Source organism: Carcharhinus amblyrhynchos, chromosome 24 (genome assembly GCF_965287045.1).
Source record: "Carcharhinus amblyrhynchos chromosome 24, sCarAmb.v2.hapA, whole genome shotgun sequence".
NCBI lineage: Eukaryota > Metazoa > Chordata > Chondrichthyes > Carcharhiniformes > Carcharhinidae > Carcharhinus > Carcharhinus amblyrhynchos.
Window position 1 is genome coordinate 869,722 of NC_137347.1, and position 271,007 is coordinate 1,140,728.

The 271,007-nt window shown below is 47.1% G+C and overlaps 2 protein-coding genes across 4 annotated transcripts; both read right to left on the reverse strand.

Moving 5' to 3' along the window:
• Positions 1-14,034: 14,034 nt before the first annotated feature.
• On the reverse strand, positions 14,035-45,266 carry mrps15 (mitochondrial ribosomal protein S15). Its single transcript, XM_080211592.1, has 8 exons — positions 45,159-45,266; positions 41,057-41,113; positions 38,658-38,733; positions 33,968-34,016; positions 28,258-28,342; positions 27,215-27,273; positions 19,918-20,109; positions 14,035-14,260 (listed from the first exon to the last, which is right to left on the reverse strand). Exons 1-8 carry the CDS (start codon positions 45,262-45,264, stop codon positions 14,147-14,149), a joined length of 738 nt encoding a protein of 245 aa, XP_080067718.1. The 5' UTR covers positions 45,265-45,266; the 3' UTR covers positions 14,035-14,146.
• Positions 45,267-125,377: 80,111 nt separating this feature from the next.
• Positions 125,378-243,517, reverse strand: tinagl1 (tubulointerstitial nephritis antigen-like 1). Of its 3 annotated transcripts, none has more exons than XM_080211431.1 (12): positions 243,410-243,517; positions 241,910-242,222; positions 217,131-217,194; positions 185,994-186,083; positions 183,377-183,491; positions 178,108-178,231; positions 173,039-173,189; positions 163,798-163,966; positions 160,868-160,913; positions 151,148-151,271; positions 134,235-134,280; positions 125,378-127,361 (listed from the first exon to the last, which is right to left on the reverse strand). In XM_080211431.1, exons 2-12 carry the CDS (start codon positions 242,205-242,207, stop codon positions 127,221-127,223), a joined length of 1,368 nt encoding a protein of 455 aa, XP_080067557.1. In that variant the 5' UTR covers positions 242,208-242,222; positions 243,410-243,517; the 3' UTR covers positions 125,378-127,220. The 3 variants fall into 3 exon arrangements, with proteins under 3 accessions (XP_080067557.1, XP_080067558.1, XP_080067556.1); XM_080211432.1 differs by lacking the exon at positions 243,410-243,517 and adding an exon at positions 243,210-243,229; XM_080211430.1 differs by lacking the exon at positions 243,410-243,517 and adding an exon at positions 242,902-242,923.
• Positions 243,518-271,007: the final 27,490 nt, after the last annotated feature.

Below are 271,007 nucleotides of genomic sequence, written 5' to 3' on the forward strand. Positions count from 1 at the left end.
CACATGTTCCAACCTCATCTCCAATCTCAGAAATTTCAAATAATCTCAAACTTCAAACCATGTTTCTCCCATCATCGCTGGTCCAGGCCGAGTCCACTGGCTTCCTCAAGCATCAGATTCAAAATCCTGATCTGAATTTATAAATCCCCATGGTCTCCCTCAACACTTCCCGAAAACCTCTGGCCTGCTGAGCCCTGTACTTCCCTGATCTCTCGAGAATCTGCTCTTTGATCTGCTCCATTGTTATCAGCAAGCCTTTCCATGAATCTTTAAACTAAATGAGAGGGTGAGGAACAATAGCAGCCTGACTGAGAATGTCTAACTGTGGGTGTATCAGGCCTGTGTCCTCAGTACATTCCTCTTCAGTGGTGAGGCCTGGACACCAGGCAGGAAAAAAGTAAGTTTCGGCCTTTGTACTCTCAGACGTATCCCTGGCATCCCCCGACAGGACAAGATTATCCTGTTTTCATGCTGTAGGGTGGCCAATACCATTATTGTAAACTAACTTTATTAGGAACAGAACATGGGCACAATTGCAGGACTACAGCCTGCACCTACAGCCTGGTTACAGCTTACATTTACACAGAAACCTAGAAAATAGGAGCAGGAGAGGCCATTTGGAAAAGGTGGTGAAGAAAGCATATGGCATGCTTGCCTTCATCGAATGGGGCATTGAGTACAAAAATCAGCAAATTATGTTACAGTGACCTAAAATATTATACTGTGTCCAATTCTGGTCACCACACTACCAAAAGGATGTGGAGTCTTTGGAGGAAAAGGTTTACTCGGATGTTGCCTGGTATGTAGGGTTTTAGCTACAAGGAGAGATTGAATAAACTGGGATTGTTCTCCCTGGAATGATGGAAGTTGAGGGGCGACCTAATGGAATTTCATAAAATTATGAGGGTATAGATAGGGTGAACAGTTGGAAGCTCTTTCCTAGGGCAGAAATGATAATTACAAGGGGCCACAAGTTCAAGATAAGGGGGGAAAGGTTCAGTGGAGATGTGCAGGGGAAGTTTTTTTATGTAGAGATGCCAGTGTTGGACTGGGTAAGCACAGTAAGAAGTCTCACAGCACCAGGTTAAAGTCCAACAGGTTTGTTCGATAACACAAGCTTTTGGAGCACTATTCCTTCATCAGGTGAGTGGGAGTTATGTTCACAAACAGGGCATATAGATACAAACTCAATTTACAAGATAATGGTTGGAATGTGAGTCTTTACAGGTAATCAAGTTTTAAAGGTACAGACAATGTGAGTGGAGAGAGGGTTAAGCACAGGTTAAAGAGGTGTGAATTGTCTCCAGACAGGACAGTTAGTGAGATTTTGCAAACCCAAGCAAGTTGTGGGGGTTATAGATGGTGTGACATAAATTCAAGATTCTTTCTGTAACCCCCATATGCCTGGGCTTGCAAAATCTCACTAACTGTCCTGGCTGGAGACAATTCACACCTCTTTAATCTGTGCTTAACCCTCTCTCCACTCACATTGTCTGACCTGCAGAGACTTGCATTCCAACCATTATCTTGTAAAATGAATTTGTGTTTATATATGCCCTGTTTGTGAGCAGAACTCCCACTCGCCTGATGGAAGGGGTAGTGCTCCGAAAGCTTGTTCTATCAAATTAAACCCGTTGGACTTTAACCTGGTGTTGTGAGACTGCTTACAAAGTTTTTTTACACAGAGGGTGGTGGGGGCCTGGAATGCGCTGCCAAGTGAGGTGGTTGAGGCAGTTATGTTAGCCACATTTAAGATGTATCTTGATAGGCATCTGAACAAATGGGGAACACAGGATGTTTGGTTTAGATAGGTAAACATGATCAGCGCAGGTTTGGAGGGCCAAAGGGCCTGTTCCTGTGCTGTACTGTTCTTTGTTCTTTTCTTTGATCCCATTTGCCCCAAGTGCTATATCTCAATCCTTCATTAAAACATACAATGTTTTGGACTCAACTACTTTCTGTGGCAGCAAATTCCAAGGCTGACCACTCTCTGAACGATGAAATTTCTCATCTCTACTCTGCATCTCAGACTGTGACTCCTGGTTCTGGATTCCCTCACCATCAGGAATATCCCTCCTGCATCTAACCTGTCTAGTCCTGTTAGAATTTTATAGATTTCCATTTGCTTCTTCCCTCGTTCTTCTGAACTCCAGTGAATACAACACAATCCCAACTGATTCAATCTCTTCTTATACGTCAGTCACACCATCCCAGAAATCAGTCTGGTAAGCTTTCTCTGCACTCTCTCCATAACAAGAACATCCTTCCTCAGATAAGGAGGCCAAAACTGCACACAATATTCCAGCTGTGGCGTCACCAAGGCCCTGTATAATTGCAACAACACATACCTGCTCCTGGACTTGGATCCTCTCACTATGAGGCCAACATACTATTTGCCTTCTTTACTGTCTGCTGCACCTGCATGCTTACCTTCAGCGACTATGTACAAAGCCACCCCGGTCTTGTTGCACATTCCCCTCTCTCAGGAGATCTGGAATGTACTATCTGACCTCTAACTCCCAGGTCAGGTGACCCAATGAAGTATGGAGTGCACTATATATCTAATACTGGAGTACACTGCCACAATCACTCTAATATAACAAAGGCCACCAACTCAGAGGTCCTGGGGTGTGCTAATTCCATCAGCAAATTCATTGCTAGCTCAATAACATCTGTGCTGGCTCGGTCAAACTCATTGGATGGATAATGGCTATATACCTAATGACCTCCTGTACAATGAACTGGCCACTGGGTTAGGATCTCCAGGAAATCCCAATCTCAACTATAACAACAACTGCAAGTAAGATATGAAGATGGTAGATATTGACAATGACAGCTGGCAGCCAGTCACTGATGTTTAGGGGAAAATTGGAAAAGGTGAAGAAAAACGGAAAGCTCAGCTGGCCAAGATGGCACAGAGAATACAGAAGCCAGCAAATTAATCTATTGTCTTTCTCTGCAGTAAATGTCACAAAGACTGCAACACTAGAGTGGAGTTCCTGAGCCACGGCATCTTTGTATCCTCACTAGTTACAGGGGAGGTCCCGGAGGACTGGAGAATAGTCAATGTTGTTCCTTTGTTAAGAAGGGTAGCAAGAATAATCCAGGTAATTACAGGCCAATGAGTCTTACATCAGTGGTAGGGAAATTATTGGAGAGGAATCTTTGAGACAGGATTTATTCCTACTTGGAAATAATGGACGTATTAGTGAGAGACAACATGGTTTTGTGAAGGTGGGGGGGGCGGTCATGTCTCACGAGCTTAACTGAGTTTTTCGAGGAACTGACAAAGATGATTGATGAGGGTAGGGCAGTGGATGTTGTCTACATGGACTTCAGTAACGCCTTTGACAAAGTCCCTCATGGCAGACTGGTGCAGAAGGTGAAGTCGCATAGGATCAGAGATGAGCTGGCAAGGTGGATACAAAACTAGCTTGCTGCAGGGAAGGATGTCCCGAGGCATGGTACATTGGGGAGACCATGCAGACACTATGACAACGGATGAATGAACACTGCTCGACAATCACCAGGCAAGACTGTTCCCTTCCTGTTGGCAAACACTTCAGCAGTCACGGGCATTCGGCCTCCGATCTTCAGGTAAATGTTCTCCAAGGCAGCCTTCATGACACACGACAGCGCAGAGTCGCTGAGCAGAGACTGATAGCCAAGTTCTACACACATGAGGAAGGCCTCAACCGGGACCTTGGGTTCATGTCACACTATCTGTAACCCCCGTGACTTGCCTGAACTTGCAACATCTCACTTACTGTCCTGTCTGGAGACAATACACATCTCTTTAACCTATACTTAATGCTATCTCCACTCACACTGTCTGCACCTTTAAGACTTGACTAGCAGATTCGTTGTAAAGACTCACATTCTAATCAGTATTCTGTAAACTGTATGTGCCTTTATATGCCCTGTTTGTGACAGAACTCTCCACTCACTTGATGAAGGAACAGCGTTCTGAAAGCTAGTGGCGTTTACTACCAAGTAAACCTGTTGGACTTTAACCTGGTATTGTGAGACTTCTTACTTGTTGAAGAGGACAGAGGGTAGCAGTGGAAGGGTGTGTTTCTGAATGGAGGGCTGTGACAAGTGATGTTCCTCAGGGATCAGTGCTGGGACCTTTGCTGTTTGTAATATATATAAATGATTTGGAGAAAATGTAACTGGACGATACAATGGTTGGTGGATTTGCGGATAGCGATGAGGACCATCAGAGGATACAGCAGGATATAGATCAGTTGGAGACTTGGGTGGACAGATGGCAGATGGAGTTTAATCTGGACAAATGTGAGATAATGCATTTTGGAAGGTCTAATACAGATAGGAAATATACAGTATATGGCAGAACCCTTAGGAGTATTGATAGGCAAAGGGATCTGGGTGTACAAGTACACAGGTCACTGAAAATGGCAATACAGGTGGAGAAGGTGGTCAAGAAGGCATATGGCATGCTTGCCTTCATCGGCCAGGGTATTGAGTTTAAAAATTAGCAAGTCATGTTGACGCTTTATAGAACCTTAGTTGGGCCGCACTTGGAATATAGTGTTCAATTCTGGTCGCCACACTACCAGAAGGATGTGGAGGCTTTGGAGAGGGTACAGAAAAGATATACCAGGATTTACCTGGTATGGAGGGCATTAGCTATGAGGAGAGGTTGGAGAAACTTGGTTTGTTCTCACTAGAGCGACGGAGGTTGAGGGGAGACCTGATAGAAGTCTACAAGGTTATGAGAGGCATGGACAGAGAGGATAGTCAGAAGCTTTTTCCCAGGGTGGAAGAGTCAATTATTAGGTGGCGTAGGTTTAAGGTGCAAGAGGCAAGTTTTAAGAGATGTATGAAGCAGAGTTTTTACACAGAGAGTGGTAGATGCCTGGAACTCTTTGCCGGGGGAGGTACTGGAAGCGGATACAGTAGTGACTTTTAAGGGGAATTTTAACAAGTACATGAATGAGATGGGAATAGAGGGATATGGTCCCCAGAAGTATAGGGGATTTTAGTTAAGTCGGGCAGCATGGTCAGTGCAGGCTTGGAGGGCCAAAGGGCTTGTTCCTGTGCTGTAATTTTCTTTGTTTTTTATCATCTTACAACACATTGGCTGCCATTAAGTTCCTCAGAGTAGTATCCTCAGCCCACACATCTACAACTGCTTCATCAATCAATGACCTTCCTTCTACCATGGGTGGCATGGTGGCACTGTTAAGAACATAAGAACATAAGAAATAGGAGCAGGAATAGGCCATCTATCCCTTCGAGCCTGCCCCGCCATTCAATAAGATCATGGCTGATCTGTCGTGGCTCAGTTCCACATTCCCGCTTTCTCCCGTAACCCTTAATTCCCTCGCTTATCAAAAACCTATCAACCTGCGTCTTAAAAATATTTAGCGAGGTAGCCTCCACCACTTCAACGGGCAGAGAATTCCAGAGATTCACCACCCTTTGAGTGAAGAAGTTCCTCCTCAACTCCGTTCTAAACTGCTCCCTCCTTTATCTTGAGGCTGTGCCCTCTAGTCCTACTGTCCTTTCTGAGTGGGAAGAGCCTCTCCATCTCTATTCTATCCATCTCATTCATCATCTTATATGTCTCAATGAGATCTCCCCTCATTCTTCTAAACTCTAACGAGTACAAGCCTAGTTTATTCAGCCTCTCCTCATAGTTCAACCCCCTCAACTCCGGTATCAGCCTAGTAAACCTCCTCTGCACTCCCTCCAAGGCCAAAATATCCTTGCGTAAGTGCGGCGACCAAAACTGCACACAGTACTCCAGCTGCAGCCTCACCAGTGCCCTGTACAGTTGCAGCAAGACCTCCCTACTTTTATATTCAATCCCCCTCGCTATAAAGGCCAGCATCCCATTCGCCTTCCTGACCACCTGCTGCACTTGCAGGCTGGGTTTTTGTGACTCATGCACAAGGACCCCGAGGTCCCTCTGCACCGTCGCCTGCTGCAGTTTTTCGCCATGTAAGTAACAGTCCTTCCTACCATTATTCCTACCAAAGTGGACAACTTCACACTTGCCAACATTAAACACTGCTGCTCACAATACCAGGGACCCGGGTTTAATTGTAGCCTTGGGTGACTGTGTGAAGTTTGCAAGTTCTCCCCGAGTCTATCTGGGTTTCCTCCCACACTCCAAAGATGTGCAGGTTGGATGGATTGGCCATGCTAAATTGCACTTAGGGAAGCATAATCAGGGAGATTAGCAGGGTAAATATGTGGGGTTTTGGGGATACGGCCTGGGTGGGTTTGTTGATGGTGCAGACTGAATGGGCCAAATGGCCTCCTTCTGCACTGCAGGAATTCTATGAATCTATGATAAGGTCTGAACTGGGGATATCAAAATAGCCCATGTCCAAATGCAGCTAAACCTGGACAATATCCAGAACATATCATAGAATCATAGGACCCTACAGTGCAGATAGAAGCCCTTCGACCCATCGAGTCCGCACCGACCACAATCCCACCCAGGCCCTATCCCCATATCCCTACATATTTACCCACTAATCTCTCTAACCTACACATCTCAGGACACTAAGGGGTGATTTTTAGCATGACCAACCAACCTAACCCGCACATCTTTGGACTGTGGGAGGAAACCGGAGCACCCGGAGGAAACCCACGCAGACACGAGGAGAATGTGCAAACTCCACACAGACAGTGATCCAAGCCGGGAATCGAACCCAGGACCCTGGAGCTGTGAAGCAGCAGTGCTAACCACTGTGCTACCGTGCTGCCCCCTCACTGATGCAAGAGGGTGACAGGAGCTTGCCGGCACTGTTCACAAATGGGGCTTGTACCTCAGTACGTTCTAGAGGGTCTCTGTTCTGTGACTTTAACTTACATTGAAGCCCTGTTCATCTCATCCATATCATCTAACACTTTACACACATAAATAAACTCTCACTAAGCTACAGAGACATTTCAATCATTCTTCACCACTTTGTATGTGGGATCATTCGTGTTTGCTGTAGTTCAGTGCCAAGTAACATTCATGTCATACAGTGTGCTAGCTAAAGATAATTTCCAACAAGGGAGAATCAAATAATCTCCCTTTAACATTCACTGGCATTACCATCACTGAACTCCCACAGTCAACATCCTGGGAGTTACTATTGACCAGAAACTGAACTGAACTAGCCATGTAACTACTGGCAACCAGAGCAGGTCAAAGGCTGGGTATTCTGCTAGGAGTAACTCACTTCCTGACTCCCCAAACCCTGTCCACCATCTACAAGACATAAGTCAGGAGTGTAATGCAATGCTCTCTTCTTAAGTAGATGGGTGCAGCTCCAACACTCAAAAAGCTCCACACCATCTGAGACAAAACAACCCACTTGATTAATATCCACTACCTTAAATATGCATTGCCACCACTACGAATTGTAAGAAGTCTGACAACACCAGGTTTAAATCCAACCAATTTATTTGGTATCAAATAAATGCGTTGGACTTAAACCTGGTGTTGTCAGACTTCTTACCGTGTTTACCCCAGTCCAACGCCGGCATCTCCACATCATCACAGTGGCAGCCGTGTGTACAATCTGCAAGATGCATTGCGGCAACTCTTTGTGATTTTTATAAATGACTTGGATGAGGAAGTGGAGGGATGGGTCGGTAAGTTTGCCGATGACACAAAGGTGTTGTGGATAGTGTGGAGGGATGTCAGAAGTTGCAACAAGACATGGATAGGATGCAAGACTAGGCAGAGAAGTGGCAGATGGACTTCACCCCAGATAAGTGTGTGGTGATTCATTTTGGCAGGTCAAATAGGATGACGGAATTTAATATTAAGGGTAAGACTTTTGGCAGTGTGGAAGATCAGAAGGATCATAGGACGCTCAAATCAGCTTCGCAGGTAGAGGATGTGGTTAAGAAGGTGTATGGTGTACTGGCCTTCATCAATCGAGGGATTGAGTTTAGGAGTCGGGAGATAATGCTGCAGCTTTATAAGACCCTGGTCAGACCCCACTTGGAGCCTGTGCTCAGTCTGGTCACCTCATTACAGGAAGGATGTGGAAGCTATTGAAAGGGCGCAGAGAAGATTTACAAGGATGTTGCCTGGATTAGGTGGCATGCCTTATAAGAACATAAGAAATAGGAACAGGATTAGGCCATCTAGCCCTTTCAGCCTCCTCCATCTACAGCATCTTCCAAACCCAAGACTTTTACCACCTAGAAGGAAAAGAGTGGTAGATGCATAAGAACACCATCAGCTAGGAGTTCCCCTCTAAACCACTCACTATCCTGACAACATGCTTACACCACATGGACAGCAGCAGTTCAAGACGGTGGCTCACAATACCTTCTTTGGGTAATTAGGGATGGGCAATTAATACAGACCTACATAGCAACGCCCACAACCCACAAAAGAATAAAACTGGTACGAGAAGTGTTAACGCATTGACCAATATCTAAAAGTAATGGGTGCCACACCAGTGGGTTGTAGAGAAACATGATGCAGGTTAATTAAGGTATTGCTTAATCCAGGTCTAAGATTGAACAGCCAGAAAAGGCCAGGAATCTCTCTGTTTATGTCACTATGCATATGATATTATACCAATAATAACGTTAACTACGTAACAAGAAGATTGTGAAGTACAAGCTCATTCCAGATATTTGAGAGCATAACATAGGTTTGACAGTATTCAGGGTACTGCGCTGTTGGGAGTTGCTGTCTTTTGGCTGAAGTGTTAATTTGAGGTTCTGCTTGCTACCATAGCTGTTTAGCTTGTATCAGTTTGTGGGATCTTGTTGTGCAAAAATTGCAAACACTGTGCTGAAAAAAATAACAGTAGAAGCAAAGATGGCAGAAGTAATGGATATATGGAAAAGCTTAGAGAGGAAAAGTCACTAGGTCTGGAGGCTTGCATCCCAGGTTGCTAGTGAGAATGGAGATAGAAGAGCTTGTCATAATCTTCCAAACTTCCCTAGATACAGCAAAGGTGTCATTGAATTGGAGAGTGGTAAAAGTAATACGCTTACTGAAAAAAAAATTTAAGGACAAAATCCCATAACTACAGGTCAACCAGTTGGGGAAGATTTTAGAAACAATATTCAGGGGGAAAATATAACAATGTTTGAGTTATTTAATGAGAACCATCATGGTTTAGTAAAAGACAGATCATGTTTGATTAATCTAATTGAATTTTTTAATGAAGTTGCAGAGAAAGTTGATGGAGGGAAACAGTGGGTGATATCTATATGGACTTCAAGAACATGTTTGACAAGGTATCACATAAAGGACCAGTTAACAAAATTGAGACACACGCAATAGGATTGCAACAGGACATTGCAGGCGGCTAGGGAGGAAATTGTGGTACCCTAGCTGAGATATTTGAATCATCGACAATTGCAGGTGAGGTGCCTTAAGATTGGAGAGAGGCACATGTTATGCCTTTGTTTAAAAAGGGCTGCAGGGAAAAGCCTGGGAACTACAGGCCAGTGAGCCTCACATCTGTGGTGGGTAAATTGTTGGAAGGTATTTTGAGAGATGGGATCTATAGGCATTTAGAAACGCAGTGACTTTTTAGGGACAGTCAGCATGGCTTTGTGAGTGGGAAATGATGTCTCTCAAATTTGATTTGAGTTTTTTGAAGAGGTAACCAAGAAGGTAGATGAGGACAGTGTAGTTGATGTTGTCTACGTGGACTCTAGCAAGGCCTTTGACAAGGTACCGCATGTTGAATAAGGTTAAATCTCACAGGATCCAGGGTGAGGTAGCTAATGGATACAAAATTGGCTTCTCGACAGAAGCCAGAAGGTGGTTGTAGAGTTGTTTTTCAAACTGGAGGCCCGTAACCAGCAGTGTGCCTCAGGGTCAGTGCTGGGTCCATTGTTATTTGTCATTTGTATTATGATTTGGATGACAATATAAGAACATAGAACATAGAACATTACAGCGCAGAACAGGCCCTTCGGCCCACGATGTTGCACCGACCAGCTTTTAAAAAAAAACACTAACCCACTAATCTAAACCAATCCCATTTCGTCCATAAACCTATCCACAGATCTCTTAAACGCCCCCAAACTAGGTGCATTTACAACTGCAGCTGGCAGGGCATTCCAGTCCCTCACCACCCTCTGGGTAAAGAACCTACCCCTGACATCAGTCCTATAACTACCACCCCTTAATTTAAAGCCGTGCCCCCTCGTGCTAGCTTTCTCCATCCGAGGGAAAAGGCTATCACTATCCACCCTGTCTAAACCTCTAATCATCTTATATGTTTCAATAAGGTCCCCTCTTAGCCGCCTTCTTTCCAGCGAAAACAACCCCAAATCTCTCAGTCTCTCCTCATAGGATCTCCCCTCCATACCAGGCAACATCCTGGTAAACCTCCTCTGCACCCTCTCCAAAGCCTCTACATCCTTCCTGTAATGTGGGGACCAGAACTGCACACAATACTCCAAGTGCGGCCGCACCAGAGTTGTGTACGGTTGCAACATGACGCTGCGACTCCTAAATTCAATCCCCCTACCAATAAACGCCAAGACACCGTATGCCTTCTTAACAACCTTATCTACTTGATTCCCAACTTTCAGGGATCTATGTACACATACACCTAGATCCCTCTGCTCATCCACACTATTCAAAGTCCTCCCGTTAGCCCTATACTCAACACATCTGTTATTCCTACCGAAATGAATATAATATAAAGAATATAAATTTATATAAGAATATAAATGAATATATGAATATAAGAAGCACGGTTAGTAAGTTTGTAGATGACACTAAGATTGGTGACGTGGTGGACAGTGAAGAAAGCTGTCTCCAATTGCAACGGGCTCTTGATCAATTGGGCCAGCGGGCTGATGAATGGCAGATGGAGTTTAATTTAGACAAATGTGAGGTGATGCATTTTGGTAGATTGAACCAGGGCAGGACTTACTCAGTTAATGGCAGGACATTGGAGAGAGTTACAGAACAAAGAGATCTAGGGGTACATGTTCATAGCTCCTTGAAAGTGGAGTCACTGGTGGACAGACTGGTGAAGACGACATTCGGCACGCTTAGTTTCATCAGTCAGAACATTGAATACAGCAGTTGGAACATTTTGTTGGAGTTGTACAAGACAATGGTAAGGCCACACTTGGAATACTGTGTGCAATTCTGGTCACCCTATTATAGAAAGGATATTATTAAACTGGAAAGAGTGCAGAAAGGATTTACTAGGATGCTACCGGGTCTTGATGGATTGAGTTATAAGGAGTGGCTGGAGCTTAGGAGGCTGAGGTGAACTTACAGAGGTCTATAAAATAATGAGGGACACAGATCAGCTAGATAGACAATATCTTTTCCCAAAGGGGAGTCTAAAATTAGAGGGCAGAAGTTTAGGTGAGAGGGGAGAGATACAAAAGTGTCCAGAGGGGCAATCTTTTCACACAGAGGGTGATGAGTGTCTCGAACAAGCTGCCAGAGGTGGTCGTAGAGGCGGGTACAATTTTGTCTTCTGTGACTCTGATTGGATAAAACAATCAGCTGAATGACAGAAAACAGAAAATGTGTGTACTTTTCACATTTAAGATGGTAGACACTGGGAATGTCCAGTGTCAATGCTCCCAGACCATTTTTGATATAGAGACTTGGTTATTGGAATGGAAAACTTCTAAAATTTCTAGGTTTATTGATGATAACAATCATTAATAATCCAAGAGAAATGAACATCCCAGCATGACACAACAAAAGAAACCAATGCACAAAATTTCACATTTTATAACTTTTACTTTAACCATCAAACCAAAATCAACTTAAATTAAACAAGTTAGCCAGCAAATTGTTTTCAATAGAAACCAATAGCCATACAACAAAGATAAATCTTAGAATTTACTGGCAGTCTGCTTGGCACAGATATAGCACCACATCCTTCAGAACTTCATTGTCCTCCAGTATAATTCCACTCCCCTTCGGCACTCAGGATTTCATCCTCAATTTGCCTCTCGCAGCTTTACTTCAAATTCAGTTACCACCAGAAGTGTGTTCTCCTGCAGAACTTCCTTAGCTCAGTTTGTGACAGTGCTGATGGTTTAGATTCTCCACGCTCACCTTCATTCAGTATATGGTAAGGCTGGCCTGGTTAAAACTGAAGCAGCAGGATGAACTTTATTTCACTATCCCAGCTGCCAAACCCAGCCTTCAGTTTTACATATTTTTGCAGTTGACACAAACACCTTCACAGCCACTGTCCTATTCAGACCACAGGCTGAAACCTGACCACATCATTCTCACACCTTTCTCAGAAACTGAAAGTTTTGGGTTCCCTCTGAGTTAGGGACTGTCAATACAGGTTTTGAAACAGGGAACAGTTCGGACACATCTGTGGTCTCACACAAACTGGATTTCATCACAATACCAAATTTGGATGTGTGGTTGAATGTGAAGCCTGCAACAGGACATAGTTGATCTAGTAGAATGGACTGACAAGTGACAGATGGAATACAAGGCAGTGTGAAGTGATGCATTTTGGCAGGAGGAATCGGGAGACAATATAGACATAATAGCACAGTTCTAACGAGCGAGCAGGAACTAAGGGACCCAAGAGCTCATGCAAATGGATCTTTAAAGGTGACAGGACACTGACAGAGCAGTTAGCAAAGTATATAGGATCTTGGGCTTCATGAATAAGAGGCATTGAGTACAGATGCAGGGAGGTTATAAAGCTTGGATTAAGACAACTACAGTGTTGCATCCAGTTCTGATCAGCACACTTTGGGAAAGATTGAGATTCCTGGAGCGAGTGCAAAGGAGGTTTATCAGAATGGTTTCTAGGAAGAGGCATTTTAACTACAAGAAGCTGGGATTATTCCCCTTGGAGCAAAGGAGATTGAGGAAAGATTTCCCGGAAATATACATGATTATGACAGGTTTGGATCAGGTGGACAAGGAATAGCTATTACATTTGGTGATGGTGCAAGAACTGTACGACACAAATTCATTCAGGGGGATGTGAGGAAGACTTGTTTTTAAATGCAGCAAGAGAATAATCTGGAGGTCCCTGCCTATGGGAGTGTTAGAATCAGAGACAATTAACAATTTCCAAAAGAAAATTGGATGGGTACTTGAAGGCACATACACAGCTATAGGGATACAGTGACTGACTGGAATGTTCAATGAGGATAACATCAATGTGATGGTCCAAATGGCCTCTGTGCAATGACTCCAAGACTGTATAATGATATAGGATAAGCATGAGCAGTGGTCAAAAGAGAGTTGAAGTTTGGGGAAATGTTCAGGGTCAAAGAAGCTGTGGGCTCTCAACAAAAATGGAGTGTAGATATAGGAGGTGCATAGCATGCAAGGTGATTGTAGAGATAGAGTGGGACAAGGCTGCAGAGGGAATTCAATGCATCAGTGAGCCAATGAAGACTGGCAAATTTGGGATGATAGAAGAACAAGAAACAATGGAGAGTTTAGAATATGCTGGGGTCTATATGAAGTGCAACCCAGGTGGCCAATGAGGAGAGCAAAACATCAAAGCCGTGCATCCTTGTTTATGCAGCCTGACTGCTGCATAAATACAGCTCCTCAAACTGGTTACTGGTCAGAGGGCTTCTCCAAGTGTGATCCTGCCCCGTTGACTGACAGAATGTGAATGGATCAACTGCTTTCCCCAGTGGAACCACTGGTACGAAACCCCTGCCAGAGGTGTTAGACATCCAGTGCACACAGGTTGTCTTCATGTTGCATCCTTATTATTTCTGTGCAGAACGGTCAGTTCATTCATTCAGTGTTGCTGGAAATGTTACTTCACTGGCTTCCTGCTGCAATGTCTGTGTTTACCCTTTATTCCAAAATAACACAAATTGAGGCAAAATCGCTGCTCTGATTTGATCTCTGGGTTCTATGATGTTCTATTGCTGCAGCAAATCAAAGCAACAGCCAGAGTGATGGCAGCTCACAATCGAAATGACAGGTTGCAGCAGGTCAGAGGCATAATATAACTTCATCAATCTGAGGCAATGGGTTCATTCAGCTGGCCTACCTCAGTATAACTAATATGATTCAGCTTTCTTCAAACAAGTTTTAAATCAAAGGAGATTTAAATAGAAAAAATTTATTCATCTAACAGAAGTTTCACTGCCTTTTTTAAAATACATTTTCAGTGTACAACAGACATAAACAGCCCTGCCGGATATGAACTTCTAGTCAGACTGCTGTACCTTCATTCACTTCCTTACTGACAGGCTGGGCTTTCTCTGCAGCTGCTGCTTTCTGCTTTTGCCGTTCAGCAGCACGCAGTTTCTGGACCTCTTGGAAAACCTGAAACAAAGGAAACAGCAGCAAAGTGTGAGACTGTGTGCTTGTCCTCGCTCATTATTCATTACAGATTTTAACCTCTTGACTTCCACTGTTTGCATTCTCGAATTGGAGCAGCTCTGCTCCATTCTCTGCTTGCCAGTCCAGACAGGGTTTTCTACAGTGTTCAGACTGGTCCTAATGAATGACTTCCACTAAAACTCAAATCATTTCAATCAGAACAAAACAACACGAGGCTGCTGGAGAGCATGTGCTCTCTCGAGCCTACGCTGTCATTCCATGAGATCATGGCTGATTAGATCATGGCCTCAACTCCACTTTCCTGTTTGTTCCCCATAATCCTTGATGCCTCTATCATTGAAGAATTTGTCTACATCAGCCTCAAATAATTCAATGGATCTTACAGAGGTCTATAAAATAATGAGGGGCACAGACCAGCTTGATAGTTAATATCTTTTCCCAACAGTAGAGGAGTCTAAAACTAGAGGGCAGAGGTTTGGATGAGAGGGGAGAGATACAAAAGTTTCCAGAGGGGCAATTTTTTCACACAGAGGGTGATAAATGTCTGGAACAAGCTACCAGAGGTCGTACCAGAGGCAGGTACAATTTTATCTTTTGAAAAGCATTTAGACAGTTACATGGGTATAGAGGGACATGGGCCAAATGCAGGCAATTGGGATTAGTTTGGGGGATTAAAAAAGGGTGGCATGGACAAATTGGACCGAAGGGCCTGTTTCCACGCTGTAAATCTCTATGATCCTGCCTTCGCTGCTCTTTGGAGTAGATAATTCCAAGATTCGCAGTGCTGGGAGATGAAATTCCTCATTTCCATCTTAAATAGACTAGAAACTCTGCCCCTCAGTTCTAGACTCCCCCAGGAATAGAAACATCCTCTCAGTGTCTATCCTGTCAAGTCCCCTCAGAATATTACATGTTTCAATAAGATCATCTCTCATTCTTCTAACTTCCAATGAGTATAGGCCCAATCTGCTCAATCTTTCCCATTCACCCCAGGAACCAGCATAGTGAACCCTTTCTGAATAGCTGCCAATGCAAGGAAACCTTTCATAAGGACATCAAAACTGGTGTGGTCTTACTAATACCCTTACCAATACCTTCCTACTTTTATACCCAATCTTCCTTGCAGTAAAGGCCAGCATTCCATTTGCTTTTGTAATGACCTGCTATTTCTGTATGCTAATTTTCATGTACAAGGAGACCCAGATCATTCTGTACTGCAGCATTCTGCAATCTCTCTCCACTTAAATTACAGTTTTTCTATTCTTCCCTGCAAAGTGGATAACCTCATAATTTCCTGCATTATATACCATTTGCCACTATTTTCCCCACCACTTAACCTATCCCTATCCCTTTGCAAGGTTCATTGTTCTTCAATTTCCTTCCCTACCTGTAAATTTGGCTACAATATAGTTGGTCCTGTCATCCAACGCTTTAATACAGATTGCAAATAGATGAGGCAGTAGCATGGATCCCTGTGGCACCCCAATAAGTAGTTTGCCAATCTAAAAATGACCCACTATCTCATCGTTTAGTTAGCCTGTTCTCTATCTTTGCTAACATATCATTTACAACATCCATGTGGTCTTATCGTGTGGCACCTTTTCAAATGCCTTTTGGGAGCCGAAATAAGCCACCTCTCCTTTATCCACCCTGCTTGTTATGTCCTCAAATAACTCCAGTAAATTTGTCAAACAGTTTCCTTTTCACAAAACGATGCTGACTCTGATATCACGATTTTCTAAATGTTCTGCTAATATTCTCTTAATGAATTTCAGCATTTTCTTAATAACAGATGTTAGGCTAACCGATTTTTTTTCTTGCTATCTGACTCCCTCCTTTCTTGAAGCATTCATGGCTTTCCAATGCTTTGGGACTTTTGTTGGTTTTAGAAAAATTTGGAAGATTATAAAACACTGCAGCATAGATGTCTGCAGCTCCCGGGAACCTGAATTTTCTCCCCCAGTGATCATGATGGATTCCTCTTTTGCTCCTGATTTTATTTACTATTATTGGGATGCTTTTAGTGTCCCTTATCTACTGTGAAGAGACACAAAATTTTGTTCAAAGTCTCTATGTCCCTGCTTTTCATTATTACATTAGATCCTCTTTCTTTTTTTCTGTTTCAACATTTCTTGTTAGTTTACTCATGCATTATTTTCTCCAAGTATTTCTTTGTTGCCTTCTAAAATTTCCCAATCTTCAGCCTCATCACTAATCTTTGCAGTACACCTTTTCTTCAAATTTGATACAATTCTTAACTTCATTAGTTAACTTAAAGGGGAATAACTATAAGGTTCATGGTGGGAGATATATCCGAGGTAGGTTCTTCACTCAGAGTGGTTGGGGTGTGGAATGAACTGCCTGCTGTGATAGTGGAGTCGGACACTTTAGGAACTTTCAAGCGTTATTGGACAGGCAAATGGAGCACACCAGAATGATAGGGAGTGGGATAGCTTGATCTTGGGTTCAGACATAGCTCGGCACATCCATTCCCCCAGGATCTATCTTGTCAAGTCCCCTCAGAAGGGCCTGTACTTGCTGTACTGTTCTATGTTCAATTATATTCCAAGAAATATATCCTAAATATCTGTCAACACTTCTCAACTCTTACCTGTTAATCTATTTTCCCAGTCTATTTTAGCCTAACCTGTCTTCATACTTCTGTAATTTTCTTTACAGTTAAGACAACAATTTCAGAATTAAGTTTCTCAGCCTCAAACAACATGAAATTCTATTATGTTATGATCACTCTTCCCTGGAGAATCATTTACCATAACAGCATTAATTAATACTTATTACAAGATCGAAAAAGCTGTTCCCTGGTTCGTTCTACAATAAATTGTATTAAGAACTAGCCTTAATACACTATAAACTTCCTTAAGGCTATTTTTGATGATCTTATCCATCTAATTTATAAGATGATAATTTATAAGTTGACCACAATTATAGCAGTGCCTATCCATCAAGGCTCAATTATTTTTGCTTTTATACTTTATCCTACAGTGTAGTGTTGGGGGGCTCCAGATGGGTTCCACCAATGACTTATATTTTTTACTATTTCTTATTGTCACATGAACTGATTCTACATTTTGATCCTCTAAGCCAAGATCATTTCTCAACGATTTACCGATTTCATCCTTTATTAACAGATATACCCCACTTCCTTTTTCTTTCCGCCTATCCTTCTAAAATTCAAATTTTCCCTCACTTGCACCCTGAACTCAACTATTAATTTAAAGCCTTATCTATAGCTCAGGATATTAGAATCATCCTAACATTTCAGTTCCCTCTTCCCCCAGTACTGGTACCAGTGTTCCATGAACGAAAACTGAATTCTCTCACACCAATCTCTGAGCCACACATTCAACTCTCTGATTTTATTCACTGTATGCCAATTTACTTGTGGCTCAGACAGCAATCCAGAGATTATATTTGTATTTCTACTTTCAATTTAAGCCCTCGTTGTTCATATTCTGTCAGCAGCACATCTTCCAAAGTCCTATATAGTTGATATCTATGTGGACAAGAACAATGGGTCTTTTTCCTCCAACTCCCACATCAGAACTGCATTGCATATTCAACATTTCACAATACCTTTTCATTCAAACCTTTTATAGCAAGTATTCCTCCAAGATCCCATAAATTCTCCTTTCTTTATTACAGCGTTTATTTATAGGGAGAGCTGGCAAATTATTCTGACTGAGCTCACCTTTATTCCTTTCTGTGTGGTGTATAATCAGAGTACTTCACTTTTGTGAAGTTCCATTGACACCAGACCTCACCCAAGTGATCGTTCTTCATTCACAGGACATTTGTAAGCTGGCTATTCAACCTTAGGGGCATCAGAGCCAAGTGTGATTCCTTCTGCACTCAATATCAAAATTTGTACTCTCTGGTGTGAGGGAGAAGGTGGGGAATGAGTTACTAGTTTCCTCCTGGAAAGAATTCCCAGGATGGGTCAACTGGCTTTTCTCCAGCTGTAACAATTCCCTGATATAAACACCTGACATCCTTGCAGTTTAACACCTTCCACTGATAAAGCACCTTTAAATGTAGCACAATGTTCCAAGGCGCTTCATTAGAGCAACCAACATGCAACATGTGACACTGAGACAGAGATATTAAGACCGGTGATTAAAAGGATATTAAAAAAGGGAGTGCCTTAAAGGAATAGAATGGGGTTGTGAAGTTTAAGGATGGAATTCCAGAGTTTAGGGCTTAGTTCTACAGCAGGAAGACAGGACTGAAGTAGTACCAGGGACAAAAGGTTGAGATTATACCAAAACTCGCCCAGTGTATTTCCTGCTAGAGGAGGAGGTGAATGGGCTGTCAAACCCGCTAACACAATTAGCAGGTTTGCATAATAATTCCCACTACGGACAGGAAGCCGATAGAACACTGAAGGGTTGGGTGAATCCCACTGATTGCCCGCACGAATTCCAATTTTTGGTTGACGTCCATTCAATGGGGCATCAGGATTCCCATAGCTGTCTGATGAGGTCAGTGAATTCCCCCCACCCCGCACCCCCCAACATCTTTTGTCCCAGCCAGAACCATTACTTGCCTTGCTATCAGCACCACTTCACACTTCTCCCCAATGACTGTCTTGAGGTTGAACAAACTGTTTGCTTAACTGGAAACCAATGTTTGCAACTTTAGGGCCACACTTGCTTGAGGGAGTTTTTGACTACATAACCACCTACTTAAGACTGCCTACTTACACCTTAAGCATTGCCTCGGCTCACCTGCTGCTGAAACTTTGCCACCTCCAGATTTGATGATTCCATTGCATCTCTGAACAACCTGCCATACTTTTCCTATCTGTAAACTTCAGGTCATTTAAAACTCTGCTGCCAGTGTTCTAATTTGTACCAAGTCCCATTCATCCATCATTCCATAGCTTGTTGACACACAGCCAAGCAAAGCCTCCATTTTAAAAGTACCTTCATTTTTTAATCCCTCCATACTTCTATGTATCCCCATCTCTAATCTCCTCCAGCCCTACGAAAACCTCTAAGGTTCTGTCATTTGCTCTTGGGGCTAAAGGGATCAAGGGATGGAGGGGACCAAGATATTGAATTTGATAATCAGCCAAGATCATAATGAATGGTGGAACAGGCTTGAAGGGCCAAATGGTCTACTCTTGCTTCTAGTTTTTATGTTATGAGCCACTCTATCACAACTCAGCCTTGGGTGGCACGGTAGCACAATGGTTAGCACTGTTGTCTCACGGCATCAGGGATTTGGGTTCAAATCTGGCATCAGGTAGCCGTCTTTGTGGGTTTCTTCGGGTGCTCTGGTTTCTTCCCACACTCCAAGATGTGTGGGTTAGAGTCTTTTTGGCATAGCCAATCAATCTAAATGTCAGGAGGATTAGCAGGGTAAATACACGCGATAGGGCTGGGTGAAATTGCTGTTGGTGCAGGCTTGGTGTCAAATGGCCTCTTACATTGTAGGGATTCTATGATAATTTTATCCAACAACTAACATCCACACATGGATGTGGAACAGAGATTAATTTTTCCCTTCTTTGTCCAGGGAGTTGAGGCTAATTGCAGCTCTCCAGATTTTATTTCCTATTTACCCAACTCCTACCCTGTTGAGTGTTCACACTGAGCTCAGCCGATTGATCTTCTTACCCTTATGCATAAAGCTTTCTTGGCAGCCCATCGCTGAGTCACCTTCCTGTAATACTCTGGAGGGAAGGTGTACTGAATGCCCAGCTGGGAGCAAACATTCTCAAACACATCGTAGCGGGTTCGTCGGAGGTACTTCAACAGTTTCTTCCGCCTGTCAATTGCCATTAGCATGTAACGTTTGTGGGTCCTATCCTGTTTAAAAATAAACATGTCTGATTACCTTAGAAAGTTATATTTTATTGTAACTATAAGATAACCCAGTGAATCACATCAAACTGTGCTACACTGAGGTCAGGTGGATCCATGTTTGTGTGCACGGGTTGGGACGAAATCAAGGACCAAGTGATGCTGAGTGGGAGTAAAAATACAATCAAACTGCAGGACTTGTTTTAATCAGTGTGTGATGGGATATTAATATATAATTTTATTAAAAAAGTTAAAATACAGAAACAATGGGTCGCACCCGATCAATAACAAATTTTAGATAGGCACAAAAGAAAAGAATGCAAGGAAAGAACAGAAAATTAGGCTAGGGAACTCCTTTTCAGTTAACACAGACCAAAGAACCTCTCCAACCCCTAGTTTCCTCCAAGTTGGCACAATCTTTAAAACACATCAACACTTTTTGTAAAAAAAGTAAAGCTCCCTCCTCCTGTCCCCATCAAACACTCTCAGGACAGGTACAGCATGGGGTTAGGTACAGAGTAAATCTCCCTCTACGCTGTCCTCATCAAACAGTCCCAGGACAGGTACAGCACAAGGTTAGGTAAAGCTCGTATGCTGTTCCAAAGGTTATTTTCACTCAGTGAGACAATAAAAATCCTATATTAAGATGACCACATGAAGAATAAATGAGAACATTTTAATGTGAGATTTCAATGTGGAATTTTCTGCTGTAAATGGTTACTGAAACAATCGATAACCTAGTAAATGAAGTCCTGAAAAGAGAAATATTATCGAGTATGGAGACTGAGAACAAGTATGATTAGTCTGATGGGACGTCAGAGGCCACGAGGAGTGAAGAGCAATGAGTGACGAGAATAGGTGATGAAGGCTCAAATACTTGAAACTGTACTCTTGATTTGATGGAACCACATGCCTCATTGTTCTGATGGTGAGTGTAAACTGCAAGTGTACTTTTTTTTCCAATTGCATTGCTGGTTCGCGGGTTTTTTTTCCTTTTGTGCTTTCCATAGCAGGTCCTAAGCACAAGGGCTGTTGGGAAGGGAGCGCGGGAGTACAAAAACAAGGCCACAGTAGACAGCGGGCAGCGTCGGGAGCAGGGCGGATGCTGAGTGAGTACTGCAAGGGCTTTGGCTCACAGGGCTTAGGCAAGGTGAGATACTGGTCAAATTTTTCTAACTGTGTCCATAAGTTTAAGGGTGGTCAAATAAATGGCAGGGTCCATGGGGAGGTGTGTCAGCTGTGTAAGGTCCAGTATGTGGGCGTTCCTGGAGACACAGCATCTCTGTAGAGTCCACATCTGCACCAAATGCCTGGAGTTGCAGCGTTTTGAGGGCCCGGGTTAGGCAACTGGAGTTGAAGCTGGAGGATTTATTTTTAGTTAGGGAAAATGAGGCACTAACGAATAGGAACCACGTTCAAGAGGGGATCCCAGAGCCTAGGAGGGGGGATGAGTGGGTTACAGTTAGGAAGGGGAAAAAGAAGAGGAGTAATGTTCCAAAGGCTACCCCAGGGGTAGTCTCTCAAGATAGCAGGGGTAAGGCGCCAACTGAGGTGGAAAGGGCGTGAGGGGAAGAGCAGAATGCCTCAGAGGGAAGGAAGGGGGCTGGATGTAAGATAGTGGTGGGGGATGGGAAGGTTAAAGGAATTGATAGGCGTTTCTGTGGGCAAAAGCGGGACTCCAGGATGGTAGTCTGCCTCCCTGGAGCAGGGGTACAGGATGTGTCGGAAAGGGTAGAGGGAATCTTGAAGGGCCAAGGGACCCAGGCAGATGTAATTATACATGTAGGTGAGAAGGATGTAGGAAGGAAGAGTAGGGGGGAAATACGTAGGCAGTTCAGGGAGTTGGGAGCCAGGCTGAAGTGTAGGGCCTCCAGGGTGGCGATCTCTGGGCTGCTGCCAGTGCCCAGTAATAGCAGGGATAAAAATAATGAGATCCTGCAGCTGAATGTGTGGCTGAGGGATTGGTGCAGGACAGAGGGTTTTAGTTTTGTTGACCATTGGGAAGTCTTTGCAAAGGAAGGGCACTTGTATAAAAGGGTTAGGGAACACTTAAATGGGAAGGGTACACATATTTTAGCTGGGAGGTTGGCTGGAGTGTTTAGGCAGGGTTTAAACTAAGATTCCCTTTATAGGAAGGGGTATAGAGTATAAGAGCTGGAGTCTAATGTTGCAGTTGTACAGAATGTTGGTTAGGCCGCATTTAGAGTACTGCGTCCAGTTCTGGTCGCCTTACTACCGGAAGGACGTGGAGACTCTGGAGAGAGTGCAGAGGAGGTTTACCAGGATGTTGCCTGGTATGGAAGGATTGGGGTATGAGGAAAGATTGAATAAATTGGGGCTCTTTTCCCTTGAAAGACACCGACTGAGGGGGGATCTAATAGAGCTGTATAAGATTATGAAGGGTATAGATAGAGTAAACAGAGGTAAGCTATTTCCTATGATAGAGACATGTAGGACAAGGGGCCATGGACTGAAGGTGAGGGGGGAGAGGTACAACACAGATATTAGAGGGAGGTTTTTCACACAGAGGGTAGTGGGGTATGGAATGCTCTGCCAAGTAAGGTGGTGGAGGCAAACACACTAGAGTCATTTAAGAGTAACTTAGACAGGCACATGACTGGGTTGGAGATGGGTGGATATAGGAGATTGTTTTAAATAAGGGTCATTAGCATTGGGGCTTCCCTGGTAAGGTAAATGGATATGGTACAATAATAATTTTTTTTTCCTTTTCATTCACAGGTTTTAAGTCGGTCCGCCTTGTGTCCAATGAGGGGCATACACGCGATGGGTCGTACTGGGGCTGCTCTTGGTTGTTCGAGATTGGCCTAGTGCTTCGTGTCGTTAGTATGCGCCTAAACTGGACCAGATACTGGGCAAGACGACAGCTCAGTGACTATCGCTGATTGCTGTGCAGACACATGGATTTGGGCCGGTGTCTGCGGGAGTTTGCGCATTCTCCCCGTGCTTGCGTGGGTTTTCTCCGGGTGCTCCGGTTTCCTCCCACACCCCAAAGATGTGCTGTTAGGCTGATTGGCAGGAATAAATTGTCCCTAAATCAGTTTCCCTCAATCTGGATGGCCATATAACATTAGACAAGGGTCGTGGGTGGAGAGGTGGACTGGTGGTGTTGAGATGGCGGCGCGGGCTCGTTGGGCTGAAGGACCTGTTTCCCGGGCTGCTTTTGTTCTTTGTTCATTTACATCGGTCTTTGCTTCAGTTTTCCCACAGACCTCGAGGAGGAGAATTGTAAAATGAAGCCCAATCTATTGTATGTCCCCATTGCCCACGGGCCTAATGAGAACTAAAGGCCAAGAAGCTGAAAGGGCCCATGCAGGAAACAAAGAAAGAACAAAGAACAAAACAGCTCGGGAAACAGGCCCTTCGGCCCAATGAGCCCGAGCCGCCATTTTAACATTATGAGTCCCCCCTCCACCCATGACTATGCTTATGGCATTCCACATTGAGGGAAGACTAATTTAAGAACAATCTGTTACACCAATCAGCCTAAGAGCACATCTTTGGGGTGTGGGAGGAATCCGGGGCACCTGGAGAAAACCCACACAAGCACGGGGAGAATGCGCAAACTCCCGCAGACACTGGCCCAAATCCATGTATCTGCACAGCAAATAGAACCCAACAAAGCCTGCAATAAGACAACAAACTTTAGTTTATGCAATGTCTTGCACAACCATAGGATATCTGAAAGCACCTGAAGATGAAATTTGAAACTGAGTCGATGCGGTAAAGTAGGAATTGCAGCAGTCAATTTGCACACAGCAAGATCCCACAAACAGCAATAGAATAATGATCAACAATGTTGACTGAGGGATAAATATTGGATAGGAAATGGGGACATCACGCCTGTTTGAAATAGAAACATGGCATCTTTTGCACTTGGTAAATGTAAGAGTGAGGTTAATCTCTAATGGTGGCCCTCTGGCATGTAGCATGCCTTCTATACTGGAGTGTCAGTTTGGAGTTTGTGCTCAAATACTGGAGTGGGATGATTCCATGAGTCATCACAAACATGTTTCAGAATGTCAGTGAAGGACATACAGTAAAGCCATTGCTGTGCTCAGCAGAATGTGGTGGGTTTCATCTTCAAAGTGCTATCGGCTGGAGATAACTGGCCCTGATTGAGAGAGGAACTATCAGCCAACATTTCTGTAAACAGTAGATTACAATTCATGTGGCAGTCACACCACCTGAGGCAGTTGAGCCAAATAGCAAAAGTTCAAAGGAAATCTAGATGAAGAGAAAAGGAATACAATGTCACAGAATCATGGAATGATTGTAGCTCAAAGAATAAAGAACAGTACAGCACAGGAATAGGCCCTTCAGCCCACAAGCCTGTGCCAACACATGCTACCTTTCTAAACTGAAGACCTTTTGCCTCTCCACAGTCCATATCCCTCTATTCTTGCCATAGTGGCACAGTGGTTAGCACTGATGCCTCACAGCGCTGGGGATCCAGTTGCAATTCCCGGCTTAGGTCACTGTCTGTGTGGAGTTTGCACATTCTCCCTGTGTCTGCATGAGTTTCTTCCAGGTGCTCCAGATTCCTCCCACAATCTGAAAAATGTGCTGGTTAGGTGCATTGTCCATGCTAAATTCTCCCTCAGTGTACGTGAACAGGTGCCTGAGTGTGGCGACTAGTGGATTTTCACAGTAACTTCATTGCAATGTTAATGTAAGCCTACTTGTCATTAATAAGTAAACTTTAACTATTCATGTATCTGTCAAAATAACTCTTAAACGTTGCTAGTGTACCTGCTTTTACCACCTCCACTGCATATTCCCGGCACTTACCACCCTGTGTATAAAAGATTTGCCTCTTACATTTCCTTTAAACTTTCCCCCTTTTACCTTAAACTTACATCTCCTGGGAATTAACATTTCTACCTTGAGAAAAAGATTCTGACTATCCATGCCTCTCAATTTTGTAAACTTATATCAAGCTGCCCTATTGCCTCTGAATTTCAAGTAAAACAAACCAGGTTTGTCCAATCTCCCCTCGTAGCTAATATCCTCCAAACCAGATAACATCCTGGTAAATCTTTTCTGTACCTTCTCCAAAGCCTCCGTGTTCTTTATGGTAGTATGATGACCAAGACTGTATGCGACATTCCAAATTTGGTCCAACTAAAGTTCTGTACAGCTGCAACATGACTTGCCAATGTTTATACCCTAAAGGTGTATTTTTATACTCAGAAGGAGGTTATACTAATTGAGTTAGATGAAGTAGAGTGTGTGATGTTAATATACCTTGAAGATTTTTTTAAATTCATGTTCACAGACTTAGGTGATATCACTGTTAGGAGGAGAAAAAAAAACTGTGGGCAGGTTGGCTGACAGGGATTCATTTTCAATTTCAGGTTGGAGCTGCAAATTTGAGTTTTTGGTTTTAGAAGGGACAGCAAGCTAAAAGGAAGTATTTTCCCTCTCTCCCTGTTTCTTCCCTTTGGAAATTCTATAGCTTTCCTGAAGGGTGAAAATTTGTTGTTGTTGGGGCTGGACCAGAGCGTCTCTGATGTTTTGGGAAGTTGTCTCGTCTTCAAATTGTCCTGAGCGTCAAGAGTATTTGACTGCAGAATTCAAATAACAGCCTCGATCTCAGCATCACGTGAGCATTAGTCTGTGCTGTGTTAAACCTGTGAACAGGGTCTTTTGTCTGAGATTGATTTGATTGGAACATTGTAGGTATTTTTGTTAAGGGTTATACATTATCATGATTGTTTCTAGTTTGTAATTGATAAAGGTTCTTACTAATTTTCTTACTTTACATATTAACTATATTTTTAAATAAACTTTGCTTGATAGAAGCTCCCTAGTGGGTCACTTGAATCATACCTGAAGTGAAACATCTCATGCTTATCCTAGCAAATTCAAGGTGCAAAACGTATAATTCAGGTGAGCTTCATAAAACACTCTTGAGTTTCTAACCTGAACCGTAACAGGTAGGATGGAATATAAACGCCAGCATGGACAGAAGATCTGAATGGCCTGTTCCTGCATTGCAAAATTCTATTTAATACTACTGTGCCTGACAATCATTGTCAGAGATATCAAGCAAAGTCATGTTCATTTGTAATCCTTGCCACAGTCAAATATCACCATTGTCCGTTTTCACACAAAGCGCGGACATCCAGCTGACAACCTGGAGTATCACTGTCACCTACACATTCGGTGGAAAGGAGAGGGAAACAGGCAGAAAAGAAGAATGCGGCGATTGTGTCACAGCTGGTGCCAGTGCTCAGTCACAAGGCACTGCACTAGAGCAAGCCTACAGGAAATTGTTCATTCAGGAATTAAAACCTGCATCCGTTAATAAAAGGGACAAAATTGCAAAATGTAACGTAGTAACGAAAAGTAACTGAAAACAGACAAACCACTGTTTAACCAGTGACACTGTCAGCCCCAGTTCAATGACAGCTCTCTCACTTGAGTCAAATGTGAGAATGAGTCCTAATTTCGGAATTCAACATATAATCTGGATGAATGAGTCAGTGCTTTATAGAGGAATTTTCCTGCACCCTGCCGCAGGGCGCCGGCGCCCCTGTGGCAAAGCTATGGTGCTCAGGGTCCCTGTGGCAGGGCTCTGGTTCCCTGGCTCTTCCGGATGTAGAGTTCGAGGGTAGCTGGCCTCACACAATACGCATATTACCCACAACAGTCACTGGACAGGGATCAATGCTTGAAATCGTGTTTCATTATTATTCCTGGAATCAGATGAGAATGGCTGACCTGTACTGGAATCAAAATTAGACTGTTTCTCACCTGTTGTGACTTAGTTTGATAAGTGACAAACCTACCCACTGACCAAGGAGCTGTATAGTTCACTCGGCAAAGATTCAGCAGCTCCTTGAACTGAAAGCACTGACAGGGTTCAGTGCAGCTCAGTCCTGTGCCTCTTAACAACATCCCCTTCTCCCAACATCTGTTCACAAAAGGGTTCCATTGGGTGAAATAGGGGCACAGAGCATGGAGTGCAGCAGGAAATGGAATTGTGACATTCAGAGACATTTCTGAGATCACTCAACGTACACTTTCCCAATGCAATGTTAAAATGCCTATCAGTGTGTGGGCTGTCTCTGCATTCTACGACACTCACCTTCCTGTGTACTTGCAGATGCTCTTGGTAATTGCGAATTTTTGCTGTTAAGATGGCAACTGTGAAGAGAGAGAGATAGTTAGATAGTTCAATAATCTAACATGTACCAACTGTACCCCCAAACAGAACCATCTTAGGCATTAGAGAGCCATCATCATTCTTTTTACACCCACTTGCACATATTGTAAAGAATCAGTCTAATAATTTAGTAACAACAGAGAAGTCGGTGGAGTGGTAGAGCCGAGTGTTGTCAGGGGTTTTTGGTGCTTGTGGATGATGTATCCAAGGTGAGAAATAGGATAGATCTAAGACAGCATGGATTTTTGAAGCAAAAATAGTGTTTAATTTGCTGGAATCTTTTGAAGAGGTAATAAAGGGGTCTGATGCGAGCAATGTTGTTGATGGGGTTTGCACAACTTCCAAAAAGTGTGATACAAAAACACAGAACCTCACAAGGTGAGAATCGGCCTAATTTTGATTCCACTACAGGTCAGCCACTCTTATCTGAATCAAGGAATAATAATCAGCCACGATTTCAAGTATTAATCCCTGTTCAGTGACTGTTGTGGGTAATGTAAATATGGGTATTGTGTGAAACATGGGAGCAAAGTTATCATTCATGGATTAAAAGAGACGATAGCAACATGTACGCCTTCCAGAGAGATTGGATTTCTAAACTGGGGCGGAGATCACATCATATAGAAGCTTAGAGTCTTTACAGAGAGCACATGATCTCCATGACTGGTTTTGGTTGCCTAATGGACAGAAATCAATGTCCTGAGTATTTATTCCATTCTTGGCACTGGGTGTTCTCTCTGTTCCTCTCCTCTCCATGTAGCAGACTACATGTTTGGGAGGGAAGAGCTCTAATTATCAGAATGTGGACAAATCTGGTTTCCGTGTAGCTGTCAGTTCTGCTACAAAACAGCCTCGTGATCTAGAAAATATTTATGCAGATATTTAACTCAGGAAGTAAAGATTAGAGGGAACGGAGTAATTTTAACTGAACACAAGGGGACCACGAAATGGAAAAACAAACTCACTTTGCACTTCTGTGGAGCCAACATCACTGGGACTCCTCCGCACCTTCTCCACCAACTGGCTAGTTTTCAGTTTCAGCTTTTCTTTCTGAAAGTGAGTCATTCACTAAAGTTAGTTCAACGTTAATACAAAGAAGGTCAATTTTAACAGGATGAGAGGCCTCCTCATTCTAGGGTCCCACATTAATATTACTGATAGCCTGGATCTGTGTTAGTGAATAGTTACAGAAAGGGAGCTGATCCCACCAGAGCACATCCACATCCAGATCCTGTGACTGGCACTGCATGTCTCCCAGCTCTGCAACCATTAGTGCTTCACTTCTAACCTTCCCAACTCGATGCAGTAAATGGAAATTCTTGGGCACAAAGGTGAGGAGCCACACCACCTGACCAACAGCATAGAGCTATCACACCCAGTAGCAGCAGCAGCTCGGAGCTGTGACTTGTCTCCCTGGTCCCCATGTTTGCTATTAAAACAGTCAATGGTTCTCTTTAGGTTCTGATGAAAGGCCAGAGTCCTGAAACATTAACTGTCTCTCAAGAAACGCTGCCTGGTCTGCTGAGTACTTCCAGCACTTTTTGTGTTTATTATAAGGAGACATTACAGCAGTTTGATCAAAGAAAAAGGTCTGAAAGAGTGTCTTAAAGGAGGAAAGTCAGGCAGAGATGGAGAGGTGTAGCAAGGGAACCCCAGAGCCTGGGGCCATGACCACTAATGGCAGAGTGATTGGGAATGCCAATTTTGTATTCATTTAGCTACCTGAAGATTAGAGGGTGGCTTTTGTTTAAGAAGGGCTGCAGGGAAAACCCTGGGAACTAAAGACCACTGAGCCTCACATCTGTGGTGGGTAAGTTGTTGCAAGGTATTTTGAGAAATGGGATCTACAGGCATTTAGAGACGCAATGACCGATTAGGGACAGTTAGCATGGCTTTGTGAGTGGAAAATCATGTCTCACAAATTTGATTGAGTTTCTTGAAAGGTAACCAAGACGGTAGATAGGGCAGTGCAGCTGATGTTGTCTACATGGATTTTAGCAAGGCCTTTGACAACGTGCCGCATGGTAGGTTGTTGCATAAGGTTAAATCTCATGGGAACAAGGTGAGGTAGCTAAATGGATACAAAATTGGCTTGATGACAGAAGGTGGTTGTAAAGGGTAGTTTTTCAAATTGGAGGCCCGTGATTAGCGGTGTGCCTCAGGCATCAGTGCTGGGTCTACTGTTATTTGTCATTTATATTAATGATTTGGGTGAGAATATAGGAGGCATGGTGGCATGGTTAGTAAGTTTGCAGATGACACCAAGATTGATGGCATAGTGGACAGTGAAGAAGGTTATCTCGGATTGCAATGGGATCTTGATCAATTGGGCCAATGGTCTGACAAATAGCAGATTTAGATAAATGTGAACTGATTTGGTAAACTGAACCGGGGCAGGACTTACTCAGTTAATGATAGGGTGTTGGGGAGTTGTAGAACAAAGACATGTTCATTGCTCCTTGAAAGTGGAGTCACAGGTGGACAGAGTGGTGAAGGAGACATTCAACATGCTTGGTTTCATTGGTCAGGACACTGAATACAGGAGTTGGGACATCTTGTTGAAGTTGTACAAGATATTGGTAAGGCCATACTTGGAATACTGTCTACAGTTCTGGTCACCCTATTATAGAAAGCATATTATTAAACTAGAAAGAGTGCAGAAAAGATTTACTAGGATGCTACCAGGAATTGAGTTATAAGGAGTGGCTGGATAGACTGGGACTTCTTCCTCTGGAGTGTGATCTTATAGAGGTCTATAAAATAATGAGGGGAATAGATCAGCTGGATAGTTAATATCTTTTCCCAAAGGTAGGGAAGTCTAAAACTAGAGGGCATAGGTTTGAGAGAGGGGAGAGATAAAGTGTCCAGATGGGCAACTTTTTCCACACACAGGGTAGAGAGTGATTGGAACAGAGTAGAGGCGGGTACAATTTTATCTTTTAAAAAGCACTTAGACAGTTACAAGGGTAAGATGGGTACAGAGGGATATGGGTCAAGTGCAGGCAATTGGGACTAGCTTAGGGGTTTAAAAAAAGATGGCATGGATATGTTGGACCCAAGGGCCTGTTTCCACGCTGTAAACGTCTATGACTCTATAACACAGGAGTGACAGGGGAAGGGGACTGCGAGTAAGGCACTGGCGGCAAAGTTTTGGATGATTCAGCTTTACAGTGAGTCGAATGTGGGAGACCTGCCAGAGATGCACTGTAATAATCGAGGCTTGATTTAATAAAGATATGGATAAGGGTTTCAGCAGCAGATGAAGAAATTTTGAGAGTGCCGAGTTCGTATGTTCCTGTCAGGATTAAAGGCAAAGTGAATAAGAATAAGGAACCTTGATTCTTGAGGGATGTTGCACATCTGATAAAGAGAGAGATGTATGACACGTATAGGCAACAGGGAACAAATAAGATGCCTGTGGAGTATAAAAAGTGCAAGAAACTATTTAAGAAGGAAATCGGGAGGGCTAGAAGACATGAGGTTACTTTGGCAGTCAAGGTGAAGGATAATCCTAAGAGCTTCGACAGTTATATTAAGAGCAAAAGGATAGTAAGGGATAAAATTGGTCCTCTTGAAGATCAGAGTGGTTGGCTTTGTATGGAACCAAAAGAAATGGGGGAGATATTATATGGGTTTTTTGCATCTGTATTAACTAAGGAAACTGGCATGGGGTCTACAGAAATAAGACAAATAAGTAGGGAGGTCATGGGACCTATACAGATTAAAGAGGAGGAGGTGTTTTCTGTCTTGAGGCAAATCAGAGTAGATAAATCCCCAGGATCGGACAGGGTGTTCCCTCGGACCTTGAAGGAGACTAGTGTTGAAATTGCAGGGCCCCTGACAGATATATTTAAAATGTCGGTATTTACGGGTGAGGTGCCAGATGATTGGAGGATAGCTCATGTTGTTCCGCTGTTTAAAAAAGGCTCAAAAAGTAATCCGGGAAATTATAGGCCGGTAAGCTTGACGTCAGTAGTAGGTAAATTATTGGAAGGACTACTAAGATCTACAAATACTTGGATAGACATGGACTTATTAGGGAGAGTCAACATGGCTTTGTGCGTGATAGGTCATGTTTAACCAATCTATTAGAGTTTTTCAAGAAGGTTACCAGGAAAGTGAATGAAGAGAAGGCAGTGGATGTTGTCTACATGGACTTCAGTAAGGCCTTTGACAAGGTCCCGCATGGGAAGTTAGATAGGAAGATTCAGTCGCTAGGTATACATGGAGAGGCAGTAAATTGGATTAGACATTGGCTCAATGGAAGAAGCCAGCGAGTGGTAGTGGAGGATTGCTTCTCTGAGTGGAGGCCTGTGACTACTGGTGTGCCACAGGGATCAGGGCTAGGTCCACTGTTGTTTGTCATCCATATCAATGATCTGGACGATAATGTGGTAAATTGGATCAGCAAATTTGCTTATGATACAAAGATTGGAGGTGTAGTGAACAGTGAGGAAGATTTTCAAAGCTTGCAGGGGGATTTGGACCGACTAGAAAAATGGGCTGAAAAGTGGCAGATGGAGATTAATGCAGACAAGTGTGAGGTATTGCACTTTGGAAGGACAAACCAAGGTAGAACATACAGGCTAAACGGTAGGACACTGAAGAGTGTAGTAGAACAGAGGGATCTGGGAATACAGATACATAATTCCCTAAAAGTGGTGTCACAGGGTCATAACAAGTGCTTTTGGAACATTGGCCTTTATAAATCAAAGTATTGAGTATAAGAGTTGGAATGTTATGGTGAGGTTGTATAAGGCATTGGTGAGGCTGAATTTAGAGTATTGTGCGCAGTTTTGGTCACCTAATTACAGGAAGGATATTAATAAGTTTGAAAGAGTGTAGAGAAGGATGTTGCCGGGACTTGAGAAACTGAGTTAAAGAAAAAGATTGAATAGATTAGGACTTTATTCCCTGGAGCGTAGAAGAATGAGGGGATATTTGACAGAGGTGTATAAAATTATGATGGGTATAGATAGTGAACGCAAGCAGGCTTTTTCCACTGAGGTTAGGGGAGAGAAAAACTAGAGGACATGGGTTAAGGGTGAAGGGGGAAAAGTTTAAAGGGAATATTAGGGGGGGGAGATTATTGACACAAAGTGTGGTGGGAGTGCAGAATGAGCTGTCAGATGAAGTGGTAAATGCAGGCTCACTTTTAACATTAAAAAAAAACTTGGACAGGTACATGGATGAGAGGGGTGTGGAGGGATATGGCCCAGATGCAGGTCAGTAGGACTGGGCAGAAAAATGGTTTGGCACAGCCAAGAAGGGCCAAAAGGCTCGTTTCTGTGCTGTAGTGTTCTATGGTTCTATGAACTGGGACAGAGGTCAAGTCAAACAATGTTATGGAGGTGAAAACGGGCAGTCTTGAGAGATGGCACATGAGAGTTGGGGAGCTCATTTTGAAATCAAATGTGACAGCAATTTGGAAGGAGAGTGGTTTTATCTCAGATTGTTGCCAAGGAGAGGGATTATCAGTGAATTTAGAAAGGTGTTTGGAAAGTGAGCAGGAACAATGTTCCCAATATTTAATGTCATTAACACCATATCCTCAAAAAAACTCTTGCCCCGACCATTCTTACAAACCACCATCCCATCTCCAATCTTCCTTTCCTCTCTGAAGCCCTTGCTACCACCTTTCCTGTTTGAATTCCTCTGCCCACATTAAAAAACATTCTTACAGTCACAAATGACATCCTGTGTAACTGTGACAAAGGTAAACCTCATCTTTCTTGTTCTGTCTGCAGCCTTTACCACATCACTTACCACCAATACTTCTGCACTCTCATTCAGCTCAGTGAGACCAGTCCTACCTGCTCCCAATCTTAATTAATTGCAGCCAGAGTCTCATTTCCAAAGGCTTCTTTTCCCACTCCTACACTGTTACCTCTGAAGAATCAATGCACCTCATCAACACACTGCCCCTTGGTAACATCATCCAAAAGTACAGTGTTCAGCTACAGGTCTACCTCACCACCATCTCTCCTCCACTGTTGCAAAGTTACCCAGCCATTGACTCACATCCAGGATAGCTTCAGCAGAAATTTTCTCCTATTTAATATTGAGAAGATTTCTGTACCCGATTGAAACTCCAGTCCTTAAATATTCATTCCATCCTTCCCCCTGGGAAGAGTCAGAGATAAACCAGACTCTTCAAAATCTTGGTGTTAGATTTGACCAGGTGATGAGCTATTGACACACAGCTCCCACTCTCCATCACTAAGTCCGCCAATTCCACCATTAAAAACTTTCCCGATTTTGACCCTGTGCTGAAACCCTCAATCATGTCATCGTTAGCTCCAGACTCGACCATTCTTGAGGAGCAATTTTAATCACTCCTCCACTGGTGCCTGTCCCTTCAGCTGCTCGGGCACTATGTTCTGGAATTCCTCCCTGGACCTCTCATTTTAAGAGATTTTTCTCAAACCTGCCTCACTGAGGAAGTTTTTGGTAATCTGTTCTAACACTAAACTGCGGCTTGATGTCAGATTTTCCAACACTCTTGTGAAGTATCTTAGGATGCTTCATTAGGTTAAGGTTGGAAAGGGAGAGTAACGAGGCAGAAAGAAACAGGAGCTGATTACAAGATCCAGAAAAATATGCTGTTAGAAAGCCAGAGGTCAGCATTATGTTTTTCTTCAATAAAACCCAAACCTGAAAAGGGGAATGACTTACACGTGTTGCCATTTCCAGTGACAGCAACCTTCGAACCACATCATTGGTCCTGTAAAAATCATATCACAGGTTAGATGTTCAGGATGGTATAACATAGAACATAGCGATTTATATAAAATATATATCAGAAAAGCTAAAGTGGGGATGTCGCTGACAATTGCAGCGTTCAGTAACATTTGGGACTCCTCAAGATACTGAAGCCGTTTGTGTCATGATACAGCAATATCTGGAGAAACATTCAGGCTTGGGCTAAATACCAAGTATAACATTCTTGCCACACAAGTGACAGGCAACGATCATCTCCAACCCCAGAATCTTTCTTTGACATTCAAATAGCAATACCGACTATCATCATCGCTGAAAAGAAGCTTAATTGCACCAGCCATACAAAAGACTACAGAACAGGGGTTACGGGAATAAGGTAGGATTGTGGTCAGTGCAGACTCAATGGGCTAAATGGCTTCCTTCTGCACTGCATGCTATAACAAGTTAGAAGCTGGGAATTCTGCAGCAAGTAACTCACCTCCTGACTCCCCACAGCTTGTCCATCATCTACAAGACACAATTCAGGAGTGTGCTGGAATACTCCCCATTTGCCTGGTAAGTGCAGCTCTGACAACTCAAGAAGCCCAACACCATCCAGGATGAAGCAGCCTGCTCAATAGGCGTCTATTCCATCACTGATACAAAATGGCAGCTGTGTACCACAGACAAGTTGCACTGGAGCAACTTACCAAACCTCCATCAACATAAAAGTCTGAATTTTACAGCACAAAAAGAGGCCCTTCAGTCTATCGTGTCACACCAGCCATCAGACACCCATCTTTTCTAAACTTCCAAACTCAGAATCTCAACCATTATATAATGGCCCATCGACTCCGCACTGACTCTCCTTCTGTTCCCTTTTCCCTCATCTACTTGTCTAGCTTCCCCATATACAAAAGTCATAGAGATAAACAGCTCATTATAAAAAAAGACTTGTATTTATGTCACCTCCCATTCTTTGAAATAAAAGTGACCCAACCTGTCATTTCTTTCCTGATATATATCCAAGCATTTCTTATATCATCCCTGTAAATCTTCTTTGCACCCTCTATACCTCTTGTTATAATTCTGTGACTAGAACTACATGTTGTATTCTAAATGTGATCAATCTAAGGTTTCATACAGGTTTAGCCTAACTTCCCTACTTTTCAATTCTATCTTTCTAGAAATAAAATCTGGTTGCGGCCCAACTTTTAGTGATAGATGTATTTTACTCCGAGATCCTTGTCCTCTACTCCACCCAGACTCTCAGACTCTAATAAGTTCTATTCTTCCACACATTACGAGGTGCTGAACCTCATTTGCCAATTATTTGCCCATTTTTCACATTTATTGATATCCTCCTGTAATTTGTCCCTCCTCAATATTGACTATTCTCCTGCAATGGGATGTTGGCCACAAATTTTAAAATTGTTTTCAGCTCCAAAGTCTAAATTGTTAATATAAATTGTGAGCAGCAGTGATCCCATACTGACACCTGAAAGCTTGCTCCCATCATTTCCCTGCACCTCTTGCCCAGCTGAACTAATCATCTCAAACAAGTGTTGGTAGGTTTCTCAAAAGGTCAAGACACTAAATACCCACAGTCTCTCTCCAACAGCCCCCTCCCATTCCCCGGTAACATTGCCCTCACAGGAAACTACACCTTTTGACAAGGTATTTCGCAAAAGGACGTGGATAAGTTAAAAGCCCATGGTGTTGGAGGTAATGTATTGCAACGGATAAAAATTGGCATAATGGACAGAAAACAGTGAGTGGGGATAAGGAGTTATTTTTCAGGTTGGCAACCTGTAACCAGTGGAGTTCCACAGGAATTGGTATTGGGACTCTAACTGTTTACAGTATATATTAATGATTTGGGAGGATGGAAGCAAATATGCCATAGCAAAATCTGCAGAAAATAACTGGACATGCAAACTGTGAGAGGGATACAAACAATTTACAAATACAAATATTGAAATTTTAAGAGGGCATAAAGTTGGTAAATGAGTATAATGTGGATAAATGTGAAGTCGTTAATTTTGGAAAGGAGAACAAAAGAGTATTATTTAAATGGAGAAAAACTGCAGAAAGCTGCAACATCAAGGGATTTGGGGGTACTTGTGCACAAAACACAGAAGCTAGCACATAGGTGCAGCAGATAATTAGGAAAGCTAATGGAATGTTAGCCCTTATTTCAAGGGGGTTGACATATAAGAGTTGGGAAGTCTTGCTGCAACTGTACAAGTACTGGAGATCACATCTGGAGCACTGTGAGCAGTTTTGGTCTCCTTATTGAAGGAAAGATATTATTTGATTGGAAGGAGTTCAGAGATGGTTCACTAGGATGATCCCCGGTATGGAGGATTGATGAAAGATTAAAGAGGTTGGGAGACTACTCATTGGAATTGAGAAGAATGAGAGGTGATGTCATTGAAACATATAGGATCCTTAAGGAGCTTAACAGGGTAAATGCTGACTGTTTCCCTCAAGGGAGCGTCTGGGGCCAGACAGCATTGTCTCAGAATAAAGGAACACCAATTTAAGACGGAGATAAGGAGGAATTTCTTCTCTCAAAGGATCAAGAGTCTTTGGAACTCCTTGCCACAGAACTTGGGAGGTAAAGTCTTTGTGTGTATCTAAAGGTGAGATAGATAGATTTTTGATCAGGAAGGGAATCAAGGTTACAGGAAAAGTTCAGGAAAGTGGACGTGAGGAATGTCGTTGGATCAGCCATCAGCCTATTGAACGGTAAGCAGGCTCGAGAGGCTGAATGGTCTACTCCTGTTCCTATTTCTTATGGTCTCTCTTTCCCTCCATACCCAAAACTCATTCCCACGGGTAACCATGATCTCTCCAGCCCCCCTTCTTACTTTCCCTTGGGATCATCCTATGCCTTTTTGTCATCATACATTCCCCCATCTCCAACACTCCAGGTCAATATGTCATAGAACAGAAGTTACCAAACTGTGGGTTGTGGCAATTGGCATTGCCAGCTCTGAGGCAGCAGTGGTGACTGTTGTACAAAGACTTGGCTGTGACAGTCTTGAGATTGACTGCAAGGCCCTTTGTGTGCACATAATGTTTTGTGCCAGTGGATGTGGTTTAATGAAATGAGCTCTCAGGCCCACTGCTGAGCCTTATCCAGTTTGTCTTTGCCCCCGCCATTTGAATTCCCTCCCTCCACTGCCAACTTGGTCCACTCTGTACCAGTGGCAAATACTAAAAAGGGATCACAGCAGGCAAATTTTGGAAAACACAGTATTAGAAGTAACAATTAAGATTTACTAGTGAATGAACGTGTCAGTATTAATAGCCTTCCAGTCTGTGAACATAGTATCATCGAGCTCAACAGTGTTTAAAGGGAAGAAACAAAAACTAGCTACCAGAATTAAGTGAGACAAGGGCAATGAAACAGAATCTGTACATGGGAAAATGAGGTTTCAGCAGTTCAAAAGAGAACTGAATTTGATATGGGACCAGTTTAGACCCCAAAGGGGAAGGACCTCAATTGGCAGAAAAAACCCCTACCACCTCACCAAAGACAGTTAAGGATAGGCATTTGTCATGGCAACAAAGCACTCTTCAGTCAAGTAATGAGAGTTCTACAAGAAATGTGGCAGCCAATTCTTGCACAGTAAGCTCCCACTAACAGGAATATAATCATGATCAGGTATTAGTCTTTTGATTGAGGGATTAATACTGGCTACTGGACTGTGGGATAATACCCCATTTTATTTCAAAATACTGCCATAGGATCTTTTACATCAACCTGCGAGGGCAGTGAGAGATCTTCAAAAAATAGTAAGGAATAGGAGTAGGCCATTCGGCCCCTCAAGCCTTCTCCAGCATTCAGTAAGACTGTGGCTGTTCTGATTGTGGCCTCAATGTAATTTTCCTGCCTGCCCCCATAACCATTGTCGATCAAAAATCGATACAACTCAGCCTTAAACAATGACCCAGCCCCCCCATTGCTCCCTGGGGAAGAGAATTCCACAGACTAACAATCCTCCAAGATTATCTTCATCTTAAAGGGACACACTTATTTTTGAACTGTTTCTCCTGGTGCTATATTCCCCAGAGGGGAAGAAACACATTCACAGCATTCACCCCAAGTCCCCTCAGAACCTTGTATCTTTCAATAAGATCAACTCATGTTCTTCCAAGCTCCAAATAGGCCCTGTTCAACGTTTCCTCATAAGACAACCGTTTCATCCCAGGAATCCACCTAATGAACCTTGTCTGAATTGCTTCCAGTGCAAGTATATTGCTCCTTAAGTGAAGAGAGCACTATACTCCAGTTCAGGTCTTCGCAATGTCCTATGCCTCCAGTTTGCTGAATGGGTCAACTCAGTAATTTCAGTACACTGTAAGGACTAATTGGATGTTCAAGATGTCCAAACTCAAATTAGGTGTATTCAACACCAATGAGAGACAAGATATTTGTATGTGGGGTGACTACACTGCAAGGAGTCAGCTACAGAATGTTGGAGTTCAGTATCCGGCTCAGTGCCCCTCAGCATCCGGTCCCGAGCCCTCCAGTATCCCCTTCCCTGCAAGGGCAGGATCTCAGTGGAAAAAATGGCAAATCGAAAACTTTGCAGATGGGAGTTAATGAAGCTCCAATATTTGACTGTTGAGCAGTCAGGAAACTCTGGGTACATACTTATTCATTAATTCCAAGTCTTTGTAGTCCATCTTCAGCATGCTTGGTGACAGATCATCCAGCTGGCTGGGAAATTCTGCAACGAGATTAAAGCACATTTATAAATATGATGGCATTGTGACTTCATAGAATCATACAGCACAGGCAGCCTTTTGGCTCATCCAGCCTTTGTCAGCTCCTTGATAGCTACTTACTAACTTGCCCCCACCCCAAACTCCTGCAAACCATCCCTTCTCCTGAATTTATTGTTGAATCTGTTTCCACAACCTCTTGGGCAGTGTACACAGTGTTTTCAAAAAAACATCCAACGTAATTAAGGACTGCATGCACCCCAGACACTTACTCTTCCACCTTCTTCTGTCGAGGAAAAGATACAAAAGTCACATACCGACCGACTCAAGGACACCTTCTTCCCTGCTGCCAGACTTTTGAATGGACCTACTTTGCATTAAGTTGATCTTTACACCCTAGCTATGAGTATAACACTACATTCTGTGCTCTCATTTCCTTCTCTATGAACAGTACGCTTTGTCTGTATAGCATGCAAGAAACAATACTTTTCACCATATGTTAATATATGTAACAATAATAAATCAAATCAAAAATCTTCAGCCTTCCTGCAGCCTGTGGTTCATAGTTCCTTGAAAGTGGAGTCACAGGTGGACAGAGCAGAGAAGGCATTTGGCATGCTTGGTTTCATTGGTCAGAACATTGAATACAGGAATTGGGACGTCTTGTTGAAGTGGTATAAGACATTGCTAGGGCCACATTTGGAACATGTGTACAGTTCTGGTCACCCTATTATAGAAAGTATATTATTAAACTATAAAGAATGCAGAAAATATTGACTAGGATACTATTTTGGGACTTAATGGTTTGTGTTATAAGGAGAGGCTGGATAAACTGGGACTCTTTTTCCTGTAGCATAGGAGACTTTGGGATGATATTATAGAGATCTATAAAATAATGAGGGGCATAGATCAATTACATAGTCAACATCTTTTCCCAAAGGTAGGGGAGTCTAAAACCAGACAGCATTGGTTTAAGGTGAGAGTGGAGAAATACAAAAGGTCTAGGGGGGACAATTCTTTCATGCAGAGGGTGTTGAGTGTCTGGAACAAGCTGCCAGAGGCAGTAGTGGAGGTGGGTACAATTTTTTATTTTAAAAAGCATTTAGACAGTTACATGGGTAAGATGGGTATAGAAGGATAGGGGCCATTCGGACTAGCTTAGTGGTTAAAAAAGGGTGGCATGGATTAGTTGGGCTATGGGCCTGTTTCCATTCTGTAAACCTCTATCACTCTACGACATATACAATCCTTACAGAAGAGTGTCCAGTCATCCACGGGCTTAGGGTGAGGGGGGGGGAAAGAGGTATAACATGGATATTAGAGGGAGGTTTTTCACACAGAGGGTAGTGGGGGTATGGAATGCTCTGCCAAGCAAGGTGGTGGAGGCAGGCACGCTAGAGTTGTTTAAGAGTTACTTGAGTGGGTTGGAGATGGAAGGATATAGGAGATTGTTTTAAATAAGGTTCATTAGCATTGGGATGTCCCTGGTAATGTATAAGAATGTGGAATGATACTAATGTTTTTCTCTTTTAATTCACAGGTTTTAAGTCAGTCCGCCTTGTTGTCCAATGAGGGGCATACACACGATGGGTCGTACAAGGGCTGCTCTTGGATGTTCGAGAATAGCCTAGTACTTCATGTCTTTAGTGTGTGCTTAAACTGGACCAGATGCTGGGCAACATGACAGCTCAGTGACTATCACTGTTTGCTGTGCAGACACATGGATTTGGGCCAGTGTCTGTGGGAGTTTGCGCATTCTCCCCATGCTTGCATGGGTTTTCTCCGGGTGCTCCGGTTTCCTCCCACACCCCAAAGATGTGCTATTAGGCTGATTGGAGGTAATAAATTGTCCCTAAATTAGTTTTCCCTCAATGTGGAATGCCATAAGCGTAGATAAGGGTCATGGGGGGGGGACTGGTAATGTTAAAATGGCGGCGTGGGCTCGTTGGGCCTAAGGGCCTGTTTCCCAGGCTGTTTTTGTTCTTTGTTCTTTATCCTGCCACTCCCAGCTTCTACATACATTTTCCACTATGGGACGGTGAAGGGGACGTGGTTAACTGTGCAGTAACTATACATTGGCATCAGGGCTCAATTGTCTCCTTCAAGTCGGGCCTGATGATAGGTTTCTAACATAGCCAGGCTTGGAACTGTCCAGCTGAGATTTTAAGCTATCCCTGATTCTAGGCACTCAGCTTGATCCAAATGACACCCAGTTCTACACTAACTCAATTATCAATATGTTTCTATTGCTACACACATGGTTCTGCACAGTGGAAACACTAGATGATCTCTGGGTAAACGCACTGTCCATTTGACATCTGTACATACCTCGTGTTTTCTTTGAGAGACTGGCATAATTTTGTACAGTCTGCACCAAACTGGCACCTAAGGGAAGACACAGTTGACAGTCAACAAGGGTCAGACGCTGCCTATCCTTCTATTACACAATGCTAACCTGGATGCAAAATGCAAGTTGCAAGATAACTGATGCGTGCCTTTCCAAAAGGACAGGCCCAATACTGCATCTTTGTGTCCTTTGAATGTGTAAAGATGTTGACACGTGCAGGGTTCCAGACCAATATTAGCTTGTAATAATCTTCTGTAGCCAGATAACATATAAAATACAACACAAATAAGTACCTAATCATCACAGATATAATGCATTCAGACAACATTTATATGTAATAACACTATTCAGGAACATTCATTTCGCATATCCAGTCTATACAGCCTAGTGTGTTGGCTCAACCTTGTGGCAAAAATCAGTAACAGCAGGTACTGAAAGAACAGCTTCCTCTTTAATGTTGATGTTCTTTTATGGACGTCCTGTCTCCGTGCCGTACAGCCATGGAAAAGTTACTGCACAGACATAGGTCATACAGCCCATCTTGTCCATGCCAGCCCGAAGACACACAGATGCCATTCCTAATCCCACTTTCTTGCACCTGGCCCATAGCCCTGTAGCTTACAGTACTTTAGATGAGGATCAAGGTGCTTTTTAAAAGAGTGTAGGGTCCCTGCCTTCACCACAAACTCAGGCACTGAATTCTAGACACCCACCACCCCTTGTGTAAAAAAGGTTCTTCGTCATGTCCCCTCTACATCTTCTGCCATGTATCTTAAATCTATATCCGCTGCTTCTTGAATTCTCTGCTAATGGAAACAATAAAACGTCTCACCAGGTTAAAGTCCAATATGTTTACTTGGAATCATGAGCTTTTGGAGCACTGCCCCTTCACCAAGTGAGTAACTCACACTGTTCTGTATTAAATTAGAGCCGTCACTTGTTTTCCATTTAGCACATACTTTTTACAGTCAATTGGTATCATCCTCATTGGTAGCCACTCCTCCAATTTTGGTATCATCAGCAAATTTTGAAATGTTATTCTGTATTCCAAAATCCAACTCCATATATGACTGTACATATCAAAAGCAATGGTTCGAGCACTGACCATTCGGGAACATGACTGTCCACCATCCTCCAGGCTGAAAAATCATTTACCATAACTCTCTTTTCCCTGTCCGAAAGACTTTTTTTTAATTCACGTTGGTGTCAACACTCTGATTCCAGGGGTCTCAATTTTCTTAACCAGTCTCTTATGTGATACTTCGTCAATTGTTTTCTTAAAATCCACACGGACAACACCTACTGCATTCACTTCATTAACTTTTCTGTTAGGTCATCAAAAAAACAATTTGATTCATCAAGCATGATCTTCCTTTTAAAATTTGGCTATCTTTAGTGAACATAAACCAAGTACCTGGGATTTTTTCATTAAAACCTGATAAACTAATCAGGCTGTAGAATGTTCTCCCGCCCTTTCCAAAACATTTCCCACTTTCTAATTTCCCAGCAGCTCTCCCCAGTAGGGAGAAGTATGGCTGCTTCCACCTTCCTCACCAACATGGGATGCAAGCTATCAGGGCCAAATGACTTATCCATTCTAAGCAGTCAGCCTTTCCAGCACATTTCACATATTAATTTGCTTCCCATTCATCTACCATCCATACTTTGACAACATGCTATCAGCATCCACTTCCTCAGCTAACAGCAATATAACACCAAATTTGCCCTGTTTCTCTATTAGTACAGCACTTCCTGTCACTAAAAGGAGCCACCATGTCTCTTATTATCTGCTTACAATTAAACGGTGATGGAAGAGTTTCAGATTAACTGGCGTTCTATTCTGGTATCATTTCATAAGATCATAAGAAATAGGAGCAGGAGTAGGCCATCTAGCCCTTCGAGCCTGCCCCGCCATTCAATAAGATCATGGCTGATCTGTCGTGGCTCAGTTCCACTTTCCCGCCCTCTCCCCATAACCCTTAATCCCCTCGCTCATCAAAAACCCATCAACCCGCAGCCTCCACCACTTCAACGGGCAGAGAATTCCAGAGATTCACCACCCTTTGAGTGAAGAAGTTCCTCCTCAACTCTTCCAACATTAATTACATTTTTTTTGACAATGCGATTTCCAGGCACACTGCATCTTGTACGAGTTCTACATTCTAAATGACAACTGTGACATGGCGGCATAGTGGTTAGCATTGCTGCCTCATAGAACCAGGGACCTGGGTTCAATTCCGGTCTCGGGTCACTGTGTGGAGTTTGCACATTCTCCCCTTGTTGGGTCGGTTTCCTCCCACAGTCCATAGATGCACGAGTTAGGTGGACTGGTCATGCTAAATCACCCTTAGCGTCAGGGGAACTAACAGGGTTGTGGGTATAGGATCTGCATAGGATTGTGGGCAGTGCAGACTCAATGGGCCTAATGGCCTCCTTCTGCACTTTATGATGCTACTTAATAGCTCACAGTAATAGGCACATTTCCCTTATTGTAATTTAAACATTGAGCAGTAAATTTCACATGTGGGGCTTGGATTCTGCACTTCGATACACAATTCCAATGTTAGGATTTTGGGGGGAAGCAATGTCAGGAGATTGTATCCTCAGGTAAACAATGTCTCACAAAAGGGAGGGGAGGAAGTACCCTCAAAGAGGTGGGTGGAGGGGGCGGGGGAGAGCCCCCACCTGGGGTATGGGGGTGGGGCGGGGGAGAGCCCCCGCCTGGGGTATGGGGGTGGGGCGGGGGAGAGCCCCCGCCTGGGGTATGGGGGTGGGGCAGGGCGGGGGAGAGCCCCCACCTGGGGTATGGGGGTGGGGCAGGGCGGGGGAGAGCCCCCACCTGGGGTATGGGGGTGGGGCAGGGCGGGGGAGAGCCCCCACCTGGGGTATGGGGGTGGGGCAGGGCGGGGGAGAGCCCCCACCTGGGGTATGGGGGTGGGGCAGGGCGGGGGAGAGCCCCCACCTGGGGTATGGGGGTGGGGCAGGGCGGGGGAGAGCCCCCACCTGGGGTATGGGGGTGGGGCAGGGCGGGGGAGAGCCCCCACCTGGGGTATGGGGGTGGGGCAGGGCAGGGGAGAGCCCCCACCTGGGGTATGGGGGTGGGGCGGGGCGGGGGAGAGCCCCCACCTGGGGTATGGGGGTGGGGCGGGGCGGGGGAGAGCCCCCACCTGGGGTATGGGGGTGGGGCGGGGCGGGGGAGAGCCCCCACCTGGGGTATGGGGGTGGGGCGGGGCGGGGGAGAGCCCCCACCTGGGGTATGGGGGTGGGGCGGGGCGGGGGAGAGCCCCCACCTGGGGTATGGGGGTGGGGCGGGGCGGGGGAGAGCCCCCACCTGGGGTATGGGGGTGGGGCGGGGCGGGGGAGAGCCCCCACCTGGGGTATGGGGGTGGGGCGGGGCGGGGGAGAGCCCCCACCTGGGGTATGGGGGTGGGGCGGGGCGGGGGAGAGCCCCCACCTGGGGTATGGGGGTGGGGCGGGGCGGGGGAGAGCCCCCACCTGGGGTATGGGGGTGGGGCGGGGCGGGGGAGAGCCCCCACCTGGGGTATGGGGGTGGGGCGGGGCGGGGGAGAGCCCCCACCTGGGGTATGGGGGTGGGGCGGGGCGGGGGAGAGCCCCCACCTGGGGTATGGGGGTGGGGCGGGGCGGGGGAGAGCCCCCACCTGGGGTATGGGGGTGGGGCGGGGCGGGGGAGAGCCCCCACCTGGGGTATGGGGGTGGGGCGGGGCGGGGGAGAGCCCCCACCTGGGGTATGGGGGTGGGGCGGGGCGGGGGAGAGCCCCCACCTGGGGTATGGGGGTGGGGCGGGGCGGGGGAGAGCCCCCACCTGGGGTATGGGGGTGGGGCAGGGGGTGGGAGGGTATGGGGGTGGGGCAGGGGGTGGGAGGGTATGGGGGTGGGGCAGGGGGTGGGAGGACCGGGGGGGCGCATCATCAAACCCGCCCCCCGCCATGGCAGTGAGCTGCTGTCAGGCCCCAAGCCGGGGCTCCCGCACCCAGCGGGCGGGCTCTCAGTCCCGGGCTGGGCTCCTCTCTCAGGGTCGATGATTCCTCCTCCTCCTCCCTCCCCCGCCCCAGCCCCGCTCACCAGGCCGCCCCAGGGCTGCTCCTGCCGCCCGGCTCCCCGGCACCGAGAGAGCGCTCGGCCCAGGGCCCAACAACCGCCATAGCGCTCGGCCCAGCATCACCGTCATCAACCCGCGCCCGCCGCGTCATCACACAGCGCCCAGCACTGCCGCATAGCAACCAGTGGGCCAGCAACAAGGACGTCCCATAGTAACAGCCACAAGCCTCAGTCCCCTTGATTTGATTATTTTGGATTTTATTTGATTTAATATTGTCACATGTATGAACACAGTGAAAAGTATTGTTTCTTTCACGCTATACAGACAAAGCATACCGTTCATAGAGAAGGAAAGGAGAGGGTGCAGAATGTACAGTCACAGCGAGGGTGTAGAGAAAGATCAGCTTAATGTGAGGTAGGTCCATTCAAAAGTCTGACAGCAGCAGGGAAGAAGCTGCTCTTGAGTCGGTCGGTACGGGACCTCAGACTTTTGTATCTTTTCCCCTGGTGGAAGAGAGAATCTCTGGGGTACATGGGGTCCTGAATGATATTGGCTGCTTTGCTGAGGCATCGGGAAGTGTAGACAGAGTCAAAGTGGATGGGAGGAGGGCGGGTTTGGTTTGTGTGATGGATTGGGCTAGAATCATGACCATTTGTAGTTTCTTGTGGCCTTGGGCAGAGCAGGAGCCATACCAGGCTGTGAAACAACCAGAAAGAATGTTTTCTATGGTGCACCTGTAAAAGTTGGTGAAAGTTGTAGCAGACATGCCAAATTTCCGTAGTCTTTTGAGAAAGTAGAGGCATTGATGGGCTTTCTTAACTGTAGTGTTCGCTTGGAGGGACCAGGACAGGTTGTTGGTGATCTGGACATTTAAAAACTTGAAGCTCTTGACCATTTCTACTTCATCCCCATTGATGTAGACAGGGGCGTGCCTACCACTATACTTCCTGAAGTCAATGACACTCTCCTTTGTTTTGTTGATGTTAAAGGAGAGATTATTTTGACACACCAGCTTGTCAGGTTCTCTATCTCTTTCCTGTATTATATCTCATCATTGTTTGAGGTCTGCCCCATAAAATGTTGTTTATTTATTTATTCGTCACAAGGAGGCTTACATTCACACTCTAATGAAGATACTGTGAAAATCTCCTAATTGCCATACTCTGGCACCTGTTTGGATATGCTGAGAGAGAATTTAACATGGTCAGTGCACCGAACCGGCACATCTTTGGACAGTGGGAGGAAACTGGAGCACCTGGAGGAAACCCAGGCAGACATGGGGGGAACGTGCAAATTCCACACAGACAGTGACCCAAGCCGGGAATGGAACCCAGGTCCCTGGTGCTGTGAGGCAACAGTGCTAACTGCTGTGCCACTGTGTCACCCTACAATGGTGGTGTCAATGGAGGAGGGGGAGGGGGAGGGGGAGGGGGGGGGGAGGGGGGGGAGGGGGGAGGGGGGGGGAGGGGGAGGGGGGAGGGGGAGGGGGGAGGGGGGGGGAGGGGGGAGGGGGGTGGGGGGGGGAGGGGGAGGGGGGTGGGGGGGAGGAGGGGAAGGGGAGGGGGGAAGGGGAGGGGGGGTGGGGGAAGGGGGAGGGAGGGAGGGGGAAGGGGGTGGGGGGGTGGGGGAAGGGGGGCAGGGAGGGGGAGGAGGTGGGGGGGAAGGAGGAGGGGGGAAGGAGGAGGGGGGAGGGGGAGGAGAGAAGGGGGAAGGGGAGGGAGGGGGAGGAGGGAAGGGGGAAGGGGAGGAGGGGGAGGAAGGGGAGGGGGAGGAGGGAAGGGGAGGGGGAAGGGGAGGGGGAGGAGGAGGAGGGAGGGGGAGGAGGAGGAGGAAGGGGGGAGGAGGAGGGAGGGGAAGGGGTAGGGGGAGGAGGAAGGGGGGAGGGGAAGGGGTAGGGGGAGGAGGAGGGAGGGGAAGGGGTAGGAGGAGGAGGGAGGAGGAGGGAGGGGAAGGGGTAGGAGGAGGAGGGAGGGGAAGGGGTAGGAGGAGGAGGGACGGGGAGGAGGGACGGGGAGGAGGGAGGGAGAGAGGGAGGAGGGAGGGGGGAGGAAGGGGGGAGGAGGAGGGAGGTAACCCATAGGGACCATTGCTCAGGATTCCTTAACTGCATCATTTTGCCAACTCTGTTGGAGGGGAGAGGTGATTGGGGTCTCCCATGCAACTAACTTAGTGTAACTGGAATTTCCGGTGTTTAGCTGGGGAGCCGGGATGGACCTGTGCCCGGCAACAGCAGAGGGCTCGGGGGATGAGTACATCAACACAAGATTTGGCCGATCCAAGAGGTCATTGCACCAGTCCGTTAAAATCTGACCCCATCATACGAACCCTTTTGTGTATATGTCTCACTAGTATGCATTACAGTCATGTTTGAGCAAGTGCTGGGTCGGCTCACACATTCTCACGCATGGAGGAAAGGGGGGAAGTCCTTTATTCCCTATCCCTTTGTCAACTCCGGAAATGGTAGAATGGAACCAAGGACGAGGCAAGGAAAGTGACATTTAAAACACCATCAGGTACCACTCTGCAAGGTACTTTCAATGTCCACGACAGCGGTATTGTTTTGGGGTTAGGAGACGGAGGGTGCACTCCATCAGCCTTTAAGAACCATTACCAGCGTCACTATAATAGATCAGACTCTCCTCCCCACTTCGTTATGAAAAACCAACAACGGGATCTATCTGCTTGGTACGAAATGGAACCTTACCTGTTGGCCGCAGCTACTGTACGCAGCAGGTTAATGTCATCAGTGGAGCCTGGGCTTTGGTGCAGCAGAGTACGATCCATTGCCCCGTGGCCGATGTCCCAGTCAACCTCTCCTCGGCTTATGTGAGTAGTATGACTCCATATAATGGTGCCTATTTTGTCTGTGGAAACAATGCCTACCTGTGGCTTCCATGGGATTGGGCAGGATCGTGTTATTTAGCATATGTGGTATCCTATATTCACCATTACACTGACTTACAGGACTACCCTGAGATACACCTGCTCAGGGCTAAGCGAGCCATTAGTGAGATAGCACGGTTCTTCATGATAGCCTACCCACCTTATGGGATGGCAAAAGCAGCTCAGGAACTTATATACATGGCCTTGACCTTAGAGAGAATTGCAAATGAAACCAGAGATGGTTTGAGGAGGTGAGCACAGACATCTCTGAGGCATCAGCTAAGGTTGTAGCTCTCCAGACCGTTGCTTTACAGAACTGGTTGGCACTTGATTATGTGTTAGCTTCTCAGGGAGGAACATGCGCTATAATTGGATACGAATGTTACATGTATATCCCAGATGATTTGGAAAATATAACTCATTTGGCAGATCATATCGAACAAGTAGCGAAGACAATACAAGATGAAGGGAGCCAATATTATAATTATAACCCTCCGGAATGGCTGGGGCAATGGTTCGGGTTGTGGGGATCATACTTGATGCATGGGTTGATTGTATTAATTGTCATTGTTATCGCTTGTTGTGTTTGTATGGCATTATTGAACGCTTGTTGTGAAACGGTAACAGCCCGGATTATGCCGAGTGCAAGTATACAGGTGAAAGGGGCAGACCTGACGACGGAGTAGACCCATATGCTGGTAGCATTTAGCTCTGAATTGGTCATGAGGCCATGCTTGGACCTGGCCCTGACCAAAAGGGGGGACTTAAGCAGGGAAAGGGTTAAGGGATTTTGTACTTGGAATTTGTGCAAGAGCGTGCAAACCTTATCTTTTCTGCAGGCTTATGTGCTAACTAAACATAGTTAAACAGCTGCAGAATGATAGGGAATGGGATAGCTTGATTTTGGACATAGCTTGGCCCAAGTGCAGAGGAGGTTTACTAGGCTGATACCGGAGTTGAGGGGGTTGAGCTATGAGGAGAGGCTGAAGAAACTGGGCTTGTATTCGTTAGAGTTTAGAAGAATGAGGGGAGATCTCATTGAGACGTATCAGATGATGAATGGGATGGATAGGATAGAGGTGGAGAGACTCTTCCCGCTCAAAAAAGACAGTAGGACTAGGGGGCACAGCCTCAAGATAAAAGGGGGGCGGTTTAGAACGGAGTTGAGGAGGAACTTCTTTACTCAAAGGGTGGTGAATCTCTGGAATTCTCTGCCCGTTGAAGTGGTGGAGGCTGCCTCGCTAAATATTTTTAAGACGTGGGTTGATGGGTTTTTGATAAGAGAGGGGATTAAGGGTTATGGGGAGAAAGCGGGAAAGTGGAACTGAGCAGCGACAGATCAGCCATGATCTTATTGAATGGCGGGGCAGGCTCGAAGGGCTAGATGGCCTACTCCTGCTCCTATTTCTTATGTTCTTATGTTCTAACACCGAGGGCTGAAGTGCCTTCTGTGCTGTACTGTTTTATGTTCTATGTTCTAGATGCTGCAGCATGATAACGGTTGTTTGAAAGGAGGAATCATGCTGAGAACAGCTGAGATTACACAAGGAAGGAACTGTGGTCGTGACTGGAGCAGGAAGAACTGCATCGTGACTGGGACTGGGACTGTACTGTGTAAATATCCACATCACTTGTATTCGGGGAGAAGTCTGGCAGACCGCTTTTAGGAACCTACTTCTCCCAAAAGCTTTTGTAATAAAGCCACTGTACTTTGACTCACTAACAATCTCAGAGGTACAATTTTACCTACAACAGTGTGCTTTCCAAAATAGGGTTTGGGGATGGAATCTGCAATTAAATCCACTGTCCAATACAAACATCAGTAGCACAGTTTCAGTCAACCGGTGGGAATCAGAAAGCTTTCCAATTAAATCTGGAATTAGGCAGGACTGGCCACTCTTGCTGGACCTGTTTGTGTGTTGTACAGAACCCTTTGCTGAGTCCATCAGGAAGGATTCGGGTATAAGAGGAGTGACCATCCCAGGCAGTCAGGTCAAAGCCTCCCTGTACGTGGACAATGTCGTCACCTTCTGCTTAGATCTGCTGCTGGTCTGCAGGCTGATCAACATCTGCGACTAGTTCAAACTGGCCTTGGGTGTCAAGGTAATTCATGGCAAGAATGAGGCCGTGTTCTTTAGGAAATGGACTGACTGATCATTTGTCCCTCTCCATGGTCAGGTCAGACTGTCTGAAGGTGCTCGGGATATGGTTTGGAGGGACCAGTGAGTTTGTTAGATACTGGAAGGAGCAAGTAGCTATAATGAAACAGAAAATGGGTATGTGGGAGTGCTTTTGACCACAAGTCCATCAGACAGTGCTCTCCTTACAACATCCTAGAAGCTGAAGGAAAAGGCGATGGTGGCTCCTGTCGATGGTTCCCTGAGCAGACTGTCAAAATCATTTGGCAAAATGTCTCATCACCAGAACTTTCAGACAAGCACCAAGACCTAGTGCGGCTGCTGGTGAGAAAGGTTTTCCCATCCCACACACACTTGGAGTCTCACTCCATCCACACACTGCCCTTGAGGTGGCTGTGTTGGGGAAGAGACTAATAGGAGGCAGGGAGTTGGTATCAATGGGTGCGGTTCTGATTGGCGGTTGGTGACTAGTGGAGTGCTGCGGGGATCGGTGCTGGGGCCTCAGCTATTTACCATTTATATAGATGATCTGGAGGAGGGGGCTGAGTGTAGGGTGACGAAATTTGCTGATGACACGAAGATGAGTGGAAAAGCAAATTGTGTGGAGGGTGTGGAAAGTCTGCAGAGGGATCTGGATAGGCTGAGCGAGTGAGCGAGGACCTGGCAGGTGGAGTATAATGTTAGCAAGTGTGAGGTTATCCACTTTGACAGAAATAACAGTAGGAGGGATTACTATTTAAAGGGCGAAAAGCTGCAGCATGCTATGGTGCAGAGGGACCTGGGAGTCCTTGTGCATGAGTCGCAAAAACCCAAACTGCAGGTGCAGCAGGTGATCAAGAAGGCGAATGGTATGCTGGCCTTTATAGCGAGGGGGATAGAATATAAAAGTAGGGAGGTCTTGCTGCAACTGTGCGGGGTACTGGTGAGGCCGCAGCTGGAGTACTGTGTGCAGTTTTGGTCGCCGCACTTGCGCAAGGATGTTTTGGCCTTGGAGGGAGTGCAGAGGAGGTTCACTAGGCTGATACCGGAGATGAGGGGGTTGGACTATGAAGAGAGACTAAATAGACTGGGTCTGTACTCGTTGGAGTTTAGAAGGATGAGGGGGGATCTTATAGAGACATATAAGATAATGAAGGGGATGGATAGGGTAGAGGTAGAGAGATTCTTCCCGCTTAGAGAGGATAGCAGGACTATAGGGCACAGCCTCAAAATAAGGGGGGGGGGCAGTTTAGATCAGAGTTGAAGAGGAACTTCTTCACTCAAAGGGTGGTGAATCTCTGGAATTCTCTGCCGTTGAAGTGGTGGAGGCTACCTCGCTAAATATATTTAAGTCACGGGTAGATAGGTTTCTGATAGACAAGGGAATTAAGGGTTATGGGGAGAAAGCGGGAAAGTGGAACTGATCCACTTCACATCAGCCATGATCTTATTGAATGGCGGGGCAGGCTCGAAGGGCTTGATGGCCTACTCCTGCTCCTATTTCTTATGTTCTAATGTGCACCCCTTGTGGAACTCTGTGCTCCACAAGCTCTTCCTAGGTTCTGGAGAGTGATGCAGTGGCTTTTGTTGAAGTTCATCCCAAGCAGGCCCATGATGCAGGATTCTGTGCTCTCCAGGCTGTTCCCAGGGACGGGGACTCTGTCTTCCACGGGCTGTTCCCAGGGACGGGGACTCTGCGCTCTACGGGCTGTTCCCAGGGACGGGGACTCTGCGCTCTACGGGCTGTTCCCAGAGACGGGGACTCTGTGCTCTACGGGCTGTTCCCAGAGATGGGGACTCTGTGCTCTGTGGGCTGCTCCCAGGGACGCAGGATTCTGTGCTTTATGGGTCCTCTGAGAGACACAGGACTCTGTGCTCTATGGGCTGTTCCCAGGGGTGGGAACTCTGTGCTCTACAGGCTGTTCCCAGGAACGTACTCTCTGCGCTCTACAAGCTGTTCCCAAGGACGCAGGACTGCGTGCTCTAAGGTCTGTTCCCAAGGATGCAGTACTCTATGCTCTATAGACTGTTCACAGGGTCGCAGGACACTGTGTTCTAAGAGCTGTTCCCAGGAACACAGGACTCTGTGCTGTACGGTCTGTTCCTAGGAATGCAGGACTCTGTGCTGTACGGGCTGTTCCCAGGAATGCAGGACTCTGCGTTTATGGGCTGTTCACAGGGACATGGGACTCTGTGCTCTGCAGGTTGTTCCCAGTGACACAGGATTGTGTGCTCTACAGGCTGTTCCCAGGGCGGGGCTCTGTGCTCTACATGTTCTTCGCAGGAACACTGGAATCTGTGCTATACAGGCTGTTTCAATGGACACAGGAATCTGTGATCTACAGGCTGCTACCAGGTACATATACAGGGACAAACATTAGCTGTTGCTGGAGAACATAACTGGGTGGAAGATGCTCTTTTTTTGCCTGAAACATCTTGATCTTTGTTAAGAAGATCCTTGTGGATTCCTGTGGATTCAAACTGCTCATATTTATGGTCTGCAGGGGCTCCCCAGCACTGCAAATTCTGATGAGTCTTTCAAGAATGTGACTCCCTGAATCAAGTTGCTGAAAGTTTTAGGGAGAAGAGAGATCTGCTGAGAACATTCAAAGTAGAGCCTCTCTTTACTCTGCTGTCTCAGCAGGATTGTGTGTGGTGACTGTGCATCCCTACAATCCTCATGTTCCTGTTATAAATCTGCTCACCTTCTTCACCAGATATCGCAGCAAGATTGGCAACTGCTTGGTGGTCAAGGATGCTTTTGGAATCTGGACTGGCAAATGCTAGGTCAAGGTGACACTTAATATGGATGGCAATGTGTAATCCTCCACCCTGCCTCCAGCTTTATGATTGGGGGAAGTCATGGCTGTCTCATCTATGGTAAAAAGTCTGACAACACCAGGTTTTAGTCCAACCTATTTATTTGATAATATACTCGCAAGCTTTCGGGGTTAGCCCCTTCGTCAGGTGAATGGAGGGAATGGAGAACTCTCCATTCACCTGACGAAGGGGCTAACCCCGAAAGCTTGCGAGTATATTATCAAATAAATAGGTTGGACTAAAACCTGGTGTTGTCAGACTTTTTACTGTGTTTACGCCAGTCCAACGCCAGCATACCCACATCATGTCTCATCTATGCCAACCAGCCCAAGGTTTGTTGCTCCTGTGGAAAATTTGGCCATGTGGCAGCCGACTGTAAGCAAGAAGGACATCATAGAAAAGACTTAGTGGGGAGGGAAGACGGTGAGGGGGGGGTGGGGGGCATGGGGGGAGTGTGGGGGGAGAGTGAGGGTTGCATGCCAGCAGCAGTGCCTCCTCACTGTGTCACCGGTGTGCTAACGATGTAGCACTGCCATTCTCACACCCTCAGGGGTGAGACACCGGGTGAGTGCAATTGTTCCTTCAGGCTTGGTGGCACGAACAGACAGGGTGGGGGCTCTGTGGGTGAACATAGTGAAATATAATGTTAAACATTCAATGTAAAATAGTCACCTATCTACACTCATGCCTATATTCACCCTTGCCCACTAAGTGCCGATGCTAATCTTCCTCACCAGGATCCACAGCCGAGGTTGAAATGGCCTCCTGATTTCCACACCCTGTTGCCTGAGATGACCTTGGTGGATGTTCCTGGGGGTGCCGGAACCTTCAGGGTCCTGGCCTGCTTTCGGGCAGCACAGATGTGGGACAGCTGCCCTCCTCGGTGTGAGGGCTGGAGATATGTCTCTCACAGGGTCAGATGGGCAGGAGATGCCCAGGGTCCCCTGGCTGGAGGGCTGTAACTCCTGCCGATCCTTTTCCCTGTGGGTTCCCAGGGACCCCTTTGTTACTCCATGGGATGGAGGAGCAGCTGGAGTGAGATCCAGACTCCCCACAATCCTTTGGCACTGACACTTGTGGATTCCCACCATGGAGTCATAGAGGTTTACAGCATGGAAACAGGCCCTTTGGCCCAACTTATCCATGCCGCCTTTTTTTTTACACCCCTAAACTAATCCCAATTGCTCGCATTTGGCCCTTATCCCTCTATACCCATCGTACCCATGTAACTATCTAAATGCTTTTTAAAAGATAAAATTGTACCTGCCTTTACTACTACCTCTGGCAGCTTGTTCCAGACACTCACCATCCTCTGTGTGAAAAAATTGCCCCTCTGGACACTTTTGTATCTCTCCCCTCTCACCTTAAACCTATGCCCTCTAGATTTAGACTCTCTTACCTTTGGGAAAAGATATTGACTATCTACCTTGTCTGTGCCCCTCATTATTTTATAGACCTCTATAAGGTCATCCCAGAGCTTCCTACGCGCAGTCACCACACACGATCCTGCTGAGACAGCAGAGTAAAGAGAGGCTCTACTTTGAATGTTCTCAGCAGATCTCTCTTCTCCCTAAACACTTCCAGCAACTTGATTCAGGGAGTCACATTCTTGAAAGACTCATCAGAATTTGCAGTGCTGGGGAGCCCCTGCAGACCATAAATATGAGCAGTTTGAATCCACAGGAATCCACAAGGATCTTCTTAACAAAGATCAAGATGTTTCAGGCAAAAAAAGAGCATCTTCCACCTAGTTATGATCTCCAGCAACAGCTAATGTTTGTCCCTGTATTCGCCTCTCCTTATAACTCAATCCATCAAGTCCCAGTAGCATACTAATAAATCTTTTCTGCACACTTTCTAGTTTAATAATATCCTTTCTATAATAGGGTGACCAGAATTGCACACAGTATTCCAAGTGTGACCTTACCAATGTCTTGTACAACTTCAACAAGACATCCCAAGTCCTGTATTCAATGTTCTGACCGATGAAACCAAGCATGCCGAATGCCTTCTTCACCACTCTATCCACCTGTGAGTCTACTTTAAAGGAGCTAAGAACACGTTCTGTAACTCTCCCCAACGCCCTACCATTAACTGATTAAGTCCTGCCCTGGTTCAATCTACCAAAATGCATTCCCTCGCATTTGTCTAAATTAAACTCCATCTGCCATTTGTCAGCCCACTGGCCCAATTGATCAAGATCCCGCTGCAATTGGAGATAACCTTCCTCACTGTCCACTATGACACCAATCTTGGTGTCATCTGCAAACTTTCTAACCGTGCCCCCTATATTCTCACCTAAATCATTAATATAAATGACAAATAACAGTGGACCCAGCACTGATCCCTGAGGTACACCACTGGTCACAGGCCTCCAGTTTGAAAAACAACTCTACAACACCCTGTGGCTTCGGTGAAGAAGGCAATTTTGTATCCATTTAGATACGTCACTCTGGATCCTGTGAGATTTAACTTTATGCAATAACCTACTATGCGGTATCTTATCAAAGATATCTCTACATGCTAAAGTCCATGTAGACAGCATCAACTGCACTGCCCTCATCTACCTTCTTGGTTACCCCTTCAAAAAACTCAGTTAAATTTGTGAGACATGATTTTCCAGTGCCTGCACCATGCAGTTGGAGCTGGCACCTTGGAGCTTACGTGCTGAGCCAAGGTGCGGACATCTGCCATGGAGTGCATGCCCTGTGCCAAGGTCTCCACTGTGGGTGCCACCCTCGCAGTGTTAGCCTTGGTGTGCTGCAGTAACAGCAGCATCTCCTCAGTCAGAAGGCGATGGGAATGCTCCAATCGGCCTTGCACTCCGAGGAGAGATGCTGCCAACCCTTCCTGATACTTGTGACTCTGCCATTGCAGCTCCAGCAGCTGTGGAATGACCGGGCCCAGGGGCACATCATCGGCTGGGGCCTTAGCAGATTCCTGGGCTCCGGCATCCCTCCGAGTGCTGGTTCCCTGGGACGTCGCTGTCTCCGCTTTATATGGATCTTCAGTTGTGGGGTGTTCACCAATGAGTGACCCAGAATCCTGTCGACTTAATGAATTCACCGAGATGTGAGTATCTGCCCTGGTGCCGGGTGCGGGTGACAGCAGTGACGCCTCTTCAATGGTGGGGTTGGAGAAGTCCCCCTCTGAGCTGCTCGAATCCAGTGGGTCCAGGGGGCGTGAGGATGGTCTGGTCGATTCCACTGGTCATGGAAGGGAAGTGACATCAGTGCATCACAGGGAATATGGGGGAGTATTGATTATACACTTGAAACTTGAGGAATGGCAGCATGTGTTGAGGATTCTCACGTTTCTCTGTTGCTCCCACTTCACCAGCAGTGCAGACACACTCTTCCTCCTCCATGGCCAGCTCAAGAGCTCGCTCCTCAAAACATGTGAGGGTTCAGAGCTCGGTCATGACTCCACCTGGCTGCACCTGCTCACGCCTGTTGCGATTGAGTTTGTCCTGCATTGACACATCGAGGGAGAAGAACGTAGGTGGGAGTGTTGACATCTAAGATGGTGATGAGGTGAGGTAGGTGTGGGTGGGAGCTGGAGTGTGAGGAGCATAGCAGCGAGTAGGGGGAACATGGAGATTGTGGGAGGGAAGGGAGACCTGGTGCCTGTGAGAGAAAGTGTTGGGGTGCAGGAGGCGTGCGAGGGGTCCAGAGACTGGGGGTGCTTCACTTAGCCTGGCTGAGCGAAGATCATCCATCTTCTACTGACACTGTCCTTTCCTGGAGCATGCTGACACTGACCAGGGCTGTCACTGCATCCCAGGCGGGGTGGTGACCCTGCTGGAAGTCTGTCTCCTGGAGTGGGGGGTAGAGTGTGTGCTGCGTCTGTTCCATTCCAGTCCTGGTGAGGGTCCTTTCTGTAAAGTGTGGCAGTCACTGTGGAACCAGTGCCGGGAGCTGTTTATATGGAGCTCCCCAGTGATTACAGCAAGTAAGTGGTTGCGGGGTGGGTGAATCGGAGGGAACACATCGCTAGAGCAGTGTGACACTTCTAGGAATAAAAATGGACATTAATGAGGCATTAGATTCAGTCTGTAATCTCACCAGTGCCATCAGCAAGAATCATTCCATTTTCCGCACCCGAACCAACTCTGCCATTTTCTGGGAAGATTTCACAGACTATACTCTCAACATGTGGGATGCAATAACGGGAAAATGCTGACTGGTTGAAGACTAACATCTTTGCAATGGAACCTGTTATTGAAGCTAATCCTGCTCTCATTAATTACACTAGGGATCTGAGCGAGAAGATCGACTGCACTAAGAGTCACTAAAGGAAAGTCTAACAGACAGCTAGGTGATGCACCAATGACTACTGGTTACAACTTAGCCCAGATATTCTTCAGGAGGGGATGCCAGCGGCATGTATGAGGGATCAAAAAGGTGACAAATCCATCAGTAAAAAAAATGGCTCCATTGAAAACAAAGACAGGGAGGTCATCACTAACTACAATAAACAGTTGAATAGATGTGTGAAGCCCTAGCCTGAGTTGTACTCTCTGGGAATCTGTCCACAAGGAAGCTGTAGATGCCACAGAAAGCCTGCCTGCTACAGCAAAGCTGGATATGGAACACTGAGGAACTTAGTGAAGCAATTGACTTGCCTGTCGTTGCCGTTACACAGCCTGAACCCATCAAGCATGGGAAACCACTCCTGCACCTGCATGCACTTCTCTGTCTCTGCTGGAGGGAAGGGCAGTCTAAAAGCTGCAGCTGTTATTTCCATGCTGAGGAAGAGTGTTTGAAACAACAGAGATTTAACTGAGAACGCCAAACTGCAAGCTTACCAAGTCTGCATCCTCAGCATGCCCCTCTCCAGTGGTGAGATGTGGGCAATAGGCAGGAGAAAAGGCTCCACAATTTCCACCTTTGTTGATTCAGACATCTCCTCACTATCTCTTGGCAGGACAAGGTCATCAACTTAGAGGCCCTGGTGCAGGTTAGCTCCAGCAGCATAAACTCATTGCTGAGCCATTGATGTCTGTACGGGCTCAGCCAAGTTCATAACTGGATGATAATCCTAAACCCAAAGACTTTCTGTATGGTGAACTGGCCACAGGATCTCACCCAGCTATATATCTAGACCTCCGCTACACGGACACCTGAGATGTGATGATGGTGGACATTGACACTGACAACTGGAGATAGTCACTGACATTAGTGACTTCTGGACACTGACTGTTTGGAAAGGCATTGCAGCAAACTGTCACAGACAGTGCCATGCCAGAGTGATGCTCCTGAGCCCACCAGGCTACGCATGGCACAGAAATAACCAACATGATGTAAACTAATGTCTTACAAGAGGGGCTGACACATAGAGGCATTGGTTCCACGTCCCATGGTATCTTATCGAACAAAATCTATCGTTCTCAGTTTGCTCCAGTTAACCTTCAGCAGCCAAGGCCTGTTGGGCGAGAGTTCACAATTTGTGTTACTCTGTGTGAAACGTGTTACTGATTTTACTCCAAAATGGCTAGGTTCTAATTTTATATCATTCAACAATTCTCCACTGTGCTGTTTCCAGGAATTTAAACCCATTGATTCCATGCAACAATTTGAGCTTTTAGCTTTCCTTTATCCGGCCTACTAATGTGTTTCTTTATCAGCTCAGGAATATGAATCCTCCTCATTCCTGAACTTCCCGTGAACTCCCAGAATGTACCTCACCAAGCCCAGATATGGACTGTCAATGTAATGAGCAGCTATGGCCAGGAGGTGACACTTAGGGCCTAGTTTATTGTTTATGATGTTGATAACTGACTGATTCTCTCCATTTCTTAGTGAATTTTAAAAAGCACAGACCAGGCAGAGTTAATTCATGCAGCTGGGATCTGTGCAATTGCAGAGAGGGAGTGGGGTTAAGCTACACAATGGCTAATGAAATTTAACAGCAAAGTGATGTGCTGCTTAAGGGACAATGCCTGTATTTCATTCATGATATTAAACTAGTTCAAGATGAAGCTGAAAGGGACAATTGGGAATTTGAATAGTCCCACCAACACACAGCAATAATCGACAATGTCAGTACGATGCTGACTACAGGAGCCAGGATGTGGAGATGCTGGTGTTAGCCAGGGATAAACACAGTAAGAAGTCTCACAACACCAGGTTAAAGCCCAACAGGTTTATTTGGTAGCGAAAGCCACCAGCTTTCGGAGTGCTGCTCCTTTGTCAGGTAAGTGGGAATTCTGTTCTCTCACTTAACCCCACTTAACACTTATTAACATAGAACTCCCACTTACTTGACGCAGGAGCAACACTCTAAAATCTAGTGGCTTTTGCTTCTAAATAAACCTGTTGGACTTTAATCTGGTGTTGTAAGACTTCTTATAGAAGCCAGAATGGGGGAGCGTGAGGTAGAGGAAGTGTTGGTCAAAATGGATCACATTGAACCTCGAGCACTGGGTCCAGTTCCTGCCATCAGGAAACAAGAGACCCCTCTCAGTGTTGGGAGCAACAGCAGGAGTGGCCCGATGACAATGTCAGGTATTTCTTTGGGTTATGGAGAGAGACTGGGATTTTTCAGCCCAGAGATGAGTGCCTGGTAGAGAGTTTCAGACGATTGTGAATTGATTAGAAAAAATCTATCAGGAAATTAACTTCAAATCAAAGTGGTAGAGCAAACCAGGTTCAAACAAGAGAACTGGTTTCAGGAACTGGTGTCAGGAAATTCTCCTTTGCAAAGGAACTGGTCAACATGTTGAATAAACTCCCAGAGTGGAGGAATAATTCCAACATTTAATGAACTTTTGGATGCTGCAATAAGGGGCGTTAACACCTATCTGAAAGGGTGAACTGCAATTCCATCAATATAGGAAAATTGGAACAGGAATAGGCCATTCAGCCTGTCGAGCCTGTTCTGCCATTCAATATGATCATGGCTGATTGGATAAATGCCTTTTACCCATTAACCCCATTATCTTTTAAGTTATTGTTAATCAGAAACGTGTCAATTTCTGCTTTAAACATACTCAGTGTCTGAGCTTTCTCATCCCTCTGGGATAGAGAATCCCAAAGGTTCACAACCCTCTGAGTAAGAAATTTCTCCTCATCTCGGTCCTAAGCAGCTTGCCACTTATTTTGAAGTTATGTCGCCTGGTTGGAAATTTCCAAACCGGGAGAAACATCTTACTCACATCTACCCTGTCTATTCCTTTAAGTATTTACAGGTTTCAATAGAATCATGGAATCCCTCCAATGCAGAAAGAGGCCATTCAGTCCATCAAACCTGAACCAACAACAATCATCTGCAGGCCCTATCCCTGCTAACACCTGACACTTAAGGGTAATTTAGCATGGCCAGTCAACATAATGTGCACATCTTTGGACTGTGGGAGGAAACCAGAGCACCCAGAGGAAACCCCCGCTGACATGAGGAGGACATGCAAACTCCATAAAGATGGTCACCTGAGGGTTGGAATTGAACTCGGTCCCTGGCGCAGTGCTAACCACTGTGCCACCACGCCATTTCAATGAGATCCCCCTCATTCTGTAAAACTCTAGACAATGCAGCCCCAGTTTCCCAATCTCTCTGCATTAGACAGCTCCACCATCCCCAGAATCTTTGTTGCACACTCTCTATGGCAATAATAATCTTTCTGGGTTAAGGGAACCAAAACTGCACACAGTACTCCAGATGTGATCTAACAAAATTCCTATACAATTGGGCACAACCTCACTACTCCTGTACTCAAATCCTCTTGTGATAAAGATTAACATCTCATTAGGCTTCAGCACATCTATTCCTCCTACCAAAGTGGATAGATAACCTCACATTTTTCCATATTGTATTCCATCTGCCATATTCTTGCCCACTCACTAAATCTGTCCAAGTCCTTCTGGAGCCATTTTACATCTTCCTTACAACAGACATTCCCACTTAGCTTGGTATCATCCACAAACTTGGAAATATTCTGTTTGGTCCTCACATCCAAACCATTAATATATATTGTGAACAGCAGGGGCCCAAGTACTGATCCTTTCAGTATCCTACCAGCCACAGCTTGCCAACGTGAGAATGACCCATTAAGAAACATAGAATCTACAAGCAGGAAGAGGCCATTCAGCCCTTTGAGCCTGCTCCCCATTCATTTTGATCATGGCTGATCATCATATTCAATATCCTGATCCGGTCTTCACAGATTCATAGGATCATAAAATCCCTACAGTACAGAAGGAGGCCATTCGGTTCATCAAGTCTGCACCTACCGCAATCCCACCCAGGCCCTATTCCCTCAACCCCATGCAGCTATCCTGCTGGACCCTCTGACACTAGAGTCAATTTAGCATAGCCAGTCAGCCTAACCCACGCATCTTTGGACTGTATGAGGAAACCAGAGAACCGGGAGGAAACCCCGCTGCTTCCCCCATATCTCTTGATCCCTTTAGTCCCAAGAGCTGTATATAATTTCTTCTTCACATCACACAATGTTTTGGCCTCAACTGTTTTTTGTGGGAGTGAATTCTACACATTCACCACCCTTTTGGTGAAGAAATTTTTCCTCACCTCAGTCCTAAAAGGTTTACCCCTTATTCTCAAACTGTGACCCCTAGTACTGGACTCCCCCACCATTGAGAACATTCTTTCTGAATCAACCCTGTCTAACCCTGTTATGGGGGAAGGGACTGGATAAGATGCTCTGAGAGTCAGTGCAAACTCAATGGGCTGAATGGCCTCCTTCTGCCCTGTAGGGATTCTATGATTCCAGTATTGGGGTCTCTCCATCCATTGATAGCAAATGCAGAGAAAGGGAAAAGGAGATCATTGCACCTGAGACCACATTGAGAGGATGTAGCGAGGATGGAGAGGAAGGGAGTGAGGGTGGAGGGGAAGGGAGTGAGCGTTGAGAGGAAGGTGGGCGGGGGTCAAGGTAAAAGTAGTGAGGGTGAAAGGGAAGGGAGTGAAGGTGGGAGGGAAGGCAGGTTATTGGGGGCGTTGCAGGAGTTTGCGTGTGATTGTTGTAGAGGCTGAGGAGGTATTTTGAGTGAAGAATACGTCATTAAACATGTTCTCTGAAATGTTAACAACACAGACACTATTTTGGATAAACAAAAACAGCAGCAGCCAAGAGAGGAAGTGGGGGAATAACAGGACTGAGGGGCTCACCTGCTGTTCCTCCTGCTACATACAGACAAAGAGAAGGAGGATCAGCGATTTTGCCCGTCACAGCATTTATCTTAGTGAACAGAATCGAGCAAGCCCAGTCTTAGCTCCAGTCTGTTTCCTGAGATAATGTGGGGTGAAATCCCAGGTGAAATGTTTATTCGGAAACCACAGTGCCTGGTGCCAGCTGAAGTGAATAGTTTCACTGCTATCTCACCTCAAGACATGAGGAACTGAGGAAGGCCACAGTTTATACAATAGGGCGTGTGCTCTGTGTTTGTACCTAACAGATATAAACAAGAACACAACAATTCCCGCTGAATGGGGACACGGAAAAGCAATCTGAGCTGGACTTCCCCACCAGCCCCCAAATGAGGCTGGCAGATGTGTTCATCTGTCGTCACTGGGAGCTGTGCTTTGAAATGTCTTAGATTCATAGAGGTTTACAGCATGGAAACAGGCCCCTCAGCCCAACTTGTCCATGCTATTCTTTTTTAACCTCTAAGCTAGTCCCAATTGCCTGCATTTGGCTCTTATCCCTTTATACCCATCTTACCCATGTAACTGTCTAAACGCTTTTTAAAATACAAAATTGTACCCACCTCTACCACTACCTCTGGCAGCTTCTTCCAGACACTCACCATCCACTATGTGAAAAAATTGCCCCTCTGGACCCTTTTGTATCTCTCCCCTCTCACCTTAAACCGATGCCCTCTAGTTTTAGACTCCCCTACCTTTGGGAAAAACATGTTGACTATCTAGCTGATCGATGCCCCTCATTATTTTATATACTTCTATAACATCACCCCTAAGCCTCCTACACTCCAGAGTAAGAAAGTGTCACGGTCTATCCAGTCTTTCCTTATAACTCAAACCATCAAGTCCTGGTAGCATCCTAGTAAATCTTCTCTTTACATTGTGGGTACAGACAGAGTGTATCTAAGTACAGGCAGAGTATATTGAGCTATAGGCAGATTATATTGGAGTACAGGCTGAGTATATTGGGATACAGGCAGAGTATATTTGGCTACAGGCAGGGTATATTGAGGTACAGGCAGATTATATTGGAGTGAAAAGGTGGTGAACTGCAGTTTGGGTTAAGTCTGATGTGATCCTGGGCTGCAGTTTCCAGCTGGACTCTCTCAACACAGCTGTATCCCCAGGTTCCCCATTGTCCACTGCACATGTAATGTTCTCAAAGAATTCCACCAAATTAGTCAAACATGACCTTCCCTTCATGAACCCATGCTGCATCTTACCAATGGGACAATTTATATCCAGATGTCTCGCTATTTCTTCCTTGACAGATTCAAGCATTTTCCCTGCTACAGAAGTTAAACTAACTAGCCTATAGTTACCTACCTTTTGTCTACCTCCTTTTTTAAACAGTGGCATCACATTTGCTGTTTACCAATCTATGGGAACCAACCCAGAGTCCAGTGAATTTTGGTAAATTACCACTAGTGAATTTGCTATTTCCCCCACCTGGGATGAATTCCATTCAGACTAGGAGACTTGTTTACCTTTCGCCCCATTAACTTGCCCAACACTACCTCTTTCGTGATAAGAGGTACAAGGAAGTTTGGGGCACATTTTATTCCTTCTTTGTATGATAAATTGAATCTTGGGGAACAGCAAGCTCACAGCAATGTAACAGGTAACACCACCCATGACCATTTAGGGCTGGGTTTGTTAGTTTTGTTGTTGCATTGGGGTTGGGTGGAGCAGATTTCAAATTCTCAATGCTAAAAGGGGCATTTGAAATCAATGGCCTTGACACTGCTGTTTGGTGACAGCAAATTGGCAGCTCCTTCTACATCCTTGCCCACCTACATGCTTATCTTAAGCTGACCTGCTCCACAACCCTGTTCATTCCATACTTTGTGCTTAAACAAAGGAGATGACAAAGGGATGAGGGAGGAGTTGGCTAAGGTAGACCGGGAGCAAAAACTTTGTGGTGGGACAATTGAGGAATGGTGGAGGACTTTCAAGGTGGTCTTTCACAGTGCTCAGCAAAAGTATAACGGAAGGACTGTAGAAAAAGAGATAATCAGCCATGGATATCTAAGGAAATAAAGGAAGGTATCAAATTGAAAGAAAGTGCATATAAAGTGGCAAAGATTAGTAGGAACCTAGAGGATTGGGAAATCTTTAAAGGTCAGCAGAAAGCCACGAAAAGAACTATAAAGAAAAGTAAGATTGATTATGAGAGTAAACTAGCTTAGAATATAAAAACAGATAGCAAAAATGTCTACAAATATATAAAATGAGAAAGAGTGGCTAAAGTCCTGGTCCTTTAGAGGATGAGAAGGGGGATGTAATAACTGGAAATGAGAAAATGGCTGAGGCGTTGAACAGGTATTTTGTGTCGGTCTTCACAGTGGAAAACACAAATAACATGGCAAAAATTGATGACAGGAAGGCTGTGGCAGGTGAGATACTATCATTATCACGAAAGAGGTAGTGTTGGGCAAGTTAATGGGGCGAAAGGTAAACAAGTCTCCCAGTCTGGATGGAATGCATCCCAGGTGGGGGAAATAGCAAATTCACTCGTGGTAATTTACCAAAATTCACTGGACTCTGGGGTGGTTCCCATAGATTGGAAAACTGCAAATGTGATGCCACTGTTTAAAAAAGGAGGTAGGCAGATAACTATAGGCTAGTTAGTTTAACTTCTGTAGCAGGGAGAATGCTTGAATCTATCGTCAAGGAAGAAATAGCGAGACATCTGGATATAACTTGTCCCATTGGTAAGATGCAGCATGGGTTCATGAAGGGAAGGTCATGTTTGATTAATTTGGTGGAATTCTTTGAGAACATTACATGTGCAATGGACAATGGGGAACCTATGGATGTGGTGTATTTGAATTTCCAGAAGACATTTGACAAGGTGCCGCACCAAAGACTGCTACATAAGATAAAGGTGCACAGTGTTACGGGTAATGTATTAGCGTAGATAGATAACTGGTTAACTAACAGAAAGCAAAGAGCGGGGGTAAGTGGTTGTTTTTCTGGTTGGCGATCAGTGACTAGTGGTGTGCCTCAGGGATTAGTGTTGGGACTGCAATTGTTTACGATTTACATAGATGATTTGGAAAGATAGTGTTCACAGATGACACTAAGATGGGTGGCACAGCAAAGTGTGCAGAGGACGCTGAGAGTCTGCAAAGGGATATAGATTGTCTAAGTGAGTGGACGAGGGTCTGACAGATGGGGTACAATGTTAGTAAATGTGAAGTCATCCATTTTGATAGGAATAACAGCAAAATGGACTATTATTTAAATGGTAAAAATTGCTGCATGCTGCTGTGCAGAGGGACCTGGGTGTCCTTGTGCAGGAATCTCAAGGAGTTGGTTTGCAGGTACAGTAGGTAATTAAGAAAGCAAATGGAATTTTGTCCTTTATTGCTAGAGGGATGGAGTTTAAAAACAGCGAGGTTATGTCACAACTGTGTAAAGTGCTGGTGAGGCCACACCTGGAGTTACTGTGTACAGTTTTGATCTCCTTACTTGAGAAAGGATATACTGGCACTGGAGGGGGTGCAAAGGAGGTTCACTGGGTTGATTCTGGATTTGAGAGGGGAAGCTTATGAGGAGAGACTGAGTAGAGTGGGACTATACTCATTGAAATTCAGAAGAATGAGGGGAGATCTTATAATATAAGATTATGAAGGGAATAAATAGAATAGAAGCAGGGAAATGGTTTCCACTGGCAGGTGAAACAAGAACTAGGGGACATAGCCTCAAAATAAGGAGAAGCAAATTTAGGATTAAGTTGAGGAGGAACTTCTTCACTCAAAGGGTTGTGAATCTGTAGGATTCCCTGCCCAGTGAAGCGGTTGAAGCTACCTCATTGAATGTTTTTAAGGCAAGGGTAGATACATTTTTTGAACAGTAAAGGGTTATGGTGAGCGGGCGGGTAAGTGGAGCTGAGTCCACAGCCATGATCTTGTTGAATGGCGGTGCAGGCTCGAGGGGCCAGATGGCCTACTCCTAATTCTTATGTTCTTATACCCACCCTGATTTTACACCCCTGCCCTTTCTATACCTTCACTCCATCATCCATTAATCACCATTGCCCTTTTCATCTCTTCTCTTCTGTACCTTGCTCATTACCACCTTGCCCCTTGTACCACCTTGCTTTTTCTGGGCACATCTTGTCCTCAGGCACCTTAAGAAGCTGAAGGCCCTTTTGGATTTCTTGGTGATGATCTCTAGTTAATGACCTCTAGTTCTGCTCTTCCTCACAAGAAGAAACATTCTCTCTGTATCCACTCTATCAAAACTTTTCCAAATTTTGAATACCTATGTTAGGTCACCCATCAGCTTTACTTTCTCAAGAGAAAGGAGACCCAGTCTGTCAATCCTTTCCTGATACGTTTATCCTGATGTTACCATAGAACATTACAGCACTGTACAGGCCCATTGGCCCTCAATGTTGTGCCAGGCTATGTCCAATCCCAAGATCAAGCTATCCCCTCTCTATCGTTCTGGAGTGCTCCATGTGTCTATCCAATAACCGCTTGAAAATTCCTAAAGTGTCCGACTCCACTATCACAGCAGGCAGTGCATTCCACAACCCAACCACTCTCTGAGTGAAGAATCTACCTCGGACATCCCTCCTATATCTCCCACTATGGAGCTTATAGTTATGCCCCCTAGTAATAGCTACATCCACCTGAGGAAATAATCTCTGCACGTCCACTCTATCAATCCCCCTCATCATCTTCTAAACATCTATTAAGTCGCCTCTCATCCTCCTTCGCTCTAAAGAGAAAAGCCCCAGCTCCCTCAACCTTTCCTCATAAGACCTACCCTCCAAACCAGGCAGCATCCTGGTAAATCTCCTCTGCACTCACTCCAATGCTTCCACATCTTTCTTACAGTGAGCTGACCAGAACTGAACACAATATTCCAGATGTGGTCTCACCAACATCCAGTATAATTGCAACATAACCCCACGGCTCTTAAACTCAAACCCCCTGTTCAACACTAACACACTATAAGCCTTCTTCTCGGCTCTATCCACTTGAGTGGCAACTGTCAGTGATCTGTGGATATGAACCCCAAGATCTCTCTGTTCCTCCACATTCCTCAGAACCCTGCCATTGACCCTGTAATCTGCATTCAAGTTTGTCCTACCAAAATGAAACACCTCATACTTATCAGGGTTAAACACCATCTGCCACTTTTTGGCCCAGCTCTGCATCCTATCAATGTCTCTTTGCAGCCTGCAAGAGCCCTCCACCTCATCCACTACTCCACCAATCTTGGTGTCATCAGCAAATTTACTAACCCACCCTTCAGCCCCTTCTTCCAAGTCGTTGATAGAAATCACAAATAGCAGAGGACCCAGCACTGACCTTTCTGGTACACCGCTGGTAACTGGCCTCCAGTCTGAAAATTTTCCTTCCATCACCACCCTCTGTCTTCTATGAGACAGCCAGTTACTTAATCAATCGACCAAATTTCCTTCTATCCCACACATCCTTATCTTCTTCATGAGCCTACCATGGGGAACCTTATCAAACACCTTACTAAAATCCATGTATACAACATCAACTGCTCTACTGTCATCCATGATAACTACCCTGTGACCTCCACACCTATCCATAACCTGCTTTGCCATTTCCTCCTCCACATCTCTATTACTATTTTGGGGCCTATAGAAAACTCCCAACAAGGTGATGGATCCTTTCCTATTTCTAACTTCAGCCCATATTACCTCAGTAGGCAGATCACCCTCGAAGTGTCTTTCTGCAGCCGTTAAACTATCCTTGATTAACAATGTTACTCCTCCACCTCTTTTACCGCCTTCCCTACTCTTACTGAAACATCTATACGCTGGAACTGCCAACAACTATTCTTGTCCCTGTTCTAACCATGTCTCTGTAATGGCCACAACATCAGAGTCCCAAGTACCAATCCATGCTCCAAGTTCACCTACCTTATTCCTGATGCTCCTTGCATTGAACCCATCAACACTTCAACCCATCATTCTGTCTGCCTGTATACTCCTGTGACCTTGGTACCTTCCTCAGTACCTCGCGAGTGTCAACACTGGCTTTTGGACTACAGCTCATTTTCCCATTCCTCCTGACAAATTATTTTCATCCTTGTAAATATCTGGAGCCTCTCCAGTGCTTCGGTAGCCTTTTTAATAATATGGAGACCAGACTAGTAAGATCTATCCAAGGTTCAAAACAGATTTAGCCTAACTTCCCTACTTTTCAATTCTAAACCTCCTGAACTAAAACCTTAGTGCTCAGTTTAATTGATGATGACTTTATTAACCTGTGGGGCAACCTTTGTATTTGGCGTGTTTGTACTTCAAGGTCTCTTTGTTTCTCAATCCCAGCTGGACTTGCTTCTTCCAGCAGAGCCTGGGGGGTGGTGGGGGAATGGAGAGGATGTATGTCGGGGGTGGGGGAAGCTGGAAGTGGGTGGGTAAGGCAGGGTGAGAAGGGGGTGGACAGAATAAGGTTTAAGGGGCTAGAGTAAGAGGATTGGTCGAGAAGTAGGATGGGGAATCTAGCCGGGTGGGTGAGTTGCCGGGGAAGGTGGGTGAGATGTTAGGGTGAGGTGGGTGGGTTGGCAGGGTCACTTTTAAGGTTCAATACCACAAAAAATTGTGCACGCCTCAAAATGTTCATTCTGTGAAAAGTAGACAGTTCTGATGATTTGCTATGTTGATGTATCAGAATCTTGAGAAACTTGGGGCTCATCAAAAGAAATGTAAGAAATAAAAAACTGGGAGTGAAACAGAGTGTTGACTCACTAATTTCCATTTTATTATTCTTTTACTGTCTGGGAATTAAATCCCTATTTCTCACTAAGCACTTACTGAAAATAAGGTTTTACAAATCTCTACACCATCCTAGCTTCACTGTGTAAATTCACAGTGTATAATACAATTTGTGTGACAGTTCCTCGGGTGAGAGAAAACAGTCCTGTTTTTTAGTTAAGACCATACTGAATTTTCATGCCAAGTATCATGCTTCTCCAAAAAATTCAGAACAATAATTCAGTCTATGTTATTTCCTGAACTGCTGATAGATGTCTAGTCAACAAATCCTGAGGACAGTGTTATTGGTGTAACAGTAACAGGTGCCAGAAAAATCAGAATGGTATGGTTGTATTAGCTACAGATTTGAATTGTTTTGTAAATATAGTGATTTTTGTAGCCATTTTCCTAACATCAGTCAATTGCTCTGTGATTAATTATCCTGAGAGAAAGTCAGGATTGGGCCTTCAGTTTCACCATTGCCACACCACTTTGCCTATTGCAAATGGAATGAAAGGACAACAAAATCTGAAGTTATACAGCACCTTCCACAATGTCCCAATCAATGTTATCAAATGATCTGCTCCTGATCCTAAAAGGTATGTTTCTGTTTGTTATTCTGGATGGATGAGATGAACTGAGCTAGATGGCCTTTGTCATTGATAATTATTTTGTGAATAGAGAGCGGAATCATGGTTAGAGCTCTGTGTATTTTATCGCTAATGGATGCTTACTTTGTGGAGTGAAATTGCCAGGACAGGAGTGTATAATGGGCTCGTAAATGATCTGTTTTACACTGCATAGAATTCTCAAGAGTTCTTCAATCCTGTTCTCTTATCTACTCATTTATTATCCCACTCCATTTTGATGCTTTTTGAGTTTTTTGAGGAATTAAAATATTGTGATAAAGTTGTGTTGCATTTTAGATATTGAAAATATATCGTAGTGAGAAGCAGCGAATCAGATCAGTCTTCAGATTTGCTGATGAAGAAAACACAGATACAATTGTGAACCAATCAGTATTTGTCCTTTAGCTTGGCATCCCAACTGATGATTGTGGAGATGAGATATGTGCAGTTGTCAACAACCTCTAACCTCACATTGTTAATATTGATATCGATGTTGACATTTGTCTTCTTGAAGATCAAACCAAACTCTTTACAGCAATGAGATAGTCTATCGATTTGCTGTCGAAGGTGTTCCTCAGTATGGAATGCCAGTGTGGTGTTGTCAGCGTAGAGCAACAATGATGAGGAGTGGGTGTACTTTTGTCTTGGATTTCAGGCTGAATAGCTTCCCATCAGTGCTGGTATGTAAGTAGACGTACTCTGTAGATGGTGTGAAGGTATATAACCATAGCAAAAAGAATATTCCAAAGAATGTTAGTACCTTCTGAATGTCACAAAGAATGTCACAAACCCTTTTTCACCCCACTGCAGATTGCATAGGGTTCTGATGTTGCTCCATCAGAGCTGATGGGACCCATTGTGTTGTCATGAAAAGAGATCACGTTGAGCAGCATCAGTGGGCAATTGATTTTATCATCTTAAACAGACTATCTCTGCTCACATGGTCAAATGTATTGATGAGATTGATAAAGGCAATGTATAGTGGTCTTTTTCATTCATGATAGTTCTCTTGTAGCTGTTGGACTGAGAAGATTGTGTCAACTATAGATTTTCCAGTTCTGAAACTGCACTGGAATTCAGGTGGATGCGTTCAGCCAGGATCTGCAGTCTGGAAAGGGCAACGTGGCAAATACTTTTCCCACAATGCTCAGGAGGGAAATAGTTTCTGAAATTGGTGCAGTTTTCCTTGTTCTTGTGCAGAGTCTGGAACCTCTAAGCAGTAGCCCTCTGAATCTGGGCTAAGTTGTCAAGGCTCACAGCCACGGCCTGCTGTATGTCCAGAATGCCAGTGAGAGTTCCAGCCATGGCCAGCAGTGTCTCCCACATGCTCCCGACACCCATGGCCATGGAACGCTGTGCCTCCTAGGTGCCGGCAACACCCTCACTCATGGCCTGCTATGTCTCCATGGTGGCCTGGACCCTGTCACCCATGAGGACAGACCCCTGAGCCAGACTTTCCACCCTTGCGGTGTTGGTCTGATTCGCACGCTGTGTCAGCACCACCTCCTGCAATAGCGCTCTGACTTCTCTGAACAGCTTTGCAGTCACAGCATGGTTGTTGACAGCCCTCCCACAACTCCCCGGATTTGCTGATGCATCTCCACAAGTCTTGGGAGGATCTGGCTTGGGGACAGCTGAATCCTGCCTCCGGCAGACCTCTGTACGCCCGAGCCTTTGGATGTGCTCGCCTCCGCCCGATGCACATCAGTGTCTGTGATGTGCTCACCAGTTCATGACCCAGAAGCCTAAACACTAAACGTACATGTACCCACTGTGGTGAATCCCTGTGTTGATGAGTTGTATGGTACATGCTGGTGCCACTTCAGTGGTGCTGTTCTTGGAGGATTCTTCAAAGCCTCCCTCCAAGGTGTCGGCCAGGGGTTCGTGGGCAATTTGCTCCAGAGCAATGGGCGGGGTGGGGGTTGGGGGGGGGAGGGTGGTGCGCCAACATCCAAAGGGTCGGGTTCCTCTGGGTCCAGAGCTGCAATAAAGAACACACATTAGGGGAAAGGAGGTAAAACACTCTGCACAGCATCACACTCACTTCGATGAGGACCTGGATCTACGATTATGCTCACTTGCATTCTGGACACTGACCTGGCTATCCATAACCTTTCAGAATGACCCATCTCCTCCTGCCAGCTCCATGGCATGCTCTTCAATGCTGGTCAGCTGCCGCAGGTCAGGCACACCCCCACCAGTCTGTGCAGTTTCCCATTGGTAATGTATGCTTTTCTCCTGTGGGAATATAAGGTGGATAGCAAGCATTAATGTATTGAAGTTGCATGGTGTGCAACGCGTGTCTGTGTCTCGGGCATTGTGCTGACAGTTTTGGGGAAACGGGTCACCACTGAAGGGTGCTCATTGCGGGCTGAGGGGAAGCAGTTAGATTCTGTTCCTGGGGAAAGGGTCACTTGTTGCATGCCCTTGAGGTGTCCAAGCATGGTTTGAGATCCATTCCAAGCATGTGCAGGGTTCCAAGTGGGATGCTGACTCACCCTTGCTGATCGAAGAAGGTCGTACAGTTTTTTTGTGACACTATCGGTCAGTGCGGTGTCAGGCCCTGGCATTCACCACTTCTGCCACCTCCTTCCACAATGCCATGACGGCTGAAGCCCTTGGGCGAGCACCGTGGCTGGGGAAGATCCACTCACACCTCTCCTCCACAGCAGCAAGCTGGCACTCCTGGTCCACCTCAGCAAACCTTGGTGTTGCTTTCCTCGGTGTGACTAGCAGTGTGTCCATTCCTGCAGCTTATATACAGCTCTGGTTTATTAGAGGAGTACAGGTGCAGTGAGTGTGGCCAGTCAAGGGCCCGTTGGCAACAAATGCTTGTGAGAAATTTTGAAAGCTGCTTTCCATTGCATTCCCCGGGGTGCTGATTGCCTGCCATTTAATAAGCTGCTGTGTCCAGGGAGGGGTCCCATACTCAGGGCTCCCATTCACGAGAGGGAATGCTTTCAAGCTGGGATTATGCATGTCAGCTAGTTCTCTTCAGGGCAGTAGTCAGGTCAATATGTTCAAGGGATGGAGGGATGGGGTACCAGCGTTATCTGGATCCATGGGCTGAGCTGGCAGCCATGTCTGTGTATGTGGGGGAGGGGGGAGCAGCGATGTCTGTATGGCGGGGGCCAACGCTGAGGCCGGCAATGTCTGTGGTTGGGGGGGGTGGTGGGTTGTGGGTGCCAGCATTGAGGCCAGGGATGTCTGTTGGGGGGTTGTAGGGGCCAATAATGAGGCCAGCAATGTCTATGGGGGTTGGATGGCAGTAATCTGGATGCTGCGAGGTTTTTTCAGTGATCTCCCAGAGAAGTGTGCATGCGTGGGTTCCCGCTCATCCCGCTTGATATCAGGCTCTTTGGCGTGAATAGGTCCCGCCCTTGAGTTTTTAATGATATTAGGGGGTTGGACTATGAAGAGAGTCTGTACTTGTTGGAGTTTAGAAGGATGAGGGGGGATCTTATAGAGACGTATAAGATAATGAAGGGGATGGATAGGGTAGAGGTAGAGAGATTCTTCCCGCTTAGAAAGGATAGCAGGACTAGAGGGCACAGCCTCAAGATAAGGGGGGGGGACAGTTTAGAACGGAGTTGAGGAGGAACTTCTTCACTCAAAGAGTGGTGAATCTCTGGAATTCTCTGTCCGTTGAAGTGGTGGAGGCTACCTCGCTAAATATATTTAAGTCACGGGTAGATAGGTTTTTGACAGACAAGGGGATTAAGGGTTATGGGGAGAAAGCGGGAAAGTGGAACTGATCCACTTCAGATCAGCCATGACCTTATTGAATGGTGGGGCAGGCTCGAAGGGCTAGATGGCCTACTCCTGCTCCTATTTCTTATGTTCTTATGTTATGTTCTTATATTCACAATTGTGACCTCTGCATTGCACAGAGTGGGGAGATTTGGGTTTGAAGTTGCACTGAAGAAACAGTCATGATCTAGACTAGTTTTCTCACCAATTCAGCACTTCTGGGAGAATCACCCCTTGTATTTTTGATTTCAAAGCCCAAATTGTAGAAACAAAGAATTGTTACAGCACAGAATGAGGCCATTCCGCTATCTGTGCTGGCTCTCTGAATGGCCACTCCCCTCCACCTCCTGACAACCCTGTACATTCTTCCTTTTTCAGATAATATTCCAGTTCCCACTTGAATGGTCTGGTGGAACCTGCCTCCACCACACCCTCAGGGTGCAATTCTCCCATCCCACCCATGGTGGGCAAGAACAGAGAATCGAGCAGGATCTAAGACTTCAGAATCCTGCCAGTGTACAATTACATTAAAACAGCTACCCACCGGCATCCTGTTAAAATTTTATCAGCGACAAATCTGATTGCTGAAGAGTAACATGCACAAGGTGATCCTCAGTTTGCCAGAGGCTTCAGGGTGAGTACAACTTTCTGCCACAGTGCTGCACTGCTCCTGATTGCTGTTTACCACTCTGCCAAGGCAGACCGATTCCTGTCTCCAGCTCCGTGCCGAGCTGGTCTTCATGGGTAGCACCGTGCTGCTGGACCCATGGACCCTCCTGTATTACTGAGTTGGATCAGTACAGTGCCATGGGGTACAGTGCTTGGGTTTAGGGGAAAGTAGGGGCCTTCAGAATCTACCTGGACAGAACTCACACAGCCACCGCAACAAAGATCTGAAGTTCAGGGTGCGGCCAAATGATGACAAGGGGAAGAAATGTGGAAGGAGGGCGTTCAAAGTGGGGGGTGAGGGAAGGGTGAGGGCTCATGGTGGCAGGCAGGGGGCAAAGAGGTGGCTGAAGACAAACAATGGGGGACAGAGGGAAGAGCGAGGGGAGAGAAGATGGAGACCCAGACAAGGCTGCATGAGAATACAGAACAGAAGGTAAAACAGCAGCCTGAGCACACATCCTAATGACGGTACCATCAAATCATATGATCAGCTCTTACAACAACCTGCACGCTTTTAAATCTTTGACAGGGACCTTCAAACCCATCAGCTGATGATGGGCGGATGAATCAGCCTATCAGGTGACTCAGAGGATACTTGTGCATATGTCACAACATTTAAAAGGTTTAAAACTCTCCCTCTAAATTCACATCTCATTCTGGACACTGAGAAATGAGAAACAAAGAGACAAGTTAAACTTGGTCTGTCAATAACAAGTCACTCTTGTTGCCAGGTAGGTATATCAGGGCCAGGAGATGTCGTGGTTAAGTCTGCTCTGCTAATGTAATATTTTAAAGGATAGCATCAGTGGAATCTCTGGTGTAGAATGTGGTCCTGTTTTATTATCACGAAGCGCACACACACACACACACACACACACACACACACACACACACACACAGCTCTGCAACTCAGGTGTCTTCAAGATTTCTGTCCATGTACATGTGTACACATGTGCTTAGTCTTAATAACTGAACCCACAACTGTTTGCCCAATATTTTATGCGCCATTGGTGACTTTGTATCATTATAAAAACACTGAACTTGAGTTTTTGTTGCCCAATCCTAGTTGCCCTTTTGCGAAGACGGTGGTGAACCTTCTTCTTGAACTCATTGTAGTCCATGTGGTGTGGACTCACAGTGCTGTTAGGAAGGAGGTTCCACGATTTTGACCTAGAGACAGTGAAGGAATAAGATCTATTTTCAAGTTAGGATGATGAATGACTTGGAGGGGTCCTCCAAGTGGTGGTGTTCCCATACACCTTCAAGTTGGTACGATCACAGGTTTGAAAGGTGTTGTTTAAGGAATGTTAGTGAGTTGCTGCAGTCATCTTGGAGATGGTTCACATGGCTGCCACTGTGTGTTGGTGGTGGAGGGAGTGAATGTTTGTTTGAGGTGGATGAGGTGCCAATCAAGTGGGCTGCGTTGTCCTGAATGGTGTTGAGCTTCTTGAATGCAGATGGAGCTGTACCCATCCAAGCAAGTGAAAAATGTTCCATCACACTCCTGACTTGTGGACAGGCTTTGGGGAGTCAGGAGGTGAGCTAATAATTCCCAGGCTCCGAAAGTTTGTAGCTGCAATATTTATAGTGATGGCAGTTAGTTTTCTGATCAATGGTAATGCTTCACAATGCTGATTTGATTTATTATTGTCACATGTATTAACATATAGTGAAAAGTATTGTTTTTTGCATGCTATACAGATAAAACATACCGTTCATAGAGAAGGAAATGAGAGAGTGCAGAATGTAGTGTTACAGTCATAGCTAGGGTGTAGAGAAAGATCAACTTAATGCGAGGTAAGTCCATTCAAAAGTCTGACAGCAGCAGGGAAGAAGCTGTTCTTGAGTCGATTGGTGCGTGACCTCAGACTTATATATCTTTTTCCCCGAAGAAAAGTGGTGCGTGGGGTCCTTAATTATGCTGGCTGCGGGAAGTGTAGACAGAGTCAATGGTTGGGAGGCTGGTCTGCGTGATGAATTGGGCTACATTCACAACTTTTGTAGTTCTTTGCAGTCTTGGACAGAACAGGAGCCATTCCACAAGCTGTGATTCAACCAAAAAGAATGGTGCATCTGTGAAAGTTGGTGAGAATTGTAGCTGACCTGCCAAATTTCCTTAATCTTCTGAGAAAATAGAGGCATTGATGGGTTTTCTTAACTATAGTGTCGGCATGGGGGGAGCTGATGGTGATGTTTCAGTGATGCTGTTGTTGTCTGTTAAGGGGCAGTGACATTGCTTGGCATTCATGGCCTGAATGTTATTTGCCAGGAACAGTGTTGGCAAGACACTTCAGGTCATGTAAAGGACTGTATGACACAGAGTCCAAGGGGTCTGTAATGCAGCAACAGAGTAGCGCTGCATTGAGAAAGCATTCAGCCTGGGGAAATGTCACTTTTATGCCAAGTATTATGCACAAGATCCAGCTGAGATTGCTTACCGGCATCACCTCCAATGGGAAAATCCCACTGGGATCAGTTCCGAGGGGATTGAATGGAAAGAGAAGGCTCCGTGGTTTGAGGAGTGGTGGGAAATCTGGACTGAGCTGTTGAACATGTTGCTGCTCTGGGGGTGTGATGGGGACAGTCTTATTCATTGTGTTGTCACAGCTGCAGATTTCAGAGGCAGAGATCAGATTTATTTTTATCCAAACAAAATACAAGAACACACAGGAATATTCCAGCAGATTCTTATCTACTCATCAGCTATTTCTCATTGCCTGTAACTCAGTCCAACAGGCTAACGATATTTGAGAGCACACTGACTGGCCAATAGCCTTCCCCTCAGGACTGAGCTGGGTCAGGTAACTTTCCCACATGTATATCACATGTATTCTCCCCATCCACCTCCCAGAATCCTTCCTCCAGGACAGAGCCCTGTGCCCCAATCAATAAATCACTGAAACATCCAACAGAAGATTTTGAATTTCAGAAGCAGAGAAGTATTTGACTCATTGAAATACACACAGATCATAAAAGCAGAACATGGTATCACCGGCCTGGATTCCTCTCTCCCCAGATGAACCTGAAGCTCCAGGCACATCGAGGTATTGAACCAGGATTGCCAACCCTCCAGGATTGTCCCTGGAGGTTTCAGGAGTTAAAGCCTCAGCTCCCAGTCATGGCTTTAAGCGAATGGGAAGAAATAACACACAGCACTAAAAGGAATGGTGTGGTTTGTAAATATTCTCTGGGTGATAGAGATTGTTGTCTTTATTATGAGTGAGGGGGGGGTGAGAACGGGCATCAGGAGGGGGAAAGTATATGGGGAAAGGCAGACGTGGGCAGGTTAGTGGAAAACATTTGCTGCTGCTCACTCACTGATTCTCCATTTCAATAATGCCCCTGGAGTTGAATATCTGTGTCCAGCAGAGATAAGCTCAGAGACAGCTGCACCTTTTAGTGTACATGCCCCACTGGCACTCGTGTCAACACTGTGTGCTCCTGTTCACTCGTAAACTGTTAGTTGTGGAACACTTGTTGGAACAGACTCCAGACCTGATTTATTAGCCGACAGCAGAGGGATGATAGTGGTTCATAAAATCCTGTCCTATGCAACAAATTAGTTTGGCTCATACGATTAGGAAGTGCTGCACCAGCAGCGATGCAGCACTCCCTCAGTACTGACCCTCTGACAGTGCGACACTCCCTCAGTACTGACCCTCTGACAGTGCGGCGCTCCCTCAGTACTGACCCTCTGACAGTGCGGCGCTCCCTCAGTACTGACCCTCTGACAGAGCGGCATTCCCTCAGTACTGACCCTCTGACAGTGCGGCACTCCCTCAGCACTGACCCTTTGACAGTGCGGCACTCCCTCAGCACTGACCCTCTGACAGTGCGGCACTCCCTCAGCACTGACCCTCTGACAGTGCGGCACTCCCTGAGCACTGACCCTCTGACAGTGCGGCACTCCCTCAGCACTGGCCCCTCTGACAGTGCGACACTCCCTCAGTACTGACCCTCTGACAGTGCGACATTCCCTCAGTACTGACCCTCTGACAGAGCGGCATTCCCTCAGTACTGACCCCTAGTTCACTGTTTGAAGTGAGAGGAATGGATTAGAAACGTAGAAAAACTACAGCACAGTACAGGCCCTTTGGCCCACAAAGTTGTGCCGAACATGTCCCTACCTTAGAGATTACTAGACTTACCTATAACCCTCTATCTTACTAAGTTCCATGTATTTATCTAAAAGTCTCTTAAAAGACCCTATCGAATCCGCCTCCCACCACCATTGCTGGCAGCCCATTCCACACACCCACCACCCTCTGAGTGAAAAACCTACCCCTGACATCTCCTCTGTACCTACTCCCCAGCACCTGAAACCTGTGTCCTCTTGTGGCAGCCATTTCAGCCCTGGGAAAAAGCCTCTGACTGTCCACTCGATCAATACCTCTCAACATCTTATACACCTCTATCGGGTCATCCCTCATTCTTTGTCTCTCCAAGGAGAAAAGGCCAAGCTCCCTCAACCTATCCTCATAAGGCATGCCACCCAATCCAGGCAACATCCTTGTAAATCTCCTCTGCACCCTTTCTATGGCTTCTACATCCTTCCTGTAATGAGGTGACTAGAACTGAGCACAGTACTCTAAGTGGGGTCTGACCAGCGTCCTATATAGCTGCAACATTATCTTTCGACTCCTAAACTCAATTCCTTGATTGATGAAGACCAGTATACCATACGCCTTCTTAACCACAGCTTCAACCTGCGCAGCTGCTTTGCGCGTCCTATAAACTCGGACCCTAAGATCCTTCTGATCTTCCACACTGCCATGAATCCTATCATTAATATTATGTTCTACCAGTCCTGACAGTCCCCCCAGTCCCAGAGTGCCCCTCCCAGCAGTGGCGATCCCCCCACCCCCTTCATCCTGGCCCCCCTCCAGAGAGGCAGGCCACCCCGCGACAGATCACCAACCCCCCCCAGCCCACCCCAATCGCTGCCCTCCCTCCATCCCAGACCGATGCCCATGCTGAGTGGCAGCAGGATCCCCCACCCCCACCAATCATCCCAAGGCACCAAGCCACAATAGGCCCCCGATATCTGGATCAGGAATTGGTTAGCTGAAAGAAGACAGAGGGTGGTGCTTGATGAGAAATGTTCAACCTGGAGTTCAGTTACAAGTGGTGTACCGCAGGGATCTGTTTTGGGGCCATTGCTGTTTATCATTTTTATAAATGACCTAGATGAGGGTGTAGAAGGATGGGTTAGCAAATTTGCGGATGACACTAAAGTCGGAGGAGTTGTGGATAGATGTTGCAGTTTGCAGAGGGACATAGATAAGCTGCAGAGCTGGGCTGAGAGGTGGCAAATGGAGTTTAATATGGAAAAGTGTGAGGTGATTTGCTTTGGAAGGAGTAACAGGATTACAGAGTATTGGGCTAATAGAAAGACTCTTGGTAGTGTGGATGAGCAGAGAGATCTCGGTATCCATGTGCATAGATCCCTGAAAGTTGGCACCCAGGTTGATAAGGTTGTTAAGAAGGCGTACAGTGTGTTAGCTTTTATTGGTAGAGGGATTGAGTTTCGGAGCCGTGAGGTCATGTTGCAACTGTACAAAACTCTGGGGCGGCCGCACTTAAGAGTATTGTGTACAGTTCTGGTCGCTGCATTATAGGAAAGATGTGGAAGATTGGAAACGGTGCACAGGAATTTTACCAGGATGTTGCCTGGTATGGTGGGAAGGTCTTATGAGGAAAGGCTGAGGGACTTGACGCTGTTTTCTTTAGAGAGAAGAAGGTTAAGAGGTGACTTAATTGAGGCCTACAAGATGACCAGAGGATTAGATAGGTTGACAGTGAGAGCCTTTTTCCTCGGATGGTGATGGCTAACACGAGGGGACATAGCTTTAAATTGAGGGCTGATAATTATAGGACGGATGTCAGAGGTAGGTTCTTTACTCAGAGGGTCGTGCTTGCAGCAGTAGTGGACTCGCCAACTTTAATGGCATTCAAATGGTCAGTGGATAGGCATATGGATAATATTGGAATTATCAGGCCTGAAGGGCCTGTACTGCGCTGTAATGTTCTGTGTTCTAAGATGCCCCTGTGCATGGACACTTTTCCCCTTGGGCAGTGCCAGGGTGCCCATGCCCAGGGGGCACAACAACCCGCTGTCCGATCCCCCTGGGGATCCCGATTGCCTCCCCTTTGTTCTGGCAGTGTCTCCCACAAGGTCCCCGAACGTGGGGAGCTACTCTAAACCCCGCTGGAATGAAGTAATCCTGGTGGGATGGGAGATTCAATCCCAGGCCTGGCAACTTCCTTGAAGGGCCCAATAACAACATGCAAAACATATTTAAACTACATTTAAAAAAGATTCAAATGACTTACCTGCCTTCTCACTGGTTTCCAGTGTGTCCTGGACTGCGACTATTCTTCGGCTCTGCAAGATACACATGCATTCCCACTGCGTGCAAATCCCAGAAAAAGACCAATGATGTGATTCTCCCGACTGGACCTGCTGGAAAAATTGGGGTCATGATGGGAGAATTGGGCCCATGGTTTCTCTTCCTGCTCCTAAACTTTTACCTTTGGTGTCATTCAAAAGCTCTTCCTTCACTCCCTCTATTTTTCATCTACATGCTATCCCTCAGTGACAACATCCAAAGTCATGGGGTGAATTTTCACAGTCCAAAGATGTGCGGGTTAGGTTGATTGGCCATACTAAAATTGCCCCTTGTTGTCCTGAGATGCTGTTAGAGGGATTAGCGGGTAAATGTGTATGGATATGGGGGTAGTGCCTGGGTGGGATTGTGGTCGGTGCAGACTTGATGGGCCAAAGGGCCTCTTTAGGGTGCTATGAAGTCTATCTATGAAATGCACATAGCTGACATCCAGTTGGACCTCATCAGCCCCACTCTCAACTGCTGCAAATGACCAGACTGACATCCAGTACTGGATGAGCAGGAATTCCCTTTGATTAGACACTGGGAAGACTGAAACCATTGTTTTCAGTTCCCTCTCAAACTCTGTTCTGTAGTTACCTATCTACCCGACTCCCTGGCAACAGTCTGAAGTTAAACCAGTTTTTTCACAACCTCGGTGTCACATCTGACTCTGAAGTAAGCATCATGTCCAGGGGGAACTGAAATGTTCCAGATACGTAATATTGTCCAACTTCATAAGTTAGAGGGTGCAGAGGAGATTTAAGAGGGTGCAGAGGAGATTTACAAGGATGTTGCCTGGATTGGGAGACATGCCTTATGAAGATAGGTTGAGGGGGCTAGGTCTCTTCTCCCTGGAGAGGCGACCTGATAGAGGTTTATAAAATGTTGAGAGGAATAGATAGGGTGGATTCTCGGAGGCTATTTCCCAGGGCTGAAATGGTCGCTACGAGAGGACACAGGTTTAAGGTGCTGGGAAGCAAGTACAGAGGAGATAAGAACAAAGAACAACACAGCACGGGAACCAGGCCCTTCGGCCCAACGAGCCCGCGCCGCCGTCCCATTGTCTCAGTGACCTATTCATGATTTTAGTCTACGCCTAATGTGCGAGGATCAGGGAGGTCCAATATAGGGACAATTTGTTACCCAATCAATCAGCCTAAAAGCACATCTTTGGGATGTGGGAGGAAACCGGAGCACCCGGAGGAAACCCACGCAACCACGGGGAGAACGTGCAAACTCCCACAGACACAGGCCCAAATCCATGTGTCCGCACAGCAACAGAGATAGTCTCTGAGCTGTCATGTTGCCCTCGAGATGGTCCAGTTTAAGCACACTAACGACATGAAGCAATAGGCAACTCCCGAAGCAACGTCCAAGAGCAGCCCACTACAACCTGCCGCATGCATGCCCCTTGCTGGTCAACACCTTCTTGAGAAGGTGAGAGGGCATGGGATCCAAGGGCCTTTGGCCTTGTGGATCCAGAACTGGCTTGCCTGCAGAAGGCAGAGAGTGGTTGTGGATGGGGCTTTTTCTGAATGGAGGTCAGTCACCAGCGGAGTGCCTCAAGGATCTGTTCTGGGACCCTTGTTGTTTGTCATTTTCATAAATGACCTGGATGAGGAAGTGGAGGGATGGGTAAGTAAGTTCGCTGATGACACGAAGGTCGGTGGTGTTGTGGATGATCTGGAAGGATGGCAAAAGTTGCAGCAGGACATAGATAGGATGCAGGACTGGGCGGAGAAGTGGCAGATGGACTTCAACGCGGATAAATGTGTTGTCGTCCATTTTGGCAGAACCAACGGGATGAACGAGTACACTATTAAGGGCAGAAGTCTGAGTAGTGTTGAGGAGCAGAAGGATCTTGGGGTCCGGGTCCACAGGACTCTTAAATCGGCCTCGCAGGTGGAGGAGGTGGTCAAGAAGGCGTATGGTGTACTGGCCTTCATTAATCGAGGGATTGAGTTTAGGAGTCGGGAGGTATATAAGACCCTTGTCAGGCCTCATTTGGAGTATTGTGCGCAGTTCTGGTCGCCTCACTATAGGAAAGATGTAGAAGCTATTGAAAGGGTGCAGAGGAGATTTACAAGGATGTTGCCTGGACTGGGAGGCATGCCTTATGAAGTTAGGTTGAGGGAGCTGGGACTCTTTTCCCTGGAGAGACGAAGGTTGAGAGGCGACCTGATAGAAGTTTACAAAATGTTGAGAGGAATAGATAGGGTGGACTCTCAGAGGCTATTTCCCCGGTTTGAAATGGTCGCTACGAGAGGACACAGATTTAAGGTGCGGGGAGGGAGGTTCAGAAGTGATGTTAGGGGTAAGTTTTTCACTCAGAGGGTGGTGAGTGAATGGAATCGGCTGCCGTCAGTGGTGGTGGAGGCGAACTCGCTGGGGTCTTTTAAAAGACTTCTGGATGAGTATATGGGGTTTAATGAGATTGAGGGTTATAGATAGGTCTGTAGGTTGGTAGGTGATGTGGTCGGCGCAACTTGTGGGCCGAAGGGCCTGTTTGTGCTGTAGTGTTCTATGTTCTATGTTCTATGTTCTAAGGTGGACTTAAATGCCTGTGGAGACAAAAAATTCATTATTTTTTGATGTTAGGGGTAAGCTTTTCACTCGGAGGGTGGTGAGTGAATGGAATCGGCTGCCGTCAGTGGTGGTGGAGGCGAACTCGCTGGGGTCTTTTAAAAGACTTCTGGATGAGTATATGGGATCTAATGGGATTGGAAGTTACAGATAGTTCTATGGCTTGTTAGGTATAGATGTGATCGGCGCAACTTGTGGGCCGAAGGGCCTGTTTGTGCTGTAGTGTTCTATGTTCCAAGTTCACCCCTGTCTCAGGTCATCTGCTGGTGGAACTGTCATCCATGCCTATTTACCTCCAGATTAGACTAATCCAACACACCCCTGACTGGTCTACCACACTCCACCCCATAAATGTAATATCATCCAGCACTCAGTCTCCCCTGCCTTAATTCACACCAAGTCCCATTTGCCTCTCACCCTGTGCTCGCTGACCCACAGAGCAGCGCTCTCATTCTGAAATCTCTCCTTTGCCTTGCCCCTCCCTATCTCTGTAATCTCCTCCAGCCCTGCAACCCTCTGAGATCTCTGCACTCCTCCAATCCGGCTTCTTCAGCATTTCCGATTTTAATCAGTCCACCATTTGTCAATCACACCTTCTCAGCCTAAGCTCTGGAATTCCCTCCCTGCTCCTTGCTATCCCTATTTTGCTGTCTTCCTTGAAGACACTTTGTGAAACTCTCTCTTTGATCATCTGACCTAATATATTCTGATGGAGTTAACTCAGATTGCCACTCTGCTGCTGATTACTGAGCTGGAAATCCAGGCATTCCTATCTCGCTAGACCTGCAGGTGGGTTCAGATCCATGTAATTTAGCGCATTCCCAGGGTGTAGAGTCAAGAACAGCTCACTTGCAGGTAGATAAACTTTTTTTACACTAGATGCTGTAAAGCGGTCAAGCCAGGGAGGAGATGAATTTGTGAATAAGGTAAGTGGATAAGGTTTGGTGGGCTGAGGGTGGGAAGCGGAGGAGTCAGACTAGGAGAGAGTGAGGAGAGGGAGTGAGACGAGGGGAGTAGGGGGAGAGGGTGCCAAGACATAGTTGGTGGTAGTTGGGTGGGTGGGGTAGTCTTATCAGTGTTTGAGGCTGGGGGGTGGGGGGGAGATCGATGGGGGTTTGGGAGTATTCGGGGTCTTGTGCCCAGTTGGTATCCAGAAACGAGGGGCAGAATTTTACCTGAGGTTTGTACGATCCCACCTGAGCCAACGGAGAATGCCATCTCCGAGCCTTGCCCACCTTCGGAATCCGGGCAGGCATGTGGGTAAAATTCCGGCCTTGGAGTGGTTCTAACCTTTTCTGGGTTACTATTGCTGTAAGGCAGTCAGAATCATCTGCAGCTTGTGAATGAAATGTTTCTCGGATGGTCTCGGTGCAGGAAGTTTGAGTTTGCTGGGTAATTGTTACCAGAGGACATTCCCCAGTGCATACTGGGGGAATCCCAGGATAAAGTGCCCAGAGTTCAGACATTATGGTGAATAATGTCCTTAAGTAGCTTGGTATTAAATGGTTGTAATGCTCCTGTGAAGTTTCAGTCAGCCTCCAGCTCAGGAGGAGTTGCAGACTTCACACTAATATCTGAGTCTCAGCTGATAAATAGCAACAATGGGAATTGGCTGCAGAGCGGGGATGGAAGGTCAGCCATGAATGTATTGCAAGGCTCAATGTCTATTCCATATCTTATGGTCTGATGTTTTTAACAGAGCGACCTCTTTCAGTCCCGACAGTTTTTGATTATCTATTTAATCCTCCCCCAATGTTGGATTCAACATTCTCAACATGCATGTGGCTCAAGGTTACAGATACAATTGTAATCCTGTGACTAGATTCTCAGCTTCACAATGTAGGGAAAGCCTTTCAGTGACAGGCGGAATCGCAGAGTAAACTCACACACAGTCTGTTGGAAATGGGGAATTTCTCTCACCTGGATGAAGAATCCTTACCTGTCTCCTAACCTCCTTCCGGCCTTTGAATCCGAAACACAAATATCTTAATTCCTGAAAACCAGTTCTTGGAAGAGTGCATTGTTGTAGTGAAGAGAATGACAGGAAGTGATTGATAAAGCAGCCTTTCTAGCGAGGTACAAAAATGTTGAGCTGATTGTATAAGAGGCCAGTTTAAACACTGCTTATCCAGCCTCCCAGATAACTTTCTCAGAATTCAAGGGCCTCTACTTAAAGGGCGAACAGAGAAAATGATTAATGACGAGAATCTTCCTGTTTCAAGTTTTTGAAATATTTTCTGGCCTGTTTGTTTCACCTCCCCCACTGCACACGGATGTTCACTGACATCATGAGCACGCTCAGATACAAAACCAGATGTGAACTGGACCTGGCTGAGAGGAGAGGCCTGAGTGAGCTGCTGGTCAGGGATGTTCCTCCTCTCTCATCTTATATCCCTGTAATGGGGAAACACTAACTGTTAACTCTGAAAAACAGATCAAGACATGGTCACAATGTAGCCACATCCTGACACCATGCACACTCTGATAGCACGCACACTTCGGCATAGCACAGTTTTGACAGATTATTTGGTCATTTTCACACTGCAATGTGGTTGGTATGTTTGAATATGGGGTTTAAAATATTACCCATGTTGGTCTTCGCTTTGTCTGCAATGAAGCTGATTTTCTTGGTGAAGATTGAGTTGGTCACACAATGGATTCCCCTCCAAGCTGTTAGAAGGAATCGGTGACAACTTGGATTGGATGTAATGTGACCAATGGGAACAAGATGTAAGGGTCAGCTGACCTAGTAAAAGATGGAACCAATTGCAGAGTGATGTGATAGCTGACCAGCTGATTCACTATAAATAAGGAACTGTATAGCACTTTACAGAGCTTGGTGTGGTTCAGAGTGTGGTCTCAAGTTTGGATATTGATGTTTCTTTATTAAAACCTTTCTTTATAAGTTGGAGTAAGTTTTGTTGTATTTTCATTAGCTGCATTTTGAAGGGTTCCTTCTGAGAAACACAAGCTGCCTCAGGATTGGGCTTGAGAGGCCGGTTGGTGCTGGTTAATCCAGCTGCCCTTTGCCTCCTTCTCGGAGTGGGGACCAAACATTCTGTCCTCCTGTCAGTGCAGGGGTGAGAGGTGACAGCGAGGGTGGGAATTTCCCACTCTTGCCAGGTGGGCATCATGGTAGGTGGAACAGGACCAACTGGAATGTGACCAGATGTCTGCTTCAAACTGGTCTAAAATCCGTTTGTCATTTTCCACTGCCACATTCCATGGTGGGTTGGGTATCCCTCCCTGCCAATTAGGAACCATATTTGTATCTATTTTAATGCCATGAATGCTTATTAAATTCAGCTAGCCAGAATCACTCCTCCCTGACCCCCTCTAACTCACCGGGCCACACCAGCAGCTCATTAGACTGGCATAGATGGATGATCTGCATCTGGCAAACAGTGCTTTGATCGTCACTTGGAGGTTTGTATGAGCAGAGCTCGCCAACCTTTCACTGCACCGTTTTAATGACTGCTCAGTCTCAAGGCTACTCAGGCAAAACCAGGGAGAAGAGTTTGGAAGATAAATAATTAACTGTTTGGGGCAGTGAGGCTGGGAAATGGGTGGATGAAGAAACACGAACATAAAATCATTTGAACATATGAAACAGGAGCAGTGGTAGGCCATTTGGTTCCTTGAGCTTGCTCATAGAATCTCTACAGTGCAGAAGGGGGCTATTCAGCCCATCAAGTCTGCACCAACTTGCTGAAAGAGCATCTTACCCAGGTATAACCCCTCCACCCCACCCCACCCATAAACCCATGCATTTACTATGGTTAATTCCCTTAACCTACAGATCAGATGCTCGAAGAGTATAAAAAGTGCAAGAAGCCCCTTAAGAGGGAAATCAGGAGGGCTAAAAGAAGACATGAGGTTGCTTTGGCAGACAGTGAAGGAAAATCCAAAGACCTATAGGTATGTTAGGAGCAAAAGAATAGTGAGGGATAAAATGGGTCCTCTTGAAGACCAGAGTGGTAGACTGTGTATGGAACCAAAAGAGATGGGGGAGTTACTAAATGGGTTTTTTGCGTCCGTATTTACTGAGGAAACAGACATGGAGTCTACGGAAACAGGTAGGGAGGTCATGGAACCTTTACAGATTAAATAGGAGGAAGTGCTGGCTGTCTTGAGGCAAATCAGAGTGGATAAATCCCCAGGACCGGCCAGGGTATTCCCACAGACCTTGAGGGAGGCTAGTGTTGAACTTGCAGGGGCCCTGGCAGACATATTTAAAATGTCAGTATTCACGGGGGAGGTGCCGGATGATTGGAGGGTGGCTCATGTTGTTCCGTTGTTTAAAAAAGGTTTATAGGAAATTATAGGCCAGTAAGTTTAACATTGGTAGTGGGCAAGTTATTGGAAGGTGTGATAAGGGATAGGATCTACAAATATTTGGATAGGCAGGGACTTATTAGGGAGAGTCAACATGGCTTTGTGCGTGGTACGTCATGTTTGACCAATCTATTAGAGTTTTTTGAGGAGGTTACCAGGAAAGTGGATGAAGGGAAGGCGGTGGATGTTGTCTACCTGGATTTCAGCAAGGCCTTTGACAAGATCCCTTATGGGAGGTTAGTTAGGAAGGTTCAGTCACTGGATTTAGATGGGGAGGTAGTAAATTGGATGAGACACTGGCTCAATGGAAGAAGCCAGAGAGTGGATGTGGAGGGTTGCTTCTCTGAGTGGAGGCCTGTGACTAGCGGTGTGCCATAGGATCGGTGTTGGGTCCATTGTTGTTTGTCATCTATGTCAATGATCTGGATGATAATGTGGTAAATTGGATCAGCAAATTTGCTGATGATACAAAGATTGGAGGTATAGTGGACAGTGAGGAAGGTTTTCAAAGCTGGCAGAGGGATTTGGACCAACTAGAAAAGTGGACTGAAAAATGGCAAATGGTGTTTAATGCAGACAAGTGTGAGGTATTGCACTTTGGAAGGACAAACCAAAGTAGAACGTACAGGCTAAATGGTAGGACTCTGAAGAGTGCAGCTGAACAGAGGGATCTGGGAATACAGGTAAAGAATTCCCGAAAAGTGACGTCACTGGTGGATAGGGTCGTAAAGAGTGCTTTTGGTACATTGGCCTTTATAAATCGGAGTATCGAGTATAAAAGTTGGAGTGTTGTGGTAAGGTTATGTAAGGCATTGGTGAGGCCGAATTTAGAGTATTGAGTGCGGTTTTGGTCACCTAGTTACAGGGAGGATGTAAATAAGGTTGAAAGAGTGCAGAGAAGGTTCACAAGGATGTTGCTGAGACTTGAGAAACTGAGTTACAGAGAGAGATTGAATAGGTTAGGACTTTATTCCCTGGAGCGTAGAAGAATGAGGGGAGATTTGATAGACGTGTATAAGATTTTGATGGGTATAGATAGAGTGAATGCAAGCAGGCTTTTTCCACTGAGGCTAGGGGAGAAAAAAAGCCAGAGGGCATGGGTTAAGAGTGAAAGGAGAAAAGTTTAAAGGGAATATTAGGGGGGGCTTCTTCACACAGAGAGTGGTGGGAGTGTGGAATGAGCTGCCGGATAAAATGGTCACTTTTAGCATTTAAGAAAAACTTGCATGGGTTCATGGATGAGAGGGGTGTGGAGGGATATGGTCCAAGTGCAGGTCAGTGGGACGAGGCAAAAAATGGTTTGGCACAGACAAGAAGGGCCAAAAGGCCTGTTTCTGAGCTTAATTTTCAATGGTTCTATGGTTCTATCTTGAGACAATAAGGATCAATTTCCCATGACCATTCCACAGATCTTTGGAATGTGGGAGGAAACTGATGGAATCTCTTGCAGACATGGGGAGAATGTGCAAACTACACACAGACAGTGACCCAAGTCTGGATTCAAACCCGGGCCCCTGGTGCTGTGAGGCAGCAGTGCTAACCACTGTGCCACCAGGCTGCCCACCACCACCTTCTCAAGGGCAACTAGGGTTTGGCAATAAATGCTGGGTAGCTGGCAACACCCACGTCCTGTGAAAGAGGAAAAATACTTTCTGAGGACAATTATGATGGCCAAGAAATGTTGGCCGCGATTTTTCCAAAAGTGCTGAATTGGCGGGAAAACTATTCTAAATCAAAGAACAAGAACAAAGAACAAAACAGCCCGGGAAACAGGCCCTTTGGCCCAACGAGCCCACGTCGCCATTTTAACATTATGAGTCCCCCTGACTGTCAGTTCAGCTTCTCACCTGAGCTTCACACCTCACAGGGTGCAGAGATTCAGGTGAGAAGCTGAACTGAAAGGTCCCACATTTGATAAGGTGCCTCACAAAAGGTTGCTTCAGAAGGTTAGGGTGCATGGAGTTGAGGGTAAGGTGTTAGTGTGGATAGAGGATTGGTTGTCTAATAGGAGGCAGAGAGTTGGTATCAATGGGTGCTATTCTGATTGGCGGTTGGTGACCAGTGGAGTGCCGCAGGGATCGGTGCTGGGTCCTCAGCTATTTACCATTTATATAGATGATCTGGAGAAGGGGGCTGAGTGTAGGGTAACAAAATTTGCTGATGACACAAAGATGAGTGGAAAAGCACAAATTGTGCGGAGGGTGTGGAAAGTCTGCAGAGAGATCTGGATAGGCTGAGCGAGTGGGCGAGGACCTGGCAGATGGAGTACAATGTTAGCAAGTGTGAGGTTATCCACTTTGGCAGAAATAATAGTAGGAGGAATTATTATTTAAAGGGTGAAAAGCTGCAGCATGCTACGGTGCAGAGGGACCTGGGGGTCCTTTTGCATGATTCGCAAAAACCCAAACTGCAGGTGCAGCAGGTGATCAAGAAGGCGAATGGAATGTTGGCCTTTATAGCGAGGGGGATTGAATATAAAAGTAGGGAGGTCTTGCTGCAACTGTACAGGGCACTGGTGAGGCCGCAGCTGGAGTACTGTGTGCAGTTTTGGTCGCCGCACTTGTGGAAGGATATTTTGGTCTTGGAGGGAGTGCAGAGGAGGTTCACTAGGCTGATACCGGAGATGAGGGGGTTGGACTATGAAGAGAGACTAAATAGACTGGGTCTGTACTCATTGGAGTTTAGAAGGATGAGGGGGGATCTTATAGAGACATATAAGATAATGAAAGGGATGGATAGGGTAGAGGTAGAGAGATTCTTCCCGCTGAGAAAGGATAGCAGGACGAGAGGGCACAGCCTCAAGATAAGGAGTGGGGGGGAGCAGTTTAGATCAGAGTTGAAGAGGAACTTCTTCACTCAAAGGGTGGTGAATCTCTGGAATTCTCTGCCCGTTGAAGTGGTGGAAGCTACCTCGCTGAATATATTTAAGTCACGGGTAGATAGGTTTCTGATAGACAGGGGAATTAAGGGTTATGGGGAGAAAGCTGGAAAGTGGAACTGATCCACTTCAGATCAGCCATGATCTTATTGAATGGCGGGGCAGGCTCGAAGGGCTAGATGGCCTACTCCTGCTCTTATGTTCTTATGTTCAATAATGAACAAATGTATATATTTAAAATACATGCAGAAAAGATTTCAATGACTTACCTGCCTTCCCACCGGTTTCCAGTGTGGTCGGACCGGTGACTGTTCGCTGGCTCTGGGAGATACTCATGTGTTCCTGGCGCATGTGTAAATCCCTGTTTAAGGCCGCAGAGGCACGTCTCCCATCCCAACCCGACAGAAAATCACGGCTGTTAGCAGCAACCAGACCCAATCGTGAATAAAAACCACAGTTTGTGATGATGAAATAATTTCTTTCAACACAATTGTGGCTAAAGTTACTTCACACAACATGTTCAGATCAGTTCATCTACAACTCACCCCAATAGTAAAAACCTACCTAGATACACATCTGCATCCTCTCAGAGAGTCAGAGCTGATCTCACTGCAGCCTGCTAAAGCTACCAGCATTGCACACTTTATTGATAAGTGTGTGAACAGGTTAACTGGCTGAGAATGAGATTGAGACATACCACTGCATGCCTGGCTTCATGTGATCAAGAGATTAAGACAGGCCAGGACACAACAAAACACTGAGTTGTTTTGTGGTTTCTCTCATTAGATGTGTCTGATAACTGGGGGTTTGTAACTGAGAACTCGGTGATACCTCAGCTAAAATGCAAGAAAATTTCATTGAGTGTTAAGGAACCAGGTTGTAATTGCTGTGAGGAACTGACAAGGAAGATCAAGTGAGCAGGAATTTATTTGGTGACAAATAACTATATTTATATGTGAATATACATATAATTGTTTATATATAACTATAATCAAGAATTTTAACTGATTCCAAGAGAAAATACTCCCAAATTGAGAACGTAGGATAAAGCCGTAATAGTTAAACAATTCCACCAGTGTGTTTATAGGCATCACTTTGTGATTATCATCGATCATAAACCACTATTAGCATTATTTTGCAAAGACAAGCCTATTCCTCTGCCAGAGTCCAACAGTGTGCTTTACTTCTAGCAACATATTCTATGTTCTATGAGACTTCTGGATGAGTACATGGACTTAGTAGGATTGAGGGTTATCAGTAAGCCTAGTAGGTAGAGATATGTTTGGCACAACTTGTGGGCCAAAGGGCCTGTTTGTGCTGTAGTCTTTCTATTTTTTTTCTATGTTCTAACGTACAGCTGTAACATAACTACATGCTGTAACATAAACCAGCTACCAAAAATCAAAACCAGATGCCCTGAGTCACCTTCCACTACCTCGAACAATATCAGCAGCCTCGCAGCCACAATAAATAGCGTTAGCTCTCAACAGATATGCTGCTGGTATCGTCAAAGTAAATTAGGAATTGAACTCAAAAGTGACCCAGTCCAGTTCACGGTAAAGCGGATGGTCTTCCGTGGATGGCACTTCCACGTGTTGGACCAATTCAAACCTTTCCAGCTCTGCAAAGAAGCACGGAGCTGTGAAAATGGAGTGTTACTGTAAGGGTCTGGAGTAGTGGTTCCTGGCCCAGCAAGAGGAACGTTACTGCAGGAATTACACAATGCTCATCCAGGCCAGACTGAAATGAGGATGCATGCAAGAAATTCTATTTGGTGGCCAGGCATTGATGAAGATATTGAAAATCTAGTCAGGCATTGTAATCAATGCCAGTTGCAACAAACAGTCCCTCCTTTGGCTGACTTGCACCTGTGGGAGTGACCTGGCTAACCTTCAGCGTGGTTACGTGTGGATTTCACTGGTCCCTTTATGGGCACTATGTTCCCAATTATCATTGATGCCAATTCCAAGTGGCCTGATATTCATGAAAAGAAAACAACACATCATCCATAATAATTGAAAAATTACAACAAACCTTTGCTACACATGGTCTGCTGAAAGTTGTGGTCTCAGATAATGGCACTGCCTTTACAGAAGCAGAGTTTCAGTACTCTATGAAAAATAATGGAGTAAAACAAATGGTTTAGCAGAAAGAGCTGTCCAGATGTTCCAGTCAGCATTGAGAAAACAGCTGGGTGGACCATTATGATTGAAGCTTGTTAGGTTCCTCCTGACTTACAGGATAACATCACACATTAATGAGAGAGTATCTCCTGCAGAATGCTTCAGGAAAAGACTTGACCTGGCATTTTCAAATTAAGTGGGGTAGATGGCATATGGGACACTTCTTTTGCTGATAAAAGCAAGTGTCCCATATGTCTGGATTGTGACCTGGAACCAATTGTGATCCAGAATTGATTGTGATCTGGAATTGATTGTGATTCTGAATCGATTGTGATCCAGAATCAGTTGTGATTTGGAATTGATTTTGATCTGGAATCAATTGTGATCCAGAATTGATTGTGATTTGGAATCGATTGTGATTTGGAATTGATTGTGATGTGGAATCAATTGTGATCTGGATTTGAATGTGATCTGGAATCGATTGTGACCTGCAATTGATTGTGATCTGGAATCGATTGTGACCTGCAATTGATTGTGATCTGGAATCGATTGCGACCTGCAATTGATTGTGATCCGGAATCGATTGTGACCTGCAATTGATTGTTATCTGGAATCGATTTTGAAAGAGAAAGTTGTGAATACTGAAGGGAAAGGAATAACAGGAAAGGGGGACTAATTGGAATATCCATTCAGAGACCTGGCACAGAACAATGGATGGAATAGCCTTTTGTACCTTCAGCATTTGATAATTGTGTAATGGAGAAAATGCTGGTCAGATCTGATAGGAGAACCAGGCGGTCACACACAATCTTCATTGTTTGGACATGGTGATAATTAGGTACAATAACTTGTTCCCACAATTGTTTAAATGAAATGAAAATTCCATGTTCTGTGATTAATGTTACGAGTCCCACAATCCTTGGAAGCTTCTGGAAAATCAGTTTGAGGATCTTTCAGATCATTTCTAACCAGCTCCCAGAAACGTTCAAGAATTGGATCCAAACCGGAAGAGGTTGTGCCCTCCTGGCCGACTGCACATTACAATGACCCTGTGAGTTTATCAGACACATCCCGCTCCCAACTCATCGCACAGAGCAAAACCTCCTGTTGTTGTTGGATATCTCTGTGCAGCAAATAGTGCCTCAGGAACCGTGGAAACGGAACATTTTCCACATAGCCTTGTTTTACACTCTCAGAAGAGATCCAGGAGGGATTAGGTACAGAGTGATACAACATGCCAAGGACTGGTACATCATGGGTTAAAACATCCCCTCTACATTATCCCATCAAATACTCCCAGGACTGCCACAGCGCAGGGTTAGATACAGAGTAAACCTCCCTCTACACTGCCTGCATCAAACACTCCCAGGACAGGTACAGCGCAGGGTTAGATACAGAGTAAAGCTCCCTGTATACTGTCCCCCATCAAACACTCCCAGGACAGGTACAACATGGGGTTAGATACAGGATAAAGCTCCCTCGACACTGATCCCATCAAACACTCTCAGAACAGGCAGAGCACGGGGTGAGATACAGGGTAAAGCTTCCTCAACACTGTCCTCCTCAAACACTCCCAGGACAGGGAAAGCACGAGATTAGATACAGAGTACACCTCCCTCCACATTGTCCCCCAACAAACACTCCGTAGACATGTTCAGCATGGGATTAGATCCAAAGGAAAGCTATCTCTACACTGTTCCCCCATCAAATACTCCCTGGACAGGTACAGTATAAGGTTAGATACAGAGTAAAGTTCCCTCTACACTATCCCCATGCGAGTGAAGGAACAGCAAGCACTCCGAAAGCTAGTAGCTTTTGCTACCAAATAAACTTGTTGGACTTTAAACTGGTGTTGTGAGACTTCGTACTGTGTTTACCCCAGTCCAACACCGGCATCTCCACATCATGCCCATCAAACACACATAGGACAGGTACAGCACGGGGTTAGATACAGGGTAAAGCTCCCTCTACACTGTCCCCATCAAACACTCCCAGGACAGGTGCAGCATGAGGTTAGATACAGAATAAAGCCCCCTCTACATTGTCCCCTCAAACACTCTGAGGACAGCTACAGCATGAGTTAGATACAGAAAAAAGCTACCCCTACACTGTCCCCCTATCAAACACTCCCAGGACAGGTACAGCAAGAGGTTAGGTACAGAGTAAATCTCCCTCTGCACTGTCCCCATCAAACACTCTCAGGACAGGTACAGCATGGGGTTAGATGCAGGATAAAACTCCCTCGACAATGATCCCATCAAAACTCCCAGGACAGGTAAAGCACGGGGTTCGATACAGAGTAAAACTCTCTCCACACTGTCCCCCATCAAACACTCCCAGGACAAGTATAGCACGAGGTTAGATAGAGAGTAAATCTCTCCCTACACTGTCCCCATCAGACACTCCAAGGACAGGTACAGCATGGAGTTAGATACAGAATAAAGCTGTCCCGCATCAAACACTCCCAGGACAGGTACAGCACAGGGTTACATCCAGGATAAAGCTCCCTCTACACTGACCCGTATCAAACAGTCAGAACGGAGTTTAGAACGGAGTTGAGGAGGAACTTCTTCACTCAAAGGGTGGTGAATCTCTGGAATTCTCTGCCCATTGAAGTGGTGGAGGCTGCCTCGCTAAATATATTTAAGACGCGGGTTGATAGGTTTTTGATAGGCAAGGGGATTAAGGGTTATGGGGAGAGGGCGGGAATGTGGAACTGAGACACAACAGATCAGCCATGATCTTATTGAATGGCGGGGCAGGCTCGAGGGGCTGGATGGCCTACTCCTGCTCCTATTTCTTATGTTCTTATGTTCTAAACATCCCCAGGACAGATACAGTACGTGGTTAAATACAGAATAAATCTCTCTCTACACTGTCCCCATCAAACACTCACAGGACAGGTACAGCACGGGGTTAGATAGAGTAAAGCTCCCTCTACACTGACCCCATCAAAAACACCCAGGACAGGTACAGCACGGGGTTAAATACAGAATAAAACTCCGTCTACACTGTCCCCTCATCAAACACTCCCAGGATTGGAGCAGCACAGGGTTAGTTAGATACAGAGTAAATCTCTCCCTACACTGTCCCCATCAAACACTGCAAGGACAGGTACAGCATGAGGTTAGATACAGAGTAAAGCTCCCTCTACACTGTTCCCATCAAACACTACCTACACCGGAGTGTGACTGTGTGTGTGAAATGTGTGAAATGCCACTATAACAGCACCAAGTGTGATGGGAGCAGGAAGTTCCAAATGCTCTGGAATGGATCAGGGGGAAGTGGGGCAAAGTTTGGCAGATTGAGTGTATTGCAGGAATGTGAAATCATCCACTTTAAACCTCAGAATAATAGATCAGAGCACTTTATAAATGAGGCGTTGCTGTGAACTGTGGAGATTACAGAGAGATTTACAGATCCAAGTTCAGAAATGACTAGAAGCTAGTAGACGGGCCCAAAACATTATGGGAAAGATCAATAAAATGTTGTCTTCAATCTCAAGGCAACTGAAATGCTACGGGATGGGAGGTGTAGTGGAACGGTGCAGAGTTCTGGTTAGACTACACCTGGACAACAGCGCGTTAGTGAAACCTGGGGCTTTCTAAGCTGTGTTAAACTTAGCAAGCTGCTTTAAGTAATTCTCAAGCTGTAATTTAGCTTAACATTTTAAATTTAACTCAAAACCTGCTAGTTTGTTGAGATACCCTGTCCTGTCAGTGGCAATGAACTGTCAATCCAAGGAAAGTTGTTGCCGGAAGAAGTGTTAATTACTCACACAGGAATTTTGCAGCTGCAATTTAGAAATGAGTCATAAATTCTTGATATAAATGGACAATGTTTGTAATTCCACAGAGTGAGGGATGAGTGGGAACTGACTGTCTCAGAGACAGAAACTGCTGGAGATACTCAGCAAATCGGGCTACTTGTGTGGAGATTGAAGCAGTGATAATGTTTCAGGCTATGATGCGGAGATGCCAGCGTTGGACTGGTGTGGGTACAGTAAGGTTGTTTCAGGCTGATGGCCTTTTTTCAGAACCTTTCCACAGAGGTTCTCAGACCTGAGTAACTTTAGGATTCTCCGTTCTCATTTCAGATTTCTGATCAGAACCTTCCACACACCTGACGAAGGAACAGTGTTTCTGAAAACTTGTGGGTTTACTAGCAAATAAACTGGTTGGACTTTAAGCCGGTGTTGTGAGACTGCTTACTCATTTCAGATTTCCAGCATCTGAAGGATTTTATTCAAGTGGGGAATTTTGTGCAGGGTTTGGGGGGAGGGTCAACGCTTTTTATTTATTCCCAGCTTCATGTGTCTTTTATTTGTCTCTAAGTAACTTGCTGTAACATTGCTAAATCAGCAATTAACTAAACAAATAAGCAAGTGTAGACAGAGCAGGCAGGGAACGCGCTGTGCTGTAACTTCAACATTCGGACACTTTGTTTCAGAACTTTAGAGTTGGCCCATGGTCAGGGGCAGTTGGGTGTGCCTGCAAGTCATGCAGGTATCAGGGGTTGGTGCTGGGGCCTCAGCTATTCACCATTTATATAGATGATCTGGAGGAAGGAACCGAGTGTATGGTGTCAAAATTTGCTGATGACACCAAGATTGGTGGAACGGCAAATTGCGCGGAGGGTGTGGAGAGTCTGCAGAAGGATCTATTTAGGCTGGGCGAATGGGCCAGGAACTGGCAAATGGGATTTAATGTTGGCAAGTGCAAGGTGGTCCACTTTGGTAGGAATAATGGTAGGAAAGATTATTACTTACGTGGAGAAAAACTGCAGCAGGTGACGGTGCAGAGGGACCTCGGGGTCCTTGTGCATGAGTCGCAAAAACCCAGCCTGCAGGTGCAGCAGGTGGTCAGGAAGGCGAATGGGATGCTGGCCTTCATAGCGAGGGGGATTGAATATAAAAGTAGGGAGGTCTTGCTGCAGCTGTATAGGACATAAGGACATAAGGACATAAGAAATAGGAGCAGGAGTAGGCCATCTAGCCCTTCGAGCCTGCCCCGCCATTCAATAAGATCATGGCTGATCTGTCGCTGCTCAGTTCCACTTTCCCGCCCTCTCCCCATAACCCTTAATCCCCTCTCTTATCAAAAACCCATCAACCCGCGTCTTAAAAATATTTAGCGAGGCAGCCTCCACCACTTCAACGGGCAGAGAATTCCAGAGATTCACCACCCTTTGAGTGAAGAAGTTCCTCCTCAACTCCGTTCTAAACCGCCCCCCTTTTATCTTGATGCTGTGCCCCCTAGTCCTACTGTCCTTTCTGAGCGGGAAGAGTCTTTCCACCTCTATCCTATCCATCCCATTCATCATCTTATACGTCTCAATGAGATCTCCCCTCATTCTTCTAAACTCTAACGAGTACAAGCCTAGTTTATTCAGCCTCTCCTCATAGCTCAACCCCCTCAAACTCCGGCATCAGCCTAGTAAACCTCCTCTGCACTCCCTCCAAGGCCAAAATATCTTTGCGCAGGTGCGGCGCCCAAAACTGCACACAGTACTCCAGCTGCGGCCTCACCAATGAATGTCCCTGACTATTGTCCCTGAAGCTTTCAAAAGCTTCCCCGAAAGCTTGTGAATCTATTATCAAATAAATCGGTTGGACTAAAACCTGGTGTTGTCAGACTTTTTACTGTGTTTACGCCAGTCCAACGCCGGCATACCCACATTATTGCTCTGTTAGTAGCAGCGAATTTTATGCCCTATGTTTGTGACTAAAATCACAGTTGTTTCCATAATGTGGGTTATCAATGTGCCTGACTATATCCAGTCTACCTAACTTTAGGCTATTTTTCTATGGTGTACAGATATGTGTTAACAGCATCTTTACCTGTTGCTCACACTAATTAAAGCAGTCTGAGAATCACCTCCACAAAACCTTTCCCGCCCCCATCATCACGAAATAAACACGGTTTCCTATTCGGAGCCTCTGACCTACCCCGACTGATAATAAAACTCCCCCAATTCAGACACAGTCTGTTCCTTTCGTCGTCCGCTCACCGAGAGACTGACACTGGCATTGGTGAGGCCGCAGCTGGAGTACTGTGTGCAGTTTTGGGCGCCGTACTTACGCAAGGATATTTTGGCCTTGGAGGGAGTGCAGAGGAGGTTTACTAGGCTGATGCCGGAGTTGAGGGGGTTGAGCTATGAGGAGAGGCTGAATAAACTAGGCTTGTACTCGTTAGAGTTTAGAAGAATGAGGGGAGATCTCATTGAGACGTATAAGATGATGAATGGGATGGATAGGATAGAGGTGGAGAGACTCTTCCCGCTCAGAAAGGACAGTAGGACTAGGGGGCACAGCCTCAAGATAAAGGGGGGGCGGTTTAGAACGGAGTTGAGGAAGAACTTCTTCACTCAAAGGGTGGTGAATCTCTGGAATTCTCTGCCCGTTGAAGTGGTGGAGGCTACCTCGCTAAATATTTTTAAGACGCGGGTTGATGGGTTTTTGATAAGAGAGGGGATTAAGGGTTATGGGGAGAGGGCGGGAATGTGGAACTGAGCCACGACAGATCAGCCATGATCTTATTGAATGGCGGGGCAGGCTCGAGGGGCCAGATGGCCTACTCCTGCTCCTATTTCTTATGTTCTTATATTATAACTAGCATGCTGTGACAAAGGAGCCTCAGTCCAAAAGGTATGAGGTGCTTGCAGCCTGTGTGGATGAGGAGGTGACCTATAGGGAAGGGTAACAAACTGACCATGGTGAAGGATGCCATTCAATTGGGGCAAGTGAAGAGGAATGTGGTAATGATAGAAGACAGTATGGTCAGGTGAATGATGATATTCTCTGTAACACGACTGGGGCCTCTTCAGGCTGTGTTGCCTGCCCAGTGCCAGAGTTAAGGAGATCTTGTCATAGCTGGCGAGGAACTTGGAGAGAGGTAGGGGCAGGACCCAGTTGTCATGGTATACGTGGAAACCAACAACATAGGTACAACCAGGATTGATGTGTGCTGATAGAGTTTGAGGAGCTGGGCTCTGAATTAAAACACGGAACATCAAGGTCATTGAGGGAGCTAGGTCTCTTCTCCCTGGAGAGACGAAGGATGAGAGGTGACCTGATAGAGGTTTATAAAATGTTGAGAGGAATAGATAGGGTGGATTCTCAGAGGCTATTTCCGAGGGCTGAAATGGTCACTACGAGAGGACACAGGTTTAAGGTGCTGGGGAGCAAGTACAGAGGAGATGTTAGGGGTAAGTTTTTCACTCAGAGGATGGTGAGTGAGTGGAATCGGCTGCCGTTGGTGGTGGTAGAGGCGAACTTGCAGGGGTCTTTTAAAAGACTTCTGGATGAGTACATAGGACCTAATGGGATTGGGAGTTACAGATAGTTCTATGGCCTGGTAGGTAGGGATATGATCAGTGCAACTTGTGGGCTGAAGGGCCTGTTTGTGCTGTAGTGTTCTATGTTCTATTATGAGGTTTGTTTCTAAAGTTTATGCTTTTGTAAAAGAACATTTTAGTCAAAAAGAAGTGCAATATAAAAAGCGGTCAGTATGGTGTGCTAGAGGTGGAGTCACTGTGTAGAAAAGAGGGAAAGAATCTTCCTGTTTTGGTGGGAATTCAAAAGCTGATGCGTCTGTTTCTATTCTTAATTATTTTAAAGTGACAAAACACTTCAAATGGGTCAAGGATGGGATTATTAGGAGTTTTAGAGGATTTTGATGCAGCGACTATGAAGGAATGGCGATTTATTTCCAAGTCAGGATGGTGAATGGCATGGAAGGAACTTGCAGGTGGTGGTGTTCTCCTGTATCTGCTGCCTTGTCCTTCTAGATGGAAGCGGTCGTGGGTTTGGAAGGCGCTGTCTAAGGATCTTTGGCGAATGCTGCAGTGCATCTTGTAGATATTACACAAAATGCACTGCAGTAACTCACAAAGGCACCTCGGCAGCACCTTCCAAATCCATAGCTTCCACCATCTAGAAGGACAAGGGCAGCAGACACCTGGGAACAGCACCACCTGGAATTTCCCCTCCAAGTTACTCACTATCCTGACTTGGAAATATATTGCTGCTCCTTTGCAGTTGCTGGATCAAAATCCCCTAAAACTCCTACTGAGTGTCAGTGGTGGATGGATTGAATGTTTGTGGATGTGGTGCCAATCAAGTGGGCTGCTTTGTCCTGAATGGCGTTGAGCTTCTTTATTGATGTAGAGCTACATCCTTCCAGGCATGTTGGAAGTAATTCCTGAATTGTGCCATCTAGATGGTGGACAGGCTTTGGGGAGTCAGGAAGTGAGTTACTCGCCACAGTACTCCTAGCCTTCAACTTGCTCAGGCAGTCACAGTGGGCGGGTACTGCTGCCTCACAGCACCAGGGACATGGGTTCAATTCCAGCCTTAGGATTAATGTCTGTGTCGAGTTTACACGTTCTCCCCGTGTCTGTGTGGGTTTCCTCTGGTGGTCCAGTTTCCTCCCACAGTCCAAAGATATGAGGGTTAGGTAGGAACCATGTTATGTGGATAAGGCAGAGGGGTTGGCCGGAGCAAGATGAGCTATTGGAGAGCTGGTGCAGACTCAAGGGGCTCTTTCTGCACTGGAGGGATTCGATGGCCTCGGTTCTGAACAAACCCTTGTCACCTCGGCTCTGTGACAGTTTGCGTGTGAACTTGCACCAACTACAAACTTGGCAAATCTGTAACTGCTACTTTTATTGCAGACATTGGTCATCTTCTCCTATAGTTTTAAAAGTTGCTCTCTAGTTTCTGCAAGAGTTGAATGGGTTGTTGTTAGTGTATCTTCAAGCCCACACTGGAGATCCCTTGGTGGATTGGTGTGAGAAGTGGTGGAAGGATTCCTGAGCTGGTTGTCAGCTCGTTGAACCACACTAAACACTTCTTCCATGGTCAACAAATCCTGGTGTTGGATTCAAACTCGGATCTTCTGGTCCAGCTATCAGAGTAATCACAGCACAAGGGCTCCCATAGTAGAATGGGTAGGAATAGGTAAACTGGCAATCACTGCTCTGCCTAACATAAGCTCTGAATATTTGCACTTCGAGGTATTGCTGTCTGATGTAACATTGTGACATGTATATCTTGTCTGTGTATCTACACTTGAGATTTAAGCTTTTCAATGTGTAAATCATTTGTCCATAAGAACATAAGAAATAGGAGCAGGAGTAGGCCATCTAGCCCTTTGAGCCTGCCCCGCCATTCAATAAGATCATGGCTGATCTGAAGTCAATCAGTTCCACTTTCCCGCTCTCTCCCCAGTGAGGCCATTAGATCTATGGTAATGAGGAGAAGAATTAGCATGATCGCTATTCCAATTCTTACACACATCCTAAAATGTCTATCAATAAATTACAGACCATTATCTGTAATAATCTGTCTAGGTGCATCAAATAGAACTGGGAGTGTGTGTGGCTATTGCACTTGATGTATTATGCAATTAGTGAATAATGTGGTACTTGGAAATGTAGTCAACAATGATGATGAAGTTAGTGCCATGGAAATGAAAGAAGTCCGATGCAATTTTGGACCAAGAACATGTAGAAACCTCATGTAGACTGAGTGGTTCTTTGTGCTGACTCGGCACATACTTTTGACATGCCTTATACTTCTTGACAATAACTTCAATGTACAAACCTGGCAAACTGACTGTGTGTGTCTCTCTTATGAGTCTTCTCACCCAGCCAATGCCCAAGTGTGAGCGATGAAGTTGTTGAAGAATATTAGGTCACAAGCGTTCTGGTATGATGACCTGCTGACCTTTAAAGATCACTCCCTAGAAAATGTTTAGCTCATTCTGGTAAGGCAAAACTAGTCTCAGGTGCATGAGATGCTGAATTAAATTAGACCACCCTTCAATGATGAATTTCTAGTTTCTGTGGTGTAGAATGTTTCACCGTTTCTTCTTGTAGCTGCTGACATTTGTGATACACAAATGTTCAATTTGTAGAACATCTTTACATCAATATTAGTGAAGTCAATTTGCAACTTGCGTTATCATTACAAATCTGTACATATCTGTAAAAGTATGGTTCCGAGTGAAAGAATAATGTAATATAATTAATCTTTTCATGGAAACTAGAAGCAGGAGTAGGCCATTTGGCCTTGTGATCCTGCTTTCCCATTCATTTTGATCCTGGATGATCATATTCAATCTCCTGCTCCCACCTTCGCCCCATATCCCTTAATTACTTTAGTTCCAAGAGATATATCTAATTTCTTCCTGAAATCACACTACATTTTGGCCTCAACTACTTTCTGTGGCAGTGAATTCCAACTTTTCCAACCTCTAGGTGAAGAAAGTTCTCCTCACCTTAGTTCTAAAAGATTTACCCCTTATCCTCAAACTAAAACCTCTAGTTCTGGGCTCCCCCACCATTGGGAACATTCTTTTTGAATCTACCCTGTCTAATGCTGTTGGAATGTGATAAGTTTCTATGAAATCTTCTTTCATTCTTCTAAACTCCAGTGAATATAATCCTAACCGACTTAGTCTCTTATATGACCAGGAATCAGCCTGGTAGACCTTCACTCTATTCCCTCTATGCAAGGACATCCTTCCGCAGATAAGGACACTAATACTGCACACAATACTCCAGGTATGGGCTCACCAACATCCTATACAATTGCAGCAAAACATCCCTATCCCTGTACTCAAATCTTCTCGCAATGAAGGCCAACATAACATTTGCATTCTTTACTGCCTGCTGCACCTGCGCACTTACTTTCAGTGACTGATGCACAAGGACATCAAGATCTCTCTGCGTATCCACCTCTCAATCTGTGTCCACTCAAGTAATATCTGTCTTCCTATTATTGCTACCAAAGTAAATAACCTCACATTTATCCATATTGTATTGTATCGGCCATGCAGATGCCCACACACTCAACCTGTCCAAATCACACTGAAGGATCTCTGCATCCTTCTCACAGCTCACCCTCCCACCCAACTTTGTATCATCTACAAATTTGGATATAATACGTTCAGTTCCCTTTTCTAAATCATTAATATATAATATGGACAGTTGGGATCCGAGCATAGATCCTTGCAGAACCCCACTCATCACTGATCGCCAATCAGAAAAGACCCAACTCACTGTTTCCTATCTGCTAACCACCTTTCTATCCATCTCAAAATATTACCTGAAATCCCATGTGCTTTAACTTTACGTGTGTTGTATGAGATTTTGTCAAAAGGCTTTTGAAAGCCTAAATAAACTAAGTTCACTGGTTCTTGTCAGTCAACTCTACTAAATACAGCATCAAAGAATTCCAGTAGATTCGCCAAACATGATTTCCCCTTTGTAAATCCATGCTGACTTTGTCTGATTAAACCACTGCCTCCCAAATGCTGAGTTATGAAATCCTTGATAATGGACTTGAGCAACTTCCCCAGTGCTGACACTAGGCTCCTGAACTATGTAGTCCACTGTTTTATCTCTACCTCTCTTTCTGAATAGCAGGCTTATATTACCACCCTTCAATCTGTAGGAACTATTCCAGAGTCCAAAGAATTTTGGAAAATAACCATCAATGGATCTACTATTTCCAGGGCCACTTCCTAAGTACTTGGGATGAAGATTATCAGGACCTGGAGATTTACCCACCTTCAATCCCATCAATTTCCACAAAACCATTTCTTTACTAATGCTGATTTTCTTCAGCTCCTCACAAACTAGCTTCCCTTAGAATTTCTGGTACATTATTCATGTCTGCCTTTGTGAAGACTGAAGCAAAATACGTATTTAATTCTTTGGCTATTTATTTCCCCGTTGTGAATTCTCCCATTTCTGACTGTAAGGGACCTATCTTTATCTCTTTAGAAAATTTTACAGTCACTTCTTATGTTCCTCACCAGCTTGATTTCATATTCTATTTTTCCCTTCTTAGTTAATCTATTGCTCCTCCTTTGCTGAATTTTAAACTTCTCCGAATCCTCAGGTCTATTTTTTTTTGCCAATTTATATGCTTCTTCCTTGAATCTGATACTATCACTAATTTCCTTTGTAAGTCATGGTTTGGCCACAATTCCCTTGCCACTCATGCGTCAAACAGGAATGAACAACTTCTGGAATTCACCTATCCATTCTTTAATGCTTGCCATTGCCTGCCTACTGTCTTTCCTTTAGTAATGTTTCCCAGTCCATCGCGGCCAATTCATGTCCTATACCATAATAGTTCCCTTTACTGACATTCAGGACCCTGTTCTCAGAATCAACAACAGCACTGTCCACCTTGACAAAGAATTCTACCATATCATGGTCACTCTTCCCCAAGGGTTCTCTCACAACTAGATTGCTTTCTCATTGTACAACACCCAGTCCAAGATGGCCTGTCCCCTTGTTGGTTCCTCAATGTATTGCTCCAGTATACCACCCTGTATACACACCAGAAATTCCTCCTCTATTGTACTGTGACTAACTTGAGTCTCCCAATTTATATGCAGATTAAAATTGCCAATAATAATTGATGAGAGAAGGGCTGTGGATGTAGTTTATATGGACTTTAGTAAGGCATTTGACAAGGTTCCGCATGGCAGACTAGTACAAAAACTAAAATTGCATGGGAATCGGGGTGGGCTGGCTAGATGGATGCAGAACTAGCTTGGTTATAGAAAACAGAGAGTAGCGATGCAAGGGTATTTTTCAGAATGGAGATCTGTAGCTATTGGTCTTCTGCAGGGATCAGTGCTGGGACCTCTGTTGTTTGTAATGTATATATAAATGATCTGGAGGAAAATGTGGGTGGTCTGATTAGTAAGTTTGCGGATAACGTGAAGATTGGTGGAGTTGCTGATAGTGCCGAGGACTGTCAGAAGATACAACAGGATATCGATAGATTGGAGACTTGAGCAGAGAAATGGCAGATAGAGTTTAATCTGGATAAATGAGAGGTGATGCATTTTGGAGGATCAAATTTAGGTGTGAATTATACTGTAAACAACAGAACCCTCGGGACATTAACATGCAGAGGGTTAGAACATAGAACATAGAACAGTACAGCACAGTACAGGCCCTTCAGCCCTCAGTGTTGTGCCGAGCTATGTCCGAACCCAAGATCAAGTGTTTCCACTCCCTATCATTCTGGAGTGCTCCGTGTGCCTATCCAATAACCACTTGAAAGTTCCTAAAGTGTCCAACTCCACTATCACAGCAGGCAGTGCATTCCACACCCCAACCACCCTCTGAGTAAAGAATCTACCTAGGACATCCCTCCTATATCTCCCACCATGAACCTTAAAGCTACACCCCCTAGTAACAGCTACATCCACCCGAGGAAATATTCTCTGCATGTCCACTCTATCAATCCCCCTCATCATCTTATAAACCTCTATTAAGTCGCCTCTCATCTTCCTCCGTTCTAAAGAGAAAAGCCCCAGCTCCCTCAACCTTTCCTCATAAGACCTACCCTCCAAACCAGGCAGCATCCTGGTAGACCTCCTCTGCACTCTCTCCAGTGCTTCCACATCCTTCTTATAGTGAGGTGACCAGAACTGAACACAATATTCCAAATGTGGTCTCACCAACGTCTGGTGTAGTTGCAGCAAAACCCCACGGCTCTTAAACTCAAACCCCCTGTTAATAAACACTAACACACTATAAGCCTTCTTCACGGCTCTATCCACTTGAGTGGCAACCTTCAGAGATCTGTGGATATGAACCCCAAGATCTCTCTGTTCCTCCACATTCCTCAGAACCCTGCCGTTGACCTACCAAAATGAATCACCTCGCACTTATCAGGGTTAAACTCCATCTGCCACTTTTCTGCCCAGCTCTGCATCCTATCAATGTCTCTCTGCAGTCTACAAGAGCCCTCCACCTCATCCACTACTCCACCAATCTTGGTGTCATCAGCAAATTTACTAACCCACCCTTCAGCCCCCTCTTCTAAGTCATTGATAAAAATCACAAATAGCAGAGGACCCAGCACTGACCCCTGTGGTAACTGCTGGTAACTGGATTCCAGTCTGAAAATTTTCCCTCCATCACCACCCTCTGTCTTCTATGAGACAGCCAGTTACTTAATTAATCAACCAAATTTCCTTCTATCTCACACCTCCTTACTTTCTTCATGAGCCTACCATGGGGAACCTTATCAAACGATCTGGGCATTAGATGCACAGTTCCCTAAAAGTGGCAACACAGGTAGCCAAGGTGATTAAGAAGGTATCTGACATATTTGCCTTTATCAGCCGGGGCATTGAGTACAAGAGTTGAGTAATCACGTTACAGCTTTGTAAAACTTGGTTAGTCTGCATTGAGTGTTGCATATATGACTGATCACCACACTACCAGAAGGACGTGGAAGCTTTGGAGAGAGTGCAAAGAAGGTTCACCAGAATGTTGCCTGGTCTAGAAAGGCAGAGGCTGAGGTGAGACCTGATAGAGGTCTATGAAATTGTGAGAGGCACAGACAGGGTGGATATTCAGAGGCTTTTCCCCAGGGCGGAAGTGTCAATTACAATGGGGCACAGGTTCAAGGTGAGAGGGAGAAAGTTGAAGGGAGTTGTGTGGGGAAGGTTTTTCACACAGAGAGTGGTGGGTGCCTGGAATGTGCTGCCAGAGGATGTGGTGGAAGCAGGAACCACAGGAAGCAGGTGGAAGAAGGATTGGGACGTCACTCCCAATCCTGTGCAGATATAATCCTTTCAGTTTGTACAGGTCCCACCTCCCCTAGAACCAGTCCCAATGTCCTAGGAATCTGAATCCCTCCCCTTCACACTATCTTTTCAGCCATATATTCATCCTATGTATCCTGCTGTTTCTACTGACTAGCACATGCACAGGTAGCAATCCTGAGATCAGTACCTTTTTAAGGTCCTACTTTTCAGCTTGCTTCCTATATTCTGCTTTTAGGATCTCATCCTTTTTTACCTCTCTCATTGGTACCAATGTATACTACGACCACTGGCTGTTCGCCCTCCCCCTTCAGGATGTCCTGAAGCCACTCTGAGACATCCTTGGCCCCAGCACCAGGGAGGCAACATATCATCCTGGAGTCTCATCTGTGGCCACCGAAATGCCCATCTATTCCCCTTACAATAGTATCCCCTATAACTATTGCTTTCCCATAGTTTTAACTCTTCTCCTCTGCAGCAGAACCAACCGTGGTGCAATGGATTTGTCTGTTGTTGCTTTCCCCTGAAAGGTGATTCTCCAAAGCTGTACATCCGTTTTGCAGGGGAATGGCCACAGGAGATCCTGCACTACTAAGCTCCTTTGCTTTGTCTGGTGGTCAGTCATTCCCTTCCTGCCTGAGGACTCTGAGCTTGTGGTGTGAGCACCTCTCTATAGGTGCTGTCCACGATACTCTCCGCCTTGTGGATCATTGAATCCTACAGTGCAGAAAGGGGCCATTCAGCCCATTGATTCTGCACTGACCACAATCCCACCCAGGCCCTTTCCCCATTATCCCATGCATTTACCCTAGCTAGTCTCCCTGACACTAAGGGGCAATTTAGCATGGCCAGTCCACCTAACCCAAACATCTTTGGAGTGCGGGAGGAAACCAGAGCACCTGGAGGAAACCCACCCAGACACACAAAGAATGTGCAAACTTCACACACACCAGTGGCCCAAGCTGGGGATCGAACCTGGGTCCTTGGTGCTATGAGGCAGCAGTGTCCCTAGCCGTTGCTCCAACTCCAAAACATGGGTTTTCAAGAGCTGCAGCTGGAAATACTCCCTGCACACATGCCGACCCCAGGCACTGGAAACATATCTGACCTCCCACATGGAGCACAAAGAGCAGACCGCGGCTCGGAGCTCTCCTGTCACATCTTACCCCTTTAAATTAAACTTTTGAAAGATGGTTTGTTTCAGATTATATCCAATTCCCTACGGTCCTTCTCTCCTGCTTTGAATTTAACTTTTACAAACTATAAACCAGAGAAATTACCTCTGAGATTACAAGTGATAAAATGATTAAATACTTTCCTGACCTTTCTACTTAGCAATTAGCTCTTTCCCTTGTGCTCTCTATTACTGCAGCAGAATAAGACCACACCTTGCTTTTAACTTGTTTGTCCTCCTCACAGTGCCTTTTTCTTTGGTTAGAGGAGCGGAGGTGGAGGGAGGGGAACACTAATGTAGTGTCTCGGGTTAACTGCTCCTTGGCACCGGTTCTTCTGCTATTCACAGTACAGTCGCGATGACTGTGCCGACTTCTCCCCGAATGTCATATTTAATGTTTTATTCTTTTGTTGAAAGACAATTGACATTCCTGTGACTCTGTCCATCCATATCTGTGAACAAAAGCTAAAAGTTAAGATCTATCATCTCAGGTTCTGTGCTGGGATCTGACTTCCCCAGCTGGGATAGTAACACAGTGCACTGGTCCAGTGGCTCTCACAAGATCATCTCCAGTTGTTTGTGGTTGGTGTATACCACAAATCTTTTACCTAATAAATTGTTATGAAAACACTAAAGTGAATGATTCTCACTGGATGTTAGAGTTGAATTGTGTCACAGAAATTTTGAAACAAGTGCCATCAGTTTGCCTTTTTGTAGTTGGCAAGTTCCATTTCTTTCTGTCAGGCCTGTACATCTGAGCTAAACATACAGGAGCTGACACTGAGACACACACACACACACACACACACACACACACACACACACACTGTACAGGAGCTGAAATATGACATACACACACATGGATCATACAGGAGCTGACACTGGGAGACTCACACAGACACACACAGGTTGTGCAGGAGCTGATGCTGACACACATGGACTGTACAATGAGTTGAATGTGAAGTGGATCGGTGAAGGATGGAGGGTGCTGAGGAGTGGAGGTGAAGAGGGGAATCTGAAATTAGGACAAACACTTTGGAAACAGCATTCTTTGCAGCTTCACACTGATGTAGGTTTGAACACAACTCTCATGTTGCCTGAATCCTCCTGACCCCTTGGATTTGCTGGCTTGCCTTTTGTTAGCGAACAATCCCGGATTGAATTGCAGGGCAGAATATCTCGGATACCTTGGCTTTTGATGTCTCCTGCACTAAATCCAACATCTCCTGTCCTTTTTCACAGGGCATTACTGGGGCTTACAGGCTTAGTCAGTGTTCACATTGCCTGCAGGAACTATCTGAAAGCCCAGCTCATCACATTCCTTGGACTCAGTGAGGTCAGCAGCTCAGACACTCTGACACATTCACACGTTTGGCTTTTGAGAGTGTCACTGAATGGCTGGGACCAGCTGTAAACACAAAATAACTCCACCCTACACAAAACACATTACACATTACAGAGGAGATGTCAGGGGTAAGTTTTTCACTCAGAGGGTGGTGCGTGAGGGGAATCGGCTGCCGTCGGTGGTGGTGGAGGCGAACTCGCTGGGGTCTTTTAAGAGAATTCTGGATGAGTACATGGGATTTAATGGGATTGAGGGTTATAGATAGGCCTGGTAGGTATGGATATGATTGGCACAACTTGTGGGCCGAAGGGCCTCTTTGTGCTGTAGTGTTCTATGTTTAAAACACAAGCGCACGTGTCCGATATGCCGGCATTTGACATCCTATTTTATATAGATAGTGTTTGAAAATTTCCTGCTGTCTATCAAATACTCCCAATCCATGTTGATGCACTCCATTAATTGGTACACTAAACAGAGAACATCACCTCATCAAGACTGGCAGGTTGTTAATAGGATGCTTTCCCCCGAGTCATGTGAACATGTGTACATATGAAATGGGAGCAGAAGTAGGCCGTTCATTCCTTGGATATTGCTCCACCATTCAACAAAATCATGGCTGATCTATTTGTGTTGAGTTCTACATTTCCAACTACCGCGATAACCTTTGTTCCCTTTTCCTGACAAGAATCTATCAACCTTAAAAATATTCAATGACTCCACCTCCAATGCCTTCTGAAACTGGGAGTTCCAAAGTCACACATCCCTCTGAGAGAAATATAGTCCCCTATCTCTGGCCTAAAAGGCGTCTCCTAATTTTAAAACACGCCCCTAGCTCTGGACTCTTCCACAAAAAGCGACATCCTTTCCACGTCCACATTGTCGAGATCATTCAGGATCCAAATCACCCCTCATCATCTGAACTCCAGTGGAAACAAGTCCAGTGGGTCCAACCTTTCCTCATAAGATAACCCACTCATTCCAGGGATCAATCTAGTAAACTTCCTTTGAACTGCATCCAATGCAGATTCAGGAAGCGCTGTCAGATTGTAACACTATGTGGCACAAAGACCCCATTCAGGCTGTGGGTGGGGCAGGAAGTGGGATGCTATGGACTCTCTCCAATGGTCAGTTTTAAAGAATGCGATGTCTATGTGGACTTTAGCAAGTCCTTTGACAGATTACTGCACAGTAGGTTGTTGCATAAATCTAAATCTCATAAGATCCAACATGAGGGAACCAATTGGATACAAAATTGGTTTGATGACAGAAGCCAGAGGGTGCTTGTAGGGAGTTGTTTTTCAACCAGCGGTGTGCCTCAGGGATCAGTGCTGGGTCTACTGTTATTTGTCATTTATATTAATGATTTGGATGAGAAAGTAGGAGGCACGGTTAGTCAGTTTGCAGATGACACCAAGATTGGTGGCAATAGTGGACAATGAAGAAAGTTATTTCCAATTGCAGCGGGATCTTGATCAATTGGGCCAGTGGACTGACGAATGGCAGCTGGAGTTTAATTTAGATAAATGTGACATGATGCATTTTGGTAGATTGAACCAGGGCAGGACTTACTCAGTTAATGGTAGAGCACTGGGGAGAGTTGCAGAACAAAAAGGGGTACAGCTACGTAGCTCCTTGAAAGTGGAGTCACAGGTGGACAGAGTGGTGAAGAAAGCATTTAGCATACTTGGTTTCATTGCTCCGAACATTGAATACAAGAGTTGGGACATCTTGTTGGAGTTGTACGAGACATTGTTAAGGCCAGACTTAGAAAATAGAACATAGAACAGTACAGCACAGCACAAGCCCTTCGGTCCTCGATGTTGTGGCGAGCTATGTCCAAACCCAAGATCAAGCTATCCCACTCCCTATCATTCTGGTGTATTCCATGTGCCTATCCAATAACCGCTTGAAAGTTCCTAAAGTGTTCGACTCCACTATCACAGCAGGCAGTGCATTCCACACCCCAACCACTCTCTGAGTGAAGAATCTACCTCGGACATCTCTTCGATATCTCCCACCATGAACCTTAAAGCTATGCCCCCTAGTAACAGCTACATCCACCCGAGGAAATAGTTTTTGCACGTCCACTCTATCTATCCCCCTCATCATCTTATAAACCTCTTATAAGTCACCTCTCATCCTCCTCCGCCCCAAAGAGAAAAGCCCCAGCTCCCTCAACCTTTCCTCATAAGACCTACCCTCCAAACCAGGCAGCATCCTGGTAAATCTCCTCTGCACTCTCTCCAATGCTTCCACATCCTTCTTATAGAGAGCTGACCAGAACTGCACATATATTCCAAATGTGGTCTTACCAATGTCGGGTATAGTTGCAGCAAAACCCCATGGCTCTTAAACTCAAGCCCTCTGTTAATAAACGCTAACACACTATAAGCCTTCTTCACAGCTCTATCCACTTGACCTTCAGAGATCTGTGGATATGAACCCCAAGATCTCTCTGTTCCTCCACATTCCTCAGAACCCTGCCGTTGACCCTGTAATCCACATTCAAGTTTGTCCTACCAAAATGAATCAGCTTGCACTTATCAGGGTTAAACTCCATCTGCCACTTTTTGGCCCAGCTCTGCATCCTATCAATGTCTCTTTGCAGGCTGCAAGAGTCATCCACCTCATCCACTACTCCACTAATCTTGGTGTCATCAGCAAATTTACTAACCCACCCTTCAGCCCCCTCTTCTAAGTCATTGATAAAAATCACAAATAGCAGAGGACCCAGCACTGATCCCTGTGGTACACCGCTGGTAACTGGTCTCCAGTCTGAAAATTTTCCCTCCACCACCACCCTCTGTCTTCTATGAGACAGCCAGTTACTTATCAAATTGGCCAAATTTCCCTCTATTCCACACCTACTTACCTTCTTCATGAGCCTACCATGGGAAACCTTTTCAAACACCTTACTAAAATCCATGTATATGACATCAACTGCTCTAACTTCGTCTACACGCTTAGTTACCTCAAAGAATTCAATCAAATTTGTGAGGCAGGACTTACCCCTCACAAAACTGTGCTGACTATCTCGGATTAAGCTGCATCTTTCCAAATGGTCATAAATCCTATCTCTCAGGACCCTTTTCATTAACTTACCGACCACCGGAGTAAGACTAACTGGCCTATAATTACCAGGGCCATTCCTATTTCCTTTCTTGAAGAGAGGAACAACATTCGCCACTCTCCAGTCCTCTGGCACAATCCCTATGGACAGTAAGGACCCAAAGATCAAAGCTAAAGGCTCTGCAATCTCATCCCTTGCCTCCCAAGGTATCCTAGGGGGTATCCTGTCTGGTCCAGGGGACTTAACGACCCTCAGGTTTTTCAAAATTGCTAATACATCCTCCCTCAGAACATTTACCTCCTTCATCCTATCAGCCTGTAATACTGTGGATTACCGTGTACAGTTGGAATACTGTGTGCAGTTCAGGTCACCCTATTATAGAAAGGATATTATTAAATTATAAAGAGTGCAGAAGAGATTTGCTAGGATGCTACCGGAACTTGATGGTTTGCGCTGTGTGGGGAGGCTGGATAGACTGGGACTTTTTTCTCTGGAACATAGGAGACTTAGGGATGATCTTATAGAGGTCTATAAAATGATAAGGGGCATAGATCAGCTAGATAGTCAATATCCTTTCCCAAAGGTAGGGGAGTCTAAAACTAGAGGGCAAAGGTTTAAGGTGAGAGGGGGGGGATACAAAAGGATCCAGAGGGGCAATTTTTTCACACAGAGGGTGGTGAGCGCCTGGAACAAGCTGCCAGAAGTAGTAGTAGAAGCAGGTACAATTTTGTCTTTTAAAAAACATTTAGACAGTTACATGGTCATTGGGTATAGAGAAATATGGGCCAAATATGGGCAATTGGGACTAGCTTAGTGGTAAAAACTGGGCAGCATGGACAAGTTGGGCTAAAGGGCCTGTTTCCATGCTATAAACCTCTCTGACTCTAATGTGGAAGTTGGCCACACCAGAACCCCACTGTGCCAGGAAAACAAACCTCTCCCACCCTCAACTAAACAGAACCATTCATTAGGCTCTGTCTTGAATACAGGGCTGGGGGCGGTGTGTGGCTTGGTGGGTCCTGGATCACCAGAAACATCCAGAGATGTGTCACTCGTCGCCTTCTGTCAGAATCGACTGTACCTCAGCAGCTAAATAACTAAGGGACAGTTGTGAAGAAAAGGCAGCATGATAGGCTGGGTTTGGGGGGTGGTGGGGTGGGCATTGTCACTGAAAGGATTAGCTGTGAACATGCTCAGTATGATTCACAGCTCACTGTGTCTGTCTCTGAGCTGATAACCCCAGTGTGGGGTTATGCGTTTTGTCGAGTGAGCAATGCCTTTCAGAATCAATGGCTGGAAATGTGGAAAACTCACTCAAAAACTAATCATCTGAAACTCGGAATAACAAAGACTGCCCAGACAGGTTAGTGGGAAATCCTAGCTTCACATCCAGTGGATTAGAATAAAGGATTTGTTTTAACACGGTGGCTGTGCTGGGGTCTGTCTGTCACAGCTACTCAACTGTCCTGTTGTTAGCTCTGGATCAGTCAGACAACACTTATCATCAGGTCAGCAAACCGTGAGTTCAGCAGCCCCCACCTCCACCTCCTCCAGAACTGGACGTTATCCCTGCCTCTGAGCCAGAAGCTCTGGTTACAAGTCCAGGGCTTGAAGACCAAGGAAGGTGGGTTTATAACATGGCCAAACAGGCTGAGTATCAATTTGTAAATCTTTCCAGCACACATCAGCAGCGGCAGTATGGGTGGGAGAGATTCCCGCTCAGCCAGGTGTTGGATAGAAATCGAAGACATGACCATCATTGTCCACAGCTCCAGCCACGCATGGAAAAGTGTATGTTGCCACAGTGACTCAGCCTCTCTGAATGAACAGTGACAAGGTTATGACAGGTGAAAATAATGTAGTAAAGAAAAGCTGTTCTCATTGGCTGATGAGTGGTGACAGATTTGAGGTTTGGGATGGAGATACAGAGGGAATGTGAAGAACATAAGAACTAGGAGCAAGAGTAGGTCATCTGGCCCCTCGAGCCGGCTCCACCATTCAATAAGATCATGGCTGATCTTTTCGTGGACTCAGCTCCACTTACCCACCCGCTCACCATAACCCTTAATTCCTTTACTGTTCAAAAATTTATCCTTGCCTTAAAAACTTCACTGAGGGAGCCTCAACTGCTTCACTGGGCAGGGAATTCCACAGATTCACAACCCTTTGAGTGAAGAAGTTCTTCCTCAACTCAGTCCTAAATCTGCTCCCCCTTATTTTGAGGCCATGGTCCCTAGTTCTAGTTTCACCCTCCAGTGGAAACAACTTCCCTGCTTCTAACCTATCTGTTCCCTTCATAATCTTATGTTTCTATAAGATCTCCCCTCATTCTTCTGAATTCCAATGAGTATTAGTCCCTGTGGCCAAACAGGCCAAAAATGGTGTTTTGTAAAGCACTCTGGGACAATTGGGCAAGAAACTAAACCGACAAGCTGCAGTTTAAAGACGGAGACAAACAGGCTGCAACCCTGACGAGTGAATAAACAGGATATGGGTCATCTCCAGGATGAAAGGGACTTTATAGTCACACTGGGTTGTGTACCAGACATAAGGGCACCGTGAATCCTTATTTAGGAGGAAGGTATATGACTTTTGTGCCTCCAACACCTACAGACATGGCCGCTGGGGACACGCCCGCAGATCGGTGTGGGAGCACCTGATTGGACTCTTATCGATCAGGGCGATCAAGTCCTGATCAATTGATTGGCAATGACCAAAAAGGGGTGTGAAACCAAATGGGGTATAAAGGGTGTTGCACAACCAGGAATCTCTCTCTCTCTTTCTCTGACCCCACAAACAAGCTACAACAATGGTCAACATCGCCAGCAAGAGGAGAGCCACCACACCCGAGAAGGAAGGAAGAAAGACCACAGCCAGAATGCCAAACCAGACCAAAGGACCAGACTACACTGACGACTACCAAGACCAGCACAGAGATAAAGGCCAATATCTGCTTGGGTGCTTGCCAGTCACACAAAGTTTAGTCAAGGACTTGTATTGGATTTGAATTCGAGTATTTTCCTGTAAGATAACTTATTGTTGGTCAGGTGGATGATTATTGATTGTGTGTGTTTAAATAAATATTGGTTGTACTAACAACACGTCGACTCGTAGTTATTTGTCCACCGTATAAGGGTTAAAACAGACTGACAACACCCCAGTCTACTCAGTCTGTCCTCATAAGCTTCCCCTCTCAACTCCGGAATCAACCTAGTGAATCTCCTCTGCACCCCCTCCAGTGCCAGTATATCCTTTCTCAAGCAAGGAGACCAAAACTGTACACAGTACTCCAGGTGTGGCCTCACCAGCACCTTGTACAGTTGCGACATAACCTTGCTGTTTTTAAACTCCATCCCTCTAGCAATGAAGGACAAAATTCCATTTGCCTTCTTAATTACCTGCTATACCTACAAACCAACTCCTTGTGATTCTTGCACAACGTCCCTCTGCAATTTTTTACCATTTAGGTAATAGTCCATTTTGCTGTTATTCCTACCAAACTGGATGACCTCACATTTACCAACATTGTACCCCATCTGCCAGACCCTCACCCACTCACTTAGACAATCTATATCCCTTTGCAGACTTTCAGCATCCTCTGCACACTTTGCTCTGCTGCTCACCTTACTGCCATGTGCAAATTTTAACACATTACACTTGGTCCCCAACTCCAAATCATCTATGTAAATCGTAAACAATTGCACTCCCAACACTGATCCCTGAGGCACACCACTAGTCACTAATTGCCAAACAGAAAAGCACGACTTACCCCCACTCTTTGCTCTCTGTTAGTTAACCAATCCTCTATCCATGCTAATACATGACACGTAACATGATGCACCTTTATCTTATGCAGCAATCTTTGGTGCGGCACCTTGTCAAATGCCTTCTGCAAATCCAGATACACCACACCCACAGGTTCCCCATTGTCCATTGTGCAGGTAATGTTCTCAAAGAATTCCACCAAATTAGTCAAACATGACCTTCCCTTCATGAACCCATGCTGCATCTTCCCAATGGGACAATTTATATCCAGATTGTCGCTACTTCTTCCTTGATGATAGATTTAAGCATTTTCTCTGCTACAGAAGTTAAGCTAACTAGCCTATAGTTATCTGCCTTTTGTCTGTCTCCTTTTTTCAACAGTGACATCACATTTGCTGTTTTCCAATCTATGGGAACCACCCCAGAGTCCAGCGAATTTTGGTAAATTACCACTAGTGTATTTGCTATTTCCCCTGCCATCTCTTTTAGAACTGTCTAAGCGAGTGATAGTCAACTGCATCTGGCTGCCTGTGAGGGTGGTGGCAGCAGAGATGATCAAGGTGGAAGCTCAAGGGAAAGTTGCTGGGTTCTGGGGAGAGACCAGGGGAATGGGACTGACCTAGATTGATCTACAGTGAGCTAGCATGGACGCAATGGTCTGAATGTCCTCCTTCAAGTTGGGTGGAAGGATGAACTGTGACGAGGATGCAGAGATCCTTCAGAATGATCTGGACAGGTTGGGTGAGTGGGTAAATCAATGGCAGATGCAGTATAATTTGGATAAATGTGAGGTTATTCACTTTGGAAGCAAAAACAAGGCGGCAGATTACTACCTGAATGGCTGTAAATTGGGAGAGGGGAGTGTGCAGCAGGACCTGGGTGTCCTTGTGCACCAGTCACTGAAGGTAAGCGTGCAGGTACAGCAGGCGGTAAAGAAGGTAAATGGCATGTTGGCCTTCATTGTGAGAGGTTTCGAGTACAGGAGCAGGGATGTGTTATTGCAATTAAACAGGGTCTTGGTGAGGCCGCACCTAGAGTATTGTGTGCAGTTTTGGTCTCCTTTTCTGAGGAAGGATTTCTTACGCTTGAGGGAGCGAAGGTTTACCAGGCTGATTCCAGGGATGGTGGGACTGATGTATGAGGAGAGATTGATGAGGTTAGGATTGTTTTTGCTGGAGTTCAGACAAATGAGGGGGGATCTCATAGAGATTTATAAAATAGAATCATAGAATCCTACAGTACAGAAAGAGGCCATTCAGCTCATCGAGTCTGCACTGACCACAGTCCCATCCAGGCCTAACCTCCATATCCCTACATATTTTACCCACTAATCCCTCTAACCTACACATCCCAGGACACTAAGGGGTAATTTTAGCATGGTCAGTCGACCTAACCCACACATCTTTGGACTGTGGGAGGAAACCGGAGTATCCAGAGGAAACCCACGCAGACACAAGGAGAATGTACAAACTCCACACAGACAGTGACCCGAGCTGGAAATTGAACCCAGGTACCTGGAGCTCTGAAGCAGCAGTGCTAACCACTGTGCTCCTGTGCCACCCTAAATTCTAACAGGACTAGACAGGATAGTTGCTGCAAGGATACTCCTGATGGTGGGGATGTCCAGAACCAGGGGTCACAGTCTGAAGATATAGGGTAGACAATTTAGGACGGAGACGAGGAGACGTTTCTTCACCTAAAGAGTGGTGAGCCTGTGGAATTCATAACCACAGGAAGTAGTTGATGTCAAAACATTGAATGTATTCAAGAGGCGGCTGGATAGAGCACTTGGGGCAAATGGGATCAAAAGTTATGGGAGAAGCAGGATTAGGTTATTGAGTTGGACGATCAGCTAACTCGTGATGAATGGCAGAGCAGGCTCGAAGGGTTGAATAGCCTCCTCCTGCTCCTATCTTCTATGTTTCTATATTCCATAAATGACTCGATGACTGTCGTTCCCCTGGTTAATTATTTATCCCTCAACCAACAGCCAATAGCAAATTAAAAAGGTGGTTGCCAAGGACCTAAAGGTTTGAGTATAAAGGCCATAAGATATAGGAACAGAATTAGGCCTTTCGGCCCATCGAGTCTGCTCCACCATTCAATCATGGCTGATATGATTCTAATCCCCATTCTCCTGCCTTCTCCCTGTAACCATTGATCCTCTTATTGATCAAGAACCTAACTATCTCTGTCTTTACGACACTCAATGACCTGGCCTCTACATCCCTCTGTGGCAATGAATTACATAGATTTATCACACTCTGGCTGAAGAAATTCCTCCTCACCTCAGTTTTAAAGGAGTGTCCCTTCACTCTGAGACTGTGCCCTCGAGTTCTAGTCTCTCGCACTAGTGGAAACATTCTCCCCATGTCCACTCTATGTAGGCCTCTCAGTATTCTGTAAGTTTCAATTAGACCCTCCCTCATTCGTCTAAACTCCATTGGGTTTAGAAGACTCCTCAAACACCCTTCATATGACAAACCCTTCATTCCTGGGATCATTCTTGTAAACCTCCTCTGGACCCTGTGCAAGGCCAACATATCCTTCCTTAGATATGGGACCCAAAACTGCTCACAATACTCCAAATGGGGTCTGACCGGAGCCTTATACAGCCTCAGAAGTACATCCCTGCTCTTGTATTCTAGCCCTCTCGACAAGAATGCTAACATTGAATTTGCCTTCCTAACTGCCAACTGAACCTACATGTCAAACTTGAAAGAGTCTTGAACCAGGATTCCCAAATCCCTTTGTGCTTCAGATTTCCAAAGCCTTTGCCCATTTAAAAATAGTCTACGCTCTATTCTTCCTACCAAAGCCCATAACCTCACACTTTCCCGCATTATATTACATCTGCCATTTCTTTGCTCACTCTTTGCTCACTCTCCCAGCCTGTCCAAGTCATTCTGCAGCTTCCCTGCTTACTCAACACTACCTGCCCCACATCCACAAATTTAGCAACCATGCCCTCAGTTCAGTTGTGGTCCCAGCGCTGACCACTGGACACCAGTTGTCATCCTGAGAAGGACCCCCTTATCCCCACTGTCTGCCTTCTGTCTGTCAGCCAATCTTTTATCCATGTCAGTATCCTGCCTCTAACACCCATTGGCTCTGAGCTTATTTAGCAGCCTTCTGTAAGGCATCTTCTCAAAAGCTTTCTGGAAATCCAAATAAATTGCGTCTACTGGCTCTCCTTTGTCAAACTTCATTATTACCTCAAGGAATTCGAACAGATTTGTCAGACATGACCTCATACAGTCATAGAGGTTTACAGCATGGAAACAGGCCCTTCGGCCCAACTTGTCCATGCTGCCCTTTTTAATCACTAAGCCACTCCCAATTGTCTGCATTTATCCCTCTACATCCATCTTACCCATTTAACTGTCTAAATGCCTTTAAAAGACAAGATTGTACCCACCTCTACTATTACCACTGGCAGCTTGTTCCAGACACTCATCACCCTCTGTGTGAAAAAAATTGCCCCTCTGGACACTTTTGTATCTCTCCCCTCTCACCTTAAACCTATGCTCTCTAGTTTTAGACTCTCCTACCTTTGGGAAAAGATGTTGATTATCTAGGTGATCTATGCCCCTCGTTGTTTTATAGACCTTTATAGGATCAGCCCTAAGTCTCCTATGCTTCAGGGAAAAAATTCCCAGTCTATCCAGCCTCTCCTTATAACTCAAACCTTGTAGTATCCTAGTAAATCTTTTCTGCAATCATTCTAATTTAGTAATATTCTTTCTGTATTAGGGTGATCAGAACTGTGCACAGTATTCCAAGTATGGCCTTACCAATGACCTCCGTTTGACGAAGCCTTGCTGATTCAGCCCTATTTTACCATGCATTTCCAAAAACTTCCCAATTTCATCCTTAATAATGGACTCCAAGATCTTACCCATGACTGAGGTCAGGTTAACTGGCCTATAATTTCCCATCTCCTGCCCCATTCCCTTCTTAAACATTAGCCTTTTTCCAGTCCTCTGCAGCCTTCCCTGACTCCAGTGGTTTTTGAAAGATCACCATCAATGCCTCCACAATCTCCTCAACTTTAGAACCCTGGGGTGAATCCATCCGGTTCAGGTGACGTATCCTCCTTCAGACCTTTCAGCTTCCCTAGCACCTTCTCCTTAGTGATGGTCACTACACTTACCTCTCCCTTGAAGTTCTTCCATATTACTGGTGTCTTTCATTGTAAAGACTGCAAAGTACCTATTCCGTTCCTCTGCCATTTCTTTGTCCCCTATTATTACTTCTCCAGCCTCACTTTCCAGTGGTCTAATGTCCACTCTTGCCTCTCTCTTACCTTTTATATATGTCTAAAAAGAACTCTTGCAATCTATTTTTATATTACTATCTAGCGTACCCTCAAATTTCATCTTCTCCAACGAGTGTGTGACCATAAGATGAACTTTATGCACATCTGCAAGACATCCAGGTGCATGACCGCTTCATTGTCAGGAGCTCGGACATCCTGGAGGCATTCGAGAGGAGCCCAGGCTGCGGGGGTGGATCCTGGGTGATATGGGTTACCTGCTTCAGACGTGGCTGATGACGCCTATGCGGAGGTTTGTGTCTGAGGCGGAGACCCGCTATAATGAGGCCCATCTAGCCACCCGCATGATAGTGGAGAGGTGCATTGGGTTTCTCAAAATACAATTCCAGTGCCTGGACCACACAGGCGGGGCCCTTCACTACAGCCCAGTGACCTCCTCCCACATTGTGCAAGGCACACAATCTGGCTCTACAGAGAGGTGACATATTGGAGGAGGGGGAGGAGGAGGACGTGGAGGCTGACCAGCCGGGCATTGCTGGGAAGGATGACCAGCAGGAGGAGGAAGAGGAAGAAGAGAAAGACCATGCTGTGGAACACCACCCAAGTGCTGGAGGACTGGCAGCTCAAATGAGGCATGCGAGGGTGGCAAGGGAGGTCCTGATCACCAGGCGGTTCAGTCACTAGGGACTTGTGTCTGTGGGTTCCATCCCCCCATAAAATTCCTTCTATCTCCTGCAACATTGTCACACCAGAGTGGTGGGCCTGGGTACTCTGTGTTACTGAGTTTTTTGGCAGGCAGGAGGGTGATGATGACTCGCTAATGGCCTGGTGTAAACTAGTCCGCCTCCTACCTGAGCTCCGCATGCACGCTGGCACCTGGGCTCATGTCTGTGTAATGGGTAAGGGATCTGAAACCCCCAACAGGGCTCTGGGGCGGGTGGGGTGGGTAACGGGAGGGAATCGCTCGTGGAGTCTGGGGAACCCAGATTTTCTTCAGTGACAGCATTGAGGGGCCTCCCCAACTGACATCAACTTGAAGCATCCCTCCAGCGATTATCAATGGAAGAGGATTCCTATTCGAGACAAATCTGAGACAAATTAGTCATAGGTGGGTGGTGGAAAAACATTTTTTTGCAATAAAGGTGTTCAAATCAGACGTTTTAACAAAAATGCTTGTGAACACAAAATGTTAGGGTGCTTAAATATCTTTCTAACTATTGCAGCCCTTCACCAGTGCCATCTCAATGCAGCTACAACTTTCTAACCTTTCTCCCACCACATCTCAGTGACTCCCCAGAATGTACATCGGAGGTGGAGTGGGCCAACTCCCTACCTCGCCCTTGTGATGCACATGGCGGGCATCCTCTGGAAGCCCTGGACCTTGAGGGCTCTGGCCTGCTTCCGGGTGTCTGGGATGTTTCCACAACACCCTCTTCACCCTGCTGCCCCTGAGATGCCCCAGTGTCAGGAAGGGAGGGTGGAATCAGAAGGTGTAGCCATAGCCACAGTCTCCTGGCTGAAAGGCTGTGGCATAGGCTCAAGCCCTTCCTCCTCCCTTGGGGTTCCTGTGGGCCCCTGGAGCAGTGAGCTCCAGAATTAGGAGGGATTACTATTTAAAGGGTGAAAAGCTGCAGCATGCAACGGTGCAGAGGGACCTGGGAGTCCTTGTGCACGAATCGCAAAAACCCAGTCTGCAGGTGCAGCAGGTGATCAAGAAGGCGAATGGGATGCTGGCCTTTATAGCGAGGGGGATAGAATATAAAAGTAGGGAGGTCTTGCTGCAACTGTACAGGGTACTGGTGAGGCCGCAGCTGGAGTATTGTGTGCAGTTTTGGTCCCCTCTCCTTGGAGGGAGTGCAGAGGAGGTTCACTCGGCTGATACCGGAGATGAGGGGGTTGGACTATGAAGAGAGACTAAATAGACTGGGTCTGTACTCACTGGAGTTTAGAAGGATGAGGGGGGATCTTATAGAGACATATAAGATAATGAAGGGGATGGATAGGGTAGAAGTAGAGAGATTCTTCCTGCTTAGAAAGGACAGCAGGACTAGAGGACACAGCCTCAAAATAAGGTGGGGGGGTGCAGTTTAGATCGGAGTTGAGGAGGAACTTCTTCACTCAAAGGGTGGTGAATCTCTGGAATTCTCTGCCCGTTGAAGTGGTGGAGGCTGCCTCGCTGAATATATTTAAGTCACGGGTAGATAGGTTTCTGATAGACAAGGGAATTAAGGGTTATGGGGAGAAAGTGGGAAAGTGGAACTGATCCACTTCAGATCAGCCACGATCTTATTGAATGGCGGAGCAGGCTCGAAGGGCTAGATGGCCTACTCCTGCTCCTATTTCTTATGTTCTTAATGTTCTTATGTTCAGAAGCTCCAGCGTCACCTGGCACTGCCAGTCCTGGAGAACCACCTACGTTCCACCCATTGTGGTCGAGCCCTCTGATGGCCACTTGGGTCAGGGGTCACCTCTTAATGGCCTCAGCAAATGCCCTGTGAGACTGGGCCACACTCTGCAACCCCACAGCCAATAGCCTATTAAAGAAAGATTACTGACCTCTCTGCCAATGTAAGTAGCCCTTGCCATCCACTCTACCCAGGCTCCTCACAATCTTCTACATCTCAAATAAATCTCCCGTCAGCCTCCTTTGTTCCAAGGAGAACCCCTGTCTCTCCAATCTTTCCTGATAGCTGTAATATTCCAGTCCTCTCCTCTGAACCCTGTCTAATATAAATGTATCCTTTCTGTTCATAGCGGACCAGAATTGCTCACACAACTCATGTTGGCCTGACTAATGTTTTATATTGTTCCAGCATAACCTTCCTGCTCATATATTCTACATCTTGGCTAATAAATGAGAGGATTCCACTTGCCTTCTTAACCTTGTCCTGCCACCTTCAGGAATCTGTGGATATTCACTCCAAGGCCTCTCACTTCCTCTACATGTCTCAGTAAGAAGTCTCCCAACACCAGGTTAAAGTCCAACAGGTTTATTTGGTAGCACGAGCTTTTGGAACACTGCCCCATCTACACCTCTCTGTGTACTCCCATTTATTGTGTAATTCTTTTCCTTGTGTGACCTCCCCAAATACCTCACCTCATATTTCCCTGGATGGAATTCTGTTTGCCACTTTCCTGCCCACCTGAGAATTCCACTGACATCTTCCTGCGGTCCACAACAATCATCTGATCAACCTTGTGGCCAATTACTGTGTCATCTCAAACCTCTCGATCATTCTTCCTACGTTTTATATCCAGACTATTAATATATCAGCATTGAGCCCTGAACCCAGTCAAGAAAGACCCATTAAGAATTAGTCTTTGTTTCCTGTCACTGAGCCAACTTTATATCCAGCTTGTTATGTTCCCCTCAATCCAATGGGTTTTTTTTTTAACAAGTCAAAAGCTTTGTTAAAATCCATATAGATCACATCACTTGCATTGCCCTCATCAATTCTCCTAGTAACTTGCTCAAAACATTCACTCAAGTTAGTCAAGCACATTCTTCTGTTTTTTTATATATGTGGGTATGGCTGGCTAGACCAGGATTGATTTCCCATCTCCTCTGTCTTGTCTCAAACCATTTGTTCTTTCTGTTCTCACCTTTGGAAATGTCATGCTGTCTCTGTCAGTCTCATTCCACAGCACTGCTGTCCCACAATCTCCATTTATCAGAGTCCCAATCACCCATTCCCCCCAGATCCACTCATCCATTCACAATGCTGCAAATCATACAGGCATGCACACCACAGCACACACACTGCATGCATACACACTCAGAGCACACACACTGCGTGCATACACACTCAGAGCACACACACTGCGTGCATACACACTCCGCACGCACACACTGCATGCATACACACTCAGAGCACACACACTGCGTGCATACACACTCAGAGCACACACACTGCGTGCATACACACTCAGAGCACACACACTGCGTGCATACACACTCAGAGCACACACACTGCGTGCATACACACTCAGAGCACACACACTGCGTGCATACACACTCCGCACGCACACACTGCATGCATACACACTCAGAGCACACACACCGCATGCATTCACACTCCGCACGCACACACTGCATGCATACACACTCAGAGCACACACGCTGCATGCATACACACTCTGCGCACACACACTGCATGCATACACACTCTGTGCGCACACACTGCATGCATACACACTCAGAGCACACATGCTGCATGCATACACACTCCGCGCGCACACACTGCATGCATACACACTCCACGCACACACACTGCATGCATACACACTCCGCGCACACACACTGCATGCATACACACTCCGCGCACACACACTGCATGCATACACACTCCGTGCACACACACTGCATGCATACACACTCCGCGCACACACACTGCATGCATACACACTCCGTGCACACACACTGCATGCATACACACTCCGTGCACACACACTGCATGCATACACACTCCGTGCACACACACTGCATGCATACACACTCCGTGCACACACACTGCATGCATACACATCCCACATGCACATCTCACACGCACACTCCGTTCACACACACCGCACGCATGCACACCTCATCCATGCACATCTCACATGCAGCCACACATATACCACAACACGTTCCACACGCATGCATACCCCACACATGCACACCCCACACACACACCTGACACGCATTGTCTCCACATACACACACCTAACTCGCAAACTGCAACACACACCACACGCAAGCACACCCCACACATGCATACCTCACATGAAATCCACCCCCCACACACACACACCGCAACACACTGCGCACACACCACACAAACACCGCATGCACGCATATCCTGCATGTGCACACTCCGCACATGCACAGAGCAACACACACACAGACACACACATGCACTCTCTCGTACACACAAACACACACACATGGAAAAGCAACCACCATTTCGACTGCGTGTTTTTATTTGGACATTTATAATAGAAATAGATATTTAATCAGTCAGACCAAAGTTTCAGAGAGGCGATAAAAATATATAAACCTGACAGTGTAGAAACCGAGCGACAATGAAGAAGTTGAGGTGACAGACACTGGGAACAGTTAGAGACCAAATCTCACCCCCTCTGGAACCTGGAATTCAAACTAGACTTTGGCACAAATAATGGTGATCTGCCAGAGAATGGTATCACAGGGAAGAAGGCCATTTGACCCATTGTACCTGTGCCAGCTTTTTGAACAGATTATCCAATCAGATCCACTCTCTGGCTCTTTCCTCCTCATCCTGCAGATTTTTCTTTTCAAAGATTTATCCAATTCACTTTTGAAACTTAATCTGCTTCCACCACCCTTTCAGGCAGTGTGTTCTAGCTCACACCAACTGCTCATCTCCTTTATCACCTTCAATCTGTACTGTCTACTTAACAAACCTCCTGCTACTGGATACAGTTCCCACTCATTACACCATCTAAATCCCTCACAATTTGGAATGCCTTAATTAAATCTCCTTCTTAATCTTCTCTGTGCTATGGAGAATAATCCAGTCTCTCCACGCTAACTCACCTGTGGTATCATTCCAGTAATTCCCCTTTCCTGTCTGAATCTCTTAAAGTAGATTCAGTCACATAGGAGCAGGAGAAGTTATTCAGTCCCTCAAACCTGTCAAACAGGCACAGGACGAGGCCATTCAGCCTCCTGAACCCGTTCATCCATTCAATTAGAATGAAGACATTATATTTGACTTGAAACATTAATTATGTTTGTTTCCACAGATGTTGTCAAATACTTCCTGCACTTGTTTTTGTTTTAAAAATCTATCCCTATTAGTTTTGGAGAGTTGACTGTCTGAATGCACAGCCTTGTGGAGGAGCCAGTTCCAAATTTCCTCCAACCTTTGGGTGAAAATATGTGCCTCATTTTGCACATATTAACTTGGCTATTTGGCACATATTAACATACTAACTTGGCTTTAATTTAAGACTGTAAATGAAATGCAACGATTCTCCAATCTGCCCGATGTGTAAATCAAACCTATCATTGACTCAGTTAAAATATTCAATAACATGTATGTACATGTGTAAGGCACAGTTGGTATTAGGGTCCATATCTTAGTGTGAAATGGTGTGTATCAAAGGTATTGTAATTGCTCACGAGTGTGAAGTCAGTGCAAATTCCAGATTTGAATCTGAGACCTTGCTCTGAGGGAGGTTACCATCAGAGGAAGTGACCATTTGGATACCCTCACTATTTCCCAGCATTCCTTATGGTTTTGTGTTACAGTTTCCATTGCATTGAGCCATGCCCCTAAACCAATGAGAATCTCCCATCGTTAATAGGTCCAGCCAAGGAGGGAAGAAGATCTGTACGTGCGACGCTCCCGCTCTGGTTAACGGTACGGCATTAGTGACTGACAGAATTTCCTCTCTTGTGCTGTGTTGTTGTCAGTTGCCAGGGTTATCAGTGGCCTTCTCGCATGGCCCAATCACACCAGCCAACTTGGCACTCATTGGCTTTGACCTCTTTGTTGTTATAAACTCTGTGTAACGGCGTTCCCTGGAGTGTGTCCACATAGAAATGAACTCTTTTCACAACATGTGAGGTTCTCTGGCTAAGGCACTGGCTTTATCCTGGTGTATGATACCAGACACCATCTAACACGCTGATGAAAATCCACTGAACATGGCTGATTGGTTGAATAAAAGAGCAGTGCAGACTGAGGAATAGGTGATGAAGGGAGCCTCCTCCAGACTGAGCCTTCACTATCTCCTGTGTCACAGCCAGGGTGCTGGGCTCTCATTTGTGATGCATGTCCTCCATGGTCACTCGTCCCCAGCTACCCAGGATGAAGGTTTCGATGTCACACTCGTTCTCACCCCGAGCTATCTTGAAGTAACCATTCTCACCCCAGCCCCTTCCCCAGGAGTTAGCAGCGATCTGGAAGAGGGAGAAAGAGAAAGAGATTAGGGGAGAGGGAAAACACTGCAACATGTAGCTCCGACTCTCTCAGCAACACCCCAACCCCACCCACCCTACAACATGTTCTTTCCTCCCTCATGTTAGGGGAGGTCCAAGGGAGGTCAGCTGTTTGGTCCGTTCAGGTTTTTATTGGGCGAGGGATCTACAAGTGGCTTTGGATATCCTGGGTCTGAAGGAAATCCTGGGGCAGTTTCCCAGTCAGCCAATCTCAACTGGGCCCTGTATCCATGTGGACACCAAGCAGAAACAAAACTAACAAACTGTCCCAGAATTAAAAGGATATTAAAAATGATTTCATGGGATTTGGGCATCACTAGTTAAGCCAGCATTAGCTGCCCATTCCTAACTGTCCTTGAGAAGACAGTGGTTGGCCATTTTCTTGAACCTCTGTAGTCCATGTGGGTGTAGGTACACTCACAGTGCAGTTAGGGAGGGAGTTTCAGGATTTTGACCCAGCAACAGTGAAAGAACGGTGATATATTTCCAAGTCAGGACGGTGTGGGGCTTGGAGGGGAACTTGCAGGTGGTGTTGTTCCCATATATCTGCTGCCCTTGTCCTTCTGTGTTGTGGCGATCACAGCTTTGAAAGGTTCTGTTGAAGGAGCTTTGATGAGTTCCTGCAGTGCATCTTGTAGACACTGCTGCTACTGAGCACATGTGGTGGAGGGAGTGGATGTTGGTAGAAGTGGTGTCAGTCAAATGGGCTGCTTTTTCCTGGATGGTGTTGACCTTCTTGAGTATTGTTGGAACTGCACTCACCCAGGCAAGTGGAGAGTATTTCAGCACCAGTCCAAGTGGACAGATTTTTGAGAGTCAGTGGATATGGTGGTACAGTGGTACAAAGAACAAAGAACAACACAGCACAGGAAACAGGTCCTTCGGCCCGACAAGCCGAGCCGCCATTTTAACATTCAGTGAGTGCCCTCTTCTACCTCTGACCTTTGTCTACGCCTATTGGACTCCACAATAAAGGTGTGCAAATTTAGAGAGTTCTAACCAGATTGAGGGACGCCTAATGTCGGGACAATTTGTTAACACCAATAATGGTAATGTCATTTGATTAGTAATCCAGAGACCCAGGGCATGATCTGGGGAACAGAATTCAAATCCCATCATGGCAGATGGTGAAACTTGAATTGAATAAAATCTGGAATTAAAATCTGGACCATACAATCCCCTCTGGTTCACTAACATCCTTTAGGGAAGGAAATCTGCTGTCCTTACCTGGTCTAGCTTACATGTGACTCCAGAGCCACAGTGACGTGATTGTCTCTTTAACTGCCATCTATTTCAGAAGGCATTTTTGTGATGTCCAAATCCCATGAAACAAATAGTGGGGGATTCAGTGATGGTCATCTCATTGAATATCAAGGGGCAATGGTTTGATCCTCTCTTGTTGGAGATAGCCATTGCCTAGCACTTAGAAACATAGAAACTAGAAGCAGGCAAGGCCATTTGGCCCTTTGAGCCTGCTCCGCCATTCATTTTGATCATGGCTGATCATCAAGTTCAATATCTTGATGCCGCTGCCACCCCCCCCCCCCCCCCCGCAATATCCCTTCATCCTTTAGCCCCAAGAGCTATATCTAATTTATTCTTAAAATCACACCACATTTTGACTTTAATTACATTCTGGGGTAGTGAATTCCACACATTCACCACCCTCTGGGTGAAGAACTTCCTCCTCACTCAGTTCTACCCCTTATCTTCAAACTATGACTCTGGACACCCCATCTTCAGGAATATTCTTTCTGAATCTACCTTGTCGTTGGGTAGATTTTGTCTCACTGAAGTGACAGAGGTTGAGGAGGTGAACCTGATAGAAGTCTACAAGATTATGAGAGGCATGGACAGAGTGGACAGTCAGAAGCTTTTTCCCCGGGTGGAAGAGTCAGTTACTCGGGAGCATAGGTTTAAGGTGCGAGGGGTAAGGTTTAAAGGAGATGTACGAGGCAGATTTTTTTATACAGAGGGTGGTGGGTGTCTGGAACTCGTTGCGGGGGGAGGTAGTGGAAATGGATACGGTAGTGAATTTTAAGGGGCATCTTGAAAAATACATGAATAGGATGGGAATGGAGGGATACGGTCTCTGGAAGGGTAGGGGGTTTTAGTTCAGTCGGGCAGCATGGTCGGTGCAGGCTCGGAGGGCTGAAGAGCCTGTTCCTGTGCTGTAATTTTCTTTGTTTTTTTTGTTCTTTAGTGCACAAGGACACAGGGTCTCGCTGGGTATCATGTCTCTCAATTTACACCCATTCCAGTAATAATGTCTTCCTATTATTGCTACCAAAGTGGATAACCTCACATTTATTGACATTATACTGCATCTGCCACTCAGCTGCCCACACACTCACCCTGTCCAAGTCACACTGAAACATCTCTGCATCCTCCTCACAGCTCACCCTCCCACCCAACTTTGTATCATCTGCAGATTTGGAAAAAGTACATTCAGTTCCCTCTTCCAAATCATTAATATATAATGTGAATAGTGGGGTCCCAGCACAGATCCCTGCAGAACCCCACTGACTGACTGCCAATCAGAAAAGAACCATTTATGGCAATGATTTGCTTCTGGTCTGCTAACCAGCTTTCTATCTCCAGACACTACTTGCAATCCTATGTGCTTTAACTTGCATCGTAGTCTATTATGTGAGACATGGAGTTGTGTTTGTATTAAGCAGATCATCTTTGACTAATCTGATTAGTTGTAGGGAAATTTGCTGAAGGGAATATAGTAGATGTTATTTATTTAGAATTTAAGAAGATATCAATCAGAGGCTGCTTAACCAAATTGCAACACATCGAACAGGACGGTCAGTGTCCAATTGGATAAAAGTTTGTTTGAAGGTCTGACAGCTGTGAGCCATGGGAAAGGGTCATTTTTCAGAACGGGGCAGGGTAAACAGTGATGTTCACCAATGGTCAGGGCTGGCATCATTGCTTGTTTAGAATCTAACTGACTTGGATAATGGAATACAGAGTAAAACTTCTAAATTTGCTAATGATACCAAACGTGGAGGAGTATCTAACAGTGAGGATGATAGCAATGGATTGTAACAGGAATAGACAGATAGGATCAGATAGAATTGAACACAGGAGTTTGAGGTGACGTATTTTTACTCAAAGGGTGGAGAGAGGCAATGTAGACCTAGTCACAGTTCTAAAGAGTGTGCGGACTAATATATATATATATATATATACATATAAATGTATGTTGAGTTTTGGGTTGTGGACTGCCCCTTTAGAATGTGGGTCAGATGACCCCTGGGGAATTAGTTTTTCCCAGTGTGGGATCTGGTTGTGCAGTCTTAGGTCAGAGTGTGGAACAGTGCACACCAACAATAAAGAGCTCCCAATGTTCAAGTTATCAAGCCTACCCCATGGTTCTTTGTGCACCCTTAGTCCATAGGGGCATACACAATAAGGCAATGTATTTGCATCATATACAATAAGGCAATGTATTTGCATCATATACAATAAGGCAATGTATTTGCATCATATACAATAAGGCAATGTATTTGCATCATATACAATAAGGCAATGTATTTGCATCAATCTTTGAAGGGGGCACAACATCACAACATATTGAGAGAGGCTCAGCAGAGCAAAGCAGATGTTGGGCTTCATAAACAGGAGTTTACAAACACAGGGAGGTTATACTGAACGTTCAATAAGCTCTGCTTAGGTCACAGCAAAAGCATTGGTTCGATTCTGGTCACCACTTTGGAAAGGATGTGATGGTCTTTGAGAGGATCTGCAGAATAGTTCCCAGGATGAGGGAGTGTTTGATGGGGACAGTGTAGAGGGAGCTTTACTCTGTATCTAACCCCGTGCTGTACCTGTCCTGGGGGTGTTTGATGGGGGGACAGTGTAGAGGGAGCTTTACTCTGTATCTAACCCCGTGCTGTACCTGTCCTGGGAGTGTTTGATGGGGGACAGTGTAGAGGGAGCTTTACTCTGTATCTAACCCCGTGCTGTACCTGTCCTGGGAGTGTTTGATAGGGACAGTGTAGAGGGAGCTTTACTCTGTATCTAACCCCGTGCTGTACCTGTCCTGGGAGTGTTTGATGGGGGGACAGTGTAGAGGGAGCTTTACTCTGTATCTAACCCCGTGCTGTACCTGTCCTGGGAGTGTTTGATGGGGGGACAGTGTAGAGGGAGCTTTACTCTGTATCTAACCCCGTGCTGTACCTGTCCTGGGAGTGTTTGATGGGGGGACAGTGTAGAGGGAGCTTTACTCTGTATCTAACCCCGTGCTGTACCTGTCCTGGGAGTGTTTGATGGGGGGACAGTGTAGAGGGAGCTTTACTCTGTATCTAACCCCGTGCTGTACCTGTCCTGGGAGTGTTTGATGGGGGACAGTGTAGAGGGAGCTTTACTCTGTATCAAACCCCGTGCTGTACCTGTCCTGGGAGTGTTTGATGGGCGGACAGTGTAGAGGGAGCTTTACTCTGTATCTAACCCCGTGCTGTACCTGTCCTGGGAGTGTTTGATGGGCGGACAGTGTAGAGGGAGCTTTACTCTGTATCTAACCCTGTGCTGTACCTGTCCTGGGAGTGTTTGATGGGCGGACAGTGTAGAGGGAGCTTTACTCTGTATCTAACCCTGTGCTGTACCTGTCCTGGGAGTGTTTGATGGGGGACAGTGTAGAGGGAGCTTTACTCTGTATCTAACCCCGTGCTGTACCTGTCCTGGGAGTGTTTGATGGGCGGACAGTGTAGAGGGAGCTTTACTCTGTATCTAACCCTGTGCTGTACCTGTCCTGGGAGTGTTTGATGGAGGGACAGTGTAGAGGGAGCTTTACTCTGTATCTAACCCCGTGCTGTACCTGTCCTGGGAGTGTTTGATGGAGGGACAGTGTAGAGGGAGCTTTACTCTGTATCTAACCCCGTGCTGTACCTGTCCTGGGAGTGTTTGATGGAGGGACAGTGTAGAGGGAGCTTTACTCTGTATCTAACCCCGTGCTGTACCTGTCCTGGGAGTGTTTGATGGAGGGACAGTGTAGAGGGAGCTTTACTCTGTATCTAACCCCGTGCTGTACCTGTCCTGGGAGTGTTTGATGGGGAGAGTGTAGAGGGAGCTTTACTCTGTATCTAACCCCGTGCTGTACCTGTCCTGGGGGAGTTTGATGGAGGGACAGTGTAGAGGGAGCTTTACTCTGTATCTAACCCCGTACTGTACCTGTTCTGGGAGTGTTTGATGGGGGACAGTGTAGAGGGAGCTTTACTCTGTATCTAACCCCGTGCTGTACCTGTCCTGGGAGTGTTTGATGGGGACAGTGTAGAGGGAGCTTTACTCTGTATCTAACCCCGTGCTGTACCTGTCCTGGGAGTGTTTGATGGGGGATAGTGTAGAGGGAGCTTTACTCTGTATCTAACCCCGTGCTGTACCTGTCCTGGGAGTGTTTGATGGGGGACAGTGTAGAGGGAGCTTTACTCTGTATCTAACCCCGTGCTGTACCTGTCCTGGGAGTGTTTGATGGGGGACAGTGTAGAGGGGGCTTTACTCTGTATCTAACCCCGTGCTGTACCTGTCCTGGGAGTGTTTGATGGGGGACAGTGTAGAGGGAGCTTTACTCTGTATCTAACCCCGTGCTGTACCTGTCCTGGGAGTGTTTGATGGGGACAGTGTAGAGGGAGCTTTACTCTGTATCTAACCCCGTGCTGTACCTGTCCTGGGAGTGTTTGATGGGGACAGTGTAGAGGGAGCTTTACTCTGTATCTAACCCCATGCTGTACCTGTCCTGGGAGTGTTTGATGGGGACAGTGTAGAGGGAGCTTTACTCTGTATCTAACCCCGTGCTGTACCTGTCCTGGGAGTGTTTGATGGGGGACAGTGTAGAGGGAGCTTTACTCTGTATCTAACCCTGTGCTGTACCTGTCCTGGGAGTGTTTGATGGGGGGACAGTGTAGAGGGAGCTTTACTCTGTATCTAACCCCGTGCTGTACCTGTCCTGGGAGTGTTTGATAGGGACAGTGTAGAGGGAGCTTTACTCTGTATCTAACCCCGTGCTGTACCTGTCCTGGGAGTGTTTGATGGGGGACAGTGTAGAGGGAGCTTTACTCTGTATCTAACCCCGTGCTGTACCTGTCCTGGGAGTGTTTGATGGGGACAGTGTAGAGGGAGCTTTACTCTGTATCTAACCTCATGCTGTACCTGTCCTGGGAGTGTTTGATGGGGGAGCAGTGTAGAGGGAGCTTTACTCTGTATCTGACCCTGTGCTGTACCTGTCCTGGGAGTGTTTGATGGGGTCAGTGTAGAGGGAGCTTTACTCTGTATCTGACCCCGTGCTGTACCTGTCCTGGGAGTGTTTGATGGGGTCAGTGTAGAGGGAGCTTTACTCTGTATCTAACCCCGTGCTGTACCTGTCCTTGGAGTGTTTGATGGAGGACAGTGTAGAGGGAGCTTTACTCTGTATCTGACCCCGTGCTGTACCTGTCCTGGGAGTGTTTGATGGGGTCAGTGTAGAGGGAGCTTTACTCTGTATCTAACCCCGTGCTGTACCTGTCCTGGGAGTGTTTGATGGGGGGACAGTGTAGAGGGAGCTTTACTCTGTATCTAACGCCGTGCTGTACCTGTCCTGGGAGTGTTTGATGGGGACAGTGTAGAGGGAGCTTTACTCTGTATCTAACCCCATGCCGTACCTGTCCTGGGAGTGTTTGATGGGGACAGTGTAGACGGAGCTTTACTCTGTATCTAACCCCGTGCTGTACCTGTCCTGGGAGTGTTTGATGGGGGACAGTGTAGAGGGTGTGTGTGTATGTTACAGTGTGTGTGTATGTGGGCATGGTACAGTGTCAGTGGTTTATAGAAGGGGTACGTGTGTGTACATACCCAGTATTTGCGAATCCGTCCGTCATATCCTTGCTCTTCACCCCACCTACAAACAACAAAACACAAAGAGTCCGTGTTTTAATTGCTGAATTATTAGTCAGAAACAATATTCCTTTCAAACATTCACTGCCTGTGGAACAGTCCAGAAAATCTGAAAGGCAGCACCTGTATGGTGGACTCCGCTTAAGCTTCCCTTGTTTGGTGGGAGTCTGGGGAACCCATTCACAGACTGAGTGAGTTACTCCCCATCAGACTGTGAACACAGCTTTGGAAAGGCAACACCAACCAGCTGGGGGAGTGGGGGGGACAACGTTTGTGTGTGTGTGGGTGTGTGTCCCATACCCAGGTAATTCACAGCACCCTGCTTGCTACCAATCTGTTTGAGGCTCCTTAGTTATCTTACTCACCAGGCCTCAGCCACAGTATCCATGGCTGGCAGGTGAAACCACAGGCCCCACTGGATGCCCAGAGGTTGGGGATATGAGGGAAAGGGGATGGGTGTCAGATTATTGCACTGGTTTGGGAAGGTGAGGGAGAGTTTGGCAGCAGGGACACAGATTCCAGCCATGGCAGCAAAGCCCCAGACGTTTCCAGCGTGATCCACTGACGAAAGGTTGAGACTAATCCCTGAGTGTCTCCTCTCCTCACTCAGCAGGGTTCACTCAGTCAGCTGGTCAAACACCAGTGGCCAAACCACAAACCTGCCAGAGTCAGGCAGGCTGACTGACCATCTATACAAGTGCCTGATGAAGATGGTGTTGGACGGTAGAGTTTTGCACAGCCATCTGAGACAATGGCTATCTGAGTTTATTTGGTGTCTCGCACAACCAAAAAATATTGTAAAGACTTTCGAGTAAATAAAGCAAAAACAGCAATTTAATAATGACCTGTTTTCATAATAGTGACTGCCTGAGGGTTAAATATCAAAATGTGGAGATGCCGGCACTGGACTGGGGTAAATGCTGTAAGAAGTCTCACAACACCAGGTTAAAATCCAACAGGTTTATTTGGTAGCAAAAGCCACTAGTTTTCGGAACGCTGCTCCTTCAACAGGTAAGTGGGAGTTTTGTTCACAAACAGGGCATATAAAGACACAAACTCAATTTCCAAAATAATGCGAGTCTTTACAGGTAATCAAGTCTTAAAGGTACAGACAATGTGAGTGGAGAGAGGGTTAAGCACAGGTTAAAGAGATGTGTATTGTCTCCAGACAGTACAGTAAGTGAGATGTTGCAAACCCAGGCAAGTCGTGGGGGTTACAGATAGTGTGACATGAACCCACGATCCCGGGTGAGACTGTCCTCGTGTGTGCGGAACTTGGGTATCAGTCTCTGCTCAGCGACTCTGCACTGTTGTGTGTCGTGAAGCCACTTGGAGAACGCTTACCTGAAGATCAGAGGCCAAGAGCCCGTGACCGCTGAAGTGTTCTCCAGAGGAAGAGAATACTCTTGCCTGGTGATTGTTGAGTGATGTTCATTCATCCATTGTCATAGCGTCTGCATGGTCTCCCCAATGTACCATGCCTCGGGACATCCTTTCCTGCAGCGTATCAGGTAGACAACGTTGGCCAAGTGCAAGAGTATGTACCGTGTACCTGGTGGATGGTGTTCTCACGTGAGATGATGGCATCCGTGTTGATGATCCGGCATGTCTTGCAGAGGTTGCTGTGGCAGGGTTGTGTGGTGTTGTGGTCACTGTTCCCCTGAAGGCTGGGTAGTTTGCTGCGGACAATGGTCTGTTTGAGGTTGTGTGGTTGTTTGAAGGCAAAAAGTGGGGGTATGGGGATGGCCCTGGTGAGATGTTCATCTTCATCAGTGACATGTTGAAAACTCCAGAGAAGATGTCGTAGCTTCTCCGCTGTGGGGAAGTACTGGACGACGAAGGGTACTCTGTCCACCGTATCCCATGTTTGTCTTCTGAGGAGATCGGTGCGGTTTTTCGCTGTGGCGTGTCGGAACTGTCGATCGTTGAGTCAGTGCCATATCCTGTTCTTATGAGGGCATCTTTCAGGGTCTGGAGGTGTCTGTAGTGATCCTCCTCATCTGAGCAAATCCTGTGTATACGGTGAGCTTGTCCATAGGGGATGGCTTCTTTAACATGTTTAGGGTGGAAGCTGGAGAAGTGGAGCATCGTGAGGTTATCTGTGGGCTTGCGGTACAGTGAGGTGCGGAGGTGACCGTCCTTAATGGAGATGCGTGTGTCCAAGTATGCAACCGATTCCGGAGAATAGTCCATGGTGAGTCTGATGGTGGGGTGGAACTTGTTGACGTCATCATATAGTTGTTTCAGTGATTGTTCACCATGAGGCCAAAGGAAGAAAATGTCATCGATGTATCTGGTGTGTAGCATTGGTTGGGGGTCCTGTGCGGTGAAGAGGCCTTGTTCGAACGTCTGCACGAAGATGTTGGCATATTGAGGTGCAGATTTGGTGCCCATGGCTGTTCCGTGTGTCTGGATGAAAAACTGGTTGTTGAAGGTGAAGACATTGTGGTCCAGGATAAAGCAGATGAGTTGTAGAATTGCATCTAGAGATTGGCAGTTGTTGGCATTGAGTACTGAGGCAGTCGCAGCAATGCCATCATTGTGGGGGATGTTGGTGTAGAGCGCCGAGACATCCATTGTGACCAGGAGTGTCCCTGGTTCAACTGCTCCGTGTGTGCTGAGTTTCAGTAGGAAGTCCGTAATGTCACGACAAAAGCTGGGGGTTTCTTTGTACAATGGGTTTCAGGATGCCCTCGACGTAGCCGGAGAGGTTCTCACACAGAGTTCCATTGCCCGATACGATGGGATGGCCAGGTGTGTTTGCCTTGTGTATCTTTGGGAGGCAGTAGAGATCTCCAATGCGGGGAGTCCGTGGAATGAGAGCACGGAGGGTGCTCTGAAGGTCCGGATCAAAGGTCTTGATCAGTCTGTTGAGTTGATGGGTGTGTTCTTTGGTCAGATCTGTGGGTAACTGTCTGCAGTGTTCCTCATTGTTTAGTTGTCGGTACACTTCTTTACAGTAATCCGTTCTGTTCAGTATGACGATGGCCCCTCCTTTGCTGGTTTGATGACAATGTTGCAGTTGGTCTTGAGAGCATGGGTGGCGTTGCGTTGGGCTTGGGTGATGTTCGAGGCTGTGTTGTGAGCGCGGCTGATGAATCTAGTGTTGACGCACCTCCTGACACTTGGGCAGACAAGTCCAGTCAAGGGCAGTGGCCTTCCGGAGGAGTCCAATTTGACTCTTTCCTCTTCGGTTGCTGCACTGCGGATCTCTCTGTCGGTTGTTCTGGTTCATCGGCTGTCTCATTGTGTTCGCTGCTGGCCTCTCGGGGTTTGTGGAAGAACTCCCGCAGCCTCATTCGCCTGATGAATTCCTCTGTGTCCGCTGCGAGACTGATGGGGTCCATTTTGGTGTTGGGGCAGAAATTGAGCCCTCGGCTGAGAACTTCGATTTCATCTGGTTGAAGCGTGTAGTCCGACAAGTTGACAATGACTTAGTTGCTGCTGGTGGTGATGCCGAGTTTCTCAAGCTTCCTGTTCTTGGTGTGCATGTAGATGGTGTAGTTCCGTTGTCTCATCTGCTTAGCAGAGTTTCGCAGCTGGTCTGAGTCCTGAGCACAAATTGAGAATATAAACTCTACTTTGGTTTACAGGACGCGGTGTTTGCTGGCGAGCTGGTGTATGAGATGGTTGAGGAATGTGAGAGATGCGACGGCAAAGTATCCCCATCTCCCGGAGCGGAGAAGCTACGACATCTTCTCCGCAGCCTTCAACTTATCATTGATGAAGACGAACATCTCGCCAGGGCCATCCCCACACCCCCACTTCTCGCCTTCAGACAACCGCACAACCTCAAACAGACCATTGTCCGCAGCAAACTCCCCAGCCTTCAGGGGAACAGTGACCACACAACCCTGCCACAGCAACCTCTGCAGGACGTGCCGGATCATTGACACGGATGCCATCATTTCACGTGTGAACACCATCCACCAGGTACACGGTACATACTCTTGTAACTCGGCCAGCATTGTCTGCCTGATACGCTTCAGGAAAGGATGTCCCGAAGCATGGTACACTGGGGAGACCATGCAGACACTATAACAACAGATGAATGAACATCACTTAAGAACATAAGAACATAAGAAATAGGAGCAGGAGTAGGCCATCTAGCCCTTCGAGCCTGCCCCGCCATTCAATAAGATCATGGCTGATCTGTTGTGGCTCAGTTCCACTTTCCCGCCCTCTCCCCATAACCCTTAATCCCCTCTCTTATCAAGAACCCATCAACCCGCTTCTTAAAAATATTTAGCGAGGCAGCCTCCACCACTTCAACGGGCAGAGAATTCCAGAGATTCACCACCCTTTGAGTGAAGAAGTTCCTCCTCAACTCCGTTCTAAACCGCCTCCCCTTTATCTTGAGGCTGTGCCCCCTAGTCCTACTGTCTTTTTTGAGCGGGAAGAGTCTCTCCACCTCTATCCTATCCATCCCATTCATCATCTTATACGTCTCAATGAGATCTCCCCTCATTCTTCTAAACTCTAACGAGTACAAGCCTAGTTTATTCAGCCTCTCCTCATAGCTCAATCCCCTCAACTCCGGTATCAGCCTAGTAAACCTCCTCTGCACTCCCTCCAGGGCCAAAATATCCTTGCGTAGGTGCGGCGCCCAAAACTGCACACAGTACTCCAGCTGCGGCCTCACCAATGCCCTATACAGCTGCAGCAAGACCTCCCTACTTTTATATTCAATCCCCCTCGCTATGAAGGCCAGCATCCCATTCGCCTTCCTGACCACCTGCTGCACCTGCAAGCTGGGTTTTTGCGACTCATGCACAAGGACCCCGAGGTCCCTCTGCACCGTCGCCTGCTGCAGTTTTTCGCCACGTAAGTAATAGTCCTTCCTACCATTATTCCTACCAAAGTGGACCACCTCACACTTGCCAACATTAAATTCCATTTGCCATTTCCTGGCCCATTCGCCCAGCCTATCTAGATCCTTCTGCAGACTCTCCACACCCTCCGCACAATTTGCCTTTCCACCAATCTTGGTGTCATCAGCAAATTTCGACATCCTGCACTCGGTTCCCTCCTCCAGATCATCTATATAAATGGTAAATAGCTGATTATCACTTGATAATCACCAAGCAAGACTGTTCCCCTCCTGTTGGGGAACACTTCAGTGGTCACAGGAATTCGGCCTCTGATCTTTGGGTAAGCATTCTCCAAGGCGACCTTCATGACACACGGCAGCGCAGAGTCACTGAGCAGAGACTGATAGTCAAGTTCCTTCAAGCCACGACTTGCCTGAACTTGCAAAATCTCACTAAGTGTCCTGTCTGGAGACAATACACATCTCTTTAACCTGTGCTTAACCCTCTCTCCACTCATATTGTCTGTACCTGTAAGACTTGATTACCTGTAAAGACTCGCATTCCAACCATTATTCTGTAAATTGAGTTGGTGTCTTTATGTGCCCTGTTTGTGAACAGAACTCCCACTCACCTGATGAAGGAGCAGCACTCCGAAAGCTAGTGGCTTTTGCTACCAAATAAAGTTGTTGCACTTTAAGCCGCTGTTGTGAGACTTCTTACTGTGTTTAGATATCAGCCAGGTGACCGGGGAGAAGGCCCCTGCTCTTTAATACAGTGCTGTGGGGTGTGAGAGGGCAGACACTGACACAATCTCATTGGAGAGATAGCACCACTGGCAGCAGAGTTAAAAAAGTAAAGTTTAGTTATTAGTCACAAGTAAGGCTTATATTAACGCTGCAATGAAGTCACTGTGAAATTCCCTTCGTCACCACATTACGGTGCCTGTTTGGGTCAATCACCTAACCAGCACGTCTTTCAGACTGTGGGAGGAAACTGGAGCACCTGGAGGAAACCCACGTAGTCATGGGGAGAACATGCAAACTCCACACAATGTCCCGAGCCGGGAATCAAACCCGGGTCCCTGGCACTGTGAAGCAGCAGTGCTAACCACTGCGCCATTGTGCTGCCCTGCAGTGTGGCACTCCCTCAGTACTGCTCGTGGCCAAGTCCCTGCAGTGGGACCTGAGCCTGGAACCTTTGCAGGTCAGGTGAGAGTGATGCCACGGTGATACACTATTCCTGCTGTTTGGGGGGTTGTGGAGGGTGGGGGAGGCGCGGTGACACACGTTTCCTGCTTGGGAGAGGTGGAAATCCCCAGTTTTCCGTCTGCCTCACACATTAACATTGTGGTTGTTAGGAAGCTGTTTTTCCCAATGGAACTCTTCCCCAGCCAGTGAACATCCAACAGGAATGAAGAGAGCTCAGGAATGTTTTGAATTGTTGAAGTGTCCGGATTAATTCCGGAGATGAAGGAGGAGACTCCGGTCGTTGCTCAGACAAACTCAGCCTGAAATCCAAACCTTCCATACAGGCCGTTCCGAGTGTCCGACTCTCCTGAAGGAAACAGGCTGAGGGACATTCACACACAAATCCTCCGCCACCCTACTGCCTGAACGTTTGCTGAATGTGCACGAGATATTGCAAAGAGATATCAGCGTGCCCCAGGGTATGCACTGAATCCAGTAACATCAGCCCCAGCTTTCTGTCCCCAGCATCGACTCCATGAACTCAGTCAGTAAGGAGGGAAGCTGAATTGTGAGCAGAATGTACTTTCCACCCAGTGACAATAGCTGGAAGGGGCTGACACCCACCCTGAGGTCACACTGCACATTCCATTCAGGAATCTGAAACAATACATGAACCAGTCAGTGATTCCGGAAAATCCCTAGCCAGGATTCCATCAGTTAGAACAACTGTCACAGCACAGTCACACTGTCACACCTCAGTCACACTGTCACACCTCAGTCACACTGTCACAGCACAGTCACACTGTCACCCTCTACCACACTGTCACACCTCAGTCACACTGTCACAGCACAGTCACACTGTCACCCTCTACCACACTGTCACACCTCAGTCACGCTGTCACACCTCAGTCACACTGTCACACCTCAGTCACACTGTCACAGCACAGTCACACTGTCACCCTCTACCACACTGTCACACCTCAGTCACACTGTCACACCTCAGTCACACTGTCACAGCACAGTCACACTGTCACACCTCAGTCACACTGTCACACCTCAGTCACACTGTCACAGCACAGCCACACTGTCACACCTCAGCCACACTGTCACACCTCAGTCACACTGTCACAGCACAGTCACACTGTCACACCTCAGTCACACTGTCACAGCAGTCACACTGTCACACCTCAGCCACACTGTCGCACCTCAGTCACACTGTCACACCTCAGTCACGCTGTCACACCTCAGTCACACTGTCACACCTCAGCCACACTGTCACACCTCAGTCACACTGTCACACCTCAATCACGCTAACACAGCACAGTCACACTGTCACAGCACAGTCACACTGTCACACCTCAGTCACACTGTCACACCTCAGTCACACTGTCACAGCACAGTCACACTGTCACACCTCAGTCACACTGTCACACCTCAGTCACACTGTCACAGCACAGTCACACTGTCACACCTCAGTCACGCTGTCACACCTCAGTCACACTGTCACACCTCAGTCACACTGTCACACCTCAATCACGCTAACACAGCACAGTCACACTGTCACACCTCAGTCACACTGTCACACCTCAGTCACGCTGTCACACCTCAGTCACACTGTCACACCTCAGCCACACTGTCACACCTCAGTCACACTGTCACACCTCAATCACGCTAACACAGCACAGTCACACTGTCACACCTCAGTCACACTGTCACAGCACAGCCACACTGTCACACCTCAGTCACACTGTCACACCTCAGTCACACTGTCACAGCACAGTCACACTGTCACACCTCAGTCACACTGTCACACCTCAGTCACACTGTCACAGCACAGTCACACTGTCACACCTCAGTCACGCTGTCACACCTCAGTCACACTGTCACACCTCAGCCACACTGTCACACCTCAGTCACACTGTCACACCTCAATCACGCTAACACAGCACAGTCACACTGTCACACCTCAGTCACGCTGTCACACCTCAGTCACGCTGTCACAGCACAGTCACACTGTCACACCTCAGTCACACTGTCACACCTCAGTCACACTGTCACAGCACAGTCACACTGTCACACCTCAGTCACACTGTCACACCTCAGTCACGCTGTCACACCTCAGTCACACTGTCACACCTCAGCCACACTGTCACACCTCAGTCACACTGTCACACCTCAATCACGCTAACACAGCACAGTCACACTGTCACACCTCAGTCACGCTGTCACACCTCAGTCACGCTGTCACAGCACAGTCACACTGTCACACCTCAGTCACGCTGTCACACCTCAGCCACACTGTCACAGCACAGTCACACTGTCACACCTCAGTCACACTGTCACACCTCAGTCACGCTGTCACACCTCAGTCACGCTGTCACAGCACAGTCACACTGTCACACCTCAGCCACACTGTCACACCTCAGTCACGCTGTCACACCTCAGTCACGCTGTCACACCTCAGTCACACTGTCACAGCACAGTCACACTGTCACACCTCAGTCACACTGTCACACCTCAGTCACGCTGTAACACCTCAGCCACACTGTCACAGCACAGTCACACTGTCACACCTCAGTCACACTGTCACACCTCAGTCACGCTGTCACACCTCAGTCACGCTGTCACAGCACAGTCACACTGTCACACCTCAGTCACGCTGTCACACCTCAGTCATGCTGTCACACCTCAGTCACGCTGTCACACCTCAGTCACGCTGTCACAGCACAGTCACACTGTCACACCTCAGTCACACTGTCACACCTCAGTCACACTGTCACACCTCAGTCACGCTGTCACACCTCAGCCACACTGTCACACCTCAGTCACACTGTCACACCTCAGTCACACTGTCACACCTCAGTCACGCTGTCACAGCACAGTCACACTGTCACAGCACAGTCACACTGTCACACCTCAGTCACGCTGTCACACCTCAGTCACGCTGTCACACCTCAGTCACGCTGTCACAGCACAGCCACACTGTCACACCTCAGTCACACTGTCACACCTCAGTCACGCTGTCACACCTCAGTCACGCTGTCACAGCACAGTCACACTGTCACACCTCAGTCACGCTGTCACACCTCAGTCACACTGTCACAGCACAGTCACACTGTCACACCTCAGTCACACTGTCACACCTCAGTCACGCTGTCACACCTCAGTCACACTGTCACAGCACAGCCACAGTTGAGCCGGGAATGTCGGAGATTTTCCTCCAATAGCATCTTCCACAAAGTTGAACGTTTGTATAAGGATGTGGATGTTATTGATGTTTTTCTCTTTTACCCCACAGGTGCTTTGGTCCGCCTTTTTGTCCAACAAGGGGCATACACACGGTGGGTCGTGCGAGGGCTGCTCTTGGATGTTTCGAGATTGGCCTAGTGCTTCATGTCGTTAGTGTGTGCCTAAATGGACCAGATACTGGGCAAGACGACAGCTCAGTGACTATCGCTGATTGCTGTGCAGACACATGGATTTGGGCCGGTGTCTGCGGGAGTTTGCGCATTCTCCCCGTGTTTGCGTGGGTTTTCTCCGGGTGCTCCAGTTTCTTCCCACACCCCAAAGATGTGCTGTTAGGCTGATTCGTGAAACAAATTGTCTCTAAATTAGTCTCCCCTCAATCTGGTTTCCAGTGTGGAGTGCCACAAGCTTAGACAAGGGTCATGGGTGGAGGAGGGGACTCACAATGTTGAAATGGTGGCGTGGGCTCGTTGGGCCGAAGGGCCTGTTTCCCGTGCTGTGTTGTTCTTTGTTCTTTGTTATTAAAAATCCCAAACACGACAAGCATCCCGAACTGAAACAGTGATCACACCAACACTGGGATCTCGTCTCTTGCTCCCTACACTTTAGCTGGTATTGTGCTATTCTCTGTTGCTCTGCTAATGTTGTGGGTTGGATCAGTGGTTGGACAGAAGCTTGCTGCATTGCTTGCTTACACTGTGCTCAGGGGCCTGCTCATTGTCTGGGAGATGGATCGGGACAGGATCAGCTCCGAACCACCTGTGGAAAGGCTCGGTGCTGCTGAAGCTCAGATCCCTGGCTCTCCTGAAGAGGAGAGGTGACAAAAGGATGTACTGGACGTACTGATCACTCAGACAGCGAATCCAACTGGAGGGTGTGCAATGACTCAGTGCCACACGGTGTAAGATAACAATGTTCATTTCGATGGCTGAGGCATCTCAGCCTCCCCGCTGGGCCCCCAAGGGACGACAGGCTGGATCTTTTATACCTGGGGCCAGCAATCTCCGGCCTCCAGCTGCCCCTTCACCTCCAGACTGAGATACAAGAGAGAGCCCTCAGCTCACGATCCATCCAGCACTCTGTCCTCCAGCAGAGTCACAGGACCATGGCAGAGGCTGTAATCACCACCCGCAGGCTGGTAAGGTGCTGTAATCACTCGCAGGCTGGTAATGTGCTGTAATCACATGCAGGCTGGTAATGTGCTGTAATCACATGCAGGCTGGTAATGTGCTGTAATCACATGCAGGCTGGTAAGGTGCTGTAATCACGTGCAGGCTGGTAATGTGCTGTAATCACGTGCAGGCTGGTAATGTGCTGTAATCACATGCAGGCTGGTAATGTGCTGTAATCACTCGCAGGCTGGTAATGTGCTGTAATCACATGCAGGCTGGTAATGTGCTGTAATCACATGCAGGCTGGTAATGTGCTGTAATCACTCGCAGGCTGGTAATGTGCTGTAATCACGTGCAGGCTGGTAATGTGCTGTAATCATGTGCAGGCTGGTAAGGTGCTGTAATCACGTGCAGGCTGGTAATGTGCTGTAATCACTCGCAGGCTGGTAAGGTGCTGTAATCACACGCAGGCTGGTACGGTGCTGTAATCACCACCCGCAGGCTGGTAATGTAAAGATGAGACGTGAAGCTCAGTTAGGGCGCTTGAGAATTACAAGTTAGCCAGGAAGGACCTAAAGAGAGAGCTAAGAAGAACCAGGAGGGACATGAGAAGTCTTTGGCAGGTAGGATCAAGGAGAACCCTAAAGCTTTCTATAGGTATGTTAGGAATAAAAGAATGATTCAGGTAAGATTAGGGCCAGTCAGGGACAGTAATGGGAAGTTGTGCGTGGAGTCTGAAGAGACGGGAGAGGCACTAAATGAACATTTTTCGTAAGTATTCACACAGGAAAAAGACAATGTTGTAGAGGAGAATGCTGAGATACAGGCTATTAGATTAGACAGGACTGAGGTTCATAAGGAGGAGCTGTTCGCAATTCTGGAAAGTGTGAAAATAGTCCCCTGGTCCGGATGGGATTTATTCTAGGATTCTCTGGGAAGCTAGGGAGGAGATTGCAGAGCCTTTGGCTTTGATCTTTAGATCATCATTGTCTACAGGAATAGTGTTAGAAGACTGGAGGATAGCAAATGTTGTCCCCTTGTTCAAGAAGGGGAGTAGAGACCATCCTGGCAATTATCATAGAATCATAGAAAAAACTACAGCACAAACAGGCCCTTCGGCCCACAAGTTGCACCAATCATATCCCTACCTACTAGGCTTACCTATAACCCTCAATCCTATTAAATCCCATGTACTCATCCAGAAGTCTCTTAAAAGACCCTATTGAATTTGCCTCCACCACCACCGACAGCAGCCGATTCCACTCACTCACCATCCTCTGAGTGAAAAACCTACCCCTGACATCTCCTCTGTACCTACTTCCCAGCACCTTAAACCTGTGTCCTCTCGTAGCAACCATTTCAGCCCTGGGAAATAGCATCCGAGAATCCACCTGATCTATACCTCTCATCATCTTATACACCTCTATCAGGTCACCTCTCATCCTTCATCTCTCTAAGGAGAAAAGATCGAGCTCTCTCAACCTATCCTCATAAGGCATGCCACCCAATCCAGGCAACATCCTTGTAAATCTCCTCAGTACCCTCTCAATAGCTTCCACATCCCTCCTGTAATGAAGTGACCAGAACTGCGCACAGTACTCCAAGTGGGGTCTGACAAGGGTCTTATAAAGTTGCAGCATTATCTCCCGACTCCTAAACTCAATTCCTCAATTGATGAAGGCCAGTACACCATACGCCTTCTTAACCACATCCTCTACCTGCGAAGCTGATTTGAGAGTCCTATGAACCTGGACCCCAAGATCTTTCTGACCTTCTACATAGCGAAGAGTCTTACCCTTAATATTATATCCCTTCATCCCATTGGACCTGCCAAAATGGACCACTACACATTTATCTGGGTTGAAGTCCATCTGCCAGTTCTCCGCCCAGTCTTGCATCCTATCTATGGCCCGCTGCAACTTCTGACATCCCTCCAAACTATCCACAACACCACCAACCTTCTTGTCATCAGCAAACTTACCAACCCATCCCTCCACTTCCTCATCCAGGTCATTTATAAAAATCACAAACAGCAAGAGTCCCAGAACAGATCCCTGGGGCACTCCACTGGTGACCAAACTCCATGCAGAAAAAGACCCATCCACAACCACTCTCTGCTTTCTGTGGGCAAACCAGTTCCGGATCCGCAAAGCAATATCCCCTTGGATCCCATGCCCCCTCACTTTCTCAATAAGCCTTGAATGGGGGACCTTATTGAATGCCTTGCTGAAGTCCATATAAACCACATCCATCGCACTTCCTTCATCAATGTGTTTAGTCACATTTTCAAAAAACTCAACCAGACTCGTAAGGTTTGATCTGTCTTGAACAAAGCCATGCTGACTACTTTCGATCATACTGCACTTCTCTAAATGTTCAATTATAGACCAGTGAGCCTTACTTCTGTTGTGGGCAAAGTTTTGGAAAGGATTATAAGAGATAGGATTTATAATCAACTAGAAAGGAATAATTTGATTAGAGATAGCTCGGTTTTGTGAAGGGTAGGTCGTGCCTCACAAATCTTATTGAGTTCTTTGAGAAGGTGCCCAAAGAGGTGGATGAGAGTAAAGCAGTTGATCTGGTGTTTGTGGATTTCAGTAAAGGTTTGATAAGGTTCCCCATAGTAAGTTATTGCAGAAAATACGGAGGCGTGGGATTGAGGGTGATTTAGCAGTTTGGATCAGGAATTGGCTAGCTGATAGAAGACAGAGGGTGGTGGTCGATGGGAAATATTCATCCTGGAGTTCAGTTACTAGTGGTGTGCCTCAGGGATCTGTTTTGGGGCCACTGCTGTTTGTCATTTTTATAAATGACCTGGACGAGGGCGTAGAAGGATGGGTTAGCAAATTTGTGGATGACACTAAAGTTAGTGGAGTTGTGAACAGTGCGGAAGGATGTTGCAGGTTACAGAGGGACATAGATAAGCTGCAGAGCTGGGCTGAGAGGTGGCAAATGGAGTTTAATGTGGAAAAGTATGAGGCGATTCACTTTGGAAAGAGTAACAGGAATAGGGAGCACTGGGCTAACGGTAAGATACTTAGTAGTGTGGATGAGCAGAGAGATCTCGGTGTCCATGTGTATAGATCCCTGAAAGTTGGCACCCAGGTTGATAAGGTTGTTAAGAAGGCGTACGGTGTGTTAGCTTTTATTGGGAGAGGGATTGAATTTCGGAGCCGTGAGGTCATGTTGCAACTGTACAAAACTCTGGTGCGGCCGCACTTGGAGTATTGCGTACAGTTCTGGTTGCTGCATTATAGGAAAGACGTGGAGGCATTGGAAAGGGTGCAGAGGAGGTTTACCAGGATGTTGCCTGGTATGGTGGGAAGGTCTTATGAGGAAAGGCTGAGGTTATTTTGCTTAGAAAGAAGAAGGTTAAGAGGTGACTTAATTGAGGCATACAAGATGATCAGAGGGTTAGATAGGGTGGACAGTGAGAGCCTTTTTCCTCGGATGGTGACGGCAAACACAAGGGGACATAGCTTTAAATTGAGGGGTGGTAATTATAGGACGGATGTCAGAGGTAGGTTCTTTACTCAGAGGGTAGTAAGGGTGTGGAATGCCCTGCCTGCAGCAGTTGTGGATTCGCCAACATTAAGGGCATTTAAATGTTCATTAGATAAACATATAGATGATATTGGAATAGTGTAGGTTAGATGGGCTTTAGATTGGTTTCACAGGTCAACACAACATTGAGGGCTGAAGGGCCTGTATTGCACTGTAATAACAGCACTTGCAGGCTGGTATGGTGCTGTAATCACTAGACTGGTATGGTGCTGTAATCACCCGCAGGCTGGAACAGTGCTGTAATCACCCGCAGGCTGGAACGGTGCTGTAATCACTCACAGGCTGGTACGGTGCTGTAATCACCCACAGGCTGGTACAGTGCTGTAATCGCCCGCAGGCTGGTACGGTGCTGTAATCACCCGCAGGCTGGTATAGTGCTGTAACCACTCGCAGGCTGGTAATGTGCTGTAATCACTCGCAGGCTGGTAATGTGCTGTAATCACTCGCAGGCTGGTACGGTGCTGTAATCACTCACAGGCTGGTACGGTGCTGTAATCACTCACAGGCTGGTACGGTGCTGTAATCACTCGCAGGCTGGTAATGTGCTGTAATTACCCGCAGGCTGGTACGGTGCTGTAATCATCCGCAGGCTGGTACAGTGCTGTAATCATCCGCAGGCTGGTACGGTGCTGTAACCACTCGCAGGCTGGTAATGTGCTGTAATTACTCGTAGGTTGGTACGGTGCTGTAATAACACCACCCACAGGCTGAGCCCCTTCGACTGGGTGGAACGACAGCAATAGATTCAATAACAACAGCAGAAGGAAATCTGATAAATATTTAAAAAGCAAAGCTTGTGGAACTGTTGGAAAAGAGTGAAGGGGTGGGATGTTCAGTCAAAGAGGCAGCACGGGAATTCTAGGCTGAATGAATCACAGATTGAAGGAGGCCAGTGTTTCTCAGTGATCTGAAGGGCCCCTCTTCTGAATCCTGGGGGAGTGGAATTCCTGATACTTGCTGCCGGTTTTGAACTGGTCAGGTTTTCTCACGGTGAGGAACAATCAAACTTCACATCAGAGCTGTCCAATTAGCAGAATGAAGATTGTCATCTCATTAATCTGGCTGCATTTAGATCCAGACTCTGGCAGTGGTTGTCCAGTGACCCACTGGAACCCCTCCAAACTGGGTTGGAACAGGAGATGCCATCATTCAGTCACTGACAAAATAACTACACACTGCTGGATTCAATCATTCATTCAAAGGCAAGTGTGTTCACACACAGTCAGAATGGTTCAGGAGTTGACTGTATGGCCAGCAACTGGGACAACACCAAAGCGTTCTCGGTGAAACATCTAACGTAAGCTCGTACACAGAATCATTTTGCTCTCTGCATTGTGTTACTTTGTGTCTTCCATTCATTTTCAGTTGTCTCCATTTCCTCAACTGGAATTTTTTTACTGTGTTCTGATGTGCTAGTGGGTCGGATCTCAAACAATGATGAGACAGAGTACAGGAATGAGACAGAGAATCTGGTGAACTGGTGCGGCAACAATAATCTCTCTCTCAATGTCGACAAAACGAAGGAGATTGTCATCGACTTCAGGAAGCGTAAAGGAGAACATGCCCCTGTCTACATCAACAGGGATGAAGTGGAAAGGGTCGAGAGCTTCAAGTTTTTAGGTGTCCAGATCACCAACAACCTGTCCTGGTCCCCCCTATGCTGACACTATAGTTAAGAAATCCCACCAATGCCTCTACTTCCTCAGAAAATTAAGGAAATTTAGCATGTCAGCTATAACTCTCACTAACTTTTACAGTTGTATCACAGCTTGGTATGGGCTCCTCCTCTGCCCAAGACCGCAAGGAACTGCAAATGGACGAGAATGTAGCCCAATCCATCACGCAAACCAGCCTCCCATCCATCGACACTTCCTGCTGCCTCAGCAAAGCAGCCAGCATAATTAAGGACCCCATGCACCCTGGACATTCTCTTTTCCACCTTCTTCCTTTGGGGAAAAAGATACAAAAGTCTGAGGTCAGGTACCAGCCGACTGAAAAACAGCTTCTTCCCTGCTGTCATCAGACTTTTGAATGGACTTATCTTGCATTAAGTTTCTCTACACACTAGCTATGACTGTGACACTACATTCTGCACTGTCTCATTTCCTTCTCTATGAGTGGTATGTCTTGTCTATATGACGCACAAGAAACAATACTTTTCACTGTATGTTAATACATATGACAACAATAAATCAAATCAAACTTTGCCAGTGGGTACTCTCTACCGAGAGGGAGCAGCTGGTCCTGGCCTTCAGCCCGATCTCAACCCACGTTGCCACATACAATTCTGCCTTTCCTGTGTTGCTGTGGGGTCTGGTATGGATAGGTAGCCTTCAACAGGAATTATCTCATCGTTTAACAACCCACCCTGTAAGGTTCACTTTCAGGTCACTCTGAGGTCACAAATTAAAAGAAAAGCAAAATTCACCCGGCACCAGTATCTCATTTCCATTTAACAAATGAAAACCAGCCAGCACCCAACTCTCAACCCGTCCTCCCACCGAAACTCACTCTTGGTTTTATTTGACCATTTTGTCCCAAATTGCCTATCATACACCCACAGAGCTTTTAAGAGAAATGTGATTCCCCCCAGTCCCTGCACTCTTACAATGGTAAAAAGTCTGACAACACCAGGTTTTAGTCTAAAACCTGGTGTTGTCAGACTTTTTACTGTGTTTACGCCAGTCCAACGCCGGCACACCCACATCACTCTTACAATGGGACAGCCCACATCACATTCTGATTTCAATGGGTGGGGCTGTGCACAGTGTCTGACCCGGTTCCCCCCGCTCCCCAGCTTTTATCGAGGCAGCTTGTGTACAATTACCCCACAGCCTAGGATTGATCATATTCTGTGGCTACTGTTTTCAATCTCTGCTAATTCCCCATCACTCTCACTCTACCCGATGTCACTTCATCTGGATCAATTGCCCACAGTGATCATTCCTTACCCTGTGATTTTGACAGAGTGAGTCCCGTGTCGACGGAATTTCTCTGGTTTGTCAGCCATCACCGGTGTGTGTCTGTAAACTCCACTTCTGTACACAAAGAAATCTTCATGTACCTCCATCAGTGCTGTGTCAGAACAGAGGAGATGTGTATGAGTTCATTCAACAATCTCACCATAACCTCACCAGCAGTCTACCACAGTCTCTCTCTAACCCTCACTGGAACCTCATCATATTCACACTGTAAACCCAGCACTATTCCAGCCTAATCAAACTGCAGCCCCACTGTCTGGGACCACAGAACACAGTCACACAATAAGGATGTGTTCATTTAAGATAGATTTGAGGAAGAATTTCATCTCTCAAAGAGAATCTTTGGGATTCTTTCCTCTAGGAAACTGTGAAGTTGTTGAAAATTTCCAGCACTGAGATGGATAGGTTTTTAATCAGTCAGAGAATTGATGTCACAGAGAGAAGGCAGGAAATTGGACTGAGTGAGCGTCAGATCAGCAATGATAGTTATTCAGTGGTAGAACAGGCTTGGAGAGCTGAATAGCATACTCCTGCTCTTGTTTCGTTTGGTCTTATGGTCTTCTTCATTACTTTTTAACATTGTTCTATCATAATCCTGCTGTAATCTCACCAAATTCCTACCATAAACTCACTCTAGCCCACTGTAATATTACCATCCACTGACTGTCAGTGCAGCTGTGACAGTGTATAGCAGTGCGCATCCTGTAAATGGGCATTCTGAGCAAATTATTCCCAGTTTCCTCATTTACAAACCAGAGACTGTATGCCTAGCACCAGGGACCCAGGTTCAATTCCTGGCTTGGGTCACTGTTTGTGTGGAATTTGCACATTTTCCCAGTGTCTGCGTGGGTTTTCTCCAGGTGCTCCAGTTTCCTCCCACGGGCCAAAGATGTGCGGGTTAAGTGGATTGGCCATGGTAAATTGTGGGGTTACGGTGTTAGGGTCGGGGAGAGGGCCTGAGTAAGATACTCTGTCGGGGAATCAGTGCAGGCTCGATGGGCCAAATGGCCTTGTCTGCACTATAAGGATTCTGTGATGCTATGATTCATAAGGTGCCAATAAGATTTGGCCTCTTTTAGGTCAAACCAAATAAACAAACTCAAGTTAAATCAGGACAAAGTAAAAGGGACAGCTCCCCAGAAGGAGGAGGGGCCAATTAGTTTTGGAGATGAGTGAATTCCGAGATCCATGGCTCTACCAAGCAAAACTGGGACAGCAGTCGAGCGGCTGAGGGATCGTGTGTGATTGCACAGATTCGTGCAGGATCAAAGGTTAAGAATGACAATCATTCAGAGTTTATTGGCCTACCCGGCTCCTCAGCACTAACCAACTCAGAATGGTCCAATGGACAATCAGGAGCTCAGATAATACAACATGGACCAACACGTGTAACATTAAAATGGGACCTAGAACATCCGTGTTAAGAAGCAGACAGAATCTAGGTTTGACATCCTGACTGAGAGACACCATAATTAACATTGCAGTAATCCCACAGTATCCCATGGCCGTATCAGACTAGATTTGATCCCAATTTCCTCAGGTGGGACTTGAATACACAATGTCCAAATAAACGACAAGAGTGTGGGGTATATCAGAGTGTTACAGTGAGGGGTGTGGGGTATATCAGAGTGTTACAGTGAGGGGTGTGGGGTATATCAGAGTGTTACAGTGAGGGGTGTGGGGTATATCAGAGTGTTACAGTGAGGGGGTGTGGGATATATCAGAGTGTTACAGTGAGGGGTGTGGGATATATCAGAGTGTTACAGTGAGGGGTGTGGGGTATATCAGAGTGTTACAGTGAGGGGTGTGAGATATATCAGAGTGTTACAGTGAGGGGTGTGGGATATATCAGAGTGTTACAGTGAGGGGGTATATCAGAGTGTTACAGTGAGGGGTGTGGGATATATCAGAGTGTTACAGTGAGGGGTGTGGGATATATCAGAGTGTTACAGTGAGGGGGTATATCAGAGTGTTACAGTGAGGGGGTGTGGGGTATATCAGAGTGTTACAGTGAGGGGTGTGGGGTATATCAGAGTGTTACAGTGAGGGGTGTGGGGTATATCAGAGTGTTACAGTGAGGGGTGTGGGGTATATCAGAGTTTTACAGTGAGGGGTGTGGGATATATCAGAGTGTTACAGTGAGGGGTGTGGGGTATATCAGAGTGTTACAGTGAGGGGTGTGGGATATATCAGAGTGTTACAGTGAGGGGTGTGGGATATATCAGAGTGTTACAGTGAGGGGTGTGAGGTATATCAGAGTGTTACAGTGAGGGGGTATATCAGAGTGTTACAGTGAGGGGTGTGGGATATATCAGAGTGTTACAGTGAGGGGGTATATCAGAGTGTTACAGTGAGGGGGTGTGGGGTATATCAGAGTGTTACAGTGAGGGGTGTGGGATATATCAAGGTGTTACAGTGAGGGGTGTGGGATATATCAGAGTGTTACAGTGAGGGGGTATATCAGAGTGTTACAGTGAGGGGGTGTGGGGTATATCAGAGTGTTACAGTGAGGGGGTGTGGGGTATATCAGAGTGATACAGTGAAGGGGTGTGGGGTATATCAGAGTGTTACAGTGAGGGGTGTGGGGTATATCAGAGTGTTACGGCGAGGGGTGTGGGGTATATCAGAGTGTTACAGTGAGGGGTGTGGGGCATATCAGAGTGTTACAGTGAGGGGTGTGGGGTATATCAGAGTGTTACAGTGAGGGGTGTGGGATATATCAGAGTGTTACAGTGAGGGGGTATATCAGAGTGTTACAGTGAGGGGGTGTGGGGTATATCAGAGTGTTACAGTGAGGGGTGTGGGATATATCAGAGTGTTACAGTGAGGGGTGTGGGATATATCAGAGTGTTACAGTGAGGGGTGTGGGGTATATCAGAGTGTTACAGTGAGGGGTATATCAGAGTGATACAGTGAGGGGTGTGGGGTATATCAGAGTGCTACAGTGAGGGGGTGTGGGGTATATCAGAGTGTTACAGTGAGGGGTGTGGGATATATCAGAGTGTTACAGTGAGGGGTATATCAGAGTGTTACAGTGAGGGGTGTGGGGTATATCAGAGTGATACAGTGAGGGGTGTGGGGTATATCAGAGTGTTACAGTGAGGGGGTATATCAGAGTGTTACAGTGAGGGGTGTGGGGTATATCAGAGTGTTACAGTGAGGGGTGTGGGGTATATCAGAGTGTTACAGTGAGGGGGTATATCAGAGTGTTACAGTGAGGGGGTGTGGGGGTATATCAGAGTGTTACAGTGAGGGGGTGTGGGGTATATCAGAGTGTTACAGTGAGGGGTGTGGGATATATCAGAGTGTTACAGTGAGGGGTGTGGGGTATATCAGAGTGTTACAGTGAGGGGTGTGGGGCATATCAGAGTGTTACAGTGAGGGGGTATATCAGAGTGTTACAGTGAGGGGTGTGGGGTATATCAGAGTGTTACAGTGAGGGGTATATCAGAGTGATACAGTGAGGGGTGTGGGGGTACATCAGAGTGTTACAGTGAGGGGTGTGGGGTATATCAGAGTGTTACAGTGAGGGGGTGTGGGGTATATCAGAGTGTTACAGTGAGGGGTGTGGGATATATCAGAGTGTTACAGTGAGGGGTATATCAGAGTGATACAGTGAGGGGTGTGGGGGTACATCAGAGTGTTACAGTGAGGGGTGTGGGGGTACATCAGAGTGTTACAGTGAGGGGTGTGGGGTATATCAGAGTGTTACAGTGAGGGGTGTGGGGTATATCAGAGTGTTACAGTGAGGGGTGTGGGATATATCAGAGTGTTACAGTGAGGGGTATATCAGAGTGTTACAGTGAGGGGGTGTGGGGGTATATCAGAGTGTTACAGTGAGGGGGTGTGGGGTATATCAGAGTGTTACAGTGAGGGGTGTGGGATATATCAGAGTGTTACAGTGAGGGGTGTGGGGTATATCAGAGTGTTACAGTGAGGGGTGTGGGGCATATCAGAGTGTTACAGTGAGGGGGTATATCAGAGTGTTACAGTGAGGGGTGTGGGGTATATCAGAGTGTTACAGTGAGGGGTATATCAGAGTGATACAGTGAGGGGTGTGGGGGTATATCAGAGTGATACAGTGAGGGGTGTGGGGTATATCAGAGTGCTACAGTGAGGGGGTGTGGGGTATATCAGAGTGTTACAGTGAGGGGTGTGGGATATATCAGAGTGTTACAGTGAGGGGTATATCAGAGTGTTACAGTGAGGGGTGTGGGGTATATCAGAGTGATACAGTGAGGGGTGTGGGGTATATCAGAGTGTTACAGTGAGGGGGTATATCAGAGTGTTACAGTGAGGGGTGTGGGATATATCAGAGTGTTACAGTGAGGGGTGTGGGGTATATCAGAGTGTTACAGTGAGGGGTGTGAGATATATCAGAGTGTTACAGTGAGGGGTGTGGGATATATCAGAGTGTTACAGTGAGGGGGTATATCAGAGTGTTACAGTGAGGGGTGTGGGATATATCAGAGTGTTACAGTGAGGGGTGTGGGATATATCAGAGTGTTACAGTGAGGGGGTATATCAGAGTGTTACAGTGAGGGGGTGTGGGGTATATCAGAGTGTTACAGTGAGGGGTGTGGGGTATATCAGAGTGTTACAGTGAGGGGTGTGGGGTATATCAGAGTGTTACAGTGAGGGGTGTGGGGTATATCAGAGTTTTACAGTGAGGGGTGTGGGATATATCAGAGTGTTACAGTGAGGGGTGTGGGGTATATCAGAGTGTTACAGTGAGGGGTGTGGGATATATCAGAGTGTTACAGTGAGGGGTGTGGGATATATCAGAGTGTTACAGTGAGGGGTGTGAGGTATATCAGAGTGTTACAGTGAGGGGGTATATCAGAGTGTTACAGTGAGGGGTGTGGGATATATCAGAGTGTTACAGTGAGGGGGTATATCAGAGTGTTACAGTGAGGGGGTGTGGGGTATATCAGAGTGTTACAGTGAGGGGTGTGGGATATATCAAGGTGTTACAGTGAGGGGTGTGGGATATATCAGAGTGTTACAGTGAGGGGGTATATCAGAGTGTTACAGTGAGGGGGTGTGGGGTATATCAGAGTGTTACAGTGAGGGGGTGTGGGGTATATCAGAGTGATACAGTGAAGGGGTGTGGGGTATATCAGAGTGTTACAGTGAGGGGTGTGGGGTATATCAGAGTGTTACGGCGAGGGGTGTGGGGTATATCAGAGTGTTACAGTGAGGGGTGTGGGGCATATCAGAGTGTTACAGTGAGGGGTGTGGGGTATATCAGAGTGTTACAGTGAGGGGTGTGGGATATATCAGAGTGTTACAGTGAGGGGGTATATCAGAGTGTTACAGTGAGGGGGTGTGGGGTATATCAGAGTGTTACAGTGAGGGGTGTGGGATATATCAGAGTGTTACAGTGAGGGGTGTGGGATATATCAGAGTGTTACAGTGAGGGGTGTGGGGTATATCAGAGTGTTACAGTGAGGGGTATATCAGAGTGATACAGTGAGGGGTGTGGGGTATATCAGAGTGCTACAGTGAGGGGGTGTGGGGTATATCAGAGTGTTACAGTGAGGGGTGTGGGATATATCAGAGTGTTACAGTGAGGGGTATATCAGAGTGTTACAGTGAGGGGTGTGGGGTATATCAGAGTGATACAGTGAGGGGTGTGGGGTATATCAGAGTGTTACAGTGAGGGGGTATATCAGAGTGTTACAGTGAGGGGTGTGGGGTATATCAGAGTGTTACAGTGAGGGGTGTGGGGTATATCAGAGTGTTACAGTGAGGGGGTATATCAGAGTGTTACAGTGAGGGGGTGTGGGGGTATATCAGAGTGTTACAGTGAGGGGGTGTGGGGTATATCAGAGTGTTACAGTGAGGGGTGTGGGATATATCAGAGTGTTACAGTGAGGGGTGTGGGGTATATCAGAGTGTTACAGTGAGGGGTGTGGGGCATATCAGAGTGTTACAGTGAGGGGGTATATCAGAGTGTTACAGTGAGGGGTGTGGGGTATATCAGAGTGTTACAGTGAGGGGTATATCAGAGTGATACAGTGAGGGGTGTGGGGGTACATCAGAGTGTTACAGTGAGGGGTGTGGGGTATATCAGAGTGTTACAGTGAGGGGGTGTGGGGTATATCAGAGTGTTACAGTGAGGGGTGTGGGATATATCAGAGTGTTACAGTGAGGGGTATATCAGAGTGATACAGTGAGGGGTGTGGGGGTACATCAGAGTGTTACAGTGAGGGGTGTGGGGGTACATCAGAGTGTTACAGTGAGGGGTGTGGGGTATATCAGAGTGTTACAGTGAGGGGTGTGGGGTATATCAGAGTGTTACAGTGAGGGGTGTGGGATATATCAGAGTGTTACAGTGAGGGGTATATCAGAGTGTTACAGTGAGGGGTGTGGGGTATATCAGAGTGATACAGTGAGGGGTGTGGGGTATATCAGAGTGATACAGTGAGGGGTGTGGGGTATATACAGTGAGGGGTGTGGGGTATATCAGAGTGTTACAGTGAGGGGTGTGGGATATATCAGAGTGTTACAGTGAGGGGTGTGGGGTATATCAGAGTGTTACAGTGAGGGGGTGTGGGGTATATCAGAGTGTTACAGTGAGGGGTGTGGGATATATCAGAGTGTTACAGTGAGGGGTATATCAGAGTGATACAGTGAGGGGTGTGGGGGTACATCAGAGTGTTACAGTGAGGGGTGTGGGGGTACATCAGAGTGTTACAGTGAGGGGTGTGGGGTATATCAGAGTGTTACAGTGAGGGGTGTGAGGTATATCAGAGTGTTACAGTGAGGGGTATATCAGAGTGATACAGTGAGGGGTGTGGGGTATATCAGAGTGTTACAGTGAGGGGGTGTGGGGTATATCAGAGTGTTACAGTGAGGGGTGTGGGATATATCAGAGTGTTACAGTGAGGGGTATATCAGAGTGTTACAGTGAGGGGTGTGGGGTATATCAGAGTGATACAGTGAGGGGTGTGGGGTATATCAGAGTGATACAGTGAGGGGTGTGGGGTATATACAGTGAGGGGTGTGGGGTATATCAGAGTGTTACAGTGAGGGGTGTGGGATATATCAGAGTGTTACAGTGAGGGGTGTGGGGTATATCAGAGTGTTACAGTGAGGGGGTGTGGGGTATATCAGAGTGTTACAGTGAGGGGGTGTGGGGTATATCAGAGTGTTACAGTGAGGGGTGTGGGATATATCAGAGTGTTACAGTGAGGGGTGTGGGATATATTAGAGTGTTACAGTGAGGGGTGTGGAGTATATCAGAGTGTTACAGTGAGGGGTGTGGGATATATTAGAGTGTTACAGTGAGGGGTGTGGAGTATATCAGAGTGTTACAGTGAGGGGTGTGGAGTATATCAGAGTGTTACAGTGAGGGGTGTGGGGTATATCAGAGTGTTACAGTGAGGGGTGTGGGGTATATCAGAGTGTTACAGTGAGGGGTGTGGGATATATTAGAGTGTTACAGTGAGGGGTGTGGGGTATATCAGTGTGTTACAGTGAAGGGTGTGGGGTATATCAGAGTGTTACAGTGAGGGGTGTGGGGTATATCAGAGTGTTACAGTGAGGGGGTATATCAGAGTGTTACAGTGAGGGGGTGTGGGGGTATATCAGAGTGTTACAGTGAGGGGGTGTGGGGTATATCAGAGTGTTACAGTGAGGGGTGTGGGATATATCAGAGTGTTACAGTGAGGGGTGTGGGGTATATCAGAGTGTTACAGTGAGGGGTGTGGGGCATATCAGAGTGTTACAGTGAGGGGGCATATCAGAGTGTTACAGTGAGGGGTGTGGGGTATATCAGAGTGTTACAGTGAGGGGTATATCAGAGTGATACAGTGAGGGGTGTGGGGTATATCAGAGTGCTACAGTGAGGGGGTGTGGGGTATATCAGAGTGTTACAGTGAGGGGTGTGGGATATATCAGAGTGTTACAGTGAGGGGTATATCAGAGTGTTACAGTGAGGGGTGTGGGGTATATCAGAGTGATACAGTGAGGGGTGTGGGGTATATCAGAGTGTTACAGTGAGGGGGTATATCAGAGTGTTACAGTGAGGGGTGTGGGGTATATCAGAGTGTTACAGTGAGGGGTGTGGGGTATATCAGAGTGTTACAGTGAGGGGGTATATCAGAGTGTTACAGTGAGGGGGTGTGGGGGTATATCAGAGTGTTACAGTGAGGGGGTGTGGGGTATATCAGAGTGTTACAGTGAGGGGTGTGGGATATATCAGAGTGTTACAGTGAGGGGTGTGGGGTATATCAGAGTGTTACAGTGAGGGGTGTGGGGCATATCAGAGTGTTACAGTGAGGGGGTATATCAGAGTGTTACAGTGAGGGGTGTGGGGTATATCAGAGTGTTACAGTGAGGGGTATATCAGAGTGATACAGTGAGGGGTGTGGGGGTACATCAGAGTGTTACAGTGAGGGGTGTGGGGTATATCAGAGTGTTACAGTGAGGGGGTGTGGGGTATATCAGAGTGTTACAGTGAGGGGTGTGGGATATATCAGAGTGTTACAGTGAGGGGTATATCAGAGTGATACAGTGAGGGGTGTGGGGGTACATCAGAGTGTTACAGTGAGGGGTGTGGGGGTACATCAGAGTGTTACAGTGAGGGGTGTGGGGTATATCAGAGTGTTACAGTGAGGGGTGTGGGGTATATCAGAGTGTTACAGTGAGGGGTGTGGGATATATTAGAGTGTTACAGTGAGGGGTGTGGAGTATATCAGAGTGTTACAGTGAGGGGTGTGGGATATATTAGAGTGTTACAGTGAGGGGTGTGGAGTATATCAGAGTGTTACAGTGAGGGGTGTGGAGTATATCAGAGTGTTACAGTGAGGGGTGTGGGGTATATCAGAGTGTTACAGTGAGGGGTGTGGGGTATATCAGAGTGTTACAGTGAGGGGGAGTGGGATATATCAGAGTGTTACAGTGAGGGGTGTGGGATATATTAGAGTGTTACAGTGAGGGGTGTGGGGTATATCAGTGTGTTACAGTGAAGGGTGTGGGGTATATCAGAGTGTTACAGTGAGGGGTGTGGGGTATATCAGAGTGTTACAGTGAGGGGGTATATCAGAGTGTTACAGTGAGGGGGTGTGGGGGTATATCAGAGTGTTACAGTGAGGGGGTGTGGGGTATATCAGAGTGTTACAGTGAGGGGTGTGGGATATATCAGAGTGTTACAGTGAGGGGTGTGGGGTATATCAGAGTGTTACAGTGAGGGGTGTGGGGCATATCAGAGTGTTACAGTGAGGGGGTATATCAGAGTGTTACAGTGAGGGGTGTGGGGTATATCAGAGTGTTACAGTGAGGGGTATGTCAGAGTGATACAGTGAGGGGTGTGGGGGTACATCAGAGTGTTACAGTGAGGGGTGTGGGGTATATCAGAGTGTTACAGTGAGGGGTGTGGGGTATATCAGAGTGTTACAGTGAGGGGTGTGGGGTATATCAGAGTGTTACAGTGAGGGGTGTGGGATATATCAGCGTGTTACAGTGAGGGGTGTGGGGTATATCAGAGTGTTACAGTGAGGGGTGTGGGATATATCAGCGTGTTACAGTGAGGGGTGTGGGGTATATCAGAGTGTTACAGTGAGGGGTGTGGGGTATATCAGAGTGTTACAGTGAGGGGGTGTGGAGTATATACTGCATTATACTTCAGGCTCTCTTCATGCCCCAGCTAAACGATGTAGAGAATCTTTGCCCGATATCTCCTACCTTGCACAGGCCCATTCTGCATCACTTCTTTCATTACTTCTTTGTCCTGTTGAATAAATAATGAATGTTTAATTGAATTGCAATAAGTGCAAGGCCACTCAGTTATTTTCTATGATTATGAACTTTGATATCCTACCCAAACTTCAATGTTTACAGTCCATAGAATTCCTGCACTGCAGAGAGAGGCCATTTGGCCCATTGAGTCCACCCTGACTTTCCAAAAGAACATCTTAGCCAGACCATACCCTTTCTCTATTCCCCTCACCCTGCACATTTAGCATGGCCAATCCACCCAACCTGCACATCTTTGGACTGTGGGAGGAAACCGGAACACCCAGAGGAAACCCATGCAAAAATGGGGAGAATGTGCAGACTCCATGCAGACAGTGACCCAAGGCCAGAATCAAACCCAGGTCCCTGGTGCTGTGAGACAGCAGTGCTAACCGCTGTATCTTTGCAGGTCCCTGACCCTTGCACAGGGCAGTGACATTGGCTGGTCTTGGAGTGTGGAGGAGTTTGGGGTGCGGTGGGGGGAGGATATTTACCCCTGTGAGCTCCCTGATTGACAATTAAGAAATATCAGTTTTTATTTCACACATTCACAAGCCAACGCCAAAGCATTTTACAGCAAGCAGAGCGTTCACAGATAAGCACAGGTAAAGCCCTGCGATCCCCCTGAATTGGGACTCAGTGCCCATCCAGCCTGGTGTGTTTCCCATTGGGCGTTAGTAGTGACGATCAGTGAGATTCTCCCTCCTGAGAAATGCTCATTTATGCAAAGCGGGCAACCCGTCAGCCAAGCCCATCCCTCAAGACTGGGTACCAGGGGCAGTGAGCTGTTAACATTGCCATGGGACATGGCCTGCAGGGAGGCTGAATGTAGGGTCTGAGGGACAGGGTCTGAGGGGGAGGGAGGCTGAGTGCAGGATCTGAGGGGGAGGGAGGCTGAGTGTAGGGTCTGAGGGGGAGGGAGGCTGAGGGACAGGGTCTGAGGGGGAGGGAGGCTGAGGGACAGGGTCTGAGGGGGTGGGAGGCTGAGGGACAGGGTCTGAGGGGAGGGAGGCTGAGTGTAGGGTCTGAAGGGGAGGGAGGCTGAGTGCGGGCTCTGAGGGGGAGGGAGGCTGAGGGACAGGGTCTGAGGGGGAGGGAGGCCCAGTGGAGGTTCTGAGGGGGAGGGAGGCTGAGTGTAGGGTCTGAGGGGGAGGGAGGCTGAGGGACAGGGTCTGAGGGGGAGGGAGGCTGAGTGCGGGCTCTGAGGGGAGGGAGGCTGAGGGACAGGGTCTGAGGGGGAGGGAGGCTGAGTGCAGGGTCTGTGAGGGAAGGAGTGTTGAGTGGGGGGGGGTTTGGACTAGATAACCTCACGGGTGTTGGGTGGGGGGGAGGGTGCCTGTCACTGCTGAGGGGTTGGTAATGGGTGATTCCTCGACACCCGGTGTCCAACCATCCGGTTCTTGCGTGTTTGGACCTGAATGAAAGTCGCCCACGACCCTCCCCCCCACCCCCCGCTGTGTAGATGGGTGGGGGTGAATAGTGGGAGGTATTTATAGTGGGCTGCAAGCTGGTAAATTACATTTAAAATAGTGAATTTGAAGATGGATGGATCGGGGCCATCAGAGCAGCCTGGGAGGGTCACAACAGGACTGGTAACCAGCACCCAGTGATGCTCAGGGTGGGGAGCGGGGGGTAATGATTCTGATGAGACTGGGGAGGCTGCGGGGTGGGGAGGGGGAGTGCGTGGGGGTGAGGGGGGGAGTTAGTGACTCTGATTTCACACAGCGGCCTATCTGGGGGATACACCGGGCCCTGGCAGTGTTGTTTAATCCATGGCTGAGGAAAATCAGTAGAATGTTCTTTCCATCTTTAAGTGAATTGTGAAATGATGGGTTTGAATCTGGGTCACTGATGATATTCGATGGATAAATTGACTGAAGTGAGTTTTGTTGGAGTCAGTTTTCCCTGTTTTAGAAATATAGTAACGATGTGGAGATGTCGGTGTTGGACTGGGGTAAACACAGGAAGAAGTCTCACAACACCAGGTTAAAGTCCAACAGGCTTATTTGATAGTAAACCCACAAGCAAATGTTGTCCCATTGTTTAAGAAGGGGAGCAGAGACTTCCCTGGGAATTATAGACCGGTGAGTCTTACTTCTGTGGTGGGTAAGGTTTTGGAAAGGATTATTAGAGACAGGATTTATAGTTATTTGGAGAGTAATGAATTGATTAGAGATAGTCAGCATGGTTTTGTGGAGGGTAGGTTGTGCCTTACTAACCTTATCAAGTTCTTTGAGAAAGTGACCAAAGAGGTGGATGGGGGTAAGGCAGTTGACGTGGTGTATATGGATTTTAGTAAGGCGTTTGATAAGGTTCACCATGGTAGGCTTCTGCAGAAAATGCAGATGTATGGGATTGGGGGTGATCTAGGGAATTGGATTAGGAATTGGCTAGCAGATAGGAGACAGAGGGTGGTGGTTGATGGTAAATATTCGTCATGGAGTTCAGTTACGAGCGGTGTGCCTCAGGGATCTGTTTTGGGGCCACTGCTGTTTGTAATTTTTATTAATGATCTGGATGAGGGTATAGTTGGGTGGATTAGTAAGTTTGCTGATGACACCAAAGTCGGAGGTGTGGTAGATTGTGAGGAAGGGTGTCATAGTTTGCAGGGTGACTTAGAAAGGTTGCATGTTCTATGTTCTATGTTCTAAGCTTTCGGAAACGGTGTTCCTTTGCCAGGTGTGTGGAAGGTTTTTATCTGCCCCTCTCTGATCAGAACCTTCCACACACCTGACAAAGGAACACCGTTTCCGAAAGTTTGTGGGTTTACTATCAAATAAACCTGTTGGACTTTAACCTGGTGTTGTGAGACATTTTACTTAGAAATACAGCCAGAAGTGGAACAGTGAGGAAGAGGTGCTGAGGCGCGAGTTACTCACATTGTTGGACAGGCGGTAGGGAGGGGTGGATTGGTAGATGTGGTTGGTGTGGGTATAGGGGTTGGGACAAGGCATTGTTGCCTGTCTTTTGCCACGGCCAGCTGAACGAGTGGACATCATACACTGCTTCTCTGAGCTGGAGAATGGGTAACACCTGTCTGATACCACCCTAACGGAGAGAAACAGAAAGAAGTGAGTCTGAAACTTCAAACAAGCAATGTCAAACAAAATCATTATCCCACCATAAACATCAGCTTTTGTGATTTGATTTATTATTGTCACATGTATTAGCACACGGTGAAAAGTATTGTTTCTTGCACGCAATACAGACAACGCATACTGTTCATAGAGAAGGAAACTTCCGGGGTGTGTGAAAATGTCCGGAGGGGGGGTGCGTGGAGTCCTTAATTATGCTGCTGCTTTGCCGAGGAACTGCAGACAGAGTCAGTGGATGGGAGGCTGGTTTTGTGATGGATTGGGCTACATTCACAACTCTTTGGTTTCTTGTGGTCTTGGACAGAGCAGGAGCCAAACCAAATTAGTGAACCTGAGGTTACTGTGAGGGTTAATGATTTCTGAATTTTTAACAATTCAACTCATGGTTCTCATCTCATAAGGCTGTCGATTATTTTGATCCATTCTGAACTGTACAAGTTGTTTAAGCTTTGGAAACATAGAATCACACCCAAAAGGCAACAGATCAAGTAGACAAGATTGTAAAGAAGGCATATTGAATACTGCCCACCCCCCAACCCCACTGGCAGAAGTATAGAATATAAAAGTAAGGATATAATATTGGAATGTTTAAAACACTGGTAAGACCACAACTGGAGCATTGTAAGCAGTTCTGGTCACCACATTGTAGGAAGGCAGTAAGTGCTCTGGAGAGAGTGCAGAGGAGGTTTACAAGAGGAGAGATTGGATAGACAAGTGTCATTTCCCTGGAACAAAGAAGACTGAGGGGAGTGAGGTATGTCAGAGTGTGGTGGGTGTCTGGAATGCGCTGCCTGAGTGCTGGAGGAGGCAGAGACCCAAAACTCTTTCAGAAAGTACCTGGATCTGCACCTTAGGTGCTGTAAGTTGCACATCTATGGGCTGTATGTCGGAAGGTGGGATTAGAAAGGGCACCTGGGTTTCCTTGGGCTAGGATGGGCAAGGTAGACTGAATAGCCCCTTCTGCGCTGGAATGTTTCTGTTATGAGCCATTTGGCCCTTTTGCGCCTGCCCCGTCATTCCATATAGTCGTGGCTGATCCTTTATTTCCACACCCCTGCTCTCCCCATACCCCTTGGTGCCTTTAAAGTCTAGAAATCTATTTCCTCTTTAAATATATTCAGTGATTTGGCCTCCACAATCTTCTGTGTAAAGAATTCCACAGGTTCACCATCCACTGAGTGAAGAGGTTTCTCCTGACCTCAGTCCTAGATGGCCTACCTGCTACCCTGAGCCATGATCCTGTTGAATGTTGGATCAGGTTCGCGGGGCCGAATGGCCTCCTCCTGTTACAGGTGTGGGGAATGCTGATTGGGCCTGGATTCACCGGAATTTAGAATGAAAGAGGATCTCATTGAAACATATAAACTTCTGACAGGTCTGGACATATTAAGTGCAGGGATGTTGGGGGCTCTCGAGCCTGCTCCACCATTCATAAGGATCATGGCTCAGGGTAGCAGGACTGAGATGAGGAGAAACCTCTTCATTCAACTGATCTGACATTCCTCATGTCCACTTTCCTGTCCTTTCCCCATAACCCTCAATTCCCTGACTGATCAAAAATCTATTTCCACCTTAAATACACACAAGGACTCGACCCCCACGGCTCTCTGTGGCAAAGGGTTCCAAAGATTCACAACCCTCTGAGAGAAGAAGTTCCTCCTTATCTCCGTCTTAAATTGCTATCTCTTTATTCTGAGACAATGCTGTCTGGTCCCAGACGCTCCCTTGAGGGAAACAGTCTCTCAGCATTTACCCTGTTAAACCCCTTAAGGATCCTATATGTTTCAATGACATCACCTCTCATTCTTCTCAATTCCAATGAGTAGATTCCCAACCTCTTTAATCTTTCCTCAAGGCAATCCCTCCATACCGGGGATCAGGGTGAATGAGGGTGAGTGAGGGTCGGTGAGGGAGAGGGTGAGCGAGGGAGAGGGTGAGTGAGGGAGAGGGTGAGTGAGGGAGAGGGTGAGTGAGGGAGAGGCTGAGCGAGGGAGAGGCTGAGTGAGGGAGAGGGTGAGTGAGGGAGAATGCTGTACACACATTTCTTAAGGTGCAGACAGTGGATTCTGAAGGAAGATTGTGTGATAGCGATTGATCTTGTCTCAGCCCCAAACCCCACACGGCTCACTGACACCAGTCTGAGCGTAACTCCGTCACCCACACCCTGACACACCCACTGGTCACTGTGTCACCCCCACCAAACACACCACTCACCATCGGCACCGTGACAAGGAGGTGGGCGTTTCGGGGTTGCAGGGGTGGTGGTGTGGGATGGGGATTGTGGGATGTGGGGTGGGGGTTCACAGGGTGGGGATTGCGAGGTGGGGGTGGGGGTTCACAGGGTGGGGATTGCGGGGTGGGGGTTCGCAGGGTGGGGATTGCGGGGTGGGGATGGGGGTTCACAGGGTGGGGATTGTGGGGTGGGGGTGGGTGTTCACAGGGTGGGGATTGCGGAGTGGGGGTGGGGGTTCACAGGGTGGGGATTGCGGGGTGGGGGTGGGGGTTCCCAGGGTGGGGATTGCGGGGTGGGGGTTCACAGGGTGGGGATTGCGGGGTGGGGGTGGGGGTTCACAGGGTGGGGATTGCGGGGTGGGGATGGGGGTTCACAGGGTGGGGATTGCGGGGTGGGGGTGGGGGTTTGCAGGGTGGGGATTGCGGGGTGGGGATGGGGGTTTGCAAGGTGGGGATTGCGGGGTGGGGATGGGGGTTTGCAGGGTGGGGATTGCGGGGTGGGGATGGGGGTTTGCAGGGTGGGGATTGCGGGGTGGGGATGGGGGTTTGCAGGGTGGGGATTGTGGGGTGGGGGTGGGGGTTTGCAGGGTGGGGATGGGGGTTTGCAGGGTGGGGTTCGCAGGGTGGGGGTGGGGGTTTGCAGGGTGGGGATTGCGGGGTGGGGATGGGGGTTTGCAGGGTGGGGATTGTGGGGTGGGGGTGGGGGTTTGCAGGGTGGGGGTGGGGGTTTGCAGGGTGGGGTTCGCAGGGTGGGGATGGGGGTTCACAGGGTGGGGATTGCGGGGTGGGAATGGGGGTTTGCAGGGCGGGGATTGCAGGGTGGGGATGGGGGTTTGCAGGGTGGGGATTGTGGGGTGGGGGTGGGGGTTTGCAGGGTGGGGATTGCGGGGTGGGGGTGGGGGTTCACAGGGTGGGGATTGCAGGGTGGGGATTGCGGGGTGGGGGTGGGGGTTCACAGGGTGGGGATTGCGGGGTGGGGATGGGGCTTTGCAGGGTGGGGATTGTGGGGTGGGGATGGGGGTTTGCAGGGTGGGGATTGCGGGGTGGGGATGGGGGTTTGCAGGGTGGGGATTGTGGGGTGGGGATGGGGGTTCACAGGGTGGGGATTGCAGGGTGGGGATGGGGGTTTGCAGGGTGGGGATTGCGGGGTGGGGATGGGGGTTTGCAGGGTGGGGATTGCGGGGTGGGGATGGGGGTTCACAGGGTGGGGATTGCAGGGTGGGGATGGGGGTTTGCAGGGTGGGGATTGCGGGGTGGGGGTGGGGGTTTGCAGGGTGGGGATTGCGGGGTGGGGATGGGGGTTCACAGGGTGGGGATTGCGGGGTGGGGATGGGAGTTCCCAGGGTGGGGTTCGCAGGGTGGGTTTTGCATGGGCAGTGGGTGTGGGTGGGAGCCTGCAGCAAGGGCAGGGTGAATGGTTCTCAACGGTTCTCAAAGCCTAGTTGTTTGGATCAGACTGAGCGCCTCTGAATGAAGGAACTGTCCTCCAGGACCCTACGAGCAATGCCGCGTGGACGGTTTGCTTTTCACGCCACCCCATTGCTAACATCCACCCACCCTGTAGCGAATCCCCTCCCCAGTACTGGGTTAATACCAGTGGGGAGGCAGCATGTGGCTCTTGAGCAGGCAGTAATTACACATAAGGGGTTAGTCTCCACCAGTCACCCTCCTGCCTGAATAAATGTCCCTTCACCAGCAAACCCATTACTCTGGTAATTTCCAGGTCAGATTTTGAACGAGTGTTTAGGGAGCACAGTCTGTCATTCCGTTTGATTATCTCGGAAAGCCAAGGATCGTGGCCATGAGAGTTTCACCGTGGGTGCAGTGAGATACCCACTGCCTGAAACTGTAATACACCCGCATTTGATGCAGAAAGAAAGTGAAAGCACAGAGCAGCAAGGCCTTGACCCCACTCGGTAACTAAACAGGACATCCAGCCAATAACAGGTGGCCAGGTTACAGGTTTATTCATCAATGTATTGCCCATTGGTCTGGGACGGAGACTCCCCTCGTGTCTGTATCGCCTCGCTGTGTTAGCACAGCCACAGTGGCTGGAGAGAATGGGTTAACTCTGTAAACAGCACCGAGGCATTCGTTCAAAAGTCAAGGGCAGTAACACTTTCCCACATCAGCAAGGCTGGGTATCAGAGATACAGCCTGATCTCTTATAGCTCAGTTTGCTGGCCTTTAAACATTCATTATAAAAACATTTTATGGGTAAAGGACTAATGAGATAAAGTGAAGCATTTAACCAATCAGAGACAGAGAGAGAATGATAGAAGCAGACAGGGAGTGAGACACAGTTACAGACACAAAGACTTGTGTACGAGTGACAGAGAACCAAAGACCAACAGGCAGAGGGTTGGGAAGGTGATAAGATTCAGTCACCAAATGTGATAATGTTGATTACTCACACCCACTGACCCACTCACACACACACACACACACACACTGCCCTGCACAAAGCTCCTGGACATTAACGATCTGATACACAGGGGTCAGACTGAAGGGAAAGGCTGTGTTACTTTCCCTCCAAGAATCTGCAGCAGATGACAGGAGTACAATCCTGTGGGGAATGTCACTCCACAACTTTCAACAATAACATGTGAATGTTCACCCATCCCGTCATTGTTTAAATGAAGATCTCCAAATAGAAGGTCAGGAATTCCTCCTGAAAGGGAAGTAAACAGAGCAAGAACTGTGTGTGCATTCTAGTGGAAAAAGATTGCAGTCTCCCAGCCCAGGGCCTGGCCAGGTGGAGTATATCTCCGATATTCCACACACAATGTGGAGATGCCGGCTTTGGACTGGGGTAAACACAGTAAGAAGTCTCACACACCAGGTCAGAGTCCAACCAATTTATTTGATAGTAATCTCACAAGTTTTCGGAAACGGTGTTCCTTCGTCAGGTGTGTGGAAGATGTGTGTCAGAACATTCCACATACCTGACAAAGGAACACCGTTTCTGAAAACTTGTGAGATTACTATCAAATAAACTGGTTGGACTCTAACCTGGTGTTGTGAGACTTCTTACTGTATTCCAGACACAATCAGCCGCACTCCTGCCCATTCCTTGGGTGAAATGTGATTTCTGGGTGACATGAAGCCTCTCGTGTGATTTTGTGAGAGGACCCTGAAACCTTGGCATTTTTCAAAGTGTGTTTGTCTTGGGGTAAAATGTGAGAGTGATCTTTCTGACCTCCGGCCGAATGGTCAGAGTGAGGCCGCTGAGGAGAACGGGAAGTTTGTTTTTCTCAGGGATGTGGGCATCACCAACAATCCCAGTATTTATAGCCCATTCCTAACTGCCCCCTGAGGAGGTGGAACCCGGCAACAAAGACGGAAACAGCAACATATTCACAGCTCAGGATGGTGGTGGCTTGGAGGAGAATTTGTAGGGCTGGTGTTCCCATGTATCGTTTGACTCTCGATAGTAGAGTTTACAGATTTGAAAGAGACAGCTGAAGGGGCCTTGGCGAGTTAGAACATAGAACATAGAACACTACAGCGCAGAACAGGCCCTTCGGCCCACGATGTTGCGCCGACCAGTTACAAAAACAATGACCCACTAGCCTATACCAATCCCTTTTCGTCCATAAACCTATCCAGAGATCTCTTAAACGCCCCCAAACTAGGCGCATTTACAACTGCAGCAGGCAGGGCATTCCAATCCTTCACCACCCGCTGGGTAAAGAACCTACCCCTGACATCTGTCCTATAACTACCCCCCCTTAATTTAAAGCCATGCCCCCTCGTGCTAGCTTTCTCCATCCGAGGAAAAAGGCTATCACTATCCACCCTATCTAAACCTCTAATCATCTTATATGTTTCAATAAGATCCCCTCTTAGCCGCCTTCTTTCCAGCAAAAACAACTCCAAATCCCTCAGTCTCTCCTCATAGGACCTCCCCTCCATACCAGGCAACATCCTGGTAAACCTCCTCTGCACCCTCTCCAAAGCCTCCACATCCTTCCTGTAATGTGGGGACCAGAACTGCACACAGTACTCCAAGTGCGGACGCACCAGAGTTGTGTACAGTTGCAACATGACGCTGCGACTCCTAAATTCAATCCCCCTACCAATAAACGCCAAGACACCGTATGCCTTCTTAAGAACCTTATCTACTTGATTCCCAACTTTCAGGGATCTATGTACACATACACCTAGATCCCTCTGTTCATCCACACTATTCAAAGTCCTCCCGTTAGCCCTATACTCGACACATCTGTTGCTCCTACCAAAGTGAATTACCTCACACTTCTCCGCATTAAATTCCATCCGTCACCTCTCGGCCCAGCTCTGCAACCTATCTAAGTCTCCCTGCAAACTATGACACCCTTCCTCACAATCTACCACACCTCCGACTTTGGTGTCATCAGCAAATTGTAGCAGTGTGTCTAGTAGATGTGCTCGGTGGTGGAGGGGGTGTTAATCATGTGGGCTGTTTTATCCTTGGATGGTGTTGGGCTTCTTGAGTGTTGTTGGAGCTGCACCCATCCAGGAAAGTGCTGAGTATTCCATCGCCCTCTGAGGGGATAAACTTTAAGGGGTCGGGAGATTCATTACTCACTGCTGGATTCCCAGCCTCTGACATGTTCATGGAGCCACTGTGTTTAAATGGCTGGCCTCATTCAGTTTCTGCTCAAAGGTGCTGATACTGGGAGATTCAGTGACGATAATGCCATTGAGTGTCATGGGGCGGTGGTTAGAGTGTCTCTTACTGGTGATGGTCATTGTGTGGTATGTGTGTTACCCAAACCCAAACCTGGATATTGTCCAGATCTTGTCACATTTGAACATGACCAGCTTCAGTATCTGAGGAATTGTGAATAGTGCTGAACATTGTGCAATCCCTGATGAGTATTCTCACTTCTGATTTTTTGACAGAGGGTGGGTCATTAATGAAGCAGTTGAAGATGATTGGACCTACGACACTACCCTGAGGGACTCCTGCAGAGATGTCCTGGAGCTGAGATGACTGACCCTCCACAACCACAACCACCTTCCTTTGTGCCAGGTATGACTCCAACCAGCAGCGAGTTTGCCCCCAGTACCCATTGATTCCAGTTTCGCTTGGGTTCCTTGATGCCTCACTCAGTCGAATGCGGCCTTGATGATTCGGGCTGTCCCTCGCACCTCCCCTCTGGAATTCAGCTCTTTTCCTCCCCATGTTTGAACCAAGGCTGGAATGAGGTCAGGAGCAGAGTGACCCTGGGCAAAACCCAAACTGGGCGTCACTGAGCAGGTTATTGCTGAGCAGGTGCTGCTTGACAGCGCTGTCAATGACCCCTTCCATCACTTTACTGATGATCGAGAGTAGACTGGGTGGTAATTGGCCGGGTTGGATTTGTCCAGCTTTTTGTGTACAGGACAGACCTGGGCAATTTTCCACATTGCCGCGTAGATGCCAGTGTTGTAACTGTACTGGAAGAGCTTGGCCAGGGGAGCGACTAATTTTACCGCAGGACATCCTTTCCTGCAGCGTATCAGGTAGACAATGTTGACCGAGTTGCAAGAGTATGTACCGTGTACCTACCCAGCCTTCAGGGGAACAGTGACCATGACACCACACAACTCTACCATAGCAACCTCTGCAAGACATGCCGGATCATCGACACGGATGCCATCATCTCACGTGAGAACACCATCCACCAGGTACACGGTAAATACTCTTGCAACTCGGCCAACATTGTCTACCTGATACGCTGCAGGAAAGGATGTCCCGAAGCATGGTACATTGGGGAGACCGTGCAGATGCTACGACAACAGATGAATGAACATCGCTTGATAATCACCAGGCAAGACTGTTCCCTTCCTGTTGGGGACACTTCAGTGGTCACGGGCATTGGGCCTCTGATCTTTGGGTAAGCATTCTCCAAGACGGCCTTCACGACACACGACAGCGCAGAGTCGCTGAACAGAGACTGATAGCCAAGTTCCGCACACATGAGGACGGTCTCAACAGGGATCTTGGGTTCATGTCGCACTATCTGTAACCCCCGTGACTTGCCTGAACTTGCAACATCTCACTAAGTGTTCTGTCTGGAGACAATACACATCTCTTTAACCTGTGCTTAACCCTCTCTCCACTCACATTGTCTGTACCTTTAAGATTTGATTACCTGTAAAGACTCGCATTCCAACCATTATTTTGTAAATTGAGTTTGTGTTTTTATATGCCCTGTTTGTGAACATAGGTCCCACTCACCTGATAATGGAGCAGCACTCCAAAAGCTAGTGGCTTTTGCTACCAAATAAACCTTTTGGACTTTAACCTGGTGTTCATAGAATCATAGAACCCTACGGTGCAGAAAGAGGCCCTTCGGCCCATCGAGTCTGCACCGAACACAATCCCACCCAGGCCCTATCCCCATATCCCTACATATTATACCCACTAATCCCTCTAACCTACACATCCCTGGACACTAAGGGGCAATTTCTTAGCACGGCCAATCAACCTAACTCGCACATCTTTGGACTGTGGGAGGAAACCAGAGCACCCGGAGGAAACCCACGCAGACACGAGGAGAATGTGCAAACTCCACACAGACAGTGACCCGAGCCGGGAATCGAACCTGGGACCCTGGGAGCTGTGAAGCGCCGGTGCTAACCACTGTGCTACCGTGCCGCCTGGTGTTGTGAGGCTTCTTACTGTCTCTGTACCATTACATGACACAACATTTATAGTTTAGAAGAATTCAACAAGACAGCTATAGCATTGATTAAATTCAGTTCCTGATGCAAAGCATCGAACCATGTATCTGAGACAGAAGATGGATGCCAGGGTACATACCCACGCCGTCGCAGGTACCACCAGGCACCATCCAGCCGCCCACCATGACAACCCTGCTGGTTCCGTGTGTTACATGAGATCAAATTCTGGGGCGATAAGGTTGCTGTCATGTGACCCATGGATTGGATGGAGATCCGATCAGATGCCACAGCTAATAAGGAAGGGAAAGAGATTAGAGAGACCTCATCCAATCATTACTCCCCCACACCCCTCACTGTAACACTCTGATATACCCCACACCCCACACTGTAACACTCTGATATACCCCACACCCCTCACTGTAACACTCTGATATACCCCACACCCCTCACTGTAACACTCTGATATACCCCACACCCCTCACTGTAACACTCTGATATACCCCACACCCCTCACTGTAACACTCTGATATACCCCACACCCCTCACTGTAACACTCTGATATACCCCACACCCCTCACTGTAACACTCTGATATACCCCACACCCCTCACTGTAACACTCTGACATACCCCACACCCCTCAGTGTAACAGTCTGATACACCCCACACCCCTCACTGTAACACTCTGATATACCCCACAGCCCTCACTGTAACACTCTGATATACCCCACACCCCTCACTGTAACACTCTGATATACCCCACACCCCTCACTGTAACACTCTGATATACCCCACACCCCTCACTGTAACACTCTGATATACCCCACACCCCTCACTGTAACACTCTGATATATCCCACACCCCTCACTGTAACACTCTGATATACCCCACACCCCTCACTGTAACACTCTGATATACCCCACACCCCTCACTGTAACACTCTGATATATCCCACCCACACCCCTTACTGTAACACTCTGATATACCCCACACCCCTCACTGTAACACTCGGATATACCCCACACCCCTCACTGTAAAACTGATATACCCCACACCCATCTCTGTAACACTGATATATCTCACACCCCTCACTGTAACACTGATATATCCCACACCCCTCACTGTAACACTCTGATATATCCCACACCCCTCACTGTAACACTCTGATATATCCCACACCCCTCACTGTAACACTCTGATATACCCCACACCCCTCACTGTAACACTCTGATATACCCCACACCCCTCACTGTAACACTCTGATATACCCCACACTCCTCACTGTAACACTCTGATATATCCCACACCCCTCACTGTAACACTCTGATATACCCCACACCCCTCACTGTAACACTCTGATATACCCCACACCCCTCACTGTAACACTCTGATATACCCCACACCCCTCACTGTAACACTCTGATATACCCCACACCCCTCACTGTAACCCTCTGATATACCCCACGGCCCTCACTGTAACACTCTGATATATCCCACACCCCTCACTGTAACACTCTGACATACCCCACACCCCTCAGTGTAACAGTCTGATATACCCCACACCCCTCACTGTAACACTCTGATATACCCCACACCCCTCACTGTAACACTCTGATATACCCCACACCCCTCACTGTAACACTCTGATATATCCCACACCCCTCACTGTAACACTCTGATATACCCCACACCCCTCACTGTAACACTCTGATATACCCCACACCCCTCACTGTAACACTCTGATATATCCCACACCCCTCACTGTAACACTCTGATATACCCCACACCCCTCACTGTAACACTCTGATATACCCCACACCCCTCACTGTAACACTCTGATATACCCCACACCCCTCACTGTAACACTCTGATATACCCCACACCCCTCACTGTAACACTCTGATATACCCCACACCCCTCACTGTAACACTCTGATATATCCCACACCCCCTCACTGTAACACTCTGATATACCCCACACCCCTCACTGTAACACTCTGATATACCCCACACCCCTCACTGTAACACTCTGATATACCCCACACCCCTCACTGTAACACTCTGATATATCCCACACCCCCTCACTGTAACACTCTGATATACCCCACACCCCTCACTGTAACACTCTGATATACCCCACACCCCTCACTGTAACACTCTGATATACCCCACACCCCTCACTGTAACACTCTGATATACCCCACACCCCTCACTGTAACACTCTGATATATCCCACACCCCTCACTGTAACACTCTGATATACCCCACACCCCTCACTGTAACACTCTGATAGACCCCACACCCCTCACTGTAACACTCTGATATATCCCACACCCCTCACTGTAACACTCTGATATACCCCACACCCCTCACTGTAACACTCTGATATACCCCACACCCCTCACTGTAACACTCTGATATACCCCACACCCCTCACTGTAACACTCTGATATACCCCACACCCCTCACTGTAACACTCTGATATATCCCACCCACACCCCTTACTGTAACACTCTGATATACCCCACACCCCTCACTGTAACACTCGGATATACCCCACACCCCTCACTGTAAAACTGATATACCCCACACCCATCTCTGTAACACTGATATATCTCACACCCCTCACTGTAACACTGATATATCCCACACCCCTCACTGTAACACTCTGATATATCCCACACCCCCTCACTGTAACACTCTGATATATCCCACACCCCTCACTGTAACACTCTGATATACCCCACACCCCTCACTGTAACACTCTGATATACCCCACACCCCTCACTGTAACACTCTGATATACCCCACACTCCTCACTGTAACACTCTGATATATCCCACACCCCTCACTGTAACACTCTGATATACCCCACACCCCTCACTGTAACACTCTGATATACCCCACACCCCTCACTGTAACACTCTGATATACCCCACACCCCTCACTGTAACACTCTGATATACCCCACACCCCTCACTGTAACCCTCTGATATACCCCACGGCCCTCACTGTAACACTCTGATATATCCCACACCCCTCACTGTAACACTCTGACATACCCCACACCCCTCAGTGTAACAGTCTGATATACCCCACACCCCTCACTGTAACACTCTGATATACCCCACACCCCTCACTGTAACACTCTGATATACCCCACACCCCTCACTGTAACACTCTGATATACCCCACACCCCTCACTGTAACACTCTGATATACCCCACACCCCTCACTGTAACACTCTGATATACCCCACACCCCTCACTGTAACACTCTGATATACCCCACACCCCTCACTGTAAAACTGATATACCCCACACCCATCTCTGTAACACTGATATATCTCACACCCCTCACTGTAACACTGATATATCCCACACCCCTCACTGTAACACTCTGATATACCCCACACCCCTCACTGTAACACTCTGATATACCCCACACCCCTCACTGTAACACTCTGATATACCCCACACTCCTCACTGTAACACTCTGATATATCCCACACCCCTCACTGTAACACTCTGATATACCCCACACCCCTCACTGTAACACTCTGATATACCCCACACCCCTCACTGTAACACTCTGATATACCCCACACCCCTCACTGTAACACTCTGATATACCCCACACCCCTCACTGTAACCCTCTGATATACCCCACGGCCCTCACTGTAACACTCTGATATATCCCACACCCCTCACTGTAACACTCTGACATACCCCACACCCCTCAGTGTAACAGTCTGATATACCCCACACCCCTCACTGTAACACTCTGATATACCCCACACCCCTCACTGTAACACTCTGATATACCCCACACCCCTCACTGTAACACTCTGATATATCCCACACCCCTCACTATAACACTCTGATATACCCCACACCCCTCACTGTAACACTCTGATATACCCCACACCCCTCACTGTAACACTCTGATATATCCCACACCCCTCACTGTAACACTCTGATATACCCCACACCCCTCACTGTAACACTCTGATATACCCCACACCCCTCACTGTAACACTCTGATATACCCCACACCCCTCACTGTAACACTCTGATATACCCCACACCCCTCACTGTAACACTCTGATATACCCCACACCCCTCACTGTAACACTCTGATATATCCCACACCCCCTCACTGTAACACTCTGATATACCCCACACCCCTCACTGTAACACTCTGATATACCCCACACCCCTCACTGTAACACTCTGATATACCCCACACCCCTCACTGTAACACTCTGATATATCCCACACCCCCTCACTGTAACACTCTGATATACCCCACACCCCTCACTGTAACACTCTGATATACCCCACACCCCTCACTGTAACACTCTGATATACCCCACACCCCTCACTGTAACACTCTGATATACCCCACACCCCTCACTGTAACACTCTGATATATCCCACACCCCTCACTGTAACACTCTGATATACCCCACACCCCTCACTGTAACACTCTGATAGACCCCACACCCCTCACTGTAACACTCTGATATATCCCACACCCCTCACTGTAACACTCTGATATACCCCACACCCCTCACTGTAACACTCTGATATACCCCACACCCCTCACTGTAACACTCTGATATACCCCACACCCCTCACTGTAACACTCTGATATATCCCACACCCCTCACTGTAACACTCTGATATACCCCACACCCCTCACTGTAACACTCTGATAGACCCCACACCCCTCACTGTAACACTCTGATATATCCCACACCCCTCACTGTAACACTCTGATATACCCCACACCCCTCACTGTAACACTCTGATATACCCCACACCCCTCACTGTAACACTCTGATATACCCCACACCCCTCACTGTAACACTCTGATATATCCCACACCCCTCACTGTAACACTCTGATATACCCCACACCCCTCACTGTAACACTCTGATAGACCCCACACCCCTCACTGTAACACTCTGATATACCCCACACCCCTCACTGTAACACTCTGATATATCCCACACCCCTCACTGTAACACTCTGATATACCCCACACCCCTCACTGTAACACTCTGATGTACCCCACACCCCTCACTGTAACACTCTGATATACCCCACACCCCTCACTGTAACACTCTGATATACCCCACACCCCTCACTGTAACACTCTGATGTACCCCACACCCCGTCACACTCTATCTCAGGCTGTTGTTCTTACTTGCTGTGGAGAATGCCCATGATGCTGCACAGTTGCCCTGGTCCATGGGCTCATGGATCATTCCTGGCCATTTATCTGCTGCGTTGAAGTTTCTGGGAAGGAAGTCATTACTATCCATGTTCATCTGAAAGATGAGGGAAAGCTGTTGGAAATGGCTGGGCCACACGGACAGAGCTGGAGATTTATATGAATGACTAAAATCACATTGAGCACAATGAGACTTGGCCTTTCCTGGTACTTTCTTATATTTGTTCTTGGAATATGGCTACGCCAACATTTATCGCCCCTTCCTAATCGTCCTTGAGCCAGCTTCTTAAATTGTTGCAGTCCATGTGGTGTAGGTACACCCACAGTGCTGTTAGGGAGGGATACTGACAGTGCTGGAGAAAGAGGATGTCCATGAGGTGTCAATGACAACATCGACCTGGTTAGAGCTGGGAAACAATAGAGATACTGGAACATTGCTGAGTGTTTCCTACAGGTTATTGGCTCAGAATTAGAGGAATACATTTATAAAATTAGGGGATGCAAAATCTACAGAGTAGTGATAATGGTGGACTTTAATTATCCTGATAGAGAATGGGATAGTAATAGTCCAAAGGCAGAGAGGGGCCAGTGTCCTTGGAGTGTGAATCAGAAGAATTTTCTTTAGCAGTATGTCTCCAATCCAACATGGAAGGAAGAATTGCTGCTTCTGGGGAATGGGGCAGATGAAATGAATCAGATGTCAGAAAGCAAATGTATCCAGGGCAGTGATCATTTGTTAGGGTCTGGGATGAGAAGCCCAAGTTACACTCGAAAGCTCGACTAGACCCCAATAACTTTTCTACTTTGGTGTAAATGTGAGGAAAGGATATTTCTTCCCAGCAATGATTCCACTGACAGAGTAGGCATCTATTATAGTAAAACAAATTTACTTAATTTAGTTTAACTATAACTCTAACAAATGAAGCAACTTAACTATTAATATTAATAAGTGTAGAGGCCAAAGTACCTCAAGTATTTCAGATGTGCTCTCACCAAAACTCTGTTGTACTAAGACATCTATATTCTTGCATCCCAATCCCCTTTCATTAAAGGACAATGTGTCATTAGCCTTCCTAATTTCTTGCTGTACCCTCACGTGAACTTTCTGTGTTCCCTGTATGATTGCATCCAATCTTTTCGATCATCAACACTCTCGATGAGCCGAAGGGCCATTTCTGTGCTTTATGACTCTGACTTCCAAGTTTCCCACCTTTTAAAAATAAATCTGCTTTTCCATTCTTACAACAAAAGTGAATAGCTCCACACTTCCCTACATTGAATCCTGTCTGCCATCTTATTGTCTACTCATTTACTCTGACTATAACTCTCTACAACCTTTCTGTGTCCTCCTCACAGCTTCCCTTCCCATCTAGCTTGGTATCATCAACAAAATTACATACAACTCTTAACTGACTCTTAGTATAGATTAGATAAATTAGACCTAAATAGATAATAGATAAATAGATTATAAATTAGATACTGATTCTTAATATAGATTGTAAATAGCGGAGGCCCCAACACTGATCCTTATGGTATTCCACTGTTCAATGCCGCATTTATTCCCATTCTGTTTTCTATCTGTTAATCAATCCTCTTCCTGTGCTAATTTGAATAGTGAGGAATTCAGAGATGTCGCTGCCATTGAATGTCAAGGGGTGATGGTTGGATTTTCTCTTGTTGGAGATGGTCATTGTCTGGCACAAATCTTACTTACCACTTATCAGGCCAATCCTGAACATTGTCCAGGTCTTGCTGCATTTGGACATGGACTGCTTCAGTACCTGATGGGTTGTGAATGGTGTGAACATTATGCAATGGTCAGTGAATATTTCCACTTCAAATGAAGGGAAGGTCGTTGATGAAGTTGTTGAAGATGGTTGGATCTCGGACACTTCCCTAAGGAACTCCTGCAGTGATGTCATGCAGCTGAAATGATTGGCCTCCACCATCTTCCTTTATATGAAGATTCAAGACCCCCCACAGCTTATTATGTTGCTTTTGTTACATGTCCCAATAATTTCTTGTTTGATGCTCTGTGCAACAGTATAACTACAGTCAGGGACCTATAAACTGCTCAGGCCTGTGTTTTTGATTCTCGCTATTCCTAATTTCCACCTATACTGATTCTACTTCAGGATCTTGAGAGACCAGACCATTTCTCACTAATGTCCTCGTGTCATCCTTTACTTTCAAAACTAGCCCTGCTCCTTTGCCATTCTGTCTGTCTGCTCAGAAGATTTATACCCAGGAATATTTAATTCCCAACCTTTGTAGCATGTAACCATGTCCCTTAATCGTGATGAATAGCGAGGGGGATTGAATATAAAAGTAGGGAGGTCTTGCTGCAGCTGTATAGGGCATTGGTGAGGCCGCAGCTGGAGTACTGTGTGCAGTTTTGGGCGCCGCACCTGCGCAAGGATATTTTGGCCCTGGAGGGAGTGCAGAGGAGGTTTACTAGGCTGATGCCGGAGTTGAGGGGATTGAGCTATGAGGAGAGGCTGAATAAACTAGGCTTGTACTCGTTAGAGTTTAGAAGAATGAGGGGAGATCTCATTGAGACGTATAAGATGATGAATGGGATGGATAGGATAGAGGTGGAGAGACTCTTCCTGCTCAAAAAAGACAGTAGGACTAGGGGGCACAGCCTCAAGATAAAGGGGGGGCGGTTTAGAACGGAGTTGAGGAGGAACTTCTTCACTCAAAGGGTGGTGAATCTCTGGAATTCTCTGCCCGTTGAAGTGGTGGAGGCTGCCTCGCTAAATATTTTTAAGAAGCGGGTTGATGGGTTTTTGATAAGAGAGGGGATTAAGGGTTATGGGGAGAGGGCGGGTAAGTGGAACTGAGCCACAACAGATCAGCCATGATCTTATTGAATGGCGGGGCAGGCTCGAAGGGCTAGATGGCCTACTCCTGCTCCTATTTCTTATGTTCTTATGTTCTTATGAATAAATAATCTATTTGTGCCATTAGTTTATTTACCTTATTGCAGGTAATTGTAAATTCAGATAAAGAAACTTTTGTTGAAATCTTGCTGGTGCTTTCACTGACCCACCAGCAACCCCTTCCCCCCTCCCGCACTGCTGGCATGGTCATCTACCTGACTCCTGTTCTGCAGTCCTGTCCTTCTCCTGTTACTGATCACCCCCATCTCTTTCTTTGTGTTAATTCAGTCAGGGTCCGGGCTGTGGATTTCAGCAGGGGGTGTTACTATGATATTCGGCTGCACGTCCAATACAAAGTCCTGTGTGGCTCAGTGGCAGCATTCTAGCTTCCAAATCAGAATATCGTGGTTTCAAACCCCACTGTCTGGGACAGCGTTACTGCTATAGTGCAGGGAGAGTGCTGCATGGTATTATCTTTCAGACAAGATGTTAAACAAATTCTGCTCTGCCTTCCCAGATAGATATGAAAGATTGCATGTTCTCCCTGCTGCCCCAGCCGATAGTTAATTATTCAATCAACACCTTGTCAAGATTACGTGGTCATTATCTCCTTGTTGTTCACTAATTGGCCCATGTTCTGATTATCACAATATCACTATCGTTAGGTAGAATATTCCTTTTTTAAGATAAGATTGCCATAGTCCCAGAGGAACATAGCCTGGTGATGATTTAATCTGAGGGTCACCACACCTCAGGCAAGGAGCAAGGTTGAGAAGGCAGGGCCTTCGTGAATAACCTCAGCCCGTACGGGAATTGAACCCGCGCTGTTGGAGTCACTCTGCATCACAATCCTGGCTGTCCACCCAACTGAGCTAAACCAACCCAAAATCAGTCGGGTTTTTTGGCCGCCTGAAATAGCAGAAGTAAACACTTCATTATCACAAACACTGTGAGCGGGGTAGAATATTCTTTGTGTCGGTCTGAGATTGGAAAGGGTGCTATATCAATGCAACTTCAACCTTTCTTAAAGATATTGTAAAAAAATGGAAAGATCAAAAAAAAACCCACATGGTTTTTAGTAACAAAAATCTCTCCCCACATTAAACTGCCCAATTCAAAGCTGAGAGGATGTCGAGCCTGGGTAATATTTTCTTAACAATCCGTATCGGATTTGGCTTCAGTTTTGTAAATAAACAAGTCAGTGAAACATGAAATTAAGATGGAAGGCTGAGAAATTCAAGAATGTGTATTATCTGGAGGCATAGGATTTAGGGACCATCTCTAAATATGTTTTAACTGACTCGGCAGGATGTAGGAACCATCCCTAAACTCTGTATAACCAGGGATCATCCTTAACAAATCACATTTGGATTTGGTGACTATTCCTAATTGGAATTTTGGATCAAAGTGTGGAAGAATATCCATTCTTTCCACAAGCTTGTTAGAAAAGTTGCCAAAAGCGATGTTGCTGTAAGGGGTTATGTACAATGAACTCTGGTGCTAACCCTTTGTTAGAAGACACTCTGTTCTTTTGCAAGCATTATTAGCGCTCATGAATTTCTCACGTTTTTGTCTTTAAATCATTAATGTTGCAGAAGATTCTGTAGAATCAGGGCTGGTGTCACTGGACTGAATTAATTAAAGTGTCTGTGGATAGTGAAGCGGATTGTGAGAGGTTAAAACAGGATATAGAGAGGCTGGAAACTTGGGCAGAGAAATGGCAGATGGAATTTAATCCAGACAAGTGTGAGGTGATTCATTTTGGAAGGTCTAACGCAGGAAGTGTACATGAAATGAACCTGACGATGGCATCCACCCACCAATAACTCCATGCTGCCAGCCCCATGGACACAGACTCTAGACCCATTTTGGGCACATGTCTCAGCACAGAAGAGGAGGCCATTTGGCCCACTGACTCTATGTCAGCTCCTTGTGGAACAATCCAGTTTGTTCCACTCCCCCTTGAAGCTCTGTAATTGTCCAACTTTATTTCCTTCAAGAGCCCATCCAATTTCCTCTGGAGCTCACTGACTGTTTCTGCTTCCACCACCCTCACAGGCAGCCAGTTCCAGCTCAGCACCAGTCAGGTTTTTCTAAAATCCCCACACCCCCACCGCACCCCCGTGCCCCCCCACCGCACCTCCCCCCCCCACCCCCCCACATCTGCACCTCCTGCCAAATCTGTGTCCCTCACTCACTGGACCATCAGTCAATGAGATCAGCTTTTCTTCACCTACCTTATCCAACCCTGTTATAATCTTGTACATTTGTATTAAATCTCCTCTCAATCTCCTTTACTGCAGGGAGAATCTCTAATCTCTACACCCCATTGCTCCATGTATCACACGGAGTGGGCTTACATTCAGTTCATTCATGTTCATCACTGTCGTTGAGGGTCGATTGGTCCCCAGTCGGTAACGGATTCCATCGTCCAGGGTCAGTCCCCAGAACTGGCTGTAGTTTGAGGCCTTCCATCTATGCAGAGAGAAATGATAAAGGTGAGACTGTCAAGCTTGGAGAATGAGCCTTACTGAGAAAATAGGCCCACATACCCCGTGCATGGGAGCTACGCTAACTGTGTGGCACTGACTTTCTGTCCCACCACCTCACAACTGTCACTCTATCAGGGTAGTTGGTCAACATAAGTGTGGGAGGTACCCGAAGCTGGAAACAATATTCACCAGTAGCTTGAGACTGTCTGTATCAGGTAGGCTGATACAATTCCTTGTACAACTGCAGTAACATTTCCCTACTTTTATATTCCGTTCCCCTTGCAATAAGCATCAGCGTTTCACTGCTGTGCCAAAGGGCAGTAGGGTGGCACAGCGGTTAGCGCTGCTGCCTCACCACTCCAGGGACCTGGGTTTGATCCCTGGCTTGGGTTACTGTCCATATGGAGATTGCACGTTCTCCCTGTTTCTGCGTGGGTGTCCTCCCACAGTCCAAAGGTGTGCAGCTTAGGTGTATTGCCTATGCTAAATTGCCCCGAGTGTCCTGGGATGTGTGGGTTAAAGGATTAGCGGGTGAGTATGTGGGGTTATGGGGTTAGGGCCTAGGTGGGATTGTTGTTGACGCTGACTCGATGGCCTGAATGGCCTCCTTCTGCACTGTAAGGATTCTATGTTCCTATGATTCTGTGTACTGATTTTTTTTGTGATTCATGTACCAGGACCCCCAGTAACACTGAATTCTGCAATCTCTCTCTAACTAAACAGTATATACTGCTTTTCTATTATTCCCCACAAATGGGACAGTTCACATTTTTTTCACATTATACTCTATTTACCAGGTTTTAGCTCACACACTTAAACTATTTAAATCTCTCCATTAGCACATTCAGTCCTGTTGAAAGCTTACCCTCCTATCTTTCTTTGTCTCATCAGTAAATTTAGCTATTATACCTCCAGTCTCTTCATCCAAGTTACTTATACAGATTGTCACTAGTTGAGGATCCAGCACTGATCCGTGTAGCACTCCACTAGTTACAGCTTGCCAAACCCAAAAACAACCCATTTCTCCCTCCCTACTCTTCCTGTTAGACAACTAATCCTCTATCCATGTTAATTAGTTACCGCCTACACCATGAGCTCTTATTTTACGTAGCAACCTTTGACGTGACGCCTTGTGAAATGGCTTTTGGAAACCCAAGTACAGCACATCTATAGATTCCCCTTTATCCACACTGTTCATTATTCCACAAGGAATCTGTCAAACTCAATTTCCTTTTCACAAAAGAGTGTTGACTCTGCCTGATTGTATTGTCATTTTCTGATCTGCACTCAGGTGGGGAAATTGGTCACCATCAACTGTGGAGCGAGGGGATGCATTAGTGGAGGCCTCCAGTTATATAGCTCAAATCACATGGAGAAGGGGTTTTCTGAATGTAGCCCAGTCTGACACCAGTTACATTCAGAGCAGCCCGATGCATAGGAGCCTCAATAGTGCCTGTACACATTTACCAATATGGCAGGTGGCTTGTAATGAATTCTCCTTTCCTCCCTGAAACACTGGAAGCTATTGCTATTAAAAAACAGATGTTGCACCTCATGTATTCCTAATGTGTTTGAGAGTAATTCTGTAACCAGACGCACAAGCATGAGTATGCACACACATCAGTAATACTAACATAGCACACACATGGATGATTAACAATGTCACAGCACATGTATGTGTCAGTAACGTACGGTGTACGGCGTACGGTGTCTTGGCGTTTATTGGCAGGGGGATTGAATTTAGGAGTCGCAGCGTCATGTTGCAACTGTACACTACTCTGGTGCGGCCGCACTTGGAGTACTGTGTGCAGTTCTGGTCCCCACATTACAAGAAGGATGTGGAGGCTTTGGAGAGGGTGCAGGGGAGGTTTACTAGGATGTTGCCTGGTATGGAGGGGAGGTCATATGAGGAGAGACTGAGGGATTTAGGGTTGTTTTTGTTGGAAAGAAGGCGGCTAAGAGGGGATCTTATTGAAACATATAAGATGACTAGAGGTTTAGATAGGGTGGATAGTGATAGCCTTTTTCCTCGGATGGAGAAAGCTAGCACGAGGGGGCATGGCTTTAAATTAAGGGGGGGTAGCTACAGGACGGATGTCAGGGGTAGGTTCTTTACCCAGCGGGTGGTGAGGGATTGGAATGCCCTGCCTGCTGCAGTTGTAAATGCGCCTAGTTTGGGGGCGTTTAAGAGATCTATGGATAGGTTTATGGACGAAAAGGGATTGGTATAGGCTAGTGGGTCATTGTTTTGTAACTGGTCGGCGCAACATCGTGGGCCGAAGGGCCTGTTCTGCGCTGTAGTGTTCTATGTTCTATGTTCTATGTTCTATGTAACACTGTTACAGCACATGTGAATGACAGCCTACACAAGTTATAATGTACATATATGTGGGTGATATTATTTTATAACAATTGTGTGAGTTACAAGGTCAAACACACACCTGTGTGGGACCTTCACGTGTTGTTGTTGAAGAATGACACTTACCCATAATTCCCACGGTTGATGTTGTGGATCATTTCCTGGTTGATAAGACACACATGCTGCTCGCAATCCCACTGGCCATGGCTGCAAGTGCTGAAAATCACACACACAATTAGAGATTAAAGAACCCAGACAGAGTCAGAAAGCCGGACAGAAATATCACCAAATGGGTGAGTACCTTTCAAAAATCTCCAAACACCAGTCACCCCAAATATATTAAACCATAAGATGCAGGAGTAGGCTATTTGGATATCTTGGGACCAAAACTGTTTGCAATATTCCAGGTGTGATATAACTTGCATCTTGTATAGTTTTAGCAAGACTTCCCTATTTTTAGACTCCATTCACTTTGAAATAAAGGCCAACACTCCATTCACCTTCCCTATTACCTGCTGAATTTGCTGTTAGCTTTTCTGTGCGAGGACTCCCAAATCCCTCTATGCTGCAGGTTTCTGCAGCCTTTCCCCATTTAAATGGGCAGCATTTGGGCGGCACAGTAGCACTGCTGCTTCATAGCCCCAGGGACCTGGGTTCGATTCCTGGCTCGGGTCACTGTCTGTGTGGAGTTTGCACATTCTCCTCGTGTCTGCGTGGGTTTCCTCCGGGTGCTCCGGTTTCCTCCCACAGTCCAAAGATGTGCGGGTTAGGTTGATTGGCCGTGCTAAGAAATTGCCCCTTAGTGTCCAGGGATGTGTAGGTTAGAGGGATTAGTGGGTATAATATGTAGGGATATGGGGATAGGGCCTGGGTGGGTTCATGGCTGGTGCAGACTCGATGGGCCAAATGGCCTCTTTCTGCACTGTAGGGTTTCTATGAAATAATACTCAGCTCCTTTATTCTTCCCACCAAAATACATAACTTCATATTTCCTTACATTATATTTCACTGCCAAGTTTTTACTTAACCTGTCTATATCCCTCTGTAGATGCTACAGGTGGAATTTTCCCAACATGGACCATCCATTGACCCTGGGTAGGATTTTCTGGGGTGGGCGTGGCCAGAAAATCCCACCCCCTGTCATCCTCACCACTTGCTTTCCCACCTATTTTTCTGTCATCCACAAACTTGGCAATTGTACACTCACTTCCCTCATTCCAAGTCATTAATATATACTGTCAATAATTGTGGCTCCAGCACTGATCCCAACATTCCACAGTGGCCAACCTGAAAATGTACCTCTTATCCCGACTCTGCCTTCTATCAGTTAGCCAATTGTCTGTTCATGCTGATATATTGCCTCCAACACCATTGGCTCTTGCTGGATGAAGTAACTTTTAGTGTGGTACCTTCTTGAATGCTTTTTGGAAATCCGAGTATGGGCAGATAGAATCATAAAATCCCGACAATGCAGGAGACTATTCAGCCCATCGATTCTGCACTGATGCTCTGGCAGAGAATCTTACCAGGCCCTTTCTCCCATCTTATCCCTGTAACCCGTGGCTAATCCACCAAACCAGAACATTTTTGGAGTATTGGAGGAAACTGGAGCACCCAGAGAAAATCCACACAGACACAGGGAGAACATGTAAACTCCACATAGTCACCCAAGGTCAGGATTGAACCCAGGTCCCTGGGGCTGAGAAGCAGTAGTGCTAATCATTGTGTCACCATGCCACCCCTATATTGTATCCATCTGTATTGCTCATTACAGTCTTAAAGAATTTGAATAAATCTGTCAGACACAATGTCCCCTTCATAAAGCCATGTTGATTCTGCTCGATTATATCATTCATTTCTAAATGCTCCGCTATTATATCCTTTATAATGGACTCTAACATTTTCCCAATGACAGACGTTAAACTAAGTTACCTGCTTTTTCTCTCCCTCCCTTTTTATGATAGAATCATACAGTGCAGAAGTTCGCAGCAACCCATTAGAAACACTTGAACTTCCAGCTAATGCCGTCAACCAGCACTTGGCCCACATCCATCAATGTTATGATGTGCCAAGTGCTCATCCAGATATTTTTTAAAGGATGTGAGGAATCCTGCCTTTACCATCTCCCAGACAGCACGTTCTATACTGTCACCGCCCTCTGGGTAAAAAGGTTTTTCCTCACATCCCCTCCCCAAACCTCCTGCCCCTCACCTTGAACCTGTGTCCCCTCGTGACTGACTCTTCAACTAAGGGAACAGCTGCTCTGTTCACGTCTCTCATAATCTTGTCACCTCGATCAGGTCGCCCCCTCAGTCCAATGGAAATAACCCAAACTCAACCTCTCTTCATAGCTTCAATGTTCCATCCCAGGCAGCATCCTGGTGAATCTCCTCTGCACCCCCTCCAATACAATCACATCCTTCCGATAATGTACTGACCAGAACGCCAGCTCTGACCTCACCAAAGTTCTATAGAAGTCCAACATGACTTGCTTGTTTTTGTAATCTATGCCTCAATTGATAAAGGCAAGTGTTCCATATGCCGCTTTCATCACCCTACTAACATTCCCTTCCATTTTCAGAGACAAACATGCCAAGATCCATTTGTTCCACAGAACTGCTTTGTGTCCTACCATTCATTGAGTACTTTCTTGTCAAATTATTCCTTCCAAAGTGTATCACCTCACACTTTTCAGGGTTAAATTCCACCTGCCACTTATCTGCCCATTTGACCATTGTAGCCCAAGACCCTCAGCCTCATTGTTAACCACCCGTCCAATCTTTGTGTCATCCGCAAATTTACTCTTCCTATCCCCATTTTAATGTTGAATAATTAAGTCAGAAATAAGTGACCTGAACAAAGAACAAAGAACAGTACAGCACAGGAAACAGGCCCTTCAGCCCTCCAAGCCTGTGCCGCTCATTGGTCCAACTAGACCATTCATTTGTATCCCTCCATTTCCACCTGAAGCCAAGTATAGTGATGAGGCCTTTACACAAATTTCAGAACGGAATCCCAAGCTCTCTGGAATTTGTAAATGACTCGGAACAAGGTGATGGGAATCTGCTTTCTCTGAAGTTCATTGACACCATATGGATGGTATTTTAACAGACTTATTGCAACCCTATTGGTAAGACAGAGCAATGGTCAGAGTTAAGAATCTTTCTTCCTAAAGCTCACAGCCTTCCCAATGTTACATTGAATTTCAAAGTATGCTGCTTCTGTTAAAAATGACAATATGTCACTCAGATCCAGGACAAGAGTTTACATGGAACTTACTCCTTTTCCCATTATACAGCATCCCAAGGGGTGAAACCTTCACATTCACCTCCAAGGACTGACCCAGAGTGTGGGAATGTATTGATGGAGAGGGTTTGAGGAATATTTTTAAATTGAGCAGAGCGGGTGATCCTAAGGGAAAGTTAAACTGAACTAACTGCATATGGACCATTTGCCGAAGGAAGCCTTTCATGACCCAGGCGTCAATTTTGAGACATTAACCATTTTGCTTCCAAAATATTTTCCAAATTGGATACCTGTTATAGATAATAACTGTTTCCTCCCTACAGCCAACATATCACGGCATTGAAAATTGCCAGTATGATTCCCATGTTAAAATCCCACTCTGACAGGCCAATAGGCTACACTCCCTGTTCCTGATAAGAATGGGAAAGGTTCCTGGTCAGAGGAGCCTTTCAAACTAAATCCTTGGATTTCAGAGCTGACCTGTTCCAGGAAGTGGAAGCTACAGAAACAGGTGTAAGCACATGCTTCATCTGGTGCCATTAGAGTCATAAAGTCATACAGTGAAGAAAAGGCCCTTCAGCCCATCGGGTCTGCACAGACAATAATCCCAACACCTCTCTGGGTGACCAGCTGCCCCCAATCTCACTGATGGATGCTGCAGGTTACAAGGAAACCATCATAAACAGATTTGCATTCTTCCATTTCTTCTTCTGCATCCTCATCTCATCTGTCAATATTAATATTTGTCAACAAGCTGCCAGAGGTAGTAGTAGAGGCGCATACAATTTTGTCTTTTAAAAAGCGTTTAGACAGTTACATGGGTAAGATGAGTATAGAGGGATAGGGGCCAAATGCAGGCAACTGGGACTAGCTTAGGGATGGAAAAAAAAGGGGCAACATGGACAAGTTGGGCTGAAAGGCCTGTTCCATGCTGTAAATCTCTATGACTATGACTCAATGGCAAAATTATTTGGATGTCTTACATAATGATTATAAATGATCCTTCTGAGGGTCTCATTGGATGAAGTGAGGAGATTGGCTATAGATTTATCGATACAGTAAAGCTTATTAGTCACAAGTAAGGCTTACATTAACACTGCAGTGAAGTTACTGTGGAATTCCCCTAGTTGCCACACTTTGGCGCCTGTTCGGGTCAATACTCTTAACCAGCACATCTTTCAGACTGTGGGAGAAAACTGGAGCACCCGGAGGAAACCCACGCAGACAACAAAGAGGCGGCCATTCAGCCCATCAGATGATTGCCAAATTAGAGATTCATTTTTCAGCCCTTGGCAGTAGTTCCGTAGATCATGGTTCTTCCAATATCTATCCGTCTGCTGCATGTTCTGGAAGCTTCCTGCCTTGACTCCTCCCAGCTCCAATCCAATTCCCACTCTCTGGTTAAAATAATTTCCTCTCAACTCTCCCCCATCCCTCCTGAAGTGGCTGAGGATCCCATGGGTAGTCCTTACCTCCTTCAATGGGCCATTGGGAATCCTGGCTGGGGTTAGTGCGCCTGGACAATGCCCCCGTCTGCTACCTCAAGAGGATATAAAATATTATTTCAAAGAGAAGTAGGAGAGTTATCCCTGATATCCTCGTCAATATCCACCCTTCATTCAGAATCAGGATATCTGCTGTTTGGAGAATTAGCCGTGTACAAATTGGTTCCAGCACTTTCTGTATTCCAGGCTACACTTCAGTTGTATTTCACTAACAGTGAAGCATTTTGGAACATCTTGTGAAAGGTGCTATGGAAATGCCCGTCCTTTATTCTTTCTCTCTCATTGTAAGCAACAAACTCAGCATTAAGCAGCACTGAGTAACAGCAACGTTAGTAATTACAGGCGGCTGTAGGTTTGATTACAGGCAGTGAGTGCAATCCATTTCTGATCAACACCAATACGATAAAAAAGTTTAAACTCCTCCATTTAATTGCTCTTTGGCATTTGCTGTTCTTTGATACTTTGATGAAATCACTAAGTGAATGATTAAAGGGTTAGCGCTATGAGGTTGAACAAATTGTCTCAGTTATTTGGAGCCTGATCCAGTGAGAACGTTCCTTGGCAGCTGCGTTACACAGTTATCACACAGCGTGAGGTGAACCAATTTTCTATCCACAGGGCCAGGTTCTCCAGCCTCGCCTGCGGCTGGGGTTCTCCAGTCCCGCTGCGGGAATGTGGCTGAGCGCCACATTCTCCATTCTGGTTGGCAGTGCCGGCGGGGTGTGAACAGCCAGAGAATTCTGCTGAAATCCACTATCTGCGGCAATGTCAGACACTCGGGTTTCTGAGAGTGGGGTGAGTGAAGCTAAAAGATGGCAGATGGAATTTAACCCGGACAAATGTGAGGTGATACAATTTGGAAGATCTACGGAGAAGGAAAGTATATACTAAATGGTAGAGTCCTTAGAAATATTGTGGATTTAGGCAGGCAGATCCACAATTACCTGAAGGTGGCAACTCAGGAGGACAAGAAGGTGTACTGCATACTGGCCTTCATCAGTCAGGGTGTTGTGTATAGGAATTGGAAAATCGTGTTGCAGCTGTATAGGACTTTATTTAGGTCACATTTGGAGTATTGTGTACAGTTCTGGTCACCACACTACTGGAAGGATGTTGATGCATTGGAAAGGGTGCAGAAGAGATTTACCAGGATGTTGCCTGGTTTGGAGGACTATGAAGAAAAGTTAAACAAACTTGGATTGTTTTCATTGGAGGATGAGGGGAGGGGGCCTGATAGAAGTTTACAAGATTATGACAGGCTTGGATAGAGTGGATAGTCAGAGTCTTTTTCCCAGGGTGGAGGGGTCAGTTACTCAGGGGCATTTTCACAGCTTGAAAATGAGAGGGGGAATGTTTAAAAGAGATGTAAGGAGCAGGTTTTTCACACAGAGGGTAGTGAATGTCTGGGATACACTGCTGGAGGAGGGAGTGGAAGACGAGTCGTTCACTATATTCAAGAGGGATAGATACATGAACAGGCAGGGAATAGAGGATATGGACCAGGTAGAGGCAAGAAAATATTAGATCATTGTCGGCACAGGCTTGGTGGGCCTCAGTATCTGTTCCTGTGCTGTACTGTTCTTTGTTCTTTCTAACTTTGCTATAGATTGGGGCATACAGATTATCACATAACAGGAAAGTAGTGAATTGCAGGAGCGTGCCTGGAATAGTTTCTCACACCAGTGTGGGCTAGAACAAGAGGCCGTATCAGATTTATAAACAAGGCCTTATGCCGCATGAGCAATTATCTGTTAGGGAGAGCTGAGTTCGATGCAGTGTTTAAAAGTGAGAACCAGAAAATAACTTTTTATTCACGGATGGGATGTGGACGTCACTGGCTAGACCACTGCAGACTCTGAGGTATAGGGACATCCACAGTGCTGTTAGGAAGGGATTTTCACCCAGCGACTGCAGAGATTTCAGATTTTGGAAAGGCTGACGATGAGAGGATATCTCACAGTAAACTGAGCAAATCTGTTATTGGGTAAGAGAGTAGATCAGTGAGAGGAGTTTAAAAAGAATTTAACACAATACAGAAACAGTTTGTAGCCCTAAGGGGCACCAGCTCTACATGCCAAGAAGCAAAAAAAAAGCATAAAAATGCAAAGAATTGCACAGATCCCAGTGAATGAGAGAGTTACAAAGAACATCGGGTGGCTAAAATGATGGCAAGAGTTACAAGAGGAGAATGTGAAGAGGCTTAAAGGGGATATCAAAATCAACACACAATTTTTACCAACATATTGAGAATAAAAGGGCAGGATTTCAGAAACTAAACCAATCCCTAACTTTCAATTCAGAAAATAGTGAGAATATTGCAAATGCCAAATCTTCCAAAATGATCTGAATTTGGGAACTGCTCCCTTTGATCGGAAAATTGTTCACATCACTTCACTATTTACAAAAGCTAACAAAAGAATTATACATCAGTTAGCCAAGCATCTACTGCCAGAATGTGCTAGAACCTGTCATCATGGAAAGGGCTACAAATAATCTTCAGCTGATCAGACTGTTACACACACACAGACAGACACACACAGACAGACACAGACACAGACAGACAGACAGAGGCACAGACAGACAGACACAGATACACAGACAGACAAACAGACAGACACACACACACAAACAATCCAGCACCATGGTCATCTCCTGTCTCACTCACCAGCAATGCTGCTCATACACCATGCCAGCTCAATGTCAATTCATGGCCCCAGTCCATCATACTCCCGTATCACCTCCATGCTAAATCATGTGCCATTAATCCTCATGTCCCCTCAGATAACCCATGGTCCCTCATACCCCATGACATCTCCATAGCCATTGACCCAGTATCCATAATGGGCAGACCTCAGGAACCATGTGGAGTTGAAAAAAATCTAACAATCAAAAGCAGATCTCAATCTCAAGATATTCAAAAAATTTCAATTCATGAAAACCATCTAACATTTTTAAAGACAGCTAATCATTTCATGGCTTTTTAAAACTTAGAGCATCTGCTGAGAAATTTTACCTTTTGAAACTCAGCCAAGTATTCATAATGACAAATAATGCTGTCCTTGGGGAAATGTTGAAATTACACAATCAGTTGGATTTTTTTTCCTAATCTGCACCAGATGTCCTATCAATCAAAACAATCTGGGGAGGGAAGGGGTGGTTAAACTCTCACTGACAGCTCACGCCAGTTTTTTTCACATCTAAAAAGTGCTATATTTAATAAAATTTCAGATCACAACATTTAAACTGACCATATCCACCTTTCAAGAGCATTTACATCCATTCCAATAATTTATGACTGTGGGTTAAGACCTTTGGGAAAGACAAAATGGGCTCTGTTGAACTCAGCATTAATATCAAATGGACATGCTATGTTCAGCTTTCCCTGCGATGTGGTACATCTCCCACCCCCTCCCTCACAGGCAAACATTGGAACTGTTGACAATTTATTCATTCCCAGCATGTGGGTATCACTGACAAGCCCATCCCTAAACCGCCATTGAGATGGTGGTAGAGAGTCACATTCTCCAACTTCCACAATCCATATGATGCAGGTACACCCATAGTGCTGTTAGGGAGAAAGTTCCAGAACTTTGACCCGGTGACAATGAAGGAACGGTGATATATTTCCAAATCAGGATGGTGAGTGGCTTGAAGGGGAAGTGGTGTTCCCAGGTATCTGCTGCTCTTGTTCTTCTAGATGGTAGTCATCCTGGGTAGAAGGCGCTGCCCAAAGAGTTTCTGCAGTGCATCTTGTTGTTGGTACACACCACTGCTACTGTGGATTAGTGCTGGAGGGAATGATTGTTGAAGATGTTAGGAGGGGTCAATCAGGCTTCTTTGTCTTGGATGATGTTGAGCTTCTTGAGTGTTGGTGGTGCTGCATCCATCCAGGCAAGTGGGGATTACTCTGTCACACTCCTGACTTGTGTACATGGTGGACGAGTTTTAGGGAGTCGGGAGGTGAGTTAGCCGCCACAGAATTCATTTTTCAACCTTTTCAACTCCACATGGTTCCTGAGGTCTGCCCATTATGGATACTGGGTCAATGGTTATAGAGATATCATGGGGTATGAGGGACCATGGGTGAGATGAGGGGGCATGAGGATTAATGGCACATGATTTAGCATGGAGGTGATACGGGAGTATGATGGACTGGGGCCATGAATTGACATTGAGCTGGCATGGTGTATGAGCATTGCTGGTGAGTGAGACAGGAGATGACCATGGTGCTGCCACAGAATGGCTTTTGCTCCCAAATAAACCTGTTGGACTTTAACTTGTGTTGTAAGACTTCTTACTGTGTTCACCCCAGTCCAACGCTGGCATCTCCACAAACAGAATTCCCAGAGTGACCAGCTCTGGTAATCACGGTATTTATACGGATAGCCCAGTTCAGTTTCTGGTCAATGGTAGTCCCCAGGATGTTGATAGTGGGGGAAATCAGTGATGATAATGTCATTGACTGTCAAAGGGTGATGGTTAGATTCTCTCTTGATGGAGATGGTCATTGCCTGGCACTTGTGTGCCACAAATGTTATTTACCAACTGTCAGCTCAAGGCTGGATATTGTCCAGATCTTGGTGCATTTGAACATGGACGGCTTCTGTGTCTGAGCAGCTACAAAAGATGCTGAACATTGTGCAGATGTTTGCTGATAATTGCACACTGAACCTTATGATGGATCACACACTTGGTGCTTCTGCTTGAAGATCATTTCAAATGCTCCAGCCTTATCTTTTTCCCTGATGGGCTGGGCTTCTCCATCACTGAGGATGGGATATTTGTGGAGACGAGACTCCTCCTGCTGTGAATTGTTGAATTGTCCACCACCGTTCATTGCTGGCTGTGCAGGACTACAGAACTTGGATCTAACTTGTTGATTGTGGGATCGCTTGGCTCTGTCTATCACTTGCTGTTTGACATGCAAGTAATCCTGTGTTGTAGCTTCACCATTTTTCGGTATACCTGATGCTGCTCTTGGCATGCCCTCCTCAGTGTTGATCCCCTGGCTTGATGGAGATGGTAGAGTGGGAGAAATGCCAGGCCATGAGGTTACAGATTGTGTTGGAGTACAATTCTGTTGCTGTTGGTGACCCACAGTGCCTCACGTTTGCCCAGTTTTGAGTTTTTATATCAGTTTGAAATCTGTCCCATGGTGGTAGTGCCACACAACACAATGGACGGTGATCCCTCCTACCCATACTGTCATGGACTGATGTGTCTGTGACAAGCTGGTAGGTGAGGATGAGATCAAGGATACTTTTTTCCCTCTTCTTAGTTCCCTCACCACCAGCCTGGCAGTTATTTCCTTTAAGCCCCAGCCAGTTTGGTCTGTGGTGCACTCAGTAACAGTGCTGTTGAGCCACTGTTGGTAATGGACATTGAAAACCCCACCCGGAGTATATTCTACATTCTTGCCACCTTTAGTGTCTCCTCTAAGTGGTGTTTAACAGGAAGAGTACTGATTCCTCAGCTGAGGGGGATGGTATGTGGTAATTAGCAGGTTTCCTTGTACCTGTTTGACCTGATGCTATGAAACTGAGATGGGGCCCAGAGTCGATGTTGAGGGCTCTCAGGGAAACTCCCTCACGATGGTACACCCCTGTGCCGTGCCACCTCTGCTGGGTCTGTGCTGCCAGTGCGACAGGCCATAGCCAGGTGGCAGTGTCTGGGACAGTATTATAATCGGGTATTATTCCCCAAGTGTGACAGGATCGGGTTTGACGAGTCTGTGAGACTGTTCTCCCAATTTTAGCATAAGCTCCCAGATGTTAGCAAGGAGGACTTTGCAGGGTTGGCAGGGCTGAGGTTGTCTTTGTCATTTCCGGTGCTGAGGTTGATGCCAGGAGGTTTGTCTGGTTTCAACCCTTGTTGAACTTTCTGTAGTTGTTTGATATAACTGAATGGCTTACTTCAAGGAGAAGTTCAGAGTCGATTACATTGCTGTGGATCAGCTAAGGACGGCAGATTTCCTTCCCTAAAGGACATTAGTGAACTGGACAGGTTTGTGCAACAATCAACAATGGTTTCATGATCAACATTACTGAGGTTAGACCTGAGTTCCATATTTAGTAATTGAATTTAAATTCCATCAGTTACCATGGTGAAATTTGAAGCCATGTTCCCCCCTCCCCCAGAGTATTAGCCGTGGCTTCTGGATTACTAGTCCATTGTTACTGTGCAAAATGCCTCCCCCCGGTTGAGATCCACGTCTGGATCTCATCCACCATTTTGCAAGATCCGAAGCAACTTCCCGACTGTGTGAAAATCTGGTCCTGGGACTGCGAGGGTTAAATTACGAGAACAGATTAAACAAACTTGAGTTGTATTCCCTGGCATTTAGGGAGTGAATGGGTGATTTAATTGCAGTGTTTAAGATATTGAGGGGAAAGGATACGGTCAATAGAAACTATTTCAGCTGTCTGGAGAATGTCGGATCATCAAAACATTTGAGATACATTTTGGGAGAGAAATTAGGAAACATTCTGACACACATTGAGAGATGTTTAAAACACTCATCCACAACTTCTTATCTGATAATTGTTTCTTTTAATTCTGAAATTGATAGACTTTTGTTAGTCAAAAAGATATGGGGCAGAGAGGTATCAGAGCTCACAGTAATGGAAGGACTGAATGGCCTCCTGATAGTTTGACGTTCTCGAGTTCTGGTAGCCGGATACACTTTGCTGAAACCAACTGTCGTTGATTTAATGGTAACCGTTCTAACCGCATCCAACATATATCTAATAATGAAAGGGGGAATGTTTAGCTGGACTAAACCAGATAATGAATGAAATATAACGCGGTGTACTCTGAGAAAAGTCACGTAGCTGATGTGAACTCCACAATGCTGGGTTACATCAAGCCTGGTGATCTCTACTCAATTCTGGCAGTTACAGCAATGAGCAAGATAAATATTGGATGGATTTTCTGGCTGCAATGGACATTTGTATGGACCCCCACTGCCCCCCCCCCCTCCCCCCAACACCCACTACAATTCCTGTGGCGGATGGGATGGGAAAATTCACCTCTATGTATTTATTTCAAAAAGATTTTGCTTCATTAGCTTAATATTTTACTCTATCCTTCGTATAACTCCTGACTCACCCTGAGCAATGCCACAGTGGCACGGTGACACTGCTCCCTCACAGCTCCAGGGACCTGGCTTTGATTCCTGCCTCGGGTCACTGTCTGTGTGGAATCTGCACATTCTTCCAGTGTCTGCATGGGTTTCCTCCGACAATCTGAAAGACGTGCATTGGCCGTGCTAAATTCTCTCTGTGCACCCAAACAGGTGCCAGAGTGTGGTGACCAGGAGATTTTCACAGTAACTTAATTGCAGTGTTAATATAAGCCTACTTGTGACACTAATAAATAAACTTTAAAACTGGTTAGTGCACAGATAGAGATCAATGAACAACAAACATTAACTGCCTCACAGTGACTCACTGCCCACAGCACACCTGTTCAATCAGACTGATTTTATAAAGCAGGTTAGAGCTGATGAAATACTTAGGCAGCTAGTTTCTGCTCCGACGTGAAACTAGTTCGTGCTCAGCAAGCTCCCAGTAAGATCAATAAGCAGACAATCTGCTCTATGCATTGGCTGAGGTATAAACCTTGACCAGGATACCAAGCCAACCCTCTTAACTCCAGAATCAACCTAGTGAATCTCCTCTGCACCCCCTCCAGTGCCAGTATATCCTTTCTCAAGTAAGGAGACTGAAACTGTACACAGTACTCCAGGTGTGGCCTCACCAGCACCTTATACAGCTGCAACATAACCTCGCTGTTTTTAAACTCCATCCCTCTCGCAATGTAGGACAAAATTCCATTTGCTTTCTTAATTACCTGCTGCGCCTGCAAACCATAGTACATTTTTGCGATTCCTGCACAAGGACACCCAGGTCCCTCTGCACAGCAGCATGCTGCAATTTTTTACCATTTAAATAATAGTCCATTTTGCTGTTATTCCTATCAAACTGGATGATCTCACATTTACCAACATTGTACTCCATCTGCCAGACCTTTGCCCACTAACAAACCAGCCTTCCATCCATTGACTCTGTCTACATTTCCCTACATGCCTCCGCAAAGCTGCCAGTATAATTAAGGACCCCACGCACCCCGGACATTCTCTGTTCCACCTTCTTCTTTTGGGAAAAAGATAAAGTCTGAGGTCACGTGCCAACCGACTCAAGAACAGCTTCTTCCTTTTGAATGGACTTACCTTGCATCAAGTTGACCTTTCTCTACACCCCAGCTATGACTCTAACACTACACTCTGCACTTTCTCATTTCCTTCTCTATGAACGGTATGTTTTGTCTGTATAGCGCAAGAAACAATACTTTTCACTCTATGTTAATACATGTGACAATGATAAATCAAATCAAATCCGTTAGACTGTCTATATCCCTTCGCAGACTTTCAGTGTCCTCTGCACACTTTGCTCCACCACTCATCTTGGTGTCATCTGCAAATTTTGACACATTACACTTGACCCCCAACTCCAAATCATTGATGTAAATTGTAAACAATTGTGGTCCCTACACTGATCCCTGAGGCACACCACTAGTCACTGATCGCCAACCAGAAAAACACCCATTTACCCCCACTCTTCGTTTTCTGTTGGTTAACTAATCCTCTATCCATGCTAATCTATTACCCATAACACTGTGCATCTTTATCTTATGCAGCAACCTTTGGTGTGGCACCTTGTCAAATGCCTTTTGGAAATCCAGATACACCACATCCACAGGTTCCCCACTGCGCACCTCCTTTTTTAAACAGTGGCGTCACATTTGCTGTTTTCCAATCCATGGGAACCACCCCAGGGTCCAGCGAATTTTGGTAAATTAGTGTGTTTGCTATTTCCCTCGCCATCACTTTTAGTACCCTGGGATGCATTCCATCAGGACCAGGAGATTTGTCTACCTTTAGCCCCATTAACTTGCCTAACACTAACTCTCTAGGAATTTTCCTAGTATAGTTTTTAAGTGGGAGACAGGTTCATTGCTAGATCCATACTCCAGAGATGAGTATCCCAATTCTATTCTCCGGAAAGCAGTCAGATAAGAACCTGCCATCCAGTCAGGAATGGGTTGGGGAGGAGGAGAGATTGATTGAGCTCAGACCATTATCCAGGCAGCCCACAGCCTTCGCTGTGTCTGCAGTGAGTGGGACTGACGGGGACGGAGATGGAGAAGGGACCCAATAAGGCTGGAGGAAATGGCAGCCAATATAGTCTGTCACATACACTCTAGTGGGTAACCGTGCGAGACTCTTCCTGCCCATGCCTCAGGCTCACTGATTTGTACCTTTATTGGGTCATGAGATCATGACCTCTGACCTCCCGCTCTCTTCCTGTGAGTTAATGAGCCTCAGGCACTGCGGGGGACTCTCTGCCACTGGTAAAACTCCATTTCCCTTGACAACTGCCTGTTAATATAGTAACAGCATCAACAACTGGCTTCCCTCATTGCTGGGGGGGTAATTAGCATCAGCGCATCAGGAAAGGTATCTTCATTCCCCCCTCCAGATGTGCTTGCATCTTCAAACCTCCCAGAATCAAGAGTTAACTTCTTGCTTTCTCGGTTTTACTGATCGCTCCCTTTGTTGTGTCGACAAAATATTCAAACAATCCTTTTAAGGAAAAGCTTGTTTGGAATTCCAGGCTGTGAGCAGTGTTCATTTTTATCATGTTTTGGCTGAAGTCTTGCCTCTTGTTTTGGCCATTCATTATGCCAGGTTAGATTGTTAGTGGGCTGAATGTTCCTACCCCTCTGATCCCCACAGCCTCAATTCCCAGTACACTGATCCCGAATTCCCCATCACTGCTGGAGAAGATTTATGGAAATGTAAGCTGTCTCACTTCCTGTCCTTTAAAACCCATCCCCCATCCATTCAAATAACTCTGTTTGCTCACATACCTCATAGAAACCCTACAGTGCAGAAAGAGTCCCTTCGGCCCATCGAGTCTATACCGAACACAATCCCACCCAGGCCCTACCCCCATATCCCTACATATTATACCCACTAATCCCCTCTAACCTACACATCTCAGGACACTAAGGGGCAATTTCTTAGCATGGCCAATCATCCTAACCCGCACATCTTTGGACTGTGGGAGGAAACCGGAGTACCCGGAGGAAACCCACACAGACACGAGGAGAATGTGCAAACTCCACACAGACAGTGACCCGAGCCGGGAATCGAACCCAGGACGCTGGAGCTGTGAAGCAGCAGTGCTAACCACTGTGCTACCATGCCACCCATGTTTTGGCTGAAGTCTACCTAATAGACAACATTAGGAAATGTTAAGTAAGACTAATGACCAAAATGAATGAGACCACCACCCCTTCAGGGCTCACGGCTGGGTTTATTCTGAAGGATGTGAGAGGCTGTGATCCTATTCACGACTGCAGGACACTCCAAAAAGCACTTCACAACCAACCAATTACATTTATGAAATGCTGTCACTGTTATTTTACAGTCAAATTAGACATTCGGGGTGGCAGGGTGGCCCCTCACAGTGCCAGGGACCCGGGTTCAATTCCAAGCTTGCATCGCTGTTTGTGTTGAGTTTGCACATTCTCCCCGTCTCTGTGTGGGTTTCCCCCGGGTGCTCCGATTTCCTTCTGTAGGTTAGGTGGTTTGGTGATGCTAAATTGCCCTTTAATATCTGAGGGTGTGTGGGAATTAGTGGGGTAAATATATGGGGTTATGATGGTGGGTGGGCCTGCATAAGATGCTCTGTGGGAGGGGCAATGCAGACTCGATGGGCTGAATGGTCACCTTCTGCATTGTAGCGATTCTATGATTTAATTTACACACACTAAAATCCCATTCTGGGCCATTATTGCTCCATTCTGGATTTCTTTCTTCTTTCAGCTGCCCCTTTCCTGAGGCAAACCCCAATAAAAACTCTCGTCTTTTCCAGAAGCTTCTATCCGTCCTCCTTCTCTCAGCCTTGACTGCTCCATCTTGTCACACGGTCTGCCGTTATTCTTGTTTCAGATGTTTAATACTCTTCAGGAGCTGGATGTTACTGTGGTTGCTGTGCTCTGTGGATTGACGGATGCAGCAAGAGCAGCTCGTTAGTGCCATTACTGTCTGAGCTGCCTGAGTCCTGAAGGACTTATCGAGCAGACTGGTGCTGCAGTAGGTGTGAGGAAAGTAACACACCAGAGAAAGAAACCATTCGCCATGATTCTCACCAACCTGCCTGTCACAGATTCACCTGTCCACAGCACTGGAGTGACCTCTGCAAAGTCTTTGTAGAGACAGAATCTTCTTACTGAGGATATAATCCATCCTGTTGAGTAGCATTACCACTGTGCTAAATGGGATAGATTTCAAGCAGATCTCACAACTCAAGACTGGTTGACCATGAGAGGCTGTGGGCCACCAACAACAGCAGAACTGGACTCAACCACAATCTGTAACCTCATGGCCCAACATATCCACCTTTACCACCAATCCAGGGGATCAGCCCTGGTTCAATGGAGAGTGCAGGAGGGCGTGCAGGAGCAACACCAGACATACCTAAACATGAGCTGTCAACCTGGTGAACAGGACTACTTGCAAACCAAACAGCTGAAGCAGCACGCTAAAGCAATCCTACAACCAACGAATCAGATCCAAGCTCCGCAGTCCTGCCCACATCCAGTTGTGAATGGTGGTGGAGAGTTAAACAACTCACTAGAGGAAACTCCACAAATATCCCCATCCCCAATGATGGAGGAGCCCAGCACATCAGGGCAAAAGATAAGGCTGAAACATTCACAGCAATCTTCAGCCAGAAGTGCCAAGTGGATGATCCATCTCGATTTCCTCCAGTGGTCCCCAGTATCTCAGATGCCAGTCTCCAGCCAATTTGATTCACTCCATGTGATATCAAGAAACAGTTGTAACCTTCACAATAGTCCAGCAATAGTACTGAAGACCTGTGCTCCTGAACTTGCTGCTGCCCTAGCCAAGCTCTCCCAGTACAGTTACGACACTGGCATCTACCCAACAATGTGGAGAATGGCCCAGGTATTACAAAAAGCTGGACAAATCCAACCCAGCCAATTACTGCCCAATCAGTCTGCTCTCGATCATCGGTAAAGTGATGGAAGGTGCGATCAAGCAGCGCCTGCTCACTAATGTTTAATCCAGAACAAGCAGGGCAATATTATCAGAGACATCATTCCAGCTCGAGTCCAAACATAGATACTGGAGCTGAATTCCAGAGGGAAGGTGACATCAAACATTCCCACCGTCATAAAGTCAGAATCAGGTTGCTGACTGATGATTTTATATTGTTCATTCCTGTTCACAAACTCTCAGATAGAATCATAAAATCCTTACAGCACAGAAACAGAGCATTCAGCCCATCAAGTCTGCACTGACTCTCTGGCAGAGTATCCTACCCAGGCCCTATCCCTGTAACCCTATGCATTTTCCATGGCCAATCCACCTTTGGATTGTGGGAGGAAACCCGTATAGAATCAGCTATCCGCTCCCCATCCTCGCCCCCTCCACCCACCGACAGCCCATTTCAAGCACCAGCCTGCACCCTCCCATTTCTCAGAGCCCACCCTCCCAGCAGCGCTGATCCTTCCCCAGCCAGTGTGAAATCACACTCTGAGACCAGTCACAGCCAGCAGCACATTTCACTCTGGGTCCATTAACTGCACAGGCCCAATGGGTGAGACACCCAGGACCAGAGGTTGATTCTGGTTACATTATATCTCTTATGACCAATTCTGCCACTTGAAGCAATTTCTCCTGATTTGACTTGAACAAAACTCATTGTTCTCTGGACAGCACTGAGGTTCCTGGTACCATCTTAGTAAATCTGCACTACACTCACTAAGGCCTCTGCCATGTATTTGTGATTTCACAAGGTCTAGATTCACCATAACTGAGTTCCCTCCTCATTTTCTCCAGGCAATCAGGGATAAGAACATAAAAGAAAGGGGGCAGCAGTAGGCCACTCAGCCCTTCAAGATGCTCCACCACTCCATGGTTGATCTAATCTTGGCCTCAACTCTACTTTTGTGCCTGTCTCCCCTAACCCACAACTCCTTCATCATTCAAAACTCTGTCTTAACTCAACCTTGAATAAATAATGACCCAGTCCCCACTGTCCTCTGGGCTACAGATTCGAAAGGCTATTCACCCTCTAAGAGAAGAGATTCCTCACCATCTCCATCTTAAATGGACAACGGCTTATTCCGAAACTATACCCACTGATTCTAAATTCTCTCCCCAAAGGGAAATAAAGCTTAAGAAATGTTAGCCTTGCTAGCATCTCAGGAACAGATTTTGAAATAAAACTGCTATTGAAAGGGTACAGAGGAGATTTACAAGGATGTTGCCTGGATTGGGAGGCATGCCTTATGAAGATAGGTTGAGGGAGCTGGGACTCTTCTCCCTGGAGAGACGAAGGTTGAGAGGCGACCTGATAGAGGTTTATAAAATGTTGAGAGGAATAGATAGGGTGGATTCTCAGAGGCTATTTCCCCGGGTTGAAATGGTCGCTACGAGAGGACACAGATTTAAGGTGCTGGGGAGTAGGTACAGAGGAGATGTCAGGGGTAAGTTTTTCACTCAGAGGGTGGTGAGTGAATGGAATCGGCTGCCGTCGGTGGTGGTGGAGGCGAACTCGCTGGGGTCTTTTAAAAGACTTCTGGATGAGTATATGGGATTTAATGGGATTGGGGGTTATAGATAGGTCTATTGATTGGTAGGTATAGATGTGATCGGCGCAACTTGTGGGCCGAAGGGCCTGTTTGTGCTGTAGTGTTCTGTGTTCTATGTTCTAAGAGAAAGAAACCACAACAACAGTTAGAGGAACGTGAAAATGAAGTAGGTTTTGCTATAGGTACTGGGGTGAGAGGGAATGGATCTTGCTGCTGTATTCTATCCTTGTTTGAGGGTTTCCCAAAGATTGCTGCTGTCTTCCTGAGATCAGGAAAGCTGGAATGTGCAGGTTAAAAATATGATTTAGCAACAATCAGCAGAAGTAGTTACAAATTCCACAGAATTCTCACCTTATCCCTGAGAATTCCAGAATCTTCGAGTCTCAGAATGAGGTCAATCAGCCCGTTGTGTCTGTGTTAGCTCGTTGAAAGACCAATTCACCTCAAGCCACTCCTCCACCACCTCCCTGTAGCTCTGCACATTCTTCCTTTTCAGTTAATGATCCAATTCCCTTTTGAAAGTCTTGAGTCTGTCTCCACCACACTCTCAGACAGTGCATTCCAGATCCTAACCACTCGCTGTGTGAATCTGTCTCCACCACACTCTCAGACAGTACATTCCAGATCCTAACCACTCGCTGTGTGAATCTGTCTCCACCACACTCTCAGACAGTGCACTCCAGATCCTAACCACTCGCTGTGTGAATCTGTCTCCACCACACTCTCAGACAGTACATTCCAGATCCTAACCACTCGCTGTGTGAATCTGTCTCCACCACACTCTCAGACAGTACATTCCAGATCCTAACCACTCACTGTGTGAATCTGTCTCCACCACACTCTCAGACAGTACATTCCAGATCCTAACCACTCGCTGTGTGAATCTGTCTCCACCACACTCTCAGACAGTACATTCCAGATCCTAACCACTCGCTGTGTGAATCTGTCTCCACCACACTCTCAGACAGCACATTCCAGATCCTAACCACTCGCTGTGTGAATCTGTCTCCACCACACTCTCAGACAGTACATTCCAGATCCTAACCACTCACTGTGTGAATCTGTCTCCACCACACTCTCAGACAGTACATTCCAGATCCTAACCACTCACTGTGTGAATCTGTCTCCACCACACTCTCAGACAGTGCATTCCAGATCCTAACCACTCGCTGTGTGAATCTGTCTCCACCACACTCTCACAGTACATTCCAGATCCTAACCACTCGCTGTGTGAAGAGGTTTCCTTTTGTGTCTCTATTGTTTCCTTTGCCATCATCTTAAATCTGCATCCTCTCATTCTCAATCCTTCTACCAATGTGGGCAGTTTCTCTCCATCTCTCCTCTCCATAACAATCAGGATTTTGAATAACTTTAGTAAATCTCCCCTCAATATTCTCTTCTCAAAGGAAATCTGAACATCTCCAATCTACCTTCACAGCTGAAGTCCCTCATTCCTGGAACTATTCTCATGATACTTTTCTGAACTCTCTGTAACTAGAGTGACGCGCCAGGGATAGGAAATGCTACTCCAGCTGAGGCTGATCCAGAGTTTTATAATCTCGTGTGCTCTGTGCCCCTATAAATAAAGCCCAGGAATGGAGCGGCACAGTGGTTAGCACTGCTGCCTCACAGCACCAGGGTGTGATTCCCGGCTTGGGTCACTGTCTGTGTGGACCCTGCATGTTCTCCCTTGTTTGCGTGGGTTTCCTCCTACAATCCAAAGATGTGCACATTAGATGCATTGGCCATTCTCCCTCAGTGTACCTGAACAGGTGCTGCAGTATGATGACCAGGGGATTTTCACAATAACTTCATTGCAATGTTAACGTAAGCCTATATATGACTAATAAACTTTATGAAATGGTATCCTTTATTAGTCATGATCTCAAGCTGTCCTGCCACTCCCTGTGATTTATGCTGAAACACAGCTGGATCCTTCAGTTCCTGCACCCACTCTGGAACTGCGCCCTTTCTTTTATTTTAGCGGGATTCACTGGGCCCATCTGTCACTGGCAGTATTCCTGACGTCCCGCTGAATGTATCCTGTCGCTCAGCCAATTCCCTGTCACTTTTATTCCAGCACCTACAACATAGTTCACAAGTCTGTGGGGCAGCAACGTATCAAATGCCTTTTGGAAATCCACGTACACACATCAACGGCATTGCCCTCATCAAGTCTCTCTGTAACATCTTCAAAAAACTCCAGTACGTTAGTTTATAATTTACCCCTTAACAAATCCATGCTGGATTTCCTTAATTAACCCATATTTGCAGAAGTGACTATTATTTTTTTTGAACCATAGAACCATAGGAAATTACAGCTCAGGAACAGGCATTTTTGCCCTTCTTGTCTGTTGTCGAAACATTTTTTGCCTTGTCCCAATGACCTGCACTTGAACCATATCCCTCCACACCCCTCTCATCCATGAACGTGTCCACATTTTTCTTAAATGTTAAAAGTGATCCCGCATTTACCACTTTATCCGGCAACTCATTCCACACTCCCACCACTCTCTGTGTGAAGAACCCCCCCTAATATTCCCTTTAAACTTTTCTCCTTTCACTCTTAACCCATGCCCTCTGGTTTTTTTTCTCCCCTAGCCTCAGTGAAAAAGCCTGTTTGCATTCACTCTATCTATACCCATCAAAATCTTATACACCTCTATCAAATCTCCCCTCATTCTTCTACGCTCCAGGGAATAAAGTCCTAACCTATTCAATCTCTCTCTGTAACTCAGCTTCTCAAATCCCGGCAACATCCTTGTGAACCTTCTCTGCACTCTTTCAACCTTATTTACATCCTTCCTGTAACTAGGTGACCAAAACCGCACACAATACTCTAAATTTGGCCTCACCAATGCCTTATATAACCTTACCATAACACTCCAACTTTTATACTCGATACTCCGATTTATAAAGGCCAATGTTCCAAAAGCACTCTTTACGACCCTATCCACCTGTGACGTCACTTTTAGGGAATTCTGTACCTGTATTCCGAGATCTCTCTGTTCAACTGCACTCTTCAGAGTCCTACCATTTAGCCTGTACGTTCTACTTTGGTTTGTCCTTCCAAAGTGCAATACCTCACACTTGTCTGCGTTAAACACCATTTGCCATTTTTCAGTCCACTTTTCTAGTTGGTCCAAATCCCTCTGCAAGCTTTGAAAACCTTCCTCACTGTCCACTACACCTCCAATCTTTGTATCATCAGCAAATTTGCTGATCCAATTTACCACATTATCATCCAGATCATTGACATAGATGACAAACAACAATGGACCCAACACCGATCCTATGGCACACCGCTAGTCACAGGCCTCCACTCAGAGAAGCAATCCTCCACAACCACTCTCTGGCTTCTTCCATTGAGCCAGTGTCTAATCCAATTTACTACCTCCCCATCTATATCCAGTGACTGAACCTTCCTAACTAACCTCCCATAGGGATCTTGTCAAAGGCCTTGCTGAAATCCAGGTAGACAACATCCACCGCCTTCCCTTCATCCACTTTCCTGGTAACCTCCTCGAAAAACTCTAATAGATTGGTCAAACATGACGTACCACGCACAAAGCCATGTTGACTCTCCCTAATAAGTCCCTGCCTATCCAAATATTTGTAGATCCGATCCCTTATCACACCTTCCAATAACTTGCCCACTACCAATGTCAAACTTACTGGCCTATAATGTCCCGGATTTCTTTTGGAACCTTTTTTAAACAACGGAACAACATGAGCCACCCTCCAATCATCTGGCACCTCCCCCGTGAATATTGACATTTTAAATATGTCTGCCAGGGCCCCTGCAAGTTCAACACTAGCCTCCCTCAAGGTCTGTGGGAATACCCTGTCCGGTCCCGGGGATTTATCCACTCTGATTTGCCTCAAGACAGCCAGCACCTCCTCCTCTTTAATTTTTCTCCAAATTTTGTTTCTGGAACTTTCCCCAATACCGAGGATAAACTGACTGGCTTGTAGTTGTTAGGTGTATCCTGACACCCTTATCTGAACGAGGGTAGAATGTTTGAAATTCTCCAGACCTTCAATTCTTTAGTCTAAGGAAGTTTGGAAAATTATGGCCAATGGATCCAATTCCACTGTCACTTCTCCTTGGAAACTGAGGGAAGTGAAGGGGTCGAGAAGTGAAGTTGAAAGGGTCGAGAGCTTCAAGTTTTTAGGTTTCCAGATCACCAAAAACCTGTCCTGGTCCCCCCCCATGCCGACACTGTCGTTAAGAAAGCTCACAATGCCTCTACTTTCCCAGAAGGCTAAGAAAATTTGGTATGTCAGCTACAACTCTCACCAACTTTTACAGATGCATCATAGAAAGCGTTCTTTCTGGTTGTATCACAGCTTGGTATGGGCTCCTGCTCTGTTCAAGACCTCAAGGGACTACAAAAGGACGTGAATGTAGCCCAATCCATCACACAAACCAACCTCCCATCCATTGACTCTGTCTACACTTTCCACTGCCTCGGCAAAGCAGCTAGCATAATTAAGGTCCCCACGCACCCCGGACATTCTCTCTTCCACCTTCTTCCTTCGGGAAAAAGATACAAAAGTCTGAGGTCACGTACCAACCAACTCACGAACAGCTTCTTCCCTGTTGCTGTCAGACTTTTGGATGGACCTACCTTGCATTAAGTTGATCTTTCTCTACGCCATAACAATGACTGACAATAATACTAATTCTGCACTCTCTCATTTCCTTCTCCATGAACAGTATGTTTTTGTCCGTATAGCGTGCAAGAAACTACGTGCTAAAACATGTGATAAGAATAAATCAAATCAAATATAAAACATCTCATACGGTCCTGAAGCCTTATTGATTTGGAGTACAGACAGCCTATCCAATACTGCCTCCTTATCAAGTTTAAACTCTCCTCATATCTGAATTCCGTCCTCTTTCACCATCTGCAGCCATCTCCTTCCTTGGTAAAGGTGAATGCAATTTAATACCTCAGCCGTGTCCCCTGCATCACGTGTAAATCCTCTTTTTGCTCTCCAATCAAAACATACTCCTTTTACAAAAACTTTACTATTTAGAAGCCTAAAGAATTCCCTTCTATGTTTGCTCTCTGTCTCTTTTCATCATCCCTCTTCTCTTATTTTCAATTCCTGTCTGACCTTTCTATGTTCGGTCTGGTCCTTGGTTCTATTATCCATCTGTCATAAACATCCTTTACACCCATAGTTAACCACAGAATCCCTACGGTGTAGAACATTCAACGCATCGAGTCTGCGTCGACTCTCCGAAAAAGCACCCCTCCGCCCCGTAGCCCCACACATTGACCATGGCTACTCCTATACATCTTGGGACACTAAGAGGCAATTTCGCCTGGCCAATCCTGCACATCTTTGGATTGTGCGAGGAAACTGGAGCACCCAGAGGAAACCCACGGGAAGGATGTGCAAATTCCATACACAAACCCGGGTCCCTGGCACTGTAAAGCAGCAGTGTTAACCACTGTGTCACCGGGCCACCCTCTCATTTCCCTCTCTCGTCATCTGGGCAGCTCTGGATTTATTTGTCCCAGTGTTCCCCTTTATAACGGGATTACAGGAAAGGATTTAAATTCAGTCTGTCAAGCCTCATGGGATCCCAGTGTCAAAAAATAGACAATAAGGAATCAGGAATGAACACAGTCTAAAGTAAACAATATAACATCATGGAGCCATGACCAGCGGCTCTCCAGGGGTGGTTTGGGGTGGGGGGAGTGGTGATGTGGGGGGGGGGATGCGGGCGGGCGGTGGGGGGTATGGGGGTGGGGGGAAGGGGGGGGTGAGATTGGGAGGGGGAGTGGGTCATGGGTCACACTGAAGAATTTTGGGAAGAATTCATGATGCAGCTAAACTCCCACAACATTCCTCTGATCTAAGTGGGTGTTTTCTTTATGGTTACAGGTTCTGCTGCTAATTTTGTTGCAATAGGAACACAGCAGCAAAATGACTGACTGCCGAAATACAGAGGGGATTCTGGAAAATGATTTCAGGGATGAGGGAATATTGCTAACACTAAGCTTGAGTATTGGTGTAAAAAGACATCCCATCAAAGCTTTTTGTCCTGCACTCAATACTCGACTCCAGTCACGCAGAAGGCCTGGAAGGGCTGGTATTGTTCTCTTGGAGGCAGTGAAGATCAGAAGCAGATTAAACTAAAATTTCCCAAACCATGGAAGGTTTCACTGTCATAAATAACCACATCCATTGACAAAGGGGTCAGCAGCCAGAGATAAATCTTGTTTGACAAATGTATCTGATGTGATATGAAGATTTTTACTTTTAGGCAGTGAGTTGTTGCGATCTGGAATTCACTGCTGGAAAAGCTGGGGAAATAGATCCAGTAGGAACTTATGGAAAGGAACTGGATAAATACTTGAAAAGGAGAAGTCTGCAGGACTATGGGGAAAGATTGGCGAGTTAGAACAGAGCTATAGAACATAGAACATTCCAGCGCAGTACAGGCCCTTCAGCCCTCGATATTGCGCCGACCAGTGGAACCAATCTAATGACCCTCTAACCTAAACTATTCCAATGTTATCCATATGGAGTAGAACAGGCATGATGGGTCAAATGGTCTCCTTTGTGCTGTGTCATTCTAATTTTATCGGTACAGTTTATCGAAACTAAAAGGTTTATGGAACCCTCCAACAGTGAGAGCACAGAGGCCATTCAGCCAATTGAGTCTGCTAGCCCCCAGCTACTCCCACTTTTTCCCCAAACCTACATTGCTCTCTCTTCAGATAATTATTCAATTCCCTTTTGAAAGGCAAAGAAAGGCGAGTTCAGAATGAGACAGTCTGTGTGTGAGACAGCTCAGCCTACATACCTGAAACAGCCATTCCTCAGCTCCCAACCCTTAGCTGGAACTTCCACAGATGAGTAACAATGTGCTATTACTAACCTTCAACCAGACTTTTTGATAAGACTATGAAAACTATGATTATTACAAATTAAACAATCAGTTTTGTAACATTGAATAACAAAGCAGAACCTTTAACTTACTGATAAAGCAACCTGGGCCAGGATCAAAGGCACCAATCTTACCTCCGGTTCACTCTTGTTGACACTGCAACGTCTAGTCTACCATTGATCCCAGTGTCAACAGGGGCAAGCCCTGTCGCTGTGGTTCTGCCACCTTGATGCAATTAAATGGATTTTAGCAAAGCTTTTGACAAGCTTTCACATGGGAGACTGAAAAGGTTAAAGTACGTGGAATTCAAAGAAAGTTGGTGAAATGGATCAGAAACTGGACACAAAGGGTGGTGGGAGAAAGCTGTTTGAGTGACTGGAGGTTGGTGTCCAGTGGAAGACCACAAGGTTCAGTACTGGGTCCTTATTGTTTGTTATATACAAAATTCATATAGATGATAATGTGGGGGAATGATCAGCATGTTTGTAGATGACACTGAGATTGATAGGGTGGTTAATAGTAAAGAAGGAGGTGGGATGTTACAGGGAGATATAGATGGGTTGGTCAGATAGACAGAGCAGTGGCAGATGGTATTTAACCCTGATTAGGTAGGAAGGACTATTACTTACGTGGCGAAAAACTGCAGCAGGCGATGGTGCAGAGGGACCTCGGGGTCCTTGTGCATGAGTCGCAAAAACCCAGCTTGCAGGTGCAGCAGGTGGTCAGGAAGGCAAATGGGATGCTGGCCTTCATAGCGAGGGGGATTGAATATAAAAGTAGGGAGGTCTTGCTGCAGCTGTATAGAGCATTGGTGAGGCTGCAGCTGGAGTACTGTGTGCAGTTTTGGGCGCCGCACCTGCGCAAGGATATTTTGGCCCTGGAGGGAGTGCAGAGGAGGTTTACTAGGCTGATACCGGAGTTGAGGGGATTGAGCTATGAGGAGAGGCTGAATAAACTAGGCTTGTACTCGTTAGAGTTTAGAAGAATGAGGGGAGATCTCATTGAGACGTATAAGATGATGAATGGGATGGATAGGATAGAGGTGGAGAGACTCTTCCCGCTCAAAAAAGACAGTAGGACTAGGGGGCACAGCCTCAAGATAAAGGGGGGGCGGTTTAGAACGGAGTTGAGGAGGAACTTCTTCACTCAAAGGGTGGTGAATCTCTGGAATTCTCTGCCCGTTGAAGTGGTGGAGGCTGCCTCGCTAAATATTTTTAAGAAGCGGGTTGATGGGTTTTTGATAAGAGAGGGGATTAAGGGTTATGGGGAGAGGGCGGGAAAGTGGAACTGAGACACGACAGATCAGCCATGATCTTATTGAATGGCGGGGCAGGCTCGAAGGGCTAGATGGCCTACTCCTGCTCCTATTTCTTATGTTCTTATGTTCTTAGTGCGAGGTGATGCACTTTTGGAAGAACTAACAAAACAAGGAAGTATTTAATGAATGGCACAACACCAGGAAGTTCGGAGCAATAGAGGGAAGTTATTCACAGATCCCTGAAGGCAGCAGAGCAGGGAATAGGATAGTTAAGGCATATGGGACACTTGCTTTTATCAGTCATTTGTGGTATAGAATATAAGAGCAAGGAGGTAATGTTGGAGCTGTACAGAATGTTGGTTAGGCTACAGCTGGAATACTGAGTGCAGTTCTGATCACCACAGGAAAGATGTGATTGCACTGGACGGGATACAGAGCAGGTTCACCAGGATGTTGCCTGGATTTGAGTATTTAGCTGTAAGGATGGACAGGCTTGGATTGATTTCTCTGGAGAAGGGGAAGGCTGAGGGGGGACAGGATTAAGATGGTGTATAAGATTAAGAGGGGTATAGATAGGGTGAATAGGAAACAGCTGTTCCCCTTCGTTGAGGGGTCAGTCACGAGGGGCAGGAGGTTCAGAGGGGATTTGAGAAAACATTTTTTCACCCAGAGGGTGGTGGAAATCTGGAATGCGCTGTCTGGGCAGGTAGTGTCATGATGTGGGTATGCCGGCGTTGGACTGGTGTAAACACAGTAAAAAGTCTGACAACACCAGGTTTTAGTCCAACCTATTTATTTGATAATACTCACAAGCTTTCGAGGGACACCCTCTTCGTCACCTGACGAAGAGGGTGTCCCTCGAAAGCTTGTGAGTATATTATCAAATAAATAGGTTGGACTAAAACCTGGTGTTGTCAGACTTTTTACAGGTAGTGTTGGTCAGAAACCTTACAATCTTTAACAAGTATTTGGATAAGCACTTCAAATATCAAAACATGCAAGAATATGGGTCAAGTGCTGGAAAATGGAATGCCTATCGTGTTAGTTATTATTGGTGCAGATTTGATGGGTCAAAGGACCTTTTCTGCACTGTGTTACTCTGTGACTCCCTCTCCCTCCCTCCTTCCGAGGATATCCCTCTGTCTATTCCTAACCAATGCCATCTCCTCTTTGTCACTTCTCCCTCTGACTAAAGGAGCATTTCCTGAGGTCTCTCCAGTCACCCTGTCCTTTGCTCAGTGACTCAGTCGCTGATTTTCCACATTCTTCCTGCTCTCAATGAATACTCCACTGTCAAAATTACAAACAAACAGGGTCGTTGCCAGATTTGCTGCGATATGTGCCGGGTTCAGGAGTGTCTCACTGAGTAACAACCCTGGGTGTGAGTCAGGAAGCTGTGGTTTCAGTGTCTACCTGTGGGGCATGAGCACAAAGCCCAGGCTAACATTCAGCACACGGGCCACAGGAAACATCAATCGCTGCCTGTATTACAGCAAAAGAAACTGCAGGACGTGACACACGGAAAAGGGGTGTCAGGATTCCAGCCACTTGATCAGAGGTGAGCAGCTCTGTTCCTGAGGGCACGATGGGGGGGAGCAGAGAGAGGGGTCAGCCTTGGTGGAACAGAGCGCTGGATTTCACACAGGGTTCTGCAAGGATCATATTAGTGTGAGGATGGTACATAGGGACAGGAGAGAGTTACCATGAGAACAGCTTACCTGGTAGGAGGAGTTACAAATAGGAGAGAACTCCAGTGAAGGACTGAGGGAGTGCCGCACTGTCAGAGGGTCAGTGCTGAGGGAGTGCCGCACTGTCAGAGGGTCAGTACTGAGGGAGTGCCGCACTGTCAGAGGGTCAGTGCTGAGGGAGTGCCGCACTGTCAGAGGGTCAGTGCTGAGGGAGTGCCGCACTGTCAGAGGGTCAGTGCTGAGGGAGTGCCGCACTGTCAGAGGGTCAGTGCTGAGGGAGTGCCGCACTGTCAGAGGGTCAGTGCTGAGGGAGCGCCGCACTGTCAGAGGGTCAGTGCTGAGGGACTGCCACACTGTCAGAGGGTCAGTGCTGAGGGAGTGCCGCACTGTCAGAGGGTCAGTGCTGAGGGAGTGCCGCACTGTCAGAGGGTCAGTGCTGAGAGAGTGCCACACTGTCAGAGGGTCAGTGCTGAGGGAGTGCCGCACTGTCAGAGGGTCAGTGCTGAGGGAGTGCGGCACTGTCAGAGGGTCAGTGCTCAGGGAGTGCCGCACTGTCAGAGGGTCAGTGCTGAGGGAGTGCTGCACTGTCAGAGGGTCAGTGCTGAGGGAGCGCCGCACTGTCAGAGGGTCAGTGCTGAGGGAGCGCCGCACCGTCAGAGGGTCAGTGCTGAGGGAGTGCCGCACTGTCAGAGGGTCAGTGCTGAGGGAGTGCCGCACTGTCAGAGGGTCAGTACTGAGGGAGTGCCGCACTGTCAGAGGGTCAGTACTGAGGGAGTGCCGCACTGTCAGAGGGTCAGTACTGAGGGTCTGCTGCACTGTCAGAGGGTCAGTACTGAGGGAGTGCCGCACTGTCAGAGGGTCAGTGCCGAGGGAGTGCCGCACTGTCAGAGGGTTAGTGCTGAGGGAGTGCTGCACTGTCAGAGGGTCAGTGCTGAGGGAGTGCCGCACTGTCAGAGGGTCAGTACTGAGGGAGTGCCGCACTGTCAGAGGGTCAGTGCTGAGGGAGTGCTGCACTGTCAGAGGGTCAGTACTGAGGGAGTGCCGCACTGTCAGAGGGTCAGTGCTGAGGGAGCGCCGCACTGTCAGAGGGTCAGTACTGAGGGAGTGCCGCACTGTCAGAGGGTCAGTGCTGAGGGAGTGCCGCACTGTCAGAGGGTCAGTACTGAGGGAGTGCTGCACTGTCAGAGGGTCAGTACTGAGGGAGTGCCACACTGTCAGAGGGTCAGTGCTGAGGGAGTGCCGCACTGTCAGAGGGTCAGTACTGAGGGAGTGCCGCACTGTCAGAGGGTCAGTACTGAGGGTCTGCTGCACTGTCAGAGGGTCAGTACTGAGGGAGTGCCGCACTGTCAGAGGGTCAGTGCCGAGGGAGTGCCGCACTGTCAGAGGGTCAGTGCTGAGGGAGTGCTGCACTGTCAGAGGGTCAGTGCTGAGGGAGTGCCGCACTGTCAGAGGGTCAGTACTGAGGGAGTGCCGCACTGTCAGAGGGTCAGTGCTGAGGGAGTGCTGCACTGTCAGAGGGTCAGTACTGAGGGAGTGCCGCACTGTCAGAGGGTCAGTGCTGAGGGAGCGCCGCACTGTCAGAGGGTCAGTACTGAGGGAGTGCCGCACTGTCAGAGGGTCAGTACTGAGGGAGTGCCGCACTGTCAGAGGGTCAGTGCTGAGGGAGTGCTGCACTGTCAGAGGGTCAGTGCTGAGGGAGTGCTGCACTGTCTGTCAGAGGGTCAGTACTGAGGGAGTGCCGCACTGTCAGAGGGTCAGTGCTGAGGGAGTGCTGCACTGTCAGAGGGTCAGTGCTGAGGGAGTGCCGCACTGTCAGAGGGTCAGTACTGAGGGAGTGCCGCACTGTCAGAGGGTCAGTGCTGAGGGAGTGCTGCACTGTCAGAGGGTCAGTACTGAGGGAGTGCCGCACTGTCAGAGGGTCAGTGCTGAGGGAGTGCCACACTGTCAGAGGGTCAGTACTGAGGGAGTGCCGCACTGTCAGAGGGTCAGTGCTGAGGGAGTGCCGCACTGTCAGAGGGTCAGTGCTGAGGGAGCGCCGCACTGTCAGAGGGTCAGTGCTGAGGGAGTGCCGCACTGTCAGAGGGTCAGTGCTGAGGGAGCGCCGCACTGTCAGAGGGTCAGTACTGAGGGAGTGCCGCACTGTCAGAGGGTCAGTACTGAGGGAGTGCCGCACTGTCAGAGGGTCAGTGCTGAGGGAGTGCCGCACTGTCAGAGGGTCAGTGCTGAGGGAGTGCCGCACTGTCAGAGGGTCAGTGCTGAGGGGAGGAGGTGATGGGGATGAGGGCTGCGCTGAATGGAGCTGGAAAGTTGCTCCTGATATTCTGATCATTATCACGTTGGTGTTCTCTGTGTTGAATGTTTCTGATACTGAAACAATAACCACACTGAATAAAGAATGACATTTGGACACAAGGTTATAAAAAAATGCTACAAATGTAGAGGTCAGTAATTTTCACACCAATCAGGTTACGGTGCCCCTGTCAGGTTCAGGGACCCAGGGACAGAGGCAGCAAAAATTCCCCAGGGCGGTTCCAGTGATGAGGAAGTTCATTATACAGAGGGGAGTATTGTCCTGGGAGAGGAGGGTGAAAGGTGGTTTGATAGAAATATTCAAAACTATGAGGGCTGTGGACAGGGTGGATAGAGAGAAACTGTTCCCATTGGTGCGAGGATCAAGAGGCAGAGGGTGCAGATTTAAGGTAATTGTTAAAAGAAGCAAAGGGAACTCGAGGAGAAACATTTCTTTTGGCTGTGACCGGTTAGGGTCTGAGACTGCCTGACAGTCTGGTGGAGACAGCCCTCACTGAATTGCTCTTGCACAGGGCCAGCATAGAAACAAAGGGATGAATAGCCTCCTCCCAAGCTGTAACCATTCTATGACTCTGTATTCCATCTACTTCAGTTTACATCGATAGGTTACAAACACATGGTGCAGTCACTAAACCAGACTGAGCAAATAATCCTTACCACAGGTTGCAGTTCTCTTGATATGTAGCTCCTGATGGGTACTGGAGCCCATTCTTTGTACAACCTAGAAAAAAAAGAGACAATCAGCATAAAATTAAGACAGAGAGCACAAGAGAGAGGGAGTGAGGGACAGTGTGAGAGAGCGAGGGAAAGCGCGAAAGAGACGGAGCATGCGAGAATGAGCAAGAGCACAGGAGAGCGAGAGAGGGGAAGCATGAGAGAGCAAGAGTAAGGGAGTGTGAGAAAGAGAGAGGGAGAGAGAGAGGGGTAGTGTGGGAAAGCGAGAGAGAGTGTGAGAGAGCGACAAAGAGCGAGGGAGAGCGAGGGAGCGAGAGGGTGCGTGTGAGAGAGACAGAGGGAGCAAGGGAGAGCGAGAGAGAGGGAGCGTGAGAGCGAAAGAGTGAGGGAGTGGGAAAGTGAGAGCAAGAGAGGGAGCATGGGGGACCGAGAGAGGGAACATGAGAGAGAGAGAGAGAGAGCGTGAGAACAAGGGAGAGAAGGAACGTGAGAGAGAGAGGGGGAACATGAGAGCAAGAGAGAGAGGGAGTGACCTGATAGCAGTGCTGTATTGTTCTTGTTCTTTGTATTCAGCCTCCACTGATAAAGAGACAGAAAACTGATAAGAAAGATGATTCCCTTCTTGTCCATAGGACTGCAGGTGTGAGGAGCGAACCTTAAACCTGGATTTGCGTAGGAAAGGTTACTAGGCAATGGGGTGGGGGGAAGGTGAAGGAGAACCTCTGGGTTTGGTTGACCAATGCAATCCTAATTCTGCTGAAAGGTAGAACAAGCAGACGAGGAAGGAGCATCAGAGAGAAAGCTAAGACTTTACCTGTTAAAAACCTGTTTAAAATAAGTTTAAAGCACTTTGTTCTTTGTAGAACTGTTTAAAGCATTTACTTATTGTATTTACTGCTTTAAGAATTGTGAGGGAGTGATTATCAGGCAGTTGTGGCCCATCAGCTTTAAATCAGCGCCAAGTTTAAAAGGAGGCCTGGTGTAGATAGCGGGCAGCGTCGGAGCGGGCAGCGGAGTGAGAGGGAAGCAGAGTGAGCTATTAGGGCTTAATATCAAAAAGGGCTTGAAGGTAAAAAGGCCAGGTGGAAAGAACAAGGAAAAAAAAAAAAAATTTTTTTTTCAAAACTACTACAGCAAAAAACAAGGAAAATATTTTTTCCCACAACAAATTATATTGAATAATGGAGGGGCATGTGATGTGCGGTTCCTGTATGATGTGGGAACTGGTGGACCCCAGGGTCCTTCCCAGTGGCCATGTCTGCAGTAAGTGCAGGTTGCTGGAGGAGCTCCAGCTCAGGGTAAATGAGCTGGCCTCTGAGCTACAGACACTGAGGCTCATCAGGGGGAGAGAGGGTGTCATTGTCAATGGGGTGCAAGTGACATCCACCCCCCCTAGACTGTCAAAATCTAAGGGTCACGAACAAAAGGGGGCTGCTGGGAGGAGGAAGGGGGGTGAGGAGCGGAGGCCTCAGCCTCTTAATCTGCATAACAGGTTTGAGGTTCTTGCTTCCAGGCTGGACGAGAACGAGGCAGGTGAGGTTGGTGAGCAAACTGCACACGGTACAGTGATGCAGCAGGACATAGGCAAAGAGAAGGGGAAAAGGAACGTAGTAGTGATTGGAGATAGTGGGGTGAAGGGTATTGACACTGTCCTTTGTCACAATGACAAAGTGCACAGAAGGGTGTGTTGTCTGCCTGGTGCTCGGGTACAGGATGTCGCAGCTGGGCTGCAGAGGAATCTGGAGTGGGAGGGTGAGAACCCAGTTGTGGTGGTACATGTGGGTGCCAGCGACGTAGGCAAAGTGCGGACTGAGGATCTGGGGAGGGAGTATGAGAAGCTGGGAATGGAATTAAAAAGTAGAACCGACAAGGTGGTCTTCTCTGGGCTACTGCCTGAACTGAGTGCAGACGGGCGTAGGGTTGACAGGATAAAGGAAGTGAATGGGTGGCTCAGAGATTGGTGTGGGAGGAATGGGATCGAATTTATGGGGCATTGGCACCAGTATTGGGGTAGGTGGGACTTGTTCGGGCGGGATGGGGTTGGTCTGAATCGTGCTGGGACCAGAGTGCTGGCGAATCGAGTAAAGAGGACTGTAGACAGGGCTTTAAACTAATTAGGGGGGGGAGGGTGCGAGGGTAGGTGATGTTAGGAGGTCTACAGTTAAGGATAGGGTACAGGTAAGGGAAGAGGCTGAGGATGTCCCAAGTGGTGGCGTTACGGCAAATAGGGTCCAGAAGAAGGCTGGGATGAAAGCGCTTTATCTGAATGCACGAAGCATTCGGAATAAAGTGGATGAGCTGGTGGCGCAGATCGACACAAATGGATACGATCTGGTGGCCATTACAGAGACGTGGCTGCAAGGTGACAGGGACTGGGAGATGAATGTACAGGGCTATCAAGTGTTTAGGAAGGATAGGCAGGAGGAAAGAGGGGGTGGCGTAGCTCTGCTGATTAAGGACAGCATCAAGGTGGTAGCAAGGGATGATATCGGAGCCAAAGAGCAGAAAGTGGAATCGTTGTGGGTGGAGATTAGGAACAGCAAAGGGAGGAAGACGCTGGTGGGTGTCGTCTATAGGCCCCCGAATAATGATCTGGAGGTGGGGCGGGCTGTTAACGCGCAAATAAGTGCGGCGTGCAGGAATGGGACGGCAGTAGTTATGGGGGATTTCAATCTGCATATTGATTGGTCGACCCATGTTGGACGCAGGGGGCTCGAGGAGGAGTTCTTGGAATGCTGCCGGGATAGTTTCCTGGAACAGTGTGTGTTGGAGCCGACGAGGGAGCGAGCTATCTTGGATCTGGTGCTATGTAATGAGGCGGGTAGAATTAGGGACCTTGAGGTGAAGGATCCTCTTGGAGAGAGTGATCATTGTATGGTGGAGTTTCTGTTGCAGATGGAGGAGGAGAAAGTGGGTTCCCGGACATGCGTCCTTTGTTTGAATAGAGGGGAGTATGGTAGGATGAGAGAAGAATTGGCGAATGTGGACTGGGGGAGCGCGTTGGAAGGTAGGTCTGCTGAGGAGCAGTGGAGGATCTTTAAGGAGATCTTTCTTGGTGCTCAGCAGAAATTTATTCCGATGGTTAAAAAGGACAGTAGGAAGAGAGGTAATAAGCCGTGGATAACGAAGGAGGTGAAGGAAAGTGTTAAATTAAAAGCGGAGGAATTTAGAGTAGCTAAGAGCAGTGGGCGAGAAGAGGATTGGGAAAGGTTTAAATGTCAACAAAGATTGACAAAAAAGTTGATAAAGGAGGGTAGAAGAAGCTATGAAGCTGGGCTAGCACTTAATATAAAAAAGGATAGCAAGAGTTTTTATAAATATATAAAAAGGAAGAGGCTGGCTAGGGTGAATGTTGGTCCTTTAGAGGATGAGAAAGGGGAGCTAGTGGTAGGGGATGGGGATATGGCTAAGGTCTTGAATAACTTTTTTGTTTCTGTCTTCACGGAGGAGGACGTGAATAATTTGCCGGGTGTTAGCGATGGAAAGGTGGTAGGACTGGAGGGTCTTAATGACATTACTGTTACTAGAGAGGTGGTGCGCGACAGACTGGAGGGGCTGATTGTGGACAAGTCCCCAGGACCGGATGGAATGCATCCGAGGGTTCTGAAAGAAATGGCGGAGGTGATAGTGGATGCCTTGGTGGTTATTTTCCAGACGTCGCTGGATTCCGGGGAAGTGCCGGAGGATTGGAAAACGGCTAATGTTACGCCGTTGTTTAAGAAGGGTGCCAGGCAAAAGGCGGGGAATTACAGGCCGGTTAGTTTAACGTCTGTGGTAGGTAAAATGTTAGAATCCGTCATTAAGGAGGAAATTGCGAGGCATCTTGAAGGGAATTGCTTGATAGGGCAGACGCAACACGGTTTCATTAAAGGGAAGTCGTGTCTGACAAATTTACTGGAGTTCTATGAGGATGTGTCTAGGGCGGTGGATAGAGGAGAGCCGGTGGATGTGGTCTTTCTGGATTTTCAGAAGGCGTTTGATAAGGTACCTCACAAGAGGTTACTGCAGAAGGTCAGAGGACATGGAGTTGGGGGTAGGGTGTTAGCGTGGATAGAGGATTGGTTGTCAAATAGGAGGCAGAGAGTGGGGGTCAATGGGTGCTATTCGGATTGGCGGTTGGTGACTAGTGGGGTGCCCCAGGGGTCGGTGCTGGGGCCTCAGCTATTTACCATTTATATAGATGATCTGGAGGAGGGAACCGAGTGTAGGGTGTCGAAATTTGCTGATGACACCAAGATTGGGGGAAAGGCAAATTGTGCGGAGGGTGTGGAGAGTCTGCAGAAGGATCTAGATAGGCTGGGTGAATGGGCCAGGAAATGGCAAATGGAATTTAATGTTGGCAAGTGTGAGGTGGTCCACTTTGGTAGGAAGAATGGTAGGAAGGACTATTACTTACGTGGCGAAAAACTGCAGCAGGCGACGGTGCAGAGGGACCTCGGGGTCCTTGTGCATGAGTCGCAAAAACCCAGCCTGCAGGTGCAGCAGGTGGTCAGGAAGGCGAATGGGATGCTGGCCTTCATAGCGAGGGGGATTGAATATAAAAGTAGGGAGGTCTTGCTGCAGCTGTATAGGGCACTGGTGAGGCCGCAGCTGGAGTACTGTGTGCAGTTTTGGGCGCCGCACCTGCGCAAGGATATTTTGGCCTTGGAGGGAGTGCAGAGGAGGTTTACTAGGCTGATACCGGAGTTGAGGGGGTTGAGCTACGAGGAGAGGCTGAATAAACTAGGCTTGTACTCGTTAGAGTTTAGAAGAATGAGGGGAGATCTCATTGAGACGTATAAGATGATGAATGGGATGGATAGGATAGAGGTGGAAAGACTCTTCCCGCTCAAAAAAGACAGTAGGACTAGGGGGCACAGCCTCAAGATAAAGGGGGGGCAGTTCAGAACGGAGTTGAGGAGGAACTTCTTCACTCAAAGGGTGGTGAATCTCTGGAATTCTCTGCCCGTTGAAGTGGTGGAGGCTGCCTCGCTAAATATTTTTAAGAAGCGGGTTGATGGGTTTTTGATAAGAGAGGGGATTAAGGGTTATGGGGAGAGGGCGGGAAAGTGGAACTGAGCCACGACAGATCAGCCATGATCTTATTGAATGGCGGGGCAGGCTCGAAGGGCCAGATGGCCTACTCCTGCTCCTATTTCTTATGTTCTTATGTTCTTATGTAACACTATTGGCCAAAATAAATAAAACGTATTAATGTAATTGGACCATCCAGATTGAATGACAGGTGGGGTGAGAGGATTAAATCTTCAGAAATGTATCTGTTGTGCTCATGTGATGTAATGTTAGACAGAAGTTGGAATCCTCCGGCTATCTCTCTCCCAGTTCATGTTGGCCAAATAAAGAACATCTTGGAACAATATGTAGATAGTCCGACTAGAGAGGGGGCGACACTGCACCTGGTACCAGGGAATGAACCCGGACAGGTCAAAGTTGCAGTGGGGGAACATGTGGTCAACAGTGACCACAATTCCGTAAGTTTTTGGATATTCATGGAAAAGGACAAGTGTTGTCCTAGGGTTAGGATGCTAAACTGGGGAAAGACTTACTATAACCAGGTTAGGCAGGATTTGGAGGCTGCTGTTTGAGTGAGGCTTTGCAGGTAAATCCACATTTGGCACGTGGGAGTCTTTTAGGGGGCAGTTGATCAGAGTGGGGACAGTCATATGCCTGTGAAAAAGAAAATCCCAAGGCATCTTATACATATATCAGGAACAAGAGGGTGGCTAGAGAAAGAGTTGGTCCAGACAAAGAGAATGGAGGGAAATTATGGATAGAAATTGGAAGTGGGTGAGTTCCTTATTGAGTACTTTGCAAGGAGAGAGACATATTAATCGATGGTGTGTTGGAGGAGTGTATAAACCCTCTACAGCAAGTCACCATTACGAGGGAGGAAGTGTCAGGTGAATTAAAAAGCATTAAGGTGGACAAATCCCCAGGGCCAGGTGGCATCTATCCCAGATCACTGAGGGAAACGAGTGAGGAAATTGCTGGGCCTTTAAAAGAAATCTTTGTTTCCTCATTGGCCACAGGTGATGTTGCAGAAGATTGGAGGATGGTTAATGTTGGCCTGTTATACAAGAAGGGTAGCAAGGATAACCCAGGTAATTATAGGCCAGTGAGCTTGATGTCAATGATAGTGAAATTGTTGGAGAAGATTTTCAAGGATAGGATCTATACACATTCGGAACTGAATGGTCTTGTTGGTGTTGTTTTGTACGGAGGAGGTAAGTCTCACTAATTTGATTGAGCTTTTTGAGGAATTGACAAAAATGATCGATGAGGGAAGGGCTGTGGATGTCATCTACACAGACTTTAGTAAAGCATTTGACAAACATTTTTCTTTACTCAGAGAGTGGTTGGGGTGGGGAATGCACTGCCTGCTGTGATAGTGGAGTCGGACACTTTAGGAACTTTCAAGCGGTTATTGGATAGACACATGGAGCACACGAGAATGATAGGGAGTGGGATAACTTGATCTTGGGTTTGGATAAAGCTCGGCACAACATCGAGGGCTGTTCGATGTTCTATGTTCTAAGGTCCCTCATGGTAGGTTGGTACAAAAGGTTAAATCACACAGGATCAGGGGTGAACTAGCTAGAGGGATTCAGAACTGGCTTGGCCACAGAAGATAGAGGGTAGCGGTGGAAGGGTGTTTATCTGAATGGAGGTCTGTAACTAGTGATGTTCCGCAGGGATCAGTGCTGGGACCTCTGCTGATGGAATATTTATAAATGACTTGGAAGAAAACATAGGTGGTTTGATTAGCAAGTCTGCGGATGATACTAAGATTGCTGGAGTTGCGGATTGTGATGAAGATTGTGAAAGGATACGGCAGGATAGAGTTAGGCTGGAAAACTGGCCAGAAAAATGGAATTCAATCCGGACAAATGCGGGGCAATACACTTTGATAGGTCCAATTCAGATCGGAGCTATAAAATAAATGGCAGAACCATCAGGAGCACAGACACACAGAGAGACCTGGGCATTCAGGTCCACAGATCCTTAAAAGTGGCAGCACAAGTGGAAAAGGTGGCGAAGAAAGCAGACAGCAGGCTTTCCTTCATCAGACAGGGCATCGAGTATAAAAGTTGGCAAATTATATCACAGTGATATAAAACGTTGGTTAGGCCACATTTGGAATGCTGGTCACAATATTACCAGAAGGAAGTAGTAGCTTTGAAGAGTTGACAGAAAAGGTTTAGGATGTTTCCTGGTATGGAGGACATTAGCAATGAGGAAAAACTGGATAAATTGGAATTGTTCTCCCTGAAAAGATGGAGGCTGAGGGCAACCTGATAGAAGTTTATAAAATTATGAGGGGCATCCTATTATAGAAGGATGTTATTAAAATAGAAAGGGCAGAGAAGGTTCACTAGGATGTTACTGGGATTTGATGGATTGAGTTATAAGGAGAGGCTGGATAGACTGGAACTTTTATCTCTGGAGTGTAGGAGGCTGAGGGGTGATCTTATAGAGGTCTATAAAATAATGAGGGACACAGATCAGCTAGATAGTCAATATCTTTTCCCCAAAGTAGGAGAGTCTAAAACTAGAGGGCGTAGGTTTAAGGTGAGATACAAAAAGGTCCAGAGGGGTAATTTGTCCCCACAGAGGGTGATGAGTGTCTGGAACAAGCCGCCAGAGGTAGTAGTAGAGGCAGGTACAATTTTGTCTTTTAAAAAGCATTTAGACAGTTACATGGATAAGATGGGTATAGAGGGATATGGGCCAAATGCGGGCAAGTGGGACTAGCTTAATAGTAAAAACTGGGCGACATGGACAAGTTTGGCCAAAGGGCCTGTTTCCATGCTGTGAAGCTCTATGACTCTTTGACTCATGGAACTATAGTTAAGAAAGCCCACTAACACCTCTACTTTCTTGAAGACTAAGGAAATTTGGCATGTCAGCTACGACTCTCACCAACTTTTACAGATTCTTTCTGAGTGTATCACAGCTTGGTATGGGCTCCTGCTGTGCCCAAGACCACAAGAAACTACAAAAGCAGCCCAATCCATCACGCAAACCAGCCACCCATCCATTGACTCTGTCTACGCTTCCTGCTGCCTCGGTAAAGCAGCCAGCATAGTTATGGACCCCAGGCTCTGCGGACATTCTCGTGGTTCTTCCATCAGGAAAAAGATACAAAAGTCTGAGGTCACGCATCAACCGACTCAAGGACAGCTTCTTCTCTGCTGCTGTCAGACTTTTGAACGGACCTACCTCACATTAAGTTTCTCTACACTCCAGCTATGACTGTAACACTACATTCCCCACTCTCTCCTTTCCTTATCTGTGAGTGGTGTGCGTTGTCTGTGCAGTGCACAGGAAACCCTTCAGTTTGTCATTTGGGGCTCTCCCCGGTGTGACCATCATACCTCCACACACCTTCCTTCCAAATAAGCCTGCCTGGGATCACAGACTGCATTGTGAATCTTTACCCGGTCTGGTGAACTGGAGTCAGGCCTCAGGCTGCCTGTCACTGCAGCTCACTAAACATCTGCCCCATTCATTGCAGCGAGATTTCCATGCTGTCATACCTGGGCTTGGGCTGCGGTCCCCTGACTGCTCACCACTTTTAAATGCTGACATTCTTCGAGAATTCACCCCTCACCCGACTCCCTCCCCCGAGGGCCCTACACCCGACTCCCTCCCCCGAGGGCCCTACACCCGACTCCCTATCCCGAGGGCCCTACACCCGACTCCCTCCCCCGAGGGCCCTACACCCGACTCCCTCCCCCGAGGGCCCTACACCCGACTCCCTCCCCCGAGGGCCCTTCACCCGACTCCCTACCCCGAGGGCCCTTCACCCGACTCCCTACCCCGAGGGCCCTACACCCGACTCCCTATCCCGAGGGCCCTACACCCGACTCCCTATCCCGAGGGCCCTTCACCCGACTCCCTACCACGAGGGCCCTACACCCGACTCCCTATCCCGAGGGCCCTTCACCCGACTCCCTCCCCCGAGGGCCCTACACCCGACTCCCTCCCCCGAGGGTACTACACCCGACTCCCTCCCCCGAGGGCCCTACACCCGACTCCCTCCCCCGAGGGCCCTACACCCGACTCCCTCCCCTGAGGGTACTACACCTGACTCCCTACCCCGAGGGCCCTACACCCGACTCCCTCCCCCGAGGGCCCTACACCCGACTCCCTCCCCCGAGGGCCCTACACCCGACTCCCTCCCCCGAGGGCCCTACACCCGACTCCCTCCCCCGAGGGCCCTACACCCGACTCCATCCCCCGAGGGCCCTACACCCGACTCCCTCCCCTGAGGGTACTACACCTGACTCCCTACCCCGAGGGCCCTACACCCGACTCCCTCCCCCGAGGGCCCTACACCCGACTCCCTCCCCCGAGGGCCCTACACCCGACTCCATCCCCCGAGGGCCCTACACCCGACTCCCTCCCCCGAGGGTACTACACCTGACTCCCTACCACGAGGGCCCTTCACCTGACTCCCTCCCCCGAGGGCCCTACACCCGACTCCCTACCCCGAGGGCCCTACACCCGACTCCCTCCCCCGAGGGCCCTACACCCGACTCCCTCCCCCGAGGGCCCTTCACCCGACTCCCTCCCCCGAGGGCCCTTCACCCGACTCCCTCCCCCGAGGGTACTACACCTGACTCCCTACCACGAGGGCCCTTCACCCGACTCCCTCCCCCGAGGGCCCTACACCCGACTCCCTCCCCCGAGGGCCCTACACCCGACTCCCTCCCCCGAGGGCCCTTCACCCGACTCCCTACCCCGAGGGCCCTACACCCGACTCCCTCCCCCGAGGGCCCTTCACCCGACTCCCTACCCCGAGGGTCCTTCACCCGACTCCCTACCCCGAGGGCCCGACACCCGACTCCCTCCCCCGAGGGCCCTACACCCGACTCCCTCCCCCGAGGGCCCTACACCCGACTCCCTCCCCCGAGGGCCCTACACCCGACTCCCTCCCCCGAGGGCCCTTCACCCGACTCCCTACCCCGAGGGCCCTACACCCGACTCCCTCCCCCGAGGGCCCTTCACCCGACTCCCTACCCCGGGGGCCCTACACCCGACTCCCTCCCCCGAGGGCCCTTCACCCGACTCCCTCCCCCGAGGGCCCTACACCCGACTCCCTCCCCCGAGGGCCCTACACCCGACTCCCTCCCCCGAGGGCCCTACACCCGACTCCCTCCCCCGAGGGCCCTACACCCGACTCCCTACCCCGAGGGCCCTACACCCGACTCCCTACCCCGAGGGCCCTACACCCGACTCCCTCCCCCGAGGGCCCTACACCCGACTCCCTCCCCCGAGGGCCCTACACCCGACTCCCTACCCCGAGGGCCCTACACCCGACTCCCTACCCCGAGGGCCCTACACCCGACTCCCTACCCCGAGGGCCCTACACCCGACTCCCTACCCCGAGGGCCCTACACCCGACTCCCTCCCCCGAGGGCCCTACACCCGACTCCCTCCCCCGAGGGCCCTACACCCGACTCCTGAGGATTATGGAGGTGCCCAAAACCCCACTATTCCCCCGAAACAAACTCTGTCCAATATCCCTCCTTGAGAAATAGTCCTTTGATTTACTCAGAATCTTTCAGTCCCCCATCCCGCCTATTAGACAGTGAATAGAGTCAGAGGTATCCAGCATGGAAACAGGCCCTTCAGCCTACCTTGTCCATGCTGCCCAGTTTTTACCACTAAATTGCTCCCAATTACTGGCGTTTGGCCCTCTATACTAATCTTAACTGTCTAAACGCTTTTTAAAAGACAAAATTGTACCCACGTTAACTACTGCCTCTGGCAGCTTGTTCCAGACACTCACCAGCCTGTGTGAGAAAACACTGCCCCTCTGGACCCTTCTGTATCTCTCCCCTCTCACCTTAAACCTCTGCCCTCTAGTTTTAGACTCCTGTACTGTTGAAAAAACATGTTGACTGTCCAGCTGATCTGTGCCCCTCATTATTTTAAAGACTTCTATAAAATCACGCCTCAGTCTCCTTCACTCCAAGGAAAATAGTCCCAATCTATCTAACCCCTCCTTATAACTCAAACCATCAAGTCCCGTTAGCGTCAGTGAGGGTCAGTGTGTGTGGGACCCGTACCCCAGTGAGAGTCAGTGTGTGTGGAACCTGTACCCCAGTGAGAGTCAGTGTGTGTGGGACCCGTACCCCAGTGAGAGTCAGTGTGTGTGGAACTGTACCCCAGTGAGAGTCAGTGTGTGTGGGACCCGTACCCCAGTGAGAGTCAGTGTGTGTGGGACCCGTACCCCAGTGAGAGTCAGTGTGTGTGGGACCCGTACCCCAGTGAGAGTCAGTGTGTGTGGGACCCGTACCCCAGTGAGAGTCAGTGTGTTTGGGAGCCGTACCCCAGTGAGAGTCAGTGTGTGTGGGACCCGTACCCCAGTGAGAGTCAGTGTGTGTGGGACCCATTCCCCAGTGAGAGTCAGTGTGTGTGGGACCCGTACCCCAGTGAGAGTCAGTGTGTGTGGGACCCGTACCCCAGTGAGAGTCAGTGTGTGTGGGAGCCGTACCCCAGTGAGAGTCAGTGTGTGAGGGACCCGTACCCCAGTGAGAGTCAGTGTGTGTGGGACCCGTACCCCAGTGAGAGTCAGTGTGTGGGACCCGTACCCCAGTGAGAGTCAGTGTGTGTGGGACCCGTACCCCAGTGAGAGTCAGTGTGTGTGGGACCCGTACCCCAGTGAGAGTCAGTGTGTGTGGGACCCGTACCCCAGTGAGAGTCAGTGTGTGGGACCCGTACCCCAGTGAGAGTCAGTGTGTGGGACCCGTACCCCAGTGAGAGTCAGTGTGTGTGGGAGCCGTACCCCAGTGAGAGTCAGTGTGTGTGGGACCCGTACCCCAGTGAGAGTCAGTGTGTGTGGGACCCGTACTCCAGTGTGAATCAGTGTGTGTGGGACCCGTACCCCAGTGAGAGTCAGTGTGTGTGGGACCCCAGAGAGAGTCAGTGTGTGTGGGACCCGTACCCCAGTGAGAGTCAGTGTGTGGGACCCGTACCCCAGTGAGAGTCAGTGTGTGTGGGACCCGTACCCCAGTGAGAGTCAGTGTGTGTGGGACCCGTACCCCAGTGAGAGTCAGTGTGTGTGGGACCCGTACCCCAGTGAGAGTCAGTGTGTGGGACCCGTACCCCAGTGAGAGTCAGTGTGTGGGACCCGTACCCCAGTGAGAGTCAGTGTGTGTGGGACCCGTACCCCAGTGAGAGTCAGTGTGTGTGGGAGCCGTACCCCAGTGAGAGTCAGTGTGTGTGGGACCCGTACCCCAGTGAGAGTCAGTGTGTGTGTGGAACCCGTACCCCAGTGAGAGTCAGTGTGTGTGTGGGACCCGTACCCCAGTGAGAGTCAGTGTGTGTGGGACCCGTATCCCAGTGAGAGTCAGTGTGTGTGGGACCCGTATCCCAGTGAGAGTCAGTGTGTGTGTGGGACCCGTACCCCAGTGAGAGTCAGTGTGTGTGGGAGCCGTACCCCAGTGAGAGTCAGTGTGTGTGGGACCCGTATCCCAGTGAGAGTCAGTGTGTGTGTGGGACCCGTACCCCAGTGAGAGTCAGTGTGTGTGGGACCCGTACCCCAGTGAGAGTCAGTGTGTGTGGGACCCGTATCCCAGTGAGAGTCAGTGTGTGTGTGGGACCCGTACCCCAGTGAGAGTCAGTGTGAGTGGGAGCCGTACCCCAGTGAGAGTCAGTGTGTGTGGGACCCGTACCCCAGTGAGGGTCAGTGTGTGTGGGACCCGTACCCCAGTGAGAGTCAGTGTGTGTGTGGGGTCCGTACCCCAGTGAGAGTCAGTGTGTGTGAGACCCGTACCCCAGTGAGAGTCAGTGTGTGTGGAACCTGTACCCCAGTGAGAGTCAGTGTGTGTGGGACCCATACCCCAGTGAGAGTCAGTGTGTGTGGGGTCCGTACCCCAGTGAGAGTCAGTGTGTGTGGAACCTGTACCCCAGTGAGAGTCAGTGTGTGTGGGACCCATACCCCAGTGAGAGTCAGTGTGTGTGGGGTCCGTACCCAAGTGAGAGTCAGTGTGTGTGTGGGGTCCGTATCCCAGTGAGAGTCAGTGTGTGTGGGACCCGTACCCCAGTGAGAGTCAGTGTGTGTGGGACCCATACCCCAGTGAGAGTCAGTGTGTGTGGGACTCATACCCCAGTGAGAGTCAGTGTGTGTGGGACCCATACCCCAGTGAAAGTCAGTGTGTGTGGGACCCGTACCCCAGTGAGAGTCAGTGTGTGTGGGACCCGTACCCCAGTGAGAGTCAGTGTGTGTGGGACCCGTACCCCAGTGAGAGTCAGTGTGTGTGGGGTCTGTACCCAAGTGAGAGTCAGTGTGTGTGGGACCTGTACCCCAGTGAGAGTCAGTGTGTGTGGGACCCGTACCCCAGTGAGAGTCAGTGTGTGAGGGACCCGTACCCCAGTGAGAGTCAGTGTGTCTGGGGTCCGTACCCCAGTGAGAGTCAGTGTGTGAGGGGTCCGTACCCCAGTGAGAGTCAGTGTGTGTGGGGTCCGTACCCAAGTGAGAGTCAGTGTGTGTGTGGGGTCCGTACCCCAGTGAGAGTCAGTGTGTGTGGGACCCGTACCCCAGTGAGAGTCAGTGTGTGAGGGACCCGTACCCCAGTGAGAGTCAGTGTGTGTGTGGGGTCCGTACCCCAGTGAGAGTCAGTGTGTGTGGGACCCGTACCCCAGTGCGAGTCAGTGTGTGAGGGACCCGTACCCCAGTGAGAGTCAGTGTGTGAGGGACCCGTACCCCAGTGAGACTCAGTGTGCGTGGGACCCGTACCCCAGTGAGAGTCAGTGTGTGTGGGACCCGTACCCCAGTGAGAGTCAGTGTGTGTGTGGGACCCGTACCCCAGTGAGAGTCAGTGTGTGTGGGACCCGTACCCCAGTGAGAGTCAGTGTGTGAGGGACCCGTACCCCAGTGAGAGTCAGTGTGCGTGGGACCCGTACCCCAGTGAGAGTCAGTGTGTGTGGGACCCGTACCCCAGTGAGAGTCAGTGTGTGTATGGGACCCGTACCCCAGTGAGAGTCAGTGTGTGTGGGACCCGTACCCCAGTGAGAGTCAGTGTGTGTGGGACCCATACCCCAGTGAGAGTCAGTGTGTGTGGGACCCATACCCCAGTGAGAGTCAGTGTGTGTGGGACCCATACCCCAGTGAAAGTCAGTGTGTGTGGGACCCGTACCCCAGTGAGAGTCAGTGTGTGTGGGACCCGTACCCCAGTGAGAGTCAGTGTGTGTGGGACCTGTACCCCAGTGAGAGTCAGTGTGTGTGGGAGCCGTACCCCAGTGAGAGTCAGTGTGTGTGGGACCCGTACCCCAGTGAGAGTCAGTGTGTGTGGGACCCGTACCCCAGTGAGAGCCAGTGTGTGTGGGAGCCGTACCCCAGTGAAAGTCAGTGTGTGTGGGGTCTGTACCCAAGTGAGAGTCAGTGTGTGTGGGACCTGTACCCCAGTGAGAGTCAGTGTGTGTGGGACCCGTACCCCAGTGAGAGTCAGTGTGTGAGGGACCCGTACCCCAGTGAGAGTCAGTGTGTGTGGGGTCCGTACCCCAGTGAGAGTCAGTGTGTGAGGGGTCCGTACCCCAGTGAGAGTCAGTGTGTGTGGGGTCCGTACCCAAGTGAGAGTCAGTGTGTGTGTGGGGTCCGTACCCCTGTGAGAGTCAGTGTGTGTGTGGGGTCCGTACCCCAGTGAGAGTCAGTGTGTGTGTGGGACCCGTACCCCAGTGAGAGTCAGTGTGTGTGGGACCCGTACCCCAGTGAGAGTCAGTGTGTGTGGGACCCGTACCCCAGTGAGAGTCAGTGTGTGTGGGACCCGTACCCCAGTGAGAGTCAGTGTGTGTGGGACCCGTACCCCAGTGAGAGTCAGTGTGTGAGAGACGCGTACCCAAGTGAGAGTCAGTGTGTGTGGGGTCCGTACCCAAGTGAGAGTCAGTGTGTGTGGGACCTGTACCCCAGTGAGAGTCAGTGTGTGTGGGACCCGTACCCCAGTGAGAGTCAGTGTGTGTGGGGTCCGTACCCCAGTGAGAGTCAGTGTGTGTGTGGGGTCCGTACCCCAGTGAGAGTCAGTGTGTGAGGGGTCCGTACCCCAGTGAGAGTCAGTGTGTGTGGGGTCCGTACCCAAGTGAGAGTCAGTGTGTGTGTGGGGTCCGTACCCCAGTGAGAGTCAGTGTGTGTATGGGACCCGTACCCCAGTGAGAGTCAGTGTGTGTGGGACCCATACCCCAGTGAGAGTCAGTGTGTGTGGGGTCCGTACCCCAGTGAGAGTCAGTGTGTGTGGGACCCATACCCCAGTGAGAGTCAGTGTGTGTGGAACCCGTACCCCAGTGAGAGTCAGTGTGTGTGTGGGGTCCGTACCCCAGTGAGAGTCAGTGTGTGTGTGGGGTCCGTACCCCAGTGAGAGTCAGTGTGTGTGGGACCCGTACCCCAGTGAAAGTCAGTGTGTGTGGGGTCCGTACCCCAGTGAGAGTCAGTGTGTGTGTGGGGTCCGTACCCCAGTGAGAGTCAGTGTGTGTGTGGGGTCCGTACCCAAGTGAGAGTCAGTGTGTGTGGGACCCGTACCCCAGTGAGAGTCAGTGTGTGTGGGGTCCGTACCCCAGTGAGAGTCAGTGTGTGTGTGGGGTCCGTACCCCAGTGAGAGTCAGTGTGTGTGTGGGGTCTGTACCCCAGTGAGAGTCAGTGTGTGTGGGACCCGTACCCCAGTGAGGGTCAGTGTGTGTGGGACCCGTACCCCAGTGAGAGTCAGTGTGTGAGGGACCCGTACCCCAGTGAGAGTCAGTGTGTGTGTGGGGTCCGTACCCAAGTGAGAGTCAGTGTGTGTGGGACCCGTACCCCAGTGAGAGTCAGTGTGTGTGTGGGGTCCGTACCCAAGTGAGAGTGAGAAGGTACAAGTCTTGTGAGAAGAATATCACATTCCTGTTTAAGTGGTCAGAGTAAATTTCATTCTCTATCTTCCCATTTCAATGGGACTGAACAGCCGAGGTTAATTGGGGTAGATATTTTCAGGTAATTATTGCAGTATTCATTCTCAGTAATCTCAGTAAAGTGTGTGATGATTTGAAGGAATGCGATTGAGTTTGTAACCTCACTGAACGGTTGGCAGTGTTACAATATTTCCTTTGCATGGAGTATAATGTGGAGGACACCTTGCTAATCCTAGAGGAATTCCCTCTGTAATCTCAGGTATGTAACCTCCCCCCTTCCAGCTCCGTGCAAGGTATCTGCTCCCTCTTAACAGTCTGGAATCCTCAGTATTGATCCATCACAAATCTCCCTTCAATCTGACTTTTCCTTTGGAGGGGGAAGTGAGAGCAGGCAATTGTGTGGAATGATCAGCCATGGTCATATGAAGACCATAAGATATAGGAGCAGAATTGGGCCATTCGGCCCATCGAGTCTGTTCCGCCATTCAATCATGGCAGATATGATTCTTATCCTCATTCTCCCGCCTTCTCCCCATAACCCCGATCCCCTTATTGATCAAAAACCTATGTATCTCTGTCTTAAAGACACTCAATGACCCAGCCTCCACAGCCTTCTGCGGCAAAGAGTTCCACAGATTCACCACCCTCTGGCTGAAGAAATTCCTTGTTATCTCGGTTTTGAAGGAGTGTCCCTTCACCCTGAGACCGTGCCCTTGAGTACTAATCTCGTGGGCAGCACGGTAGCACAGTGGTTAGCACTGCTGCTTCACAGCTCCAGGGTCCTGGCTTCGATTCCCGGCTCGGGTCACTGTCTGTGTGGAGTTTGCACATTCTCCTCGTGTCTGCGTGGGTTTCCTCCGGGCACTCCGGTTTCCTCCCACAGTCCAAAGATGTGCGGGTTAGGTTGATTGGCCATGCTAAAATTGCCCCTTAGTGTCCAGGGATGTGTAGGTTAGAGGGATTAGTGGGTATAATATGTAGGGATATGGGGGTAGGGCCTGGGTGGGATTGTGTTCGGTGCAGACTCGATGGGCTGAAGGGCCTCTTTCTGCACTGTAGGGTTCTATGATCTCTCACACTAGTAGAAACATCCTCTCCAAGTTCACATCTGGGCCTCTCAGTGTTCTGTGAGCTTCAGTTAGATCCCCCCTCATCTTTCTAAACTCCATCGAGTACAGATCCAGAGTCCTCAAACACCCTTCATTCCAGGGGTCATTTTTGTGATTTTTATTCATTGAATTTAAATTCCACCTACTGGGATTTGAACCCATATTGCCAAAGCATTACCGTAAGGTACTGATTCCCAATCCATACGGTGATATTACCACCATGCTATCACCTCCCTGTAAAGGTCCAATGTGCCTGGTACAAAGGGTAATATTTTTCAGCTTAAATTGACTTTGATAATCAACTATAAAACAAAAACATGTAGTTTATTATTTGGTAAAATAAACCTACAAATTCTGGTCTTACCACACATTTATTTGGCAAATTATCTTTTTGATAGTGAGAAGGTTGATTTTTAAAGATATACAGAGGCTAAGATATAGAGAATCTAAGATATAGAGAGTCTAAGATATAGAGAGTCTAAGATATACAGAGTCTAAGATATACAGAGTCTAAGATATACAGAGTCTAAGATATACGGAGTCTAAGATACAGAGAGTCTAAGATATAGAGAGTCTAAGATATAGAGAGTCTAAGATATAGAGAGTCTAAGATATACAGAGTCTAAGATATAGAGAGTCTAAGATATACAGAGTCTAAGATATACAGAGTCTAAGATACAGAGAGTCTAAGATATACAGAGTCTAAGATATAGAGAGTCTAAGATATAGAGAGTCTAAGATATACAGAGTCTAAGATATAGAGAGTCTAAGATATACAGAGTCTAAGATATACAGAGTCTAAGATATACAGAGTCTAAGTTTGCCAAAAAATGTGAACAGGATGAGGCAGAAATAAAGAGAGTCATCTAAATTAGTGTGTGTGTGTAGACCTGAAACTGTATCAAACTCTCTGGACCCTCTCCAAGGTCAGCACATCCTTCCTTAGGTACGGGGCCCAAAACTGCTCACAATATTCCAAATGCAGTCTGACCAGAGCCTTATACAGCCTCAGAAGTACATCCCTGCTCTTGTATTCTAGCCCTCTCGACATGAATGCTAACATTGAATTTGCCTTCCTAACTGCCGACTGAACCTACATGTTAACCTTGAAAGAGTCTTGAACCAGGATTCCCAAGTCCCTTTGTGCTTCAGATTTCCAAAGCCTTTGCCCATTTAAAAATAGTCTACACTCTATTCTTCCTACCAAAGCCCATAACCTCACACTTTCCCACATTATATTCCATCTGCCATTTCTTTGCTCACTCTCCCAGCCTGTCCAAGTCATCCTGCAGCTTCATTTTGAGTGGTGAAGCAGGCTCGATGGGCTGAGTGGCCGATACTTGTTCCTATTTACTATGTTTTTATGCACAGCCCCACAGTGACTGCCCCTCCCCCCACAGACTGTGTGAGTCTGTGAATGTGTGTGATTGTGTGTGAGTGTGAGATTGTGTGTGTGTGTGTGTGTGTGAGATTGTGTGTGTGTGTGTGAGATTGTGAGATTGTGTGTGTGTGTGTGTGTGAGATTGTGTGTGTGTGTGTGTATGTGTGTGTGTGAGAGTGTGTGTGAGATTGTGTGTGTGTGTGTGTGTGTGAGATTGTGTGTGTGTGAGAGATTGTGTGTGTGTGTGTGTGAGATTGTGTGTGTGTGTGTGTGTGTGAGATTGTGTGTGTGTGTGTGTGTGTGAGATTGTGTGTGTATGCGTGTGTGTGTGTGTGTGAGATTGTGTGTGTGTGAGAGATTGTGTGTGTGTGTGTGAGATTGTGTGTGTGTGTGTGTGTGTGTGTGAGATTGTGTGTGTGTGTGTGTATGTGTGTGATTGTGTGTGTGTGTGTGTATGTGTGTGAGACAGTGTGTGAGATTGTGTGTGTGTGTGTGTGTGAGATTGTGTGTGTGTGTGTATGTGTGTGAGAGTGTGTGTGAGATTGTGTGTGTGTGTGCATGTGTGTGAGATTGTGAGTGTGTGTGTGTGAGATTGTCTGTGTGTGTGTGTATGTGTGTGAGAGTGTGTGTGTGTGAGTGTGTGATTGTGAGTGTGTGTGTGAGTGTGTGTGTATGTGTGAGTGTGTGTGTATCTGTGTGTGTGAGTGAGTGTGTGAGTGTGTGTGTGTATCTGTGTGAGTGAGTGTGTGAGTGTATCTGTGTGTGTGAGTGAGTGTGTGAGTGTGTGTGTGTATCTGTGTGAGTGAGTGTGTGTGTGTATCTGTGTGTGTGTGTGAGTGTGTGAGTGTATCTGTGTGTGTGAGTGAGTGTGTGAGTGAGTGTGTGTGTATCTGTGTGAGTGAGTGTGTGAGTGTATCTGTGTGTGTGTGACAATATCAGCATTCAAGATCCTACACTTTACAAAGACACTCCAGCTGGAAATGAGTAAAGATTTCATTTCAAATGCTCAGAGAATCCCAAATGGGTGATTTTGTAAACAGGATTTCTCGATTGTTGGCACTGAACTGGGTCCAACATTGACAGGCTAAAGGGTAATTGCAGTGGGAATGTACAAAGGTGGAAGTGAAATTCTTAAATTAGATTGGAATCTTTCCACGGGTGATTAGATGATAGACGTTGTTTTGGGAAATGGGGTCAGAGTGCAATGTGACTCATTCCTCACACAGCTAACCTCTCCCCTCAGCGTGCCGGGGTTTAAACCGGGGATTGGTTCCTGCCCCATCTGGAATCCGGAATGGGATCTTCCTCTGCTCCAGGCCTTGGCATCTCTCTGACCTTTGTCCCAGCGTATGGACATCCTGCCCATTGAAGGTGACAGAATGCTGGATACTGTGCCAATGTTGGTGGGGATCTATGTTCATCCCGTGTGTGCTGTGCTGCCAGACAGGACGGAGAGTATGGGGGAAGAAGAGGGAAATATTTCAGCTCCCCTGGGTTTGACCGTCCCTTTGAACAGAATCAGTTTTCCTCTGTCGTGCAGCAGGACAGGAAATTCTGCTTGAATGTATTTTAGTTTGGACATTTACCTCCACCCTCTCAGTAAAACGCGAAAGGAAATCCTTGTTGCACACACCGGTAATGGGTCTGCTTCCACCTACCTCCCCTAACCACAAGATATTGTCGTGTAGTGAGCAGAAGCAGACTTAATTAATATTTAACCATTTGCAATGTGTAAGCTAGCGATACCATGTGAATGTGACAGAAAACCTGCTTGTCTCTCCATTCATACTGTCAAAACTGGAATATTCATTAGATTCCATCCAGTTTATCAGACCTGCAGCACAGTGGCACAGGGCCAGCGTATATATACACACACACACACACACACACACACACACAGGGCCAGCGTATACACACACACAGGGCCAGCGTATACATACACACGGGGCCAGCGTATACACACACACGGGGCCAGCGTATACACACACACGGGGCCAGCGTATACACACACACGGGGCCAGCGTATACACACACACGGGGCCAGCGTATACACACACACAGGGCCAGCGTATACACACACACGGGGCCAGCGTATACACACACACAGGGCCAGCGTATACACACACACGGGCCAGCGTATACACACACACAGGGCCAGCGCGCACACACACACACACACACACACAGGACCAGCGTATACACACACACACACACACACACACACACAGGACCAGCGCGCACACACACACACACACACACACACACAGGACCAGCGCGTGCACGCGCGCACACACACACACACACACACACACACACACACACACACACACACACACACACACACACACACACACACAGGGCCAGTGCACACATACACACAGGACCAGCGCACACACACACACAGGGCCAGTGCACACATACACACAGGACCAGCGCGCACACACACACACACACACATACACACACACACACAGGGCCAGTGCACACACACACACAGGGCCAGCGCACACATACACACAGGACCAGCGCACACACACACACAGGACCAGCGCGCACACACACACACACAGGGCCAGCGCACACATACACACAGGACCAGCGCACACACACACACACAGGGCCAGCACACACACACACACACACACACACACACACACACACACACACACACACACGGCCAGCGCACACATACACACAGGACCAGCGCACACACACACACACAGGGCCAGCACACACACACACACACACACACACACACACACACACACACACGGCCAGCGCACACATACACACAGGGCCAGCGCACACACACACACACAGGGCCAGCGCACACACACACACACACACACACACACACGGCCAGCGCACACATACACACAGGACCAGCGCACACACACACACACAGGGCCAGCGCACACACACACACACAGGGCCAGCGCACACACACACACACAGGGCCAGCGCACACACACACAGGGCCAGCGCACACACACACACACAGGGCCAGCGCACACACACGCACACACACACACACACACACACACACAGGGCCAGCGCACACACACACACACAGGGCCAGCGCACACACACACACACACACACACACACACACACACAGGGCCAGCGCACACACACGCACACACACACACACACACACACACACAGGGCCAGCGCACACACACACACACAGGGCCAGCGCACACACACATAGGGCCAGCGCACACACACACACAGGGCCAGCGCACACACACGCACACACACGCACACAGGGCCAGCGCACACACACACACACACACACACACACACACACACACACACACAGGGCCAGCGTATACACACACACACAGGGCCAGCGCACACACACACACAGGGCCAGTGCGCGCGCACACACACACACACACACACACACACACACACACACACACACACACACACACACACACACACACACACACACACAGGGCCAGCATCCATATTCAACATCTCAATGCAGTTAAAAATCTAACTGTTTAGAGCATTTTCTCTCCTGACAGAGATTTCAGCTCCCCTGGCTATTGATTTCCATTCGCCACCCCCCCTCCTCGCCCCCCAGTCCCCCTGCCCCCCCAATCCCACCACCCCTTTCTCACACACTCAGGTAGCAGCTCCCTGTTTGTGAACCAAGACAATAGACTATTTGACAGTTGAAGGCGTCACCTTAAATGTTGATTGGGTATGGAGCAGACATGTGCAGGCTTTTCAGAGAGATAGTGCAGGTTCAGACAGCCGAATGGCCTCCTTCTGCACTATAGGAATTCTGTGATTGTTTGGAAAACTTGTGCAAAAAGATTAATTTTGAACATTTGTTTCCAAATATATGGATTCAGTATTGAAGGTAAATCAAACAGCATATTACAGAAATGTGAAAGTACTGGGTGTTAATCGCTCACACTCTGGGGGTGGGTGGGCTGAGTGAGTGTGCGTGTGTGTGGCAGGGGAGTGCGTATGTGTGTGGTGTGTGTGTGTGTGTGTGGCAGGGGAGTGCGTATGTGTGTGGTGTGTGTGTGTGTGTGGTTTGGGGGGGTGTGTGGCGGGGGGAGAGTGTGTGGTTGGGGCGTGTGTGAGTGTGGGGGGGGGAGTGTGTGTGTTGGGGAGTGTGTGAGTGTGGGGGGGGGAGTGTGTGTGTTGGGGAGTGTGTGAGTGTGGGGGGGGGGAGTGTGTGTGTTGGGGGGGGGAGTGTGTGTGTTGGGGGGGGAGTGTGTGTATTGGGGGGGAGTGTGTGAGTCTGTGGGGGGGAGTGTGTGTGGTTGGGGAGTGTGTGAGTGTGTGGGGGGAGTGTGTGTGGTTGGGGAGTGTGTGTGTGTGGGGGGGGGAGTGTGTGTGTTGGGGAGTGTGTGAGTGTGGGGGGGGGAGTGTGTGTGTTGGGGGGGGGAGTGTGTGTGTTGGGGGGGGAGTGTGTGAGTGTGGGGGGGGGAGTGTGTGTGTTGGGGGGGGAGTGTGTGTGTTGGGGGGGGAGTGTGTGAGTGTGGGGGGGGGAGTGTGTGTGTTGGGGGGGGAGTGTGTGTGTTGGGGGGGGAGTGTGTGAGTGTGGGGGGGGGAGTGTGTGTGTTGGGGGGGGAGTGTGTGTGTTGCGGGGGGGGGAGTGTGTGTGGTTGGGGAGTGTGTGAGGTTGGGGAGTGTGTGAGTGTGGGGGGGGGAGTGTGTGGTTGGGGAGTGTGTGAGTGTGGGGGGGGAGTGTGTGTGTTGGGGGGGGAGTGTGTGTGTTGCGGGGGGGGAGTGTGTGAGTGTGGGGAGTGTGTGAGTGTGGGGGGGGAGTGTGTGTGTTGGGGGGGGAGTGTGTGTGTTGCGGGGGGGGAGTGTGTGACTGTGGGGGGGGGAGTGTGAGTGTGGGGGGGGGAGTGTGAGTGTGGGGGGGGGAGTGTGTGGTTGGGGAGTGTGTGAGTGTGGGGGGGGAGTGTGTGAGTGTGGGGGGGAGTGTGTGAGTGTGCGGGGGGGAGTGTGTGGTTGGGGAGTGTGTGAGGTTGGGGAGTGTGTGAGTGTGGGGGGGGGAGTGTGTGGTTGGGGAGTGTGTGAGTGTGGGGGGGAGTGTGTGAGTGTGGGGGGGGAGTGTGTGAGTGTGGGGGGGGGAGTGTGTGAGTGTGGGGGGGGAGTGTGTGAGTGTGGGGGGGGAGTGTGTGGTTGGGGAGTGTGTGAGGTTGGGGAGTGTGTGAGTGTGGGGGGGGGAGTGTGTGTATTGGGGGGGGAGTGTGTGAGTGTGGGGGGGAGTGTGTGAGTGTGGGGGGGGGAGTGTGTGGTTGGGGAGTGTGTGAGTGTGGGGGGGGGAGTGTGTGTATTGGGGGGGGAGTGTGTGAGTGTGGGGGGGAGTGTGTGTGGTTGGGGAGTGTGTGAGTGTGGGGGGGGGGGAGTGTGTGTGTTGGGGGGGGAGTGTGTGTGTTGCGGGGGGGAGTGTGTGAGTGTGGGGAGTGTGTGAGTGTGGGGGGGGAGTGTGAGTGTGGGGGGGGAGTGTGTGGTTGGGGAGTGTGTGAGTGTGGGGGGGGGAGTGTGTGGTTGGGGAGTGTGTGAGTGTGGGGGGGGAGTGTGTGAGTGTGGGGGGGGGAGTGTGTGGTTGGGGAGTGTGTGAGTGTGGGGGGGAGTGTGTGTGGTTTGGGGGGGGGAGTGTGTGTATTGGGGGGGAGTGTGTGAGTGTGGGGGGGGGAGTGTGTGTATTGGGGGGGGAGTGTGTGAGTGTGGGGGGGAGTGTGTGTGGTTGGGGAGTGTGTGAGTGTGGCGGGGGGAGTGTGTGTGGTTGGGGAGTGTGTGAGTGTGGGGGGGAGTGTGTGTGTGTTGCGGGGGGGAGTGTGTGGTTGGGGAGTGTGTGAGTGTGGGGGGGGGGAGTGTGTGAGTGTGGGGGGGGGGAGTGTGTGAGTGTGGGGGGGGGAGTGTGTGAGTGTGGGGGGGAGTGTGTGGTTGGGGAGTGTGTGAGTGTGGGGGGGGGGGAGTGTGTGAGTGTGGGGGGGGGAGTGTGTGAGTGTGGGGGGGGGGAGTGTGTGAGTGTGGGGGGGGAGTGTGTGAGTGTGGGGGGGGGGGAGTGTGTGAGTGTGGGGGGGGAGTGTGTGGTTGGGGAGTGTGTGAGTGTGGGGGGGGGGAGTGTGTGAGTGTGGGGGGGGGGAGAGTGTGTGTATTGGGGGGGGGAGAGCCAGTCTTGCCCCCACTGTCACATAAACACTTTCAGTTTAATCTCAATGTGAAGAATCAGGAAACTCGAGTTGATTTTTTTCAATCTAATCCCGAATCTCCAAAATAAAACCAGCCAGTTAATTCTGTGATATTTGAGTTGATTTGGGGTGCAGACTGGAGATGGAAAGTATTTGGGGGATTCCAGCCCCTTTCCCCATGTCTCCCCCCCCCCAGTGCAGAGAGTGGGCTCTTACCCAGGGTGGGGGGCTGTGTCCCCAGGCAGTAGCTCCAGAAGTCGGGGCAGCAGTCAGACACGGTGCGGTTACAGAAGAGATCACAGTAGCAGATGGTATCGATGTAGGGTACGGTACACACATCATCCCTGCCGGGGCAGCAGGAGCCCAGGCGGCGGCAGTAAGAGCCCTGGGGGTCCCGGATCCCCGAGCGGTGTAACCCCGGGCTCAGCTCCCGGCGGCTGCGGCTCAGGGCGGCTCCCAGCCCCGGGGACAGGAACAGCAGCCAGGCAACGGAGAGAATGGCCTTCATGTCCATCAGAGTGCCAGAGCCCTGCAACACACACACACAGTACGTTAAACACACTGTATATTAAACACACTGTATATTAAACACTGTATATTAAACACACTGTACATTAAACACACTGTATATTAAACACTGTATATTAAACACACTGTACATTAAACACACTGTATATTAAACACTGTATATTAAACACACTGTACATTAAACACACTGTATATTAAACACTGTATATTAAACACACTGTATATTAAACACACTGTATATTAAACACTGTATATTAAACACACTGTACATTAAACACACTGTACATTAAACACACTGTACATTAAACACTGTACATTTAACACACTGTACATTAAACACACTGTATATTAAACACTGTACATTAAACACACTGTACATTAAACACAGTATATTAAACACAGTATATTAAACACACTGTATATTAAACACACAGTATATTAAACACACTGTACATTAAACACACAGTATATTAAACACAGTATATTAAACACACTGTACATTAAACACTGTATATTAAACACACAGTATATTAAACACTGTATATTAAACACACAGTATATTAAACACACTGCACATTAAACACACTGTACACACTCCAAATCCACATTCTCTCATTATGATCCATGGTTAAAATCCTGCTTTACTCCGTCCCTGGACTGATCACTTCTCCCAAACTCACCATGTCATCACTCAGACTGAAATTATAATTCCCATTTCCGATCTGTCTTACTCCCCATTTCTCAACACAGACTAATAAAGCGACACAGCTGCTGCCAGGAGAATCTGTAATTCTGTCTGCTTTTCCACCCACCCAGTCACCCATTCACCCAGTTACTCACCCACCCACCCAGCCACCCACCCACTCACCCACCCACCCAGTCACCAACCCACTCACCCATCTATCCACCCACCCACCCAGACAGCCACCCACCAGGTCACTCACCCCACCAGTCACCCCCCAGTCAACCTACCAACCCAATTACTCACCCACCCCTCAGTCACTCATGCCCTGAAGTGGCAGTCTGCTTTTCCACTCTCTTAGTCACTCGGTTCTTGGTGGCTGTGTAAACGCGGCTGCTCTGCCCCTGGGTCTGCCCCTGCCCCTGTCCCTGGGTCTGTCCCTGCCCCTGCCCCTGTCCCTGTCCCTGGGTCTGTCCCTGTCCCTGGGTCTGTCCCTGCCCCTGTACCTGGCTCTGTGCAGGCTGGAGTTGAACTTTGCCCGTCCGACTCGCACTGACTCGAGTCCACGCTCCCTGCTTATATACAGACAGAGAGAGAGAGAACCGCCCCGTGAGAGGCAGAGGAACTGCACCCTTATCTCAGAGTCCGCTGCCCATTGCGATCCACTCTGACAATAACAACCTGCTACATTCATCTAGCGCCTTTCACAGGAAGTTCAGAAACACACTGGAAATATCAGGGCAAAGTTTGCTCCCTGCGAGAGGAGTGGATTTTAACGAGATCAAAGGGTTAGTGTGAGAGTGAGGGGGTTAGTGTGAGAGTGAGGGGGTTAGTGTGAGAGTGAGGGGGTTAGTGTGAGAGTGAGGGGGTTAGTGTGAGAGTGAGGGTGTAGTGTGAGAGTGAGGGAGTTAGTGTGAGAGTGAGGGGGTTAGTGTGAGAGTGAGGGGTTAGTGTGAGAGTGAAGGGTTAGTGTGAGAGTGAAGGGTTAGTGTGAGAGTGAGGGGTTAGTGTGAGAGTGAAGGGTGAGAGTGAGGGAGTTAGTGTGAGAGTGAAGGGGTTAGTGTGAGAGTGAGGGGTTAGTGTGAGAGTGAAGGGTTAGTGTGAGAGTGAGGGTGTAGTGTGAGAGTGAGGGGGTTAGTGTGAGAGTGAAGGGTTAGTGTGAGAGTGAGGGGGTTAGTGTGAGGGTGAGGTTTTTGGGGTTGGTCCCCTTTTCTTTCTGCTCACCTCCAGCCCTTGTTGTTCCCTGAGGTGTCTTGCCTTTGCTTGTTGGTTCCTTGCCTCCTGGCCTTTTCTCTTATGTAGTATAACTCCTGTCCGTTCTTTGTTGGGTGGAAGGGTGAATGGGGTGAGGGGGTACCCCGGGGTGGGGGGAGAGGGTACCCCCGTGTGGCAGAAGAAAGGGGAGAGGTGGGGAAAGGAAAACAGGGTGATGGTCTGCTTGTGCTGTTGGTGTGTTGGGGAGAGTGTTTTATGTTGTGTTCAGCAGGATGGCGTGTTGTGCATTCGGGTAGTCTGTACTGGGCTGGTGTAGAGGGCAATAGTTGCCGAGTGTGGGGGTGGAGGGACTTCCTCGTTTATCAGGATGGCTCATGGGTTTGGCATGAGGTCAGAGCCTTTGTTGGCTGCACAAAAATTACTTCTTTGACAAATCATTTATTCATTTTTAGTGTCCCAAGTCAGATTACATTAACACTGTAATGAAGTCACGATGGAAGGTACAATGAGTGAGAATTCAGCATGGCCAATCCGCCTCACCTGCACATCTTTGGAGTGTGGGAGAAAACCAGAGCTCCGTAGGAAACCCACGCAGACATGGGGAGAATGTGCAAACTCCAGACAGACAGTGACCCAAGTCAGGAATCCAGCTCAGGTCCCTGATGCTGTGAGGCAGCAATGCTAACCACTGTGCAGCCCATAAATGAATGATTTCACATATTATTTTAAAGTGACCCGGTGTGGTGGGGAGGGGGGGGGGGGGTGCGGGGGTGGGTGGGGGTGGTGGTGGGTGGGATTGTTGTGTCCTTCTTCGGAGAGTTTCTTTTATTACCAATGGTGAGTCCCCTGCGACCAGGGTTCTTTGGCAGGGTTCTGTGACCAGGGTCCAGGGCAGTCCAACAGGTTTATTTGGTAGCACTAGCTTTCGGAGCGCTGGTCCTTCGTCAGATGAGTGAGGAGCTGTGTTCACAAACAGGGCATATATAGACACAAACTCAATTTACAGAATAATGGTTGGAATGCGAGTCTTTACAGGTAATCAAGTCTTAAAGGTACAGACAATGTGAGTGGAGAGAGGGTTAAGCACAGGTTAAAGAGATGTGTATTGTCTCCAGACAGGACAGTTCGTGAGATTTTGCAAGCCCAGGCAAGTCGTGGGGGTTATAGATGGTGTGACATGAACCCAAGATCCCTGTTGAGACCGTCCTCATGTGTGTGGAACTTGGCTATCAGTCTCTGTTCAGAGACTCTGTGTTCTCATGTGCCGTGAAGGCTGTCTTGGAGAACGCCTACCGAAGTTCAGAGGCCAAATGCTCGTGACCACTGAAGTGTCCCCGAACAGGAAGAGAACGCTCTTGTCTGGTGATTGTCGAGCGATGTTCATTCATCCATTGTTGTAGTGTCTGCATGGTCTCTCCGATGTACCATGCCTTGGGACATCCTTTCCTGCAGCGTATCAGGTAGACAACATTGGCCGAGTTGCAAGAGTATGTACCATGTACCTGGTGGATGGTGTTCTCACGTGTGATGATGGTATCCATGTCAATGAGCCGGCAAGTCTTGCAGAGGTTGCTGTGGCAGGGTTGTGTGGTGTTGTGGTCACTGTTCTCCTGAAGGCTGGGTAGTTTGCTGCGAACAATGGTCTGTTTGAGGTTGTGCGGTTGTTTGAAGGCAAGAAAAAGGGTGTGATGACCTTGGCGAGATGTTCGTCTTCATCAATGACATGTTGAAGGCACCAGAGAAGATGTCGTAGCTTCTCTATTTTGGGGATGTACTGGACAATGAAGGGTGCTCTGTCCACCGTGTCCCATGTTTGTCTTCTGAGGGGGTTGGTGCAGTTTTTCGCTGTGGTGCGTTGGAACTGTCGAGTGGAGCATCATATTCTGTTCTTATGAGGGCATCATTCAGCGTCTGTAGGTGTCTGTTGCGATCCTCCTCATCTGAGCAGATCCTGTGTATCATAGAATCATAGAACCCTACAGTGCAGAAAGAGACCCTTCAGCCCATCGAGTCTGCACTGAACACAATCCCACCCAGGCCCTACCCCCATATCCCTACATATTATACCCACTAATCCCTCTAAACCTACACATCCCTGGACACTAAGGGGCAGTTTTAGTGTGGCCAATCAACCTAACCCGCACATCTTTGGACTGTGGGAGGAAACCGGAGTACCTGGAGGAAACCCACACAGACACGAGGAGAATGTGCAAACTCTGCACAGACAGTGACCCGAGCTGAGAATCGAACCCAGGACCCTGGAGCTGTGAAGCAGCAGTGCTAACCACTGTGCCACTGTGCCATGTATATGGAAGGCTTGTCCATAGGGGATGGCTTCTTTAACATGTTTAGGGTGGAAGCTGGAGAAGTGGAGCGTTGTGAGATTGTCTGTGGGCTTGCGGTACAGTGAGGTGCTGAGGTGACCGTCCTTGAGGGAGGTGCGTGTGTCCAAGAATGCAACTGATTCTGGGGAATAGTCCATGGTGAGTCTGATGGTGGGGTGGAACTTGTTGATGTCATCATATAGTTGTTTCAGTGATTGTTCACCACGAGTCCAAAGGAAGAAAATGTCATCGATGTATCTAGAATATAGCAACAGTTGAAGATCTTGTGCGGTGAAGAGGTCTTGTTTGAGCCTGTGCATGAAGATGTTGGCATATTGAGGTGCGGATTTGGTGCCCATGGCTGTTCCGTGTGTCTGGATGAAGAACAGAATGTTGAAGGTGAAGACATTGTGGTCCAGGATAAAGCGGATGAGTTGTAAAATTGCATCTAGAGATTGGCAGTTGTCGGTGTTGAGTACTGAGGCAGTTGCAGCAATGCCATCGTCGTGGGGGATGTTGGTGTAGAGCACCGAGACATCCATTGTGACCAGGAGTGCTCCTGGTCCATGTGTGCTGAGTCTCTGTAGGAAGTCTGTGTTGCGACGAAGCTGGGGGTTCTTTGTACAATGGGTTTCAGGGTTCCCTCGACATAGCTGGAGAGGTTCTTACACAGGGTCCCATTGCCTGATACGATGGGATAGCTGGGGGCATTGGCCTTGTGTATATTTGGGAGGCAGCAGAGATCTCCAGTGCAGGGAGTACGTGGGGTGAGAGCACGGAGAGTGCCCTGAAGGTCAGATCAAAGGTCTAAGGATTCTTTCAGTTCAGGGAGTCTAGAAATTTGCTTTGTTAGTTGTGACGGGCTATCCTGTGTAAGTGTGAGGGTGAGGGGTTAGTGTGAGGGTGAGGGGTTAGTGTGAGGGTGAGGGGTTAGTGTGAAGGTGAGGGGTTAGTGTGAGGGTGAGGGGTTAGTGTGAGGGTGAGGGTTAGTGTGAAGGTGAGGGGTTAGTGTGAGGGTGAGGGGTTAGTTTGAGGGTTTGTCTGAGCTCATGATTCAGGCAGCTGAAGGCAGCACCAATGGTAGAATGTTTAAAATTGGGGATACACAAGAGGCCAGAAGTAGTGAAGCAGAGATTTTAGAAGGTGACAGAGAGAGAGGAAAGGCTCCAGAGGGATTTAAATCGAGGAGAAAACTTCCAAAATCTAGGTGTTACCAAATCAAGAGCTAATGGAGTTCAGCGACCAGAGGGTTAACAACATCTGGTGAGAGTTCAGAAATGGCAGAGTTTTGGATGATGAGGGGCCAAGCCTCTCTGACAAGCTTAGGGTACAAAGTCTAAGCTGCTGTTCCAATGCATCAGTGACAGGGGACTGCAGTATTGGACAGGCGAGGCAGAGGGAGTGCTGCAGTAATGTAGGGCCAGTACTGGCAGTGCTGCTCTGTCAGAGGAACATACCGAGAAAGCACTGTGTTTGAAGAGTCAGTACTGAAAGAGTCAGCACTGTCAGGGGTGCAATCATCCAGGTACAATTCTTTTCCTTGTTCTTTCACAGGATGTGAGCATCACCGCCAAGTCCAGATTTCCCCGTCCCTAATTGCCCTGGAACAGAGTTTCTCACTGGGTCATTTCAGAGGGCAGTTGGGAGTCAACCACATTGCTGTGGCTCTGGAGTCACATATAGGCCAGACCGAGTAAAGTTGGCCGATTTCCTTCCCTAAAGGACATTAGTGAAGCAGATGGGTTTCTACAATGATAGTTGGCATGGTCACCATCCTTGAGACTAGCTTTCAATCCCATCAGCTGCCATGGTGGGTCTCCAGAGCATCAGACTGGGTCTCTGGATTACTAATCTGGCAATGTTATCACTACCTCATAATCTCCCATTAGCCTCATTAAAGCAAGGCCTTTCCTTCCTGGGAATGTTGAAAATCCCGATAGTATTTGAACCCAGTGCCCTCTCCCATATCCTGGCCATGAGCAATGATAATTGACCTTCTTTCATACTCAGCAGACTCTGAAATGTAACAAGTCTTTAGCAGCTGAGAAGGTGCGGGGTGGGGGGACTGAAAATAAAGGAAGGTCATTGATAGGGTTAAAGGCTGGTGAGATTAGATGATGTAAGGATATGGGACAAGAAACAAAGGATATGTCTAAAGATGGTGTGAATGGCAGGAGGATTAACAACTGCTCTCTGAAAGCAAAATCCAAAAGAGAGAAAAATCCATACAAAAATACAAACTGGGAGCAGGAGGAGGCCATTTGACCCCTCAGCCTGCTTAAGGTAAATGGCAAAAGAAATGACACCCAATGAGTGGCTCGGGTCTGGGACTGTGATGGAGGCGGGTTACATTGGGGCGTTCCAGAGAGAAATGGACTGTTATCAGACACGAAGGTTGGTGTTGTGGATGGTCTGGAAGGATGTCAAAAGTTGCAGCAGGACATAAATAGGATGCAGGACTGGGCGGAGAAGTGGCAGATGGACTTCAATGCAGATAAATGCGTAGTCGTCCATTTTGGCAGAACCAATGGGATGAACGAGTACACTATCAAGGGCAGGAGTCTTAGTAGTGTTGAAGAGCAGAAGGATCTTGGGGTCTGGGTCCACAGGACTCTTAAATCGGCCTCGCAGGTGGAGGATGTGGTCAAGAAGGCGTATGGTGTACTGGCCTTCATTAATCGAGGGATTGAGTTTAGGAGTCGGGAGGTAATGCTGCAACTTTATAAGACCCTTGTCAGGCCTCATTTGGAGTATTGTGCGCAGTTCTGGTCGCCTCACTATAGGAAAGACGTAGAAGCTATTGAAAGGGTACAGAGGAGATTTACAAGGATGTTGCCTGGATTGGGAGGCATGCCTTATGAAGTTAGGTTGAGGGAGCTGGGTGTCTTTTCCCCGGAGAGACGAAGGTTGAGAGGCGACCTGATAGAAGTTTATAAAATGTTGAGAGGAATAGATAGGGTGGATTCTCAGAGGCTATTTCCCCGGGTTGAAATGGTCGCTATGAGAGGACACAGATTTAAGGTGCGGGGAGGAAAGTACAGAGGTGATGTTAGGGGTAAGTTTTTCACTCAGAGGGTAGTGAGTGAGTGGAATCGGCTGCCGTCAGTGGTGGTGGAGGCGAACTCGCTGGGGTCTTTTAAAAGACTTCTGGATGAGTATATGGGGTTTTATGGGATTGGAGGTTATAGATAGGTCTATAGATTGGTAGGTGTTGATGTGATCGGTGCAACTCGTGGGCCGAAGGGCCTGTTTGTGCTGTAGTGTTCTATGTTCTAAAAGGAAGAATGTTATGGAGGAAGGACATTTGGTGTATTGCTCATTTTGGGGGGTCTGGTATAAACATGATGGGCCAAATGGCCTCCTTCAATGCTGTAACAATCCTGTGGTTCTGTGACTGGAGATGTTCTTCAAAATGGTCACACCATCCTCGCTTGGAGCACACCACATTGTAAACACTGAATCCAGGAGACAAACCCAAAAACCTACAATGGGGATTCAGGCCCCTGGATTGTGAGAAGGGAGAAGATGCTGCCTCGCTAAATATTTTTAAGAAGCGGGTTGATGGGTTTTTGATAAGAGAGGGGATTAAGGGTTATGGGGAGAGGGCGGGAAAGTGGAACTGAGCCACGACAGATCAGCCATGATCTTATTGAATGGCGGGGCAGGCTCGAAGGGCCAGATGGCCTACTCCTGCTCCTATTTCTTATGTTCTTATGTTCTTATAAAAATGAATCATAATCATAAGAACATAAAAACCAAGAGCAGGAATCAGCAGTACAGCCCCTCGAGCCTGCTCTGCCATTCTATACAATCATGGCTGATCTCATCTCGGCCTCAACTCCAGCTTCCTGTCTGTTCACCATAACCCTTTAACCCATTACTAATTAAAAATCTCTATCTCCTTAAATTTACTCAATGTCCCAGCATCCACTGCACTTTGGGGTAGTGAATTCCAAACTCTCAACCCCTTGAGAGAAGTAGTTTCCTCTCATTTCTGTTTTAAATCTGCTACCCCTTATCCTAAAACTACAATCCTTGTTCTAGGTTGCCCCACAAGAGGAAACATTCTCTCCACCTGTCAATTCCTCTTTAGAATCTTATAATCTGCTCTCATTCTTCTAAATTAGGCACAGGCTTAAACTGCCCAATCTCTCTTCATAAAGCAAACCCCTCATCTCTGGAATCAATGATTGGTGTGGCACCCCCTGTGTTTATATATGATGAGGGTCACAGGATAGGGAGGGGATTGTTGGGCGATTGAAGAGTGAATGAGGAAATAGTCCCTTTGGAAGACAAGTGTTCACTGGCAGAGGTGGTGGAAATGGTGACAGATTATCTGCTGAACCCAGAGAATGGTGGAGTGGTGGGTGGAAGGAACTTGCCTCTGCTGAGGTAGAAGTCAGCTTGCCAGACACCAAAGACAGCAGTTCGTTACCAGGTTTGGTAACAATATCCCTGTCAGAGAGGAATATTACTAGTCCAGAGGGAGACAGCTCAGAGTGAAGGAAGGGAACTGTTGTGGGAAAATCACCACTCAGAGTCAGATTTAAAGATTCAACATGTAGTTTATTGGACAAAGCTTTGGGAGAAGTGCTGGGGTCTCTGCAGTGCTCAACTTTAAAATGGCAGCTGAGCTTCTTTCATACGTTTTCGAATAGTGGACATTAGCAGTTATCACATCGTTATACATTTATGCCCTTCTTTCAACGTCTGATCTTGTTAACAAAACTCATTGTTTTGGTTCTGCTTTATCTCGAGCTAAGGTGATCATCTGGATTTATTTACTGTAGTAATTAGACACTAACAGAATTTAATTCATTTTACAACGTCTGTGCCTAAGTCAGCACATCTGAATGTCTTTTCAGAGTCCATTTGTGCCAGGTAACCCTCTTGTATCTCTTAATTTTGGGTTTACTCCAACAGAACAAAGAAATTGAAGAGGCCAATGAGACACCAGTATATCTCAATGAAAAGGAACAAGAGAGGGTGAGTGAGCAGAGAGGGAATTGGGTGGTGGGAGAATTCTGGAGAGAGGTCAATGCATCCAGTGTGCAATGGGCAGACTCCTGGATAACTGGATGAACTAATTGCGCAGATAGATGTAAACGGATATGATATGTTTGGGATTATAGATTCGTGGCTGAAGGGTGAACAGGGATGGGAACTGAATGTCCCAGAATATTTAGTATTTAGGAAGGACATGGATAAAGGAAAAGTTGGTGGAGTGGCACAGCCGATTAAAGGGGAAATGAACACAATACTGAGAAAGGCTCTGACAACGTGGAGTCTGTATGGGTAGAGCTGAGAAATACCAAGGGAATAAAAATATCAGTGGGTGTCATATACAGAGCCCAAACTGCAGCGGTGATGTTGAGAATGACACTAAGCACAAAAACAGAGATACACATGATAAGGGAATTGACGATTGGGAGCAGTTTAGAATTCAGCAAAAAGGATTGATAAGCAAAGGGAAAATACAATACGAAAGTAAACTAGCAGGGAACATAAAGACTGACGCTAAGAGTTTCTATAGATACATGAAGAGAAAGAGATTGGTGATGTCAAATGTAGGTCCCCTCCAGACAGAAATGGGGAATGTATAATAGGGGAGAAAGAAATAGCCAAACAACTGAATATATACTTTGGTTCTGTCTTCACAAAAGAGGATACAAATCAGATACCAGAAATGTTAGAGAATTCAAGATTTAGTGAGAGGGAAAAACTGAGGGAGATCAATATCAGTGGAGAAATGGTGCTGGGAAAATTGGTTGGATTGAAGGTGGCTAAATCCCCAGGGCCTGATGATCTATATCCCAGAGTACATAAGGAAGTGGCTCTAGAAATAGTGGATGCATTGGTGGTCATCTTCCAAGATTCTATAGCCTCTGGAACAGTCCCTGCACATTGGAGGGTAGCGAATCTCATTCCAATATTCAAAAAGGGAAATAGAGAGAAAACAGGAATTATAGACCAGTAAGCCTAACATTGGTAGTAGATAAAAGTCTCAAATCCATTGTCAAAGACTTGATAGCGGAGCATTTAGAAAGCAGTGACAGGATCGACACGGATACATCATCTCACGTGAGAATACCATCCACCAGGTACACGGTACATACTCTTGCAACTTAGCCAACGTTGTCTACCTGATACTGTACTGTAGTGCTGTAGTGTTCTATGTTCTATGATACGCTGCAGGAAAGGATGTCCTGAGGCATGGTACATTGGGGAGACCATGCAGACACTACGACAACAGATGAATGAACATCGCTCGATAATCACCAGGCAAGACTGTTCCCTTCCTGTTGGGTAACACTTCAGCGGTCACAGGCATTGGGCCTCTGATCTTCGGGTAAGCATTCTCCAAGGCGGCCTTCACGACACACGACAGTGCAGAGCCGCTGAGCAGAGACTGATAGCCAAGTTCCGCATAGATGAGGATGGCCTCGACCAGGATCTTCAGTTCATGTCACGCTATGTTGTAACCCTTATGACTTGTCTGGACTTGCAAAATCTCACTAAGTGTTCTGGCTGGAGACAATACACATCTCTTTAACCTGTGCTTAACCCTCTCTCCACTCACATTGTCTGTACCTGTAAGACTTGATTACCTGTAAAGACTCGCATTCCAACCATTATTTTGTAAATTGAGGTTGTGTCTTTATATTGCCTTGTTTATGAAAAGAACTCCCACTCACCTGATGAAGGAGTAGCGCTCCAAAAGCTAGTGGTTTTTGCTACCAAATAAACCTGTTGGACTTTAACCTGGTGTTTTGAAATTTCTTACTGTGTTTATCCCAGGCCAACGCTGGCATCTCCACATCAGGATCAGACAGAGTCAGCATGGATTTATGAAGGGGAAATCATGCTTGACAAATCTGTTGGAATTCTTTGAAGATGTAACTGGTAGAGTTGACAAGGGGGAGCCAGCCGATGTGGTATATTTGGATTTTCGGAAAGCATTTGACAAAGCACATGGATTTGGAGGAAGTGTGTTGAGACGGATAGAAAACCGGTTGGCAGAGAGGAAACAAAGAGTAGAATTAATGGGTGCTTTTCAAATTGGCAGGCAGTAACTAGTGGGGGTGCCACATGGAATGGTGCTGGGACCCCAGCTATTCACAATATATATTAATAATTTGGATGAGGGAACAAAATGTAACATCTCAAAGTTTGCAGATGATACCAAATTGGGTGGGAGGGTGAACTGTGACAAGGATGCAAAAATCCTTTAGCATAATCTGGGCAGATTGGGTGAGTGGGTAAATCAATGGCAGATGCAGAATAATTTGGATAAATGTGAGGTTATTCACTTTGCAAGCAAAAACAAGAAGGGAGATTACTACCTGATTGGCTGTAAACTGAGAGAGGGGAGTGTGCAGAGGGACCTGGGTGTCCTTGTGCACCAGTCACTGAAGGTAAGCGTGCAGGTGCAGCAGGCGGTAAAGAAGGTAAATGGCATGTTGGCCTTCATTGTGAGAGGTTTCGAGTACAGGAGCAGGGATGTGTTATTGCAATTAAACAGGGGTCTTGGTGAGGCCACACCTAGAGTATTGTGTGCAGTTTTGGTCTCTTTCTCTGAGGAAGGATGTTCTTGCTCTCGAGGGAGCGGAGGTTTACCAGGCTGATTCCAGGGATGGTGGGACTGATGTATGAGGAGAGATTGACGAGGTTAGAATTGTTTTCGCTGGAGTTCAGATGAAGTGTGATGGAATAGTCAGGAGCGTTAGTCCAATCAGGAGTGTGATGGAATACTCTCCACTTGCCTGGATGGGTGCAGCCAGGTTCAGTTCCGGCCTCGGGTCACTGTCTGTGCAGAGTTTGCACATTCTCCCCGTGTCTGCGTGGGTTTCCTCCGAGTGCTCCGGTTTCCTCCCACATTCCAAAGATGTGCGGGTTAGGTTGATTGGCCAGGCCAGATTGACCCTAGTGTCGGGGCATTAGCAAGGTAAATGTGTGGGGTTGTGGGGATAGGGGTGGGTGGATGGTTGTCAGTGCAGACTTGATGGGCTGAATGGTCTTCTTCAGCACTGTAGGCTTTCTGTGATTCTAAACAATGAGGGGGGGAGACTTACGAAATTCTAATAGGACTAAACAGGGTAGATGCAGGGAGGATATTCCCGATGGTGGGGGGAGACCAGAACCGGGGGTCACAGTCTGAGGATTCAGGGTAGACTATTTAGGATGGAGACGAGGAGACATTTCTTCACCCGGTGAGCCTGTGGAATTTATTCCTACAGGAAGGAGTTGATACCAAAACATTGAACATATTCAAGAGGCGGCTGGATATAGCACTTGGGGCAAATGGGATCAAAGGTTCGAGAGAATGGGAGAATCAAGGATTAGGTTATTGAGTTGGACGATCAACCCTGATCGTAATGAATGGCAGAGCAGGTTCGAAGGGCCAAATAGCCTCCTCCTGTTCCCATCTTTGATGTTTTTATAAAGGAGTGAGCATTAAGGTGAAACCAGTGGAAGAAGAGGTCAGCCTCGCGCTGAGTTTAAAATTCATTGAGGGAGAGTGTGGATAAAGCTCAGTCTTTTCTAAAGGCAAATTGTTCAGGGTCAGAGAGAGAAAGGCTGGAGGTTATTGTGAATACATGGCAAAGGATGAGATTAGAGAAGGGATTGGGAGTCAGAGGAAATTACTGGAGAAGGAAGACTCGGACAGATGTTGGTATCCATGAGTTGTTGAAGAATGTGATCCAACAAACTTGAAAGAAAAAGAATAGGTTTGTTTTAAAGAACAACAGAAATGAAAGTAGGGATCAGGATAATCTGAGATGGAGTGAATAGGTGCTGCTGAGAGAGACGGAGAGAGTGTTTATTCTTGTTTTTCAGCAATATTTTGCACTTAATTTGACTTCTCATTCAATTACCTTTCTGTCTATGATATTTTACTGAGAGCAAAATTAGACGCTGTGTTCTCACAAGATGTCAGTTTTGTGACAAAAGTGATATTTATTGGCCGAAAGCCCTTTGGGACGTCTCAGTGACATATGGAAGCACTTGCCATTCATTTCAACCCTTCACATTGCACCTCAACTTGGCCTCAGCAACACCAGTCACTCCCAGTGCATCTCACATTCTACACAGTGCACCTGTCCCTGTACATTCCCTGGTTAACTGATAGCCACATCCAGGGATTGTTAGCAGACAGTGGCCCCATCATGTACTCACTAAATATGTCACCGTTTCAATTCTTCTCTTATTGTAGATTGAAAAGCCTGTGAATGGGATGAAGCAGAGGCTTTGAACATGATATGTGCATTAAAAACACGTACCTTTCACAGTGGCAACATACACATTGCTCCACCCTAAACCATAAAACTGCCATGATCTCTCATGAAACCTGGTCTCAAAGAAAGGAGATTCCTTCTTCTAGCTTAACCCTTTGAAGATAAGCTGGTTCAGATATTCAGGGGTAACGTTTCTGTAATCTGTCCGGCTGGTTTCAGTTGGCCACCTGTTTCACAATGTCCACATTCCACACAAATGAATGGTGAGATCGAGTGAGCAGCTGAATTGATCCTGTCAGCCGTCACTTAAAGTTACCCCAACAATTCAACATTGTGTGTCACAGCCAGCCTCCAGGCAAGGTCCCCCAATTTGTTCACTTTCCGAGGTGGGCCCCAGTTTTGTTATTTGCTCTGTTGAGGAGGAATTAACTGGCTCCTGTTCTTTATTCAGTCCCTCCATTTGGATAGTGACAAGAAGATTAATTTAAAAAGAATTCCTTCCCTTCTCCCACTCCAAATATATTTATTTGTTACAAGGAGTCGATTTAACCTGGCTTTCTTCAGTCAAAGGAAGGGTAAGTTTATTAGTTACTAAAACAAATGGAGAAAATAAGACAACACAACAACACACATTCACATACTGATCAAATGTAAAATTAGAAGTCCAGCTGAAGATAAAAATAATACAAATCGATCTTTGCCGTGTTTATGAGTGGTTAGGGAGATATGTGAATAGCCTTTGTTTAAGAAGGGTAGCAAAAATAATTGAGGTAATTACAGGCCGGTGAGCCTTACATCAGCGGTAGGGAAATTATTGGAGAGGATTCTTCGAGACAGGATTTATTCCCATTTGGAAATAAGGAGACATATTAGTGAGAGGCAACATGGTTTTGTGAAGGGGAGGTCGTGTCTCACGAACTTGATCGAGTCTTTCAAGGAAGTGACAAAGATGATTGATGAGGGCAGGGCAGTGGATGTTGTCTACATGGACTTCAGTAAGGCCTTTGACATGGTCCCTCATGGCAGACTGGTGCAGAAGGTGAAGTCGCATGGGATCAGAGGTGAGCTGGCAAGGTGGATACAAAACTGTCAAAGAAGACAGAGGGTAGCAGTGGAAGGGTATTTCTGAATGGAGGGCTGTGACAAGTGGTGTTTCTCAGGGATCAGTGCTGGGACCTTTACTGTTTGTAATATATATAAATGATTTTGAGGAAAATGTAACTGGACTGATTGTTAAGTTTGCGGATGACACAAAGGTTGGTGGATTTGCAGATAGTGATGAGGATCATCAGAGGATACAGCGGGATATAGATCAGTTGGAGACTTGGGTGGAGAAATGGCAGATGGAGTTTAATCCAGATAAATATGAGGTAATTCATTTTGGAAGGTCTAATACAGATAGGAAATATACAATAAGTGACAGAACTCTTAGGAATATTGATAGGCAAAGGGATCTGGGTGTACAGGTACACAGGTCACTGAAAGTGGCAATGCAGGTGGAGAAGGTAGTCAAGAAGGCATACGGCATGCTTGCCTTCATCGGCCAGGGTATTGAGTTTAAAAATTGGCAAGTCATGTTGCAGCTTTATAGAACCTTAGTTAGGCTGCACTTGGAATATAGTGTTCAATTCTGGTCGCCACACTACCAGAAGGATGTGGAGGCTTTGGAGAGGGTACAGAAAAGATTTACCAGGATTTACCTGGTATGGAGGGCATTAGCTCTGAGGAGAGGTCGGAGAAACTTGGTTTGTTCTCACTGGAGCGATGGAGATTGAGGGGAGACCTGATAGAAGTCTACAAGATTATGAGAGGCAGGAACAGAGTGGATAGTCAGAAGCCTTTTCCCAGGGTGGAAGAGTCAATTACTAGGGGGTATAGATTTAAGGTGTGAGGGGCAAGGTTTAAAGGAGATGTACGAGGCAGATTTTTTAGACAGAGAGCGATGGGTGCCTGGAACTCATTGCCGGGGGAGGTAGTGAAGTGGATACGGTAGTGACTTTAAGGGGCATCTTGACAAGTACATGAACAGGATGGGAATAGAGGGATATGGTCCCTGGGGGTTTTAGTTCAGTCGGGGCAGCATGGTCAGTGCAGGCTCGGAGGGCCGAAGGGCCTGTTCCTGTGCTGTAATTTTCTTTGTTTTTTGTTGCAGCTGTTAACTTGGATGATTCCAGCAGAATGTCTACTCACTTTTACTGCCACCATCTCTCTCTCTGGCAACTATCTGAGACTCAATCACAACATCTGCAAACTCAAGATGAATTTCCAACCACAATATTGTTTCATCTGCTCAGGTCCTGGACCAGAATCCCAAATTATATCAGGAAGACAGGCTCAACCCCAACAATTTTTCTATTTTGACATAAATGTGATGTGGAGATGCCGGCGTTGGACTGGGGTGGGCATAGTAAGAAGTCTCACAACACCAGGTTAAAGTCCAACAGGTTTATTTGATAGCGTGAGCTTTTGGAGTGTTGTCTCTTCATCAGGTGAGTCACCTGACACCTGATGAAGGGGCAATGCTCCAAAAGCTTGTGCCAAAAGCTTGTGAGACTACTTACTGGTCATAAATGTGAAGGTAGGATGCTTCACTCCAGGAGTAATTCCACTGACAAAGTAGGGATCTTTTATATTAAATAGCTAAATTAAACTAATATATAGCTTTATATTAAATAAAGCTATTTTTAATATTAATAACATTGTTAATAACACAGTTAATATTAATATTTAATATTAATAACATTGTTATTAATAACATTGTAATTTTTAATATTAATAACAATGTTAATAACACAGTTAATATTAATAACAATGTTAATAACACAGTTTAAATATAGTTCTAACAAAATGAAGCAGTTTAACTTTTAAAAAATGAAATGAAACTTCAATTTCTAACTTATCACTGTTTCAGTTCCAAATGAGCAACATTCCTCTAACAGACTTAAAGACCACATTAAATACAGTTAGCAACCACAAATATACTTGCTGTAAGAAGTGCACACAGTCTCAAATCTTTCAGAGAGGTTTTGATTTTCAAAGTAGCTTGCAGACCTCTGCCTTTAAACAAATCCCAGCCAAAAGCAAAAGTTGTTTTATCTCTGCTACAAACCTAGCTTCTCCCATTAACCACATTATCACTTGACTCTTTCAATCAACATTATCATAAGCCCCAGCGTAACTCACTATTTATAAATAAAAATCTCTTAGCTCCATCCTAAATAAGCACTTCATGACTAAAATGAATAATAATCCTGCTCTGATTATCCTGGAACTGAGCTGCATTCCAGCCAAACCAACCAATTACCTGTAGAATAATGCTGAACTTTAAAATAGTCCCCATAACCATAACCACATTTGTAGCAAATACTATCATCCTACATGGCTATGTCCTCCTATTCCATCACCTGACTTAATCCTTGCCTCATCTCATTGGCTGCTGAGATCCTTATTGTTACCTCTAGACTTGACTATTCTGATGTATTTCTGACCAAACCCCTACATCCCATTCTCTGTATACTTGCAGGTATTTAAAACTCCACAGCCCTTTCCTAACTCATACAGATCTCGTTTACTCATTACCCCGTTCTTGCTGGTCTCCACTGGCCCCCCAATCAGCATTAGCTCCAGTAGTAAAAATCTTATCGTTGTTTATAAATCCCTGGCTGGTCTCACCTTTCCCTTTCTCAGCAACTTCCCCCTGCTCAGAGATGTTTATGCTCCTCTAATTCTGTCTTTGTCTGCATCCCTGATCTTGATCACCCAGTAATTGGTAAATGTATGTCTAGCTTTCAAAGATCTGAGCTCTGGAATTACTGGTCTACATTATTCTGCATCACATTCCTTGATTAAAATGTTCCTCAGCATCTACCTGTTTAGCCAAACTAGCACCCAAATATCAACTCAGGTGGCTTGGAGTTATTTATTGCTTTAAATGCACTTTTGAAATGTCTTGGAAAATTTTAGTGTGTGAAATGTGCCGTATTAACCACAGGTTTCTGCTCTTGTAGGTGAGATGATGTGTTACTCTCTGGATTGAGTTGATGTGTTACTCTGTGAGTGAGACGGTATTACTCTGTGGGTGAGTTGATGTGTTACTCTGTGGGTGAGTTGATGTGTTACTCGATGTGTTACTCTGTGTGTGAGTTGATGTGTTACTCTGTGTGTGAGTTGATGTGTTACTGTGTGGGTGAGTTGATGTGTTACTGTGTGGGTGAGTTGATGTGTTACTCTGTGGGTGAGTTGATGTGTTACTCTGTGGGTGAGTTGATGTGTTACTCTGTGTGTGCGTTGATGTGTTACTGTGTGGTTGAGTTGATGTGTTACTGTGTGGGTGAGTTGATGTGTTACTGTGTGGGTGAGTTGATGTGTTACTGTGTGGGTGAGTTGATGTGTTACTGTGTGGGTGAGTTGATGTGTTACTCTGTGGGTGAGTTGATGTGTTACTGTGTGGGTGAGTTGATGTGTTACTCTGTGGGTGAGTTGATGTGTTACTCTGTGGGTGAGTTGATGTGTTACTGTGTGGGTGAGTTGATGTGTTACTCTGTGGGTGAGTTGATGTGTTACTCTGTGGGTGAGTTGATGTGTTACTCTGTGTGTGAGTTGATGTGTTACTGTGTGGGTGAGTTGATGTGTTACTGTGTGGGTTGAGTTGATGTGTTACTGTGTGGGTGAGTTGATGTGTTACTGTGTGGGTGAGTTGATGTGTTACTGTGTGTGTGAGTTGATGTGTTACTGTGTGGGTGAGTTGATGTGTTACTGTGTGGGTGAGTTGATGTGTTACTGTGTGGGTGAGTTGATGTGTTACGGTGTGGGTGAGTTGATGTGTTACTGTGTGTGTGAGTTGATGTGTTACTGTGTGGGTGAGTTGATGTGTTACTGTGTGGGTGAGTTGATGTGTTACGGTGTGGGTGAGTTGATGTGTTACTGTGTGGGTGAGTTGATGTGTTACTGTGTGGGTTGAGTTGATGTGTTACTGTGTGTGTGAGTTGATGTGTTACTCTCTGGGTTGAGTTGATGTGTTACTGTGTGGGTGAGTTGATGTGTTACTGTGTGGGTGAGTTGATGTGTTACTGTGTGGGTTGAGTTGATGTGTTACTCTGTGTCTGAGATGATGTGTTACTGTGTGGGTTGAGTTGATGTGTTACTCTGTGTCTGAGATGATGTGTAACTCTGCTGGTGTGAAAACCTGGGTGAAACCTGTTAAACAGAGTACTGTGGCAAGGATACACTCTTTACCTCCCTGTCCTAGACTGTTGTTGCTAAACCCCCTTTTTGGAATTTTGGAGTGGCACGGTGACACAGTGGTTAGCAGTGCTGCCTCACAGCACCAGAGACTCGGGTTCCATTCCTGGCTGGGGTCACTGTTGGTGCGGAGTCTGCATGTTCTCCCCGTGTCTGTGTGGGTTTCCTCCTACAGTCTGAAAGATGTGCTGGTTGGGGTGCATTGACCCAAACAGGCGTCAGAGTGTAACGACTAGGGGATTTTCACAGTAACTTCATTGCGGTGTTAATGTAAGCCTTATTTGTGACAAAAAAACTTTAACTTTCTTTAATCTTTAACTCTGCCCTCCTCCAGAGAGGTCACTCTGGAGACTGGATCTGAATAAGCTGCACAATACATTCAAGTGAAGCAGGGGGAAGAATTAATGGGAACCTGAGGAGCAACTTTTTACACAGAGGGTGGTACGTGTGTGGAATGAGCTGTCAGAGGAAGTGGTTGAGGCGGGGACGTTGACAATATTTAAGAGGCATTTGGACGGATACATGGATAGGAAAGGTTTAGAGGGACATGGGCCAAATGTAGGGAAATGGGGTTCGTTTCGATGGGCATTTTGGTCGGCATGGACCAGTTTGAGCTGAAGGGCCTTTCTCTGTGTCATGGTTTGTACGATTCTATATCAGTTTATACTCAGTCTGAAGCAGCTGTATGATTGGCTGAGTATTAACTATTTAGCACAGAGAGGAAAGTGATACCACTCTGACAGAGGCTCTCTCAGACTGGGCACAGAGCGGTTTCCAATTCTCCAACCTTCACTCTGGGAAATCGATCTTTGACTCAGCTGCTCATTGGCTCATTAATAAGATGGAATTGGGGTCAAGTGAGCTGCGTACAGCTGCATCTCTGATCTCCATCCCTGGCTGCTTCAGCTTATCAAATCAGCCTTGTACTGCTGATCAAAAGCGGTGAGTGAGGTGAAGGGGCCGGTCTGTGCTGTGGGATTCTAACAGAGGGACAGCAGCCTTGTCAGTGGTCAGCAAAGGGTTAATGGCGATAACTTGCTCCGTGATGATACTGAGGGGGTTGTAGATTGAGTGAACTGACCCCCCTCCCCCCCAGGGACACAGTGCTGAGGGGAGCAGTACACGTTCGGAGATCTAACTCACCTGTGTGGGCAGGGTGAGATTCGCTCAGTGAACTCAGTCTGACCAATACGGAATCTCAGAGTCAGAACGTCGGAGAATGAGGTTCCACGTCAGAGATCTGAGCAGACAGTCCAGTGCAGTGCTGGCGAATGCTGCACCGTCACGGGTCCCAACTTTCAGATGAAGTAAGGCTCATTCTGCCGTCGGTAAATGTAAAAGATCCCTTGGGACTATTTTGATGAGGAGTAGGGAACTATTCTCAGGGCCCTTGCTGCAATTTATCCCCAAATCAACATGAAACAGAATAAGTTAACAGGTGATTGCAGCCTGTGGGATCTTGCTGTGTGCAAGATGGCTGCCTCATTTCCTATGACAATGATGACTATGAAAGTATTTCATTGGCGAGAAAGCTTTCTGAGATGGCCTCAGGCTGCGAAAGGTTCTATAAAAATTCAGGTTTTTCTTCTCCTGGTGATCTGAAGGATTAGAATGAGAAAGCATCCCTCACCCAAACCCATTGTTTAACCTGGGAGAAGATCCCGCAGCACCGATAGTGAGATAGTTCAGTACACTGTCTCCTCCACCTCTGATTGTGAACCCCCCCGAAATGACTGGACAAGCTGTACGAATGTTGTGTGCTCCTGTGAGGTGCAGCTAAGGTATTAGACTCAGTGCAACATGAAATCTGCCCCCTTTGCTAAGATAAACTATTGCAAATTGCCAACAAAGTGATAAAAGCAGGAAACCTTTAACACGTGCTCAAAAAGCAGGCCGAGCTTCAGTTTAGTATCTCACCTGAATAGACAGCACTTGCAGCAGTGCAGCACTCCCTCAGTGAGATCAAGCAGTGCCTGAGGATGGCTGACATTCGTCTGCGCTCATCCCTGTCCTGTGTCTGGTGTGCATGATATTCTCACTTAGGGGTTCCCGTGTTACCAGCTGATGCAAGGGACTCTATCTGTCTGACCTCCATCACCCGTAGGAAGGTTGGAGGGATGGGCACGATGACATTCGCTGTCCCTGCCCCTCACTCTGGCTATTTGGGGTCTCCTTCAGAAACGTGAGCCTATTACGCTGTACCTGGCTTTAGCTCAGGTCCTGCTCGCTATTTGACCTCTTGAACATTCCCAATTTTAATCATTCCGTTGTTACTGGTGGACATGCCTTCAGCTGCAAGGCACTAAGTTCACTAAAATGTTTTTACTAGGATGTTGCCTGGTATGGTGGGGAGGTCCTATGAGGAGAGACTGAGGGATTTAGGGTTGTTTTCGCTGGAAAGAAGGCGGCTAAGAGGGGATCTTATTGAAACATATAAGATGATTAGAGGTTTAGATAGGGTGGATAGTGATAGCCTTTTTCCTCGGATGGAGAAAGCTAGCACGAGGGGGCATGGCTTTAAATTAAGGGGGGGTAGTTATAGGACGGATGTCAGGGGTAGGTTCTTTACCCAGAGGGTGGTGAAGGATTGGAATGCCCTGCCTGCTGCAGTTGTAAATGCGTCTAGTTTGGGGGCGTTTAAGAGATCTCTGGATAGGTTTATGGACGAAAAGGGATTGGTATAGGCTAGTGGGTCATTGTTTTTGTAACTGGTCGGCGCAACATCGTGGGCCGAAGGGCCTGTTCTGCGCTGTAATGTTCTATGTTCTATGTTCTATATTAAACTATTCCAGTCACTCTCCTCCTTAAACCTTTGTCCAAATAATCATCAATTTGTCTAACATTTCCTTGTCCTTCACTCACTTTCTGTTTCACAAAGAACACATGATGGGTCACTCTTGGTTCTTTTTTGGGATGTAGTTTTGCTGACTGGGCCAACATTCATTACTCATCATTAACCGAGTGGTTTGCTGGGCCATTTCAGAGCGCAGTCAAATGGAGACCCAGTTGCGGGATTTTATGGTCTCACTCATCCCAAAACCATAAAATTCCAACCTTTCCATGGTCCGCTCCCTCACCTGCTCTGATTCCCATGGCAGGCGGATGGTAAAATTCCAGCCCACATTGCTGTGGATTTGGAGTCACATGTAGGCCAGACAGGGTAAGGATGGCAAATTTCCTTCCCTAAGGGACATTAGTGAACCAGATGGGTTTTTACAACAATCGATGATAATTTCATGGTCATTATTGGCACTAGCTTTATATTCCAGTCTTTTTAATTAAATTTAAAATCCACCAGCCACTGTGGTGGGATTTGATCCCACATCCCTAGATCACTGGTCACTGTCTCTACAAGCGTCAATCTCTGTATTACACACACCTCCAATACCTGTTCCCTCTCCCACCCAAGCTCTGTCTCAGCATCAAATGATAACACCTCTCCTTTCATGCCTGCCAGCTTACATGTAGTGTGTATGTTCATGAGCTGCACTTGTGACCATCACTGAAACAATCAGACATGTGTAAAATTAAGAGAATTGAGTCAGCATGGGTTGACTCAGAGTCAATAAACCTAATGTGTGAAACATGAGATCCTCATCCTGCACGCTCAGCAGCTTCCTAAATCCAAAAATATTCCTGATTCATTAAAGTTCAGAAGTTAAAGAGTCAACAAAAGCCACATAATGACACTGGTCTCTATCGCCTTTATCTATGGAGCAGACCCCAGTGCCTGACTCAGAATCTAATCCATTATCACAGGGTTTGGAAATTAAAGAGAGGCTTCACTGTGATGAGCGAATTCAGGGAAATCATGAAAAATAAATGGTCTGGTTAGAAGCAATTGGAGAAAATTAGAGAATTGGTTCTAATGTTTTGTCCTAATTGATGTATCGATGTTCATTACTCAATAACCAAGAGCCGTAGCTGATGACTAACCTAGAGACTATTGTTAGTCAGAACGCTTTTCACACAGAGTCCAAGGGTAGGGGTGGGGAGTCCATGACCTTCACTAGCTGACTACAGTAATTGTTTAAACTGCGGAACAGATTTATTTATGTCATATTACAGAGTGGGTTCTGTTTGGTTACAATCAGTGCACTCAATGTCAACTCACATCAATACACAGAGGGAGCTGGGAGGGTTGGAGAGGATGGAAGGAGAATGCAAGTGTGGAATGTAGGGAGGGTGAAAAATAATATCAACAACATTGCAGATTACTGCAACTGCTTTTGGAGGTAGGCCTCAGATTGAGGTGTAACTGAGCAGATCATGGGGTGGTCCAGAATTCCTACAGTGAACGCTCCTCACTCCAGTTTCTCCGGATCAATTAATCCAAAATTGATCAAACCAACGCAAAAGGATTCCAAATACAAATACAGCTCAAATCAACCTTCTGTGAACTTTTGTGCTAGATTGAAAAGTATTATAAGTTATTGAATTAAGAAAGTGACTATTTGCACCATAAAACTGGTAGATGATATTGTCGCGAGTTTTAAAAGTAAAATCAGGGCATTCACAAGAAGTGGACGGAATATTCCGATTCCAAGTGAAGGCTTTATGAAAAATCCAGTTAAATCTGTATTAATAAACTTGCACCAGATTCTCACACTTTATTAGAAGCAGAAATATAGATTGAAACAAGAAAAAGTTCAAACAGGTACATTGGAAAAGACTTCCTAATTGTACATTCAGCAATATATAAATGAGTTTGAGCAGAAGCTTGAGCAAATAATTAACTAGCCACAAAGCAGAAACTATGCCCAATGTATATTCAAACTTCATGCCTCTTTCTCCCTGTCTGAGATGGTTCAGAGATTGTTCTCTCTGCTCTTCGCGAACATTGAGTATCTCACAAGAAGCTACTTTTCTGTTACACTTGTGGGATTGTGTTTTTCTCTTTCAGTAAATAAAGTAGAAGTAAAGTTTATTTATTAGTCACAAGTAGGCTTACATTAACACTGCAATGAATTTACTGTGAAAATCCCTCAGGATTCATGGGACCTGGGCATCACTTGCTGGGCATCTCTAATTGCCCTTAAACTGAATGAATTACTTGGCCATTTCAGGGGGCAGTTAAGAATCAACCACATCGCCGTGGCTCTGGAGTCCCATGTAGGCCAGACCGGGTAAGGATGGCAGATTTCCTTCCCGAAAGGAAATGAACCACGTGGGTTTTTACAACAATCAATGATATATTTATGGTCACTATTACTGAGACTAGCACTCAATTCTGGACTTTATTAAGTGAATTTAAATTCCTTCAGCTGCCGTGGTGGGATTCGAACCCAGGTCTCCAGAACATCAGCATCAGGATTACTAGTCCAGTGACATGACGAACATTTTCCCTGCGGTCTGTGCCAGTTATTGTATCTGGAGGGATGTCTTATGGTGCAGTGGGTTGTGTCCCTAGCTCTGCGCCAGAAGCTTCCAGACCAAGTCCTGCTTCAGGACCTGGCGGTCACAGAAGGTGTGTTCATAATGTCGCCAAACATCCTTGTACATCCTTCCCATAAATCTGACAGCAAGTGGGAGAGTTTCCTGGCCAGCCATGCTGCCAAAGGCAATGGGAAACCACGGCAGTGCTTTGGAAGGACACGATCATTAATGCCCTCATAGGGAACTGAGCTGCAACATCTCTGCATGTTGCTTATGATGAATAACTTGGGTATGCAGTGACCATTCTGGCTGGAAATGCCAGTGTTCCTGCCAGCTTCACATGGTTTCATTGCTATTTAATTAGTTTTCAGCGAAATATTCTGAATGTGCCCTGCAGGTGCAGGGTTTCACAGGAGCGTATCAGGAATTTATACATGGAGGTCAGAGCCATTAACCTCGCTGCTGGAAGTGTTTATATTTAACCATTTCCTTCCCTTCCCCTCGCACACACTGCTTCATAACTATCGAGAGGCCCACAGTGGAGATCATCAGTAAATCTCAGTGGAATCAGAGAGTCGATAAACAGAGTGAAGTGGGAATTCATTGCCACCAGCTTTATCGCTCCACACGGGAAAGTCAAAGTGATCGTGGGACGAGCACTAAGGGAATGGAGAGACACAGCGTCCAGGTTCAGAGAGAGGGCACACCCAGGCTGAGATGTGGCAGCCTACAACACGACTGACACAGAGTTAGACAAGGGAAGGAGAGAACTGAGAAATCAGCAGAATATAACGTTAATAACACTGGGGCAGACACGAGCAGCAGAGAAACAATGGTGCTCACAGTAGAAAGACTGGAAAACAGAATGTGTTTACATTTATACAGCGCATTCCCAGCCTCAGGGAATCTCCTACAAGCCAATGAACTACATGAGCATGATTGGTGTTTTCGCAGTCTGAGAAATTTACCAGCAGCAGCTGACAGATTAAAATTATCACTGAAACCCCCAAATTATCAACAAACAGATGAATTATTCTGGAAATAAATATCATCTGGACAGCACGGGGTTAGATACAGAGTAAAGCTCCCTCTACACTGTCTCCCCATCAAACACTCCCAGGACAGGTACAGCACGGGGTTAGATACAGAGTAAAGCTCCCTCTACACTGTCCCCCCATCAAACACTCCCAGGACAGGTACAGCACGGGGTTAGATACAGAGTAAAGCTCCCTCTACACTGTCTCCCCATCAAACACTCCCAGGACAGGTACAGCACGGGGTTAGATACAGAGTAAAGCTCTCTCTACACTGTCCCCCCATCAAACACTCCCAGGACAGGTACAGCACGGGGTTAGATACAGAGTAAAGCTCCCTCTACACTGTCCCCCATCAAACACTCCCAGGACAGGTACAGCATGGGGTTAGATACAGAGTAAAGCTCCCTCTGTAGTGTCCCATCAAACACTCCCAGGACAGGTACAGCACGGGGTTAGATACAGAGTAAAGCTCCCTCTACACTGTCCCCCATCAAACACTCCCAGGACAGGTACAGCACGGGGTTAGGTACAGAGTAAAGCTCCCTCTACACTGTCCCCCCATCAAACACTCCCAGGACAGGTACAGCACGGGGTTAGATACAGAGTAAAGCTCCCTCTACACTGTCCCCATCAAACACTCCCAGGACAGGTACAGCACGGGGTTAGATACAGAGTAAAGCTCCCTCTACGCTGTCCCCATCAAACACTCCCAGGACAGGTACAGCACGGGGTTAGATACAGAGTAAAGCTCCCTCTACACTGTCCCCCATCAAACACTCCCAGGACAGGTACAGCACGGGGTTAGATACAGAGTAAAGCTCCCTCTACACTGTCCCCCCATCAAACACTCCCAGGACAGGTACAGCACGGGGTTAGATACAGAGTAAAGCTCCCTCTACACTGTCCCCCCATCAAACACTCCCAGGACAGGTACAGCACGGGGTTAGATACAGAGTAAAGCTCCCTCTACACTGTCCCCATCAAACACTCCCAGGGCAGGTACAGCACGGGGTTAGATACAGAGTAAAGCTCTCTCTACACTGTCCCCATCAAACACTCCCAGGACAGGTACAGCACGGGGTTAGATACAGAGTAAAGCTCCCTCTACACTGTCCCCCATCAAACACTCCCATGACTGATACAGAACATAAGAACATGAGAAATAGGAGCAGGAGTAGGCCATCTAGCCCTTCGAGCCTGCCCCGCCATGCAATAAGATCATGGCTGATCTGAAGTGGATCAGTTCCACTTTCCCGCTTTCTCCCCATAACCCTTAATTCCCTTGCCTACCAAAAACCTATCTACCCGTGACTTAAATATTCAGCGAGGTAGCCTCCACCACTTCAACGGGTAGAGAATTCCAGAGATTCACCACCCTTTGAGTGAAGAAGTTCCTCCTCAACTCTGATCTAAACTGCCCCCCTCCCCTAATCTTGATGCTGTGCCCTCTAGTCCTGCTGTCCTTTCTAAGCGGGAAGAATCTCTCTACCTCTACCCTATCCATCCCCTTCATTATCTTATACGTCTCTATAAGATCACCCCTCATCCTTCTAAACTCCAACAAGTACAGACCCAGTCTATTTAGTCTCTCTTCATAGTCCAACCCCCTCATCTCCGGTATCAGCCTAGTGAACCTCCTCTGCACTCCCTCCAAGGCCAAAATATCTTTGCGCAAGTGCGGCGACCAAAACTGCACACAGTACTCCAGCTGCGGCCTCACCAGTGCCCTGTACAGTTGCAGCAAGACCTCCCTACTTTTATATTCTATCCCCCTCGCTATAAAGGCCAGCATTCCATTCGCCTTCTTGATCACCTGCTGCTCCTGCAGACTGGGTTTTTGCGATTCGTGCACAAGGACTCCCAGGTCCCTCTGCACCGTAGCATGCTGCAGCTTTTCGCCCTTTAAATAATAATCCCTCCTACTATTATTTCTGCCAAAGTGGATGACCTCACACTTGCTAACATTATACTCCATCTGCCAGGTCCTCACCCACTCGCTCAGCCTGTCCAGATCTCTCTGCAGACTTTCCACACCCTCCACACAATTCACTTTTCCACTCATCTTCGTGTCATCAGCAAATTTCGTCACCCTACACTCAGCCCCCTCCTCCAGATCATCTATATAAATGGTAAATAGCTGAGGCCCCAGCACCGATCCCTGCAGCACTCCACTAGTCACCAACCGCCAACCAGAATAGCACCCATTGATACCAACTCTCTGCCTCCTATTAGACAACCAATCCTCTATCCACACTAACACCTTACCCCCAACTCCGTGCACCCTAACCTTCTGCAGCAACATTAGGTTAAATTACAGGTTAAATTACTGGTAACATCTTGAATTGGAACATCAGTGTAAACTGGAGCTCCCTCCCTCACAGCACCGTGGGTATATCTACACCTCATGGACAGCAACAATTCAAGAAGAGGGCAGCTCACCACCACCTTCTCAATGGCAACTAGAGATGGTAATAAATGCTGGTCTGGCCCTATCCCATGCAAGGAATTTTAAAAAGTTGGACAAAAGACTGCAACAAAAAAACTGTAAATGTGTACCGAGTATTTGATCCAATTCAATTCTGAGCCAAGCTATTTCTTGACAGATGAAATCCAACATTATAACAGAGACTGATGGTAATTGGAACCTGATGGTCTTTGGTGATGTAGAATAAAACAATGCCAGCAGATGGCTAATACTCCTTATCATTCTCATAGTTAGACTGTGAGTCAGTGAGAGATTATCAGCCTACCCCATCTAGTCACTCGGGACCCCAGGCCAATGAAAATAGTTTAATCCTTGTTGCTTCTTCCAGTTTAGCTTTCCCTTTCCATCTGTTTTCCAAATATCCTCTCTTCTCATCAGGAATCAGGGTGCCCTCTGCACCCTGCATCACCGCCCCCGCCCACGGACCCCCCCACCCCACTCCTGGCCATCTTTATATCTGACTCAGATGGTCACGTTTCATCCAAGTGTGCATAGGCACCAAACGGGATCTTTGTCTAATCCAACTTACACATGGAACATCATACAGGTTACACATGGAATCCCCCAACGGTTACACATGGATTTACACACAGATTGGTAACCCTACAATGCAGAAAGGGCTCGACAAGTCTGCACCCACTCTCAGGCAGCACGTCACACCCAGGTCCTATCCCATAACCCAACGTATTTTCCATGGCTAATTCTGACTGTAGGAGGAAACCAGAGCATCCAGAGGAAACCCACCCAGACACAGGGAGACTGTGTAAACTCTGCACAGTCACCCAAAGCTGGAATCAAACCCAGGTCTCTGGCGCTGTGAGGCAGCAATGCTAACCTCTGTACCAGAGTACACATGAAATTCCATGTGATTATTGTATGGAATCCCACACGGATTACACGTGGGATCCCACACGGATTACACGTGGGATCCCACACGGATTACACGTGGGATCCCACACGGATTACACGTGGGATCCCACACGGGTTACACGTGGGATCCCACACGGATTACACGTGGGATCCCACACGGATTACACGTGGGATCCCACACGGGTTACACGTGGGATCCCACACGGGTTACACGTGGGATCCCACACGGATTACACGTGGGATCCCACACGGGTTACACGTGGGATCCCACACGGGTTACACGTGGGATCCCACACGGGTTACACGTGGGATCCCACACG

What these genes read in the sequence shown, in the direction of transcription:
- mrps15 (XM_080211592.1), bottom strand. Translation starts at nt 45,264, where the DNA reads ATGACGGTGATGCTGGGCCGAGCGCTATGGCGGTTGTTGGGCCCTGGG. An exon ending in AGCAGCCCTGGGGCGGCCTG is followed by an intron (nt 41,114 to 45,158) that starts GTGAGCGGGGCT and finishes GTCTTCCCTTAG; the next exon opens with GTGCCAGTTTGGTGCAGACT. An exon ending in ATCTGCAAGTACACAGGAAG is followed by an intron (nt 20,110 to 27,214) that starts GTGAGTGTCGTA and finishes ATTTTTAAACAG; the next exon opens with GATAGGACCCACAAACGTTA.
- tinagl1 (XM_080211430.1), bottom strand. An exon ending in TGGTACCTGCGACGGCGTGG is followed by an intron (nt 163,967 to 173,038) that starts GTATGTACCCTG and finishes TCTCTCCGTTAG; the next exon opens with GGTGGTATCAGACAGGTGTT. An exon ending in GCAGAATGGGCCTGTGCAAG is followed by an intron (nt 151,272 to 160,867) that starts GTAGGAGATATC and finishes GTTCTGACACAG; the next exon opens with CACTGATGGAGGTACATGAA.